Source organism: Chiloscyllium punctatum, chromosome 38, assembly GCF_047496795.1.
Source record: "Chiloscyllium punctatum isolate Juve2018m chromosome 38, sChiPun1.3, whole genome shotgun sequence".
NCBI lineage: Eukaryota > Metazoa > Chordata > Chondrichthyes > Orectolobiformes > Hemiscylliidae > Chiloscyllium > Chiloscyllium punctatum.
Window position 1 is genome coordinate 60,058,624 of NC_092776.1, and position 288,358 is coordinate 60,346,981.

Consider the following 288,358-nt stretch of genomic DNA (forward strand, 5'->3'; position numbering starts at 1 on the left):
CCATGAGTCAAGTAACCCTGTGGACCTGGTTTCTTTGTGTTCATAGTACCAAAGAGCATGGATTCCTACAGCCAAACACAATTCATATTGCACATACTAAAGAGGTAAAGTTCCCATCACCGCACCAGATCAAAGATGGCTGCAGGTGGTTTAACCTGAGGGTCCCCATGCTTCAGGCAAAGGGAGAGTTGAGAAGAGAGTCCTTCACGGCAACCTCAGCTGGTGTGGGAATTGAACCCACATTGTTGACATTACTCCAGATCCCAAACCAGCTGTCCAGTCAACTGAACTAACCTCCAGGTAGTAGATAGTCAGAACAAGATGTGCAAAAACACTGCAATCAACTTCAAATGCTCATAACCAGATCAATGTTTCCTTACAGTCACCGAGCCTCCTGAAGAGTATTGCTAGGGTATTTTGTTTCTGTGGAATGGGAAGGAATGACAACCAGCACCAGGCAGTCTGAGCGGTAAGAAACATAATTATCTCAGAAGTCTAAAGCACTTCTACACAATGCTGTAATCCTTTATTAGTAGTCCACATGCTTAAATGTGTATGGTCTTCATTAACAGCCTTTGTAACTCTGCAAATTAATTGTGAAATGAGTAAACTATAAAGCACTTTGCACATGGCAAAAAGTCTAATATCCTTTATTATGCTTGTAACAAATTTGATGTATATTCTATTGTGTGTAATGAGTAGCACTGATACTTAACATTTTAATAAATGAGTACCCACGCACCAGATCAATCTTTCTCATAACTCAGCAATGAATTAATGTATTTGGAAAGTGGCTGGAATTCCATCCAGTAGAATTTCTGTGCATTAAAACTCAGTTTGACATGAACTGTTAATTGGGTTATTAGGTGACAAACTTCATTTTCTTAGTAAATAATCACAAGAAGTTGAAGCTGCTGTTTGGGCTGTGAAGGCACACAGGTTTGGGAGATTACAGCACAAGACATGAAGAGAATTCTGGATAAGATAATGCGAAATAAATACAGGTGTAGAACATAACATCCTTGTGACAAGCTCTGCCAACTATTATGATCACGACTCTTATACCTCAAATCAAATGCCCCATTTCGTTGCATTCCTTGTTCATTAAATCAACCCTCAACTCATGCTATCAGGTATTGACTTAAATTTCATGTGTTCATTAACCTTTCATTTAGCACCATATTAAAATGTCTTTTGAAAACTTAAGTATACTACACCTATTGGTTCCCCTTTATCACAATTACATGCTCAAAAACCCTCTTACATTTAAACAAAACAGGACTTCCCATCATAAAATCAGATCAATTGTCTGATCACATTATGATGCTTTCAATTTTATTATTCACCTTTCAATAAATTTCAGTCATTTCTACAACTGATAGCATGCCATAGAATTATACAGTACTGAAAAGGCCCTTCGACCCAATCTATACCAAAAATACATTAGTCCCCTCACCTTGATTTGCCAAAAATAGTGACCTTTGCACTACGTCAATGTACCTGTGCTTCTTTAAGGTATACCTGCAGAAGAAATATAATCAGTGCTTTCATGATGCCATAAAAAGCTTCCCAGAGAACTTTCAACCTGGGCTAAGATAGCTGTTAAAACAATCATTCAAGTTAAGCACTGCTGCGTCACAGTGCCAGAAACCGGAGGTTCAATTCCAGACTTGGGTGACTGTGTAGAGTTTGCACATTCCTCCTGTGTTTGCGTGGGTTTCCACTGGGTACTCTAGTTGCCTCCCACAGTCGAAATATGTACAGGCTAGATGGATTGGCCATGTTAAAGTGCCCCATAGTATCCCGGGATATGCAGATTAGGTGGGATTATCCATTGAAAATGCATGGTTATGGTGATAGGTGGGGGCCAGAGTCTGGGTAGATTGCTCTTTGGAGGGTCAGTGCAGATTCAATGGGCTGAATGGACTTCTATTAAATGATTTAGTGTCCAAGTTGGATAAGGGTGGTACATGGTGAAAACTGGTCAATGGATCACCACAAAGCTTAGTGCTAGGCCCAATCCTGTTTAAACATAGACAAATAACCTGCCAACCGCTACCTCCTGTAAATGGTCAGTGCTGACTGACATCTGTTGGGACAACTGAGCTCCATCCTCCATGCAGACCCTCAACAATGATGTTGCAATGTTGATGGACTGCTACAGTGCATAGTGTCTTACAATGAATGCCTACAAACCGTCTCAAAGTACACCATGTACACAATTGAGTGCCAAGAAGGCACTGCACATCTACCTGAATAGCACAATCCCAAACCAACCAGCTGAGGAGTAAGAATCTTCTGAGAACAATCGGAAGAAAAAGAAACAGCAAAGATTACAATCAGAAACAACCCAGTAACCAAACTCACTAGATTTATATGGTGCACTGCTGCTACAACCCTCTGGACAACAGTATTTGTCCGACACAAGGAATGTGACAAACCTTTCTCTCCCGCACACATATGCAATCAAATAAAATGCACAACACAACAGGAACCCCCTACTCAGCATCCCACCCAGCTCCCTGTCCTTGCAAACATCATAAAACACTGACTTAAAAAAGATCCCTCCAAACTGGTAAAAACTTTGTGTCGCACATCACTTACCCACTCCATGGTGATCAGTTCATTCCACCCACTGCCCTCTTTCCATCTCAGTGACCCACATGGAGCAACTTACCTGAACAAGATCTTCCTGCAGAAACTGTTTCAAGGAGTAGGTAAGAAGGGAACACACGTGTCCTAAATGGCAGGGTTTTAATGACTGTGGTGAGAGCGGTTCTTTCTCAACAGATTCAGGATAAACCAAGGCATTGCACAGTCAACATCCACTACTGGTGCCTGAGTACAAACTCCTGATACACTTAAGAACACAGACAATGCCACACATTACTGAGGTGTGTCTATTCACACACTAAGTAATGACTAATCACCTTAAATTCAGAAAATGATACTATTGCTCAACTTGCATGATTTGCAATGGAATAAACTAAAAACCTTCTTTTGGTATGTAATTTGTCTGTCTTCACACAGCAGAGACAAAATATTTGATGCTTCTTCCATTTGCTCATTCACCAAGAACGTATGAGGAGGGGAGTAGTAACTGAGCTGAAGGGAGTGGGATTGAGGGGCAGTAAAGCAGCAATACTTGTGAGATGGACAGAATAAGGTGACTCAAGAGCAGACAGCTTTGCATGCTCTGTTGAATGCAGTGATCAGGCTGCAAAGACACTGTCCACCCAACCACAGCAAGAAAACTTGGACTTGTGTGACTGGATTTTGGAGATGGTGCCAGTGATGATGCACCATAGTGAATGTTCCACAGGATGCTGTTGCTGCCTCAGAACAGCATGAGCTGACAGCCCCACTGCTCATCCTGTGATCAGACTGGGTGTCACGACCAACAGATTATGAACTCTTGCACTTTCAGGGACTAATGCTTAGTGATTATCCACAGTTTTCTAATCAACCTGTTGAGAGTAATTGCACACCTCTGGAGATGGCGGGACTTGAGCCCTTATTTACACTTCTTAAGAAACTCTTACAGTCCACTTTCATATTTCTGCCTACCTAATGCTCATTATCTCCTCTTTGTTTTGAAAACTGTTTGTTGAACAGTTTGATTTTTTTTACTGTTTATCATGATGTCCCAGAATCCATAGGTTCCATATTGTTGGGAAGTGGACAGACCCCACTAGATATCAGGACCTCTCAAATGTTGCAATGTGATGACCATGAGGGAATAGCCCAGGATATTTTAACCTCTGATGGCAATGAACCCGCAACCAGAACGGTCTGAAAACAATTCCAATTCAAAATTAGAGGCAGATTCCTGACTTACTCCAGGCAACATTGAAGCAAATTTCTAAATACTTGGATAATTAGACACTAGATACCAGATATTCATGGGTATTCTATCCCCTCACTCATTTACCTTTCCTCTACAGCTTCTCAAAGAGGCTTTTGAAATTTAAGTGCTGTGCACTTAGAGTCATAATCATAGTGTTGTACAGTATGGAAATAGGCCAACTCTTCAATGCCAACTAGATATCCCAAATTATTCTAATCCCTTTTGTCAGCTCTTGCACAAGGCATACAAGTTTATGCGAAAGTGAGAACTGCAGATGCTGGAGATCAGAGTGAAGAAAGTTTAGTGCTGGAAAAGCACAGCTGGTCAGGCAGCATCCAAGGAGCATGAGAATGGATGTTTCAGGCATAAGCCCTTCATCAGGAATGAGGCTTATGGGCCAGAGCTGAGAGATAAATGGGAGGGGGATGGGTCTGGGGGGAGGTAGCTGGGAATGCAATAGGTAGGTGAAGGTGGGGTGAAGGTGATAGGTTGGAAAGGATGGAGGAGTAGATAACTGGGAAAGACAATATACAGGTCGAGGGCAGTGCTGAGTTGGAGGCTTGGGATTAGGATAAAGTGGGGGAAGGGGAAATGGGGAAACTGGCGATATCCACATTAATCCTGTGTATTTGCAGGGTCCCAAGGTGGAAGATGAGGCATTTTTCCTCCAGGCATTTGGTGGTTAGGGTTTGGCAATGGAGGAGGCCCAGGACCTGTATGTCCTTGGTGGAGTGGGAGGAAGAGTTGAAGTGTTCAGCCACAGGGTAGTGGGGTTGGTTGGTGCGGGTGTCCCTGAAATGATCTGCAAGTTGGCATCCTCACCAGTACCCTTCCACTGACACCCTCATTCCCCTGGCTGAACTGGTCCTCACCCTTAACAACATCTTCTTCCAATCCTCCTACTCCTCCAAACCAAAGGGGTAGCCAGGGGCACCCACATGGGCCCCAGCTAGGTCTGCCTCTTCATCGGGTACGTGGAACAGTCCATCTTCCACAGCTACACTGGCACCGTCCCCTATCTTTCCTACACCGAAGACTGTATTGGTGCTACCTTGTGCTCCAATTAGAAGGTTGAACAGTTTGTCAACTTCACCAACGCCATTCATCTGGACTTCAAATTCACCTGGACCATCTTGGTCACCTTCCTCCCCTTCCTGGACCTCTGCATCACCTTCTCCGGCAACCAACTAACCACGGACATCTACTACAAACCAGACTCCCACAGCTACCTGGACTATACCTCTTTCCACACTGCGACCTGTAAAAACGCCATCCCTTATTCCCAATTCCTCCGCCTCTGACGCATTTGTTCCCAGGATGACCAATCCCACCATTGAAAAGCCTAGATGGCCTCGTTCTTTAAAGACCACAATTTCCTCTCCCATGTGGTCGACGATGCATTCCAACGCATCTCATCCACTTTCTACATGTCTGCCCTTGAATCCCACCCCTCCCAACGCAACAAGGACAAAAACCCCCTGGTCCTCTCCTTCCACCCCACCAACCTGCCTGTAGCATCGTCCTCTGCCATTTCCGCCACCTACAAACGGACCCCACCACTAGAGATATATTTCCCTCCCTACCCCTATCTGCATTCCCTCTGCGACTCCCTTGTCAGATTTACGCCCAACACCAGCCCTCACCCCACTGCTGGCACCTTCCCTTGCCAATGCAGGAAGTGTAAAGTCTATGCCCACATCTCCCCCCTCACCTCCATCCAAAGCCCCAAAGAACACTTCCACATCCGACAGAAATTTACCTGTACCTCCACAAATGTCATCTACTATATCTGTTGCACCTGATGTGGTCTCCTCTACATCGGAGAGACAGGACGCCAACTTGCGGATTGTCTCAGAGAACATCTCTGGGACACCCACACCAACCAACCCCACTGCCCCACGGCTGAACATTTCAATTCTACCCCCCCCTCCCCCCCAAGGACATGCAGGTCCTAGGCCTCCTCCATTGCCAAACCCAAACCAACTGACACCTGGAGGAAGAAAGCCTCATCTTTGCCTTGGGACCCTACAACCACACAGGGTTAATGTGATTTCACCAGTTTCCCCATTTCCCCTTCCCCCACTTTATCCCAGTCCTAAGCCTCCAACTTGGTGCCACTCTGTTGACCTGTCCATCGTCTTTCCCATCTATCTGCTCCACCTTCCTCTCTGACCTATCGCCTTCATTTATCTATTGCATTCCCAGCTACCTTCCCCCCAGCCCCACCATCCTGTCATTTATCTCTCAGCCCCCAGGCCCACAAGTCTCATTCCTGATGGAGGGCTTATGCATGAATCATCGATTTTCCTGCTCCTCAGATGCTTTTCCAGCACCACACTCTCATTCAAAGCTACGGCCAAATCCTGGAAAATTGGATTAAAATAGGTGGTTGTTTTTGACCGGCCTAGGCACAATGGGCTGAAGGGCCTATTTCTGTACTGTGGATCTGTATGATTACAGTACTTGAGTACCATGCTAGTACTGAAAAATAAGGGTGTGGGTACAATGATGGTTCTTTGCTCTCCAACTGTTTGTCAGATCTGGGCTAGAAATGGGAATCCTGAACCAAATCAAAAAAAAAATTGGACCCACACCATTTTCCATCTACATAACCGCTGGCTGTATTTATATGCTGCAAGAAAAAGCATTTCCAACATGTGAACTGTCAGTCTCAGTTTAAAAATAAGCTGGCTTGACATAGACTAACAACACTGTAAAATTTACTAATCAACCTGTTCAGATAGGTTATTACATCTCTAGAACAAGTGGGACTTAAAACTGGGACGCTGGCTCACACATATGGAGATACCACTGCACTACCAGAGTCCCTTCCCCTATAAATTTTGTTTGTTTTCCAAAATTTAATCTATTTTTTTCTAAATAAGCCTGTTTAGAGATGTTGGTACACATCTCTGGAGTAGGGTGGACTTCAAGCTAGGCTTCCCAATAAAGGAGTACAGACACTACCTCAGTGCCATAAGAGGACCCGAAAGGCCTGCTTTATCCTACTTTTCTAATCAATTTGTTCAGATCTGGAGCAGGTAGGACTTGAACCCAGGCCTCCTGGCTCAGAATAATGGAGACTACCACTGCCCCACCTCCTTTATATTTATTTAAAAGTTCACATACACATTTCACCTGTCATTTCTCAACTACACCCCATGTAAAACCCGCTTCTGACACTCTCTGGATGACGACATAATCTGGAGAATTTAGTACATGAGATTGGAAGTTTGCAATGAACTGATACCATGGAGATTTTTCAGGATAAAAAAAATTTGAGAATAAAAACTTGAGCATATTCTCTCTCATAACATCTAACAGAGCCACTGAAGGGTTCCTGCACAAAGCTTTAACAGGCTGAGAGGATAATATTTAAATGAACCATGAAAATAAACAAGAGTTTATTTGTGCACTGCAACAAGTTAACTTTCATTTGTGTGGAGAAATGGATCCCTCCATAGGTGAGTTATGCCATTGCAGAACTTATCGTAAATCCAGCCTTAAATCCTAGCATGAAAACTCTAACAGACTTAAATAGATGGCTTGCTGGCAGCTTTGTTGTACTCTGTATTATTAAACCAACTTTAGCCATTCTTCCCCCTATCCATGTTTTGCTGAAATTCAAGATCACTTGGAACTAGAAAGCTGATGCTTCCAAATAAACCTGTTGGGCTATAATCAGGTGTTGTGTGATTTTTAAACTGAAACTAGAGTATGTCTTTCTTAAAACTACTGTGGAATTAAACTTGGAGGAATCAGAGCCATCATTTGTGGCTGGGGAGGTTGGGGCCTGGGTTACTGCAATTTCACAGGCAAGTAACTCACTTGGTTACATGGAGGTGGACAGTTATGGCTGCTCTTACATACTGTAGCTGGCAGTCTCCACGTAACTGGAATAAAATAACAAACTTGGAATGCCTTTATTTGCATAAGTGCAACATAAAATCTAAGCACTCATGGTTGTCAATAGAGCAGCAGTTTGAGTATTTTTTGCCAATTTTATTTCAAAAATGGGCAAACCAATTTCTTGTCCTCTGTATTTGAGTATCACATCCTAAACAAATGATTAAGGCTGATCGCACTCCTTAGTTTGAATATAGATATTCTTCTATATCTTTTTTTTTAAAAAAATCACTCACAGGATGAGGCCATCATTGGCTCAGTCAGCATTTATTGCCAACTCCCAATTGGTCAGAGGGCAGTTGAGAATCAACCACATTGCTCTGCATCACAAGTCATATGCAGGCCAGACCAGGTAAGGACACATTTTCCTCCATAAGGTTAGATTAAAAGGTAGGCAAGTAGGCAAGATAGGGGTTCTAACAATAGTTTCATTACATATCTGGAATTCGAAGTCTGGCAATCAAACTTAAGCATTTATGATGGCAGGATTTGAACGCAGGTCCTCAACACATTAATCCAGAGACCCTGGTAATAGCCTAGCCCATAACCGCCCTTGTTTATTTAGCTCCTTTAAGTTAATAGAATATATAGAAATAATGGGCTGAAGAGGTTTTAAAACACAGAAGGTGGCCCATGACTGATGCCAACATTTGTGGCAAGGACAGTGTAGTCAGAGGAAGTAAATTTATTGGTTGAATAATGACAGGTGAGTTTTGATAAAGAACTTTGTTTCTTTATCAAACAAAGCCCTACAATTTGAAATGGTCAAAGGAAAAAGCTCAAAATCACACAACTTAATTGATGTTAATTGTGGTGGTGTATGAAGTCAGATGTTGCATTTCCTATATAAAAAACTTGGACGGTGATAATTTAACAGATGGGCAAAATTGGGTAAGACACAGGATATTAAATTACTTCTGCTGTTTTGACAAAAAATCCTGATTCACATTCCAATAGGAATGAATTTAGTTTGGTATAGACAGCATGATCAGTATCATTGGTGATTGTGTGTCCCTCATATGCTTTAGTGGAATGGAGTTTCAGAAGGTGAAATTGGGCATACACTACATGCACTCTTCACAGATGTTAAATGACAAAATTTCCACCATTTCCTGCTTGGTTCAGATTTAAAATGTATGGCAGCTTAAGCTTTTTTTCCAAACTTTCTGCAGGACATTCTAACCATTCTAAATTTGTTATCCCCGTTGACAATAACTGAGATATCATGGAAAAAAAAACATTTTGACATTTTTATAATAAAGAGAGAGTGATAAAAGCTAAATGTTTGAGTGGCTTGGTATTCAAAAAGTTAGCTTCCCACGATCATTCTTGCACAAATATCTTGCATAAATTATCTTTGCTAAGATAATTTAATTTATTCATTTACTTGGTGAAACTGAATACAGTTAAACATTTGAAAAATATTTAATTGAACAAGTGGGTTTTAGACAGTGGGAGTGATCAGTTTACATTCACAACTTGTATGCACAAAATTTGAAGTAGACCTTTAGAAGACAATTTCATACACTAAAGTTCAGTCAAACATCAGTTAGGCTAAAAGGTAACTGAGGAGGATAAGAAGTTGTACAAAAACATTTTTAACCAATTTGGATTGAAAAATGCAATATGTTGAGGGACAACTCAAAATACAGTTAAATGGAAGCAAACAAGATCAATACTGCATTAATGTGTCAATACACAGACTAATCAATTTTGCCGTGAGGGGGGCAGGGATTCCCTCTGGTTTCTCATGCTCCACAGCTACACAGCCAAAATTCTGGAAATGAGCATTAGTGGAACTTTATCATTCAAAAAAAGTAATTGTTATTTTGCACACAGAATGCATTCGGCAGTTCAATGTAGTGGCTATACTTTGGAGGCTCTCACTTTGATACAATGGGATTGAAGGATAAGTCCTGTGTTTAAAGGTGAGAAAAATTCAGCTACTGATTACCCTTTACTAAAGCATTAATTAGCATTAATTCAAATCAAACAAACAATTAGAGCGGTACTACAAGCAGCCCACTATGGCGTTTTCTTAAAGTCACAAATAAGATAAGTCAGTCAACAATACAATAATCTGAAAGGTAGAAAACAAACTTGGTACAGTATTGGAGTTAACTGCCAAAAAATCCTGTTTTAGCACTGGAGAAGGAGAAACCATGAAAAATGTACTCTTTAAAAAAAAAATCTGACAGACAAATGTTAATTCCTTATCTGATTCATCCACAGAGCCACTTTACAAGAACACAAGTGGCAAGAGGATATTACACGCTTGGATAGATTCTGAACAGCTTTACAGTTGAATATTCTGAATACACACAATACCAATAGGTACCCATTAAAGTGAAGTCTCAACAATAATCTTCTGAAACAAAGTTCATACATATAATTTACCTTGGGTCAAAATAGTTGCAGGGCATCTAATAGGCTAAACGTAACCACTCCGATCACACATGAAAACCGGTTACCAGTTCGGCTCAAGGTACAAGGCAGACAGAATCAGAGGCACAAAGATTGTAAAGTCACCTTGAGAGGTTAGAACAAGAGAAAGTTCAGGAAAGGAAGCTCCACAGTTCAGTGAGGGAAAACAAAAAGAGCTATACCCAGTAACAAAGGGTCAAGTTAATTATGTCTGATTAAAGAAATGATAATCTACGATTGATAATTAAATACATGCAGTGCTAAAGGGTTTTTTGCATTCATTTTAAAATTAAGCCAGTTGGAATGGGTAAGGAAGATTACTTGTCACAAATACAGCATCTTCATACCATTCAGATATTTCAAATTAGCCAGTTAGTGAGATGCTATACTTCAAATCAGCAGAAGAGAAGCACAATTTAGACTGAGTGTTGGAATTTTACCTTTCTAAAAAAAGGTAGAAGGATGTACAGAAAATAAACCTGCCCTATTTCTACATGACTTAGAGGAGAAGATAGATAGAATTGTGATGGTGTAACAAGGTGACTAAAGAACTGTTACTAAAGGATAAATTTTGTACACTTCAAAACAGAACTGGATACAGTGTTTGAATCATTCATAGTCATGCTTATTTTTTTTTAAACAACCAGCATTGGGGGAATTGTAGGATACAGAGCAGGGAAAGGGTACATAAGTGTAATATGGCCATCAGCAAAAGTAACTAGAATCCACATAGATAAAGTTAATATAACAAAATCGGTCAAATAATTGTATTCTACAGACCACAGGAGATGGAAGAAATATTCAAATAAATTATGGATTTTTAAAGTTCAATCATGGGTGTTTTCAAACATCCTGATATTAAATTGGCCAGAAGAGGTAGTTAGAGGGGATAATGAAACAGAGCTCCTATAACAATGCTTTTTACAAAAGTCAGGTTTGTTAGCTCAGTTTGCTGGATGGCTGGTTTGTGATGCAGAGTGATGTTCAATTCCCCCACTGGCTGAGATTACCATGCAAGTCACACCTTCTCCTCTTCCTCAAAGAGGTGGTGACCCTCAGGTTATACCACCACTGATAGTGAAGCAGCCCTATGGTCCAGGAGGACTATAGTTAGTGACTTTAATCTTTAATCTGCGAGTCTAACAAGGGAAACTTTGCTATTGGATCTAGTAACAGGGAAGTAACCAAGCATGGCTAACACTAAAGGAGATAGAGACCACAATTGTTACAATTCAGGGTAATTATTTAAGACATGAAGAAAACTAAGTAACAGTTTTAGGGGCCAAACAAAAATTACATGGACAACATATTGGCAAACAATTAGACTTAAATGGTTCTCAGACCAAGGAAAGTATATTGCTTTTGGGCAGTATCAAAGGACATTCAGAAAAAGGCAGGCAAGTCATTGAGATAGAGGACCCCATATCACAGAGTGGGTCCAGAGGAGGTTCATGAGAATGATCCCAGGAATGAAAAGCTTTACATATGAAGAACATTTGAGGACTCTGGGACTATACTCTATGGAGGTAAGGAGGATGAGGGGGATCTGACTGAAACTTACTGAACAGTCTGGACAGAGAGGACATTGGGAAGATGTTGCCATTGGCAGGAGAGATGATGACCGGAGGGCACAGCCTTAGAGTAAAGAGAAGACTGTTTAACATGGAGATAAGGAGAAACATCTTTAGCCAGAGAGTGGTGAATCTGTGGAATTGGTTGCCACAGAAGGTGGTGGAGGCCAGGTCATTGAGTATATTTAAAACAGAGATAGATAAGTTCTTGATTGTCAAAGGGATCAAAGGCTACAGGGAGAAAGTGGCAAAAAAGGATTGAATGTTGGGAAGAGAGAAAATAAAAACACAGCAGATGGTGGAATCCAAGGTAGAAAAGCAGGAGGCTGAAAGGACACAGCAAGCCAGGCAGCATCAGGAGGTGGAGAAGTTGATATTTCAGGTGTAACCCTTTTTCAGGGCTGAATGGTGAAGCAGACTCAATGGACTGAATGGTGTAACTTCTGCTCCTATCTATTTTGGTCTTATCAAGTTGAATGGCAGAATAGGCTTGAAGGATTGAACAGCCAATTCCTGCTTCTAGTTCCTAAGTTTAAGTATAGAAGTTAAGGGCAGAGATACAGATGGAGATAGAAGAAGATTACATCCATGCATTTTAAAAACTGAGATAGTAATCCCTGTACGTACCTTTAACAGAAAGTTGCAGAAGACTAATACATAACTACTGCAATATCTATTCTTCAGAGCAAGTTGAAACTTTAGACTGGTGAGCCTTTAATATTAATTGTACAATAAATAGGCATCCCCTTTAGAAATCATAAGTAGATAATGGCCAAAATACTAATTGTGCTCTCAGAAGATCAAAATGTGAAGTCAATTGACAATGGTTTGCTGGTTGTATTGTCTTGAAGACAGACTAGAAGTAAAATGGTAATTATTCAGTTTGGCAGAAAATAGGAAGTAGTGCTTCACCAGTATCAGCAATGAGACCAGTTCTGTTCATGATTTACAATGTGGACTTTGGAATCAATTTGAATTTGCAGGATGACAGTGTAGAGTGGGAGGAAATGGTCAACAATGAGGAGAATTGCAACAAGTTACAAAATGATATTAACTTTCAGAATGGACATCCAATTGGCAGATTAATTTTAATGGATAAATGTGGTACCACACTTTAGCACCATAACTACAGTTGCCTTTTACATTGGAAAGAACTGGAATGGAGTAAAAGTGCAAAGGTTGTGTTTAATTGAGCTCAGTGATTACATGATAACTCCATACAGGATTGCAGCAGTTGTATCTCAAATTCAGATGGATTCGTTCACAACTTTTGCTCAGGAGGAAGGACATTTGGCGAAAGCGAGGACTGCAGATGCTGGAGATTAGAGTCGAGAGTGTGGTGCTGAAAAAGCACAGCAAGTCAGGCGGCATCTGAGGAGCAGAAAAATCAATGTTTTGGGCAAAAGCGCTTCATCAGGAAGGACATTTGAACAAGTCAGTCTGTTGAGCATTCAGACTTACAAGCTTAAACATTTGATAAGTAGATAATCTGAAAATTGTGGACAATCTGTCAATTTCAGTGCTGATCAAATTTGTGTGACCAGACATCACACATGCAGGATGACCTCAGTCCAGAATCCAGCAAATAAAATTTCAGTCCCAAGTGCTTAAATAATAGATCAAAAAAACAGAAGGTTGGTGTTGACCCAAAAATAAAAAAATTGAAAGGTTTTAATTCAGCATCCACAAGATAATATTTGTGAAGGGAAAAGTGAAACTAGAAATCAATACAAGATAACTAAGGAATGAAATAGGGAAATCAGGAGAAACATCCAGAAGAATGGAATGAAGGGAATTGTACAGATGTATTTTAAAGGCAAGACTGAATAGGTGTACAAGAAAACTAAAATGGGCTCAGATGCTGAAAAAGGCACAGAGGTGCATGTGACGATACTCTGGCTTTAAGAGGTATATTTTATCCTGGTTTTTAAGAAAGAAGGAAAACAGAGGTGCTGAGCTGTCTACTGAAAACACAAAATAAACAGATTGTGAAGACTTGGGTTTTTCAAATCGAACAACAGAAGCAACCTGAATGGGTGTGGTCAAGCTCCCACAGAATCAGGATTTTCAGTTTTAGTTTTCAAGTGTCTTGAATAAGTGGAAGATACTTCCACCCCCCACCCTTCTTGGATCCAGCTAAAAGCTATGGGTTCTCTTCCTGCTGCTGGAGTTGCATTTGAGACAGTATCTGAATTTGCTTTTAAGGTGCTTGTGGGTTGTTACTATATTGGAAGAGTTAACAATTTATTATTCTGTTAATTTTCCCCAATAGAGTTAAGTATTCCAATTTCTTCTCTCATTGTATTTTAACTATAGAGGATGAATAAAGTGTGTTTTGCCTTAAATCCAGTAGTTTGACCAATTGGATTCCATTGGGAACAAGATGCCAGGAACTTGCCTTTAAAATAAGAGTTAACCTAGATCCTATCTTCTTAATAGATTTTGATGGGGTCTGGTCCAGTCCATAACATGCACATGAACCATAAATGAAGACATGGATCGGTACATTTTTATGTACATCACAGGATAGGCCTTTTCACCCATCACGTCTGTGCTGATACTCAACTCACTTCCTTGCTCCCCACCCAGCTTTTCAGGCTTACACACATGTAAATCACAATTGCCTCTTGTCCAAGGCTATAGTATAATATACACATGAACACCAGGGATGTTATGACACTTACTTGAATGTTGAGTTATAGTTACAAGTCAACCGTGGCAAAGTCAGAATGGATAGTCAAAGGCTGACATTGCCAAGTGAATGGCAACAGTATTCAGATCTAACAAAGAAAAATAACTGATGTGGATTACACACAGTATCAATTTCTGTTGCAACATGTGTAGGAAAAATCCAAAAAACACACAAATACAAACATATATTTTATAAAAATGGTGGTAATCTGGATTAGTCTCTAGTAGTTTCCAATATCAGTGAACACTCAGTACCATCTGGAGCTTGCAACCACCATCCTTCCAAAACTTGTCTGACCAAGTGAAGTACTGTATTTCCCCCAGGCACCAAGTGGCACAACCATGGTAGTTACGTTGTCTTGTGTTCCATACTGCAGAGCCTGAAATTTACATTAACAAAAATATAAAATAGCAGGAGTGAACAGTATTCATCTATTCTGGTTTAAAAATTGTGAAAGTAGTTCCCATTCTCTTTGAGAACTTGTAATATCATAGTTACATTCTAAACTTCACTGGCAACTTTTATTAAGCGAAAAGATGGCAATGACAAATAGCACAAAGAAAATTACAGTACAGGAACAGGCCCTTTGACCCTTCAATCCAGCGCCGATCCAGATCCATCTAAAACTGCTGCCTATTTCGAAGGATCTGTATCCCTCTGTTCCCTGCCCATTCATGTATCTGTTGAGATACATCTTAGATGATGCTATCATTCCCACCCCTACCACCTCTGCTGACAACGCGTTCCAGGCACCCACCACCCTCTGCGTGAAGAACATTTCCACTCTCACTTTGAACTTGTGATCCCTAGTAATTGAGTGTTCCACTCTGGGAAGTAGTTTCTTGCTATCCACCCTGTCAACATTGCTCCTGATTTTGTAGGCCTCAATCAGAACCCCCCCCCCACCCCACCACCACCACCTCAATCTTTCTAATTAAAATAATCCTAATCTAATCAGCCTCTTCATAGCTAGCACCCTCCATACTAGGCAACATCCTGGTGAACTCTGCACCCTCTCCAAAGCATCCACATCCTTTTGGTAATGTGGCAACCAGAACTGTATGCAGTGTTCCAAATGTAGCCAAACCAAAGTCTTGTACAACTGTAACATGACCTGCCAACTCATGTACTCAATACCCCGTCCAATGAAGGATAGCTTCCCATATGACTTCTTGACCACTCTATTGACCTGCATTGCCACCTTCAGGGAACAATGGACCTGAAATAGGAAGTTATATTGTCAACAATTAAATACAATAATCTTTCTTGCCTGCTCATTTACAACTCCAGCAGCCTCTGATGGATCCTGGTATTTTTTCACAATGTCACACATCTCTTGTGCCTCCATAATTCCACTAACTCCATCAGTGGTCAGGATCAGGAAACAGTCTTTTGCATGTTCCAACTAGTAATAAATGTTAATATTATATACAGTTAGACTAAATGCTTTGAAAGGCAACATACAAGACACCACAACTAAAACTCAAGATATTTTACCTCGACTGTGTTAACTTCTGGTTGAGCAGTTACTCCAAAAGGTTTGAGATCCACATCCCCAATGCTACGAGTCATGGCTAATCGACCATTCACATAAGGATCTCCAGCACTATTCCAGTCTATGAAACCGCCACATTCCTTAATCCTTAGTGTTTTAAAAAAAAATTGCAATTGCAAACTCCAGTTACGGTTTCCAACCAAATTTTTACAAAATTTAAAATCAATTTCAGATCACCAAATAATTGAACATGCATGACTAGCCTGCTTGATGTCTGTATACTTTCTTCATCTGACAGTGACATTTATACAACTGTTGCTAGAGGTAGAATAGCAGAAATCTATAATACTGAATCTCCACCATCGCATTGTAACTGTCAACTCTTTGCAGTAATTCTGCTACTTCATTGTCTCCCTATAGTTCTGTAACTCCATCTTAATATCTCTTCAATTTTAAGAATAAAAAGAGAGTTTCCAAATCAACTATTCCCTATCTAACATTAGAATTTCTCTTAACCTCTCTCCTCATGCAAAAGATTTAAATTTGATTTTATATAACAACCAGTAGCTGTATAATTTTTAAAAAAGACAAACCAAACTAAATCTTCTTAACACTAGGATTGTTCACACAGCAAGCTAAGTACTTAACTAGTCTCCCATTCTTGGCTACTGAACTGTTGAATCTACAGTGCACACTACTGCATTAAATCTTTCTATAAAATGAGCCACCCAAATTAGATCAGATTTATTTTGAAGATGTACTGATACCTTTTCCTTTCATCTTTCCTTCTTGGGGTGTGATCTTCTGTTAATTGTTTAGCTTTCCCTTCACGACAAAGAATCGCTGGACTATCTCCAACACTGGCGACTACAAGAACGGTTTCATTCATCAAACCTACAGTTGCAGTTGTCCCTGATGTTAACAGCTCACCTGGAAGGGTTAGAAGGGCAAGAAACTTTTGTCCAACAATGTTTAAATGCCATGATTAAAACAGGTCACCCCTAACAATGTAATAACTTTAGAATAGATTTCACAAAGGACAAATATAAATCAAAGCCTTCAAGATTAAAGTCATAAATTGGGTTAATCATTCTCACTTTGTACTACTAATAAAAACTTTCATACCAAAATTAATCTCAATTTCTACTGTTGAAGTTGTTGCCAAACACTGATTAAAAGAGGCTGCTCATTCAAATAATTGCATTACAATATTTGCAGTTAATGAAGCTTGTTGTATCAGGTTCATGTCATACTTAAAAACTACAATCATTAGGAGCAACAAGCTTTTGAACTACAAATTTAAGTTACATTAAAAAATTACAGTTGCAAGGTTGCCTATTTGTAATTACGGTTCAGAGTAATGTCTTAGTTGAATTGCAATTGTGGAAAATTGTGATTGAATTTTTAATTTGCAATTAAGCTGCAGTTAGAAATTTCACTGTTGAAAGCTAACTACCTCAACCATTCACTGTATATTTATATAACTGATTCCAGTCAGATGTACTTAAGTCAAGGAGTTTAAACTGAAGTTTAAAAACAGGGTAATAACATTAAGAAACAAACGGGTGTTCAACTTAGAAAAAAGGACAACCCCACAAAAAGGGTTAACATGGTAATGTTTATAAACATTTGCTGTCGTCATTAGCCCAGACAAGGAACAGTTAGACTCTTTTGCTTAAGTTGAAACGTAGAAGTAGTGACAAATCAAAAGCCTGGCACATCTCATTTAAAATTAAATCACACATTAACAAACGACCCAGATGTATGTATACAGCAGTACAACTCTTTCAAATGTTGAAATAAAAAGGAGAGAGAGTTGTAATTGCCACAATACAAACCAAACTAGTTAAAGAAGAAACAAGCAAACCTGGTTAGCAAGTGTTTTACTCTTTCCAGGTGATAATCTTCCAAAATTTGATCAGATTGTGGGCAAAATTGTTACAAAAATGAAGCTAACTTCAAAATTGCTTGAAAGAGGAATGGTCAGAGAGCCAGAAGCACAAAAAACCCAAAACGCATCACAGCCCTATTAACATCTAAAACAAGGCCTTCAAAACTGGAAAAGGACTCCAAAAATAAAGAATTACAAAAGCTTGGAGCCACAAAACAGAAATACTGATGCTTGTTAGACAGGCTGGCAATGTTTAATGGTTAAATATGCTATGCTTTTTGGAAAACTGCATATATGGTGTATAAAAATTAATGTGAAGCAATGAGTAGCATTAAAAACAGAACAGCACAAAGTTTCAAGATTCTGAAAGGCAAACCATGACAAGATAGAAAGCGAAACACAGCCAGACACTGTAGTTGGAATTGGACATAATATTCAGAGCAGAAGTGAACATAATCGGAAACTCGATTTTCAGCCAAACTGATCAAAGTGAAGTCTGATAAAAGGACTTTTTCCAGACATAACTATAGTGGATATATTTCACATTTTCCTCCATTTCAAAATGACAATTGCTATCAGATGCTTTCTGTCCCACTAATAAATACATGTCCAGAATTATCCACCTTAAAAGCTATCATGCTACAACATACGTGGCCGATCCTCACACTGAATCCTGGTTCTCGGACTCTTCCTTGATTTAGAGTGACATCATTGTCTTAAGCCTCGTTGTTGCTGTGATCACAGCAAATGAAAGTGAGTCAGATCTCATTGTTCACAGAGTCAGATATACAGCACAGAAACAGACCCTTCGGTCCAATCTGTCCATGCCGACCAGATAGCCCAACCCAATCTAGTCCCACCTGCCAGCACCCGGCCCATATCCCTCCATACCCTTCCTAATCATATACCCATCCAAATGCCTTTTAAATGTTGCAATTGAACCAGCCTCCAATACTTCCTCTGGCAGCTCATTCCATACATGCACTACCCTCTGAGTCAAAAAGTTGCCCCTTATAATCCCTTTGATATCTTTCCCCTCTCACCCTAAATTTATGCCCTCTAGTTCTGGACTCCCCCAACCCTTGTGGTTGGAGGGTTCACAGGCGGAAAGAAATTAGAGCACGAGGCAGCCTCCTCCCACCCTGCCCCCTGTAAAAGCTACCTAGACTACACCTCCTCCCACCCTGCCCCCTGTAATACACTGGCCCCACCCCCCACCTTTTCCTCCGCTACATCAATGACTGTATCGGCGCTGCCTCGTGCTCCCACGAGGAGGTTGAACAGTTCATCCACTTTACCAACACTTTCCACCCTGACCTCAAATTCACCTGGACCGTCTCAGACTCCTCCCTCCCCTTCCTAGACCTTTCCATTTACATCTCGGGTGACCGAATTGACACGGACATTTCATATAGACCGACCGACTCCCACAGCTGCCTAGACTACACCTCCTCCCACCCTGCCCCCTGTAAGAATGCCATCCCATATTCCCAATTCCTTCGTCTCCGCCACATCTGCTCCCAGGAGGACCAGTTCCAAAACAGTACCACCCAGATGGCCTCCTTCTTCAAGGATCGCAATTTCCCCCCAGACGTAGTCGACGATGCCCTCCACCACATCTCTTCTTCTTCCCGCTCCTCCGCCCTTGAGCCCCGCCCCGCCCCTCCAACCGCCACCAGGACAGAACCCCACTGGTCCTCACCTACCACCCCACCAACCTCCATGTCCAGCGTATCATCCGCCATCATTTCCGCCACCTCCAAACGGACCCCACCACCAGGGACATATTTCCCTCCCCTCCCCCATCAGCGTTCTGAAAAGACCACTCCCTCTGTGACTCCCTCGTCAGGTCCACACCCCCCTCCAACCCAACCTCCACTCCCGGCACCTTCCCCTGCAACCACAAGAAATGCAAAACTTGCGCCCACGCCTCCCCCCTTACCTCCCTCCAAGGCCCCAAGGGATACTTCCATATCCGCCACAAATTCTCCAGCACCTCCACACACATCATCTATTGCATCCGCTGCACCCGATGTGGCCTCCTCTATATTGAGGAGACAGGCAGCCTACTTGCGGAACGTTTCAGAGAACATCTCTGGGACACCCGGACCAACCAACCCAACCACCCCGTAGCCCAACACTTCAACTCCCCCTCCCACTCCACCAAGGACATGCAGGTCCTTGGACTCCTCCATCACCAGACCATGGCAACATGACGGTTGGAGGAAGAACGCCTCATCTTCTGCCTGGGAACCCTCCAACCACAAGGGATGAACTCAGATTTCTCCAGTTTCCTCATTTCCCCTCCCCCCACCTTGTCTCAGTCAAATCCCTCGAACTCAGCACCGCCTTCCTAACCTGCAATCTTCTTCCTGACCTCTCCGCCCCCACCCCACTCCAGCCTATCACCCTCACCTTGACCTCCCTCCACCTATCGCATTCCCAACACCCCTTCCCCAAGTCCCTTCTCCCTACCTTTTATCTTAGCCTGCTGGACACACTTTCCTCATTCCTGAAGGGATGATGCCCGAAACATCGATTCTCCTGTTCCTTGGATGCTGCCTGACCTGCTGCGCTTTTCCAGCAACACATTTTCAGCTCTGATCTCCAGCATCTGCAGTCCTCACTTTCTCCTCTAAGGTATTACTCAAACTCACTGGTATTACTCAATTAATAGCTAGAATTGTTAATGCAGAGATGGCATACAAATCTACTTTGCAAATTAGTGATCATAATATTGCTAAGATCACAGTTCAAATAGTTTGGTCAGTGGGCTTGATTTAGTGACAGAGATAGGAGCCATTTGTTCTGTTAAGTCTGCAAGAAGACAGGGAACAAGTTTCCTGGTCTCCATTTTAGTTAGCATTCTGCCTGGGTGAATGGAGGAAACAATTCACCTATGAGCCTTAAAATTGGAGGAGTTGTCTCAAATGCTTCTTTTATTCAATGGTCAAATTTGCAGCTAACCAGCTCCAAGGAAAGATTCAAAAATATGCCAATAGGAAATCCATCCTTTTTAAATAGAAGATTCTAAGAACAGAGGGTTTACGGAAGAGTACATGGAGTTTCCTTTACAGTGAGACACTGTTCAATTTGGAATCACTCCAGTGCTAGGAAGAAGAACACAGCTGAAGAAATGACAGTGCTCATCAGCATACCAAGCTCACGGTTTCTCAAACGTGGATCCAGAAACCCCCCAGCAAACAATGTTAGCACATGAGAAATTTAACAGCATTCCAAATACAATTTATATTTTGATTATCTGTTGCAACATATGGCACCCTTCAGGTAGGAGATGATTGCAACTCACCTTCCTTCAAACCATAAGTGTTTTGTATGAAGTCACTATCTATTTGTAGAAACGAATGTAGCAAGACATTTTCCAAATTTGCTTCTATTTTTAGATTTTGTCTTTGAAAAAATAAAAGCGGACATCAGTGCAATAAGGACAAAACCTAAAAATCTAAACATTGCTAAAAAACAGTCAAATACTTACTGAATATAGTGCCCGATGTATTGGGAACAAATTTCAGCAGCATCAGCCCCTCCATGCCCGTCAAAGACAGCAAAACATGATAATCCATTTGGAAGTTTAAGTACACTGAAGCGATCTTCATTCTCCTTTCTCTTTCCAATCTGGCATACACAGCCAACATTGGCTATCTTCTCTTTATACTGAAGAGCTGATATTCTAGGTGGTAAAATAACTGGGTCATCTAACCAAATGCCAAAGCTTTCCCAAGTTGGGAACTGCTTGCTTCGTTCAATAGCTGCCCAGTTCATTTTAGTGCTAACAGTGGACAATGGACAGGAATGGCGAGGTTTCTGCTGGAAACACATGAGCTTCATTGTTTTATCAGCTAGAAACCTGCCAGGGCGGCAAACAAGGGAGACTGCAAACGTGGCCATAACAAAGGTCTAAAACAGAAATCTTCACAGAAACCTTGAGGAGAAAGAAAAAGGTTATTAAGTTTACTAAACTTACATTAGCAAGTCAAAATCTAAATGATACAACAACAATGAGTCCAATAACATTCATTGTGGGGACTTTGTCTAGTGGGATGATTGCTCAACCATTAATCTGAAGACCCAGTTTGAAATCCCACCATGATATAGATGATGGAATTGAATTTTAGGAAAAAAGGTGGGAGAGAGTGTGAATGAGATCATGAAACCATTGCAGATTGTTGGAAAAACCCATCTTGTTCACCAATATCCTTTAGAGAGGGAAACTGCCATCTTGACTTTGTCTGACTACATGAGACTCCAGACCCATGGTTTACTTAACTGCCCTCTGGGCAATCAAGAATGGACAAATGCTGGCAGAGCCATTGATGCCCATGTTTTGAAGCAATTTAAAAAATGACTAAAAGAAATGTATCAAGCAAATATGGCATATCAGTAGCAACAGCATAGTTTAGTTATCACTGAATGCAGTTCACAGCAACATGTTCCTCCTGCTCTGTGCAAGTTGGGCACAGTTCCAGTACCCAGGACTAGAATTAATGCAGTAAGTGCTTCCTGTTGTAGCTCCTGAAAGCCCAAGTACTATGGACAGTATGTACAAAGAGGTGCTCACTCCACAGATATGGAGGGAATAGATGTCTTGAAGCAACTACAGGATATTCTGGAACAGGAAGGTGAAGGCCAATGATCATGATACATAAAGGTATCAAGACATAGGTTTGAAAAAAAAAATGAATGAGATCCTAAAAGCAGAATATAGGAAGTTAGGAAGCAAGTTTAAAAAGTAGAACCAGATTGCTACCAGAGCAATGTGCTAATCAAAGTAGAAATAGCAGGATGAGATGAATATATGGCTGGAGGAATGGTGCGAGGGGAGGGTTTCAGGGGACCAGTACAAACTGAATGGGTTGCACCAGAGCAAAACATGCCTACACAGGGCAAGAAAAGTATTTGCTACAAAAATCAAATGAGAAAGACTATGATGTAATTAAAGAAACTAGCATAGAAAGGGGAGGTTCTAAATGGTCAGGCAGGCTTAGGTAGGTGAAATCTTCAGACCCAGATGAAATCTATCCCAGGTTTATGAGTGAGGCCAGCAGGAAAACAGCAATGGCACGGACAATAATTCTCAATTCCTCTCTGGCCACAGGAGAAGTGCCAGAGCACTGGAGAACAGACAATGTGGATTATTCAAGTAAGGAAAAGGGACAAAGCAGGAAACTACAATCCAGTCTAACCAGAGTGCTGGTGAAACTATTGGAAGCAATTTGGAAGGTCTGAATTAACCTGCACTCAGAGGCAAGATTGAAAAATCAAGAACAGTCAGCATTGTTTTGTTAAGGGGAGGTCATGTCTGACCAACTTGATTGAATTTGTCCGAAGAGGTGACCTGTTGTGAAGAGAATGGCAACAGTTTTGACAGATTACAATGGTTTCAGCAAGTTTTTTGATAAGGTCCTGCACGGAAGACTCAGCCCAATTTCCTTGGATCCCATGATTTCTGAGCTTTGATGTTTGTATCTAGAATTAGCTGGTTGGCAAGAAGTTGGTAGAGGAGTATTTTTCCAACTACAAGCCTGTGTTCAACAGGGTCCCCCAGAGATCAGTGTAGCGCCTCTTGCTGTTTATTGTATATTATGGGATGTGGACATTACTGGCTGGGCCAACATTTATTGTCCATCCCTAGTTGCTCTTAGATAGTGAACTGCCTTCTTCAGCTTCTCCAATCTGTGTGTTGTAGGTCCACCACGATGTCATTAGGAAGACTTTTCCAGGATTTTAACCTAACAGTGAAGGAACAGCAATATATTTTCAAGTTAGGCGGTGTGTGGTTTGAAGTAAAAACAGGAGCACCTGCTGTCTTTGTCCTTCAAAATGTTACTTGTCGTGGAATTGGAAAGTGCAGTCCAAGACAGTGGTTCCTGACCTTCAGTATTAAGGCACTTTGAGAAACAATTTCACAACACAGTGGAAAGATGATGATATGCAACTGCCACACAGTCATACAGAATATTTGGTCTGGCACATAACTTAGCAGACATCTCTTCTCCTGAAGATGCATGAAGAATGTCAGCAGAAAACTAAAACTAGGTACAGCAGGCAATTAGAATTTTGGCATTATTGTTAAAGGAAGAGTGTATAAAGGGAAGTTTTGCTGTAACTACAAGGAATGAGTGAAACCATAGGAATGTTAGAACATAGAACATAGAAAAGTACAGACCCTGTGGCCCGCGATGTTGTGCTGAGGTTTAATCCTAATGTAAAACATAGTAACTTAACCTACGCATCCCTCAACTCACTGCTATCCATGTGCATGTCCAGCAGTCGCTTAAATGTCCCAATGACTCTGCTTCCACCACCACAGTTGGCAAAGCATTCCATATCTTCACAGCTGTCTGCATTAAAAATATACCTCTGATGTCTCCTTTATACCTTCCTCCTAAGATCTTCAAACTATATGACTCCTCGTACCAGTCAATCCTGTCTCTATCTATTCCACTCAGTATCTTGTATACCTCGAACAGGTCTCCTCTCTTCCTCCTCTCCAGAGAGAAAAGTCCAAATTTATTCAACCTTTCTTCATAAGGCAAGCCCTCCAGTCAAGGCAGCATCCTGATAAACCTTCTTTGCACCCTCTCCAAAGCCTCTATCTTTCCTATAGTAGGGTGAGAACTGGACACAATATTTCAAGTGTGGTCTCACCAGGGACTTGCAGAGCTGTAGCAAAACCTCGCGGCTCTTAAACTCGATCCCCCTGTTAATGAAAGCCAAAACACCATATGCTTTCTTAACAACCTTGTCCATTTGGGTGGCAACTTTGAGGGATCAATGTACTTGCACACCCAGATCCCTCTGTTCCTCCACACTGCCAAGAATCCTGTTCTTAATCCTATATTCAGCATTCAAGTTCAACCTTCCAAAATGCATTACTTAGCATTTATCCAGGTTGAACTCCATCTGCCATTTCTCAGTCCAGCTCTACATCTTGTCTATGTCGTGCTGTAGCCTGCAGTAGACCTCTATACTATCGACAATACCTCCAACCTTAGTATCATCTACAAATTTACTAACCCACCCCTCAACCTCCTCATCCAAGTCATTTATAAAAACTACAAAGAGCAGAGGCCCAAGAACAGAGCCCTGCGGGACCCCACTCAACACTGACCTCCAGGCAGAATACTTTCCAACTACAATCACTCTCTGCCTTCTGTCAGCCAGCCAATTCGGAATCCAGAATACCAAATCTCTCTGTATCCCATACCTCCTGACTTTATGAATGAGCCTACCACAGGGAACCTTATCAAATGCCTTGCTGAAGTCTAGATACACCACATCCAGTGCTCGACCTTCGTCGACCTGTCTTGACACCTCCTCAAAGAATTCAATAAGATTTGTGAGGCATGACCTGCCCCTCACAAAGCCATGCTGACTGCCTTTAATCACACTATGCTTTGCCAAAGAGTCATAAATCCTATCCCTTAGAATTCTTTCCAAAACTTTGCTGACCACAGAGGTTTGTAATGACTGACAGGTTTGTAATTGCCAGGGATTTCCCTCCTACCCTTCTTGAAAAAGGGGAACCACATTCGCCTCCTTCCAATCCTCCAGTATGACTCCCGTAGAGCGTGAGGAGGCAAATATCCTCGCCAGCGGCTTAGCAACCTCCTTTCTCACTTCCCGGAGCAGCCTAGGATAAATCCGGTCTGGCCCTGGGGACTTATCAATCTTAATGTTTTCCAAAATTTTCAGCACATCAACTTCATCAATCTTGATCTGGTCAAGACTGTATCCCAGCTCCTCTAAGTTTTCATTCATAACAAGGTCCCTTTCCTTGGTGAAAACTGAAGCAAAAAAAACTCAGTTAGGGCTTCCCCTATCTGCTCAGACTCCACGCACAAGCTCCCTCTGCTATCCCTGATCAGCCCTATCTTCTCCCTGATCATTCTCTTATTCCTCACGTATGAGTAAAATGCCTTTGGGTGCACCCTAATCCTTCTTGCCAAGCCTTTATCGTGCCTTCTCTTGGCTTTCCTCAGTCCTTTTCTGAGCTCCTTTCTAGCAAGCCTGTAATCCTCTAAAGCTGTATTAGATCCTTGCTTCTTCCATCTTACAGAAGCTACCTCTTTCCTTTTGATGAGAAGCTCCTCGGTTCTCATCATCCAATGTTCCTTAATCTTACCCCTTCTTATCTGTCTCAGAGGAACAAATTTGTGCATCACTCGCAACAATTGCTCCTTAAATAGTCTCCACATGTCTGCTGTGCCCTTTCTGTGGAACAATTGCTCCCAGTCTGTACTTCCCAACTCCTGTCATAAGTTCCTTTTCCCCAATTAGATATCATTCCTCAGTAACTGCTCCTTTTACTCTCCAAGGCTATGCTAAATGTGAGGCAGTTGTGATCACTGTCACCAAAGTGTTCTCCCACCTGTCCAGGCTCGTTGCCAAGCACCAAATTCAAAATGGCCTCTCTCATCGTCAGTCTGTCTACATACTGAGTAAGGAAACCCTCCTGAACACACCTGACAAAAATGACTCCAATCAAACCATCTGCACTTCAGAGGTTCCAGTCGATATTGGGAACACTGAAATCACCCATAACAACAACCCTGCTACTTCTGCATTTTTCCAGAATTTGCCCACCTGTGAGTTCTTCAATCTCTCCATACTATTAGGTGGTCTGTAGAAAACCCCCCAATGCTGTGGCTGTTCCTAACTTCTACCCCTACTGACTCAGTAGAGAAACCTTCGTCAATAACCTTTGTTTCTGTAGCTGTGATACACTCTGATTAGCAATGCTACATCCCCTCCTCTTTTTCCACCCTCCCTGTTCTTTTTAAACATACTCAACCCTGGAACATCAAGCAACCATTCCTGCCCCAGTGAAACCCACGTCTCGGTTATGGCCACAACATCGTAGCCCCAAGTACTGATCTATGCTCTAAGTTTGTCACTCTTATTTCAGACACTCCTTGCATTAAAGCAGACACTTTAACCGATCCCTTTGTTTCATCACATGAGAAACCTTCCTGATAGATTCAATACATCCTGTCACTGCCCCATCTGCAACTGTCCCCCTCTCAGACATGTGGCTCTGATTCCCACCCCCCTACCAAACTAGCTTAAACCCTCCCGAATCACATGAGCAAATGACTCACCCAGGACATTTGTACCCCTCCAGTTCAGGCGCAACCCATCCTTCACGTATAGGTCCCACCTTCCCCAGAAGGTATCCCAATGGTCTAGGGTATCTGAAGCCCTTCCTCCCACACCAGCCTCAGCCACGTGTGAAGCTGCACTCACTGCTGGTTCCTCATCTCACTATCTCGTGGCACTGGTAGCAAACTTGAGATCACCACTCTACTCGTCCTGCTCTTCAGCTTCCAACCTAACTCTCTGTCGTCACTTTTCAGATCCTGTGTACAATTGTGTACAATCTGTATACAATTTTGGTCCCCTTGAGGGATGTAGTTAGACTGGAGGTATTTAAGGGGAGGTTCACCAGATTGATTCCAGAGATGTGGGCTTGTCTTATGACAAGATGGTTTAAGCCTACTCACGATAGAAGAATGAGAGATCTAATTGAAATATACAAGATGCTACAGGGATTTGACAACATAGATATGTAAAGGATCAAAAGTTTGTGAGAAGATTTGTAGCTTGGGTGCTCGTTGTTGTGGTACTGTTCGCCGGGCTGGGAATTTGTGTTGCAGACGTTTCGTCCCCTGTCTGGGACGAAGCTTCACAGGAGGCTCCCAAGCACTGAGGATAACAGAACCACAACATATATAAAGGATGTTTCCACATGGGGCAATGTAGAGCAAGGAGCTATAATTTTAAGATAAGGAGCAACAGATTTAAAAGTGTAGCAGAAAATTACAGCTCCCCAAGGGTCATGAATCTGAAATTCACTACCCCAGAGTGGATTCTGGGACATTAAGTTTAAGGGGGGGGGGGGGGGGGGGAGATTTTATTAATACTGGGTTGGAGGGTTTTGGGGAGCACGCAGAAAAGTGGTGATGCCAAAATGGGATCAGCCATCAAATGACAGGGCAGGCTCAGGGGACTGAATTGCCTATTCCTACTTCCTGATTCTGATACCACTGAGTAATAGACAGAGGCACCAGAGCAGATTGGAAGCATAGACACAGCCTTGCTCCGAGAAAGCAGCACTGTTTCACAAACATTGATACACACACTTACTAGTTTAAAAACACTGATTTAAGAAACTTTGGTGAATGCCTGCAGTGTATCTTGATGTACACACTGCTGCTAAGTGTCAGTGGAGGGAGTGAATGCAGTGCCAATCAAGTCGGCTGTTTTGTGCTGGGTGGTGTCAAACACGTGTTGTTGAAACTGCACTCATCCAGGCAAGTGATCACCATTTGACATGTGCCTTGATAGTCAACAGGTGTTAAGAGTCAGTGCTGAGCTTCTCACTACAATATGCCTAGCCTCTGATCTGCATTTGTAACCATTATATTTGTATGTCTAGTCCAGTTCCCAGTGAATGATAACTCCCAGGATGTTGAGAGTGATGGCAATGCCATTAAATGTCAAGGGGTAGAAGTTAGATTTTCTTCATAAAGATGAAGATTGCCTGACTGTGGTACAAATGTTCCTTGTCACTTTTCAGCCCAAGCCTGGATATTGTCTAGGTCCTGCTGCATTTCAACATGGACTGTTTCATTACCAGACTCACAAACAATGCAGTCATCAGTAAATAGCCCTACTTCTGACTTTATGATGGAGAGATAGTGATTGATGAAGCAGCTGAAGACAGTTGGACCTAGGATATCACCAAGGAACACCTACAGCGATGTCCTGGAACTGAACTGAAATGATTGGTATCCAACAACCACAACCAATTTTGTGCGCTTATGACTCCAACCCCCAGTGAACCTGTTCAGTATGAAGAGTCACCCAGCTCAAATTTTCACTTTCATCAAAGGGATGCTGCCAGACCTGCAAAGCTTCACTAGTAACTTCTGTTTTGAAAGAAAAAGTCAACTGCTTTTACTCCCCTCTCGTTTGAGGGGTTATCCCTTTCCTGCAGTTTGGTCTAAAGATGCAGTCCCAATCCAAGCCTCTACATTTTTGGTTTTTGCTGAAACCAGATACAAGTTCCTCAGCACTCTGTGTACTAATGTGCTGGCAGCAACCCCTGCTTAGGTCGGTCAGCTGTCGAGGATGATCATACAGATAAACATGATACCACCCCTGCTCCAAGCCCAGCTGGTGCTATACAGTTCTGCAGCATGTATCTGGAGAACCACAAACCAAGCAGCGTGCATTGGCTCAAATCAAAAACTGTCACCCCTTTTCCTCCACCTCTCGCAATAATTACTCCTTGACTCCGTCAGCACTTTCGGTTTAAACCGATTCTCCTGGTTAATACGGACAATAATAACATTTTAAGTGTCCCCAAAAAACTCACCAGGCGGTTGCTGGGCTCACACTTAACACACGGCGCTCTCCCCTGAATGTCGCCAACCAACGCGGCTGAAACCCGCGCTTATATAGAGCGCCGCGGAGCGAGACACAGGCCAAGCCCAATGAAATGCACCCCTGCCAGCGTACTCACACTACACCTCTCATTCACTTTGTCAATACTGGCATACATTTACTACACTAATGCCCTGTGAAAATATGTTCACCTTGACGGTAAATCACAATCTGCTTTCTGTTTTGTTGTGCATTATGTATTCAACTCATGGTCCAGTGATTCTGCATGTTCTGATCTTAATGTGTGCTAACTTATTTGAAGGTTTGTCTGAAATACACGCATACTAACCGCATCCATTGCATTACCCTGCTCATTCTTTTTGTAATTCTTCAAAAAAATTAGTAAGAGAGCAAAAAGGCAACCTTACTTAACAGAATTAACATTGATTAATTGAATACTGTAAAAAAAAGTTCACAGATATTTTGAAACATTTAAAGTATATACAGTACATATACCTTAAAAACAATTATAAAATCACGGAATCTTTACAGTGTGGAGAGGCCGTTCGGGCCATCAAGTTGCACGGACCCTCCGAATCGCATCCCACCCAAATCCAGTCCCCTGTCTCCGTAACACCGCTTTTACCATGGCTCATCTATGTAGCCTGCACATCCCTGTACATTGTGGACAATTTAGAATGGCCAATCCACCTCACCAGCACATCTTTGGACATGGATTTTTTTTTTCATTAAAATGACTACTCTCCATTGAGAACCCCAATCACATTTACCCAGTCTGGGCTAGTGTTTCCAAGATGTGGCAATCATAACCTGATGGCAGTCCACTCCTATTTTAGGTTAAGAAAGAACTCAACAGTTCTGGCAGGAGATTCCAATCAGGGATACTTAAAAAAAGGCGTGAACACTTTAAATCAGATAGGTCCGTCCTGGTAAAGGATAGTAGAGGCCAAGAAAACCACATCTCCTTTCTCGCAACAGTCAGTCAGTTGTGGCATTCTGTGATTTAAATGTCTGGTGTGACAGACAACCACTTTGACACTGCCTGTGAAAGGGTAAATAAGTACTGCAAGACAAATGCGAGATTGCAGGAGGAGGGGTGTCGGAGGCTGAGGGCAATCTTATAGAGGTTTACAAAATTATGAGGGGCATGGATAGGATAAATAGGCAAAGTATTTTCCCTGGGGTAGGGGAGTCTAGAACAAGAGGGCATAGGTTTAGGGTGAGGGGGGTAAGTTATAAAAGGGTAGTGGGTTTGGCAGCCTTGAAAGTGAATAAATCATAGAATCCCTACAATGTCAAAACAGGCCCTTCGCCCCAACACGTCCACACCAACCCTCTGAAGAGTAACCTACCTAGACCAATTTCCCTATCCTATTATCCTATATTTATTCCTAACTAATGTTCTTTGGTATGCCTTCCCTTATTGGTCAGAGCATTGAGTACAGGAGTTGGGACATCATGTTGCGGCTGTGCAGGACATTGGCTAGGCCACTATTGGAATATTGCGTGTAATTCTGGTCTCCTTTCTAGATTAGATTAGATTAGATTACTTACAGTGTGGAAACAGGCCCTTCAGCCCAACAAGTCCACACCAACGCGCAACCCACCCAGACCTATTCCCCTACATTTACCCATTTACCTAACACTATGGGCAATTTAGCACGGCCAATTCACCTAACCTGCACATTTTTGGACTGTGGGAGGAAACCAGAGCACCCGGAGGAAACTCACGCAGAAACAGGGAGAATGTGCAAACTCCACACAGTCAGTCACCTGAGACGGGAATTGAACCCGGGTCTCTGGCGCTGTGAGGCAACAGTGCTAACCACTGAGCCACCGTGCCGCCCATACTAGCGGAAAGATGTTGTGAAACTTGAAAGGGTTCAGAAAAGATTTACAAAGGTGTTGCCAGGGTTGGAGGATTTGAGCCACAGGAAGAGGCTGAACAGGCTGGGGCTGTTTGACCTGGAGCATCGGAGGCTGAGGGGTGACCTTATAGAGGTTTACAAAATTATGAGGGGCATGGATAGGGTAAATAGACAAAGTCCTTTCCCTCGGGTCGGGGAGTCCAGAACGGGCATAGGTTTAGGGTGAGAGGGGAAAGATATAAAAGAGACCTAAGGGGCAACTTTTTCATGCAGAGGGTGGTGCGTGTATGGAATGGGCTGCCAGAGGAAGTGGTGGAGACTGCTACAATTGTAACATTTAAGAGGCATTTGGATGGGTATATGAATAGGAAGGGTTTGGAGGGATATGGGCTGGGTGCTGGGACTAGATTGGGTTGGGATATCTAGTCGGTATGGACCGAAGGGTCTAGTTCTGTGCTGTACATCTCTATGACTCTAATTCACTTAACCTGCACATCTTTAGATTGTGGTAGGAAACCGGAACACCCGGAGGAACCCCATGCGGACACGGGGAGAATGTGCAAACTCCACACAGACAGACAGTCGTGCAAGGTTGGAATCGAACCAGAGCACCTGGCGCTGTGAGGCAGTAGTGCTAACCACTGAGCCACCATGCCACCCCTTCAAGCTCAGGATGAGATGCATCTCAGACTGTTACAGAAGGCAAGGGAGAATGTACTGGGGCTCTGGCAACAAATGTTAAATCCTTTCTGGCCACAGATAAAGACTGCTAAGGGATAGACAGGAAATTATAGGCCAGTCAATCTAACCTGGACAGTGGGGAAGTTACTGGAAAGAATTCTGAGCAATGGAATGTACCTGTAATTGAAGAGATACAGATTAATTAGAAATACTCAACATTAATTTATTAAGGGAAAGTAAAGTAGTGTTTGAAAATTTGATTTAAATTTTGAGGAGGTAACCAGGAGAGTTGGTGATGGTAATGCTTTGATGTAGTCTACATATACGGTAAAATGGCACATTGGATCCACAATTACCTGGGAGGCAGGAAGCAAAGGATGATGGTAGAGGGATGTTTCTGTGACTGGAGATTTGTTTTCAGTGTTGTGTTGGGTACCTTGCTGTTGTGGTGTACATTATGATTTGGACTTACATCAAGAAATGCAAAAACATTTGATGACATGAAAATTGGTAAGTTGGTAAATCACGAGGAGAGAGTATGTGGGGCCATCAAGGTGGATAGAATGGAGCTTTTTCATTAGTAGAGGGTTCACTAAGCAGGCGCAAGGGATTTAAGCTATAAGATAGAACGCTAAAAGGAAAGCTGAGGAGAAATGTTTTCACTCAGAGGTTTATGGGAGTCTGGAACTCCCATTGCCTAAAAGATTGCCCTGTTCTGAAGAAGAGGCACTGGACTTGAAACGTTAACTGTACTTTTTTTCTACAGATGCTGCCAGACCAAGTAAGTTTTTTCAAACGTTCTGTTTTTGCCTAAAAACATGGGTTGAATCAGAAACTCTTGATAAATGGAAACAGTATTTACATATATACTTGCATCCCCACAGCCTGCAAACTATGGGCCAAAAGCTAGAAAATGGGATAAGTGTGGTCAGATCTCTATTGGGTGGTGCAGACACAATGGCTGTGTTGTGAATGTCTGAGTTTATGAACCTATAAAGCTATTACTTATAGCTCCTGCTATCTCAGAGAATGCTGATTTTTCTCTCTGGTTGTTTAATTCAGTCAGTGATCACCATTCCTTTGGACACAAAGCTATTTTGGTCATCAGGCAGAAGTGGGTACTGCAGATGCTGTAGATTAGAGTCAAGATTAGAGTGGTGCTGGAAAAGCACAGCAGGTCGGGCAGCATCCAAAGAGCAGGAAAATCGACATTTCGGGCAAAAGCTCTTCATCAGGCTGGGAGCCTCAGGGATGGAGACATAAATGGGAGGGGGTGGGGCTGGGGAGAAGGTAGCTGAGAGTGCAGGAGGTGGATGGAGATGGGGGTAAAGGTGATAGAACATAGAACATTACAGCGCAGTACAGGCCCTTCAGCCCTCGATGTTGCGCCGACCTGCCATACCAATCTGAAGTCCATCTAAACTACACTATTCCATGTACGTCCATATGCTTGTCCAATGACGACTTAAATGTACTTAAAGTTGGCGAATCTACTACCGTTGCAGGCAAAGCATTCCATACCCTTAGTACTCTGAGTAAAGAAACTACCCTTTGACATCTGTCCTATATCTATCACCCCTCAATTTAAAGCTATGCCCCCTCGTGCTCGCCGTCACCATTCTTGGAAAAAGGCTCTCCCTGTCCACCCTATCTAACCCTCTGATTATCTTATATGTCTCTATTAAGTCACCTCTCAACCTTCTTCTCTCTAATGAAAACAGCCTCAAGTCCCTCAGCCTTTCCTCGTAAGACCTTCCCTCCATACCAGGCAAACATCCTAGTAAATCTCCTCTGCACCCTTTCCAAAGCTTCCACATCCTTCTTATAATGCGGTGACCAGAACTGTACACAATACTCCAAGTGCAGCCGCATAACCTCATGGTTCCGGAACTCAATCCCCCTGTTAATAAAAGCTAAAACAACCCTGTCAACTAGGGTGACAGCTTTCAAGGATTTGTGTATCTGGACACCGAGATCTCTCTGCTCATCTACACTACCAAGAATAGTACCATTAGCCCAGTACTTTGCATTCCGGTTAGTCCGACCAAAGTGAATCACCTCACACTTGTCTGCATTAAACTCCATTTGCCACCTCTCAGCCCAGCTCTGCAGCTTATCTATATCTCTCTGTAACCTACTACATCCTTTGTCAGTATCCACAACTCCACCGACCTTAGTGTCGTCTGCAAATTTACTAACCCACCCTTCTATGCCCTCATCCAGGTTGTTTATAAAAATGACGAACAGTGGACCCAACACTGACCCTTGCGGTACACCACTTAACTGGACTCCAGGATGAACATTTCCCATCAACCACCACCCTCTGTCTTCTTTCAGCAAGCCAATTACTGATCCAAACTGCTATATCTCCCACAATCCCACTCCTCCGCATTTTGTACAATAGCCTACTGTGGGGACGTTTATCGAACACCTTGCTGAAATCCATATACACCACATCAACCGGTTTACTCTCATCTACCTATTTGGTCACCTTCTCAAAGAACTCAATAAGGTTTGAGAGGCACAGCCTACCCTTCACAAAACCATGCTGACTATCCCTAATCAAATTATTCTTTTCTAGATGATTATAAATCCTATCTCTTATAACCTTTTCCAACACTTTACTAACAATTGAAGTGAGGCTCACTGGTCCACAATTACCAGGATTGTCTCTACTCCCCTTCTTGAACAGGGGAACCACATTTGCTATCCTCCAGTCTTCTGGCACTATTCCTGTAGACAATGATGATTTAATGATCAATGCCAAAGGCTCATCAATCTCCTCCCTGGCTTCCCAGAGGATCCTAGGATAAATTCCATCCGGCCCAGGGGACTTATCTATTTTCACGCTCTGCAGGATTTCTAATACCTCCTCCTTGTGAACCTCAATCACACCTAGTCTAGCCTGTATCTCAGTAATCTCCTCGACAGCATTATCATTTTCTAGAGTGAATACTGTTGAAAAGTATTCATTTAGTGCTTCCCCTATCTCCTCTGACTCCGCACACAACTTCCCACTACTCTCTGTGATTGGCCCTAATCTTACTCTCATCATTCTTTTATTCCTTAAATACTTATAGAAAGCCTTAGGGTTTACCCTGATCCTATCCGCCAACAACTTCTCATGTCTCCTCCTGCCTCTTCTGAGCTTTCTCTTTAGGTCTTCCCTGGCTACCTTGTAACCCTTAACCGCCCTAACTGAGCCTTCACATCTCATCCTAACATAAGCCTGCTTCTTCCTCTTGACCAGAGATTCCACTTCCTTCGTAAACCACGACTCCCGCGCTGTACAGCTTCCTCCCTGCCTGACAGGTACATACTTATCGAGGACACACAGTAGCTTTTCCTTGAATAAGCTCCACATTTCTAGTGTGCCTATCCCCTGCAGTTTCCTTCTCCATCCTATGCTTCCTAAATCTTGCCTAATCACATCGTAATTGCCTTTCCCCCAGCTGTAACTCTTGCCCAGTGGTATACACCTATCCCTTTCTATCACTAAAGTAAACATAACAGAATTGTGGTCGCTATCACCAAAGTGCTCACCTACTTCCAAGTCTAACACCTGGCCGGGCTCATTACCCAGTACCAAATCTAATGTGGCCTCTTGTTGGCCTGTCTACATACTGTATCAGGAAGCCCTCCTGCACACACTGGACAAAAACTGACCCATCTAGAGTACTCATACTATAGTGCTCCCAGTCAATATTTGGAAAGTTGAAGTCCCCCCATGACAACTACACTGTCTCTCTCACTTCTATCGAGAATCATCTTTGCTATCCTTTCCTCTACATCTCTGGAACTATTCGGAGGCCTATAGAAAACTCCCAACAGGGTAACCTCTCCTTTCCTGTTTCTAACTTCAGCCCATGCTACCTCAGTTGACGAGTCCGCAAACATCCTTTCTGCAACTGTAATACTGTCCTTGACCAACAATGCCACACCTCCCCCTCTTTTACCATCTTCTCTGTTCTTACTGAAACATCTAAATCCTGGAACCTGCAACAACCATTCCTGTTCCTGCTCTAACCATGTCTCCGAAATGGCTACAACATCAAAGTCCCAGGTACCAACCCATGCTGCAAGTTCACCCACCTTATCCTGGATGCTCCTGGCGTTGAAGTAGACACACTCAAACCAACTTCTTGCTTGCCGGTGCCATCTTGCGTCCCTGAAATTTGATTTCGGACCTCCCTATTCTCAACCTTTTCTGCACTCGAACTACAATTTTGGTTCCCAACCCCTGCTGGATTAGTGTAAACCCACCCCAATAGCCTTAGTGAATTTCCCCCCCAGGATATTGGTACCCTTCTGGTTCAGATGAAAACCATCCTGCTTGTAGAGGTCTCACCTACCCCAGAAAGAGTCCTAATAATCCAAGAATCCAAAACCCTCCCTCCTGCATCATCCCTGTAGCCACGTGTTCAACTCCTCTCTCTCCCTATTCCTTGCCTCACTAGCACATGGCATGGGCAAAAAACCAGAGACAACAACTCTGTTCGTCCTAGCTCTAAGCTTCCATCCTAGCTCCCTGAATTTCTGCCTTAAATCCCCATCTCTCTTCCTACCTATGTCATTGGTGCCTATGTGGACCACGACTTGGGGCTGCTCCCCCTCCCCCTTAACGATCTCAAAAACACGATCAGATACATCACGAACCCTGGCACCTGGGAGGCAACACACCAACCGTGAGTCTCTCTCGTGCCCACAGAACCTCCTATCTCTCCCCCTAACTATGGAGTCCCTAATGACTACTACTCTGCTCCTCTTCCCTTTTCCCTTCTGAGCAGCAGGGACAGACTCTGTGCCAGAGCCCTGTACCACACTGCTTTCCCCCGGTAAGTCATCCTCCCCAACAGTATCCAAAACAGTATACTTATTGTTGAGGTGAATGGCCACAGGGGATCCCTGCACTGCCAGCCAGTTCCCTTTCCATCCCCTGACTGTAACCCATTTGCCTTTTTCTTGTACCTGAGGAGTGACTACCTCCCTGTAACTCCTCTCAATAACCCCCTCTACCTCCCGAATGATCCGAAGTTCATCCAGCTCCAGCTCCCTAACGCGGTTTTCAAGGAGCTGGAGTTGGGTGCACTTCCCGCAGATGTAGTCAGCAGGGACACTAGCGGTGACCCTTACCTCCCACATTCTGCAGAAGGAACATTCAACTGCCCTCACCTCCATTCCCACTATTCTAAGTTCCCAAAGAGACTGATGAAAAAATAAGGAATAAAAAAACTTGTTACCTTACCAATCTGGCGCACAGGTCCTTTTTTTTTGGTTAGAGAAGGAGGATGGGTGGGAGACACTGCCCGAGTAGTGTTTCGGGTAATGCAACCACACAAATATATATCTTCCCAGAAATCCTTCGCTTCTCTGGCAAAATGGAGGCCCGACTCCCGAAGTAAGTCCCTTTTAATGCAGGAAAACTCACCCTTCCTGGCAGCCCTCGCTTCACCTCTCCTTCTCTCCTCGCCGCTCTGGCAAAATATGTCGGAGGGGAAGGTGGAGCGGATCGGTGGGAAGGAAGATTGACAGATGGGACAGGTTATGAGAATGGTGCTGAGCTGAAGGTTGGAACTGAGGTAAGGTGGGGGATGGGGAAATAAGGAAGCTGGTGAAGTCCACAGTAATGCCATGGGTTTGAAGGGTCCCAGAGCGGAAGATGGGGCGTTCTTCCTCCAGGCGTCGGATGGGGAGGGAATGGAGTTGGAGGAGGCCCAGGATCTGCAGAGTGGGAGGGGGAGTTGAAATGTTCAGCCACGGTGTGGTAGGGTTGATAGGTGCAGGTGTCCCAGAGATATTCTCTGAAGCGAACCCATCAACTCCCACAGCTGCCTGGATTACACCTCCTCCCACTCTACCTCCTGCAAAAATTCTATTCCGATTGCTGCCTGACCTGCTGTGCTTTTCCAACACCACTCTTATCTTGGTCATCAGTTGTGCCTGAACAGACACTGGCAGTCTTTAATGTTATAGACATTGATCTTGTAGCTTGACTTTCTGGGGATAGTCAAAACCAACTATGTATCCTTACATCGTCCTTGTTCCCCGCAGCAGAAACTCTTGAGGTGGTTTCCCACCTGTCTCCCTTCAGATTGCTCCTTTTAATGGCTGGGGATAGTTCTGTTTTTCCTGCCTTACTTCCCTTTCATGTCTGGTCTCGGGGATATTTCCTTTACCTCATCCATTCTGGTCTATGAGATCTTTGAGGTTCCAACTTCGCTGGGTTTATGTGTCTGTGTGTAAACTCAGCCGTCAGCTAAAATAGCTGCCTACCTGCATCATATTACCCTCTGTTCCTCTACACACATTCAAATTATTAAGATTTTGAGTTTTTGAACTTTTCAAGGATAATTACCTCCCACAGGTTTTCATATATGGCGTCAATTTTAATTAGAGTGGTGCTGGAAAAGCACAGGTCAGGCAGCATCTGAGGAGCAGGAAAATCAACGTTTTGGGCAAAAGCCTTTCATATGAAATTATATTTCAACAGCTGTTTTTAAACAATGAAGCAGAGGGTAAGAAAAAAAGAGATGTATAAACAAAAACTGGAAGACTCTTTTCCTGTCTGTTTCTCTCATCATCTTTGAAAATAGCATCTCGTCCAAAAGCAGCTTGGGATTAATGGCTTTTGCCCGAAATGTTAATTTTCCTGCTCCTTGGATGCTGCCTGACCTGCTGTGCTTTTCCAGCACCATTCCAATCTAGACTCTGATTTCCAGCATTTGCAGTCCTCACTTTTGCCTATTCAATTTTAATTGCCGATAACAATTGGCCAAAGCAAGTTGCTGAATCTGTTCAAATTCTCTTTATCTGGTTAGGCTATTTCTTCACAGTATACATGGCACTAACTAGTACAGACTTGAAATAGCCCCTTTGCTGCCTCTTAATTTGGCATAATCTACTCGGGTAAGAGGCAGTAAAGAAGGAGTGAGCTTCCCCTGCTCAGAGGTTAGTTGGCTAGTTGGTCATTTTTTCAGAAGTCACCACGAACTCCTGAACTTTATTTGAGGTTTGGCTCTCAGATTAACCTCGCCATCTACCATTGCTCTGTTTGATGACAGCAGCCAAGTATCCTCTGGCATTTCAGTTGCAGTGTCTATTGCTGGAATGACACCGCCCCATAGCCCAACATTTCAACTCCCCCTCCCACTCTGCCGAGGACATGGAGGTCCTGGGCCTCCTTCACCGCCGCTCCCTCACCTCCAGACGCCTAGAGGAAGAACGCCTCATCTTCCACCTCGGAACACTTCAACCCCAGGGCATCAATGTGGACTTCAACAGTTTCCTCATATCCCCTTCCCCCACCTCACCCTAGTTCCAAACTTCCAACTCAGCACTGTCCCCATGACTTGTCCGGACTTGTCCTACCTGCCTATCTCCTTTTCCACCTATCCACTCCACCCTCTCCTCCCTGACCTATCACCTTCATCCCCTCCCCCACTCACCCATTGTACTCTACGCTACTTTCTCCACACCCCCACCCTCCTCTAGCTTATCTCTCCACACTTCAGGCTCACTGCCTATATTCCTGATGATGGGCTTTTGCCCAAAACGTCGATTTCAAAGCTCCTTGGATGCTGCCTGAACTGCTGTGCTCTTCCAGCACCACTAATCCAGAATCTAACTTTAAACACTGTGTATATCTTTCAAAAATGTTAAAGAAGGTATCCACCACTACCTGATCGAATGGGCAAACTCGAATCCTTAAGTCTAAGTTAGGTGTGCTCTGACACCACAGCTGCCTTGAATCTCCATTCTCAGCTCAAGATTCCTCATTTGGAATTTTGTTTCTCTTCCTTGGAATTCTCTTTTTTGTTTCCTCTTTTGTCTCTCTTTCTCTCTCTTTATTTCACTTTCTTCTGTCTGTCTCTTTTTTCCATTCCTGGATTTCACTTTCCTTTATTTTCTGTTGGAATTCTAATTCTTGTTTCTACTCCTCCAGTTTTAGTGAATCTGTTTCACTATCCTCAGATTCCACCTCAATATGTTTTGCTACCCATTTTGTAATTTCTGTTTTTGTGACCTTTGGGTGGAATTTCAACTATTCCTTTTAATTCTTCCAAAGACAAGCCTTTTAGGTTTTCACAGATAATTTTATCTTGCTTTATAAAAACATTAATATCAGAGTGTTGGTGTGGACTAGATGGGTCGAAGGGCCTGTTTCCATACTGTAGGTAATTAGATTAAAACATAGATTTTTTAATGCTTTTGTCTTAGAGACTTAGGAAACCTTTTGTAGCTAATCTTCCCATTTTAAAACAGCTTTGGAAGGAACAATTCATTTTGCCCACTCCAATTCTGTTACTTACCTGTGGGAACATCCTCATCTTTGAGCCCCTAGATTTGTAAGATTAAATGAGGTGAGTGAAACAGTCCCCCTCTGTTCTATGATCTTTACGATCCCTCTTGTTTATGGCAAACATATGCTTTAAGCAAACAGCTATCACACTTCAACTAAAACTTAGTGTTCAAGTAAATGAAGGAGCTGATTATCACGTTATCCTCAATGGAAGAAAGAGCAATTTTATTATCTGCCAACCCTGAGAAAAAAAACTTAATGGAATTATATATACAAAGTCAAAATATAAATTAAAAGGGAGACTGAAGTAAAACAGAAAATGCTGGAATAACCCATCAGATCTGGTATCATCTGTGGCACGAGAAAAAGATTGAACATTTCAAATCTAGATTGACTCTTCTTCAGGCCAGGAAAAGTATGGTTTTTAACCTGTTGATAAAGGAAGAGGAATGAGTGGAACTGATGGTGTGGGTGACCACATGCAAAATACAGAGAGTACTAATGGTATTATTATTAAAAGGTTGAGTGTCCCATATAGATGAGATAAAATACAGCTAAACAGATTAGTCTTTAGAGACTTAGACGTATTAGAATTTAAACCTAAAGTCACAGTTGAATAAATGTTTACCTGTATCAGCAGCAGTACAAAATCTGTTGATATCTTGAACTCTTAGTGAATGGTTGTTTTCCCAAGTTGCTTTTGGACTAGGTGCTATTTTCCAAGATGATGAGAGAAACAGACAGGAAGAGAGCCTTCCAGTTCTTGTTTATAAATCTCTTTTTCCTTCCCCTTTGCTTCATTGTTTAAAAACACATGTTGAAATATAATTCAATGTGCATTCCAGAATCTAGCTCCATTGCTTTTTCAAGCTGGCTTACTGGAACCTTTCAGCATTTTACTTGAGAAAATTATCATGCACATGTAAATGAATAGGAGATGTGAATTTCCTAAAATTCAGTTGCATGCTTTTGATGTATTTAGATGAAAACAACAATTGCAGTGCAGGCAACTTAATTTAGTCCACATGGCTCTCATGAAAAGTGCCTCAATCTGTGGTCTGGTGACTGCTGCATTGATTTAGATCCATGTTCCTTCTTTTTTAAACTGTTCTGGTTCATAAAATGTACAGGTATAACAATCTGACGATAGAAGTTAAAACTTGACTGTCTATATTTATAACTACCATCACAAATTGAAAAAAAGTTTTTTTATTTTTCTCATGGGATCTGGACTGGGCCAGCAGTTATTGTCCTGGAGTTGTTGGTCAGTTGCCTTCTTGATCTGCTGTAATCTCCTTGAAGTGTAGGTACAGCCATTGTGTTATTAGGGAGAGTGTTAAGGATGTTGACAAGGAACAATGAAGGAATGGTAATATACTTCCAGGTCAGGATGGTGAATGGCTTAGTGGTGCCCATGTATCTGCTGTCTATGCCCTTCTAGATGGTAGAAGACATGTAAATGGAACAAGCTGTCAAACAAGGCTTGCTTACTTACTGCAGTGCATCATACAAACATAGAAAGTAGTAATCAAAAGTAGAACATTCAAACCTGTTCTGCCATTCAATGTGATTATGGCTGATCATCTAACTCAGTACTATGCCCCCCATACTCTCTGATCCCTTTCGCCCTAAGAATTACATTTAACTTTTTTTAAAAAAACATTCAATATTTTGGCCTCATACACCTTTTGTGGTTGAGACCTGTACACGGCACAATTTCAAAGTTTGTTGCAGATACAAAAGTTGGGTGCATTGTGAACTCAGGAGAGTAGTATGGAACTTCAAAAGGACATATACAAGTTGTTGAAATGATTGGATTTAATGCACAGAAATGTGACTGGATTCATTCTGTCAGGAGCAACACGGAAAGACAGTACAAAATAAAGGGCACAATTCTAATAAGAGTACATAAGTAGAGGGATCTGGATGTATATATGTGTGTTACTAAAGTTGGCTGGACTGGTTGAAGGAGGGCATTAAAACAGCATTTTGTATTCTCAGCTTTATTAGAGGCATAGACTAGAAGAGCAAGGAGCTTCAGAGTGTCATGGAGACTGGTTGAGTTGAGGTTTTCAAAAGTCATATGAAAAGAAATAATATGGAGAGTTACAGGGTAAAGCTGGGGAATGTCATTAGGTGAGTTGCTCTTTCAGAAGTAGGTGCAATCATAATGGGCCAAATGGCCTCCTTCTGCATTAACACTGTGATATTCTTATGCTATTCTCAGTATTAATTTGTCATATATTGTCTGTTGAAATCATGCATTTCTATAAACATAGAGAAATCATTCTATTCACAACACAAATTCAAAAGGTACCTTTAAAGAACACATTAAACTAAATTGTTCAAACATGTTTTTTGTTCTGTTTTGTATATTTGCTTAACCAGTTTATGTAACCTGGGATTTCCAGAGTACACCACTGTCCTATCTTAAATAGGAAAAGGAGCTGGTAAATTTCCATCCATTGCTGCAGCTAATAATAGGCGACTTAATCACAGCACACATGACCTTCCTAGTGTTACAGATTATGGATAGGGAACATGAGAAATGTAAGCTCACTAAGTAATTTAAAACTGCAGAACTATTCCATATTAATATTCTGGAAATTACTTTCAGCCTCCAAAATTTTTCAGTAGTTCTGCATAAGCTGCCCATCTAAAGGTACAGATTTGTAAGGGTTTTGTATTTAGTTATTTAACTTACCATGATCTGTTTTATTGTTATGAGAGTTTAGCACAAAACTCCTTCAAGACAAGATTTTGTAGGTAAAGAAAACTATCAGAAACATAGCAATGAGAACAAGATGTCTGCAAGTAGCTCAGTGTCCTCCACTAGTTTACTTTGGGAGCTAATGTTGTTGGGGTTTCAACAGACCTACTGCTAACACTGTATGAATGCATATTTAATCCTTATACTGGAAGATTAAGAAGTTTTTCAATAGCAGTAGTCATATTTTACATGGTACTAAATGGAAGATAACAAGATAGAGTGCTTGGCAGCCATTTCTTTAGAACCTTGCAAGCTGACCTGCAAATAAATATTTACCTGACTTTCAGAAAAGATGCTCATTTTGACGTATGCACATTGATGAAAAATTGCCATACAGCATGGAGCTTGTACATAAGCAGGAACAGTAACTGTTACAATAGACCATGGAGTTTGCACATTTGCAGGAAAAATTACTTGTTACAGTGGAGCATGGAGCTTGCATGGATCTTGGAAGCACACGTGAACAGTAACCGTTATCGCACAGCATGGAGCTGGAATACCCACAAGTATTCATACCGATAGGAGAGAAAAATAAACCTTCATTAAAGTCCTATATTGCAGACTACATTCTATTGAGAAAAACACTCAACCATTAAAACAAAACCACATTTTGGCACTTCATGACAAACTCTAAACACTTGACAGTTCTTGACAAGTTCAGCTGTCCCAAGGGATTGATATAGCTTTTAACAAACTATCTTCTCAAAGTTAACAGTCTTAACGGGCACCTGACTGCCACCACTGAAAGATCCCTGATACCAATTCCTGAAAGGTACCCAATGTCACCCCAAAGGATCCCTGACGCTCATCACCAATGTACACTGTGTCAATATCTGCAGGGGTACCTTAGTTTTCCAGGTTGGGTACCCTGGCTGTCTAAAAAAAACAAAGAACAGACATGCTCTTAGCTAGTCTAATCTCCATATTTTACCTAATCTAATTTCCACACTCCAGGTTCAGCAGTAGGACTTGGGATTCCCCACTTCTCCTGGCAAAGGTGCTCTCTGTTATGACAAAAATCTAGCCTAGGTGTTTTATGGGATTGCTAAAAAAAAACATCATTGCTCCATGATTTGCATTTCCATAGCAGTTTTAAATAAATCAAGTGAGTATAACATGAATCTAGAATACACATGAATCAGAAAGACTTCTCTCTTTGAATGCACTGTATATATTTGACACAAATCATACAGATTAGGCCCAGTTGAATAATATCTTTACTTTGCGCAAGTCCTCTTTCTTCCCATTCTTTCAATCATGTCCTCAGGGCCTGGATTTTCAAAAGCACTCCTAATGGAGTGTGTATTGAAAATCACACTCAGACTACATCAATGGAATCTCATGTCTCTGAATTGTCAGGGATTTTTAAAGAGAGGTTGAGGGTGATGTGCCAAGCCTCCAATTAACAGCTCATTGACAGTATTTTGAGCAACAGTTTGCGATTTTCAATAGGGAGGCATGGGAAATATTAGGATCTGGAAAATGTTGGGGTACAGCTGTTGAATAATAATGGACAAATTGGTCAATATTTGAGAGAAATGGAGATTTAAATTCAGCTGCTTAACCAGCTGCCATTAGCAGGTAGTGAGAGACTTGGACTTGTGGACAGTGGGTAACTGACATCTTGAAAGGGACATGAATCTGCTAACGGGGGTTGGGGTGGATGACGAGTGAGGAAAGATGTTGCGAGGAAGAATGAGAAAGCATTGTTGGAAGGTGGATGCAGTAGCAGAGGTAGAATGAATGTGAAATATTGGAGAGAAGATGGTTGTAGTTATGCTGACAGAGTGCAGAAGGTCATTGACTAACTCCCTACACTGCTGTCCATTCCTCCAGATGGCCAGGATATACCAGTAAGCGAGTTGTTCCAGAAAAGGTACATGATAAGATGGACTGGAATTGAACAATAGGGTCCCATATGGTCAGGATAGATAGTTAGTGAGGTAAGTTTGGTAAGATGCGGTGAGAAATCTCAGTTGGCCTCTGAACAAAAAACCCTCCAATGGAAACAAGGTCAATCCTCAACCTTTATCTCAACAACATACTTTGTCAAATGTAATTATCCCAAACAGAACAGTTACTCATACAACATTCAATGGTCAAGTTTTTCTCAAATTACCCATTGTACAAGATTTCCTTTAGAATATTGGATAAAAACAACCTTAAATCCATAGCTTCTACTTGCACCAAAATTCCTTTGTGATCCAGAAAATACATAGCTCTGAAAATATGACAATTTTTAGCAATGGTTTATATGCCAGTCTTCTGAAAGTCTCTTCAAGTTTGACATGGCTTATCATTTTCTTGGTTGCAAAGAATAATAAGTGTTGTCCATTGGCCTGGAAAGCCAAGAAAATAAAGAACCCAATTAAAAGTGTATGACTTTTATGTTTTGGCTAAGAAGGCAAACATCCCATAGGCCTATGAGGATGTAATTAACACTTTCCAACTAAACTGTTGATCCAAAGTCACTTCTGATTTATTCTGTTTATTCTCCAACTCTATATATTTAAAGGCCTCTGAAACTGGACTTCTAATCTTCTATTCCCTTTGTTTTATATCTATCACATCTCGCTCACATTCTGTCGAACCACACCACAGAAAATCATCAACAAGTATTATAAAGCAGCCTGTCAGTTTTCCCTTGTAATGGCAATGGCAAATTACTGGGTCTGCTTTTACCTGAATGGAAGCTGTTTTGAGCATGATTGCCTAACTAAGAAATGCTGCATCATTCAACCTATTTGTTTAATTTCCATAGTTTCCCTTCTATGATAGTTGCCAAAGAGGGCAGCACAGTCAGCAGAGGGAAACAACTGGCCATCTGTTTAGTCTTTGAGGCACCATACCTCAGATGAAGTTGAGAAGTCATGGTAGCTTCAGTCAGTATGGGAGTTGAACCCATGCTGTTGGCATCACTCTGTATTGCAAACCAGTCATCTAGCCAAATAAGCCAAACAATCCCCTTCCTATTTATTTTGCCTGCTTCTTTAACTAGTTACAAAAACAATCTTTTAGAGTCATATAGTCATACAGATGTACAGCATGGAAACAGACCCTTCAGTCCAACTCATTCATGCCGACCAGATATCCCAACCTAATCAAGTCCCACTTGCTGGCAGCCAGCCCATTTCCCTCCAAACCCTTCTAGGTACCTTTTGAAATGTTGCAATTGTACTAGCCTCCCCCACTTCCTCTGGCAGCTCATTTCATATACGCACCACCCTCTGTGTGAAAAGGTTGCCCCTTAGGTCTCTTTTATACCTTTCCCCTCTCATCTTAAACCTATGCCCTCTAGTTGTAGACACCCCTATCCCAGGGAAAATACCTTGTCTATTTACTCTATCCATGCCCTTCATGATTTTATAAACCTCTATAAGGTCACCCCTCAACCTCCAAAGCTCCAAGGAAAACAGCCCCAGACTACTCAACCTCTCCCCATAACTCAAATCCTCCAACCTTGGCAACATCGTTTTAAATCTTCGCTGAACTCTTTCAAGTTTCACAACATCCTTCCGATAGGAAGGAGACCAGAATTGCACGCAATATTCCAAAAGTAGCCTCACCAATGTCTTGTACAGCTGCAACATGATCTCCCAACTTTTATACTCAATACTCTGACCAATAAAGGAAAGCATACCAAATGCTTTCTTCACTATCCTATCTACCTGCGACTCTACTTTCAAGGAGCTATGAATGTGCACTGCAAGGTCTCTTTGTTCAGCAACATTGCCTAGGACCTTACCATTAAATAGGTAAAAACAATGACTGCAGATGCTGGAAAGCAAATACTGGATTAGTGGTGCTGGAAGAGCACAGCAGTTCAGGCAGCATCCAATGAGCAGCGAAATCGACGTTTCGGGCAAAAGCCCTTCATCAGGAATAAAGGCAGTGAGCCTGAAGTGTGGAGAGATAAGCTAGAGGAGGGTGGGGGTGGGGAGAGAGTAGCATAGAGTACAATGGGTGAATGGGGGAGGAGATGAAGGTGATAGGTCAAGGAGGAGAGGGTGGAGTGGATAGGTGGAAAAGGAGATAGGCAGGTCGGACAAGTCAAGGAGACAGTGCTGAGCTGGAAGTTTGAAACTAGGATGAGGTGGGGGAAGGGGAAATGAGGAAGCTGTTGAAGTCCACATTGATGCCCTGGGGTTGAAGTGTTCCGAGGCGGAAGATGAGGCGTTCTTCCTCCAGGCATCTGGTGGTGAGGGAGCGCAGGGTGAAGGAGGCCCAGTACCTCCATGTCCTCGGCAGAGTGGGAGGGGGAGTTGAAGTGTTGGGCCACGGGGCGGTTTGGTTGATGTGTATAAGTCCTGCTAAGATTTGCTTTCCCAAAATGCAACATCTCGTATTTATCTTAATTAAACTCCATCTGCCACTCCTCAGCCCATTGACCCATTCTGACCAAGATCCCATTGTAATCTGAGGTAAGCCTTTTCGCTGTTCACTGCACCTCCAACTTTGGTGTCATCTGTAAACTTATTAACTATACCTTTCTCCCTGCAAAAAATATAACTTTTATACCGATTAACTTATTTTTCCCAGGAATGTCTTACAGTCATACAGCATAGAAACAACCACATCTATGCCAAACAACAAACTTCAAATGACACTAATCCCATTTATCTTCACTAAGACCCTGGGATTTTAAGTGCTCAACCAGTAGCTTCTTAAATGATATGAGAGAATCTGCCTCCACCCCCCCTCTAAGGCAGCACTCTACATACTTCTACAACATCATCAATGTCCTCTAAATTACTTACTCCTCACCTTAAACACATCTGCCGTGGGAAATAGATTCTATTTTGATCTATCTATGCCTCGCAAAGATTTCTGGACTTCAATCAGTTCAACCTCAACCTCCTCTGCTCCAAAGAAAACAAACTCAGCCTATCCAGTCTCCCCACAAAATTGAGACTTTTCATCCCAAAGCAAGAGAGGGTCCTCTGCACCTTCTCCAGGGCAATCATGTCCTTCTGAAAGCGTGGTGACCAGAACTCTGAATCAACGTTTCGGGCATAAGCCCAGGGACCCACCATTCATTATGTATATCCTTCCCTTATTGGACCTCCCAAAAGGTAGCACCTCGCACACATCAGGATTAAATTCCTTCTGCCATCGCTTTGCCCAATTTACCACTTGATCAATATCAGACTGTAGCCTGAGACCATCCTCCTCATTATCAACACTACCAATTTTCAGATCATCTGTAAATTTACTAATTATATCTTCTTCATTCACATCCAAGTTGTTAGTGTACATAACAAACAGCAAGGATCCCAGTACTGATCCCTGTAGTACATTGCTAGCCACAGCCTTCCAATCACAAAAGCATTCCTCTACCATCCTCCAGTTCGCAAACCAATTTTGGATCCTGTTTGCCAACTTACCTTAGCTCTTACCTTTTGGACCAGCTTCCATGTGGGACCAAATCAAAGGCCTTAATGAAGTCTGTGTAAACCACACCAACTGCACTAATTCATCAATAGAATTAGTCACTTTTTCAAAAATCTCAATTAATTTAGACAGGCAGAATCCCACTTTAACAAATCCATACTTGCTATCCCAGATCAATCCCTGCCTTTGCAAGAAACAAAAACAGAAATTTCTGTAGAAACTCAGCAGATCTGGCAGCATCTGTGGAGAGAAAGCAGAGTTAACGCTTCTTCAGGGTCACTGGACCTGAAACGTTAACTCTGCTTTCTCTCCAAAGATGTTTCTCAATCATAAAGGATTCTACTTCTCATGGTCCACATTCTTGTCAAGCTCGACCTCTACTTGCTTTATTATCTTGTTCTGGACTGCTGCTCCTATGATCAAACTTTCTTTGATAATTTTCCAAGGTTCATTTCCAGATTCACTTTTAGAACATGTTCTACACTTTCTGGTTTTCCACATCTTTTGTCAATCCTATCATGTATCTTTCACATTTAGCCATTGCTTGTATTTGATGGTGGCTTTTCCTCCTCTCCTCATAATGGTGACATTCCTTCATTCGCTCGCCCCTTCTGGCATATACATGTGTCTCGTGCCAATGTTTGGTTATTGTCCACTGGGGCAAATAGCTTTATCTTTATCTTTTGATCATTTGTTCATATTGAGTCAATCCTTCAGCCATAAACCTTAGAACTGTCCAACACATATAAATGTGAAATGTATGGTGCCCTATCACTTTCTATGCCTTGTTCACAGTCGATGAGGATGTAATCAGTCCCAATTACGGAATGCACACTATTTAATTGTCATACTGTACAATAGCTGCTTTTTCATCACTAATTATAAACTTACCCAGACCTTTTAATAATTATGCCCTTTTTTATAAATTGCCAAGTCCACTAGACCTAAATTTCTCTTTGGAATTAATGTCTTCTCCTTGCAGACAGTGCATTCAAGTACCTCAGGATAAATGGAACCAATTGTAGCCCCCTCCCAAGCTGGGAAATGGTGGCTTGTTACCACAGGAAGTTTTGGATTTCTCCCAAAAAAAAATTAACTGAACTGCAGCCAATCATATGCAACGAGATTTCTGCATGGACCCAAGCCTGGCATTATGATCTTGAACCAGACTTGGTTAGGGTCCAATAACTTTTATTTTTAAAGACAAAATGTAAGATCCAAATCAAAGCCTCAACATTCCACAAACAACAATAAACTTTACTATACAAGGATAGTAATACAAACTACAATATATGAACAGCTTCCACTCTAATATCCTAAATATATGTGATTTATTTGGTAATTAACGCACATTGAATACCAAATGCAATCAAGGAAGTTCCCATAGATTTCTTAGCAACTTGACCCAGATGTTAAAGACATTGTAAGTAAATCTCACTAAACTTCACAAAGGATCAGAGTTCTTAACTTTTACCAATTGGACCTTGAACCCCCCCCCCCCCCCCCCTCTCAGAAGCCATTGTGGACTGCCCCAACAACTGTTCTTGTTCTGATTGTGCACTTTTATTTCCTTGGTCAGAGCTATTCTGGATTCCGACAATTGCTGTATCTGTGTTTTTAAAGCCCTGTTTTCTCAAATACACTTAACGTGTTAATGCTTAAAGAATGCTTCTTTTAAACCTCTTGGCTTCTCCAAACACAGAGTCAGTGATCTCTCCAACTTGTCAGCTTCCCAAGACTTATTTCCAAAACTTACCTGCCTACTAATTCCTAGGACACTTTTTTCCTGAGTTCTATCAGCACAGGGCAATCCAACTGTTCTTGAGTCCTCACTGAGTTTCCTATGTGAAATCTTCATAGTTCAGTTGCCTTCTCAGCAGTACAGCTAAGTCCAACACTCCCATCATGAAATCTACTTCTTCCTTTCTCTGACACTCTGCCTGTAACTTTTCAACTCCTCGAGTGATCCCCGAAATGCCTTGACCACCCATTACCCCTGTGCAGAATTTAATGTTGCTACCTAGTAACTCTTGAAACTGTCAATTCCATAAAAGTGACCAGTCATAGATTGCTGGCTTGCTCATGACAAAAATGGTTTCAAATAGAGGAATTCATCATAGGATTCATTTGGTCTAAGATTTTATTATGCAGCTCATCCTTTACTGTTGATTTCTTTCACACACTACATCACTCAAAGGAATTTCCACTTACATGATCATTTTCACAGCATTCAAATTTTTACACATTGTAAATTCATCATTGACAAATTCAACCCCTCCCCACGACTGTTGTCAGTTAGGAGTTTAGGCAGTGCATCCAATCCAGTCACTATCCATTTCTCCATTATCTTGTCCACTTTTACTCTTTTCACTGTACTATATTTGATTGCAGATTGACTAAATCTAATTGCTATATTGACTAAGTGCAAGCTGAAAATGTTTTTTCCTATTCCATCTGTTCAAGTTAATTGCTACATTTTTGTTTAAGTCATTTGCTAATGAGAAACTCACGGTGGACAGTGATGATGTCCTTTTTATATCTCTATTACATTTGTCATTAATCTCTTCTATAGGTTCAGTGTACCTCATAATTTTTCCTGGTTCCTACAGTAGGATTTTCAACCTAGGAAAAATGGATGGGTGAACTCTAATTTTAAGAGAATTCCCCTTTTTGCCTTAACTTTTTATTCGCTGATGTCAATAACACATTATTTTGATCTCAGAGGTTAAAATGTACACTGCAGTGATTTCCAGCAACAGACTCTCAACACTGTAGTGATAGTAACAAGATTAGCAGGGTGGACCTCACAGAATTTGAGTACTCTGATGGGTGCTGTTAATCTGATCCAATTAGCCAGCCCTAGCTAACAGTTATAACCAGGAGTGTCTCCCCCTCCAACTCTATTTATGATTTAGTCCCTACCCTCCCCTTCACTGTTTTGATCACACAGCATTGCCCTGTGGTTTGAAGGGCTACTGCTTGTCACTGACCACTCGGGTATTTTTCATATCTTCCTGGTGGTGGAAATTGAATAAAGATTTGTGCACTTTGTGTCTTTCACTGTGTCTCACATCTGCACACACACACACCATGGGTGCTGGGGAAAAAAATAAGCACTACCGCACTTAGGCGGTAGTGTGGGGGTTAAATTTAAAAAAAATAAACAGGGGATTCAAGAAAAAAAAATAAAAAAGGAAGAAAAAAAAACAAAGAGTGCTCATGGCTTACTTTTAAAATGTGCAGCAATCCTTTCTAGGATCCTTGATTTTTAAACAGCTCTCTTCCCCTTCCAGTCTGTAATCAAAGTTACAGAAAAAAAAATACAGTCTTTATAGTTTAATCAAGATGGTTCAAATTCATATTTATAAGGTATGATACAAATACTTGAATAAGTGCAAAGAAAATATCAAACAAGGACAGACACACTCCCTAAGATACCATCAAGTAAAACTGAATGGGGCAGTTAGATTTCATCAAGGAGGTTGAAGCCACATGTCTTTTCTCACTTAGAATCTACCAGTTACTAAAAGGAAGTTACAAGAGATAAGAAAAGACCAATAATGAAGTGAAGAATAGTTTCAAATCTGCAATTATTGTCTGAAGAATGGCTAGACAATGTACCCAATAATTTGATACAACACCAGTGCTTTGAATAGTGTAAGCACCTCACTGGCACTTAGGATTTACCCATCTTCAATGACAGGTTTCTTATACCGATTTCTTGACGATCTTCAAACATTCACCCAGAGCATTGAAGGATTAAAAAAAAAATAACCAGGAGTGTCTCCCCCTCCAACTCTATTTATGATTTAGTCCCTACCCTCCCCTTCACTGTTTTGATCACACAGCATTGCCCTGTGGTTTGAAGGGCTACTGCTTGTCACTGACCACTCGGGTGTTTTCCCCCCCATTGTGTGGAGAATTGGATCAGTGTGGGACTGTGACTCTGTGTGTGTGCGCACACGTGCAAGGACTCTCCCTGGTGCTGCTTGGGGCCTGCCTCACTGCTGCTGCCTGGGGCTTGCCTTGGGGCCCCTCCCCAGGACCTCCACCACTGCTGCTGCTACTGTTGCCTGAGGAGAGGCCTGTCTCCACTGCTGCTGCTGCCCGAGGCCTGCCTCCACCAGCGCTGCCTGGGACTCGCCTTGGGGCCCCTCCCCAGGACCTCCACCACCACTGCTGCTGCTGCTGTTGCCTGAGGCCCACCTCCACCGCTGCTGCCTTGGGCTCGGTTTTGGGGCTGCCTGGGACTTTCCTTGGGGATCCTCCCCAACAGGCCGACCCCCCCCACCACTGCTGTGACTGGAGGAACTGCCCGGGACTTGCCAGAGGCCTGCCTTCCGCCACCGCTGCCGGGGACTTGCCTTGGGGACCCTCCCCAACAGGCCTGCCCCCCACAACTGCTGCGACCGAGGGCCTGCCCAGGACTTGCCAGAGGCCTACTTTCCACCACTGCTGTTGCCTGAGGCCTACTTTCCACCACCGCTGCCTGGGACTCAATTTTGGGGCTACCTGGGACTTGCCTTGGGGACCCTCCCCAACAGGTCTGCCCCACACCACAGCGACCGAGGGCCTACCTGGGACTCGCCTGAGGCCTGCCTCCACCACCATTGTCACCTGGGGCAGGTCTCCACCGTCACTGCTTGGGACTCGCCTTGGGTGACTGGCCTTGGGCGAATCCCCAGAACACCCGGCAGCAGAGGATGGCGAGCCCGAAGGTCGCGGGGTCCAGCCGCACCTACGCCGGGGTAGCCGCTGCCTTAGGCTCGGCTGGCCCAGCCCCGGCTGCAAACCACACCCCCTTCAGGCACCTTACTAAACGCCTGGGGGTCAAGGCCTATCCCCACCCGAACATGACCATCGAGGCCTGCAGCAAGGCCATGGCTAGTGTGGTCGGCCCACTGGCCATCGTCGCTGCGGCCCGGATGTACGGGAAGGCCGTATTTTTCCTGAGGACCGAGCAGGCGGTCCACCTGGCCGTGGAGAGGGGGCTCGCTGTGGGCGGGACACATTTGCCCGTCGACCCTCTGGAGGTCACGGCCCAGAGGGTCGTGATCTCCAACGTCCCGCCCTTTATTGCCAGCGAGCTCCTTCTCCCCCACCTTACCACCTTGGGGGAGATCCGGTCAGGGATCCAACCGCTCCTGCTCGGTCTGAAGGACCCCGCCCTCCGGCACGTCTACTCCTTCCGACGCCAGGTGTTCATTTGCCTGGCCCGGGAGGAGGTCACGGAGGGCTCGTTTACCCTCCTCCACGAGGGCGTGGCCTACCGCGCCTTCTGGACGGCAGACAGCGTGCGGTGCCACCTGTGCTGCGAGGTGGGGCACATCAGGAGAAACTGCCCCACCCAAAAGGCCGCCCAGCCCTCGCCAACGGCTGACGGCGGTGCTGCCGCACCCACTCCCCCTCCCCCAAAGTCCACACCACAGGCCCCGGCACCGGAGCCTGAGCCGGAGGCTTCCGATCCTCCAGCCTCCGGCAGGGAAGGGGGGGAGCGTCCAGCCGGCCGGAAGGCGCTGAAAAAGACACGACGCGTCGGGCCCGCCCACGGGGAGACCACCCTATCCCCATCACCGACACCCAGCCAACATCCTGCCCCGCCCCGGCACGACAATGCCCTTGCGGCCGTGCCAGCGTCGCCCCGGCGCGGGAACCCTGACCCCCAAACCCCCGAACCCGTACCCGACCCTGACCCCACATCTACCCCCCACCCCGATGGAGAAACCCCTGGGGCTGCGACGCCCGCCCCGGGCACTGCAACACCTGGCCCGGGGGACCCCGAGCCCGAGCCCGAGCCCGAGCCCCGCCCTACCCAGCCACACCAGGGCACTAACCTGGGGGGGACCACCGCTGCCCAACCTCCCGCAGCGACCGTGTCTCTGGGCCCCGGAGAGGGAACTGGGCCCCTGCCCCGCCCACCACCACCTGATAAACCAGGGGCGGGGCAGGAAGTGACACAGCTGACCCTCCCCACCCTGGCCACACCCCCTGCCTTCCCCCAGCCAATCGTATTCTGGGAAAGGCTGGGGGGAGGGGCCTCAGGCCCCATGACCACCAAGGCGGGCGGGGAGGAAAAGGCCCACAAACCCCCCCCCCCCCCCCCCCCCCCCCCTTGTCTCTCTGGGGAAGAGGGGCTGGCCCTTGGAGGGGAGAGACAGTCCTGCAGCGCGCCGGCGGCGCTGCCCCTCTCCAGGGGACGGGCCCACGGGACCCCCCAACGATCCTGCACCGCGGCCTGACCTGCCCAATAACGACGACGAGGGCCGCGGTGCGGGCGTCGACACAGGACCCTTTACTGGGTCGCCGAGCGGCGGAGGGGAGGTAGGTGTTATCCCCGCTCCTCCCTCCCAGACTTTTTTTCCGGGGGCCTTGGCCCTGGGGGACGACCTTTTCCTGGGGGACGATCTTTTCCCCGAGGAGCCAGGCGTCCCGGTGTCGGGAGGAGAGCGGGGCCCCGAGCCTCCGCCGCCCGACGACCCGAACTCAGGGCGTTCCGGGACGGGGTGCGCCGAGGAAGGTACCGCCGGTGACCCTGGGGGTGGGGTCGCCGGGGGTTCGAGGCCGGTTGGCAGCGCCGGACCAGCCCCCATCCTCTCGGTGGGGGAGGGTTCGGGATCGGTGGCGGACACCGGGGACGACGCGGACTCTGTCTGTAGTGACGTTTTTGAGTCCCAGGTGCCCCCCGCCGATCTCCCCCTCATCCCCCTCGAGGAACTCCGGGAATTTGTCGAGGAAACTCGAGGTCGCCGGGATAGAGCCCAACTGGCTCTCGACCGCTGGAGCTCTTATGAAAAAGTTTATTGATCGGCCCACGCTGCTCGCCAGGCGCCTGGGCTCGACGTCAACGAGCGAAAGCGAGTCAGGAACTTCCTGGGGGCACTCCTGGTGAGGGCGAGGGACTCCTGTGCCCCTCCCTCGTCCTCCCAGTAATTGTATTTGTTTTTAAACTGTACTGGTGGTGGTAGCACAACGCTTCCGACATGGAGACAACTATAGCCAGCCTCAACATCAACGGCAGCAGGGAGTCACAGCGCAGATTCCAGACCCTCTCGGTCCTTCGGGACGGGAGGTATGCGGTGTGCTTCCTGCAGGAAACCCACACTACCTCGGGAGACGAAGCCACCTGGCTCCTGGAGTGGCAAGGGGGGGTCTACATGAGTCATCTCACCCGCAGATCTGGCGGGGTGGCTATCCTGTTGGCCCCGCATTTTCAGCCGGAGATCTTGGGGGTCAGGGAGCCGGTGCCAGGCCGTTTGCTTCACCTGATGGTTCGGCTGGGGGGCACGGTGCTTCACTTGGTGAACGTATACGCTCCTCTGGCCGGGCCGAGGCAAGCGAGCTTCTTCCAAGAACTGTCCGCTCATCTCGCTTCCATCGACGAGAACCAGTGCGTCGTCCTCGGGGAAGATTTTAACTGCGTCCTCGAGGGCAGGGACCACGGCGGTGCCCTCACTGGCTGTGCGTCGGGGAAGAGGTTGGGGGACTTGGTCAAGTCCTTCGACCTGGTGGACGTCTGGCGGAATCTCCATCCCGACTCCATCGCCTTCACCTTCGTGAGGCCTGGGGTCGGAGCGTCCAGAATCGACCACCTGTACGTTTCGCGGGCGTACGCCTCCTGTTTTCCGAAGGCCTCCACGCGGCAGGTGTCGTGCACGGACCATCACCTGGTGTGGGCGGAACTCCTTCCGTTCGGCGCCAGGCTCGGCTCCGCGTACTGGCACTTTAACAACCTGCTGCTGGAGGACGAGTGGTTCCGGGACTCGTTTCGTCGTTTCTGGGCCGGCTGGAGAAGGAAGCGGGGAAGCTTCCCCTCCCTGAGGCTATGGTGGGACGTGGGCAAGGCTCACGTCCGCGTCTTCTGTCAGGAGTACGCGAGGGGGTCGACCAAGAGGCGGAAATCCAGGATCGTGGAGTTGGAGAGGAAGATGCTCGACCTGGAGTCACGCCTCGGTCAGCCCGACGCAGACCCGGCCCTGCGCAGGGTGTACGAAGAGAAGAAGGCCGCGCTCCGGGACCTGCAGCTCGTCGGGGCTCGGGGCGCTTACGTGAGGTCGCGGATCCAGCTCCTGCAGGACCTGGACCGCGGCTCCCCCTTCTTCTACTCGCTGGAAAAAAGGCGTGGCACCCGTCAGCAGCTCCTTGTGCTGCTGGCCGACGACGGGTCCCTCGTCTCGGATCCGGAGGGCGTCAGGGCTCACGTCCGAAACTATTACACGGCTCTGTTCTCTCCGGATCCGTCCAGCGAGGATGCTCGCAGAGTTCTGTGGGAGGACCTGCCGCAGCTCAGCCCGGAGGACGCCGGAAGGCTTGATGCTCCCGTCACTTTAGAGGAGCTGACCGGCTCTCGAGGGGCAAAACCCCGGGGCTGGACGGGCTGACTGTGGAGTTCTTCAGGGCGTTCTGGGACGTCCTGGGGAATGACTACGCACAGGTCCTGGGGGAGTGTCTAAATGCCGGACAGCTGCCCCTTTCCTGGCGCAGGGCGGTCATCGTCCTGCTGCCGAAGAAGGGGGACCTTCGTTCCTTAAAGAACTGGTGTCCGGTCTCCCCCCTCAGCACGGACTACAAAATCTTCGCCAGGGTGTTGTCTTCTCGCCTGGCTTCCGTGCTGGCCCACATGATTCACCCGGACCAGTCCTACACGGTCCCGGGCCGGAGGATACACGACAACGTCCACCTGGTCCGGGACCTGATCCATTTCTGTCGACGGGCTGGTCTGCCGAGCGCCTTCCTGTCTCTCGACCAGGAGAAGGCGTTCGACAGGATCGATCACGAGTACCTGCTCGGGACTCTGCGGGCATTCGGGTTCGGGACGCGGTTCGTCACCCGGATCCGACTTTTGTACGCCGCCGCAGAGTGTCTGGTTAAAGTTAACGGGTCCCTGACGGCGCCCCTTCGCTTCGGGAGAGGAGTGCGTCAAGGCTGCCCCCTGTCCGGCCAGCTGTATTCCCTGTGCGTGGAGCCTTTCCTGCGCCTCTTGCGGAGGAGGTTGTCGGGGCTGGTTCTGCGCGGCGCGGGCACGGGGGTGGTCCTCTCTGCCTACGCCGATGACGTGCTCCTCACTTTCACCGACCGGGCTGACCTGGGGAGGATGCGCGAGTGGCAGGCCGTGTACTCGGCGGCGTCTTCCGCCAGGATCAACTGGGCCAAATGTTCCGGACTACTGGTTGGTCCGTGGCGGGTGGACTCCCTGCTGGAGGAGTTACAGGGGTTCTGCTGGAGTACCACCCATCTCCTCTACCTGGGGGTCTACCTCAGCCCGGCTGAGGAATCCTGGCCGGCCAACTGGCAGGAGCTGGAGGCCAAAGTCTCGACTCGCCTAGGCCGCTGGACAGGACTGCTCCGAGTGCTATCTTACAGGAGTCGAGTGCTGGTCATAAACCAGCTGGTGGCCGCCATGCTGTGGTACCGGCTGGTCACTTTGGTCCCTCCTACTGGCTTTGTCGCTGACATCCAGAGAACGTTGGTCGACTTCTTCTGGGACAAAAAGATGCACTGGGTCGCCGTGCAGGTTCTGAGTCTCCCTATTGAGGAGGGCGGTCAGCCGCTGGTGTGCGTCCGCACCCAGGTCGCGACGTTCCACCTTCAGACCTTGCGGCGATACCTTTACGTCGAGCCTCCTCCTAGGTGGTGCGCCCTGGCGACGTATTTTTTCCGCCAGGTGTGTAACCTCAACTACGACACGCAGCTCTTGTTTGTCGACTGTGACGGTTTGGAGGTCGCCCTCAAGGTGCTGCCTGTCTTTTACCAGGACCTGATCACTGTCTGGAACATGTCAAATCGCGTCGCGCCTACCCTCCGGCTGGAGTAGTGGCTGTCGTCAGGGAGCCGTTGCTCAGGAATCCGCACCTCCGTACTCGCGGGTTCGAGTGGCTGTCGGAGGGGAGGGCCGTGGTGGCGAGGGCGACCAGGGTCAGGGACGTGCTGGGTGCCGGGGGCCTGGGCTGGATGCTGCCGCAGGACATAGCGAGCAGGGCAGCGGTAGACGTCCGGTACGTGGCCACCGCCATCCGACGCCTTAAAACGGCGGTGCTCGGACCCGACGTAGTGCACCAGTTGGAGGACGCTCAGGTGTGCGGCGGGATCCCGTCCGCGCTCACCCCGGCCCGGACGGAATTTCACATTGGCCCCAAGGTCCCGTACTTCCCGCGGGAGCCTGTGCCCCACAACCTGAGCCGCCTCCAAAATTTTAATTTTGTTGCTTTCATGGATATAAAAAGGAAAAGGCCCTGTATCGACTGCTGCTGCACACCGTCCACCTCTTCTCCCTCATCCACCGTCCGGACACGCCTTGGCGTGCCCATTTGCCACCGGGCGGTGGGGATCCCAAGTGGAGGGCTCTCTACGCGGGAGTCCTCCCTCTTTTTCTCTCGGGGATCTGGGGTGGAGGGTGCTGCACGCAGCAGTCCCCTGCAACCGCAGGTTGCGGTGGTTCACGGACTCCCAGCCCAACTGCTTGTTCTGTGGCGCTGTGGAGTCCGTGGACCATGTATATATTGGGTGTGGGCGTTTGCACTCCCTTTTTGATTTTCTCAAAAACCTTCTCCTCTGCTTTTGGCTGCACTTCAGTCTCACGCTCCTGATCTTTGGGCACCCGGTACGCAGGAGGGAGGGCAGGTCCGAGGACCTCCTCGTGGGTCTGCTCCTGGGCCTGGCCAAACTGGCCATCAACAGGTCCAGGCAGTGGGCCGTGGAGGGGGTCGTTAGGGCCGACTGCCTGCCCCTCCTCCGGGGTTACGTTAGAGCCCAGGTGTCCTTGGAGAAGGAGCACGCGGTGTCCACCAACACCCTCGAGTCGTTCAGGGAGAGGTGGGCGCCGCAGGGAGTGGAGTGCATTATTTCTCCCTCCAACTCTATTTTGATTTAGTCCTTACCCTCCCCTTCACTGTTTTGATCACGTAGCATTGCCCTTTGATGTGAAGGGCAGTGCTTGTCACTGGCCACTCGGCTGTTTTTCAAATCTTCCTGGTGGTGGAAATTGAATAAAGATTCGTGCACTTTGTGTCTTTCATTGTGTCTCACACTGTGCGCACACACACACCATGGGTGCTGGGGAAAAATAAGCACTACCGCACTTAGGCGGTAGTGTGGGGGTAAAAAAAAAAGAAAAAAAATTTAAAAAAAGAAAAAAGTAAAAAATATATAACCAGGAGATTCACACAGCATTGCCCTTTGAAAAAAAAGGGAAAAATATAAAGGGTGATTTGATGATGGGATATCAGCCTTTATGGAGTTATTTCAGTTGAGGAAAGGAATACTGTTCATTTTAGAGGAAATATGGATAAATATTTGAAGCAAAAAGTAAGAATTAACGGGGTCAGATAAAATATCAGGCTCAATTTGGATTACTGAGGCACAGAGCTGTCAAATGGCCACTTTTTAAGTGTCTGCGTTGATCTCATTCCTTAATGGATGTACTGTGATATGACTAGTATCAGCACTAATTAATAAACCTCATATCTTCAAGATGCTGGTAAATTTAATTTGGATTCAGCATTTGTGCTGATAATACAGAGCAAATTAATTCCTTTCCTGCTGATTGATTGATTTTTTTTGCTGTATCTGCCTCCCTTTTAATTTAAAACGTGCCCTGAAACAAATTAGTTTCAGATGTAACCTAATCTCAGCAATTATGTGATGTCGGGTGTTGGCCTCAGTTTTCAATTGTTTTCCAAATACCTTTCTCCACTACACAACCTGCTGATTTTGAAAATGGATAATCTGTGTTTGATAAAAACAATGACTGCAGATGCTGGAAACCAGATTCTGGATTAGTGGTGCTGGAAAAGCACAGCAGTTCAGGCAGCATCCAAGGAGCAGTAAAATCGACATTTTGGGCAAAAGCCCTTCATCAGGAATACAGACAGAGTGCATGAAGGGTGTTTGGCCAATCCTTACTTTATCAGTCTAAATCTGTCTCCCATTGTCCTTTCTTCTTCTTCTTTGTGTTCAATCAATTAAATGGATCAACAAAATTTCCTTCATTTAACTGAGGAGGTTTATTAAATATGACAATGCAACTATATGTCAAACCATATTTACTAGCAATTTGTTCCTAACTCCTTTTCTGTATAAAAAAATTCCTCCAAGTAACAATTTGCCTTTAAAAGACTCAGGACATGAAAATGGTCCCAGAGATCAAGTGAAAAAAAGGGGCAGGGCTTTCCCTTGGCTACCTCACCAATCTTACAGTGCTATTTGTAGAACCTGCAGAAGCAATGCCCATCAGGATCTCTCAGGCTGAAAATTTGCCTGCAAGTTCTGCAATCCCAACGTGTTCCGGTTGGAGTTCTTTCAAATGGAACTAATCAGACTGGTATACTATACTTTTGAGAATGTCTACCAGCAACCCCTCAGTCATCCAGCACTATGATGTCTGCCTCTCCTGTAGTGGGTGCTCAAGGTTCAGTCACATTGGCACAAACACCCATGCCAGCAACAAGTACAGGTAAACTCAGGTAAAAGTCCTTTTAACTTTCCCCTTTAGTCTTGCAGCACTTGGGATGGCAGCTAGAGCAGTCGCATGTTCCTCCTGCAGGATGTGGGAGCTCAGAAAGACTTCCATCGTCCCTGATGACTACACCTGTGGAAAGTGCGCCCAGCTGCAGCTCCTAGGAGACTATGTTCGGGAGATGGAGCTGGATGCACTCAGGGTCACCCGAGATGTTAAGCGCTTCATAGATAAGAGTTTTATTGAGGTGGTCACACTTAAGGTGCAGCCAGAGAGTAGCTGGGTGACCACCAGGAAAGGAAGAGGGAGTAGGCAGAGAGTGCAGGAATCCCCTGTGGCCATTCCCTTCGAAAACAAGTATACTGTTTTGAATACTGCTGCGAGGGACAAATGCTTAGGGGAAAGCAGCAGTAGCCTGGTCGATGGCACTATGACTGGCTCTGGAGCACAGTGGGAAAACGTAAAGGTAAACAGGACCTTAGTGACAGGAAACTCAATAGTTATGGGGACAAGACAACAGATACTGTGGCCGCAAACGGGTATCCAGGATGGTGTGTTGCTTCCTGGGTACCAGGGTGTAGGATGTCTTGGAGTGGTTGCAGCATGTTTCAAGTGAGAGGGTGAGCAGCCAGAAGTCATTGTGCACATTGGCACAAATGACTTAGGTAGAAATAGGGATGAGGTCCTGCAAAGTGATTATAGACAGTGAGGAGAAAAGTTACAAACCAGGACCTCGTTAGTGGTATTTGTCAGATTACTTTCAGTGCCACGTGCTAGTGATGGTAAGAACAGAAGGATATGACGGATGAGTGCATGGCTAAAGAATTGGTGCAGGGGGCAGGGATTCAGATTTTTAGATCATTGGTATCTTTTCTGGGGCAGAAGTGGCATGTTCAAGAGGGACGAGTTACATCTGAACTGGATTGGGACCAATATCTTGGCAGCTAGGTTTGCTAATGCTATACATGAGGGTTTAAACTAGCTTGGCAGGGGATTGGGATCCTCAAGAGCAGAGAGGAAAGTGTGAGGCTTGAAGGCAAAGCAACCTCGGGCAAGTGGGAAGCCTTTAAAAGTGAGGTTACTAGAGTTCAAGGTCTTTATGTTCATGGGAGCCTGAAAGACAAGGTTGACAGGAATGCAAGAGATATTGAGGCTTTGGAAAGAAAAAAAGGAAGTATGGTTCACGTATAGTCCACTGGGAACAAGGGAATCCCAACAAGGAAATCAGGAGGGTGAAAAGGGGGCATGAGATAGCCTTGGCTGAGAAGATTAAAATGAATCCAAAAAAGTTCTTTAAATATATTAGAGAACAAAGAATAACTAGAGAGAGACTAGCACCCCCTCAAGGACCAATGTGGACATGTATGTATAGAACCGCAGAATATTTCTCCTCTGTATTTACCATGGAGAAAGACATGAAGACACGGGAATTTGGGGAAGTTAGTTGTCATATCTTGGGGACATTTCATATCACAGTAGAGGAGGTGTTGTAGCTTGTGTACAACCGCACTGTGACATCTGTTATTCTATTACAGAAATGTTGATCGTTATTTCTGCTGCCCAGAAACTGGAGGTATGTATTAGTGATGGCACAGACTATAATGTCCCTTCCATTATCTGGCTCACCAAGAATTTCTCCCACTCTTACTGCCTAATATTGTCACGTATCAGAAGTATTTGGAGAGTGAGATTTAATCTTGTTTGTTTGTATGTTATGTCAAGTAAAAATGAAAATAAATGTGATAGAGGTTATGCTGATGTAGGTTTGCAGATTATAGTTTCCCATGATGTTACTGCCATGTCTTTTTCAATCAAAAGATCCTGGGATACTCAAAGCCAGAAGTTCCAGGTTCAAGTCTTACCCTAGGACTTGATAGCCAATGAAAGTGTGTTCATAACACAACTACACAGGTTGAGTGTCAATCTGCAGATCCTTCCAGCTGCTTTATCAATGACATTTTCTGCATCATAAGGTCAGAGATGGGGATGTTCAGCATCAATCAGCATGTCTCACGCTCTAAAGTAATACATTTCCAAATGCATCAAGACCTAGAGAACATTCAGTCTGCACACAAGTGCCAGGCAATGACCATCTCCAACAACAGAGAGTCCAACCACTATTCCTTGATGTTCAATGGCATTACCATTGCTGAATCCCCCACTCTGAACATCCTGGGGTTACTATTCAACAGAAGCTGAATTGAAACAATCAATACAAGAATGGTGTTTACAAAAGCAGATCAAAGCCTAGGAATGGTATAGTGAATAACTCACCTCCTAGCTTCCCACTGCCTATCTTCCTAGCTTCCCCATTTGCCTGGAGGAGTACAACAGCATTCATGAAACTTGACATCATCCAAGGCAAAACAGTATGCTTGATGGCACCCTGTCTAACACCTTCAACATGGACACCCTTTATCCCTGATCCACATGATAGACTGCAACAATTTATCTAGACTCTTTACATTGAACCTTCCAGACTTGCAACCCCCAGAAGGATAAGAGCAGCAGAAGCATAAAAACATCAGCACTTGCATATTCCCCTCCAAAAGACACACCATCTTGATTTGGAACACTGCCATTCCATCAAAATCTGGTCAAAATCCATGAACTCCTTTCCCACCAAAACTATGGATGTCACTCCACCCCAAGGACTGCAAAACTATAGAATAAGAGTCATAGATTTATGTAGCATGGAAACAAACCCTTTGGTCCAACTCATCCCTGCCAACCAGATATCCTAACCTACTCTAGTCAGATTTGTCAGCATTTGGCCTATATCCCTTAGAACCTTTCCTCGTCATGTATCCATCAACTAGCTCCACCATTTCCACTGGCCTCACCCTCTGTGTGAAAACGTTGCCCCTTAGGTCCCTTTTAAATCTTTCCCCTCTTGCCTCAGACCTATGCCCTCTAGTTTTAGACTCTCCCACCCCAGGGAAAAGACTATTCACCCTATCTATGCCTCTTTGATTTTATAAACCTCTCTAAGGTTACGCTTCAGCCTCCGATGCTCCAAGGAAAATAGCCCCAATCTATTCAGCCTCTCCCTGTAGCTCAAACGCTCCAATCCTGGCAACATCCTTGTAAATCTCTTCTGAACCCTTTCAAGTTTCACATCCTTCGTATAGCAGGGAGACCAGAAGGGCACACAGTATTCCAAAAGTGGCCTAACAAATGTCCTATACAGCCGCAACATGATCTCCCAAAGCCTATACTCAATGCACTGACCAATAAAGGCAAGCATACCAAGCTTCTTCACTATCCGGTCTAGCTGGGACTCCACTTTAAAGGAACTATGGACCTGCACTCCAAGGTGCCTTACTATTAAGTGTATAAGCCCCAATTTGTTTTTCCAAAATGCAGCATTTCACATTTATCTAAATTAAACTCCACCTGCCACTCCTCAGTCTGTGGCCCACCAATTTTGTTGTCATCTGCAAATGTACTATGCATCTTTCTGATGTGGAGGTACTCAGGTGGACAAGGTCAGAAGTCAGATGACACCAGAAGTCCTTTGAAAGCTTGTGATTTCAAATAAACCGGTTGGACTATAACCTGGTCTCATTTGACTTCTGACATTTACCTTACTTTATAGGTTCATATCCAAGTCATTTATATAAACGACAAAAAGCAGTGAACCCAGCACCGATTTTTGAGGCACACTGCTGGTCACAAGCCTCCAGTCTGAAAAGCAAGATTTAAGATTACTCTTCAAGGGCAGTTAGGAATGGACAATAAATATTGACTTAGGCAGTGATGCCCATGAATAAACTTTTTTTTAAAAATCTATCGAGCAAAAGGTTATAATTTAATTACCAGAATCTGAATTTGAAGCCTCTTCATCTGTGCCATATTCAGGATTTGACAGCTAATGCAAGTTAGCAAAACCCTGTGGTGACTGGTTCTTTTGCAGAGGGGTCATAATTGATGTCTGACTGATAGCATTAAATGTATGAGAGTCACATAAGTCGACAAAACAGAAGAACCTTCACTCCATCAAATCTGCGACAATCAAAAACAATCAGCAAACTGTTCCAATCCCATTTAGCAAAGTTGTCCAGAATTTTCTGCTATCCAAGAATCGAAGTTCCTTTTGACAGCAATCTCTATATCCAGCATTTTGTGCTTCCACAGGAGGATTGCACATTCTACACAGTAATTACCTGAGGTACAGTAATTTGGCATGTTCATATTTGCAGAAAATAAACCCTGCCTTATTTCCTTTAGCTGACTGTATCCTGCTTGGCTCTGCTTTGGTCTTGCAGTTTTCTTGTTGCTGTGTGTGGCCTGCAGTGAGCCTGAGACGGCCAGCTCGTGTGGCAGCACGCGGCCATTCTCTAACCGCCTCCCGGGTTTGAATTTGGCGCGGGACGGAGAGATGCTCTCGACGCTGCCGGGGCTGTTGCGAGTTCTCAGCTCAATTCATCGAGTGAACGGCCGCTGTCCAACCCGCCTCATTCTGTCCGAAAAAAAACACCCCATCTGGTTTAAATTCAGGTGAAAAATGTTCCAGAGCCTCCCATGTGATGTATTCGCGGTGTGGTTATTATTTCTGACAAGTCGGAACAGTTACGCTGGAAGACAGGGAAATCTTGGCGAGTTGAGAGCTGTTAACATGAACTGACAATATTGTGGGCCCAGTTTTTATGTAACTTGGGGGGGGAGAAATTAACTGCTATATATTAGAATATCGTGTTCAGTTCTGGTCGCAATGTAGATGTTTAGAGAGGGTGAAGAGGAGATTTACCAGGATGCTGCCTGGATTGGAGGGTTGTCTTAGAAAGAAAGGTTGAGTGAGCTAGGGCGTTTCACACAGGAGTCAGGCAAGAAAGAGGTGACTTGATAAAGGTGGACAAGGTAATGAGAGGCATAAATAGAGCAGATAGCAGAGGCTTTTCCCCAGGGCATAAATGGCTGTCACGATGGGTCATAATTTTAGGGTTGTGAGAAACAAAGCCCACTCACTTCAATAATTTCAGTCCGAGACAAGATCTGAATCAGTAGTGCCATTTATTTTACACTTGCAAGTGGGTGTGATGTCCACTGTCTACAAGGCAAGGGACATACACACCAAATTCAATTCATACACAACATTTATATGATTTGATGTCTATTGTTTTACACTGCTCCCTCCCCTGTTTACATCGTCCACTTCCCTAAGACCGGCCCCCATTACCCCTGTTTATCTCTTGCCTTATCCGGCCTTGTCTGTGACAAAATACTTATTCCTGGCCTCACAAGGCTGTTTGACCTCATCCTGCTGTAGGTCATTGTTAGGCATATTTTTTCTTCATCATTATCTACCCCCTTCATCTGTGCCTTTCCCGAGGCCGTTCTGATCCCTATGACCCTTTTAATTGGGGTTTGTTCCTGTGTTTTTGTAAAAGTGGGAAGCACATGTTTATATCTCCTGTTTGTACAGGCGTATCTAGCTTAACTTCATCCCCTCACAACATCTTATCTACTTGCCCATAATGTCTACCTTCTGACATACAGTTTTAGCTAATACAAAAACAATTATATATTTCCTCCACATCGTTTCCATTCTTGTTGACTCAGCTCTTGGCTAAAACAATTACACACTGGTGTGAGTTCATTTTACTTTGTAAAGTGGAATTGCAGAATTGCAGAAGTAACATTAATTTACCTATATCCCACAATTTCCCCCTTTTCTTTAATTACCATTTGTTATCTTCTGCATTTTTCTTTTAGGGGCACCTGTTTCATTAAGGCTGTTTCAATCAGTCTTTGGGTGAGCCCTCAAATACAGGGTATGATCATTTTTATTAATTGTTACCCACCAAAAGAGAGCTGACACAAAGCCTGCTGCAATCTGGTTACAAGCCTTGAATTCATCAGGTACCCCCCTAGGGACTCCTACCGAATCGAGATAAATCCTGTCATCGAAAGAAGTGTCTAACAGTAATCTCTTACCCCTTCCCTTTTTCCCTCCTATCTTTTCCTTCTCAAATGCCAGGGTAAATGGAATTGCCAATTGTACAATTGCACATATCCCTCTCCAATCTGGAGGTAGCGTGGGTCTCAATATTTTGCCTCCACAGTCCCACCACAGATCCGCTCGGGGAACCTTCAGTGCTGAGTAGTTCCCTCCCTTCTCCATTTCGGTTACATTCTTAATTTCTGTACATAATTTCAGCTCCCCCAAATCTTTTGACTGACTTGTACCTCGTCTACGCACACACGATGTGTGATTTCCAACTGCGGCAGAAAACAGGGGGGGAACTTTTACATCTTTCTTCTCCAAGGGAGGGAACATCAGAGATAGGGAGGTACAATTCCTATCATTCCACGCAGTCTCATCCTGATACAGGGCTATCATACATTTCATGCCCTTCCTGTCTCGCTTCCACCCGAGCGGAAAGGGAACCACCTGGGCCACTGGCCTACCGGAGGCACATGCATAGCAATTGCTCTTGTTCAGACTTTTCACAGTATACTTTACCCATTTAACCCAGGCATTTGCATCCCCATACCCAGTTTCTATTTCAGTGGTCTGTTTCAAGTCCTTTACCTCTATAAATTTTACTACTTTAGGATCAGCGGGAGGGGTGAAAGATTGTATCTTATTACCCAGTAGTTCTACCCGATTTCCCTGTCCTACGCTAATTCAAAAACAATAGCCCAAGAAATCCTTCCCATTTGCTTTCATTTCTATCCCAAACATTTCATTTCATTGTATCTCATAGGTGCCCCCCCCCCACCCCAACCAGGATTGTTTCGTGCCATGTGGTTTTCCTTATCGTTAGGTATATTGGGTTACACTTTTTATCGGGACAATCGCGAGCTGGTCGAAAGGGGGTCCGGTGCACTGTGACAAGACCACTATACTAAGTACCATCCCCAAGGCTATCCCCATAGGACTTAAGATGTATCTCAGAGCTGCGGTACTGTCTCTGATTATCTACATCCCCACAATTTACTAAGCTGCATACATCAGCGTCTATTACTTGTGGATTATCAGACTTGGGGACCGTTAATAATACATATGAAAATGATATTTGACAAAATCTCAATACTAAAAGGGCTAGCATCATATCTCTAGCAGCATTCCCAGTATTCTAACCATCATGCTGAATATACAATCTTACAGAAATAATCCCGCGCTCGCGTCGCCACTGTATAATCAGTTATTCAAAGTCTCTTTAGCCTGAGTTTCAGTGAATCTTGCGTTGATTCGGCTGTCCAGACTTCTTCCTCAACTGGAGGGTCCACTGGCCCTTTGATCCGAGTGTAGTGAGTCCAGCCTTTCTCTGCTGTCCTTATCGCTGTTTCGGGGGTCAAAAGAGCCTGGTACGGCCCTTCCCAGTCCGGCTGCAATTTAGTCTCTGTCCATGATTTTACTAAGATTCAATCGCCCGGCCGGATGGGATGAATGGTGAATTCAAGAGGTGGAGTCTGTGCCAATAAACCCTGTTTCCTGAGGAAGGACAAAGAGGAGGACAAGCCCAGTATGTACTTCTTTAAAAACAAATCTTTAGTTTTGGGAATTGGCAATTCTCCATTCGTTCCCAAGTAAGGTAATCCAAATAAGATTTCATAGGGGGATAGTCCCAAATCTTTCCTTGGGGCTGTTCGTACTCGCAAGAGAGCTATAGGTAAACATTTGATCCAAGGGAGTCTGGTTCCTATTATCAATTTTGAGTGTTTGGTTCATTCTCTCGACCCTTCCCGATGATGGCGGGTGCCATTGAGTATGGAACTCCCAGGAAATTCCCAACCCTTTCATTACCCCCCGTAACACTTTAGAGGTAAAGTGAGTTCCTTGGTCGGAATCTATATGGTTCACGAGCCCATATCGGGGAATTATGTGCTCCAATATTGTTTTAAATACTCCACTCGCAGTGGCGGTAGCTAGGGGGTATGCCTCAACCCAACCAGATAAATGATCTACTATGACCAGCATATATTTTAGTCTGCCTACCCTGGGGAGTTCACTATAATCTACTTGTATACTCTGGAAAGGTCTCAATTCTGGATCTCTTCCTCCCGGGGTCTGTTTTCTCAAGACTTTCTTATTTACCTTTCTGCATATGATACATCCCTCACATATTTGTTTAGCAATTGTATATATTCCTTTACATCCATATTCCCTAAGAACCAAATCACACATTGCTTGTACTCCCCAATGGCTGCCTTGGTGTAGGACAGCCATAATGTCTCGCATCATCATTTTGTTCAACATTCTCCTTCCATCAGGTAACATCCAATGCCCGTCTGCTGTTTTTACAGCCCCTAAATCTCTCAATTCTTTTTCTTCACTTTCAGTAAATATAGGAGCTTCCCTAGGACTTGGGACAGTAGGTATTAGGGAATGAATCACCACTTCTTGTGGGTTCAGGGCAGCTTCCCTCGCCACTTCATCAGCTAATCTATTCCCCTAACCTCTGGTTCATTTCCTTTCTGATGACCATTTACATGCACTACTGCTATTTCTCGGGGAAGTAATAGGGACTCCAAGACTCGTTTAATCAATTCTTCATGTACTAATTCCTTCCCCCACCTCTGGGTTAATACTCCCAAAACCGCTCCCTTATCTACGGTAGCAAAGAGGTGGAAAGGTTTATCTAGGGAAGGTAAGGCTAACACGGGGGCATGGATCAGATCTCTTTTGCCTCATCATCCCAACTTAGACATTTTGGTTCCCCCTCTAATAGTTTGAGATATAATTTCTTAGTCTTCTGTCCATAGGAATCAATCCACAATCTACAATAACCCATGAGACCCAAAAATTTGTGTAACTCCCGTTTAGTGCTGGGCAGCGGCATTCCCCCTATTCCCTCTATCCGTTCCGGGCTTATCTTTCGCTTTCCCTCACTAACTAAATGTCCCAAGTATTTCACTTCTTGCTCCACATATTGTGGTTTGTTTTTAGATACTCGCAGTCCCTGCTGACCCAGGAAATTCAATAATTTGTTCGTGGCTTCTACTACTCTTTCTCTTCTTTTTCCTGTTACTAAGAGGTCGTCTACATACTGCAACAGGGTAGTCCCCTTGGGGTTGCTAAATTTCTCCAATATTTGTTCTAACATCTGTCCAAATAAATTCGGGGATTCCGTAAACCCCTGGGGAAGCACAGTACACCGGTATTGCTGTTGCTGTCCTGTCTTAGGGTCTTCCCACTCAAAGGCAAACAAATTCCTACCGTCCTCTGCCAAGGGACAAGCCCAAAAGGCATCCTTTAAATCTATCACACTAAACCATTTGTGGTCATGAGGGATCTTACTTAATAACGTAGAGGGGTTTGGCACCTGGGTGCCTGATCTGTACTGTTCGATTTAATGTTCTCAAATCCTGCACCAATCGATAAGTTCCATCGGATTTCCACACTGGTAGTATTGGGGTATTATAAGGAGACATACATGGCTCCAACAGTCCATCTCTAATCAATCCCTCAATTACTGGCTGCAGTCCTCGTTTACCTTCTATGGAAATGGGATATTGTCGCTCACAGACAACGTCCCCTTTCCTTTTTTTTTAAAATTTACTTCAAGGGGAGGGATCTGTAGTTTTCCACAATTCCCTTCCCTAGCCCATACAATAGGGTCTATCTCTCTCTTTCCACATCCTCTGTCAACATTGCCTTTTGTACAACTAATTCTTTTTCCTGAATTCCAATCCCCAGTCCTAAGAGGATAATTAAATCTCTCCCTAATAAGTTACTTCCTATATCAGGGATATACCACAGTTCCCCTGTGACCCTATCCTTAGGACCTTCTGTCATCATAGGTTCAAATACTGGAACAGTAAATCCTTCCCCTTTTTACCCCCGAAACAGTAATTGACCGTGTTGACATTCCTACTTTCTTTGGTTTAAAATTCAGCGATGACCGTGCTGCCCCCGTATCTACTAGGAAGACTACCTCTTCCCTACAGAGTCCCACCTTCAGGTTTATCAAGGGTTCCTGGTGGGTCCCCGGGGGCAGGAACCCCTGACACCCCTATACTTCATCAAAATTCATAAGCGGAATTGCCCTCTCTTCCCTTTTCAGAGCAGGACACTCCCGCTTAAAGTGCCCTATCTTTCCGCAATAATAGCATCCTGCCTGTGGAGACCTCCAGCTCTGCCCCTGTCGCTTGAACCCTCTATCAAACGCTCCCCCTTGTCCTCTCTGCCCTACATGCTGCCACCCGCCGCTCCGGTTGGTCACTATTGGTTCCATTCTTTTCTTAACTACCTCATCAACCGCAGCTACCATCATTTTCACCTTCTGTTTCTGTCTCTCATCCTCTCTCTTTACAAACACTTTCTGTGCCTCTCTTAACAATTCATCTAATGGCTTTTCACTCCACCCTTCTATTTGCTGTATCTTTCTCTGTATGTCTGACCATTCCTTTGTCACAAAAATGTACTTTCAAAAGACCCTGTGCCACTGGGTTCTCAGGGTTCATTCCAGAATATTTCCACATTGAGTCTCTTAATCTCTGCAAAAAAAGCTGAAGGAGTCTCATCTTTCTCCTGTCAAACTTCAAAGACTTTAGTCAAATTCTGTGACTTCGGAACTGCCTCTCTTATACCTTTTAGAATCAGGTCTTTCAATTCCTTCATTTCTTCTCCATGCTCCGGATTTTGGTTTTCCCACTGGGGGTCTCTGAGGGGAAACTTCACCTCTCCCTGTCCAGCATCCCCATCTCCAATGGGGTGTTCCCTGTCCCATATTTTAATGGCTGCTCCCCATATAAGTCCCCTTTCTTCCCCAGTAAATAGTATATTCAAAATAGACATTAACTCAGCCAGGTATACAGACTGGGCCCCAAAAATTGATCAGTTTGTTCAGACAACCCTACCGGATCCTCAACCAGGACCTTCATTTCTTTTTTAAATGTTCTGACCTCCCCACTGCTGAGGGGGACACTTACAAACCCAATCTCTTTGTCCCCTATTGGTACCTCCCGAAGGGGATAAGTCATTACGTTCTTCCCTTTTTTCTTTTTTTAAAGAAATATTGCAATATTTCTAGCTCCCCATAACTTCAAACACCAATTCATCAATTCATGCTTGACTAACTTTAAAGCCTGTTCCAAACTTGTAAATATATTTATATATTTACGTTCATTTATTCAGTATTTAATATTCAAAATGTCAAATGCATACAGTTCTCAATTTTGAAATCCACTGTAATCACCCAGTTTTAGTCCCTTAATTTAAATCCAAAATTAGTTTTCTTAAGTAGTGCTGACCAATCATTGCTCAATTACAATACTATAGGTCTTGAAATAATCAGAGCTGCCTTAAAATTATTTGTCTATTCAAGTTTAAAAAAAAACTTCTAATGCATGAACAATGGCCGAATCCAAGATCACAGATATTAACCATAGGATCTTGTTTTTACTACAATCTAATGTTGAACTGAAACTTCAACTGTCCTCCATAAATCGCTTTCATGTAAAGATAAAAGAGATTAGTTAGAAACTGAGAGTAAGGCAGTCATGACCTGTAAGAAGAACAGGAGTTATCATTCTTTTTTTTTCATAATCTCTATAGAATCCTTAACCTTAAAAGAAATCATGTTAAGTTTCCATAATAAAAATCAGATTCAAAACAGTCCCGGAACTCAAGCTCCAGGGAATAAAACGCAAACATTCAATCACCAACAAACAAATGTGCATTCAAACCAAACCACAAAGGGTTAAACTTTCTACCAGCTGTACAGCTCTCTTCATTCTCTCTCTCTCTCTCTCTCATTGACAAATAAATTCAGATATTTACAAACCCAGTCTTTGTCCGACCTGAATTTTGGCCAAAAGAGGCGGGACGAAGAATGGATTCCTTAGTCCATATGAAGCAACAATGTTTAATCATCTTTTTCCCCTGTACAAGTATTATTTTGCCAATTCCACAACATCCTCCCCAAATGACTTTCTGGAGGTATGTTGTAAGGGACCCGCCTCCAATTCCATTGCTTTTTCCTTCTTTTGTTTTCCCGGAGGCTTTTTCCTTACCCACGGCACAACCCATATTGAGTTCCTTCGTTAGTCCCTTATTAACTACTAAAACTCAATCCCGGCCACCAAGGCAATACTTAAAAGTCAGGTTTCTTACCTTGGTCTGTGCACAGAGTTGCCTGGCCCCTTTGTGCCGTATTGTCTATCGAGCTCCTATCACTGTCTGATTCAGATGTCTCTCTTGTGGGATTCGTACCAGTCGCCCAAGGGAGCAGACCAAACCAGGACACGAGACCGCTCCTCAATGGGGAATGGGACGCGTCTTCCCAGTGTCCAAGGCCAGCCACTCCCCCCGGTGATGGAAGAAAATCCCGGACAGCCCCCAGTTGTGAGAAACAAAGCCCACTCACTTCAATAATTTCAGTCCGAGACAAGATCTGAATCAGTAGTGCCATTTATTTTACACTTGCAAGTGGGTGTGATGTCCACTGTCTACAAGGCAAGGGACATACACACCAAATTCAATTCATACACAACATTTATATGATTTGATGTCTATTGTTTTACACTGCTCCCTCCCCTGTTTACATCGTCCACTTCCCTAAGACCGGCCCCCATTACCCCTGTTTATCTCTTGCCTTATCCGGCCTTGTCTGTGACAAAATACTTATTCCTGGCCTCACAAGGCTGTTTGACCTCATCCTGCTGTAGGTCATTGTTAGGCATATTCTTTCTTCATCATTATCTACCCCCTTCATCTGTGCCTTTCCCGAGGCCGTTCTGATCCCTATGACCCTTTTAATTGGGGTTTGTTCCTGTGTTTTTGTAAAAGTGGGAAGCACATGTTTATATCTCCTGTTTGTACAGGCGTATCTAGCTTAACTTCATCCCCTCACAACATCTTATCTACTTGCCCATAATGTCTACCTTCTGACATACAGTTTTAGCTAATACAAAAACAATTATATATTTCCTCCACATCGTTTCCATTCTTGTTGACTCAGCTCTTGGCTAAAACAATTACACACTGGTGTGAGTTCATTTTACTTTGTAAAATGGAATTGCAGAATTGCAGAAGTAACATTAATTTACCTATATCCCACAAGGTGATTGGAGAAAGTATAGGGGAGATGTGAGGGATAGGTTCACAGAGTGGTGGATGCGTGGAATGCACTGCCAGTAGTGGTATTGGAGTCAGATACATTAGGAATACATGGACAAACACATGGATGGCAGTAAATTAAGGGGTGTGTAGATTAGACTGACCTTAGATTAAGGTAAATGCTCAGCACAACATTGTGGGCCGAAGGACCTAGATTTAGATTAGATTGCCTACAGTGTGGAAAAGGCCCTTTGGCCCAACAAGTCCACACCGACCTTCCGAACTGTAAACCACCCAGACACATTTCCCTCTGACTAATGTACCTAACACTATGGGCAATTTGGAATGGCCAATTCGCCTGACCTGCACACCTTTAGACTGTGGGAGGAAACCGGAGCACCCGGAGGAAACGCATGCAGACAGGGGGAGAATGTGCAAACTTCACACACACAGTCGCCCAAGGCTGGAATCAAGCCTGGGTCCCTGGCTTGGTGAGGCAACAGTGCTAACCACTGTGCCGCCCTGTACAAGATTAGATCCAAGTTTAACATAAATTGTGCTCCTTTAGAAATGCTTTGTTAATTTATGTTATTACTTTTAATTAGTTGTTATTTATTGCTGAACATTGATGTGCTCTCTCTTTCCCCTGGTATGAATGTATCAATTTGAACAACTTTGTGAATTTTGGTCATTTTTATATGGCAGTACGAGATGAATTTGGTATCATTCTTGGTGATAGGTATCCTAGCCACAGACCAACTCACTAGGATATCTGATATCATTATAACTTTCCATACTCTACTTGAAAATGGAAAGCCAATTTAGGTCTGATAGTACTTTTCCTCTGGAGCTGTTGGTTCAAGTCCCATTCTAGATGTTTGATCGATTTTAGGCTGGCGGTTGGTGCAATATTGAGAGAGCGCTGCATTGTTAGCGATGGAATCTTTTGGATGAGATTTTAATCTGTCTCTTCATTTGTCCTCTTTAGGTAGGTATAAAAAGTTCCATGACACTATTTCAAAGAAAAATGAAATGTCTGCCTTGCTGTTTATTCCTCAGCTAATGTCAAAAAGTGCATAAGCTAGTCATTAATGCTTTGTGCAAAGTGGATGCATTTTCTATGTTACAACAATGACTACACTTCTAAAATGCCTCATTGGTTGTAAAGCTCTTGGGATGTCCCATGGTTGTAAAATATACTATGTACGTGCAATTCTTTTATTGTTCCTTTAAGTCGTAGACATGTACAGCATGGAAAAAGACCCTTCGGTCCAACCCGTCCATGCTGATCAAATATCCCAACCAATCTAATTCCACCTGCCTGCACCCGGCCCATATCCCTTCAAACCCTTCCTATTCATATACCCATCCAAATGCCTCTTAAATGTTGCAATTGTACCAGCCTCCACCACTTCCTTTGGCAGCTCATTCCATAGCCGTACCATCCTCTGTGTGAAAAAGTTGTCCCTTAGGTCTCTTTTATATCTTTCCCCTCTCACCCTAAACCTATGCCCTCTAGTTCTGGACTCCCCCACCCCAGGGAAAAGACTTTGCCTATTTACCCTATCCATGCCCCTCATAATTTTGTAAACCTCAGCCTCTGATGCTCCAGAGAAAACAGCCCCAGCCTGTTCAGCCTCTCCCTATAGCTCAAATCCTCCAACCCTGGAAATATCCTTGTAAATCTTTTCTGAACCCTTTCAAGTTTCAACACTTTTCTCAATAAAAAGAATTGACTGTAACATTATAAACAGTCGCACATTCTGCCAGTATTCTACTGGCATACTATGTCATGAGTACAATGCATTACTGTTCCATTTAAACAGTAATACATAAAATGTATTTACTTTGTCATTACAAAAAGGAATTTTGAGTTACACACCTTCACCTTTGGTTAAAGCTCAGCTCATACAAAATCTATTCAGCACATTTCAGCGTTGTTTATTCAGTCATGGGATGTGAGCATTACTAGCAATGTCAGCATTGGTTGCCCTTCCCTACTTGACTTTGAATTGAGTGGTTTCACTTGGCCATTTCAGAGGACAATGAAGAGTCTGAATAGTATAATATGTAAGTCCACTGGCTTTCCAAAAGTAATTGTCTTGTTTCATCCCAATCAAGTTTTATTTAAGCCTTTTTCGGAAATGAACTGCTCAACAGTACAGGTATTTCAATTGGCAGTAATCATTTACTGATAAAGCAGCTTGCTCCAGATATTTTATGGGCATCTTATATTGTTGAGTCTGGAATTATATGTATGCTAGACCAGGTAAGGATGGCAAATTTTCTTCCCTTGCAAATGTAATGAAAGAAGGTTGGAGTTTTTGATAGTTAGTATAGTTGTCATGGTCACCATTGTTGAGACTACCCTTCAATTCCAGTAGTTAAATGAATTTAAATTCCACCAGCTATTAGTTTGGGATGACATTAGCCTGTGCCTCTGGATTATTATAAAGTGATACTACCCCACCATGTCACCATTTCCCTATTTGTCAATTCAGATCATTTTGACTGACCTGCAATGGATCCTTGTGCCCCTAATTAAATTCTCAGCCTTCTACTTAAATCTTTCTAAGGTTATGCTCCCTTTCTATGCATCTGTTCCAGTGTGACAGTCTCCTCTGTCATTGAGGAGCAGTTACTCAGTGAGTGGAAGAGGTTTGTTTGAAATAGACAATAGACAATAGGTGCAGGAGTAGGCCATTCTGCCCTTCATGGCTGATCATAAATAGAATACAATGTAGAGATCAGCGTTCAAGGAAGCGAGGAAACAGCAGGCTACTTCCAGTGACAGATCAAAGTGTGAGCCTGGACACAGAAGAAGCTCTCACTCCAAGATGATGGCAAAGTGACAATACTGCATTCGAGCTCCTGGCCTGGGGCTCAACTGCTTCTGTCTAGTTTCTTTTTTTATTCCTTTTTACTTTTACTTTAATTCTTTTGTTTTGCCCTCTTTTTTTTCTTTCTCTTTCTTCTATAAATGCCTTTTTGGCACCTTCAGTGTACAAGAGTGGGCCTGGCCTCTCGAACATCTGTGGCAGTCGTGGCAGGACATGGTTCCTCAGGGAGTGCGAGCCCTCAGAGAGCTTGCAACAGCAGTGAATGTGGGCCTCGCAGCGAGAGATAATGTCAGAGCATGGCAACTTTGCTGGTGGGCCCTCCCACGCAGGACTTGAGGTGATGGCAGTGGCACAGGCCTTCAAAATGGTGGTGATATTAAAATAGCTTCTGCCATCAGTGGAGAAGGTTGTCAGCATTGTAATCGTGATTAGATTAGATTACTTACAGTGTGGAAACAGGCCCTTCAGCCCAACAAGTCCACACCGACCCTCCGAAGAGCAACCCACTCCCTTACATTTACCCCTTCTCCTAACACTATGGGCAATTTACCTAACCTGTATATCTTTGGACTGTGGGAGGAAACCAGAGAAAACCCACGCAGACACGGGGAGAATGTGCAAACTCTACACAGACAGTTGCCCAAGGCAGGAATTGAACCTGCGTCTCTGGAGCTGTGAGGCAGCAGTACTAACCACTGTGCCACCATGCCGTTCGGCTTCAGCTCCAGCTCCAGCACCAGCACCAGCACCAGCAAAGTGGTAGGCATGAGTTGATATTCTTGGCAGGTTCAGAGCAGCAACAGTTGCATTGGTGATGGAATGGTATTCCTAGCAGCAGAGCGGTAGCAATGATGATAGTCTATTCCAGGAGTCCCGTTTTTAGGTTGTGATGCGGGGACGTTAGTGCCCATTGTGGAGGCGGTCCCCTCTGTATGTCAAGTAGAGCACAAGATGGGAGGAAGAAGTCTGTTTTTCATGATAGTTTAAATGTATCTAAATATCTTTTGTAACTCAAAATGGCACCAGAGCATGACGACATATTACACTTTTCACTGTATTTGTTAAACACAAGTGAGAATAAATTATTCAATTCAATAAAGGGTGACTTGATGACGGGATACCGGTCTCTGTGAAGTTATTATACTATCCAGACATCGTGTTTGAAATATGTAAATCCACTGACTTTCCAAAAATAATTGCCTTGTTTGGTCCCTATCCAGTCTTATTTAAACCTTTTTTCAGAAATGGACTACTCAACAGTACAGGTATTTCAATTGACACTAAATCTTTACTGATAAAGTAGCTTGTTCCAGCTATTTTATGGACATTTCAACTTTGTTGTCAATCCTAAACCTGAAATAGGTAGCAAACACAAATTCTTTAACTTTTTTTTTAGTAAATTCAGTCCATAAATGTTGATAGATTATCCAAATCTTCCTCAGTATTTAATTCTGAGCCTCTCACTCTGAGAATACTTCACATCTGATCTTACTTCCAGATAGAAATGACAGTGTCAAAGCTGTATTATGATTTCTCACTTCACTTTTTTATCATCATACAGTTCAGCTTGACAGAACATCCATTAGAAGTTATACTATCCTGACACTTCAGACTAGGTTACACTTATTCTTCTCAAACAAAACTCAAATTAAAATTATTATCCTAAAAAACACTCAGATGTTTCCAATCTTCATCTTTAGGTAACCATCCTCTGCTACCAATGTCAACTCAGATCCAATGAGACAGAAACAAGACTGCTTTGACATAGCTAACAAGAATCCAGAACAATATGAAGAAATGCATGACTACAGTCAAAGAAATTTTTAGTGATTGTTGCGAGGGTTAACAAGACAATTAGAGTCACAGAGTCAGACAGCGCAGAAACTGACCCTCTGGTCCAACGAGTTGATGCCAATTAGTAATCCAAACTAAATTAATCCCATCTGTCTATGCTTGGCCCATATGCCTCCAAACATTTCTTAGTCATGTATTTATCTAAACGTCGTTTAAATGTTGCCACTTCTTCAGGAAGTTCATTGCACACACGAACCATTCTCTGTGTAAAAACATTGCTTCATGTCCTTTTTAAATCTTGCTTCTCTTATCTTAAAAATATGCCCCCTTGTCTTGAACCCTGCCCCACTATCTGCCATTCATCTTATTTATATGCCTCATGATTTTATAAACCTCTATAAGATTACCTCTTAACCTCCTATATGCTCGTGAAAAAAAGTCCCAGTCTATCCAGCCTCTTCCATAACTCAAATCATCATTCGCAGCAACATTCTGGTAAATCTTTTCTGAATCCTCTCCAGCTTAATACTGTCCTTCCGAAAACAGGGCGACCAGAATGGGCCACAGTACTCCAGAAGAGGTGACACCAACATTCTGTACAATCTCAACATAATGTCCCAACTCCTATATTCAAAGATCTGAGCAATGAAGGCAAGCATGCTAAATGCCTTCTGAACCACCCTCTCTATATGTGATGCAAACTTCAAAGAATTATGTACCTGAACAGGTCTGTGTTCTACAACACTACCCAGGGCCCTACTTTTAATTCTAGAAGTCTTGTCTTTATTGGTTTTACCAAAATGCAATACCTCATATTTATCCAAATTAAACTCCATTTGCCACTATTCAGCCCATTGACCCAAGTGATCAAGATCTCTTTGTAATCTTAAATAACCTTCACTGCCCTATGTACAATCAACTCTTACTGTCATCCACAAACTTACTAACCATGCCTTCTGTATTCTCATCTAAACTATTTAGAGTCAGAGTCATATAGCACAGAAACAGACCCTTTGGTCCAACAAGTCCATGCCAAATGTAATCTCAAACTAAACTAATCCCACCTGCCTGCTCCTGGCCCATGTCCCTCCAAACCTTTGCTATTCATGTATCCATTCAAATGTCTTTTAAACCGTTGTAATTGTACCTGCATCCATCACTTCTTCAGGAAGTTCATTCCATTCTCGAACCACCCTCTGTGTAAAAAAAATTGCCTAAGCTTTTTCAAATCTCTCTCCTCTCACCTTAAAAATATGCTTTCTAGTCTTGAAATTCCCCATCACGGGGAAAGGATGACTATGTCAATTATATCTATACCTCTCATTATTTTATAAACTTTTAAATGATAAATAAAAATGGACGAAGCATCAATCTCTATGGAACTCTGCTGGTCACAGGCCTCAAGTCCAAAAAACAACCCTTCACCATCACTCCCTGTCTCCAACCATGAAGCCAATTTTGTATCCAATTGGTAAGTTCACCCTGAATCTCATGTGATCTAACTCTACTAATGACTCCACCATGTCAAATGCTTTACTAAAGTCCAAGTAAACAATGTCTACCACTGTGTCCTCAATTTTCTTGGTTACTTCCTCAATAAACTCAATCAAGTTTATAAGACATAATTTTCCTTACACAAAATCATGCTGACTATCCCTCATGACTCCTTGCCTCTCCAGATGCATATAAGTCCTATCTTTCAGAATCACTTCCAACAATTTACCCACCATGAAGTCAGACCCACAGGTCTACAGTTCCCAGACTTCTCTTTATATCCCTTCTTAAACAAAGACACAACATTAACCAGTCATCCGGCCAGCACCTCACCTGTAGTTATAGATGCAAGAGGACCCACAATTTCCTTCCTAACTTCCCATAAATCCTGGGATACACTAGATCAGGTCCCAGAGATTTATCCACCTTTATATTCTCTAAAGGCTCCAACACTTCCTCTTCTGTAATGTGAACTGTTTTCAAAACATCAATATTTATTTCATTGAGTTCTCTGGACTCATTCTTTCTAGACATTAAAAACTGATGTGAAATATTCATTTAATATCTCCTGACATTCAACCTTCTGGTCACCCAGTTATAGGAAGGATATTACCAAGCTGGAGAGGGTTCAGAAGAGATTTACCAAGATGTTACCAGGTATGGAAGGTTTGAGTGATAAAGAAAGGCTGGATAGGCCGGGACTTCTTTCACTGGAGCACAGGAGGTTGAGAGGTAATCTGATAGAAGTTTATAAAATAATGAGAGATATAAATAGAATTATTAGTAGTTGCCTTTTCCTTAGGATAGGGGATTTTAAGACTAACGGGCACATTATTAAGGGAGAGGAGGGCATTTTTAAAAAGCCATAAGGGGTAAACATTTTACACAGAGTGGTTCGCGTGTGGAATGATCTTCCTGAGAAAGTGATGGATGTGGGTACTATTACATTTAAAATACATTTGGATAGATACATGAATAGGAAAGGTTTGGAGAGATATGGTCCACGAGCAGGCAGGTGGGACTAGTTTAGTTTGGGATTGGTTGGACTGAAGGGTCTGTTTCTGTGTTATATGACTCTATGACAAAAGTGACCTCTTTGACCTTTAAGGGGCCCTACTCTCTTTCTGGTTGCTGTCTTGCTCTTAATGTACTTCTGCAGCCTTCTCTTCTGTGTAACTTAGTCCTTTCAATCCTGTCACATGGTATTGTTGAGCAATGAAATGCCCTACTGAAATGTTAAACTTACTGCTCTGCCTTTCTCATTTGTGCTTAAGTGATGTTCTCAAAGTCACAAGACAATTAAACCAATTTTATAAACATGCATTCTAGTCGAGACACTTATTCAGGAAAATAAGGTTAGCAATACACATTTTTTTTTAAATTTGTGCTCCACATGGGCAAGGCCATTCCTGAAACTTTGTTCTTTTCATGGGATGTAGGCATTTCTGTCAAGTCCAGCATTTAATGCTCATTCCCAACTGCTCACGAGAAGGTAATATTGAACTGCCTCTTGAACTGTAGTACATGTTGTATATGTTCATCCACAGACCTGTTAGGAAGTGAGTTCCAGGCCTTTAACCCAGCAACAGTGAAGAAATGGTGGTGAGATTCCAAGTCAGGGTGGTGTGTGGCTTGTAGAAGAATTTGTAGTTGGTGGTGTTTCCGTGCTTCTGCTGCCCTATTCTTCTAGATTGCAGAAATTGTGGGCCTGGAAGGTGCTCTTGAAGACATCTGGTTGAGTTGCTGTAATACATCTTGAAAATGGCACATACTGCTGCCACTGTGTGTTAGAGGTGGAAGCACTGAATTTTGAAGGTGGTGTTGGAAATAGTCATTGCCTGGCACTTGTGTAGTATAAATGTTACATTCCACTAATCAAGTAAAGCCTGAAAACTGTTCAGCTATTTCTGCATGTGGACATGCTTCATTATCTAATAACAATAGTGCTAAACATTTTGCAATCATCCGTAAATATTCCCACTTCTTATCCAATCATGAATGAAGGTTTTGTTGAAGCAGTTGAAGATGGTTTGGTTGAGGATAATAGGCCCGATACTAGTTTGAGGCCTGAGGAACTCATGCAGTGATGTCTAAGAGTGGAGATGATTAATCTCCAACAACTACAACTACAACATCCATGTCAAGAGCAAAAACAGAAATCGCTGGAGAAACTGGCAGCATCTGTAAAGAGAAAGTAGAGTCAATCTTTCAAGTCCAGTGACCATATTAAGGTGTATAAAATCATGAAGGGCATAGATAGGATGAATGCAAATAGTCTTTTTCCCAGGAATGGGAAATTGAAAATTAGAGGGCATAGGTTTAAGGTGAGAGGAGAAAGAATTAAGAAGGAGCTGAGGGGTAACTTCTTCATACAGAGTGTGGTGCGCATATGGAATGGGCTGCAGAGAAAATGGTTGACGCAGGTACAATAGCAACATTTATAAAAAAAAATTTGATTGGCACACGCAAGGATATGGACCAAATGCAAGCAATTGGAACTAGCTGAGTGGGCACCACGATCAGCATTGACCGGTTTGGGCCGAAGGGCCTGTTTCCATGCTGTGTTACTCTATGAGTCTATGACCCTTCTTCAAAACTGTTCTTCTCTGACTTGACTATGCCTTATTACTTTTGTGTTGTCACTCCACCAGGTTGACGGTTTCAATTTAAAATGTGCATGCTGCTGTTTCCACATTCTCTGTTGCAGCAGGGTTGACCTTCAGCTTGACAGGAACAATGGACAGGGAGTATGTCAGGTGACGAGGTTATAGATTCTGGTTGAATATAATAATGCTGCTGTCAGTGGCCCACTGCATCTCATGGAATGGCAGTTTTGAATTGTTAGGTAAAAGTATAACTCAGAAATTTTATCTAGTGCACTAAAATATTCTCAAAACTGTTTAGCTTAATCAGTTTTAATTAATAAACAAAGACATCCATTAAAGTGCTTATGCAAAAGTACAGCATTCATTCTTAGTTGCAGAACATGCCTTTTTCCAATTTTAATATTTCTAATACAAACTTACGCATAACTTATCACTGTTACAAAAATTCAAAAGACCAGAATCTTGAGTAATTTTCTTCACTTTTAAAAGGATAAATATCAGAAAATGTTCTTGCTTATACAGCACCTTTCATGATATCACAGTGCTGAAAAGTCAATGAAGTACTGTTCAGGTGTTATCACTGATGTAACATAGGAAAACACATCAGTCAAACAGTCCCACAAATCACATCAGTCCCACAAATAGCTATGAAAGAAATGATTATACCAGCTGAAATGTTGGCTCGACCAGATCCCCTATTCTTTTTAAATAGTGCTTTGGGATTTTTCACATCAACTTGAGGAAATGTTAAGGCATCAAATTGAGTACTACATCAAAAGACAATACTTCTGACAGTGATACACTGTCTCAAGTATTACATAATGCTCTCAATTTACATTATGTGCTGAAATTTCAGGAATGAGTTTTTTTTGTCCCACAAATTAGAGGGTTGTTAGTTTGCCAAGCCTGACATCTTATCTCAGTTATGATTATCCATTGTAACAATGGAGAAATAGATTATATAGAACTAGATTATAAAATATGAATATCATTTTAAGAGGGTTATGTGAATTTCCTCATACACCTAAGATTGATATATGCTACAATCAGAAAAATTATTGTTATGCAAGCAAGTGCAATAACATTCTTCCATATGGCCCACAAATCAAATCCACTTCCTTGCCCACACAAGTACTCTTCACCATAGCATCTAAAAGAAAAACAAAATTCAATTTTAGATGCACTGAAAAAGTACAAATCATATCTTATATCATGAACACATGTAAGATATAAATTTGGCAATGCTGAAATCTAATTATTAGAAAATCAATCCATGAGTGAGATAGCCACAACTCAAACATAAATCATTCTCTAGCCATGTTCCCATTGGGTAAGGCTTTCCATTGAGAAGGCAACTTTGGAAAATCAAGCCTTTGAAACAAACCAGCACAATAGTCAAATCGTCTGGTATGGCAGCAGCAAATAACTTGACTTAAGTCACTGATGCACCTTGGGACTCTGAGGATGAACCAAAATATACACATGTGCAGAAGTTGTCAGTCAAGCATGAATAATACGACAAAACAGAAATTGTTGGTGAAACTCAGTGGATCTGGTAACAAAGTCACATTATTGAAACAGAGAGGGAAAAAATTGTGTTATTGATAGATTTACAAGCTTTACTTAGAGTCATAGAGATGTACAGCACGGAAACAGACCCTTTGGTCCAACTCGTCCATCTGACCAGATATCCTAACCTAATCTAGTCCCAGTTCTCAGCACTTGGCCCATATCCCGATAAACCCTTACAGTTACAGATGCCTTTTAAATGTTGTAATTGTACCAGCCTCCACCAGTTCCTCTGGAAGCTCATTCCACACACGCACCATCCTCTGCGTGAAAAATTTGCCCCTAAGGTCCCTTTTCATCTTTCCCCTCTCACCCTAAACCTATGCCCTCTAGTCCTGGACTCCTTCACCCCAGGGAAAATACCTATTTATCCTATTCATACCCCTCATGATTTTATACATCTCTATAAGATCACCCCTCAGCCTCCAATGCTCCAGAGAAAACAGCCCTAGCCTATTCAGCCTCTTCCTATAGCTCAAATCCTCCAACCCTGGCAACATCCTTGTAAATCTTTTCTGAACCCTTTCAAGTTTCACAAGTTTCTGAAAGGAAGGAGACCAGAATTGCACGCAATATTCCAAAAGTGGTCTTTCCAATGTCATGTTCAACCGCAACATGACCTCCCAACTCCTATAGTCTAGATTAGAGTGGTGCTGGAAAAGCAAAGCAGGTCAGGCAGCATCCGAGGAGCAGGAAAATCGACGTTTCGGGCAAAAGCCCTTCATCAGGAATAGAGGCAGAGTGCCTGCAGAGTAGAGAGATAAATGAGAGGGGGGGGTTGGGGGAGAAAGTAGCATAGAGAATGACCTGGGGGTTGCAGTGAGAGAGAGACTCACTGAGATTCTTGTAGAGAGAGGAGGAAAACTTCTTCAAGGCAGGCATCCTTGCAAGAGGATTCGCAGTAGGGTTAAAATCAGGTAAAAACAAGGACTGCAGATACTGGAAACCAGAGTCTAGATTAGGTGAATAGGCCATGCTAAATTGCCTGTCGTGTTAGGTGAAGGGGCAAATGTAGGGGAATGGGTCTGGGTGGGTTGCGTTTCAGCGGGTTGGTGTGGACTTGTTGGGCCACAATCTAAGTAATCTAATTAGAGTGGTACTGGAAAAGCACAGCAAGTCAGGCAGCATCCAAGGAGCAGGAAAATCGACGTTTCGGACAAAAGCCCTTCATCAGGAATAGAGGCAGGGTGCCTCCCAACTCTTATACTCAATACTCAATGTAGCTCAATTGCAATGACAGATAAATAACTCAGACAGCTTTTTGGGCCTGAGGCAGGTACACAAAGTTGGGAAATGTTTTGACTATCTTAAACAAAGTGAAGGAATCTTCTTTCTAGGGTGGGTACATAGAGTCATTGAGATGTACAGCTAGGGTGGGTACATAGAGTCATTGAGATGTACAGCATAGAAACAGACCCTTCGATCCAACTCATCTATGCCGACCAGATTTTTTTTTTAGATTACTTACAGTGTGGAAACAGGCCCTTCGGCCCAACAAGTCCACACCGCCCCGCCGAAGCGCAACCCACCCATACCCCTACATCTACCCCTTACCTAACACTACGGGCAATTTAGCATGGCCAATTCACCTGACCTGCACATCTTTGGACTGTGGGAGGAAACCGGAGCACCCGGAGGAAACCCATGCAGACACGGGGAGAACGTGCAAACTCCACACAGTCAGTCGCCTGAGGTGGGAATTGAACCCGGGTCTCTGGCGCTGTGAGGCAGCAGTGCTAACCACTGTGCCACCGTGCCGCCCACATAGATATCCTAACCTATTCTGGTATTTATACTTGTTTATATTTATATATTTATACTTGCTGGGATTTATTTTGTCACTTTATTTAGACAAGATAAGGAGGTGTCAAGAGCTAATAGCTTCTGTTACTTTGGTTGATTAACATTCTTATGAAGTTGTTGCAATAGCAATTTTAAAAGAAAGTGTTATGATTTCAGCTGGGTCTATTAACGAATCAATCCGATGCCAGATAGAAACCTGGTAACAGATCATATTTTAATTTGTTTTATACCATTCATAGACCATAGAACATTACAGCACAGTACAGGCCTCTCAGCCCTTGATGTTGTGCTGACCTGTGAAACCAATCTGAAGCCCATGTAACCTACACTATTCCATTGTCATCTGTATGCCTATCCAATGACCATGTAAATGCCCTTAAAGTTGGTGAGTCTACTGCTGTTATAGGTAGTACATTCCACGTCCCTACTACTCTCTGAGTAAAGAAACCTCTGACATCTGTCCTATATCTGTCACCCCTCAATTTAAAGCTATGTCTCCTCGTGCTAGCTATCGCCATCTGAGGAAAAAGATGGCGATGGCTAGCACGTCCAACTTATCTAACCCTATATATGTCTCAATTAAGTCACCTCTCAATCTTCTTCTCTCTAAAGAAAACAGTCTCAAGTCCTTCAGACTTTCCTCGTAAGACCTTCCCTCCATTCCAGGCAACATCCTAGTAAAACTCCCCTGAATCCTTTCCAAAGCTTCCACATCCTTCCTATAATGCAGTGACCAGAACTGTATGCAATCTTCCAATTGAGACCGCATCAGAGTTTTTTACAGCTGCAGCATGATCTCATGGTTCTGAAACTCAGTCCCTCTACCAACCAAAGCTAACACACCGTATGCCTTCTTAATGACCCTATCAACCTTGAAAGATGGCAACTTTCAAGGATCTATATACCTGGATACCCGAGATCTCTCTGCTCATCTACACTACCAAGAATTTTACCATTAGTCCAGTAATCTCCATTCCTGTTACTCCTTCCAAAGTGAATCATCTCACACTTTTCTGCATTAAACTCCATTTGCCACCTCTCAGCCCATCTCTGCAGTGTATCCATGTCCCTCTGTAACCTACACCATCCTTCAGCACTATCCACAACTCTACTGACCTTAGTGTCGTCCGCAAATTTACTAATCCATCCTTCTATGCCCTCATCCAGGTCATTTATAAAAATGACAAACAACAGTGGACCCAAAACAGATCCTTGCGTACACCACTAGTAACTGAACTCCAGGATGAATATTTTCCATCAACCACCACCTTCTGTCTTCTTTCAGCTAGCCAATTTCTGATCAAAACCGCTAAGTGACCCTCAATCCCATGCTTCTGTATTTTGTGCAGTCGCCTACCGTGGAGAACCTTAACAAATGCCTTACTGAAATCCACATACACCACATCAACCACTTTACCCTCATCCATCCGTTTGGTCACCTTCTGAAAGAACTCAATAAGGTTTGTGAGGCACGACCTACTCTTCACTAAACTGTGTTGACTATCCCTAATCAACTTATTCCTTTCTAGATGATTATAAATCCTATCTTTTATAACCCTTTCCAACAATTTACCCACAACTGAAGTAAAGCTCACTAGTCTATAATTTTAAGGGTTGTATCTGCTCCCCTTCTTGAACAAGGAAACAACATTTGCTATCCTCCAGTCTTCTGGCACTATTCCTATGGACAATGATGACATAAAGATCAAAGCCAAAGGCTCAGCTATCTCCTCCCTGGCTTCCCAGAGAATCCTAGGATAAATCCCATCCAGCCCAGGGAATTTATCTATTTTTACATTTTCCAGAATTGCTACCACCTCCTCCTTGTGAACTTCAATCCCATTTGGTCTAGTAGCCTGTATCTCAGTATTCTCCTTGACCACATTGTCTTTTTCAAGTCTGAATACTGATGAAAAGTGCTCATTTAGCACTTCCCCATCTCTTCTGACCTCACACACAACTTCCCACTACTATCCTTGATTGGTCTGAATCTCATGACCCCTCCTGGCTGTTCTTAGCTCTCTGTTTAGATCTTTCCCAGCTAACTTGTAACTCTCAAATGCCCTGAGTTATCACATCTTATCCTAACCTAAGCGTTCTTCTTCCTCTTGACAAGAGATTCAATTTCCTTAGTAAACCACAGGTCCCACGCTTGACAACTTCCTCCCTACCTGACAGGTACATACTTAGCAAGGACATGCAGTAGCTAGTCCTTGAATAAGCTCCACATTTCAATTGTGCCCATCCCCTGCAGATTCCTTCCCCATCCTATGCATCCTAAATCTTGCCTAATTGCATCGTAATTGCCTTTCCTCCAGCTATAACTCTTGCCCTGCAATATATACCTATCCCTTTCCATCATTAAAAAAAATTGAATTGTGATCACTATCATCAAAGTGCTCACCTATCTCCAAATCTAATTCTGGGCTGGATTCATTACCAGTACCAAATCCAATGTGGCCTCGCCCCTTGTCGGCCTGTCTACATACTGTGTCAGGAAACCCTCTTGCACAAATTGGACAAGAACTGACCCATCTAAAGTACTTGAATTATCATATTCCCAGTCAATATTTGGAAAGTTAAAGACCCCAGTCCCCCATAACAACTAACCTGTCAATCTCGCTTCTATTGAGGATCATCTTTGCTATCCTTTCCTCTACATCTCTGGAACTATTTTGAGGCCAATAGAAAACTCCCAACAAGGTAACCTCTTCTTTTCCTATTTCTAATCTCAGCCCATACTACCTCAGTTGACGAGTCCTCAAAAGTCCTTTCTGCAACCGTAATACTGTCCTTGACTAGCAATGCCACACCAGGCCCTCTTTTACCATTTTCTCTGTTTTTACTGAAACATCTAACTTCCAGAACCTGCAATAACTATTCCTATCCCTGCTCTACCCATGTTTCTGAAATGGCCAGAACATTGAAATCCCAGGTACCAACCCATGCTGCAAGTTCACCCACTTTATTCTGGATGGTCCTGGTGTTGAAGTAGGCACACTTCAAATTTGCTGGTGCCTTCTTGCTTGCTGGTGCCTTCTCGCAACCTTGAAATCTTAGTTCTGACCTCACTACTCTCAACCTCCTGTATATTCAAACTACAATTTCAGTTCTCATCACCCTGCTGAATTAGTTTAAACCCACCCAAAAAGCATTAGCAAAATTCTCCCCCAGGATATTGATACCCGTCTGGTTCAGGTGAAGACCATCCAGTTTGTAGAGGTCCCACCTACCCCAGAAAAAGCCCCAATTTATCAGAAATCCAAAACCCTCCCACCTGCACCATCCCTGTAGCCATCTAGACTGATATGTTTCTCGACCTTATTCACCAGACTTATCCCCCTTACCTTTGATCCCCTTATTATTCAAGAACGTATTTATCTCTATCTAAAATACAATCAATGACTTGAGAACTCAGCCTCAGAGTGAAGAGATGACCCTTTAGAACTGAAATGAGGGGGAATTTCTTAAGCAGAGGGTGGTTAATCTGTGGAACTCAATTCCACAGAAGGTTGTGGAGGCCGAGTTCTCAGGTTCTGGTCTCTCCTACTAATGGAAACATCCTCTCTACCTCTACTCTATCCAGGTCTCTCGATATTCTGTAAGTTTCAATGTGATATCCCCTCATTCTTCAAAACACCATTGTGTACAGACCCAGGGTCCACAACTGCTTCACATCTAACCAGCCCTTCATCCCCAGGATCATTCATTTGAATGATTATTTTTGATCCCGTGCTACACCAGAACATCCATCCTTGGATACGGAGTCAAAACTGTTCACAATATTCCAAATGTAGTCTGAACACAGCAGTATATAGGCTCAGCAGTACATCGCTACTCTTGTATTCTAGCCCTCTTGAAATGAATATTAATATTACATTTAGCTTCCCAACTGCCAACCAAATCTGTATGTTAACATTAAGAGAATCCTGAACGAGGACTCACTAGTCCCTTTGGTGCTTCAGAATTCCAAAGTCGTTCCTCATTTAAAATAATCTATACCTGTATTTTCCTACAACATGGAGAAAGTGAGGACTGCAGATGCTGGAGATCAGAGCTGAAAAATGTGTTGCTGGAAAAGCGCAGCAGGTCAGGCAGCATCCAAGGGAACAAGAGAATCGACGTTTCGGGCATAAGCCCGAAAGCCGATTCCTGAAGAAGGGCTTATGCCCGAAACTTCGATTCTCCTGCTCCTTGGATGCTGCCTGACCTGCTGCGCTTTTCCTACAATGTGCATAACCTCACACTTTTCCACGTAGTATTCCATCTGCCATTTCTTTGCCCACTCTTCTTGCCTGTCCAAGTCCTTCAGCACACTTCTCTTTAATACTACCTGTTTCTACAAACTTAGCAACAATGCCCTCAGTTCCTTCATTCACGTTAACGTATAATGTGAATAGTTATAGTCCCAACACTGACTCCTGCAGAATTCCACTAGTCACCAGCTGCCATCCTGATAAAGATCCTTTTATCCCCACTTTCTGCATCCTGCCAGTTAGCCAGTGCTCTATCCATACCGGTTCTTAGCCATGGTACCTAAAGTGTTACCTTATTTAGCAGATAGTCAATCCTCTATCCATTCCATTACCTAGCCATGTTACCAAATACTCTATTTTATTTAGAGAAAAAAAACTGCAGGTGCTGAAATCCAAAGTAGACAAGTAGGAGGCTGGAAGAACACAGCAAGCCAGGCAGCATCAGGAATTGGAGAAGTCAACGTTTCGGGTCAAGGCCCTTCACTAGGACTGATTAAGGATCTCGACCCAAAAAGTCAAATTCTCCACGTCCTGATGCTGCCTGGTTTGCTGTATGCTTCCAGCCTCCTGTGTGTCTACTTTTATTTTCTTTAGTGGTCTTCTGTGTCTATTTGGAAATCTGAATAGATCATGTCCACTGGCTCTCCTTTGTGTAACTTGCTCATTATCTTCTCAAAGAATTCTACCAGATATGTCAGGCATGACCTCCCCTTGATGAAGTCGTGCTGACTCAGCCCTATTTTACCCTGTACTTGCAAGTACTCTATAATCTTATTCTTAATAATGGACTCTATAATCTTACCAATAACGGGCTTACAATTTCCTATATTCTGCCTCCCTCCTACTTAAACAGGGGTGCTCCATTAGCTATTTTCAGTTCTCTGGAACCTTCCCTGACTCCAGTGATTTCTGAAAGATCACCACCAATACCTCCACAATCTCCTCAGCTACCCTCTTCAGAACTTTAGGATGTAGTCCATCTGGTCAGAATTATTTATCATCTTGAGGCCTTTAGCCTCCCCAGCGTCTCCTTTCATGATGGCCACTGCATTGAGCTCTGTTCCCTGTATCGATTGAAGTTCTGGTATCTTACTGATTTTAACAAAGTGGTCTCTCACTGAAACATAAGCATGCAATACTGCATACATTGCTTTAATAATAAACAGAAGTTTATGAACAAAAGAAATAAAGAAAAAATAGAATGAACCAAGCAATCAAAAACAAACAATAAAACAATCCATGCACAAAACCCATTCACTGTACTCCCAGGCCTCAAAAACTATTTTGAAAGAAATCACTATGAATACTGAAATACTTAAGTCACTTTAAACTTCAGACACACAGAAAACCCACAAATTACAAACTCAAAAATCACTGCATCAATTTCCCCTAGTCTGTCATGTTCTCAGGGAGCGCCTACAGCCATCAGAACAGCTTCAGAATACCAGCACCTTTCTGAGTGCACAAGTATTTTAAATATGGTGCCAGCATCAGGAATACCAGTTAATATAGGATATCAGACCAGTGGTGTTTTTTTTCTGACTATGTTGAGTTGGAAGATCCAATGTTGGATGAGAGGGGTGCCAGAGGAGGAGTAGGTAGTTAATGAGGTGGGTATTGAATTAACTTCAGAGGCTGGTTTCCCATCACCAAGGAAAGTCAGATAAAAAGGAAAAGGCAGTGGAGTTGCATTGCTGGTAAAAGAGGAAGTTACACAATAGTGAGGAAGGATCCTAACTTTAACAATGTGGAACAAAAAGCATTAGGAGGTATTTGTGTAAAGATTCAAGAGATACTGGAGCAATTCCTACAGATTGGAATGTAGCTCTTTTTAAAGAGGGAAACCTGGAAATTAGATCTGTCAGCCTGATTTGGTCGTTGGGGAAAATGCTGGAGTCCATTCTAAAAAAACGTAACAGTCGAGTACTTGGGAGGGAGGGGTCATACAGAATCAGCATGGATTTATTAATGGGAAATCATGCTTGACAAATCTATTGGAATTCTTCAAGAATGTAACTCAGGGTTGATGAGGGACAGCCAGTGGATATAGTTTATTTGAACATTTGAATACTTTCAACAAAGTCTCACAGAAGAGATTAGAGTATAAAATCAAATCAAATTGGATTGGGATGAGTGTATTTAGATAGATAGAAAACTGTTTGCAGATAAGAAACAAAGACATAAATAAACAGGTCTTTTTCCAAATAAGGTAAAGATAAAGGTAAAGTCCCAGGAGACTAGAGGGCTGCTCTCTTATTGGAGAGACAACTGTGGTGGTCACCACACCTCAGACGAAGGGAGAGGTTGAGAAGGAGAGTCTTTTATGGTAGCCTCAGCTGGTGTGAGGAATTGAAACCATGCTGTTGGTGTCACTTTGCATTGCTAACCAGCTTGGTCTCTCAGTGGCTTGTGGCAGATCCTGGCTTGGTCTTAATAGAGTCATAGAGATGTACAGCACGGAAACAGACCCTTCGGTCCAACCCATCCATGCCGACCAGATAACCCAACCCAATCTAGTCCCACCTGCGCCCGGCCCATATCCCTCCAAACCCTTCCTATTCATATACCATCCAAATGCCTCTTAAATGAGAGATATTTGGCCCATCCATGAAATTGGAAGCGCCCCCATCTCTGGAGATCTTGCCTAATATTGTCGAGCAAGTGGTCAAAGTAGTTCCAAATAACAGATCAAACTTGGGGGTAATAAAAATGCCAAAGTAGCGGAACCCTGCCCGTGACCACTTAAAAGGGAACTTAGATCCACCTTCAACTTCTGGCACATCCTTAAGGTTCCCCAAAGGCATAGCCTCCAATTTTGCAAAGTTAATCTTATATCCTGAAATAGCCCCAAATGAATTGATACATTATATCAAATGGGGTACGGAGGTGATCGGGTTCGATATAAACAGAAGGACATCATCCATGTACAGTGTAATCTGTGTGCCCTCAATCCCACTTATGGAGCGGTTATGTGGACATTCTGAAAAATGGCCTCTGCCAGCAGCTCTATCACCAACGTAAACAACAACGATGAGAGGGGGCAGCCTTGCCGATTACCCCTACCAATCCTAAAATTCCCAGACTTCACCCTGTTGGTGATGGCTGCAGCCAGAGGGTGGCGATATAAAATCTCCACCCACCTAGCAAAGACTCCACCCAATCCAAACTGTTCTAAGACATAAAAAAGATACGGCCATTCCAACTGGTCAAATGCTTTCTCTGCATCTAAGGAAATCACCAACCCCTGAATCGATCGTTGCTGACAAACCTGAACCATATTCAGTAACCTTCTAATATTATTAGAGAATCTACAACTCCTTATAAAGCCTTTTTAGTAATATGGGGCAATACCCTTTCCAATCTCAGCACCACGATCTTGGATAGAATCTTGAAATGTAAATTTAATAGAGAGATGGGCCTGTATGAGGCACAATCCTCAGGAACATTCTTAAGAATTAAGGAAATATTAGCTTCTATCAAAGATGGTGGTATGCATTCAGGCCTATGGGAGTGATTGTACAACTTCAACATCAGCCCTGACAGAATTCCTATAAACTCCTTATAAAACTCACATGGGAGACCATCATGGCCAGGTGCTTTCCCACTCTGAAGTTGCCTAGCTGCCTCCTGTATTTCCTGAACTGTCAAGGGGGCATTATGGAGAGAGACCTGTTCCAAGGTTACCCCTGGGAGGTCCAAGAACTTAAAAAGGTCTCAATTTTAGCCCACCTGCCCTCGCAACCTTCAGACCAACACAATTCAGAGGAAAAGCTCCGAAAAGCCTAATTAATCTTTTTAACATCGCATGTAAGGACCCCAGCGCTGTCTCTCACTGCAGTAATGGATTGGGGAGCACGCTATCTCCTAGTCAGGTATGCTAAATACTTCCCTGGCCTATCCCCATATTCAAACAGCCTTTGTCTAGCAAAACCAAGTTCTTTCTGTGTTTTGGGTCAGTATTGAATTCAAGGCAGCCCGGAGGGCCATGCTCAGCTATAGCTTAGTCACTAAAGGCCGCGTAAAATGTGCTGCCTCAGCGACTTTCAACCGTGTCTCAAGTAGATGCTGTTCATCCTTCTGTCATTTCCAGCTAGCCAAATAGGAAATAGCTAATCCCCTAGCAAAGGCCTTAGCAGTCTTCCATAGCATAGACGGACTACTACCCATGCCTGAGTTGATAGTCAAGAATTCCTGAAACTCCTTCAAAAAGTATTCCACAAATTTGGAATCCTTAAGGAGAAAAGGATCCAAACAACAGTGCTGCAAACCTAGCCCCTCACTCTTGGCCTTAACCTCCACATATACTGCCACGTGGTCAGAGATAGCTATATTCCCAATTTTACAACCCATAATCGAATCCAGAAGGGCCGAGGGAGCCAGAAAGAGGTCAATCCTTGTGCGACGTTTATGTGGATTTAAAAAAAAGGTAAAGTCTCAGCAGGTAGGGTGAAGACATTTCCAAATATCCACCAGCCCCAACTCCTCATAAGTGAACCACTTGCTTGGCCTGTGAAGAAATAGTTGAGGGCCCACAAGACATCCTGTCCTCTGTCAGATCCAAAAGACAATTAAAATCCACCCCCCGCCCCCCCATAATAATGTGCTATGTTCCATAAGCACTCAAGTTAGAGAAAGCATTAATCAAAAATTTGAGGGGATGCACCAGAGAACAGTAGACATTTAAAATGCCATATTCATCCCCACGTATCAGGGCTTTAAGTATCACAAACCATCCGTGCTCATGCCAGCCAGTCTGTTGGTGACTCATGGCAATGTCTTGGCTTGGCGTGTAAGTGGATCCTGCCTGGCATGTTCCCAAGGCACCAGGGGAAATCAAAAAGGTGGCAGTTTGAGCAGCAGTGACCGTATCTGTGGTAGGAGTGTCGAAAACATGCAGCTGAGGCTTCCCGGGACTGAGATAAGTGGAAGACTCATCAAAGACTGTTGAACTTTTACTTAATTCTTCATTTTCCTATTTTGTACTATGAAAGACGTTAATGTTAACTATTACCTTATTACTGTTTTTAACATATTATATAAAGTTATGCTTAACTTTTTAACTCTTATTTCTCTTACTCCTTTGTACCTAAGGTTTTTTGTACCTAGGTACCTTGGTACCTAAGATGGCACCATATTATACACTTTTCACTGTACTCCTGTACTGTTGTACTTGAGTACACGTGACAACAAAAGCTAAAAAAAATCTAAATCAGCCGTCCAGCTAACTGAGTTAATCTTAGATGCTAATCTGATCACTCCACATAACATCAAGAAACAGCTGAAAGCACAGGATGCTTCAAAGGCAATGGGCTCTGATACATCCCAACATTAGTACTCCAGAACTAGACACGCTCATAGCCAAGCTGTTTAAGTACAGCTACAACATTGACATCTATCCAACAATGCGAAAAATTCCTTGGCTAAGCCCTGTGCAGGATAATACAAACCAGGTTAATTACTGTCCTATTGGTCTACTCTCGATTATCAGGAAAGGGGTCACTGACAATGCTATCAAGCAACACTTTCAAAGGAATAAGCTGTTCAATGAAGCTCAGTTTGAGATTGTCTCGGCCACTCACCTCCTGAACTCATTAGAGCCTTAGTTCAAAGACAGACAAAAGAGCTAAACTCCAATGTGGAGATGAGGCATGTACATGGATATCAAGCAGCTTTTGACCAAGAATGACATCAAGGAGCCCAAGAAAAACTGAAGTCAATGGGAATCTGAGGCAAAAACTGTCCACTGCTTGGGATCATACCTATCACAAACTAAGATAGTTGTAGCAGTTGAAGATTAATCTTTTCAGCCCTAGGGTATCTCTGCAGGAGTTCTTCAGGGTAGTGTTCTGGACCCATTTTTAGCTGCTTCATCAATGACATATTGTCCTTCTTAAGATCAGACGTGGAGATGTTTGCTAATTAAAACAAGAGATCAACAGCACAAAAAAGACTCCTTGGCCCATTGCATCCACGCCTGTGAAAAACAAACACCTGACTGTTCTCATCCTATTTTCCACCACTTGGCCCAAGTCCTTGTATACCTTAAATCGTAAGTGTATATCTAAATATTTCTTAAATGTGATGATAGTTACTGCTACTACCACCCTTACAGGCAGTTGTTTCCAGATTCTCACCATCCTCTTGGTCAAAACATTTTCCCTCATATCTCCTCTAAATATTCTGTCCCTTATCTTAAATCTATGGCCTCTGATCAATGATCCATCCATCAAGGGGAAAAGTTTATTCCTGTCTATCCTATCTATAACCCTGTACATCTCAATCTTCTCTGCTCTAAGGGAAACAACCCCAGTCTATCCAGTCTCTCTTCATTACTAAACTCTTCAGCCCAGGCAGCCTCCTTTGCATCCTCTCCAGTGCTATCACATCCCTTCTTTAATGAGAATTCCAGAACTGCACACAATTACCTAGCTGTAGCCTCACCAATGTTATAGACAGTTGCAGCATAATCTCCCTGCTCCAAAACGTTGTGCCTTATCTAATAAAGGCAAGTACACCACATGCCCTCTTAACCACTTTTGCACTTATCCTGATACCTGAAGTATATATGTACATTAAGGTCCCTGTCATCTTCAGTGTTTCCCAGGGTCCTACCATTCACCATGTATTTGTATGCCTTGTTTGCCTTCCCCAAATGCACCAACACATTTATCTGGATTGAATTCCATTTGCCACTGATTAGCCCATATATCCTTTAGTAAACTAAGATCATCCACCTCACTATTTACTGCCCCACAAACTTTTATATTGTCTGCAAACTTATTGATCAACCCTCCTACATTAAAGTCCAAATCATTTATGTAAACCACAAACAGCAAGCTCCAACACTAACCCCTATGAGACATCACTGGACACAGTTTACCATTCAGAATAACACCCATAACCATCACCCTCTGCTTCCTGCCACTCAGCCAATTGTGGATCTAATTTGCGAAATTTCTTTGAATTCCATGGGATCTTATCTTTGCTATTAGTCTACCAGACTCGACTTATCAAAAATCTTGCTGAAGTCCAAGTATATTCCATCAAAAGCAATTCCATCATCTACACATCTGGTCACCTCTTCAAAAAATTTAATCAAGTTAGTCAACATGACCTCCCCTTAACAAAATCACATTGACTATTCTTGAATAATCTCTGCCTCTCCAAATGAAGATTAATTCTGTCTCTCAGAATTACTTCCAATAGTTTCCCCCTAAGATTAGACTAACTAACATATAGTTTCCCGATTATTCCGTACTCCTTTCTTGAATAACATATATCTTATGGGCTGTCCTCCACTCCTCCAGCACCTCTCCCGTGGCCAGAGAGGAATAAAAACTCTTTGCAAGTGTCCCTGCTATTTCCACCCTTGTCTCCTCAACAAACTGGGACACATTTCATCTACTTTTAAGTCTGCCAGACTGCTCAAAACCTCACCTCAGTCTATTTTTAAATTGTATCACAAACTTTCTCCCTGATTTCTATAGCCATATCACACCTCTCACTGTTGAACAACGATGCAAAGTATGCATTTCGAATCCTACCTATATCGTCTGATTCTATGAACCTTTGGGGTCCTACTCATTCCCTCATTATCCTTTTATCCTTAATATACTGACAGAATTTGCCTTTATTTTTATCTGCCAGTATCCTTTCATAATCCCCTTTTAGCTCTTCAAGTCTCCCTTTTAAGTTCCCTCTTGCACATTCCTCTTGGGCTTCTGTTGTCCGATGTAGTGTTTGTCCGATGTCGGACAAACAGGAAGACAGTTAACGATCCGTATACATGAACACGAAATGACACGACCAGCTATCCTTAGTAGCCACACACACAGACGACAAGTAACATGAATTTGACTGGGACAACACTACCATTATAGGGCAAGCCAAACAGAGAACAGCCAGGGAATTCCTAGAGGCATGGCACTCATCCACAGACTCTTATCAACAAATACATCGACCTGGACCCAATATACCGGCCACTACAGCGGACAGCTCGAACTGACAACTGGAAGCGGCAGAGACAGGCCACTATAAATGCCGGAGGAAACAGCACAGAAGCGCTTCACAGGAGGCTCCCAAGCACTGAGGATGTCACCTAGACAGGGGACGAAACGTTTGCAAGACAAATTCCCAACTCAGCGAACAGAACCACAACAACGAGCACCCGAGCTACAAATCTTCTCCCAAACTTTCCATTTTAGATCATTAACTTTAGACCAACCATTATCCTTTTCCACAACAATATTGAATCCATTAGAGTTATAATTGCTACAATCTTGAATCTAATGGAGTTATGATATTCAGCACCATTCACGATTCCTCAGATTCTGAAGCAGGCTGTGTCCAAATTCTGCAAGACCTAGAGAACAAGTTTGGACTGATAAATTGCAAGTAGCATTCATGTCACCTAACACCAGGCAACTGTCATCTCCAAGAAGAGAAAATCATACCATTGCCTCTTGACATTCAATGACATAGCCATCACTGAATCCTCCACTATCAACATTGTGGGGGTTACCATTGACTAGAAACCAAACTCAACAAGCCATATAAATATTGTCGCTACCAGAGCAAGTCAGAGGCGACAATTCCTACCATGAGTAATTCATCTCTCATTTCCCCAGTGCCAGTCCACAATTACACTGCACAGATCAGGTCTATGAAGGAATGCTGTCCACTTGCCTGGAAGATTACAGCTCCAACAGCTGTAATCTGGAATAAAGCTGTCCATCTACTACATTTAACAATCAATCCTTTTACCACAAATGCACAGTGGTAGTAGTGTGTACCATTTATAAAATGCACTGGGGTAACTCACCAAAGCTTCTCCAACAGCATTTTCTAAATCTGCAACCTCTGCTACTTAGAAAAACAAGGACAGATGCATGGGAACACTATCATATGCATGTTCCTGTGCAAGCCACATATCACCCTAACTAGGAACAATATAGTTAATCCTTCACTGTCTCTGGTTCAAAATCCTGAATGCCCTTCCTAATGCCATTGTGGTTGTTTCTATAAATGAAAACCACAGCATTTCAAGAGGGCAGTCCAACAGTGCCTTCTCCAAAGCATTAAGATTTAGCAATAAACAAATGAACCAATGAACAAATAAAAAGAACTTACATGTGAGCTCACAGTCATCATAATTGCAGCTAAGCATTCACCATGTATTATTAGTAAACAGCCTTGGAATAAAATAAAATCTGACTTTGCTTCATTCAAAGTGGTAATGTGTAATTCACAGTGCTTTTGAATATGACCATTAAATTTGAATACAAAAATAAGGTGAAATCCAGTCCATTAATTTTTGATGGTGGGCATTTGGTGATCACCATTCTTTTGATCATGTTATTGTTAGGAAGGACTGTTGCTACTGTCTTGCCCCTCTCCCTCCAGCTACTGTTTGTTTTGAATAAATTAGCATATATGATAAGCTAGTATAGTTTACTGAGGACAAGAAAGATACATTGTATCAGAAAAAAAGCCTGGAAGCTGTAAACATTCTTGGGAATACAAATAGCAAACAGATTCATTTATTTGTATGTCACTATCCCTTTAAATACTAATATAGTGGCTTTGAGAGACTACTGCCCATCTCTCCATTAACTATTTTCTATGACCACATGGTAAATTCAACTGATGGGTTTTCCTGGTAGGTTGCAACTGGTAAATTCAACTGTTAGCTACTATTAAAATGGTGTTGGAATTTGAAATACACCACAGAACCCGGATTTACATTTTAGGATATTCCTGCCTGTTTCAAGCAATAACTTAGTTGAGTTAGAAAGTTACATGATGAAGATAGCTAATGATGGAAACACAGTGGCAGTTCTGTGGGCTTTAACCACCTGCAAACCCATTTCCATTGGACATACAGAATTCGGGACATGAAGGGTCACTGCACCCAAAACATTAACTCTGCTTTCTCTCCACAGATACTGCCAGATCTGCTGAGTTTCTCCAGTAATTTCTGTTTTTATTCAGGTTTCCAGCATCCATAATTTTTTGTTTTACTTATTATACAAGATACAAACCTGGTCATTGTTTAATTTTCAACTGAAATGGGCTCAAGCAGTGAGAATAACTGGTCCAGGACAAACTAATGTAACTCAGTTCTCATTTTAAGATCATACATCCTGTCTGGATTTTTATATTTACAATAATTCCTATTTCAACACTTTTAATGGAAATTGCTCATGTTGTAACTATACCTTTCCACCATTTGTAGAGTAATAACTTCAACAATGCCAGGTTAGAGTTACTATGGCAAATGTTTGTAATGTAAAATGATGACAGCATTTGTGCACAGAATGTTTTTAATACAGGTGTGTTAGGCAATTCTTTTAAAATATTTGGATTAAACAATGTCTGAAGAGAAATCATAAATCAATGATGTCGGTTCGGGAAGACTGGAAGAAACTGCATATTTGTAATCTTTCCATTACAACGTAACTTCTCTACAAAGTGCCATGAGATCAAAATGATCTAGCAATGTAAATGCCAAAAGCTCAGAGAAGATGCAAACAATCCTTTCAACTATTTTGTTGAGGTCAATCAGACGTTTCTAATAAAGATAATAAATTTAAATGTCCTCTTGTGCATACATAACAAATGGACACTTACATTCCTTTACTTGGTGACAGGTTCCCAGAGCAATTGGCTACTGCCTGTGATAGTATTGTGTCATTCCTTTGTTCGTGATTACAGAAGTACAGGTTTCTGAATTCATTCACCTGCAGTGCCTTAAAAAAAAATCAAGAATTGCTTAAATTTATCGTCAAAAAGTATGTCTGGTTCCATGTGAATGCTGATGATAGCCGATCTACCTCACAACTGTATTTCTTGACCCTTTCATTAGCAATGTGTTGCTGGATTGCTTAGCCACAGAGGAAGAGCAAAAACGGTTCACAGTGTCCTATATGATGCTGAGCTGAACTTCAAACCCTGGTGTATTGTGAAATTGATTCCAGACCACTGGGAGCAGGAAAGCTACATGACATCATGGCATGCAATAATTGGTTAAAAAGGTAACCTCCTTACCCTCAGTTATTCTATTTGTTGAATGGAGTCAGTGCAGAACATTCAGTTAGGTGAGTATATAGAGTAACATCAGTAAACACAGAATCCAGATTATGGGTGGAATCTTATTAGTCAGAACAGTGTGGGCTATGGTGAGATTTGTGGCAGAATCAAATTTGACTTTGGAGTGTTTTGCACCATCTTTTAGATATTTCCTCATCAACCTGTTCAAAGATGTCATTACACATCTCTGGAGGAGGTAGGACTTAAACCTGGGTCTCCTGGCTCAGAAGGAGGGACATTACTACTGCAGCGCAAGAGTCCATTGTTCCATCTTTTATGCTTTTGACCAGTAGCATAGTGAGTTTCTCACTAGGCAGCAATGAATTGCCAATTAAGGGGGATTATTGTTTGTTAAATGCCTTGTTGAAAGCCAACTCACCTCATTAATATCAGCTTTCTATCTTACCTAATGTGCCAACCAAGTTATACATTGTATCAAGTCAAGATGGAAACCAGAGTAAGTATCTGCTGAATTCAGTTCCTTTGTTTATTCCACAGAAACATTATGTTGGACATCAGGCACCAACATCTTGGGGCAAACACCATGGAACCAAAACCATTAACTGGCAACTGCTGTGCGTCAGCCTCTAAGAATCCTCAGGGCACAACTCCAACCTCTTACATGATTCTTCTAGACTCCAATGCTCCATTAGCAACTATCATTGCAATGCTACAGCAAGGACATTATGCACTCAGGGACACATAGCCAGCTTATGGACTGGGCCAGGCTGCATCCCTCACTCTTCACTCACTGTCATAGCACCCACTCAGAGTCTACCCGTCTTGCACTACTTTGTCTCGTCTTTTTGTGGTTTGCCCCCTCAGCCAGAGATGCCATGTTCATATCACATGTTTGCCTGTCATAGTTGTCAGTTGTCCTCAGTCAACACAAGGGTGACAGGCCTTCAGGGAGTCAGGAGGTCTGTCAGGGGGTTTTGGCACAGCACATCAAGGGCAGCCTCAGATACCAGCCTAGGGACTCGAGCAGGCTGACTGCATGGTGTCGGGGGGTTGGGTGGGTGAGAGCAACTGAAGTAAGATTTTGCAAGCAATAGTGAGAGTGGTAGAGCATGAGCTTTGCTAAGGGGTGAGTGATACAGAGGATTGAGGTATGATGTAAGATTGATATTTACTGCATCCATTGCTCCCGATGTAGTTTCCTCTACATTGGAGAAACCTAGCACAAATTTGGGGACTAGTTGGGGACATCTATGGTCTGCACACTCCAATCAGCCCCACCTCTTGGTAGCCAGGTATTTCAACTCACCCTCCCACTCCCCCAGTAGCATGTCCATCTTGGGTCTCCTCCACTGTCAAAGTAAGACCACAGGCCAACTGGAAGAAGAACACCTCATCTTTCTCCTTGGGAGCTTAACATAGAATTGGCCTCAACATAGAATTCACCAGCTTCCGAATTCCTGCTCCCCACTGCCCCACCTCAGCCCAGGTCCAGCTCTCCCTCTCTGCACCACCCCCTTGAGCTGACCTAATCTGTCCACCTTCCTTCCCACCTATCCACTCCATCCTCCCACTGACCAATCTCAGTCACATCCTACCTGCATCCACCTATCACCATCCCACCAACCTTCCTCCAGCCCATTCCCCTCCTGCTATTTATTTCTCAACCCCCATCCCCCTCCCAGTCCTCAGAAAGGGTCCTGTCCAAAATGTCGACTCTCCTGCTGTTTTGATGCTGCTTGACCTGCTGTGCTTTTCTCAGCTCCACATTTTATCGACTCTGACTTTCCAACATCTGCAGTCCTCACAATCTCCATGCTATTGATATTTTCCATGTCCACGGACACAGTTACATTCTGGTGACTGACTATTTCACTAAATTCTCTCTTATGAGACAAATCAAAGATGCCACAGTTATTTCCACATTGACCACCATCATTGTTTGTTATACCTCACCCTTCCAAGAAATGGATGTTCAATGTTTTGGGTGTTCCCCTTCTCACTATTCTCAGTTGAATGGTCTTGCAGAAAGCACTGTCCATACAGCAAAATCCACGATAATTAAATGTAAAATGGTTTAAGATTTTCAAATAGCTATGCTATCTGTTCAGTTGATTAGGTACAAATGTGTGCATAATGTAAATGGAAATCATTAAGCACAAAACCCAGGCAAAGTATGTAGACCTGTGATGTTGTAGCCACGTAAGTAATTAATTAATGCTGTAGCTGAAAATGTGTTGCTGGAAAAGCGCAGCAGGTCAGGCAGCATCCAAGGAGCAGGAGAATCGACGTTTTGGGCATGAGCCCTTCTTCAGGAATGAGGAAAGTGTGCCAAGCAGGCTAAGATAAAAGGGAGGGAGGAGGGACTTGGGAGAGGGGCGTTGGAAATGCGATAGGTGGAATGAGGTTAAGGTGAGGGTGATAGGCCGGAGTGGGGGTGGGGCGGAGAGGTCAGGAAGAAGATTGCAGGTTAGGAAGGCAGTGCTGAGTTCAAGGGATTTGACTGAGACAAAGTGGGGGGAGGGGAAATGAGGAAACTGGAGAAATCTGAGTTCATCCCTTGTGGTTGGAGGGTTCCTAGGAGGAAGATGAGGCGCTCTTCCTCCAGCCGTCGTGTTGCTATGGTCTGGCGATGGAGGAGTCCAAGGACCTGCATGTCCTTGGTGGAGTGGGAGGGGGAGTTGAAGTGTTGAGCCACGGGGTGGTTGGGTTGGTTGGTCCGGGTGTCCCAGAGGTGTTCTCTGAAACGTTCCGCAAGTAGGCGGCCTGTCTCCCCAATATAGAAGAGGCCACATAGGGTGCAGCGGATGCAGTAAATGATGTGTGTGGAGGTGCAGGTGAATTTGTGGCGGATATGGAAGGATCCCTTGGGACCTTGGAGGGAAGTAAGGGGGAAGGTGTGGGCGCAGGTTTTGCATTTCTTGCAGTTGCAGGAGAAGGTGCCGGGAGTGGAGGTTGGGTTGGTGGGGGGTGTGGACCTGACGAGGGAGTCACGGAGGGAGTGGTCTTTTCGGAACACTGAGAGGGGAGGGGAGGGAAATATGTCCCTGGTGGTAGGGTCCGTTTGGAGGTGGCGGAAATGACGATGGATGATATGATGAAAATGGAGGTTGGTGGGGTGGTGGTGAGGACCAGTGGGGTTCTGTCCTGGTGGCAAATGGAGGGGCGGGGCTCGAGGGCGGAGGAGCGGGAAGTGGAGGAGATGCGGTGGCGAGCATCGTTGACCACATCTGGGGGGAAATTGCGGTCTTTGAAGAAAGAGGCCATCTGGGTTGTTCGGTATTGGAACTGGTCTTGCTGGGAGCAGATGCGGCAGAGACGAAGGAATTGGGAATATGGGATGGCGTTTTTACAGGGGGCAGGGTGGGAGGAGTGTAGTCTAGGTAGCTGTGGGAGTCGGTCAATTTATAGTTTCTTTTTCCTAATTAATGCTGTAAACAACTTTAAGACAAAAACACAGCCCTCTGTGTTATATATTATGTGGGCAAACATATAAAAGATCTCAAAGTGTATCAAATCCTATGCACTCACTTCTAATGGTCTCTCTGTCAACTTCCACTATTTATAAATGTAAGCTCATCCAGAACTCTGGTATTTATGTGCACATTCACAGCAACTCCCATGCACTCATCATATCTGTGCTCACTGATCTAGGTTTGAGCTCCAAGACTGATTTAAACTTCTCGTCCATCTGCTGAATTCCAACAATGGCATAGCCTTTCTTCTGTAACTTTCTCTAGCATTAAAATTGTCTGAGAATTCTTCCAACTTTATACTGTTGTGCATTCTCGACTTCCACCACCCACCATTGGTATCCATGCCCTCAGGCTTTGAGTGCTGTAATTCCCTCAATAAATCTCTCAACCTCTCTACTCCCTTGAAGGTGTCACCACAGTTACACTATTTTTACCAAGTTAATTTAGTTTCTACTCCTTTGGTTCGATATCCAATTATGGTAATGTTCTTGTGAAGCATTAATAGTGATATACAGGTGCATATATTGCTGTTGCTTTATTTGTTGCTATTAAGATACACAGTGCATAGAGTTGGAGTGAAACTAACTGTGAAAAATTGCATTTCCAATGAGTCATTTAATGAACTAAATTACCAGTACAGAGTCTTGATAAACAGCAGCATGAGACAGTGAAAAGTCTATATAATACAACAGGGCCAATTTTCCAACTCAAGGACCATTTCAATGAAGCTTAACACGAAATTATGCCTACATGTTTATGTTCCTGATGAAGGAACAGTGCTTCAAAAGTTAGTACTTACAAATAAACCTGATTTGGAGATGCCGGTGTTGGACTGGGGTGTACAAAGTTAAAAATCACACAACACCAGGTTATAGTCCAACAGGTTTAATTGGAAGCACACTAGCTTTCGGAGCGATGCTCCTTCATCAGGTGATAGTGAAGGGCTCGATCATAACACAGAATTTATAGCAAAAATTTGCAGTGTGATGTAACTGAAATTATACATCAATTTTTCAATGTATAATTTCAGTTACATCACACTGCAAATTTTTGCTATAAATTCTGTGTTATGATCGAGCCCTCCACTATCACCTGATGAAGGAGCATTGCTCCGAAAGGTAGTGTGCTTCCAATTAAACCTGTTGGACTATAACCTGGTGTTGTGTGATTTTTAACCAAATAAACCTGTTAGACTATAACTTGGTGTTGCGTGATTTTTAACAGATGTATAAAAGCCACTCATGTCTATCTTAATACCTCCTTGTCACAAACAGTTTTAAATTCAAAATGTAGGCTTTGGGGTTTGACGTTTGTGGAAACCAAACACAAACTGTTCTGCTCTTGTTAATGTAACATGAAGATAAGCAATAACTTACCGCAAAGCTGTACCTAGGAATACTGAAATATTGCAACCAGTTCAGCCCCTTTGAAATGCTTGGCAAGTTCACAAGAAGGCCAGAAAAGGTCTGAGGATAAAAAGTATTCATGTAATTATAAATGTATAGTGCTTTATGTTATTTGTTAATTACTCATATTAAAGTAATTATTGCATCACATTTTTCACCATCTTAGACGTATTCTCCTTCTGTTTCTGATGTACTCTGACTACAGTATTTTCAATCTGCAAAAAACATGCTTGCAGCAGACAAGGTTTCTTTAACAACACCTTCCCTTGAACTGTAACCAATAGATAACCATGGGCAGCAACCACTTGTAAATAAGACAATAAGCTGACAAGAAAGGGAAGGAATAGAAAAAGGGAAAAGGAAGAAAATAAAAAAAAAGGAAACTGAAAAAAGAAAGAGAAAGGGGTAGGGAAAAGGAAACAAATTCATCACTGGGTCAAAACATATTTTGGTCTACAGTGATTCAAGAACAGTTAGGCATGCCTTTGCCAATTGTCACAATAAAATTGGGAAGAATACATGAATAATTGGGCTGCACATCTCCACAACCCATGCAAATAGCAACTACCTAATTAAACCATGAAGGTGATTAATTTACCTGACTGACTGCTATTCAGAATAGAGAAAATTTCACACCAATTTTTATCATTAACAGAAAAATAATGTTATCAACTGTGAAAAATATAGTATTTAACAAATAGCAAAAATGGATTGCTAACTTACTATACTAAACCACTTTAAAACACCCAATACATTTACATTCATTCATGAATAAGACAAACAAAAACACAAAGTACAACAAAATCTTATAGGTAGCAAAATATAGTCAGAGAAAAATAAATTCTTCTGCTCAGAAACCAGACCACAAGGGTGGGATGAGTTAATTCTCACAGTCTTTTTGTATTTTTAGCAATGAAGACAGTGTTGTCCCAGGGAGATGGTCAATCTTTAGTTCAGTAGCCAATTGGGTAGACTTTGGTTCTTTCTTGCATTCAAATATTTTTCTTAAAATCCTTAGTCCTAATCTAATGGATGGAATGATGCAGAGGAGGGCCACCCTCTTCCTGAAGGACCAGCAGAGAAGGCCATGTCATCAGAACTTGACCTGAGGTCACCACCCAGATCAGTGTGGTCTCCACAGTCTGGAGGAAGGGCTAGAAGTACTATAAGAGGGTCAATTAACTGTTCAGCTCTGCCAGGGTAATTTCAGGCTCTTTGCCTCCTCACACTCACTCCATTTCTCCTACTTCACCCGCATCCCACCAAGTGTCATGCATTGCCACCCACATTATTGCCTGCAATATCGTCCCTCACTCACTCACACTCCAACCTCCCACACTACTTAGCCTACAGAGCCTCTGCACTGCTTCCTCACAATCTCAAAACACCTCACCACCTTTCACAAACCTGCATCAGGAGTATTTACTGTAATTCCACTCAGTTCCTCCCTTTCTTTCATCCTAGGAGAATTCAGCTTATAACAGGGCACAGAGAGCCTGTACAGATGGACGAGTGCCAGATATTTGGTTCCTTACTCATCCCCTAGGAGAGAATCTTAGCCCTTCTAGCAGAAGACCAGGACCTCTCTTGCAGGGATGCCAAGATATCTGTGCCCTTTCAGCTGATGAAGGAGCAGTTCTCCAAAAGCTAGTGCTTCCAAATAACCTGTTGGACTGTAACCTGGCGTTGTCTGATTTTTAACTCTATCAACTGAATCAGTGCAATCTTCATTCCATTGCAACACTCACCTTAACTTTACTGTCACTCATATATTGCACATTGCATCCACACACTGGCCGCAAAACCTTCTCTTTCTTGTGTGTTGGAGATGCTTCCAGCACATATACCACCTCCATGGTGAAACACCCAGCTCCCCACCCCATTGGGGAAACTGGAATATAGTAAGATATAGTGGCAAGGAAGACAATGCGCTAAATGTTATTTTGCACTTTTTTAATAATTGAGATTGACTTCTCCTTATGTTTGATTGTTCAGCTCTCTGTGTAGCTATTATTATCATTGTTATAGGATGAGATGTACTTCATGGCCACAAAGGATGGAGATATGTGCTGAGAGTCTGTTGCATGTTCTGGAAATAAAAGAAACAAGGCTCAAGTGCGTATACTTCAATGCAAGGAGTATCAAAAATAAGGTGGGTGAACTTAAGGCGTGGATCGGTACCTGGGACTACGATGTTGTGGCCATCACGGAAACATGGATAGATGAGGGACAGGAATGGCTGTTGGAGGTTCCTGGTTACAGATGTTTCAGTAAGATTAGGGAGGGTGGTAAAAAAGGAGGGGGGGTGGCATTGCTAATTAGAAATGGTATAACGGCTGCAGAAAGGAAGTTTGAGGGGGATCTGCCTCTGGAGGTAGTATGGGCTGAAGTCAGAAATAGGAAAGGTGCAGTCACCTTGTTGGGTGTTTATTATAGGCCCCCCAATAGCAGCAGAGATGTGGAGAAACAGATTGGGAAACAGATTTTGGAAAGGTGCAGAAGCCACAGGGTCATAGTCATGGGCGACTTCAACTTCCCAAATATTGATTGGAAGCTCTTTAGATCAAGTAGATTGGATGGGGCGGTGTTTGTGCAGTGTGTCCAGGAAGCTTTTCTAACGCAGTATGTAGATTGTCCAACCAGAGGGGAGGCCATATTGGATTTGGTACTCGGTAACGAACCGGGACAAGTGGTGGGCTTGTTAGTGGGTGAACATTTTGGTGATGGCGACCACAATTCTGTGACTTTCACCTTGGTTATGGAGAGAGATAGGTGCGCACAACAAGGAAGTTTTTACAATTGGGGGAAGGGAAATTACGATGCTGTAAGACAGGATTTGAGGAGCATACGTTGGGAGCATAGGCTGTCAGGGAAGGATGTGGTGGAAATGTGGGACTTTTTCAAGGAGCAGATACGACGTGTCCTTGATATGTATGTACCGATCAGGCAGGAAAGAAATGGTCGTGTGAGGGAGCCTTGGTTGACGAGGGAGGTTGAATGTCTAGTAAAGAGGAAGAAGGAGGCTTACATAAATGTGAGGAAACAAGGTTCAGACAGAGCAGTGGAGGGATACAGGATAGCCAGAAGGGACCTGAAGAAAGGGATTAGGAGAGCTAAGAGAGGGCATGAAAAATCCTTGGCGGATAGGATCAAGGATAACCCCAAGGCATTCTATGCGTATGTGAGAAACCTGAGAATGACGAGAACGAGGGTAGGTCCGATCAAGGACAGTGGTGGGAGACTGTGTATTGAGTCGGAAGAGATAGGAGAGGTCTTGAACAAGTACTTCTCTTCAGTATTTACGAACGAGAGGGACCGTATTGTTGAAGAGGAGAGTGTGAAACGGACTGATAAGCTAGAAGAGATACCTGTTAGGAAGGAAGATGTGTTGGACATTTTGAACAACTTGAGGATAGACAAGTCCCCCAGGCCTGACGGGATATATCCTAGGATTATGTGGGAAGCAAGAGAGGAAATTGCAGTACCGTTGGCAATGATCTTCTCGTCTTCACTGGCAACTGGGGTGGTACCAGGGGACTGGAGAGTAGCGAATGTTGTGCCCCTGTTCAAAAAAGGGAATAGGGATAACCCCGGGAATTACAGGCCAGTTAGTCTTACTTCTGTGGTAGGCAAAGTAATGGAAAGGGTACTGAGGGATAGGATTTACGAGTATCTGGAAAGACACTGCTTGATTAGGGACAGCCAGCACGGATTTGTGAAGGGTAGGTCTTGCCTTACAAGTCTTATTGAATTCTTCGAGGAGGTGACTAAGCATGTGGATGAGGGTAGAGCAGTGGATGTAGTGTACATGGATTTTAGTAAGGCATTTGATAAGGTTCCCCATGGTAGGCTTATGCGGAAAGTCAGGAGGCATGGGATAGAGGGAAATTTGGCCAATTGGATAGAAAACTGGCTAACCGGTCGAAGTCAGAGAGTGGTGGTAGATGGTAAATATTCAGCATGGAGTCCAGTTACAAGTGGAGTTCCGCAGGGATCAGTTCTGGGTCCTCTGCTGTTTGTAATTTTTATTAATGACTTAGAGGAGGGAGTCGAAGGGTGGGTCAGTAAATTTGCAGATGATACAAAGATAGGTGGAGTTGTGGACAGTGAGGAGGGCTGTTGTCGGCTGCAGAGGGACTTAGATATGATGCAGAGCTGGGCTGAGGAGTGGCAGATGGAGTTCAACCCTGCCAAGTGTGAGGTTGTCCATTTTGGAAGAACAAATAAGAATGCGGAATACAGGGTTAATGGTAGGGTTCTTGGTCAGGTGGAGGAACAGAGGGATCTTGGGGTCTATGTACATAGATCTTTGAAGGTTGCCACTCAGGTGGATAGAGTTTGTAAGAAGGCCTATGGAGTATTATCGTTCATTAGCAGAGGGATTGAATTCAAGAGTCGTGAGGTGATGTTGCAGCTGTACAGGACTTTGGTTAGGCCACATTTGGAGTACTGTGTGCAGTTCTGGTCGCCTCACTTTAGGAAAGATGTGGAAGCTTTGGAGAGGGTGCAGAGAAGATTTACCAGGATGTTGCCTGGAATGGAGAGTAGGTCGTACGAGGATAGGTTGAGAGTTCTCGGCCTTTTCTCGTTGGAACGGCGAAGGATGAGGGGTGACTTGATAGAGGTTTATAAGATGATCAGAGGAATAGATAGAGTAGACAGTCAGAAACTTTTTCCCCGGGTACAACAGAGTGTTACAAGGGGACATAAATTTAAGGTGAAGGGTGGAAGGTATAGGGGAGATGTCAGGGGTGGGTTCTTTACCCAGAGAGTGGTGGGGGCATGGAATGCGCTGCCCGAGGGAGTGGTAGAGTCAGATTCATTGGCGACCTTTAAGTGGCATTTGGATAGGTACATGGATGGGTGCTTAATCTAGGATAGAAGTGCGGCACAACATCGTGGGCCGAAGGGCCTGTTCTGTGCTGTATTGTTCTATGTTCTATGTTCTAAGGCCTATATAGACTTACGGGTGCTGCTAATACCTTGTACAAGGCCCTCCTTGCACATACCTATTCTTTTGCAGCCCCACTGTCCTAATGTATTGGCGTGAATAAGTTGGTCAGTGATGTCTGGGGCAGGAATGTTCAACACAAACAGTGGGGCAATGTATTTGGATGACCAGATAATAGGGATCCTGCTGTTATGTGTCCTTTACAGCACTGGGCCTGTGTACAATGTTCTTTCCCTTTAAAAGTTCTAACATCCATGGGTCCTGCATCATCCTCCCTCAGAGATTAAGTCACTTACCTCACCCATTCCAAGTGTGGTTGCGTCATTTTCTTCCCCACTGCAACTTTCAATCTCCAGCACAATGGAAGGCACTTCTTGGCCATGGCTTTCCCCCTCCAACTTAATGTGTATGCATATGAAGTAACCATACCTCTCCCACAATCTTGAAGCCAGGATGCTCATGATTGTGGATGAACCCTCCCTCTTGTATGACCCCTTTCCAGTTCACATTTCACTGTACCCCAACCTACAGATACTGTATTCTCCCTTCACAATTGTCATTCACAACTGCAAGCCCCAGTCCCAAAGATTAATTTGGCAAGCCTCCTTTCCATACTAGCAGTTGTCCATACCTAACCACCCCATTTCCCCTTAGTTGCTGCAGATGGAGTTGACGGTCTGTGGTCCATCCCTAAAGTAACCTAACCAGACTTGTCTGAGAAGTACCCAGACTCCTGACTGGTGGTTATAAAGTCCTCTGCCAATGTTACACCCACCACCTGGATTGGTATTATGGAGTCACAGGATTAACTGTTATCTAACTCCCCTATACTGCAGAGCAAGGAAGCCACTCATTGTGATTCCTCCAAGGAGATACCTGACCATGGTCAATTCCCTGGATTGCTATGGGAGGCTACCCTTGACTGAATGTCCTAAAACGTCCTAATTGACAGCTGCATCATGATTTATGTGAGGATTACTCCCCTAAAACTATCAGAGATGCCTGTTGCACATGCCATGCGTTTATGCATAAGCTACTGGCAAATGATGTAGTTGTGAGATTGATGTAGCCCACTGCCTTACAGCAAGATGTGCATCCCCTTGACTGAGGACGACTGGTCAGCAAGACAAACTCCCTGGTTGTGACTGCACGCAAAGCATAATAGTGCAAACATGCATATAGGTGCAATGTGAGCAAGATGTATGAAATCAAGACAACAGCTCTGAAATGAAGTCTAGTCCAAGCTGTGGGCTGGGTACCTGTCTGTGCTCAGAAAGTGTCCCTGCTGCTGCCTTTCAGTGCTAGCTACCTGTGCACTTTGCAATGCACATCCTTGTTTCCAGAGGGCCATGACAGTATACCAGAAGTGATCGCTATAAGGGGTTGGCAAATGTCAGATGCCAAAGCCGTTGGACGAGCAGGTGGTTTCTGTGGATCATACCCTGCGACTAGTTTGGTTGTATGCAACATAGCGATCCTTTGGAGCAGGTGCCCCTCTCTGGTCTCAATGTCAAATTTGTCAATGTCTATCTTGGTTGACTCATTTGGTAGGACAGAAAACTAAAATATTAATGAGACAAGGTGGCTCATTAATAAGGCATTTAACGAGCAATATTCCCCCTTAATCAGCAAATCATTGTTGCTTAGTGAGAAACTTGCCACACCATTTGTCAAAACATAAAAGATGAAACAAGATGTCCCCAATGTGGAAATGAGACTTTTCGTGATTCTGCGACAAGCTGCATTATTTAAGATTAAGATTCATCTATACTACTCTATAACAATGATAGCAGGTAAAGGGTTATTCATGATAAAATAGTATGTCGACAGTGACTAAGTCACTATATTGAAAGAGGCAGCATGCAAATGAGCAATGCCCACATGCCATAAAATATCTAACTTACCATTGCAAAAACAAAAATACCATTGATTACCACTCCTGCAGTAGTCATTGTATCTAATCCAGCACTAACGGCCATAGCCAAGGATGTAGCTGCATATGATGTCAGTAACAGAATTAGCATAAAGAATAAAAAATTGACAAGATTCCTCTGATAACCTGCAAAAAGAAAAACAATTCATGATTATTTCGCTAAGTGCACAAGCAACCTGATAGATATTTTCTAGACAACATCTTTGGCGATGTTATTAAGCTGGGGCAGATAGGACCTCAATTTGGCCTACTGGCTCATAGTAATGGAAACTACCACAATTCCATTTGCCTTTATATCTGGCTTGTTTTTATTTTGTATATTCTGCACCATAAGTGTGAATCTTTGAGAAGCCAAAGTGAAGAGCCAAGGCCTACTGAATCAAGGTGTATTAGAGATGAGTACGCTAGATAAATATAAAATTAAAGGCTAAGAGACCTTAATTATTGCATAATTGATAATTCCCTGGAACTATTCAAATAAGATTTTGTTAATTTATTCTATGGTCCTTCTAGACAGACTTACAGAGTTCCAGCACCACAGAAACAGACTATAGGCTGAATTTTCCTGACCCAACTTAGTGTTCATTGCATCTGTGGGCTTTAAAAGTAGCAGCTTGCAACTAATTTCAAGATTGTGCACTGGAAATTTTCATTGGTGAGGGAAAGGTGCTGAGTTCCAATCCTGCACCTAATTGTCCCAAAATTGTTGGTCTCAAAGTTGCAGTAGTGGATATTTCAGACCTTCCACATTTTTATGGAGTTGCATTGCTTTCAGTTGATTGCATTTCACACCAGCACAGATGTGAAACAATGGGGAAGCCATGATTTGAATTTGGGAATCATTTAAAAGATACATTCAAAGGATGTTGGCAACTTCATATGCCCCGACTCCTTGCTGTGTCAAAACTTGTATATGTTTTAATAGATGAGTGACAATAGGACTAAGGTAAGTTTGAAAAGCTTCTCTTTGAACTTCTCAAGGACCAAGAAAGAATGCTCCATGGAACATCCTTGAGTTATCCCGGCCCTAGAATCTTCCACTATTCAGTGAATTTACAACCCAGTTTACCATCTCTTAGATCACATAAAGGCTATCTAACCAATCATTGTAATCACTGATACACTTTCGTGATACACTTTCTGGATTCCACTGATAGAACTGGAGATTTATTTATCTATCTAATTGTAAATGGAATTGTTGAGGCATTACAAATCCCACTTACAGCCAGGCACAGTTACCACATGTGTGGTCCTGCCTGCAAACATGAGGTTAGTAGGGCTTCTAGATGTCAGTGCAGTCTTACAACATCCCCTCCTACAACCCTGTAGAGTTGAATCTATATATTTGAAACCAAGACCAGAGACTGAATGTTAATAGTCACTACGAGATTTAAGGAAAACCCTTCCAATGGGACTGGAAACAGGTCAGTTTGTAACTATTTTTGAGATGGATGATGTAACAAATCTAAAGGGATACATATACACAAGCAATTATCAAAATAATCATAATGATAGTTAGGAATGAAACAATATTTAAATAATCTTGTAAAGTTTCAAAATGGATATATTCTGTAGATACAGTCATTTTCTTATCTGTATAGAATTAACATTGGATTCAGGTGTTGGTTAGCTCAGTTGGCTGAATGGCTGATTTACAATTCATAGTGACAATAATAGTATGAGTTTATTCCTTTACTGGTTATGGTTACTGTGACTCACCCTTACCTTAGGTGTGGTGACCTTCAGGTTAAATTCACCAGCAACTCTCTCTCTCTCTCTCTCTCTAATGAGAGAGCAGCTCCATGGTCTTTTGGGATTATGGTGATTTTATTGTGCCTTTACTTATGTCAAGTATTACAGTTTATTAGGTGTGCAAGATCTCTGAACATAGTTTATGCATCCAGATTTGGAAAAGCATCATAGCTGTCAATTATACATGCATTCTAAAAATGAGAATGATATATGTGAATGATATATATTTACCAACCATCCAATAGGTTATACATGAAAATACAATGGCAGGCAGAGTTCGTATGGGTAATAAATCCCCTATTATTGTTGCTAAGAAGTATGCTGAAATCCTGTAATATCCACTGATATATTCATGTCTAAGAAAGAAAATAATTGCATTAGTAAAATAAAAATAACAATTTTTAATGAGATTGTTAAAACTTTTGTTGTCTTTTCTACTATATTGGATTAATCATGTGACTTAAAGTTTTACATTGTTAACAACATATATTTAGTTGTCTACTTAAAGTCTGCTTTGCACAACTTGTAAGACCTGTACTTGTTTTTATTCATTCCCAGGATGAGGGTGTATCTGGCTAGACCAGCGTTTATTACCCATCCCTATTTGCCCAGAGGGTAGTTAAGAGTCAACCACATTGCTGTCACATGTAGGCCAGACCAGATAAGGGTGGCAGTTTCCTTCCCTAAAGGACATTAGTGAACCAGATGGGTTTTTTCAACAATCGACAATGGATTCATGAGCATCACTAGACTCTTACTTCCAGAGTTTATTGAATTCAAATTATACCATCTGCTATGGTGGGATTTGAACCTGAGTCTGGGTCTCTGGATTAACAGAGGTGCAATAATACCACTGGGCCATTGGCTCCCCCCTACCCCTCACTGCACACCACGTGTTAGTCTAGTAAAACATCGCTGAACTGGCTTCAATGTATTTACGTCCTTAAAGAAGGACACTAATACTACGTACAGTTTTCCAGGTGTTGTCTCTCTGGTGTCGGGTATAACTGAACTTCACCATGTTTGTATTTCATTCTCCTCACACAAATGAAAATATTCATCATGTCTTATGTACAACATACTTTGCCACCTTTCTTTTCAACATCAGTAAATATGGCAACCATGCATTTGGCCCTTTCATTCAAGTCTAAATTTTAAAATGTTCAGGCCGCAGAAGTGATCCCTGTGGTACATCACCCATTGCACCTTGTCAACCAGAAAATTGTTCATTTATGTCTAATCTCTGTTTATGTTAGCTAGCCAATCTTACCCCCTACACTATGGACTTTCACAGTAACCTTTGACTAGCCAGGGTGAGGCCCTGGGCAGCTATAATTTGCTTTCCACTCTTCACTATCCCTTTTCAGTTACTTTACTTCTGAAGGCATGAATAATCTGTACATCACTTCCAAACATTTCTATATTCAGCTGACACAATGTGTTAAAGGAGTTTTTTAAACAGAATTTAATTAGCTTCAATTGGAAGGAAAATGGTGAGGGCTCTCGAGGTGCAATGGCAATGTCAGCCAGGAGGTCTGAGCTCAAGTCCCACTTGCTCCAGAGGTGTGTTAGCACATCTGAATGAATTGATTAAAAATGTCTAAAATGACACCTCTGATTCTCTCACTTAATTTCATCTGGAAGGCAAATGATTTCCCTGCTCCCCGGTGAACAATGTTAGAACTGGGAATGGCCTTTTCTTTAACAGAAACAGTACTAGATCCAATATTTATAAGGCTACAAATTCAGGCCCTAAAATTAGGCATACTGGAGCCAGTATTTAGATATGATTACATTTTTGCCAACTGTAACCCTCAATCACACCTGAGTGTACTCCTCCACACGTCTCCATACTAAAATTCCCATCTTGTCCCTTCCTGTTAAGAGGATATTTGTAATCAAAGTAAACAGCAGAATGAACATTTGTTCCTCAGAAATCAGTGATTTCTCCTGAAACAATCAGAAAAACATGTCTTCTGCAGCCTGAAGATTAGAAGAATAGTGGTGCTGGTCCCAGTTTACATGACCTTAAACTTTTTGCAAATTTCAAAAAATATCAGGTGACTTATGGTAGATGAGACAAGCAGGATCTCACCAGCAAGCTTAATGATACTCTGTTCAGAAGAGCTTCACAAGAGCTTCCGATAGAAGTCATGAAGCCAAAAAGGGAAACTCTGCCATTTTATAGGCTGATTGGAGCAGGGGGAATTTTTTTTGTCAGTTATATCCCTAAAATATCTATATTTGTGACTTATCATACCATTAATATTTCTTTAGTGCTTCACAGTTAGTTGGTTAATGCTAAACCCCAGACACTTCCTCTGTATTTTTATGTAGGCGAAATAGCCTAAAGTAGTTGAATTTTCCCAAGCTACCAGCTTCGATGTGAATTGTAGCTCAATAGTGTTTAAGATGGTTAGACCCATCCTGCAAAGGTTTGAGAATCACAGAATGACAATGGCTAATTTTGGTTGAAACAGTAATAAGCAGCATGGAGTGTTTTCCAAAGTCAATGATAAAAAAAAATGATTCTGTAGATATGCTGTGTTAGGTCAATAATCAGAACAGCTAAAAAATTCATAAACAACCATTTATAGTTTATAGTTACAACAACTGTATGCTTACATGAAGATTTTCCTGGCTTGGATGAACAATGCCACAGCAGACACACTACTAAAGCATTCGTAGGAAGCAAGGAAATGAAAAGAACCGACTCTACAATGTAAGAAATACAACAATTAGCAAAGTTCATTTAAAGTATGCAATAAACATTACAAATGCATGCTTTTTGGTCAGTACGACATATTAGTCTGCTCCACTTTCCTAATATTACAATATCTGACTTTATTGTGGTAAACATTTTGAAATATTCCTCACTTAGCTGGATATTAAGCACAAAAAAAGGATGCAGGGGATTGTGGATCAGCATGCTGAACTTATTGGAAACTGGGGGAAAGTGAGGACTGCAGATGCTGGAGACCAGAGTTGAAAAGTGTAGTACCACTACACATTATCACAAACACATATCAAGTGTGTATTCAATCAAACCAATCAATCTAAGCAATGAAATTTGTGTTTTAGCTGATGGATGGGTTAAATGCATGATTCTCATGAAGGCCCTCAGATTGTGGGTTGTGGATAGTGGAAGGGAGCCATGAGCTATGCGCAAGCCAAAAGTCTGGCCTTTTGGGTGGTTCAGCCTGGCAAAAGCATCATGCATTATTCCAAGTAAACAAGCATTCACTAAAACTGATTGTCAATCAACTATATTTTTATTGTGTGGCAACTCTTGTGGTTGTGTTATCATATTCCGCTGACCTGGAGATCCACACAGCCATTTGTGTCTGGTTGATTATGCCCTGTAACATCAGCAGACCAACAATCCTGGGAAATTTAGATGTCTTTTCATTCTGATCTTCCTTCCTCAGAGAAGAGAATGAAGTCCTCTATCATCTTGTGGGTTCTTCTGTGGTTGGTGAGTGGTGACACAGTACTGATGTCACCAGCTGGCACTTGAAAAGTTGCAAAGAAGGAAAAGGCAATGGCAATCTTCTTTGGCATTTGAAAGACTGACACGCCTTTTTGAAGGCTTCAGGTCTCAGTTAAGGGGATGATAGAATTCCATCATCATAACCTTAGTAAAATGAAATGTCCTGAGGCAGGACTCCAGTTTCCCTTTGGTAGCAGCAATTGTAATAAGATTAAATTTTACATTCAGTTTTGGGGAGAGATTAATAGATTCAGAGTTCATAAAAAAGATAAATTATGAAGGCATGACAGCAGAGCTGGCTAAAGTGAATTGGCAAATTAGGTTAAAGGATAGTTTAATAGAGATGGAGTGAAAAACATTTACGAGGATATTTCAGAATATACAGTATCGACACATTCTAGTATATAAGAGAAATTTGAAATGACAGACCTGTCATCTGTGGTTAAGTAAAAATATTAAGAATCATATAAACAAAATGAATGAGGGTAAAAATAGAGACCAAGAGAAAATTTGCCAGAAATGTAAAAACAGATAGTGACAATTTCTGTAAATTTCTGTAAACTAAAAATTAACAAAATATGCATTTGGTTCTATAGAAAGTCAGACTGGAACATTAATAATGGAAAATAAGAAAATGGAGAGAAATTGAACAGGTATTTTGAATTGTTTTTCACTATAACGCATGCATGCAACATCCAGAAGCAACAAGAAGTCAAGAAATAGAAGGGAAGGAGGAACTCAGGAAAATCATAATCACCAGAGAAGTGTTACTGTGTAAATTGCTGGTGCCACAGGCTGAAAACTCCCTGGCTCCAAATGGTCTTCGTCCTCGGATCTTAAAGGACCACTGAGATAGTTGTTGCATTGCTTTTCATTTTCCAAATTTCTCTTCATTTGGAAACTGTTCCATTAGATTTGAAGATAATGAATATATTTCTTCTATTCCAAAAGGAAAGTTGAAAATTACAGCTCAGTTAGCCTAATATCTATCACAGGAAAAATGTTAGAAACTATTATTTTAAAAATTGGTTCTACATGGTTGACTGGTTAGTAAGTTAGATCACATAGAATCCAGGAAGAGCTAGCCATTTGGATACAAAATTGGCTGGAAGATATGAGACAGAGAGTGATGATGGAGGGCTGTTTTTTTGGACTGGGGGCTTATGACCAGCAGTGTGCCACAAGGATAGGTGCTGGGTCCACTGCTTTTGGTTAATTATATAAATAATTTGGATGTGAATGAAGGAGGAATGGTTAGTAAGTTTTCAGATGACACCAAAATTGGTGTGGAGTAAACAGTGAAGAAGGTTATCTCAGAGTGCGATGGGAACTTGATCAGATGGTGGATTAGTGGTGCTGGAAAAGCACAGCAGTTCAATTCCAGAATCTGGTTTCCAGCATCAGCAGTCATTGTTTTTACCTACTTGATGAGATGGGCCAATGGGCATGTGGAGTTTATTTTAGATAAATGTGAGATGTTGCATTTTTGGGGGCAGGACTTATACTCTTAATGGCAACCTTGTTGCCAAACAAAGAGACCTTAGGTGCAGGTTCATAATTTCTTGAGGGTGGAGTCACAGGTGGATAGGGTAGTGAAAAAAGCATTTGTCTTTATTGATCTTTATGCTTGTCTTTATTGGTCAGTTGCGGCTGTACAGGACATTGGCTAGGCCACTTTTGGAATACTGCATTCAATTCTGGTCTCTCTGCTTAAAAAAGATGTTGTGAAACTTGAAAGGGTGCAAAGATTTACAAGGATGTTTTTGAAGGGTTGAAGAGTTTGAGCTATAGGGAGAGGCTGAATAGGCTGGGGCTGTTTCTCCTGGAATGTTGGAGGCTAAGGGGTGATATTATAGAGGTTTATAAAATCAAATGGGTCATGGTTAGGGTGAATAGCCAAGGTCCTTTTTCAAGGGTCAGGAACACCTAGGGTTTAGGTTTAAGGTAAGAGGTGAAAGATTTAAAAAGGACCTAAGGGTCAACTTTTTTCATGCAGAGGGCGTTGCATGTATGGAATGAGTGACCAGAGGAGATGGTGGAGACTGGTACAATTACAACATTTAAAAGGCATCAGGATGGAGCTTAGGGGGATATGGGTCAAACGCAGGCAAATGTGACTAGACTAATTGAGGATATCTGGTCAGCATGGATGAGTTGGACTGAAAGGTCTGTTTCTGTGCTGTACAACTTGATGACTCTAAGATATGACAGGGCAGTTAGATAAGTTCAAAGTCATCAGGCAGAATTAATATGATTTTCTGTAACTATTGACCAAGCTATTGGAGTTATATGAGGGCATAATATGTGCTGTGAATAAAGAGGAACAAGTGAATGTTTTGTACTAAGATTTCCAGAAGGCATTTGATAAGGTGCCACATCAAAGATGATTGCGAAAAATAGAAGCTCATGGTGTGGGGAGAGCGTACTAATATGGATAGAAGATTGGTTGGCTAACAGGAAGCAGAATGAAGGCATAGGTGGTTCTTTTTCACAGTAGCAACACGTAATGAGTAGTGTGACACAAGAATTGGTGGTGGGAACTTGAGTATAAACATTTACAATTTATATAAATGACTTGATCAGTGGTCTCCAAACTTGAATCACAAGATCACTTTTTGAATTTAAGTACAACCCAGAATCTAACCCAGAGAAAATACAGAATAAATTGCTTATTTTTAAAATACAATTCTATATGTAATTATTCATTTTGTCTTCAACTCACCAAGTCTCAGTGTGACAAGTGTGACTGGATATTATCAATATATAATATTTCAATATTGAAATCTGGATTATTGTTTGAGACAGCTGTTTTATACAATCAATCAAATAGTTGTTTGTGTGGTGGGTGCAATACTTTAAATTGATTAGCTTCAGTTGGGAGAATGATATCCCATAGGGGAATATGAAGCCAAAGTAAGCTTTTGCTTTGAAATTACTTATTTTTCTCTGTTTACGTCATGAAAAATCACTGCTCCTTCATCTGATTTTCATCTCAATATAATTTTGTAGAATAATCATTACTATATCAAGTCCACTGCTTTATAAGTCAAACAGCTGGTGGAATTAGGTAACTAACCCACCAATATCTACTTGGGAAGAATGGATTTTAAACAAACATAACGATTTGTTCTATCACATCTAATTCCTGAAATATTTGTTACATTCTTCTGCTAATTTACTCGGGTGTGCATTGAGGTTTTCAGGGTAGATTTCTTCTTTGATTTGTTTTTATAACATTTTCTCCAAACTCAGGAAATGTTTCAGCATTTTATTTTTTAACCGAGAAGACCATAGACCTAATTTCAATTTCAAAGCATTCTCAACACTGATCATATGTGCTACGTCTCAGTGAATTCTCTGCAATTCGCAGTTCAGCTCATTCAGTTTTAGCATGTCTGTAAGGAACCTGAAGTCCACTCGCTGCTCACTTGATTTTTGATTTAAAGAAAGTGACGATTTCAGGCATCAGATCTAAAAATCTTTGCAGGACCTTCCCTGAACTTATTCACCTCACATCAGTATGGAGGATTAGTTCTCCATAGACAGCCTTGAGTTCAGTGAGTAAGGATTGAAACAAGCAGTGCTAAAGGACTCTAGCTCAAACTGAATTTACATTCTTAATAACAAATTTCATAATATGAAAAGAGCCCATCTACTTGCCAAAGCTTGCGAGTACAATTGCAACTCACAAGAGAAACGAGGATCATTCCTGCAAAATGTAACAAAGCCTGCATTGGCAATGCATAGCAGATACACCATCACTTATGACGGAAACCAACTTCTTGATTGGAATATTTTTCTCAAGCAAGTACCTTTTGGACGAGTTGCAGATCGTCACCCTTGTTCTTCTTTTTAAGAGGCACAAAGGTGAAAAGGTCTTTTTTAATTGTTATGTCCTTGAAAACCATGCACACAAAAACAAGCAGCTAAACTATGTTAGTCATAACAATGGACTCATTGAACTGCAGTGAGAAGCATTCACAGATCTTCAGGCCCTGTTTTATTTGCTGAAATATGACAAAGCTTCCTCTTGTCTTACTACTGTGGATGGACCAAGTGACACACTGTGGATTGCTCTTATTATTTATTCTTCGCTCTTACATTCTTTGAATAAAAAATAAGTGGCCGCGGTCATTGCTTCTTTCACCATCTATGAATGATTTCTTGTGTTTTGCCATGACAATAATCACATGATTTGTGTCCTCCATTTTTCAAGCACGTGTAGAGTGAACATTCACAATATAGTATGGCATATCTGAACTGAGCATGACCCTTCGTAATTGTCTCTGCCTTTTTTTATTCAGCAGCAATCTTCAACTCCTTCAGTTTATCCACACTGCTTCCACCAACTTTGCTAGAGCACAAATAACTCGAAGGCATGCACCTGCAGCTTGCTGACTGGCCCTATGAATAGCCCCAGACCAGGGCTATTCATGTTTGCTAACATTTGTTGCTTTAGAAGTGAATAAGAAATGTGTTGCTTGTGCATCTGTGAGGTAACTTTACTAAATGTTATGCTTCATCATTTCAATGCCTTCAATCATATGTCGGGGCCATACCTATGTGAATCACTCCAGTTGTTTAATACCATTCAGTTTCTACTGTAAGCTGCCCAGTGTCACCTCCCACATGATAAACTTATGGATATGTGGTGAAGTGCCACTTTCATTGAAGCCATTGAATTTTATGGCAGACATATTTTGCAAACTGATACCAGAAAAAAATTATTTTTCAGCCCCAGAAATAATGCTCGAATAAGGCAGTACTTGGGCCATTTACTGCCAACTCCACAGCCTTTGATCAGATTCCTCAGTGACTTTTCCTTAATGAGGCTGATTTGCCTCCTTCTTCTTTCTTGAGATCAAGCAAGTAATTAAACAGATTAACTCAGACAAGACTTTAGGAAATGATTAAATTCCCAGCAGAAAGTTTTAAAATGGCAAACCATGATGCAATAGAGGTCTTCTATGATGTCGTCTAATGCATTTGGATTGAAGAATACATAAATGGCTTTTTGCAATGCTACGATTGTTGCTCTGTACAAAAAAAAGGCAGCAGAGGAATCTCAATTCTGTCCATAGCTGGAAGATTTTTGCTCATTTTATCCTAAACAGATTTATCATTCTGACAGAAACAAATCTATCTGAGGCTGAGTATAATTTTTGCCCAGGTCTCAGCATTGTTGACATGATGTTTATCAGACAAATTCAGGAAAAATGCCTCAAACAGAGCGTGGCACTTTTTCACTGACCACACAAAGGCCTTTGACACAATCAATCAGGTAATCCTCTGGCAATCCTGAACCAACATTGTTGCAAAAAAGAATTAGTCATGTTCATACAGCTGTTCCATGTTGGAGTGACAAGCCAAGTCCTTTTAAATTGAATATCATTAGCTTCCTTTCAGAACTTGAATGGAATGAAGCAGGCCTATAGTCATCAATCCTTTTATCTTATTCTTCACCAGTGACCTTCACCATGCTGTTAAGAATCTCGAAAAAGAGTGCATCTCCAATATCATCTTGATAGCTCACTCTTTGACCTGTAGTGTTTTTGTGCAAAGACCAAAATGCCTTTGGAACACATCCAGGAAGTCAATTTTGCTGATAACTGTACCCCAGTGGCTCACTCAGCAAGAGATTTTCAGATTGTCATTGACAGATTTTCACAGGCTCCAAAACTATTTGTATTGATCATCAGTCTTATCAGCCCTTATCAAATTCCAGTGCTGTTCAATAAGACATTTACAATGATACAAAGGTGCAAAATGTTGATAGCTTTATACACTGAGGAATCATTATCTCCAACAATAGCTTGCTTGATAAAGGATTATAAACTAAGATTAGCAAACTGAGCCAGTTGCTTGAAAGGTTTCAAATCAGAGTACTAAACCATCACATTAGACTGACTACCAAGATCAAGTTGTATAATGTTTGTGCAATTATTTCTCTCTTTATGTTTCTGAGGCCTGTACTCTATTACAACTTAAAGAAGTTGGAACAATTTCGCATGCATGGTCTTCACTCTATCCTCAGGATCTGTTGACAGATTACAATACTCAAGATCTTAGACTGAGTTCAAACAACACATATTGAGGAGATGCTCCTGAAAGCATGACTGCACTGGCTAGGGCAAGCAATTAGAAGGGAGGACCATTGCATTCTGACATAGTTACAATATGAAGAAAACAACAAAGACAAGTTTAAAGGAATTCCAAAGTGGTGTGAGCACAAGACTAACGAGCTGGAAATATCAGCTGGAGAGCTCTGACCCAGAGTTTTTGTCATTTTTAAAAAGAATCATGCCAATGACTCCTTCCAGTCCATGAATAATGTCATAGAGCAGCGTTTAACCATGTTGACACATGAGTTCCAATACCCTTTCTGTCTCTGACACAGTGCATGCAAACTGGGGCTATATAACTATAGGTGTTCACTGTTGATGAGTCTGTACATTAAGGTTTTTGATCTGGAAGGACAACAATCATTTTCAGTTGCTTTTGCTAACCAAAATATTTGAGCTTCCCAACTTGATGCCACCTTTACAGCAATTCCCTTTTGAATATCTTCAATCAAGCCTATGCCCCTACCACAGCAATAAAATAGTAGAGTCACCAGTGACACTTGCAGCAATTATGTACTATCCCTTTTTCCCTACTAATACTTCAGTGCAACTTTTTTTTGTCAAAATCAGTATTCTTTCCCAAAATCTCTTTTCCATTGTTTTGCTTGTTGAAACTGCCCTTGTGCTCTAATTAACAGTATTTCTGAAGTACTGTAAAGATCTATCCTTGCCGCCTCCTCTATATGACAAAAGCCTCAATCTCTGCAACAACATTACAGTTCCCCTGTAGAACTTGGGCCCCAAAATCAAAGCTGGCATTGCAGTACAATACTTAGGGAGCATTGCACCATTGATTGAAACATAAAACTGAGACACCCTGTTCAGATTAATGTAAAATATCTTAAAGCACTATTTCAAAGAAGAGCAGGGAGTTATCCTAGTGTCCTGCCTAACCACTCTGTCACTCAATTTTTTTAACATCTAAATGAACCAATATAACCACCTTTTCCCTTCTCTCTTATTTGCTTGTCTAGCTTTCCTTGAACTACATTTACACTATGTATTAAAACCACTAGTATGGTACTGAGTACCACATTTTCACCACCTGTGTAAAGAAATTTCTTCTGAATTTTTTATTAGATTCCTCAGTGACGATCTTATATTAGTAGACTTCTCTATGAGGAAATAAGCTAGAAGGTTCGGTTTCATCACCATACTAAGTAACATCATCAGTGAGCCTCCGGTGAAGCACTGGTGGCATGGCCGACCTTTTATTTATGTGTTCAGGTTTCCTTGGGTTGGCGATGTCATTTCTTATGGTGTTGTCATTTCCTGTTCTTTTTCTCAGGGGGGTGGCAAATGCGATCCAATCAATGTGTTTGTTGATAGAGCTCAAGTTAGAGTGCTATGCTTCCAGGAATTCTCATGCATCCCTCTGTTTGGCTTGTCCTAGGATGGATGTGTTGTCTCAGTCAAAGTGGTGTCCTTCCTCATCTGTATGTAAACATACTCGTGAGAGTGGGTCATGTCTTTTTGTGGCTCGTTGATGTTTATGTATCCTGGTGGCTAGTTTTCTGCCTGTTTGTCCAATGTAGCGTTCGTTACATTTCTTGCAAGGTATTTTGTAAATGACATTAGTTTTGCTTGCTGTATGTATAGGATCTTTCAAGTTAATTAGCTGCTGTTTTAGTGTGTTGGTGGGTTTGTGGGCTACCATGATGCCAAGAGGTCTGAGTAGACTGGCAGTCACTTTGGAGATGTCTTTGATGTAGGGGAGAGTGGCTAGGGTTTCTGGATGTGTTTTGCCTGCTTGTTTAGGTTTGATGCTGAGCAATCAGTGGACTGTGTTAATTGGGTACCCATTCTTTTTGAATACTCTGTAAAGATGATTTTCCTCTGCTCTTCATAGTGCCTCTGTGCTGCAGTGTGTGGTGGCTTGTCGAAATAATGTTCTAATGCAGCGCTGTTTGTGGGTTTTGGGATGACTGCTTCTGTAGTTCAGTATTTGGTCGGTGTGTTGTTTTCCTGTAGACTCTGATTTGAAGTTCCCCATGGCTGTTTGCTCTACTGCGACATCTAGGAACAGCAGTTTGCTGTTGTTTTCCTCATCTTTAGTGAATTTTATGCCAGTAAGTTCCCTTACTGGCATAAAATGATGGTCTTGAAGGTTTCCTCTAAGTTTTTTTTAGTGATGACAAAGGTGTCATCCACGTAGCAGACCCAAAGTTTGGGTTGGATGGTTGGCAGAGCTATTTGTTCGAGTCTCTGCATTACTGCCTCTGCTAAGAACCCTGAATTGGAGATCCCATGGGTGTTCCATTGGTTTGTCTGTAGGTTTTGTCCACAAGAAATGACATCACCAAAGGAAATGACATCACCAACCCAAGAAAACATAAACACATACATAAAAAGCAGGCCATACCACCAGTGCTTCACCGGAGGCTCTCTGATAACGTTATCTGGTATGGCGACGAAACGTCTGAAAATGAACCTTCCAGCTCAGCGAGCACACTTACATCCAGAACCTCAATCTGAGTCACAAATCTTCTCAAAACTTGTTAAAGTTCCTCTATCAGGTTACCATTTCTTTTTTGAAGGGAAAAGAGACCTAGTCTAATAATCTTTTAAAAAAATGATGACCCACACAATATGTTCTAACAGTGGTTCGATGCAGGTTTAGCAGAACTTCCTTGCTATTCAATTTTATCCTTTTGCTTTGCTTTTAATGACTTTGTTAACTTATGGCATGACTTTTAGAGAATTGTATTTGTACTCAAAGATCCCTTTGCTCCAATATCCTACCTAGGCTTGCACATTCTGAACTGAATTAAATCATTTAGTGTCACTTGTATTCAATATAAAATACAGTGAAAATTGTTTACACCACTCATATTAACTTAGAATAATTTTTTTAAAAAAGATAACTTAAAGAGAGAGCAACTTTTCTTTCTCCACTGCAGGTTTCCAAGACTATGTCATACTGCCACCAGAGTACTGCTCTGGCCTTCCCAGCCCACACCATGCTGCTGCCAGGGGCTCACTCCATGCAGGAGCTAGAGTTCTCCCCAGACGTCATAGGCCAACTGACTGACTCTGTAGCCACACTGCCTCTGAAGATGCTGCCACTGCTCCGGAGCCCATCAAAGCCATCTTCACACCGATCAGCTCTCTTTATCTGGTAAATATGAGGAAAAAAAGGAAGAAGAAAAAAGGAAAAGAAAAAAAGGGGACAAAGAGTACAAGCCTAGACACTGTCTACTCCACCACCACCATCTTGCAACCAGGGTAAAGGTTCCAGAGACATGAATCTGGGACTTGTTGGTTGTTCATTGATGTTTGAGAACTTTGATATGTGTTCATAAACCCTCCCCATCCCTCCGGCAACTCGCGCACTCCCTCTGTGGTCCTGTATCCTCACCGCCTGCAGATGAGAAAGAAAAGCATCTTTGCTCATGCGTACTTTCACTGTGCATGCTCCAGACACTATGCAACACCTGACAGCTGTTTTCTTTGTACTAAAATGTACAGCATCACATTTATCTACGATGAACTTCATTTGTAGGAACTGAGAGATCTGGGTTATACTTGCACAAATCACTTTATGTGGTTAAAAAGACATGCTTGATCCTGAGCTTTATAAAGAAAGGCACAGATTGCAAAGTCAGGAATTAAAGAACCTTTAAAAAACACTGGTTTGGTGACAAGTAGAGTACAGCATTCAATTTTGAACATTACATTTTAGGAAGACTTTACATCAAATGCAGAAAAGATTCAAAAAAATGTTTCCATGGTTGAGAGACTTTAACAATGTGTTGAAGTAGAGAAGCTGGAATTGAGTGCAGACATGATACAGATATTCAAAATCCTACGGACTTAGAGTAGATAGAAAGACACTCTTCTCTGGAAGAAGGGTTAAGAGACAGATGATGTAGATTAAAAGCAAAGAGTCAAAGCCAACTTGAGAAATAACCTTCTTGGAAGGAAAAACCAATTGATAGCATTTATATTGTCTATTGTATTTATTGGTCTTGAGCCTGTTTTTTACCTGCAAGAGAAGGAATAACTTATTCTTGAGTAAGTCTGGGCCTGAAATATTAAACAAAATACACTGGCTATCATTTAGTGGTGGCTGGCAACCTTGACCAAAGGACTACAGGCTTGCTGCCACTCAGCCACTGATTTAGTCACTCACATCCTCAATTAGTTGGAGCAGACCGCAGCAGCACCAGAACCAGGTGACTGCATCAAGCAGTAAGGGCTTAAGATGCTTGGGGAAGTTGAGAGAAAGCCTAGGTTGCTCAAGATGGTTCTAACTCCACCTTCAGCCTTGTCATCTTGCCATCTGTCTCCTCAAACCCCTTTCCTCACTCCTCCATGAGACTACTACTCTCCTCCTGACTTCCTCCAAACCAATCCTGGCTCCCCTTATCCCTTCACCAACCACTCTCCACCCCAATTCTTTCCTCCCCACCACATCTAGTCTTTTTTTCTTTCTCAACCCCACCTCTCAGTCTTCTTCTGTCTCCCATCCCCTGTCTCTCTCTCTCTCTCTCTATCTATCTATCTTAACACCCAGACTATGTGCGTGGTTATGATCTAGAATACACTTATAGAAAGGGTGGTGAAGGCAAATATAATTATGGCTTTCAAAATAAAATGTGACAAACATCCTGCTTTCCACATTGTATACATTTGAATTCATTCAAAGCGTTGCTGCCCGCACCCTAACTTTATTTTTAGATTACATTAGATTGTTGCATGAAGGACTTTTCACTTATCAGCTTTAGAACATAGTAAATAGGGGTTGGAATAGGCATTTCAGTTCCTTGAGCCTGTTCTGCCATTTGGTACGATAATGGCTGATGTTATCTCAGTCTCAACTCCTCTTTCTCCTCCTTAACTTTACTCAATAACTAAGAATCCACTGCATTCTGAGGTAGTGAATTCTGCAAATTTCAGAGAAATAATTTATCGTCACCTCTGTTTTAAATCTGCTATCCCTTATCCTAAAACTATGATCTCTCATTCTAGATTGCTCCGTTTGTGTTTGCTCAACTGCATTGACTCCTACTTTGACAACAACTCCAATAAGCCTAAAAATCTAATTTTCAGAACCCTCCATACAAACTCACGTCTCCCTCCAGCTCATATTTCTTCACAATATCTGCACTCTTCTAGTTCTTAAGTGGGATTAGAACACAGAACATTACAGCGCAGTACAGACTCTTCAGCCTTCGATGTTTCGCTGACCTGTGAAACCAATCTGAAGCCCATCTAACCTACACTATTCCATTATCATCCATATGTTTATCCAATGACCATTTAAATGGCCTTAAGGTTGGCAAATCTACTACTGTTGCAGGCAAAGCATTCCATGTCCTTACTAATTTCTGAGTAAAGAACCTACCTCTGACATCTATCCTATATCAATCACCCCTTAATTTAAAGCTATGTCCTCTTGTGCTAGCCATCACCATGCGAGGAAAAATGCTCTCACTGTCAACCCTATCTAATCTTCTGATCATCTTATATGTCTTAATTAAGTCACTTCTTAACCTCCTTCTCTCTAAAGAAACCAGTCTCAAGTCCTTCTTCTTTTCTTCTTAAGACCTTCCCTCCATACCTAGCAACGTCCTGATATTTAGGGTTACACCATAAATAATCTTTTTATATACCCACTATAAATTATTTTATAATGAGAACTGCTAAAATAACCATACCTGTGATGCTACTGTAAAGCTTACATTCGCAAAAAAGATATGAAATGCTTATAAAGCTGATTTCCATTATAAAGATAGTGATAGCAACATATAATAGTCAAAGGCAGGAAGAAATCTACGTAGATTAATTATTTATAATATACAATCAATGGATACAGTGATTGGATGAATTGGTAGATTCTACTAAATTCCTGCTATCAGACCATACAAGTCTGGCTGAATTCATTACAAAGCAATAGGTAGAAGGTTATATTGAGTTCCTGCAAATTCTTAGATTTTCCATTTGATCTTGCAAGGTCCTGCTCCTTAAAATGTTAGTCATCTAAGTTCACAGTTGAAGGAAGTATCAAAGTTATGCTGAGAGATCCATTACAGAGATCCAGGAACCTGTGAGATCCAATGTAACCTGAGCAGATAGCCCCTGCCCCATGCAAATGGCAGGCCACATGCCAGTTGCACAGTCATCTACTAGTCCCTTTCATTAACTCAGAAATTCCAGGATCATAGCCCTTGATTTTTTTTGATGTCCTGACCACTTTCAGGAGACAAACAAACTGGTAAACTGCAAGAAGTTAACAAACCCTTTTCCACAATGAATTATCTATGTACCTGTTTTGAATTCCACTTGAATCAAGTTTTACTCCAAAATAGATTGCACCAAGAAAGAATCCCAGAAGACTATTAAGAAAAACCTGCATTGAGATTGTAGAATAATGTTAAGTCACTTCAGCAGACATGCACAAAATTCACATATATTTAAACTAATGCTTAAATCAGATTCCTCTCACCTCGGCGATAGATGACTGTGGGTTTCGAATAAAATTCTTAAATATCCGATTACTAACCCAGAAAAGTTGATGTAAGAAGCTTGTTGTATATGTAATTGACTGCATTTGCATTTCTTTTATTTCTTTATCACCTCTGTTTCCTTCTATCTGCATAAGTATTTCCACTGTCTCTTGATACTGGCTTGATTTCATATAGGATTCAGCCAGCTTCTCTGCAAAAGTTTTTTCATGTTTCATGTCTGACATTGATTTTCCTGCAACTGAAAAAATAAAAAATCTGTAAAAATACCAGCATTTCACCTTGAAAGGTCATAGACCTGAAACATTAACCACATTTCTCTGCAAAGGTGTTGTCTGACCTGCGGAATTTGACTGTTTAGTTTAAGAATTTGACAATTTCAGTACTTTGTTGTGGTAATAATAATTAATCATGCAAATTTTCAATTACATAGTACTTTTAATATTAAAGAGCATCCTCAGGTTCCCTCTTTTAATGGTAAGGGAAATGTGACCTAGTAATAAGTAAAGATACTCACAAATCCTTAAGTTTAGATTCCTTACAGTGTGGAAACAGGCCCAACAAGTCCACAACAACCCACCAAAGCGCAACCCACCCAGACCCATTCTCCTACACCTAACACTACGGGCAATTTAGCATAGCCAATTCACCTAACCTGCACATTTTTGGACTGTGGGAGGAAACCAGAGCACCCGGAGGAAACCCACGCAGACACGGGGAGAATGTGCAAACTCCACGCAGTCAGTCGCCTGAAGCGGGAATTGAACCGGGGTCTCTGATGCTGTGAGGTAGCAGTGCCACCCATTAAACTTGAAGAACTGGTCCAACAATCAATTCTTTTTGATCTGCTGCCCACTCCATGTGCCCCTGAATTTTTATTCCTTGTCATTCATTTGGCCATACCTGCCTAAAATAATACTTAAAGAAAATTTTGGGGTTTCAGTTTACTTAGAAAAACTGAAGTTTTTGGTGGTATCAGTTATTCTGCCAGTTGTTGTGGTATTAGTTATTCAAAAGAGATCCAAAGAATACATTTTACAAATTTGTGTTCATGGCAGCTCTGCATCAGGACATGTACTTTGGGAACTTGAATTGAGTTCAGTACAAGAGTGCATAGTATTTAAACAATGTGGAGAATCAAATTGGTTTGATTCCAGCCTCAGGCAACTGTGTGTGGAGTTTGCACATTCTCCTTGTGTCTGTGTGGGTTTTCTCCGGGTGCTCCGGTTTCCTCCCACAATCCAAAGATGTTCAAGTCAGGTGAATTGGCCATGCTAAATTGTTCATAGTGTTAGGTACGTTAGTCAGAGGGGGATGGGTTACTCTTTGGAGGGGTCGGTGGAGACTTGTTGGGCCAAAGGGCCTGTTTCCACACTGTAGGGAATCTAATATAATCTAATCATCTGTTTGGCCAAACTCCCATCCTAACAGTCCAATAATTTGAACTCCTGCATTAGGACACACATAATGAAACTTGTCATTTTCTTTCTTCAGTTGTATGTTCAAAACGTTAACCACAATATGCTTCATTTCTCTGTAAATCAAAAATCATTTGTTTTAGGAGGAATAATGAACTCAAATATCTGAAATATCATCATAAATACCTGAACTTTCATTGTCAAAACCTGCTGCCAGCTGATGATTTTCTTTATTATTAGAGTCTCCATTCATAACATCTAAAAAGAAATCCGCTGGATTGTTGAAGGTTTCGCACTCATAGCCTAAAACAAAAGACACAACCTCAATGCTTATATACTGGAATACCTTGCAAAATCAAGTACCTGGGAATTTTAATGAAACCAATTACTTTATATCCCCCTTTACAGGCCTTTCCTACTGTTACAGACAAAGGAGAAGAGACAAACTCAAACCCCTAATTGCCTTCCTCTCTATCTGCAATCACTGTGGTTTAGTTTTGAAAAGGTGTGTGTTTCTAAACCTCTGTTAGTCACTTTATATGGACCAGCAGCAGCAAACATTTTGTGGGTTTAGACAAATATACACTCATCCTGAAAGATCTAATACTGCATCAGTCAAATTGCACACATTCAGATCGTGCTCTTCTACAAGTATGAAACTGACCGTGTCGTTATCAGTTCATGGATTCTTGATAATCCAGTAAAGGAGGAAGTCTTTCCCCCTCCTGACTTGGATTTGGGATAAGTTCAAGTAGTTGGGGTTGAGTATCCAAAATAATTGCAGATTTCATTGAAGAGAATGCTGTTCATCAGGTTACGTAGACATGCATTTATGGCTGTTATATCAGGGGTCTAATTTCCTTACAGGAGAACCTGAAGCTCTGAAACCATGCTGGAAGGTTTGTTATTAAGCTTCTCAGTTCTTGAAAGCTAAGTTGGCAGAGCCTTTCTCTACAGCTGCTGACTTGTCAGTGTTCGTCAGAAGATCTATGGGATAACAGAAACATTGTCCCTCAGGTCCCTTTTAAATCTTTCTCCTCTCAGCTTAAAAATCCTCTCTCTAGTTTTGAACTCCCCCACTCTAGGGAAAAGACCTTTGCTATCCACCTTAATTATGCTCCTCATGATCTTATAAACCTCTATAAGGCCACTCATCAACCTCCTACGCTCCAGTGAAAAACGTCCCAGCCTATCCAGCCTCTCTTTATAACTCAAACACTCCAGTCTCAACAATGTCCTTGAAATTCTATCCCGGTCGACTGGGACAACACATCCATCTTAGGACAAGCCAAACAGAGACATGCACGAGAATTCCTAAAAACATGGCATTCCAACCGGAACTTTATCAACAAGCACATCGAGTTAGACCCCATCTACCACCCCCTGAGAAAAGGAACAGGAAATGACATCACCAACCCAAAGAAACCCAAACATATAAATAGAAACAGGAATCATGTATACTGCTTTGCCTGAGGCCCACTGAAAATGTTACCTAGTAGGGTGATGAAACATCTGGAAATGAACCTCCCAACTCAGCAAGCAAGCCTACATCCAGAACCTCAATCTGAGCTACAAATCTTCTCAAAACTCACTATCTCATTTGGATAGTCAGTATGGCTTTGTGTGTGGGAAATCATTGAATGGCATTGTGTACATGGACTTTAGCAAGGTCTTTGACAAGGTACCGTATGTAGGTTCTTGAATAAGGTTAAATCTCATGGGATCCAGGGAGAGCTGGCCAAATGGATGCAAAATTGCTTGAAAGTACAAGGTAGTGGTAGAGGTTTGTTTTTCAGAATGGAGGCCTGTGACCAGCAGTGTATCACAGTGCTGTTACTTGTCACTTATAAAAATGATTTGGATGAGAATTTAAGAGGTATGGTTAGTAAGTTTGCAGATGACATGAAGATTGGTGGTATAGTGAAAAGAGCGATCTGGGAATACAGTGAGATCTTGATCAATTGGGCAAGTGGGCTGACGAATGAAAGATGGAGTTTAATTTAGAGCTAGAACAAACAGAGTTGTTGTCTTCGGTTTGTAGCCCATGCCACGTGCTAGCGAGGTGAGGAATAGGGAGAGAGAGGATTTGAACACATGACTACAGGGATGGTGCAGGAGGGAAGGTTTTGGACTCCTGGTAAATTGGGGCTCTTTCTAGGGTAGGTGGAACCTCTACAAACAGGATGGTCTTCACCTGAGGGGTTCCAATATCCCGGGGGGGAAAATTTGCTAATGTTCTTTGGGTGGGTTTAAACTAATTCAGCAGGGGAATGGAAGCAAAAATTGTAGCTCCAGCGTCCAGGAGATTGTGAGTACTGAAGTCAGAACTAAGATTTCAAGAAGCAAGAAGTTGGTTTGAAATGTGTACTTCAATGCAGGAGCATCCGGAATAAGGTGGGTGAACTTGAAGCATGGGTTGGTACCCGAGATTTTGATGTAGCCATTTCATAGACGTAGGTACAACAGGGACAGGAATGGCTATTGCAGGATCCAGGATTTAGATGTTTCAATAAGAACAGAGAAAATGGTAAAAGAGGGGGTGGTGTGGCACTGTTAGTCAAGGACAGTACTACGGTTGCAGAAAGGACATTTGAGGACTTGTCTACTGAAGTAGTAGGGCTGAGATTAGAAACAGGAAAGGAAAGGTTACCCTGTTGGGAGTTTCCTATAGGCCTCCAAATAGGTCCAGAGATGTAGATGATAATAGGAAAGCAAAGATGATCTTCGATAGGAGCAAGAGTGACAGGCTAGTTGTTATGGGGAACTGGGGGACTTTAACTTTCCAAATATTGACTAGGAATACTATAGTTCAAGTACTTTAGATGGGTCAGTTTTTGTTGAATGTGTGCAGGAGGGTTTATGTAGACAGGCCAACAAGGGGCAAGGCCACATTGGATTTGGTACTGGGTAATGAACCAGGCCAGGTTTGGAGATAGGTGAACACTTTGGTGATAGTGACCACAACTCAGTTATGTTTACTGTAGCAATGGAAATGGATAGGTATGTACCACAGGGCAAAAGTTATAGCTGGGGGGAAGGCAATCACAATGCAATTAGGCAAGACTTAAGATGCATGGAATGGGGAAGGAAACTGCAAGGGACGGGCACAGTTGAAATGTGGAGCTTATTCAAGGACAGGCTACCGTGGGTCCTTGATAAGTATGTACCTGCCAGGCAGGGAGGAAGTTGTCGAGTGCAGGAGCAATGGTTACTAAGGAAGTTGAATCTCTTGTCAAAAGGAAGAAGAAGGCTTATGTTAGGATGAGCTGTGATGGCTCAGTTAGGATGTTTGAGTTACAAGTTAACTAGGAAAGACCTAAAGAGAGAGCTAAGAAGAGCCAGGACAGGACATGAGAAGTCACTGGCGGATAGGATCAAGAAAAACCCTAAGGCCTTCTATAGGTATATCAGGAATAAAAGAATGACGAGAGTAAAATTAGGGCCAATCAAGCATAGTAGTGAGAAGTTGTGCGTGGAATCAGAGGAGATAGGGGAAGTGCTAAATGAATATTTTTTATCAGTATTCACACTAGAAAAAAACAATGTGGTTGAGGAGAATATTGGGATACCAGCTACTAGACAAGATAGGATTGACGTGCATAAGGAGGTGTCAGCAATTCTGGAAAGTATGAAAACAGATAAGTCCCATGGGCCGGATGGGATTTATCCTAGGATTCTCTGGGAAGCCAGGGAGGAGACTGTCGAGCATTCAGCTTTGATCTTTATGTCATCATTGTCTACAGGAATAGTGCCAGAAGACTGGAGGATAGCAAATGTTGTCCCCTTGTTCAAGAAGGAGAGTAGAGACAACCCTGGAAATTATAGATCTGTGAGCCTTACTTTGGTTGAGGCTGTTTTCATTAGAGACAAGGAGGTTGAGAGGTGACTTAATTGAGTCATATAAGATAATCAGAGGGTTAGATAGATTGGACAGTGAGAGCCTTTTTCCTCGGATGGCGATGACTAGCACGAGGGAACATAGCTTTAAATTGGATATAAGATTGGATATAGGACTGATGTCAGAGGGAGTTTCTTTACTCAGAGAGCAGCAGGGACATAGAATGCAGTGCCTGCAACAGTAGTAGAACTGCCAACTTTAAGGACATTTAAATGGTCATTGGATAGGCATATGGATGTTAATGGAATAGCATAGGTTAGATGGGCTTCAGATTGGTTCTAAAGATCGGCGCAACATTGAGGGCCGAAGGGCCAGTACTGGTCTATAATGTTCTCTGTTCTAATTTAGATAAATGCAAGGTCTTGCATTCTGGTGTGTCAAACCAGGGCAGGTAGGGCCTTGGGGTGTGTTATAAAACAAAGACATCTAGGTTAAAGGTTCATAGCTCTTTGAAAGTGGAGTCACAGGTCGTCAGAGCGGTGAAGAAGGCTTTCGGCATGCTTACTTTCATTGGTCAGAACATTGAGCATAGGAGTTGGGATGTCTTGTTGCAGTTGTACAAGACATTAGTAAGGACACATTTGGCTGGTCAATTATACAAATATCACTGCTAAGGGCCTTGCAATTTTTTCCCTAGTTTCCCACCATGTTCTGGGATTATCACTTAATTAGGTCTCGGAGATTTATCCACTTTTATGTTTTTAAGACCTCCAGCACCGACTCTTCCATAATATGAACCATTTTCAAAAAATCAGTCTTTATTTCCTTGCATTTCCTAGACTCCATAACTTTCCCCACAGTAAAAACTGACACAAAATATTCATTTAGTATCTCTCCAATCTCCACATAGACAATCTTGTTGATCTTTAAGGGGCCCTATTATCTCTGCAGTTACAACTTCAAAGCAAGTTTATGGGACTCTTCCATTGACAGAAATCTAGCTTTCAGAAGAAAAGTGGAGCCAACAGCCTGTTCATCTGTTTAGGTCGATATAAATGATTGCTTATTGGAATTTAGAGAAAACAGAAGTGTGCTTTTAGAACATAGAACAGTAAAGCTCAGTACAGACCCTCGGCCCTTGATATTGTACCAACCTTTTATCCTACTCTAAGACCAGACTAACCTACATACCCTTCATTGTACTATCTTCCATGCACCTATTCAAGAGTCGCTTAAATGTCCCTCTTGTATCTGACTCTATTACCAGTGCTAGCTGTGCATTCCACACCAAGAGGAAAAGGGAAGCATGCATAAGGTCTAGGCAGCTAAGAACAGAACGGGCCCTGGAAGAATATCGGAAGAGTAGGACAAGTCTTAAATGAGGAATCAAGTGGGCTAAAAGGGGTCATGAAATAGCTTTAGCGAGCAGAATTAATGAGAAGCCCAAAGCATTTTATTCTTATATAAGAAGTAAGCGGGTTACTAGAGAAAGGATTTGTCCACTAAATGATAATGAAGGAAGGCTGTGTGTCGAACCTGAGTGAATGGGTGAGATTCTGAATGATTACTTTGCATCAGTGTTTACTGGGGAGAGGAACATGATGAATGTTGAGATTAGAGATAGAAGTTTGATTAGTCTGGATCACCTTGACATAAGTAGGGAAGATGTGTTGGGTAGAGGTCATTAAGGTGGACAAATCCCCAGGACCGGATGGGATCTATCCCAGGTTGCTGAGGGAGGCGAGACAGGAAATAGCTGAGGCCCTAACAGATATCTTTGTGGCATCCTTAAATATAGGTGAGGTGCCGGAAGACTGGAAGGTTGCTCATGTTGTCCCCCTGTACAAGAAGGGTAGTAGGGATATTCCGGGTAACTACAGACCAGTGAGCCTGACGTCAGTGGTGGGAAAGTTGCTGGAGGAGATACTGAGGGATAGGATCTATTTATATATAGAGAAAAATGGCTTTTTCAGTGATAGGCAACATGGTTTTGTGCGGGGGAGATCGTGCCTTACCAACTTAATAGAGTTCTTCAAGGAAGTGACCAAGTTGATAGATGAAGGAAGGGCTGTTGGTATCATATACATGGACTTTAGTAAAGCGGTTGACAAGATTCCCCATGGTAGACTAATGGAAAAGTAAAGTCATATGGTGTGCAAGGTTTTCTAGCGAGGTAGATAAAGAACTGGTTGAGCAACAGGGAACAGAGAGTAGTAGTTGAAGGAAGTTTCTCAAAATGGAGAAAGGTGACCAGTGGTGTTCCACAGGGGTCAGTGTTGGGGTCACTGTTGTTTGTAATATACATAAATGATCTGGAAGAGGGCACTGTTGGTATGATCAGCAAGTTTGCAGATGACACGAAGATTGGTAGAGTAGCAGAAAGCATAAGGGACTGTCAGAGAATACAGGAGGATATAGATAGACTGGAGAGTTGGGCGGAAAAGTGGTAGATGGATTTCAATCCACACAAATATGAGGTGATGCATTTAGTCAAGACTAATTCTAGAGCGAATTATACAATGAACGGAAGAGCCTTGGGAAAAGTTGATGGGCAGAGAGATCTGGGAGTGCAGGCCCATTGTACCCTGAAGGTTGCTGCACAGGTGGATAGAGTGGCCAAGAAGGCAGATAGTATAATTGCCTTCATTGGATGGGGTATTGAGTATAAGAGCTGGCAAGTCATGTTAACATTGTACAATACATTGGTTCGGCTGCATTTAGAATACTGTATATAGTTCTGGTTGCCACATTACCAAAAGGATTATGGATGCTTTGGAGAGGGTGCAGAGAAGGTTTACGAGGATGTTGCCTGGTATGGAAGGTGCTAGCTATGAAGAAAGGTTGATTAGGTTAGGTTTATTTTCATTAGAGAAAAGGAGATTGAGGGGGGACCTGATTGAGGTTTATAAAATCATGAAAGCTATAAATAGGGTGGATAGAGACAAGCTTTTTCCTGGGGTGAAGGATTTAATAATGAGAGGCCACACTTTCAAGGTGAGAGGTAGAAAGTTTAAGGGGGATACATGCGGCAAGTACATCACACAGAGGGTGGTGGGCATGGTAGACTAATGGAAAAGTGAAGTCATATGGTGTGACAGCAGAGGTGGTTGAGGCAGGCACGGTAGATTCATTTAAGATGCGTCTGGATAAATGCATGAGTAGGTGGGGAGCAGAGGGATACAGATGCTTAGGAACTGACCAACAGGTTTAGACAGTACATTTGGATCGGCTCAGGCTCGGCGGGCTGAAGGGCCTGTTCCTGGGCTGTAAATTTTCTTTGTTCTTTGTTCTCACCACTCTGTGTAACGAACCTACCTTTGACATCTCCCCTAAACTTTCCTCCAATTACCTTAAAATTACTCCCCATCATGATAACCATTTCCGCACTGGGAAAAAGTCTTTGGCCATCCACTTTATCTATGCCTCTCATCATCTTGTACACCTCTATCAAGGCACCACTGATCCTTCTTCATTCCAATGAAAAAAGCCCAGCTCTCTAAACCTTTCTTCATAAACATGCCCTCCAGTCCAGGAAGCATCCTGGTAAATCTCTGCTGCAACCTCTTCAAAGCTTCCACATCCTTCCTATAATGACGCGACCTAAATTGAACACAATCTTCCAAATGTAGTCTAACGAGGGCTCCACAGAGCCGCAGCATAACCTCGTGGCTCTTAAACTCAGTCCTCCTTGCTATTGAAAGCCAACACACTATATGCCTTCTTGACAACCCTATCAATTTGGGTGGAAACTTTGAAGGATCTATGCACACGGAGCCCAAGATTCCTCTGTTCCTCCGCATTGCCAAGAATCCTGCCTTCAACCCTGTATTCTGCATTCAAATTCAACCTTCCAAAGTGAATCACTTCACACTTTTCCAGGTTGAATTCCATCTGCCAATTGTTCAACCCAGTTCTGCATCCTGTCAATGTCCAGTTGCAACCTACAACAGCCCTCTACACAATTCACAACTCCACCAACCTTAGTGTCATCGGCAAACTTACTAACCCACCCTTCCACTTGTTCGTCCAAGTCATTTATAAAAATCACAAAGAGTAGATGTTCCAGAATCAATCCCTGCAAAAACACCATGGATCACCAAACTCCAGGCTGAATACCAACACATCTACCAACACTCTATCTTCTATGGGCCAGCCAATTCTGTATCCAGACAGCCAGATTACCCTGTATCCCAAGCCTCCTTATTTTCTGCATGAGCCTACCATGGGGAGCCTTATCAAAGACCTTGCTAAAATCAATGTACACCACATCCCCTGCTATACCTTCATCAATGTGTTTTGTCACCTCCTCAAAAATGTTCAGTAAGGTATGTGAGGCATGATCTGTCACTCACAAATCCATGCGAACTATCTCTAATCAAACTATGGTTTTTCAAGTAATCATAAATCCTGTCTCTTAGAATTCTCTCCAATACTTTACTCATCGTAGATGTGCGACTAACTGGTCTGTAATTCCCAGGATTATCCCTATTCCCTTTCTTGAACAAGGAAATAACATTTGCTGTCCTCCAATAATTTGGCACTCCTCCAGCGGACAGTGAGGATGCAAAGATCATCACCAAAGGCGCAGCAATTTCTTCCCTCGCTTCCTATAGTAACGTTAGGTATATCCCGTCTGGCGCAGGAGATTTATCTATCCTCATGATTTTCAAAACTTTGAGCATATCCTCCTTCTTAAAATCAACCTGTGCGAGCACATCTGTCTGTTTCACGTTGTTCTTAGAAACGTCAAAGTCCCTCCCACTAGTGAATACTGAAGTAAAGTACTCATTAAGAAAAAAACATATGTAAAGGATAGACAGGATAAATTGAGTGAATCCTTAGAAGAGTATAAAGGAAGTAGGAGTATACTTAAGAGGAAAATCAGGAGGGCAAAAAGGGGACAATAGATGGCTTTGGCAAATAGAATTAAGAAGAATCCAAAGGGATTTCACAAATACATTAAGGACAAAGGGTAACTAGGGAGAGAATAGGGCCCCTCAAAGATCAGCAAGGTGGCCTTTGTGTGAGGCCGCAGAAAATGGGAGAGATACTAAATGAGTATTTTGCATCAGTGTTTACTGTGGAAAAGGATATGGAAGATATAGACTGTAGGGAGATAGATGGTTACATCTTACAAAATGTCCAGATTACAGAGGAGGAAGTGCTGGATGTCTTGAAATGGGTAAAGGTGGATAATTCCTCAGGACCTGATCAGGTGTACCCGAGAGCTCTGTGGGAAGCTAGAGAAGTGATTGCTGGGCCTCTTGCTGAGATATTTGTATCATCGATAGTCACAGGTGAGGTGGCAGAAGACTGGAGGTTGGGAAACGTTGTGCCACTGTTTAAGAAGGGCAGTAAGGACAAACCAGGGAACCAGTGAGCCTGACGTCAGTGGTGGGCAAGTTGTTGGAGGGAATCCTGAGGGAGGGATGTACATGTATTTGGAAAGACAAGGACTGATTAGGGATAGTCAACATGGCTTTGTGCGTGGGAAATCATGTTTCACAACTTGACTGAGTTTTTTGAAGAAATAACAAAGATGATTGATGAGGGCAGAGAAATAGATGTTATCTATATGGACTTCAGTATGCGTTTGACAAGGTTCCCATGGGAGACTGACTAGCAAGGTTAGATCTCATGGAATACAGGGAGAACTAGCCATTTGGATACAGAACTGGCTCAAAGGTAGAAGACAGAGGGTGGTGGTGGAGAGTTGTTTTTCAGACTGGAGGCCTGTGACCAGTGGAGTGCCATAAGGATCGGTGCTGGGTCCTCTACTTTTTGTCATTTACATAAATGATTTGGATGCGAGCATAAGAGGTACAGTTAGTAAGTTTGCAGATGACTCCAAAATTGGAGGTCTAGTGGACAGCGAAGAGAGTTATCTCAGATTACAACAGGATCTTGACCAGTTGGGCCAATGGGCCGACAAGTGGCAGATGGAGTTTAATTCAGATAAATGTGAGGTGCTGCATTTTGGGAAAGCAAATCTTAACAGGACTTATACACTTAATGGTAAGGTCCTAGGGAGTGTTGCTGAACAAAGAGACCTTGGAGTGCAGGTTCATAGCTCCTTGACAGTGGAGTCACAGGTAGATAGGATAGTGAAGAAGGTGTTTGGTATGCTTTCCTTTATTGGTCAGAGTACTGAGTACAGGAGTTGGGAAGTCATGTTGCGGCTGTACAGGACATTGGTTAGGCCACTGTTGAAATATTGCGTGCAATTCTGGTCTCCTTCCTATTGGAAAGATGTTGTGAAACTTGAAAGGGTTCAGAAAAGATTTACAAGGATATCGCCATGGTTGGAGGATTTGAGCTGTTGGGAGAGGCTGAACAGGCAGGGGTTGGAGCGTCGGAGGCTGAGGGGTGACCTTATAGAGGTTTACAAAATTATGAGGGGCATGGTAAATAGGCAAAGTCTTTTCCCTGGGGTTGGGGAGTCCAGAACTAGAGGGCATAGATTTAGGGTGAGAGGGGAAAGATATAAAAGAGACCTATGGGGCAGGTTTTTCACACAGAGGGTGGTACGTGTATGGAATGAGCTGCCAGAGGATGTGGTGGAGGCTGGTACAATTGCAAGATTTAAGAGGCATTTGGATGGGTATATGAATCAGAAAGGTTTGGAGGATATGGGCCATGTGCTGGCAAGTGGGACTAGATTGGGTTGGGATATCTGGTCGGCATGGACGGGTTGGACCGAAGGGTCTGTTTCCATGCTGTACATCTCTATGACTGTATGAACTCTCCTACCTCCTCCAACTCCAGGCACAAGTTCTGTCCGATATGCCTGAATAACCCTACCCTCACTCTGGTCATCCTCATGTTCCTCATGTTAAGTATAGAATGCCTTCAGGATTTCCTTAATCCTACCGGTTGAAGCATTCTCATGCCGCCTTCTAGCTCTCCTAAATCTATTCTATAGTTCCTTCCTGACAATCTTGTAATCCTCTCAGCCCTGTCTGATCTTTGCCTCCTCAACCTTAAATAAGCTTCCTTCTTCCTCTTGATGAGATGCTTCACATCCACTGTTACCTACCATCCCTTCCTTGCCTCAATGGGACCAAACCTGTCCAGTACTATCAGCAGCGTCTCCGCAAACAACCTAAATGCACAGTTCTGTCTTGCTTTTCCCAGAGAACATCTGTTCTCAATTTAGGTGCCCCAGTTCCTGCCTAATAGCATTATAATTACTCCTCCCCCAATTAAATACTTTCCCATACCATCTGTTCCTATCCCTCTCCATGACTATAATAAAAGGTCAGGGATGTTTTATCACTCTCACCAACATGCTCTCCCACCAAGAGATTTGACATCTGGCATGGTTCATTGGCAAGCACCAAATCCAACAAGGCCTCCCCTCAAGTCGGCCTATCTATATACTGAGTCAGGAATCCTTCCTGGACATACCTGACAAAAACTGCTCCATTCAAACTATTTGAACTAAGGAGGTTCCAATCAATATTAGGAAAGTTAAGGTCACCCATGGCAACAACTCTGTTACTTCTGCAAGTTTCTAAAATCTGCTCCTCCATGTCTCTGTTGCTATTTGGAGGTCTGTAGAAAACTACTAATAAAGTGACGGTTCCTTTCCTATTTCTTGATAGTGTGATCAATATTTAGCCCTGTGCCAATATTCACAGACTCATAGAAGTCTACAGAACGGAAACAGGCCCTTCAACCCAACTTGCCCATGCTCCACAATTTACACAATTAAACTAGTCACATGTGCCTTCGTTTGATCTATATCCTTCCATACCAACCCACCTATGTACCGGTCTAAATGTTTCTTAAATGAGAAATTGTATTCACTTCCGCTGCTACCTTTGGCTGCCGTTCTAGATATTCACCATCCACTGTGTGAATAAAACGCCCTCAGGATCCTTTTGTATCTCTCCTATCTCATCTTAAACTGAGGCCCTGTGGTTTTAGACTGCTCTGCCTTGGGGAGAAGTTATTGGCTATCTCCCTTATTTATGCCTTCATGATTTTATCAACCTCTATAAGGTCACCTCTCAGTCTCCTATGCTCTGGGAAAAAAAACGTCCCAGACTATCCAAGCTCTCCTTAAAACTCAAAACTTCGAGTCCATATTTCATCCTTCTAAGTCTTTTCTGCACTTTTTCTCGTTTAAGGTCCTTTCCATAGTAGGGTGATGAGAACTACATGCAGTACTACAAATATAGCCTCACCAAATAGAACCACATAAATTCAAAGTGGAACTTTACAGTAGTGCTTCACAGGAGGCAACATAACACTGATGACGTCACCTAGAAAGGGGATGAAATGTCTGCCAACAAATGTACCAGCTCACCAAATAGACAAACAACAAATCCAACCAGCTCTCTTCACAAAACTTTAAACTAGCATGGACCTTCCATCATAAGTAGACAAGGTCTAACTCCTATCACCAGTGTCATTAAGTGTCTCTTTATATCCTTTGACATACAATAACAAAAGTAGATCACATGGAATACAGGAAGAACTAGCCATACAGATACAAAATTGGCTTGAAGGTAGGAGACAGAGTGGGGCGGTGGAGTATTGTTTCTTGGACTGGAGGCCTCTGACCAGTGGTGTGCCGCATGGATCAGTGCTAAATCCACTGGTTTTTGTCATTTATATAAATGATTTGAATGTGAACATATGTGTGGTTAGTCAGCTTGAAGACGGACAGCGAAGAAGGTTGCCTGAGAGTAGAATAGGACCTTGATCACATGGACCAATGGGGTGTGAAGTGGCAGATGGAGTTTAATCTTGATAAATAACAACATTTTGGTAGGGCAAATCAGAGGAGGATGTATACATTTAATGGTAAGGGCCTGGGAAATGTTGCTGAACAAACAGACCTTGGGGTGCAGGATTATTGTTCCTTGAAAATAGAGTCGCAAGGAGACAGGGTAGTGGATGTTTGGTATGCTTACTTTTATTGGTCAGTGCATTGAGTATCGCAATTGTGAGGTCATATTGGAGCTGTACAGGAGATTGGTTAGGCCACCTTTGGAATACTGTATTCAATTCTGCCCTCCCTGCTATAGGAAAGATGTTGTTAAACTTGAAAGGTTCAGAAAAGGAAGTTGCCAGGGTTAGAGGGTTTGAGCTATAGGGAGAGGCTGAAAAGGCTGGGGCTGTTTTCCCTGGAGTGTTGGAGCCTGAGGGGTGACCTTGTAGAAGTTTATAAATTATGAGGGGTCTTTTTCTCAGGGTAGGAGAGTCCAAAACTAGGGAGCATAGGTTTAAAGAGAGGGGGAAAAGATTTAAAAGGGACCTAAGGGGAATTTTTTTCACACAGAGGGTGGAAAGTATGAAATTAACTGCCAAAGTGGTGGAAGCTAGTACAATTATAACATTTAAAAGGCACATAGATGGGTAAGGATTTAGAGGAAGTGTTTAGAGGGATATGGGTAAAATGGGACTCTGTTAATTTAGGATATCTGGTCAGCATGGATGAGTTGGACTGAAAGGTCTGTTTCCGTGCTGTACACCTCTATAATTCTACGTCTCTGTAAACATATTATCCAGTGATCAAACAATTAAGAATATAGGAAATAGAAGCAGGCCCAAGGGTGATGCTTGATAATTATTAATTTAATATGTAACACGAATGATTTGGTAGTGTTAAAAAAAAACCCAGAGGTGTGTTATAGCATTTTTGTAACAGAAAAAACAGAAAAGAATACAAAAAAGAGATAGGAGCATGAGGAGTCCATTCAGCTCCTCAAACATGTTGTGTTGTTCAATGAGATCATGTCTGATCTTCTATCTCAATACAATTATCCTGCACTTTCTCCATATGTTTGCAATTCCAATCAGAACAAATCTATCAATCTCAGTTTTGAACATTTCTAATGAATTAATGTCCACACTCCTCTGGACAGATAATCCAAAGATTCAACATTCTCTGAGTGTATGTAATTACCAATGAGTGCCCCCAACCTTTGTATACTTAATCCTAACCCATACAATTAACATCTGATAAAAAGTGTTTCTCACCAATAGATGAAAAGTACTGTAATGCTGTGCTGGCTGGACCATGATATACCATTCTTCCATTCAACAGCAGTGTCAGGCTATCAAAAAGTTTAAATATGAAGTATTGAGGCTGATGGATAGAGAATATAATAGTTCGACCATATCTCGATAGGCTAGAATGAAAAAAATAAAAAAATCACGAAGTGTGTTGAAAATATGCTTCGAAACTTACAGGAAACTCCACAAGGTCTCTTGATTGATCATTACGACTTCAAGCAGGACATCACAAAAACTTTCTTTTTCACATCTGGGCAGAGTCATTGCCAATTTTTAACACAAGACAAAAATTCCTGGGAGTTAGCACAAAGCAAATTTCAAATAACGGATCCACTGCCAAATACAGTAAGGGCTATCTAATACTTGACAATGACAAGAAAGTTAATCCATTACCAGAATCTACCGAAAACATCACAGTCATATGTTCTATTTCTGGGAAAAGTGTGCAAAGGAATAATGTGGGTATTTGAATTGACATTTGAATAATCAGGAGAAGCAGTAGACAGGGGTTTAAATGGAAATTATGTTCTGCCTACTTTTTTTCAATTGGTAAGATATACTTGGAACTGTTTGTGTGCTAATCACTCCCACTGAAATGATTTGAACATGCTATTGGTTCAGATCATTAGGTCGTCCATTTGAGGCTGGTGGATAGAGAATATAATAGTTCGACCATATCTCAATAGGCTAGAATGAAAAAAATTTAAACATCACGAAGTGTATTGAAAATATGCTTCAAATCTCACAAGAAACTCCACAAGGTCTCTTGATTGATCATTACGACTTCAGCAGGACATACCAAATAGCCTCACCAAATAGAACCACATAAATTCAAAGTGGAACTTTACAGTAGTGCTTCACAGGAGGCAACATAACACTGATGACGTCACCTAGAAAGGGGATGAAATGTCTGCCAACAAATGTACCAGCTCAACAAATAGACAAACAACAAATCCAACCAGCTCTCTTCACAAAACTTTAAACTAGCATGGACCTTCCATCATAAGTAGACAAGGTCTAACTCCTATCACCAGTGTCATTAAGTGTCTCTTTATATCCTTTGACATACAATAACAAAAGTAGGTCACATGGAATACAGGAAGAACTAGCCATATGAATACAAAATTGGCTTGAAGGTAGGAGACAGAGTAGAGTGCTTGAAACGGAAGGGGGAACTGACTACGAGTCCTGTGCTAACTTCCAGCCGTGGAGCTTTCTGGCTGCTATCCAAAACATCCCTAAAAGTCTTCCCATGATCATGGAAAATGGTTGTGATTAACTGGCCTTTACACCTGCTACTTTCAGATTCTCCATTTTCAAAGACTGCTGTTCACCCAGCAGTGAGGCAGGAAAATTAATGAAAAAGACATTAATGCATTGCCCCTTTTAAGTAAACTTAATTACATCTGCAATAGAACTTCTCATTATATTAAACAATTCCAAAGACTCCCCAAAAAGTACAATTAGGGTTAACAAAAAACCTTCAGCTTGTGCAACCCAAAACATCTAACAATTCAAAATGGCCGTGATGTATGAAATTGTTATGCAAGCTTTTAGTCTTAAATTATTATTACATCTAAGCGCATGTAAGCTCGATCATGATTGTTTCAGAGAGCTGAATCTTGTGCATCCTTGGCTGAGTGTGAGTTGCATCAACTTTTTTGGGGGGACTCTCTCTGTGAGACCAACAGGATTTCTCAACATTTTCAAGCCTGCCTCATTAACTACCTAACCCACCCTTATGGTGTCCCTCATATCCGATTCGATTCCAATCTCACCACACATGTTCCTACTACTTATCAGACATCCACCAAAAGACTAGCATCATTGACACCCACGCCATCTTTAAAAGGGTGCTGTGCGTATGGATCAGTGTTGGCAAAGCCAGTGTTGCCCCCTAACTAGCAGTGTAATGGCATAGCAGCCACACTGCCCATGGCACACTGCAGCATGGCTGAAACTCCCTTGTACATACAACCCCAGTCTCTCACCCCCGTCACTGTTTAACCACTAGGTTACACACTTCACCTGTTCTTAGATACATTGCATCTGACTCCCCTCTACTCTTTCTCCAATACCCACTGGAAACTTACATCTTGTCATTGCCCAGTAGGAGAACATCTTGTTAATTACTAGCAAATTATTCAGATAAGAACAAACATGAACTTTTATGACAGCCAACAAAAATAAACAGGCTGCAGTTCATACTCACAATGCAAACCAGATGCTCACATCTTGACCTTGAAAGTCCGTGATGGTCTTCTCACCCATCTGGCATCTACTGGAACCAAGTGTTAATTAGGTCCTGTCTGCATTGTGCTAATGCAGCCGAGTTCTGTCAAGGAGAGTTTCGTCCAGCTCAATTACCTCATCATTCTTCTTGGACATCTGCTCCTGTTCTCCTAATTCCTCAGCATCTATCACATCGCCTCATCCTCAGCTCCAATTGTGCAGAGCACAGCATGCCAGGATGATGCAACACAATCTATCTGGACGACATTGAATGATACCCAGTTGGAACCCTACCTTGAGTTGCCCTCTCATCTATTGAATCATCAATTTTGTAAAGGTACTGCACCAGCTGAGTGACCAACACATTGCATCCCATGGGATGTGCAGGGAATGCCTGCTGTGGTCTGGCACCATTTCCATCCCAAATCCTCAACCAATTCACTTTCTATTGCTTTCATTAGATTCCATATTTACATGACTTAGATGTTCCTCTTGACTTGCAGCATCCTTGGAACTTCCACAAATGATGGGTGCTTTTGTCCAGCAGTCACACCTTTCAAATTATTTCCATTAATGTTTGCACCTCTGAGATGACAATTTTTATTTAGTTTGCTCTAATGACATATAATATTTTTTACAAGGACAAAATGAACTGGCAATTAGCTATATCTTGTTAATTACAAGAGACCTTTCTAGTTGGACAAGGAAGTGGTTTTTCTCTACCGTGCTAGATAAAGCAGGCCCTGTAGTTCCCCTTAATTAAACGATAATATTAATAATTTTAATTATGAGCAGCAACACAGTGAGCTGACATGCCCACATAATACTTATCACAGATAAATTTTGATTCCTTTGTCAATATCCTTAGCTACCTCTAGACCCAAAATTATTCAATGACTGCCTCCATTGCTCTGTGGGGAGAAGAGTACCAAAGACTCTCTGACAGACAAAAATTCAATTATCTCAGTGTTAACTGTTACTTTTATGCTGTGTTAAGTGGTACCTTTGTGCTGTGCCCCCAGTTCCATTCTCTCCCACAAGGTTTGATTAGATTCTCTACAGTATGGAAACAGGCCCTTTGGCCCAACAAGTCCACACTGACACTCCGAAGAGCAACCCACCCAGACCCATTTCCCTACCTAATTCACCTAACACTACGGGCAATTTAGCATGGCCAATTCCCATGACCTGCACATCTTTGAACCATGGGAGGAAACCGGAGCAGACCCACGCAGACATGGGAGAAGGTGCAAATTTTACACAGACAGTTGCTCGAGGTGGGAATTGAACCTGGGTCCCTGGCGCTGTGAGGCAGCAGTGCTAACCACTGAGCCACCATGCTGAAATATTCTTTCAGTGCTCACCCATCAAGGGCCTTGATCACTTCTCATTCTTCCAAAGTTCAGTGGAAATCGGTCCAGCTTATCTGGCCTTTTCTCATCAGATAATCCTACCTGGGTATCACTGCATATTCAACATGCCTGGTATACTGCAAACCAATCAAAAGGCAGGACTATTGAATCTTGTGAATTTTTAACAGATTATTCAGAGCAATGATCGAACAGTCAAAACAATTACATCCAGAGAAAGTATATTCCTGTTAGGGTGAAAGGAAAGGCTGGTAGGTATAGGGAATGCTGGATAACTGAAGAAATTGAGTTTGGTTAAGAAAAAGAAGGAAGCTTTTGTAAGGTATAGACAGGATAGATCAAATTAATCCTTAAAAGAGTATAAAGGAAGTACGAGTATACTTAAGAGGGAAATCAGGAGGGGGAAAAGAGGACATGAGATAGCTTTGGCAAATAGAATTAAGGAAAATCCAAAAAGGTTTTACAAATACATTAAGGACAAAAGGGTAACTAGGGAGAGAATAGGACCCCTCAAAGATCAGCAAGGTGGCCTTTGTGTGGAACCGCAGAAAGTGGGAGAGATACTAAATGAGTATTTTCCATCAGTATTTACTTTGGAAAAGGATATGGAGGATATAGACTGTAGGGAAATAGGTGGTGACATCTTGCAAAATGTCCAGATTTCAGAAGTGGAAGTGCTGGATGTCTTGAAATGCATAAAAGTGGATAAATCCCCAGGACCTGATCAGGTGTACCCACAAACTCTGTGGGAAGCTAGAGAAGTGATTGCTGGGCCTTTTGCTGAGATATTTGTATCATCGATAGTCTCAAGTGAGGTGCCAGAAGACTGGAGGTTGGCTAGTGTGGTGCCACTGTTTAAGAAGGGTGGTAAGGACAAGCCAGGGAACTATAGACCAGTGAGCCTGACGTCGGTGGTGGGCAAGTTGTTGGAGGGAATCCTGAGGGACAGGATGTACATGTATTTGGAAAGGCAAGGACTGATTAGGGATAGTCAACAAGGTTTTGTGCGTGGGAAATCAAGTCTCACAAACTTGACTGAGTTTTTTGAGGAAGTGGAAGACTGATTAGCAAGGTTAGATCTCACAGAATACAGGGAGAACTAGCCATTTTGATACAGAACTGGCTCAAAGGCAGAAGATAGAGAGTGGTGGTAGAGGGTTGTTTTCAGACTGGAGGCCTGTGACCAGTGGAGTACCACAAGGATCGGTGCAGGGTCCTCTACGTTTTGTCATTTACATAAATGATTTGGATGCAAGCATAAGAGGTATGGTTAGTAAGTTTGCAGATGACACCAAAATTGGAGGTCTAGTGGCAGCGAACAGGGTTACCTCAGATTACAACAGGATTTTGACCAGTTGGGCCAATGGGCTTAAAGTGGCAGATGGAGTTTAATTCAGATAAATGTGAGGTTTTGCATTTTGGGAAAGCAAATCTTAACAGGACTTATACACTTAATGGTAAGGTCCGAGGGAGTGTTGCTGAACAGAGAGACTTTGGAGTGCAGGTTCATAGCTCCTTGACAGTGGAGTCACAGGTAGATAGGATAGTGAAGAAGGCGTTTGGTATGCTTTCCTTTATTGGTCAGAGTATTGAGTACAGGAGTCGGGAGGTCATTTTGCGGCTGTACAGGACATTGGTTAGGCCACTGTTGAAATATTGCGTGCAATTCTGGTCTCCTTCCTCTCGGAAAGATGTTGTGAAACTTGAAAGGGTTCAGAAAAGATTTACAAGGATATTGCCACGGTTGGAGGATTTGAGCTATTGGGAGAGGCTGAACAGACTGGGGCTGTTTTCCCTGGACCACTGGAGACGGAGGGGTGACCTATGAGGGGCATGGTAAATAGGCAAAGTCTTTTCCCTGGGGTTGGGGAGTCCAGAACTAGAGGGCATATATTTAGGGTGAGAGGGGAAAGATATAAAAGAGATCTATGGGGCAAGTGTTTCACACAGAGGGTGGTACATGTATGGAATGAGCTGCCAGAGGAAGTGGTGGAGGCTGGTACAATTGCAACATTTAAGAGGCATTTGGATGGGTATATGAATCGGAAGGGTTTGGAGGGATATGGGCCGGGTGCTGGCTGGTGGGACTAGATTGGGTTGAGATATCTGGTCAGCATGGAAAGGTTGGACCGAAGGGTCTGTTTCCATGCTGTACATCTTTATGACTCTATGACTCTAATTCAATTATCACATCCAACATTATCATTTTGCAGTGCAGAGGCATTCTATTTCTCTATACAGACACATCAACCTAGCAAAGGGGCAGCACAGTGGCTCAGTGGTTAGCACTGCTGCCTCACAGTGCCAAGTACCCGGTTCGATTCCAGCCTCTTGCAACTATCAGTGTGGAATTTGTACATTCTCCGTGTGTCTGCGTGGGTTTCCTCCAGGTGCTCCGGTTTCCTCTCACTCCAAAGAAGTGCAGGTTAGACGAATTGGCCCTACTAAAATGCCCATAGAATTCAAGAATGTAGAGGCTAGATGCATTAGTCCGGGATAAATATAGGATAATAGGGTAGGAGAATGGGTCTGGGTGGGTTTCCCATTGGAGAGTGTGGGCCTTTTGAGCCAAAGGGGCTGTTTCCACACTGTAGGGATTCTATAAACTCTAAGTGCACCTTGAAATGTAAAAGATATAAATGCAAGTTCTTTCTTTCTTGTTGAAATTTTTGCCAAGAAAATTCCAGTTGATGTCTTACCTGATATATTTGTATAAGGGTTCACACGAGAAACAAAAGCTCTCAGCACCAGAGACAAAAGGTCAATTCACTATGCTGTCAATTCTTTCCTGCCCTCTGCCACCAAAACTTTTACATTTGCCTTTGACTCTTAACTATTCAAATGCTTTCCATATGAGCCCCTTTCCTGCACCCTTCATAAACTTCTACTGTGCAAATCTCTGCTGCATGGTATAGGCCACTCTTAGAATACAGTGTATAATTCTGGTTGCCCTGCTACAAGAAGGATGTTAAACTAGAAAGGATGCAGAAAAAATTTACAGGATTTGGCCAGGACTGGAAGATTTGAATTGTAAGGAGAGGCTGGATAGGCTGGAACCTTTTTCTTTGGAGTGGTGGAAGCTGAAGGGTGACCTCATAGAGGTTCATAAAATGATAAGGGGCATAGGTAAGGTGAATAGCAAAAGTCTTATTCTATTTAGTGGAGTCCTAAACTACATGGCACAAGTTTAAGATGAGAGGGGCAAGATTTAAAAGGGACCTGAAGATCAACTAGGATGGGTAGCTAAATCAGAAAGGTTTAGTGGGATATGGGCAACATGCAGGCAAGTAGGACTAGTTTAGTTTGGGAAACCTGGTCGGCAAGGATGAGTTGGGACGAAAGGTCTGTTTCCATGCTTTATGACTCTATGACTCTATGTATCCTCTTCCACACTAAGTAGCTGATCTACTTCCACTTCTGGTTTCTCAACAATTTAAATTAAAATGTTATCTTCTATGATCTCACTCCACCCTATTTGGGTACTCTCTTCTAGCTCTATAACCCTCTTTCCCTCAGTCCAGTCTGCCTGACATTTGAGTATGACCCCATCTTCAAAGCCTGGCCTCATTCTGAAACTTCATCCTTCCTCTCTTATTTGTTCTCTTCCTTTAACAGTTGCTTCAAAGTCCATGTCTATACAAATCTTTGGCTACCTTTCCAAATGTCTCCCTTCTGACCTGTTGCTAGTATTCCTGATGCCTAACTACAGCATTGATTTATTATGAAGATGTGGGTGCACTGTAGCTTTAAGACAGTTAAAAGCAACAGAACTACCAGACAGCCAAGCCACTACCAAGTGTTCTGAAAAAAAGATATAACGTAACCTTTTGTTCCAGCATTTAGTGTAGCTGGTTGTCTGGAGACAAACACAGATTTGAATTAGGCCAATCAGTTTAAATTATATCCCCGAAAATCCAAATTCCAATCAAATTTGAAGTTAGTATATTGACAATCTTAAAAGCCAATGACACAATCCAATGCTTTGGGGGTATAAGACCAGGGAAAATTGAACAGTTGGGAGGAGAACTGCCAAGCCAGCATGTAGTGATGACTAGAAAAATAGCTCTTTTAAAGGTACCTTTATTGATCAGGAGCATGTGAGGCAGAATCTCCAAAAAGGAGAAAAGAAGACCGGAACACAGAGAAGAACTGAAAGCTGGCTGGTTTTGAGATAAGAAGCTTTCTTTTGTAAATCTTCATCAGGTGTTTTATTGGACTAGTATTATAGAAGGGGAAGTAAAAGCTAGGTTAGAGGAAGGAGTTGTAAATAATTGTTAGTTAATTATCCTCTATTATACTTAAAGAAATAAAGTTTTTACTTTTACTTTAACAAGTTCTTGGCCTATCGAATTTTCACAGATTACCACATGGGATAAATCTTTTCTGCGTTGCTGGGTTAAATTAAACAGGGGAATTTACCCTGTGTCGTAACAGTTAATATACATTTTTCACCATGATCGTCGAATTTGTTGATGATCACTATAAGGTGATGTCAACTCAGCCATTTTTAGGTTCAAATAGTACCTGGCAACCAGCATGGTTTACAACTTAGAATCCCTACAGTGTGGAAACAGGCCCTTCGGCACAGCAAGTCCACACCGACTCTCCGAAGAGTATCCCACCCAGATCCATTCCCATATTTCTCTACATTTCTCCTGACTAATGTACCTTACACTACAAGCAATTTAGCATGGCCAACTCACCTGATCTGCACATCATTGGATTGTGGGAGGAAATCGGAGCACCCGGAGGAAACCCACGCAGACGCTGGGAGAATGCGCAAACTCCACACAGACAGTTGCCTGAGGCAGGAATTGAATGTGAATCCCTGGTGCTTTGAGGTAGCAGTGCTAACCACTGAGCCACTGTGCCGCCCATGTGGTTTAATACCATATGGTAAAGATTAAAATTTCATCTCCAATAAACCCGGGGAGGTCTTTCAATTGATAGAAACACAGGTCAAATAACTGGCAAAATAACTTTATTTTAAATCTTCAGTGGTGTGAGAAGTAGATGTTTGTGGATGTGATGCCAATCAAGTGGGTTGCTTCATCCTGGATGGTGTCAAGCTTCTTAAGTGTTGTTGGATTGCATCCATCACAGTCTTGACTTGTGCCTTGTAGATGGTGCACTGGATTTGGGAATCTGAAGATGAACTATTGCTGTTTCAGTTTCTGAGGAACTGTTTCAGTTTCTGAGGAGTCAAGAATAGCACTGGATGTCGTTTAACCATTGACAAACATGCCCACTTCTGACCTTATATGGGGGGGAAGGTCATTGATGAAACATCTGAAGATGGTCGGAACTTTAGAACAAAGTAACTGATCAACAAACACAACCATCTTCCTATTTGCCAGATGTGACACCAACCAACAGAGACTTTTTCCTTTGATTCCCATTTATTCCAGTTTTGCTCGGTCTCCTCAATGATGCACTCAGTTGAAAACAGCCTTGATGTCAAGGACTGTCACTCCTATGTCACCTCTGGATTTCAGCTCTTTGCCCACGTTTGAACCAAAGCTGTAATGAGGTAAATCTTATCTAAATCAACATTTCCTCTGAAGCAGATATGTTAAGACACACTCTAAAATAGGTAAGACTTGAACCTGGTCTTGTAATCTTAGGACAATGTTTTTGAGGTGGTTTAAAAGTTTTTCATTCATTGTTAGAATGAAAGCATTGTCATGTCATAATAAAACTCATACCTTTTCAATAGCGTCAACACAGATTTTGCAGTGTTGGAATCCAAACCTGTTGTGGGCTCATCCAGAAATAAAACAGGAGGATCAGTTATGAGTTCCATACCAATATGTGTTCTTTTTCTTTCCCCACCAGAGACACCTCGGATTAATTCTGTACCAACCTGGAAAAAATAGGCTGTTTAAATATATTGCCATTGTACAAACGTCATCTTCTTAAATTCTTACAAATCGTTTTATTAATTTATTTAGAGCTGAAAATGTGTTGCTGGAAAAGTGCAACAGGTCAGGCAGCATCCAAGGAGCAGGAGAATCGATGTTTTGGGCATGAGCCCTTCTTCAGGATGAGGAAAGTGTATCCAGCAGGCTAAGATAAAAGGTAGGGAGGAGGGACTTAGGGGAGAGGCGTTGGAAATGCGATATGTGGAAGGAGGTCAAGGTGAGGGTGATAGGCCGGAGTGGGAGTGGGGGCGGAGAGGTCAGGAAGAAGATTGCAGGTTAGGAAGGCGGTGCTGAGTTCAAGGGATTTGACTGAGACAAAGTGGGGGGAGGGGAAATGAGGAAACTGGAGAAATCTGAGTTCATCCCTTGTGGTTGGAGGGTTCCTAGGCGGAAGATGAGGCGCTCTTCCTCCAACCATCGTGTTGCTATGCTGGCGATGGAGGAGTCCAAGGACCTGCACGTCCTTGGTGGAGTGGGAGGGGGAGTTGAAGTGTTGAGCCACGGGGTGGTTGGTCCGGGTGTCCCAGAGGTGTTTTCTGAAACGTTCCGCAAGTAGGCGGCCTGTCTCCCCAATATAGAGGAGGCCACATCGGGTGCAGTGGATGTAGTAAATGATGTGTGTGGAGGTGCAGGTGAATTTGTGGCGGATATGGAAGGATCCCTTGGGGCCTTGGAGGGAAGTAAGGGGGGAGGTGTGGGCGCAAGTTTTGCATTTCTTGCGGTTGCAGAAGGTGCCAGGAGTGGAGGTTGGGTTGGTGGGGGGTGTGGACCTGATGAGGGAGTCACGGAGGGAGTTGTCTTTTCAGAACGCTGATAGGGGAGGGGAGGGAAATATATCCCTGGTGGTGGGGTCTGTTTGGAGGTGGCGGAAATGACAACGGATGATACAATATGTATGGAGGTTGGTGGGGTAGTAGGTGAGGACCAGTGGGGTTCTGTCCTGGTGGCGATTGGAGGGGCGGGGCTCAAGGGCGGAGGAGCGGGAAGTGGAGGAGATGCGGTGGAGGGCATCGTCGATCATGTCTGGGGGAAATTGCGATCTTTGAAGAAGGAGGCCATCAGGGTTGTACGGTATTGGAACTGGTCCTCCTGGGAGCAGATGCGGCGGAGACGAAGGAATTGGGAATATGGGATGGCGTTTTTACAGGGGGCAGGGTGAGAGGAGGAGTAGTCTAGGTAGCTGTGGGAGTCGGTCGGTTTATAGTAAATGTCCGTGTTATAGTAAATCCTCCGCACCGCCTTCCTAACCTGCAATCTTCTTCCTGACCTCTCCACCCCCACCCCACTCTGGCCTATCACCCTCACCTTGACCTCCTTCCACCTATCGCATTTCCAACGCCCCTCCCCCCAAGTCCCTCCTCCCTACCTTTTATCTTAGCCTGCTGGACACACTTTCCTCATTCCTGAAGAAGGGCTCATGCCCGAAACGTCGATTCTCCTGCTCCTTGGATGCTGCCTGACCTGCTGCGCTTTTCCAGCAACACATTTTCAACTCTGATCTCCAGCATCTGCAGTCCTCACTTTCTCCTCCTATTAATTTATTTACCCCAGTATGTAGTTTTAGAAGGAATTACAATTTTTAAAGTTTTGGATTCAGTGACAAATTGCTATCACGTGTTTCAATCGTGAAATTCTGCTCTGAAATGTTAATTGTAACACAGATGTCAACAGTATTAGGAATTTATTAGATTAGTGGGATTGCCTTGTTCATTGAATTTAAAATTTTTAACAATGATATTATGTCAAAGAATACTGCAGTTGGTTTCTTTTTTCCCTGCAGTAATGGCCAGCATAAGAACAGAAGCGATAAACAAATTTCTCTTAGCGTTGCCATTTACTGAAGACGTGCATGTGTATTTGAATTGCTTCAGTTTTTAAATGCAAAGTCAGCGAATTCATGGTGAGGATCAATTAATTACCTTGTGGAAATAAAAAGTCAACATGAAAAGAAATCCATCTGTGGCTAAGTTGAAAGGTTAACACAAGAACTAGGAGCAGGAGTAGGCCATTCAGCCCCTCAAACATGCTCCATAATTTGATAAAACTTTGACTGATCTAAAATGATCTCAGATCCATTGACCTGTATGCTCCTCATAACTCTTCACCTTCCTAACCAAAACCTATCGAACTCAAGCTTGAACATATTCAATTACTTAGATGAAATAACCCCACAGAAGCCAATATTCTGTCACCAAGTTACTATTTATTTACAAGTGACAGTCCTTGACACTGATCCAGCTCCCTCAGAGTCAGCTCTCAGAGTGAACAGGATGTCTGAAACTCCTGTTCTTATCTGTCAACTAGGGCTCCCTAAGTGAACCAGATTAACAGCTCCAATCAAGAACTCATATTGTATGAGTTCCGCCTGGCTGATCTTGTTACAATCACTAGACTGTTCTCTGGAGAGTCAAAATTTATCGTCATCTCTACCTTAAATGGGAGATCAACATTTTCAAACTGCATACCCCAGTTCTAGATTCCCCAAGTGAAAATATACTCTCTGGAGGCACCTTGTGAAATTCCTCCAGGATTTTACATGTTTCAGTAAGGCCATCTCTTATTATTTTGAATTCCAATGCATATACTCTCAACCCTGTAAGGTATCTAAGGTGACTATATCCTTTTACAAGTTAGGAGACCAAAACTGTATGCAGTACTCCAAATGTGGTCTCAGTATAACACCTGTGCAGCTGTAGCAACATTTCCCTACTTTTATACTCAATTCTCCAAACAGTAAATAACTTGCCTTAAGTTTAGGATAGCATTAGATTAAAAGATGCTAACAATATTACAAAATGTATGCCTGAGGATTTGGGGAATTTTAAATATCAGGTTGACCAAAGACTGATAGACTGGAGAAAATAAATATGAAAATATACTAGACACTAAGTTTTTCTTATTTTAAAGGCAATATGGAGTGATGCAGCTGGTCAAACTACTTGGCTTTAAGCAAAACAGAATTTATTTCAACACAACAGTTGAAATATGAACAAAAGAAAACAGAATTTAAAATAACTTAATTATTTGAAAACCCAACTGATTCGATATAGCAACTTAATAAAGAGCTGTTCCAATTCCAGTGACATCCCATAAGCACACCCCTTGGCATAAGGCAAATTCAAACTCAGGTTCTTACAGGAAGGAGAGATTTCAGAGAGAAAGCCATTCAGGAACCATCTGTTGAAGTTTAGAACATTTCTCCACTGCAACAGCTTCTGACTGCCTGGAACTGGTAGTTTCTCTGCTACAACTAAAAGAAACTCATGGGTGACACAGTGGCTCAGTGGTTAGCACTGTTGCCTCACAGCACCAGGGACCTGGGTTGGGTTCCAGCCTCGGTCTGCTGTCTGTGTGGAGTTTGCACATCTCCCTGTGTCTGTGCTCTGGTTTCCTCCCACAATTCAAAGATGTGCAGGTCAGGTGGATTGGTCAAGCTAAATTGCCCATAGTGTTCAGGGTAAATGTAGGGGAATGGTTCTGGGTGGGTTACTCTTCAGAGGATTGGTGTGGACTTATTGGGCCGAAGGGCCTGTTTCCTGTAGGGAATCTAATCTACTAGAAAAAAAACCTGAACTGGGAGAACTGACCATTCCCCTGCTATTGTTAAACTAGGCTCTTGCCCAGACATTTTGCCACTTCTGCCTTTACCACCTCTCTTGAGAAGAACCAAGAGCAAAATAACCTTGTTAAAGTGACAGTATTATCACAAAGACGGTAAAAAAAAGGCCTATGGCATGCTTGCCTTCATCAGTTGAGGGGTTGAGTATAAAAGTTGGCAAGTCATGCTGTAACTGTACAAGACTATGGTCAGATCATATTTGGAGTATAATGTGCATTTCTGGTTGCCACACAATAGGAAGGATGAGGATGCATTAGACAGGGTGTAGAATAGGTTTATCAGGCTGTTGCCTGGATTGGAGTGTATTAGCTATAAGGAGAGGTTGGACAAACTTGGAATGTTTCACTGCAAGGTCACAGCCCGAGAGGCAACCTAATAGAGGTATATAAAATTATGAGAAGCATGGATAGGCAGTCTTTTTCCCAGGTAGAAATGTCAAACACTAGATCTATAGGTTTAAGGTGAGAAGGGGAAATTTTAAAAGAAATGTGCAAAGAAAGATTTTTACACAGCGGTAGCAGGTCCTGGAACACACTGCCAGGGAGGTAACAGATACAGATATGTCAACAAAGTTTAATAGGCATTTAGAAAGACACATGAACAAGCAGAAAATAAAGTTAAAAATCACACAACACCAGGTTCCCCAGTCCATCAACAGCTCCTCCAAAAGCAGAGAATAGAGGGATATGGACCAAATACAGGCAAATTAGATTAATTTAGAATATCATCAGTTACTAGCAGTGTTCCACAAGGACCATTGCTGTTTGTCATTTTTATAAATGACCTGGAGGAGGGGCTTGAAGGCTGGGTGAGCAAGTTTGCGGATGACACGAAAGTCGGTGGAGTTGTGGACAGCGAAGAAGGATGTGTCAGGTTACAGCGGGATATAGATAAGTTGCAGAGCTGGGCAGTAAGGTGGCAAATGGAATTCAATGTAGCTAAGTGTGAAGTCATTCACTTTGGTAGGAGTAACAAGAAGATGGATTACTGGGCTAATGGTAGACTACTTGGTAGTGTGGATGAGTAGAGGGATCTTGGTGTCCATGTACACAGATCTTTGAAAGTTGCCACCCAGGTAAATAGTGCTGTGAAGAAGGCATATGGTGTACTGGGCTTTATTGGTGGAGGAATTGAGTTCCAGAGTCCTGAGGTCATGTTGCAGTTGTATAAGGCTCTGGTGCAGCCTCATCTGGAGTATTGTGTGCAGTTTTGGTCGCCATATTATAGGAAGGATGTGGAGGCATTGGAACGAGTGCAGAGGAGGTTTACCAGGATGTTGCCTGGCATGGTAGGAAGATCGTATGAGGAAAGGCTGAGGCACTTGGGGCTTTTCTCATTGGAGAAAAGAAGGTTTAGGGGAGATTTGATAGAGGTGTACAAGATGATTAGGGGTTTAGATAGGGTTGACAGTGAGAACCTTTTTCCACTAATGAAGTCAGCTGTTACCGGGGACACAGCTTTAAATTAAGGGGTGGTAGGTATAGGACAGATGTTAGGGGTAGATTTTTTACTCAGCGGGTTGTAAGTTCATGCAATGCCCTGCCAGTAGCAGTGGTGGACTCTCCCTCTTTATGGTCATTTAAGCGGGCATTGGACAAGCATATGGAGGTTATTGGGCTAGTGTAGGTTATGTAGGCTTCGGTCGGCGCAACATCGAGGGCCAAAGGGCCTGTACTGTGCTGTATTTTTCTATGTTCTATGTTCATCACGGTCGGCACAGATATCATGGACTGGAGGACCTCTTCCTGTGCTGCACTGTTCTATGTTCTATGTTGAGGACAGAAGTAACATCCCAGAATTATCTGCAAATTATGAAATAGAAGAAGGGAAAACATGAGAAAATTACAAGTGTTACTGGGCAACTTGTTGGAATTGCAGGCTGACAAATCCCAACGTGTTGATGGACTTAATGCAATCACATTGAAAGAAGTGGCTAGTCATACCATTGTTATGCACTGGTGACAATTCCCAATATTCTGGAAAGGTTCCATTAGATTGTAAAATAATGAATATAACTGGTAATAACAATATAAATTAATATAGTGATGGAAAGGGATAGGTATATATTGCAGGCCAATAATTATAGCTGGGGGAAAGGCAACTATGATGTGATTAGGCAAGATTTAGGATGCATAGGATGGGGAAGGAAACTGCAGGCAATGGGCACAACTGAAATGTGGAGCTTGTTCTAGGAACAGCTACTGCGGGTCCTTGATAAGTATGTACCTGTCAGGCAGGGATCAAATGGTCGCGTAAGGGAGCCATGGTTTACTAAAGACGTTGAAGGTCTTGTCAAGAGGAAGAAGAAGGCTTATGTTAGGATGAGACGTGAAGGCTCAGTTAGGGCGCTTCAGAGTTACAAGTTAGCCAGGAAAGACCTAAAGAGAGAGCTAAGAAGAGCCAGGAGTGGATATGAGAAGTCGTTGGCAGATAGGATCATGGAAAACCCTAAGGCTTTCTATAGGTATATCAGGAATAAAAGAATGACTAGAGTAAGGTTATAAGAGATAGGATTTATGATCTTCTAGAAAGGAATAAGTTGATTAGGGATAGTCAACATGGTTTTATGATGGGTAGGTCATGCCTCACAAATGTTATTGAGTTTTTTGAGAAGCTGACCAAACAGGTGGATGAGGGTAAAGCGGTTGATGTGGTATATATGGATTTTAGTAAAGCGTTTGATAAGGTGCCCCGTGGTAGGCTTTTGCAGAAAATACAGAGACATGGGATGGAGGATGAATTAGTGATTTGGATCAAACATTGTCTAGCTGAAAGAAGAAGGAAGGTAGTGACTGATGGGAAACTTTCATCCTAGAGTTCAGTTACTGGTGGTCTACCACAAGGATTTGTTTTTGGACCACTGCTGTTTGTTATTTTTACAAATGACCTGGATGAGAGTGTAGATAAAACAATGACTGCAGATGCTGGAAACCAGATTCTGGATTAGTGGTGCTAGAAATGCACAGCAGTTCAGGCAGCATCCAAGGAGCAGTAAAATCGGTGTTTCGGGCCAAACCCTTCATCAGGAATACAGGTGTAGAAGGGTGGGTTAGTAACTTTGCAGATGACACTAAGGTTGGTAGAGTTGTATAGTGCCGAAGGATGTTGTAAGTTACAGAGGGACATAGATAAGCTGCAGAGCTGGGCTAGGAGGTGGCAAATGGAGTTTAATGCGGAAAAGTGTGAGGCGATTCACTTTGGAAAGAGCAACAGGAATGAAGAGTACTGGGCTAATGGTAAGACTCTTCGTAGTGTAGATGAACAGAGAGATCTCGGTGTCCATGTACATAGATCCCTGAAAATTGCCACCCAGGTTGATAGGGTTGCTAAGAAGCCATACAGTGTGTTAGCATTTATTAGTAGAGGGATTGAGTTTCAGAGCCATGAGGTCTTGCTGCAGCTGTACTTCTGGTGCAGCCACACTTGGAGTATTGCGTATAGTTCTGGTCACTGCATTATAGGAAGGATGTGGAAGCTTTGGAAAGGGTTCAGAGAAGATTTACTAGGATGTTGCCTGGTATGGAGGAAAGGTCTGACGACGAAAGGCTGAGGGACTTGAGGCTGTTTTCGTTAAAGAGAAGAAGGTTGAGAGATAACTTAATTGAGGCATATAAGATATTCAGAGGGTTAGATAGGGTGGACAGTGAGAGCCTTTTTCATTGGATGGTGTTCTACCAAGAGGGGATATAGCTTTAAATTGAGGGGTGATAGATATAGGACAGATGTCAGAGGTAGTTTCTTTACTCAGAGAGTAGTAGGGGCGTGGAACAGTCTGCCTGCAACAGTAGTAGACTTGCCAACTTTAATGGTAATTGGATAGACATACGGAGAAAATGGAATAGTGTAGGTTAGATGGGCTTCAGATTGGTTTGATTGGTTTCATTGGTTGGCGCAACATCGAGGGCCGAAGGGCCTGTACTGTGCTGTAATGTTCTATGTTCTATGCTGCATTCAAAAAAGGAGAGAGAAAGCAGGAAACTACAGGCTATTTAGCCTGACATTTGTCACAGTGAAGATGTTGGAAGCTACAATGAAATATATCATCACAGGGTATTTAGAGAAGCTCAAACTGTATAGTTGGAGTCAACATGGATTTGTTAAAAGGTAGTCATGTTTAACCAGTTTTTTGAAGTCCTTAAGTGAACTAATAAAGTCAGGCAGTAGCAGGTTACAGAGGGACATAGATAAGCTGCAGAGGTGGGAGGAGAGCTGGCAAATGGACTTTAATGCAGAAAAGTGTGAGGTGATTCACTTTGGAAGGAGCAACAGGAATAAACAGTACTGGGCTAATAGTAAGATTCTTGGCAGTATGGATGAGTAGAGAGATCTTGGTGTCCATTTGCATAGATCGCTGAAAGTTGCCACCCAGATTTGATAAGGTTGATAAGAAGGCATACAGTGTGTTAGCTTTTATTGGTATAGGGATTGAGTTTTGGAGCCATGATGTCATGTCGCAGCTGTATAAAACTCTGGTATGGCTGCACTTGGAGTATTGCATACAGTTCTGGTTGCCGCATTATCGGAGCCATATAGATGGAAAGGGTGCAGAGGAGATTTATCAGGATGTTGCCTGGTATGGAGGGAAGGTCTTATGAGGAAAGACTGAGCGCCTTGAGGCTGTTTTTGTTAGAGAAGGTTGAGAGGTGACTTAATAGATACATACAAGATGATCAGAGGATTAGGTAGGATAGACAGTGAGAGCCGTTTTCCTCAGATGGTGATAGGTAGTACTAGGGGACCTAACTTTAAATTGAGGGATAATAGATGTAGGACAGATGTCAGAGGTAATTCCTTTACTCAGAGAGTGTAAGGGGGTGAAACGCCCAGCCTGCAACAGCAGTAAACTCACCAACTTTAAGAGCATTTAAGAGCATTTAAATAGTCATTGGGTAAACAGATGGATGATAAACAAAGAGTTTGGTTAGATAGGCTTCAGATTGGCATCATAGGTCGATGCAACATCAAGGGACGAAGGGCCTGTACTGCGCTGCAATGTTCTATGTTCTATGTTCGTAAACCTGAAAAACTACACTTGTAGTGTTTCCCACCCGCCCTCCCCGACTAACCAAAATGAAAGACTCTGTGTGGAGGGTTGATAAGGAAAGGGTTTTTAAAATCTCTTTTGGCAACTTAGAGCAGAGGGGATGGAAGCTAGAGCAGCTACATGCACCTTTTGCAAGATGTGGGAGGTAAGGGTCACTACTGGTGTCGCTGCTGAGAGTCATAGGTAGATAGGATAGTGAAGAAGGTGTTTGGTATGCTTTCCTTTCTTGGTCAGAGCATTGAGTAAAATAGTTGGGAGGTAATGTTGTGGCTGTGCAGGACATTGGTTAGACCACTTTTAAAATATTGCATGCAATTCTGGCCTCTTGAAACTTGAAAGGGTTCAGAAAAGATTTACAAGAATGTTGCCAGGATTGGAAGATTTGAGCTATAGGGAGAGGCTGAATAGGTTGGGCTATTGTCCCTGGAGCGTTGGAGGCGGAGAAGTGACCTTATAGAGGTTCATAAAATCACAAGGAGCATGGACAGGATAAATAGACAAAATTCTTTTCCCTGAGGTGGGGGAGTCCAGAACTAGATGGCATAGGTTTAGGATGAAAGGGGAAAGATATAAAAGAGACCTAAGGGGCAACATTTTCACACAGAGTGTGTGTGTGGAATGAGCTGTCAGAGGAAGTGGTGGAGGCTGGTACAATGACAACATTTAAAATTAATCTGGATGGGTATACAAATAGGAAGGGTTTAGAGGGATATGAGCTAAGTGCTGGCAAATGGGACTAGATTAGGTTAGGATAACTGATCGGCATGGACATGTTAGAATATATAACATAGAACATTACAGTGCACTACAGGTCCTTCCGCCCTCCATATTGTGCCGATCTGTGAATCCAATCTGAAGCCTATCTATTCTATACTATTCCATTTTCATCCATATGCTGATCCAATGACCATTTAAATGCCCTTAACATTGGCGAGTCTACTACTGTTGCAGGCAGGCCATTCAATTCCCCTACTACGCTCTGAGTATACAAACTATCTCTGACATCTGTCCTAAATCTATCACCCCTCAAGTTAAAGCTATGCCGCCTCGTCCTAGCCATCACCATCTGGAGAAAAATGCTCTCACTGTGCACCCTATCTAACCCTCCGATTATCTTATATATCTCAATTAAGTCACCTCTCAATCTTGTTCTCTCTAACGAAAACAGCCTCAAGTCCCTCAGCTTTTCCTCATAAGGCGTTCCCTCCATACCAGGCAACATCCTAGTTAATCTCTTCTGAACCCTTTCCAAAGCTTCCACATCCTTCCTATAATGTGGTGACCAGAACTATACGCAATACTCCAAGTGCGGCCACACCAGAAGCACAGCTGTAGCAAGACCTCATGGCTCTGAAACTCAATCCCTCTACTAATAAATGCTAACACACCGTATGGCTTCTTAGCAACCCTATCAACCTGGGTGGCAATTTTCAGGGATCTATGTACCGAGTTCTCTCCGTTCATCTGCACCACCAAGAATTTTACCATGAGCCCAGTACTCTTTATTCCTGTTGCTCCTTCCAAAGTGAATCACCTCACACTTTCCCGCATTAAACTCCATTTGCCACATCTCAGCCCGGCTCTGCAGCTTATCTATGTCCCTCTGTTACCAACAACGTCCTTCAGCACTATCCACAACTCCACCGATCTTAGTGTCATCTGCAAATTTACTAACCCATTCTCCTATGCCCTCATCCAGGTCATTTATAAAAATGACCAGCAGCAGTGTCCTCAAAACAGATCCTTGTGGTACACCACTAGTAACTGAACTCCAGGATGAACCAACAACCACCACTCTCTGTCATCTTCTTTCAGTTAGCCAATTTCTGATCCAAACCGCTACGTCACCCTCATTCCCATGCCTCTGTATTTTGTGCAATAGCCTACTGTGGGGCACCTTATCAAGCGCCTTCCTGAAATCTATATACACCACATCAACCGCTTTACCCTCATCTACCTGTTTGATCACCAGATCAAAGAACTCAATTAAGTTTGTGAGGCACGACCTTCCCTTCATAAAATCGTGTTGACTATCTCTAATCAACTTATTCCTTTCTAGATGAGTATAAATCCTACCTCTTATAACCTTTTCCAACACTTTACCCACAACTGAAGTAAGGTTGATAATTACCAGGATTGTCCCTATTGCCCTTCTTGAACAAGGAAACCACATTTGCTATCCTCCAGTCTTCTGGCACTATTCCTGTAGACAATGACGACATAAAGATCAAAGCCATAGGCTCTGCAATCTCCTCCCTGACTTCCCAGAGAATCCTAGGATAAATCCCATCCTGCCCAGGGGACTTATTTATTTACACACTTTCCAGAATTGCTAACATCTCCTCCTTGTGAAACTCAATCCCGTCTGTTCTAGTAGTCTGTATCTCAGTATTCTCCTCAACAATATTGTCTTTTTCCAGTGTGATAACTGTCGAAAAATATTCATTTAGCATTCCCCTATCTCCTCGGACTGAACGCACAACTTCTCACTACTATCGCTGATTGGCCCTAATCCCTAATAGTCCAAATCCCTAATAGTTGGGATTCCTCGACCATTCCAGAAGCTTTCCCCGGCCTCCGGAACTGCTCGGCTGCCATCAGCCACATGGCCACACCACTGCAGTGAATGATGATGTCACTTCTGACAGCCCGCAGCTACGGCTGACCATGCTGCCTCCGTGACCACTATGAGATTTGTTGCTGCTGAAACTAACATGAGGCCTAACCGGAACGTCACTTCCGCCCCCTTTGTTGCCGCCGCCGCGGCCACTTCCACCCCACCGACATTAACTCCGCCATGCGTTCTGCCTCTTCCACCCCCATAGCTGCCACAGTCACAAATACTTCCACCCCCACTCACGCCACTCACCTGAACACCACCAACAGAATCACCTTTGACACGCCCCCCTTGTGGATTCCACAGTCACCACCTCCAGCCCAAGATGCCCCGGCTGAGCTGCATTTCGGTAAATGACGTCAATCCTGGTCCCTCTACTACCACTCCCACTCCAGTTACAGTCTCCACCCCCCTCCCAGCTCCATCCTTACACCAGCTCTTAGCTCCCAGCCCTACCGAGTTTTCACCATTCCCCAGACCTACCCCTCAATGAGGACAAATTATCAGACCTCAGCAAAGGCCTTACCTTCATCCCCCTCTGCTCCTGGGCGAACGAATTCAACACGTGTCGTGACATCGAACACTTCGTCCATTGCCTCAACCTCTGGGTTACTTTTTCCACCAAAACTCCCGTCCATCTTCCAAGGACCCTTTCTCCCGCATCCAACACACCCCATCCACATGGACACCCCATGCTGGTCTGTTACCCGCCCTCAATCTTGTTATTTCCAACAGCCACCAGGACATTGACCACCTTAACCTGTACACTCCCTCCTCACCCTCACAACACACAGCCCTCCATTCCCTCCGCTCCAACCTCAACCTCACCATTATACCAGCAGACAAGGAGGCACAGTGGTAGTCTGGTGTACTGACCTCAACAACGCTGAAGCCAGGTGCCAACTCGAAAACACCTCCTCCTACTGCCCTCTCAAACACTACCTCACCTCCCATCATCTCACAGACCATACACAACCTCATCACCTCAGGGGATCTCCCACCCACAGCTTCCAACCTCATGGTTAGGGAACCCCCCACCCCCATCGCCATGTTCTATCTCCTATCTAAGTCTAGGAGAAAGTGAGGGCTGCAGATGCTGGAGATCAGAGCTGAAAAAATGTGTTGCTGGAAAAGCGCAGCAGGTCAGGCAGCATCCAAGGAGCAGGAGAAGGGCTTATGCCCAAAACGTCGATTCTCCTGCTCCTTGGATGCTGCCTGACCTGCTGTGCTTTTCTAGCAACACATTTTTCAGCTCCTATCTAAGTCTGACTAGCCCAGCCGACCCAACATCTCAGCATGCGCCTGACCCACCGAAGTAATCTCCACATACCTTGACAATGTCCTATCCCCCTCCCGATCCAGGAACTCCCCACATACATTCGGGCCACCTCATGCACCTCCATCCACCATGACGAGGGCCTCCAAGCCCTCAATTTCTTCCTCTCCAGAGGACTCCCCACCAGTACTCTTTCACTGACACTCTCATTCGTTTGGCTGAACTGGTCCTCACCCTCAATAATATCTCCTTTGAATTTTCCCACTTCCTCCAGAAGAAAGGGGTAGGCATAGGCACCTGCATGGTCCTCAGCTATGCCTGTCTCTTTGTTGTTTACCTGGATAAGTCCATCTTCTGCAGTTACACCGGCACCATTCCCCACCTTTTCCTCCACCACATTGATGACTATATCGGCACCAACTTGTGTTCCCATGAGGAGATTGAACAATTCATCAACTTCACCAATACATTCCACCCCGACCTTAAGTTCACCTGGACCACCTCCGCTTTCCAGACCACTCCATCTCCAACAACAGTGACTAACTCAATACAAGCATCTACAAAACCCACCAACTCCCACAGCTACCTGGACTATACCTCCTCCCACCCAGCCTCCTGTAAAAACATTATCCCTGATTCCAAATTCCTCCGCCTCTGCCGCATCTGCTCCCAGGAGGACCAGTTCCACCACAAAACACATCATTGACATCGTTCTATAAAGACCACAATTTCCCCTCACAAGTGGTTGATGATGCCCTCCAGTGCAAATCACCTGTTCCCCACACCTCTGCCTTTGAACCCCTCCCCTCCAACTGTAACAAGGACAGAACCACGCCGGTCCTCACCTTCTACCCCGCCAACCTCCATATACATTGCATCATCCTCTGCCATTTCCACAAACTGCAAGTGGACCCCACCACCAGAGATATATTTCCCTCCCAACCCCATCCGCTTTCCATAAAGACCATTCCCTCCACAACTCCCTTGGGGTCCATGCCCCCCACCAACCTACCTTCCCTTCCCAGCACCTTCCCCTGCCACTGCAGGAATTGCAAAACCTGTGCCCACACCTCCCCCTCACCTCTATCAAGGCCCCAAAGGAGCCTTCTACATCCATCAGAGTTTTACCTGCACTTGCACACATGCCATTTACTGTATGTGTTGCTCCCAATGTGGTCTCCTCTACACTGGAGAGACAAGACGCCTACTCACAGAACGCTTCAGAGAACATCTCCAGGACATTGCACCAACCAAACCCACCACCCCGTGGCCGAACACTTCAACTCCCCCTCCCACTCTGCCATCACCACTCCCTAACCACCTGATGCTTGGAGGAAGAACGCCTCATCTTCTGCCTCAGGACCCTCCAGCCCCACGGCATCAATGTGGATTTCACCAGTTTCCCCATTTCCCCTCCCCCCACCTTTTCCCAGTTCCAACCTTCTAACTCGGCAGCGCCCTCTTGCCCAATTCTACCTGTCCATCTTCCTTCCCACTTATCCGCTCCACCCTCCTTTCCAACCTATCACCATTATCCCCACCTCCATCTACCTATCGCACCCTCAGCTACCTTCCCCCAGCCCCACCCTTCTCCCATTTATCTCACCAGCCACTGGCTTACAGCCTCATTCCTGAAGAAGGGCCTTTGCCCGAAACATCGACTCTCCTACTCCTCGGATGCTGCTTGACCTGCTATTCTTTTCCAGCATCACCCTCTTGACCCTAATCTTTCTCTAGTCATTCTTTTATTTCTGATAATATCTATGCAAAGCTCTAGAGCTTTTCCTTGATCCTATCTGCCAATGACTTCTCATGTCCCCTCCTGGCTCTTCTTAGTTCTCTCTTTAGGTTTTTCCTGGTTAACTTGTAATTCTCAAGCATCCTAACTGAACCTTCATGACTCTTCCTAACATAAGCATTCTTCTTCCTCTTCACAAGAGATGGACCAAAGGGTCTGTTTCCGTGCAGTACTTCTCTATGACTCTAAGTGCACCCAACTCCAGCTCCTCACAGACTGCATTAGGGAACTAGAGCTGGAGGAACTTTGGATCATTCAGGACGCTGAGGGGGTGATAGAGAGGAGTTATAGGGAGGTAGGCACACCTAAGTAACAGGATAAAGGTAACTGGGTGAACGTCAGGAGAGGGAAAGTCAAATAGGCAGACAGCGCAGGAATCCCCTGTGGCCGTTCCTCTTAATAATAAGTACAGGGGGTGGAGAAACCTACTAGGGGAAAGGTACAGCAGTCATGTGTCTGGTAATGAGCCTGGCTCTGTGGTTCAGAAGAGAAGGGGGAGAATTAGTGAGTGATAGTGATAGGAGATTCAAGGGTTAGAGGAACAGACAGGAGATTCTGTGGTCACGACGAGACTCCCGGATGACATGTTGTCTCCGGATTCCCAGGGTCAGGGATGCCTTGGATCAAGTTTACAAAATTCTTAAGGGAGAGGGTAAGCAGCCAGAAGTCATGGTACACATCGGTACCAATGACATAGCTAGGAAAAGGGACGAGGACCTGAAAAGTAAATATAAGGAGTTAGGTGGGAAGCTAAAAGGCAGTAAGGACAGAGTAGTAATCTCAGGATTGCTACCGGTGCCATGGGCTAGTGAGGGTAGGATAACAGAGCGAGAGCAGCTGAACATGTGGCTGTAGAGCTGGTGAAGGAGGGAGGGCTTCAGTTTTGTGCATCACTGGGATACCTTCTGGGGAAGGTGGGACCTGTACAAGGTGGAGGGGTTGCACTTGAACTGGAGGGGCACCAATATACTGGGTGGGAGGTTTGCTAGAAGTCTTCGGGAGGGTTTAAACTATTTTGGCAGGGGGTGGAAACCAAAGCTATGGATCAGAAGATGGGGTACCTGGTGAGCAGGCAGATACAGTGTGCAAAGAATCCATGAGGAAGGATAGGCAGTTGAGAGAGCAAAGTTGCAGTCAGTGTGATGGGCTGAAGCGTGTTTATTTTAACATAAAAAGTGTCAGGAATAAGAGTGATGAACTTAGAGCATGGATAAGTACTTGGAGCCACAATGTTGTAGCCATTATAGACACCCGGATATCACAGGGGTAGGAATGGTTGTTGCATGTTCTGGGGTTTAAATGCTTCAAAAGGAATAGGGAGGGAGGTAAAAGAGATGGGGGAGTGGCATTGCTAATGAGAGATAGTATTGCAGCTGCAGAAAGGGAGGTCGTCGAGGATGGTTTGTCTACAGAGTCAGTATGGGTGGAAGTCAGAACCAGAACGGGAGCAGTCACTTCATTCGGAGTTTTCTACAGATCACCCCAATAGCAACAGAAAAATGGAGGAGCAGATTGGGAGGCAGATTTTCAAAAGGTGCAGAAGTAACAGCGTTGTTGCCATGGGTGACTTCAACTTCCCTAATATTGATTGGAACCTCCTCAGTGCAATTATTTAGATGGAGCAGATTTTGTCAGGTGTGTCCAGGAAGGATTCCTGACTTAATATGTAGATAGGCTGACTAGAGGGGAGGCCATTTTGGATTTGGTGATTAGCAATGAATCAGGTCAGGTGTCAGATCTCCTAGTGGTAGTGATCACAATTCCCTGAACTTTAGTGTAGTAATGGAACAGATGATACTGGAAAGTATTTAATTGGGGAAAGGGGGATTACAATGCTGTTAGGCAGAAACTGTGGAGCATAAATTGGGAACAGATGTTCTCAGGAACATACACGACAAAAATGTGGAGGTTGTTCGGGGAGCATTTGCTGCGAGTGCTGGATAGGTTTGTCCCACTGAGGCAAGGAAGGGATGGTAGAGTGAAGGAATCTTGGATGACAGGAGATATGGAGCATCTAATCAAGAGGAAGAAGGAAACTTACTTAAGGTTGAGGAAGCAAGCATCAGACAGGGCTCTAGAGGGTTACAAGGTAGCCAGGAAGGAACTGAATAGTGGACTTAGGAGAGCTAGAAGGGGGCATGAAAAAGCATTAACAAATAGGATTAAGGAAAACCTGAAGGCATTCTATACTTACATGAGGAAGAAGAGAACGGCCAGAGTGAGGGTACAGCCAATCAAGGATACTGGAGGGAACTTGTGCCTGGAGTCAGAAGAGGTAGGCCAGGTCCTTAATGAATACTTTGCTTCAGTATTCACTAGTGAGACAGACCTTATCATTTGTGAGGACAGCGTGAAACAGGCTGATATGCTCGACCAGGTTGATGTTAAGAAGGAGAATGTGCGGGAAACTTTGAAGAATGTGAGGATAGATATGACCCCTGGGCCAGACAAGATATACCCAAGGTTACATGGAGATTGAAAAGGGAATATGGGAACAAGAGAAGAGATTGCTGCACCTTTGGCGATGATCTTTGCATCCTCGCTGTCCACTGGAGCAGTACTAGATGATTGGAGGGTGATAAATGTTATTCCCTTGTTCAAGAAAGACAGTAGGGATAAGTCTAGGAAATACAGAGCAGTAAGTCTTACTTCAGTGATGGGCACATTATTGGAGAGGATTCTGAGAGACAGGATTTATGATTATTTGGAAAGTTTAGTTTGATTAGAGATAGTCAACATGGCTTTGTGAGGGCCACGTCATGCCTCACAAACCTTATTCTTTGAGAATGTGACAAAACATATTAATGAAGGTAGAGAGCACTGGATGTGGTGGAGATGAATTTTAACAAAGTGTTTTGATAAAGTTCTCCATGGTCAGCTCATTCAAAGATAAGGAGGCACAGGGTACAGAGAAATTTTCATAGAATCCCTACAGTGTGGCACAACAAGTCCACACCGATCCTCCAAAGATTATCGTACCCATACCCATTCACCTACCCTATTTCTCAATATTTACCCCTGACTAATACACCTAGCCTACACATTCCTAAACACTACGGACAATTTAGCATGGCCAATTCACCTAACCTGCACGTCTTTGGATTGCTGGAGGAAACCAGAACTTCTGGAGGTGACCCACGCTGACAATGTCCAAACTCCACTTAGACAGTCACCCGACACTGGAATCGAACCCAAGTCTCTGGCGCTGTGAGGCAGCAATGCTAACCATTGCGCCACTGTGCTGCTTACCCGTTTGGCAATCTGGATACAGAATGGCTGGCCCATAGAAGGTAGAAGGTGGTAGTTGACGGAAAGTATTCAGCCTGGAGCTCGGTGATTAATGGTGTTTCACAGGGATCTGTTATGGGGCCTCTGCTCTTGTGATTTTTATAAATGACTTGGATGAAGAAGTGGAAGGGTGAATTAGTAAGTTTGCCAATGACACTAAGGTTGGTGGAGTTGTGGATAGTTGTAGGTTGCAATTGGACATTGACAGGATGCAGAATTGGGCAGATGAAGTTCAACCTAGAAAAGTGTGAAGTGATTTGAATGTAGATTACAGGGTTAAAGGAAGGATTCTTGGCAGTGTGGAGGAACGAAGGGATCTTGGGGTCCATGTCCACAGATCACTCAATGTTGCCAATGAAAATGATAGGATTGCTAGGAAGGCATATGGTGTGTTGGCTTTCATTAGCACGGGGTTGAGTTTAAGAGTTGCGAGGTTATGCTACAGCTCTGTAAAGCACTAGTTAGACTATACTCGGAATATTGTATTCAGTTCTGGTCACCTCATTATAGGAAAGATGTGGAAGCTTTAGGGAGGGTGCAGAGGAGATTTACCAGGATGTCATTGTTAGGTTCTTCACACAGAGAGTGCTGGGTGTGTGGAATGCACTGCCAGCAGTTGTAGTAGAGTCAGATACATTAGGGACATTTAAGCGATTCTTGGATAGGCACATAAAATGAATGGTATGTAGGTTAGTTTGATCTTAGAGTAGGATAAAAGGTCAGCACAAAATCGAGGGCCAAAGGGCCTGTACTGTGCTGTACTATTCTATCAGCTACCTGATTGTTTTACAAATTAAGAAGCAAGCTAGGTGCTAGATTTTGACAGGTGGAGACTTAATGGGGCTTTTCTCTGTGCTAAGCGAACGTGAGGACTGCAGATGCTGGAGATTAGAGTCAAGAGTGTGGTTCTGGAAAAGCACAGCAGGTCAGCAGCATCGAGGAGCAAGAAAAAAAACATTTCAGGCAAAAGCCCTTCATCGGGAAGGGCTTTTTCTGTGCTGTGAACCTCTAAACTCCAAGAAACTGTTGGCCATACTGAGAAAAGAATGCTTGAAACTTTATTGTGCAAAGAAAAGAAAATAGGAATACTGTCATTCTTTTTGTTTTTGAAGTATTTTGCTTGTATATCAATCTATTTATAAAAGATAAAAGAAAATCTGTTACCACCTTTGCCTGAGATCTAACGGACCAAGGGAACAGGTAATATTAATTAAGATTTAATTGTATATGAGTTGGTGATATAAATATGAGTAACTAGTAAGCAATCATTTTCAAGTTTTATTGAGTATGGTTAACTGAAGTAAAGCTAAAAGTGTAGGCTTCGACTTTGTTCAAAAGTCAGTTGTCTTCTGATGATGCTTCTTATACACAAAAAAAATTATGGGTCAATACAATTTTACTGCTGCTGATGACTTGAATTGCCTTGTGGATGACTAGTTTTGAATTGCTAGAACTGTTTGAAATTTATCTCATTTAGCACGATGACAGTGCCACACAAGATAATGGAGACTTCTCAAAATGAAGGTAGAACTTTGTCTCTAAGGATTGTGCAGTGGTCACATCTATCAAAATTGTCATAGACAAATGCATCTGCAGCAGCGAGATTGGCAATGACTGTGTCAAGTAGGTTTTTCCCTCAGTGCTTTCTCCAAATGGTGGGAATTGGGGTGGTGTGGGTGGGTGATAATCAGCAGTAGGCTTCACTACCCATGTTTGACCTGATGCCATGAGACTTCATGGGATCCTGAGTCAATGTTGCTGACTCTTAAGACAACTCCCTCCTGAGTGCATGCCACTTTGTCACCACCTCTGGAATGTCTATCCTGCTGGCGCGATAGGACATATTCAAGCAATGTGATTATGTTTCCTGGACATTGTCTGTCAGGTACGATTTTCTAAATAGAAATATGTCAAGTGGGTGCTTGACTAGCTGTGGAGCAGCTCAACCAATTTTAGCACAAACCCACAGATGTTAGTTTGGAGGACTTTGCAGAATCAGCAAGGCTGAGTTTGCTGTAATTCCCAGTACCTGGGAGGTTAGCAGGTTAGAAATACACAAAGAGGTCATTGTTTATAAAAATATAAGTACAGATAAATTTATAACATTGAAAATTTAAGAGAATAAAACCTTGCCAAGTGAAATTTCAACAGTTGACTCAATCATAGTCATTTTTTCTCTCAGTTATTTTCTGTGATCTCCTCAATTCTTCTCAAAGTACAAAATGTTCATTGATCAACTGCCTCTGACATACCTTGCTGTCAGACACTTTGGTTAGTCCAAGTTGAGAGATGATTTGCTCCACCTTTTCTTCTTTCTCCTTGAACCTAATTGAACTGGGCAATCGCAAAGCTGCAGAAAACAGCAAATTTTCTCTCACAGTCAATGTTCCCATGAGAATATCATCCTGTAAAGCAACAGTTTAATATTTAACTAAGTCAACACCTGTTATTCATCTCTATAAATTGTTGATACTACTCGTGGATTAACTGTGAGTTACTAAAGTGTTTGGGACAATTGACTTGTGTTGCCTTTGTGTTGACTTTGATTTTTTTTTTGTGTCTGGATTAAAATGCGGATTATATTTGCAAAACAGTTCCATCAACAACAAGTATTATTCTTAAACTGCTGTGAACATAAGCTTAAGTATGGTAAAGGCAATTACAGGGAAGAGAAAAGAGTTCTTGGCCAGTCCTTGCAAATCCTGTGGAAATAAATTGGGATGACAGTTGCACATTTTCGGCACCAAACTTCGGTCCCAAAATAAACTGTCTCTCTTGCTTAGAGGAGTCTTGTGTCCGGCATTGACGTTCCTGATGCCATTTCACCTCCACCACAGATCCAGAAAGATCAGATTTAAACTGGTGCAGAGTCTCCTCCCCATTAGCAACTCTGCTGGACCTATCCCTGTAGTTGCATGAGAGATGGTCCAATAATCAAATAGAAACCAAGACATTTGGTATTGAGTGAAGCTGTAGGCTGTTTCTTTAAGCCTGCCGTTAATGTTTGGACTGCTGTTTCCACATGACTATTGGACAACGGATGGAGCTGTCCTTATATGTTAAATGCCATTCGACTTTAGGAAATAGTTGAATTCCATTCTGGTAAATGTTGGCCCATTGTCTGTGGTCAACACTTCTGGGAGCCCACCCGAGTGCTGCTGGTGTAACTTTTGTCCTTTGTATTCTGGGCACTGCCCCACCAACACGGCTATCCAATCCTGGGCATCAGTCATAACATTTTGCCAACATCTTCATTTGGACAACCTTAGATGACCCCTGCTAGAGATTTGCCAGTATTTTGCAGTAAGCTTTGACAATTTGACAATCACTCTTGCTTCCCATAATGGAATGTTATTCTCTACGGTGATCTGGTCTCACCAGGTCTAAAAAAGGCTTCAATTCTGGTTGTGATGGCCCTTTTGCTTCCCCCATCTCTACCACCTGTTTTAGTTTTGCCAGGACAAGATCTTTTTGTGTTCAGAGTCTCTGATATTATCGGCAATGACAGGAAGCGTATTCAGAAAGTTTAAAACCAGAACAAACTCTTCCAGTGCTCATTCCTGATGAAGGGCTTATGCCCGAAACGTCGATTCTCCTGCTCCTCAGATGCTGCCTGACCTGCTGCGCTTTTCCAATAATACACTCTCAACTCTGATCCTCAGCATCAGCAGTCCTCACTTTCTCCTAGTTGATTTTAACCTTACTGCGAAGCCTCTTGCAAGGATGCCTACCTTGAAGAAATTCTCCTCCTCTCTCTACAAAGATCTCAGTGAGTCCCTCTCTCACTGTACCCCCCAAGTCCTTCCCTCTGCCCTGAAGCTCTTCAAGCGGACTCGCTACTACAGCCGCATCTCCTTCCTCAGTGCTTGCCTACGGAACCATCTGATCCCACATGAACTCCAGACCACATTCAGACCAACCCAGTTTGGACTTGAACAGGATACTCAGTACACACTACAAATCAGAAACCTTCAACAACGACTCTCTTTCCGGATCCTTCGCTCCACGCTATCAGCCATGTGCCACCATCTACTCTACCTGCAGTCAGTCCTACCCCAGCTCAGAGCCACACTTTCCCAGACCCAACAGACCTCTGCATTTCTACATTCTCAGAAGGGTTCATGCGCTCAGCAAACAGTTTTTCTCCGCTACATGGACATAAAAGAACACAAGTTAAACTAACATTCATGTACTTCTCCTGCCTCTAACACACTCCATCCACCTGGACATCCTGTGCTGGCCTGTTACCCACCCTTGTCCTCTTCATTTCAAACTGTTGCCATGACATCGACCGCCTCATTCCTGATGAAGGGCTTATGCCCAAAACATCGAATGTCCTGGTCCTCGGGTGCTGCTTGACCTGCTGTGCTTTTCCAGCAACACAGTCTCGATTCTTCCAGTGGCAGAACAACAGGTGGTGTATCTGCCAGCAGGATGTGGCTCAAGGAATCCACATTTGCTACTTGGCCTTCCGGACAGTGTTCCAATTTGGAATTGTACACATTCAGAATGAAAGCCCACCGCCGAATCCACTCTGAAGCTGTGGGTGGCTCGGCCTTATCCTCTTTGAGTAGCCCTAGCAGGGGTTTGTGGTCTTAACTATTACAAATTTACATCCATTAAGGTATGGGTGGACAGTTCTCACATCAAAGATGACCCCCTAACCTTCCTTCTCTATCTGGTCTTTTTTTTTCTCTCGTCACCACTGAAATGACTCCATAGAGAACGGTATCCTGTCACCACATGCACCCTTTATTGACACTGGCCCAGCTTCCTCAGAGCCACCTCACAGAGGGAATAGAACCTCTGACACTCCTGCTTATATCTATCAACCAGGGCTCCCTGATTGAACCAAGGTTACAGTCATAATCAAGAACTTGTATTCTTTGAGGTCCACGTGGCTCACCTTGTTATAATCACTACATATATTATTCAGCTAGCCTGTAAGAAATATCACAATGTACATCTCAAGTATTCTTAAGACAATCAGTTTGCTAACATCCTATCAGTGAATCGCAGCCAACTGTCTATCTACACAAGCGAATAACTCAAAAGTTAGACATTGTATGTGGATTATGCACAATGCACAATATATTGGCATCCTTAGCACTTTATAAAGTTTAAAACATAGATTGAGGTCCCAGTACATTGTTAGGCTAGAAATCCTGAGGTCCGATCTAATGCTCATGGATTCAATTTCTATAACATAGGATTGTGATATTGTCACTGCATTCATAGTCGTACAACACAGAGACAGGCCCTTCAGCCCAAACTGGTGCATGCTCACCAAAATGTCCATCCACACTAACTTCATTACTCTCCACTTGGCCCATATCCTTCTAATCCTTTCCTATCCATGTATTTGTCCAAATACCTTTTAAATGTACCCGCCTCAACCACTTCCACTGGCAGCTCATTCCACATGCATACCACCCTCTGTGTAAAAAAGTTGCCCCTCAGGTTCCTATTTATTCTTTCCCCTCTAACCTTAACTGATGTCTGTAAAACTTTGGTTACTGCACTTGGAATACTGCATCCAGTTCTGGTCACCCTATTATAAGAAAGATGTGGATGTTTTGGAGAGGGTTCAGAGGAGGTTTACCAGGATGCTGCCTGGACTGGAGGGCTTATCTTATGAGGAGAGGTTGACTGAGCTTGGACCTTTTTCACTGGAGAAAAGGAGGAGAAGAGGGGATCTAATTGAGGTACACAAGATAATGAGAGGCATAGATAGAGTCGATAGCCAGAGACTATTTCCCAGGGCAGAAATGACTAACATGAGGGGTCATAGTTTTAAGCTGGTTGGAGGAAAGTATAGAGGGGATGTCAGAGGCGGGTTCTTTACACAGAGAGTTGTGAGAGCATGGAATGCGTTGCCAGCAGCAGTTGTGGAGGCAGGGTCATTGGGGACATTTAAGAGACTTCTGGACATGCATATGGTCACAGAAATTTAAGGGTGCATACATGAGGATCAGTGGTCGGCACAACATCGTGGGCTGAAGGGCCTGTTCTGTGCTGTACTGTTCTATGTTCTATGATGTCCTCTTGTCCTCAATTCTGAAACCCTGGGAAAAAGATTGAGTACATTCACCCTATTCATTGCTCTCATGATCTTATACACTTCCATAAGATCCCCTCTCAGTCTCCTACATTCTAAGGAAAAAGTCTTAGCTTGTCCAATCTCACTGATAATTCAGACCCTTGATTCCTGGCAACATGCTTGTAAATTTCTTCACACTCTTTCCAGTTTAATAACATCCTTCCTATAGCAAGGTGACCAAAACTGAACACGATACTCCAAATGTGGTCTCATCAACATACAACTGCAACATAACTTCCCAACTTCTACACTCAATGCCCTGCCTGATGAAGGCCAGTGTGCCAAAAACCTTCTTCACTGCCCTGTATTAGGTCATTCAGCCAATGGCGTCTGCTCACCATTTATTCATGGCTAGTAAGTTTCTCAACCCCATCCTCCCACTTTCTCCCCATGACCCTTGATTCTCTTGATAATCAAGAATCTCTATGTCTCAGTCTTAAGTATATTTAATTACCTGGCATCCACAGTTTTCTGTGCAATTAATTCCATGGATTTTTCTGACCTCACACTTTCCCATGTTGTACTCCATCTGCCATTTCTTTGCCCACTCTCCTAAACTGTCCAAATCTTTCTCCAGCCTCCCTGTCTCCTCAATGCTATCTGTCCCTCTACCTATCTTTGTATCATCTGCAAACATAGCCAGAATGCCCTCAGTTCCTTCACCTGGATTGTAAATGTATAAAGTGAAAGGTTGTGGACCCACACTGAACCTTGCAGAACACCACTTGTTTGCTACCACCAGCTGCCATCCTGAGAAAGACCCTTTTATCCCCACTCTCTGCTTCCTGCCAGACAGCCAGGCTTCTATCCATGCCAGCACGTTGCCTCTAACGCCATTGGCCCTTATCTTACTCAGTAGTTTCCTGTGCGGCACCTTGTCAATGGCCTTGTTGAAGTCCAGGTAGATAACATCCATTGGCTGTCCTTATTAATGCTTATTACTTCCTCAAAGAATTCTAGCAAATTTGTCAGGCCTTGATGAAACCATGCTGACTTTTCCCTATTTTACCATGCAATTGCAAGTATTCAGAAATTTCATTCTTCACAATGGATTCCAGGATCTTTTGACAACCGGGGTTAGGCTAATCAGTCTGTGGGAATTGGTTTAGCTCAGTTGGCTGGATCATTGGTCTACAGAGCACTGTCATACCAACAGTGTGGGTTCAATTTCCATCATCAGCTTGAGGTTACCATGAAGGACTCTCTTTCTCAACCTCTTCCCCTGTCTGAGGTCTGGTGGCCCTCAGGTTAAATCACAACCAGTCACTTCTAGTAAGAGGGCAGCCGCTTTGGTCGGGCAAGACTATGGTGACAAACAACAACTGGTCTGAAATTTTCCATCCTTTGCCTTACTATCCTTTTAAACAGGAGTGTCACACATTAGCAATTTTCCAGTCCTCTGGGACCCTTCCTGATTCTATCAATTCCTGAAAGATCACCACTAACACCTCCACTATCTCTTCAGCTATCTTCCTTAGAACTCTGGGATGTATTGTATTTGGTACAGGTGATTTATCCACCTTCAGACTGTTCAGTATTTCTAGCACCTTCTGCTTGGTGATGGCTACCATACTCCTCTGTGCCCCCTTACTCTCTTGAATTTTTGGGATATTACTCACGTCCTCCACTGTGAAGGCTGACATGAAGTAATTATTCAGTTCCTCAGCCATTTCCTTGTTCCCCACTACTATCTCTGCAGTATCATTTTCCAGCAGCTGAATGTCCACTTTTGCTTCTCTTTTGCCCTTTACATATCTAAAGAAACTCTTACAGCCTTCCTTTTTATTACTGGCTAGCTTAACCTCATATTTAATCTTCTTCTTCCTTATGTCCTTTTTTCGTGCCCTCTGTTGATCCTTGTAAGCTTCCCAATCGTCTGGTTTCTCACTGCCCTTCGCCATCTTACATGTTTTCTCTTTTGCTTTTACGGTATCCCTGACTTTGCTTATCAGCCATGGTTGCCTCATCCTCCCTACTTCTTTGCCCTCAGGATGAATCTCTGCTGTGTCTCCTGAACTAATCCCAGAAATTCCTGTCATTGTTGTTCCACTGTCTTTCCTGATAGGCTATTCTTCCAGTCAATTCTCTGTCATGCCTCTGTAATTGCCTTTATTCAGCTGTAATACTATTACTTCTGATTCTATCTTCTCCCCCTCAAATTGCAGAGTAAATTTAATCATATTATGATCACTGCCTCCTAAGGGTTTCTTTACCTTAAGCTCCCTTATCAAGCCTTCCTCATCACACAACACTAAATCCAGTACTGCCTGTTTCCTAGTGCGTTTAGATCAAAATGGTGCTAGAAAAGCACAGTAGGTCAGGCAGCATCCGATGAGCAGGAAAATCAACATTTCGGGCAAAAGTCCTTCATTCCTGATGAAGAGCTTTTGCCCAAAATGTCGATTTTCCTGCTCCTTAGATGCTGCCTGACCTGCTGTGCTTTTCCAGCACCACTCTAAACTCTGGTTTCCAGCATTTGCAGTCCTTATTTTTGCCCTGTTTCCTAACACGCTCTACCACAAGCTGCTCCAAAAAAACATTTCGTAGACATTCCACCAATTCCCTTTCTCGCAATCCGCTACCAACCTGATTTTTTCACTCCACCTGCATATTGAAATCCCCCATGATCACTGTAAATTTGCTTTTCCTTCACATCGTTTCTGTCTCTTGGTGTATCTTGCGTCCCAGCTCCTGACTATTGTTTGTACAGAACTCCAATTATGAATTTTTTACTTTATGAATTGAGTTCCTCAATTTTATCCACACAGATTCTACACCATCTGACCCTACTTTATTTCTTATTATTAATTTAATTTCATTTCTTACGAATAAGGTAACCCCACACCCTCTACTCACCTGCCTATCTTTTCAATAGGATGTATATCTTGAATATTCAGCTCCCAATCCTGATCCCCTTGCAGCCATGTCTCCGTGATGCCCACCACATCATACCTGCCTATTTCAATCACGCCACAACCTCATTTACCTTATTCCTTATACTGCATGCATTCAGATATAACACCTTCAATCCTGCATTAGCCATCCCTCTTCTCATTGTCATTCATTTGTCAAATATGCTTGAAGTTTGACTGCTAACCTTTTCCAAACACTCTGTCCTTATTTGTGCCTGTGCTGGAGATTTTAATAACTTCTCCTGAGTTCTGCACTGTTAATTCGGGTTTTCTAATTTCCCCTATAACTGAACCCTTCCCCCTATTTAGTTTAAAGCCCTGTCTATTGCCCCAGTTATGCAGTTTGCTAGGACTCTGGTTCCAGCACAATTCAGATGAAGACCGTTCCATCGGAACAGATCCCTTCTTCCCGAGTACTGGTGCTAATGTCCCATGAACTCAAACCCATTCCTCCCACATCAATCTTTGAGCCATGCATTTACCTGTTTAACCTTATTGATCCTGTGCCAATTATCTTGTGGTTGAAGTAGTAATCCAGAATTATTACCTTTTTGGTTCTGCTTTTTAGTTTAATTCCTCACTGTTCATACTCCCTGCGCAGAACCTCTACCCTAGTTTTATCTATGTTGTTAGTACCTATGTGGACCACAACCACTGGATACTTACCCTCTCGCTCCAAGTTCCTCTGCAGCCCAGATGAGATATGCCAGACCCAGGCAGGTGACACAATCTTTGGGATTCTCAATCCTGGTCACAGAAAACAGTGTCAATGCCTCTAACTATACTATCCCCAACTATAACAACATTTCTCTTCTCTCCCCCCTACTTGAATGGCTCCCTGCACCATTGTGCTGTCGTCAGTCGGCTCATCCTCTCGCAGTCCCCATTCCCATCCACACAGGAAGCAAAACTCATGAGCCAGTTGGACAGGGACAGGGGCTGAGGCTCCTGCAACTCCATCTCCTGGATTCCTCTACCAATTATTGACCCCACTTTTATAGAACCATGCACCTGAACTCCAAAGTCCCTCTGTTCCACTACATTCCTTCAGGAGCCATGAAACTCCTCCCTTGATTTGATTTTCCAAAATGCAAGACCTCACAGTTGTCTATATTAAACTCCATTTGCCATTTCTCGGCCCATTTCCCAAGGTCCTGCTGCAATTTCTGATAACCTTCCTTACTGTCCACAATACTGCCTATTTTAGTATCATCTGCAAACTGCTAATCATGCCTCATACATTCTCATCCAAATCATTGATACAGATAACAAACAGCAAAGGGACCAGCACCGATCCCTGAGGCACTCCACTAGTCACAGGGCTCCAGTCCAACAAGCATCCTTCCACTATTACCCTCTGCTTCCTACCATCGAGACAATTTTAAGTCCAATTTGCCAGCTTTCTCTGAATTCCATATGATCTAATCTTCCGGAGCAACCTACCATGTGGAACTTTATCAAAGGCCTTACTGAAATAACTAGATTAAGTCGATCACCCTGCCCTCGTCAAGCTTCCTGGTCACTTCATCCAAGAACTCTAACAAATTTGTGAGGCACAATCTCCCATGCACAAAGTCATGCTGACTACTTCTCATCAAACCCTGCCTTTCTAAATGCATGTATATCTTATCTCAGAATCTTTTCAAGTAGCTTACCCACCATAGATGTTAGGCTCACTGGTCTATAGTTCCCAGGGTTTCCTTTGCAGCCCTTCTTGAAAAAGGGCACAACATTCTCTACCCTCCAATCTTCCAGGACCTCACCCATGGTCAACGATGATGCAAAAATATCAGCCAGCGTCCCTGCAATTTCTCCTTCAACCACGCTCAGTGTTCTTGGATATATATGTCAAGGCCACAAGACTTACCAACCTTCATATGTTCTAATTTGCAACAAAAATCTGGAAGTAAAACTTTAATGGTGGTCTTGAAACCATTGTTGACAGTTGTAAAAATCCATCTGGTCACTAATGTTTTTTAAGGAAGGAAACTGCTGTCCTTACATCATCTGACCTAAATGCATCCCGGCCCATAACAATGTGGTTGACTTTTAACTTCCCTATGAAATGGCCGTACAAGCCATTCCATCATACTAGCCTCAGGAAAGGAATGAAGCTGGAGAGCCCATTTGGGATTGACTGAGGCACAAGAAACACAACTGCAAAGACAATGACAACCCTGCAAAGCCCTCCTTACAAATATGTGGAACGACCGCCAAAATCAGGAGTTATGCTTCACAGACTCATCAAGCAACAGTCCATACTCAGGGATTCACCTTGGCCTCCTCCAAAAGTTACCAATGTTACAAGTTGCCAGCTTTTAGCCAATTCAAATCTCACTGTGCGATATCAAGAAATGGCTGGAAGCATTAGATACTGCAAAGACTTTGGGACCTGACAACATTCTGGAAATAGGAATAAAAACATGCTCTAGAACTTACCACAACCATAGCCAAGCTGTTCCAGTACAGCTACAACACTGGCATTGTCCCAACAATTTGGAAAATTGCCCTCATGCTCTCTACACAAACAGCAGGACAAATACAACCCAGCTAATCATCACTCCATTAGTCAACTCTTGATCACAGATAATAAGACGGAAAGTGGCATCAGTACGGATATCAAGCAGTAACGATTAAGCAATAATCTGCTCCTGACGCGCAGGGGTGATCACTCCTGGCCTCATTACAGCTTTACTTCCAACATGGAATAAAAGAGCTGATTTCAGAGTTGAGGTGAAAGTGGCTGCCCTTGACATCAAGGCCAATTTGACCGAGTGTGACATGAAAGAGCCCTTGCAAATCTAGAGTCAATGCGAATTGGATGAAATCTCTCCACCAGTTGGAGACAAACCTGACAAAACTCTTCAGATACTGAAACAGTTTATGGTAAATTCATAAAATTCATAGAATCACCAGTGTGGAAACAGGCTACTCAGCCCAACAAGTCCACACTGACTCTCCAACGAGCATCCCACCTACACCTATCTCCCTACCCTAGCCCTGTATTTCCCATGGCTAATGGAACTAACTTGCACATTGCTGAACACTCTAGGCAATTTAGCATGACAAATCCATCTAACTTGCACACCTTTGAAGCAAGATATGGACATTATCCAGGTTGGTGCTGACAAAGTGATTAGTAACATTCATGCCTCACAAGTATAAGGCAATGACTATAGAGGTTACCTTTGTCATATAGTCATACAGCACAGAAACAGACTCTTTGGTGCAACATAATCCCAAACTAAAGTTGTTGCACCTGCCTGCTCCTGGCCTATATCCCTCCAAATCTTTCCTATCATGTATTTATCCAAATGTCTTTTAAAAGTTGTAATTGTACCCAAATCTATCACTTCTTCAGGAAGTTCAGTCTACACGTGAACCACCCACTGTAAAAAACTTTTACATCTCTCCTCACACCTTAAAATTGTGCCCCCTAACCTTGAAATCCCCCATAGGGAAAAGAGAACTACCATTAATTCTATCTATAATCCTCCTTAATTTATAAACTTCAATGAAGTTGTCCTTCAACCTCCTGTGCTCCAGTGAAAAAAGTTCCAGCCTATCCAGCCTGTCATTATAACTCAACCTGCCATACACAGCAACATTTTGGTAAATCTCTTCTGAACCCTCTCCAGCTTAATAATATCCCTCATATAACTAGTCATCCAGAACTGGACACAGTATTCCAGAAGAGGCCTCACCAATGTCCTGTACAATACTACTTCCCAATTTCTGTACTCAAAGGACTGAGAAATGAAGGCAAGCATGGTAACACCTTTTTAACTACCCTGTCTATATGTGATGCACACTTCAAAGAATTATGTACCTGAACACATAACTCCCTCTATTCTACAACACTACCTAATCTTGAACAAAAGAAAATCTAACTTTTTCCCTTAACTTTCAATGGCATTACTGTCACTGAATGCCCCCCACCCCCAATATAAGCCTTCTGGGTTATTCTTGACTAGAAACTGAATTGGACTAGCCATATAAATACTGTGCCTACAAGACCAGGTCAGAGGCTAGGAATGCTGTAGCAAGTAAGTCATCTCCTGACTTTCCAAAATCTGTCCACAAATTAGGAATGGGATGAAATGCTCCCCTCTTGCATCAATTAGTGCAACTCTAACAACACATCATGTCCACCAGGACACAGCATCCTGCTTATTTGGCATGATATTCACAGACATTTACTCCCCCCGCCAATGATGCTCAGTAGCAACAGTATACACATTCCACCACATGCACTGTAGAAATTCACCAAGGCTCCTTAAACAGTATCTTCCAAACCTATGACGATTAACAGTTGGAAGGATAAGGGCAGCAAATACATGGAAACATCACCAACTGCAAGGTCCCCTCCAAACTGCACACCATCCTGACTTGGAAACGTCATCATTCCTTCAGTGTTGCTGAGTCAAAATCCTGGAACTCCATCCTTAACAGTATTGAGAATCTACCTACACCAACGGTTCTACAACTTGCCACTTTCTCAAGGGCATCCAGGCAAGTGAAGAATAATCCATCAGATTCTTTACTTGTGCCTTCTGGAATGTGAACATATTTTGGAATCAGGAGGAGTTTACTCTCTGCAGGATTCCTAGACTATAACCTGGTAGTCAATCTCTTGTGTGTAAATGTAAAACTCTTTCTATATAGTGAATACAGATGCAAACTACTCTTTTAAGCCCTCACTCACGTCTTCTGACTCCACATGCAGTTTCACCTTGGTCTCAAATGAACATAACACTTTCCCTTGTTATCCTCGTGCCCCTAATATACATATTCTTAAAACCTTTGGATTTTGTTTTGTTTTACATGTCAGTGCTTTTTTTCATGCTCCTTCTACGCTTTCCAGATTTAATTTTAAAGTGACCTCCCCCCTGCACTTTCTATACACCTTGAGGCTTTCTGGCATTTTAAGCTTCCACTACCTACCGAATGCTTCTTTTTTTCCCTTCATCTAATACATTCCTTCATACCCAGTTTTCTCTGAGGGTTGATCACACCCTTCACCTTTACAGGCCCTACAGTCTCACTGTTTACCTTTTGAAGGACTCACGCTACTCTGATGTAAATTTTCCTGCAAGTAGCTGCTTTCAAACCATTTTTGGTTAGATATTATTGCTGACCTTCCACCAGTTCAAAGGTTTTTTCCAGTACACTTTTGTCCTTAACCATAATTATCTTAAATGTTACTAAATTATGGTCAGTATCAACAAGAAACACCCCATTGATAAATTTGGCTCCAGCAATGCACCCACCCCCACCACCCCATTAAATTACCCTAGTTAATATTGGGAAAGTTTAAATCCCCCACTATGATTACAGAATTATTTTCCACCTTCTTTGAAAATTGCCGACATACCTGTTGTTCCATCTTTTCCTGACTGTTAGGAGGTCAATAGAGCAGCGCCAATATTGCCCCCTTTTTAAATTTAATGCACTACCCATATAATCATGGAGGTATTACAGCAGGGAAAGAGGCCCTTCAGCCCACTGTGTCTGTATGGTCATCAAATTACCATCTCTTCTAATTCTATTTTCCAGCACATGGCGTCATCTTCTCTATGCTAAGAAACAATCCTGACTGCTCCAATTTCTCCCTATAATTGAAGTCCCTTAAACATGATATCATCCTGGTAAACCTCTAATTTTGACAATCTGATACTTTCAACATAGCTACTTTGAACTCATGTTCTCAGAGCATTAGCTTGGACCTTTTGATTACTTGTCCGGTGACATGACCCTAGAAAACTTTGTTCAGACATCACAGTGCCAACCATGTCTAGGACAGAGCAGAATGTAATTTTGTGAGGCTGATAGTAAAGAAACATAAATGCACTTACCTGAACAACATAACCAGAGATGCATTTGAAATTGGAAGGTTGCGGAATTCCATCAATCAGGACTTCCCCAGATAGCCCTCTGCAATCCTTTCTTGCAGCCAGAATATCTAACAATCTGATGTAAATGATTTTAAAAATCTGTCATATGCCCATTACTTGCAGGCAACACCAAGAAGACAGATCACTACCAGCATCTCAAAAGTAATCAGAGATTGCAATAAAAGCTGACTGACTCAACAACTCTTACATCCCATAAAACAATAAAAATATCCATAGAAAGTTAAACTGTTAACATTTTTTCCTCACCATGACATTGCTCCAAATTCTAGAGATTCATTTAAATAATTGATGTGAGTATCTGTGATGGTGACAATAACAACATATATTCAGATAGCATTCAAAAATTATAAAATGTTCCTGAGGTGTTTCGCAGAACCAGTAGAAAACAAAGTACGAATCCAAGCCTCTTAAAGAGATATTAAGTCAGATGACCAAAAATTTAGTCAAAAAGATAGTTTTAAGGAATGTCTTAAAGGAGGAAAGCAAGAGTAGAGAGGCAGAGAGTAGTTTTAAGGAATGTCTTAAAGGAGGAAAGCAAGAGTAGAGAGGCAGAGAGGTGTAGTGGGAATTTCAGTGTTTATGCAGCTGTCAGCATGCCAACCAGTGATAAGGCAATTAAAATGCCCAAGAGATTAGATTTACATAAGCAATTATGTGTGAGGTTGAAGATTAAGAGGAGATTGCAAGGATTTGAAAACAAGGATGAGGATTTCCCATTTCAAAATATTGCCTGCCCAAGAGTCAACCTATGTCAGTGTACGCTTGCATAATTAGTGAGTGGAACATTATGTGAATTAAAATATGTGCAGCAGAGTATTTGAAACTTTGAATTTAGGGAAAGCAAAAATGTGAGAGGCCAGCAAGGTGTGCATTGCAACATACAGAATAAAAGTGTGAATGACCTGAGACAGAGGCATGTCAGGTCACTTAATGGAGATGGAAATGGCAGTCTGAATAATAGCATAAATCTGAGGTTGGAACATCATTTTGGGATCAAATATGAGGCCAAGACTGCAAACAGCCTAGTTTAGTGTCAGACTTGCGTGGATGAGGTATGGAATCAATAATTAGGGAATGAAGTTTGAAGTAGGAACTGAAAACTATTCAGTGAATTTCAGTAATGCATCCAGTTGATGGTACACACTACTACCACAGTACATCAATGGTGGACGAAATGAAAGCTTATGGAACTGATCAACCAAGCTATTTTGTCCTGATTTCACAAAAGATGAGTTAGTTGCTTCAGAATTCCAAGCCACTGAACTGCTCTTGTCATCGTAGTATTTAAGTGGATAGTCCAAGTCAGTTTCGAAGTCAATGTAACCCCTGGGGATATTGATAGTGAGGGATTCAGTGATTGGACATCGACAGGCGATGGTTAAATTCTCTCCTTTTGGTGATGGTCAATGCCTGGCATTTGTATGCTGTAAATGTTACTTGCCATTTCTCACCTTTCACCTGGATATTGTGAGGTCTAGCTGCACTTGGACAAGGACAACTTCAATATCTGAAGAGTTGTGAATGATGTTAAACATTATTCAATAATCAGCAAACATCTGACATTAAGATGGAAGGAAGGATGAAACTGTTGAAGATGGTTGAGCCGAGAACACTACCCTGAGAAACTCCTTCCATGGTGCCCTGTGGTTGAGACGACTAACCTAAACCATCTTCACTCGTGGTCGGCATAATTCCAACCAGTGGAGAGGTTGTCCCGAATGCCATTGGCTCTAGTCTTGCTAAGGCTTCTTAATGTCACACTTTGTCAAATGCAGCTTTAATATCAAGATAGACAGGCAGGAGGCTGCATCAGTCATTTAACTTCAACTCTGGAGCTCAGCTCTTTTGTCTATGTTTGAACTAAGGCTGCAATCAGGTTAAGAGTTAAATGGTCCTGGCAAACTTCAACTGAGTATGAGTTAGGTTACAAAACATACCATTCAGCCTGAGAAAAATTGAACTGGAGCAACGAAGTTAGAATTTCAAGAAAGGTAAAGAACAAAAAGGTGCAATGTATTTCAAAGGTGGGGGGGTGGGGAGGGGGGGGGGAGGGGGAAAAGAGAAAGAGAGAAGCAGAGAGGGGATTTATGTTAAAGCAAATTGAAATGCATAGGGACAGAGCTCCTGACATTAGGAAAGGTACCTCTGGTGACGGACTGGATCTAGCTCTGAACCAAGTGTTGAGTTTGAGGTTTTTGCAGTTAAGCATGAACTTCGATGAAAGGGATGCGGAAGCCTATGTCATCGCATTTGAAAAATGTTGCAAAACAATTAAGTGTCCAGTGGAGATGTGGATCCTATTGCTTCAAAATAACTGACCAGGAAAACCCAAGATATACATTCCCTGCTGTCTGATAAGTGTTCAGTATATATTAGGTATCTAGGAATACTATCCTGAGTACTTATGAATTAGTGGCAAGTAGTTAAGGATGGTCCAGAGAGGCTGAGAAGGTGAAGAAAGCATGCAGAGTTTGGAACAGATGCTGAAAGACAAGAAAGGCTCAGAGGTCCTTCAAAGGTATAGAACCTCCAAGGGTTGAAGCTACTCAGAGGAAGCCACTTTTGTTACAAAGAGATTACACTAGGTCAGCATAGTACAAAAGAGTCAGGATAGAACCCAGAAAAATTAAAAAGATTGAAACAAGGCTAGTCAAGGTGAATAAGGTCGAGGGATGATTCATGGCATTTAAAAGAAGCAAAGGGAGAATTCACAGATGCAGAAGAAGGCCATTAGCCTATCACTTCTACTCTTGCTATTTGAGTATTTTAACTTAGTGTCAATCTCCTGTCATTTCCCCATAACCCTGTATATTGCTTCTACTTAAATAATTATCCAATCTGTTTTGAATACCTGAATTGAATCTGCTTCCACCATACTTGCAGCCAATGTATTCCACACCCTAACTATCTGCTGGCATGAAAAGGTTTCATTTCACCTCGCATTTGCTTCTTTTGCAAAACGTTCTAAAATTCTGCCCTCTGGCTATCAATTCATCTACAAGTGGGAGCATTTCTCTCTATCCAAACCCTTTAACACTTTGAAAAATTCTACCAAATGTCCTTTTAGCGTTCTGCTCCCCATGGAAAACAGTCCAAACTTCTCTACTCTTTGCGAGTTTTGAGAAGATTTGTAGCTCCTTCCCCAAAACTCTTTCTCTACTCTTTCCCAAAACTAAAGTGTCTTACCATTATTGAAATCACAGACATGGGGAAACACTCCTAAAAAATTCATGAAAGAAACATAAATTATTATTAGAGGTGTAGACAACAAAAAATGGTCAGAAAAAGAGATGATTAAAGTGGTTATTAAAGCTGTTGGCAGCAGGAAGCAGAAACCCTCATAACATTTAAGGATTATTTAGATGTGCATTTGTGATGATAAGGCATACAAGGTAATGTGCCAGAAATGGGATTAGAATAGTTAGGTAGTTGTGTTTGACTGGTGCAGATGCAATGGCCCAAAGGGCCTTCTTCTGAGCTGTTAACCACTCTGAATCTAGGGTTCATTTCGTAAAGTCATTAAGGGGAAGGAATTGTTTACTTAAGCCACAATAGTGGGATTCATTCAGGTAAGCCACAAAAAATGAGAGAGTCCTCCATTTTACCCAAAGAAAGCAGGAATCCTCAAATTTAACAACATAAAGTGGTAGACTTAAATTTTAGGCATGAGAACTTAGAAATGTGTGGCACAGTGGCTCAGTGGTTAGCACTGCTGCCTTACAGTGCCAGGGACACGGATTCGATCCAGTTTCAGACAACTGTCTGTGTGGAGTTTGCACATTCTCCCCATGTCTGTGTGGGTTTCCTCCACATGCTCCGGTTTCCTCCATCAGTCCAAAAATGTGCAGGTTAGGCAAATTGGCCAAACTAAATTACCCATAGTGTTCAGGGATGTGTGGATTAGGTGCATTTGTCAGGGAAATGCAGAGTAATAGGGTAGGGAATGGGACTTGATAGGCCAAATGGCCTGTTTCCACAGTGTAGTGATCCTATGATGAGAAATCCTCCATATTAATACAAAAATGCAAGAAAACCCACAAGAAACAACACAAAGCAGCAACATTGCGCTTAGTGAAAATAAAAGCCTTTGAAGCAAGGAAAATAAATGATCACCACATCAATAAGACATAGTATCTGAAATAACATTGCCAGGAAGATTTAATTTTACAGATAGAACACAGTTAAACAGCTTGGTGAAAACAAAGATGCAGAACAGTTTTTAAATTAGAAACAATGTCATAAGCTGAATATGGTTATATAAGTCTACAATTTTAGGGCTCATGCCCAAAACATCGATTTTCCTGCTCCTTGGATGCTGCCTGACCTACTGTGCTTTTCCAGCAACACATTTTCAGCTCTGATCTCCAGCATCTGCAGTCCTCACTTTCTTCTACAATTTTTAAACACAACACATGTTCATGCTCTACAGAGCAGCCACAGTACCCAACCTCCTGCATGTATTAGAGAATTAGATCATGTACGGCAGACACATAGAACAGTACAGCACAGTACAGGCCCTTCTGCCCTCGATGTTGTGCTGACCTTTTATCCTACTCTAAGATTAAACTAACCTAAATGTCCTTCATTTTACTGTCATCCATGAGCCTATCCAAGAGTTGCTTAAATATCCCAAATGTATCTGACTCTACATGGCAGTGCATTCCACGTACACACCACTTTCTGACCTCTGACAGCTCCCCTAAATCTTCCTCCAACCACCTTAAAATATGCCCCCTTGTGATAGCCATTTCCGCCTTGGGAAAGAGTCTCTGACTATTCAATTTACCTACGTCTCTCAACATCTTGCACATTTCTATCAAGTCACCTCTCATTCTTCTTCACTACAATGAGAAAAGCACTAGCTCCCTCAACCTTTCTTCATAAAACATGCCCTCCAGTCTGGGCAGCATCCTGGTAAATCTCCCCTGCACCTTCTCTAAAGCTGCCACATGTTTCCTATAATGAGGCGATCAGAATTAAACACAATATTCCATGTGTGGTGTAACCAGGGTTTTACAGAGCTGCAGCATAAACTCACAGGTCTTAAAGTCATTCCTGTTGCTAATGAAAGCCAACACACCATCCGCCTTTTTAACAACCCTGTCAACTTGGGTGGCAACTTTGAGGGATCTATGGACATGGACCCCAAGATCCCTCTGTTCCTTCACACTGCCAAGAATCCTGCCTTTAACCTTGTATTCTGCATTCAAATTTGACATTCCAAAATGAATCACTTCACACTTTTCCAGATTGAACTCCATCTGCCACTTCTCAGTCCAGCTCTGCAACCTGTCAATGTCCCGTTACAACCTACAACAGCCCTCCACACTATCCACAACTCCACCAACTTTTGTATCATCGGCAAACTTACTAACCCCCCCTTCACACCCTCATTCAAGTAATTTATAAAAATCATACAGAACAGAGGTCCCAGAACAGATCTCTGCGGAACACTGGTCACTGAGCTCCATACTGAATACTTTCCATCTACTGTCACCCTCTTTCTCCCAGACAGCAAAATTTCCCTCTATCCCATGCCTCCTTACTTTCTGAATGAGCCTACAATGGGGAACATTATCAAAACGCCTTGCTAAAATCTATATTCACCACTTCCACTGCTCTATCTGCATCAATATTTTTTCTCATACACTCAAAGAATTCAGAAAGGCTTGTGAGGCATGATCTGCCCCTAAAAACGCCATGCTGACTATCTCTAATCAAACTATGCTTTTCCGGCATGGTGGATCAATCATTAGCACTGCTGCCTCACAGTGCCAGGGACCCATTCAGCCTCGGGAAACTGTCTGTGTGGAGTTTACACATTCTCCGTGTCTGCATGGGTTTCCTGCCACAGAGCAAAGATGTGCAGATCAGGTGAATTGGCCATGCTAAATTGCCCATAGTGTTAGTGCATTAGTCAGAGGGAAATGGGTCTGGGTCGGTTACTCTTCGGAGGATTGTTGTGGACTTGTTGGGCCAAATGGCCCGTTTCCACACTGTAGGGAATCTAATCTAATCTAATCAAATAATCAGAAATCCTGTCTCTCAGAATCTTCTCCAATACTTTGCCCACCACAAACGTGAGACTGACTGGTCTATAATTCCCTGGGTTATCCCTACTCTCTTTTTTGAACAAGGGAATAACATCTGCCACCCTCCAATCATCTAGTACTACTCCAGTGGACAATGAGGATGCAAAGGTCTTCGCCAAAGGCGCAGCAATCTCTTCTCTCGCTTCCTGTAGAAACCTTGCGTGTATCCCATCTGGCCCCAGGGACTTAACCATCCTCACATTTTTCAAAATTTCTAGCATCAACCTGTTTGAGCACTTCAGCATGTTTCACACTGTCCTCACAAACACACTCGTGAATACTAAAGCAGTTTTCATTAAGGACCTCGCCTGCCTCCTCCAACTCCAGACCCAAGTTCCCTCCACTATCGCTGATCAGCCCTACCCTCACTCTGGTCATCTTTTTGTTCCTCATGCAAGTGTAGAACGCCTTGGGATTTCCTTAATCCTACCTGCCAAGGCTTTTTCATGCCCCCTCCTAAGTCCATTCTTCAGTTCCTTCCTGGCTACCTTGTCACCTCTCAAGCCCTGTCAGATCATTGCTTCCTCAACCTTAAGTAAGCTTCCTTCTTCATCTTGACTAGATGTTCCACATCTCTTGTCATCCAGGATCCTTCACCCTACCATCCCTTCTTTGCCTCAGCAGGACAAACCACTCGCAGCAAGTGCTCCCTAAACAACCTCCACATTTCTGTCATGCATTTCCTTGAGAACATATATTCCCAATTTATGCTCCACAGTTCCTGCCTAATAACATTGTAATTCCCCTTCCCCCAATTAAATACTTTCCCATACAGTCTGCTCCTATTGCTCCTCATGACTACAGTAAAGGTCAGGGAGCCGTAACCACTATCACGGAAATGCTCTCCCATCAAGAGATCTGACACCTGGTTTGTTGCCGAGCATAAAATCCAATATGGCCTCCCCTCTAGTTGGCATATCCTTCCTGGACACACCTGACAAAATCTGCTCCATCCAAACAATTTGCATTAAGGAGGTTCTAATCAATAGTCGGGAAGTTGAAGTCATTCATGACAACAACTCTGTTACTTTTGCACTTTTCCAAAGTCTGCCTCCCAATCTGCTCCTCAGTGTCTGTGTTGCTATTGGGATGTCTGTAGAAAACTCCAAATGAAGTGACTGTTCCTTTCCTGTTTCTGACTCCCACTCATACTGATTCAGTAGATAAACCCTCCTCAACGACTTCACTTTCTGCAGCTGTGATACTATCCCTGATCAGCAATGCCACTCACCTACCTCTTTTACCTCCTTCCTTATTCCTTTTGAAACATCTAAACCCCAGAACATCCAACAACGATTCCTGCCCCTATGATATCCAAGTCTCCATAATGGCCACAACATTGTAGCTCCAAGTACTGATCCATGCTCTAAGTTCATTTTCCTATTCCTGGCACTTCTTGCATTAAAATACACTTCGCCCCATCACACTGACTGTAACTTTGCCCTAGAAACTCTACCTTCTTCAGGGACTCTTTGCATGCTGTATCTCTTGTTTACCAGTTGTTCTGTCCTCTGATCCATATCTCTGGTTTCTATCCCCCTGCCAAACTAGTTTAAACCCTGCCAAAGAGCTTTAGCAAACCTACTGCCCAGAATATTGGTGCCCCTCTAGTTCAGGTGCAACACGTCCAATTGAGATCTTAGCTGGTGACATCATAGAATGCGAAGGTATCAATATATAAAACAACATACATTTCAAGACGTACTGAAAGCCTTTGACAACTACTTTAACCTCAGAACAGATCGAAGATTTCAGTATCTTTGGGGAATCCATAGATAATTTCATTGATTAGCTCCTCAGATTAGAGAAGAAATGGTGATTAAAAGTCATAAGTATATTACAGAAAGAATAGTTTTTGGAATTGCTGATGAGCCTTTGTCAGATTTATTACAGCCAAAAGAAGATTGATTCTAGAGAAAATGAAACAGATAGTGAGTTAAGCCAAAGTTCAGAAGCAGCACACATCAATTTTTCATGAAAAAATGAACCTTATCACAGGAGATCAGCAGAATGCATTCAATTCCTAACATATAAAATAATACGGTAAGAAGCACAGGCACAATATATTAAAGATCCTTACCAGCATTGTGGAGCAAGAAACCCTCACAGCACAGGCAGTGCTCAATTATTAAGAAGGAATTCATTACCTATACGTCCTTGCAGAAAAATATGCAAAAGCAGGACATACTCACAGAAAGCAAGCTGTCAAATAGCTACTCACACAGTGGTTAATTTGGTAGAATAGTCCACAATAGAAGAAGAATCAAATGAGTTCTTCGGGGAAATAGGTGGTTCAGACCTATTTGGCAAGAGGATATTTATGTCAATGACCATCTCACTGATTTGAAACTTAATGCAGGAGTACTTATCTCTATATTATCAGGTAATGAACCATGGATGAGAAAATTGTCTAGAGATGACAACAGTGCAATTACATGGTTAAAGAGGTATGGCACTTAAAATTGAAAGTATGCTCGAAGCAACTCTCCAACTCGACAAGCATCAGTTAATAGATAACTAACGTGCACTTCACAATCAAGAATTCTGATTTTTGAATCTGAACATGTATTTTGATCTCAATCTTCAGCAAAATGGTGGAAGGAGTCAAACTAGTCAAAATTAAGAAACAACTGGTTTAGGAACAGCTGGTCATGGAATATTGGATAAATTAACATCCAGTTAAGGAACAGCCAGTTGTCTAACAATCAATCAAAGGACAACTAACAGAAGATAAAACTCCCTAGACTCATCACGGGAGCTAAATCAAAGCCGAAATCCATTGAGAATAGCTATTTTCGTACTTTTTTCCACATTGTCATCAAGATGGAAACCTGTAACTATACTGCATTGACAAAAATATTTTCCAGTGCTATCAATACTGATGAGAGTTCAGTCAGCAAGAACTGTGAACAAACATAAGCAATGAAAGCCAATGAGCAAAATACCTCAAGTTCAACAGATGAATCTTAAACTTAGGAAACTCAGGAAGCAACACATTTTATGATAGCTTTAATTCTGATATCAGACATGACCTGATTAATAAGACATAAGTTCAACATGGAATTTCAAGTCCTTATCTTCCCAGAAAGAATCCTCAGTAACGATGGTAGAGATTGTGTCAAACAAGAAAAAATCCTTAAATAGGAGAACTAAGGAAGTGAACATGGCGTTTTCACCAATACTGTTTTCACCACTTAGGCCAAATGAAAACATCTAAGTTAATCAAGTTAAAGTAATGAGTCTATCCACTTTAACACAGATTTACAGGCAGACTAAGATTAAATATCTGCTGACACAGATTGAATATGTCGTGCATTCAATTCTGGGAAGCCACTACTGAGAAAGGATAATCAATATCCTGAGATTTGGTCAATAAGAAATTGCCTGGTTCAGTGATCCAGATTACTGAGAAGACAAAATCATGTGCTTCATTGCAACAGTTGTCCTTGGCAAAGGTCAAGGTCTTCCAGATGAGGCAATGGAATGGTTGTCTGTTTCAACAGGAAAGAGATTCTCTGTGACATATAATATCCTCAAGTTTAAAGGTTCTTGCAGTCTTAGAACATAGAACACAGAACATAAAACATTACAGCGCTGTAGAGGCCCTTTGGCCCTCGAAGTTGCGCCGACCTTTGGAACCAATCTGAAGCCCATCTAACCTACACTATTCCACTCTTGGCCTATCCAACGACCATTTAAATGCCCTCAAAGTTGGCGAGTCTACTATCGTTGCAGGCAGTGCATTCCATGCCTCTAATACTCTCTGAGTAAAGAAACTACCTCTGACATCTGTCCTATATCTATCACCCTTCAATTTAAAGCTAAGTCCCCTCATGCTAGCCATTGCCATCCAAGGAAAAAGGATCTCACTTTCCAACCTATCTAACCCTCTTATTATCTGATATGTCTCAATTAAGTCACCTCTCAATCTTCTTCTCTCTAACGAAAACAGCCTCAAGTCCCTCAGCCTTTCCTCGTAAGACCTTCCCTCCACATCATGCATATTCACACAAGTCAGAAAATTTGGAGGGGTTGGAGAGTGGGAAGAAAGATGGTATAATAGTAAATATAATGATATACATAATGTAAGATATAATAAGAAGAAAAAGAGCTTGGGGTGATTTTGTGTAAGACCTACTAATCAACACCTCTCTTAGTCTCTGTAACAATACGCATCATATAACTGTAACTTGTACATAATTCCAACACATGGTAAACTTCAACTCGTTTCAAACAAGAGCTTTTTCTCATCTTACTAGCAAATAATCTTCCTCCACCAGACCAGATTAAGCAGGCCCTGTAGATACCTACACTAAAAAGAGATTGATGGCAGCAAACCTACTCCACAGTGAGCAATAGTGCAGACAACTCATACAAAAGGTGGTCAGTGGTGAGGAATGATCATAAAATAGCATCCAACTACTGCATGTTTGTGTAAATTCTCAAATTAAGTTAGTAACTCATTTGAATTGTTAGTATTTATTAGAAACAATAATTAACATTTAGCATTTGTGCAACAGAACATCAATGTAAATATTGAAGAGCTGCATCTAACACATTACACACAAAAATATACAATATTAATGTAGCTGCAATATTAATATAAATCTTAGATTTCAACTTACGAAGATTTTCCACTGCCTGTTGGGCCAAGGATAGCATTTAATCCAGGGTTTAAAACACCACTATAAAGAGAGAAAATAACTTTAATAAAAATACTGGTGGAGACGCCTTTCTCAATACATTATTTCACAACATAGACATCTATATTAGATAGAATATACAGTCTAACACAAATCAAAGCATTTCTGACTAAAAGCAATCACTGTCAGTGAATCTCTCAAATAGGAGTACAAATTATGATGATATAATTTCTTGCAGCAACAAACCTTCAATCGCTTTAAATTCACTGAGAACTCCAACATTATCACCTCAAATGTAGAAAGGAAAAGAAAATGATGAATGAAAATGGAAACAAATTGAGTGGATTGCCGAACTATTTTTAACTTCAGATAGAGTCAGTCATACAGTACAGAAACAGGCTCTTTAATCCAATTTGACCATGGTGACCACGTTTACCAAACTAAACTAGTCCCACTTGCCTGCCTTTGGCCCATATCCCTCCAAACCTTTCCTATTCATGTACCTGGCAAATATCTTTTAAATGCTGTAACTGTATCTAAATCTACTACTTCCTCTGACAGTTTATTTCACATACAAATCACCCTATGCGTGAAAATGTTACCCCTCAGATCCCTTTTTTTATAGGTGTTTTTATCAAAAAAAGGAAATTTTTAAAGATTTTTTGACAAAATTACAAAAGTAATACAAATAAGTATAAACACTAATATAAAATTAAATAAATAAGAAAAAAGAAAATAAATAAATAATCATCGAAAAAAAAGAGAAAAACCCAACTAACTACTGATCTATCCTACAAACAACCAAAACATAAAATAGGATATCATACATTACTAACGACAAACAACAGAATAATTAAATAACTAAGTACATACTCAAAATAGATGTACACCAAGTCATAATGAAACCCGTATTTATACGGGATTCCTCCTCCCGGGGGTCCGCGGACCAGCCAGAACCATTACCACATATGACAATATGGTCGAAATATCAGTGTCGATATAGTTCAAAAAGGGCTGCCATATTTTAGAGAATAATTCAGTTTTTTGGTGCACCATATTTGTGAGTAAGTCAAGGGGGATATATTCCATGATTAACCTGTGCCAGTTTGAAAGTCCTGGAGGGCCTTCAGTTGCCCAATTCACGAAAATATTTTTCCTTGCACAAAAGGAGAGAATGAAAAATAGTTTCCTCCCGTGCACGTCCAGGGAGGGAAAATCTGAAAAGCCCAAGAGTAGAGACACTGGTCCAATCTAATATCCATACCCAAGATCTCTGTCAAGGAATTCGCTACTCTATCCCAATACCTGCAGATCTTATGGCATGTCCATAGACAATACGTGAGAGTGCCAACTTCTATTTTGCATTTAGGACACATTGGGGATGCTCCTACCTTAAATTTTGCAAGTCGTTCAGATGCTATATAAGCCCTGTGATCTTTAATTGAATAGTCTGAGTTCTATTACAAATAGAGATCTTTCTGGCATTTTTCCAGATGTCCTCCCACATTTCTAAAGAGATTTCTAACCCCAATTCTTGGTTCCATGTTTTAAATAATCATTCCATGTCTTGATACCTCATTATATGATGAGTGATAAATAGTAATGACCAAGGACGGCCACATCGGCCATAGCACTCTTCTTTCCCTATCTGATTTCTAGGGATTGCCTATCAATGTGGTCTTCTTCTGTATATAATCTCGTATTTGAAAATACCAAAAAAGGTCCCTGTTAGGCAGTCCAAACTTCTGGTGCAACTGCTCAAAAGACATCATAACCTCCCATCGAACAGGTCCCCCAAGCAAGAGATACCTCTGGACTTCCAAGTTTTAAATGTAGTGTCTGTTAGCCCTGGCTGAAATCCTGATGCTCCCACTATAGGGGTATAAGGGGAGGTTTTTTTGCAAGTTACCCTCATCTTGTCGCATTATCCTCCAGGCTTTAATTGTACTTAATACAATAGGGTTTTTGCAATAGCCCATAATAGCTCTCATCTTATCCATAAATAAAAGATTGATAAGGGGACACCTTGCTTGGAAGGTCTCAATGTCTAACCAAATTGATTGTGGGTCACAAGAGACCCAATCAGCTATATAAAATAATAAAGAGCTCAATTGATACCTCCTAAAGTCTGGAAAGTCCAGTCCTCCCCTTGCCTGTGGAAGCTGCAACTTTTCTAATTTGATAAAGGGCCGTCTATAATTCCAGATAAAGGAACCAAGCCAGCTGCGGAGCTTACGCAATGCCAGTCTCAGCAACATCAGGGGGAGCATTCTCACAGGATGTAGAAGACGAGGTAGAATATTCATTTTAACTAGGGCAACTCTGCCTAGCCAGGATATTGGGAGATCGCCCCAGTGTTGAAACTCCTGCCTTATTTTCTCTAATAGGTGCACAAAATTGGCTTTATACAGCTGACCATATACTGGGGTGATAAAAATACCTAAGTATAGAAAACTTAAGACCATAAGACCATAAGATATAGGAGTGGAAGTAAGGCCATTCGGCCCATCGGGTCCATTCCGCCATTCAATCATGGCTGCTGGGCACTTCAACTCCACTTACCCGCATTCTCCCCGTAGCCCTTAATTCCCCGAGACAACAAGAATCTATCAATCTCTGCCTTGAAGACATTTAGCATCCCGGCCTCCACTGCACTCTGCGGCAATGAATTCTACAGGCCCACCACTCTCTGGCTGAAGAAATGTCTCCGCATTTCTATCCTGAATTTACCCCCTCTAATTCTAAGGCTGTGTCCACGGGTCCTAGTGACCACCGAAAGGAAAAGCAAGATCCGTCCGGTAACTGGAAACATTGGCGAGACCACGCAACGGCATGGCGTCCGATTTCATAAAATTGATTTTATAGCCTTAGAACATACTAAATAGATTGACCACTTGAATTAGGCAGAAATTTCAAAGGATCACTTATGAAAAGGAGGACATCATCTGCATAGAGAGTAATTTTATGTTTATCCGAACCAACCCTCGGAGCCACGATGTTAGGGTCAGTTTGTATAGCTTCTGCTAGTGGTTCGATTACTAGCGTGAAAAATAATGGTGAGAGAGGACATCCCTGACTACAGCCCCCACCAACACTAAAGCTATCAAACCTAAACCACCGCTGCTTTGGGGTCATTATATAATACTGAGACCCATTTAGAAAATACCTCTCCGACACTGAACCTTTTCAGTTTATAAAAAAGATATGACCATTCTACCTGATCAAATGCCTTCTCTGCGTCCAAGGAGACAACTAACCCCGGTATTGTTCCCTGTTGACAGGCTTGTATCATATTTAAGACCCTTCTAATATTATTAGTTGATGTACGACCCTTTATAAACCCCATCTGGCCCTCTTTTATGAGACCCTCTCCAACCTTAATGCTAATATTTTAGAAAGAATTTTAAAATCCACATTTAGCAAGGATATGGGTCTATATGATGAGCAATCTTCTGGGGCCTTTTCTTTTTTAAAAATGAGAGAGGTATTTGCTTCTCTCAATGAAGGCGGGAGGCATGTTTATAACTGGCCCCTTTAAATTCTTTGTAAAACTCAACCTGGAATCCATCTGGTCCAGATGCTTTGCAACTCTGAAGCTGTCTAATTGCATTGAGTACTTCCTGGGTTGTCAGGGGGGCATTCAAGATCAACACCTGCTCCGAGGTTAAGCCGGGAAAGGCCAAGCTTTTAAAGAAGGACTCCATCTTCTCAGTTCTATCCTCACAGTCCTGCAATGTACAAAGTTCAAAATGACACTTTCTAAAGGCTGCATTGATCTTTTTATGATCAAAAGTCAGAGTACCAGCACTTTCTCTAATGGACATAATAGCTTGAGGAGCCTTTTTTTTCCTAGCAAGATATGCTAGGTATCTGCCAAGTTTGTCGCCATATTCATATAATCTCTGCTTTGTAAGTAATATTTCCCTCTTTGCTGTTTGGGTAAGTGCGGTATTCCAGGCTGCCCTAAGGGCTGTGATCCTTTGTAGGTAAAAACAATGACTGGAGATGCTGGAAACCAGATTTTGGATTAGTGGTGCTAAAAGAGCACAGCAGTTCAGGCAGCATCCGATGAGCAGCAAAATCGACATTTCAGGCAAAAGCCCCTCATCAGGAATAAAGGCAGAGAGCGTGAAGCGTGGAGAGATAAGCTAAAGGAGGGTGGCGGTGGGGAGAAAGTAGCAAGGAGTACAATAGGTGAGTGGGGGAGGGGATGAAGGTGATAGGTCAGGGAGGAGGGTGGAGTGGATAGGTGGAAAAGAAGATAGGCAGGTAGAACAAGTCATGGGGACAGTGCTGAGCTGGAAGTTTAGAACTAGGGTGAGGTGGGGGAAGGGGAAATGAGGAAACTGTTGAAGTCCACTTTGATGCCTTGGGGTTGAAGTGTTCCGAGGCAGAAGATGAGGCATTCTTTCTCCAGGCGTCTGGTGGTGAGGGAGCAGCGGTGAAGGAGGCCCAGGACCTCCATGTCCTCGGCAGAGTGGGAGAGGGAGTTGAAATGTTGGGCCACGGGGCAGTGTGGTTGATTGGTGCGGGTGTCCCGGAGATGTTCCCTAAAGCGCTCTGCTAGGAGGTATCCAGTCTCCCCAATGTAGAGGAGACCGCATCGGGAGCAACGGATGCAATAAATTATATGAGTGGATGTGCAGGTAAAGCTTTGATGGATGTGGAAGGCTCCTTTAGGGCCTTGGATGGAGGTGAGGGAGGAAGTGTGGGCACAGGTTTTGCAGTTCCTGCAGTGGCAGGGGAAGGTGCCAGGATGGGAGGGTGGGTTGTCAGGGGGGCGTGGACCTGACCAGGTAGTCACAGAGGGAACGGTCTTTGCGGAAGGCGGAAAGGAGTGGGGAGGGAAATATGTCCCTGGTGGTTGGGTCTTTTTGGAGGTGGCAGTTATGTCGGCAGATGATTTGGTTTATGCGAAGGTTGGTAGGGTGGAAGGTGAGCACCAGGGGCGTTCTGTCCTTGTTACGGTTGGAGGGGTGGGGTCTGAGGGCGGAGGTGCGGGATGTGGACGAGATGGGTTGGAGGGCATCTTTAACCACGTGGGAAGGGAAATTGCGGTCTCTAAAGAAGGAGGCCATCTGGTGTGTTCTATGGTGGAACTGGTCCTCCTGGGAACAGATACGGCGGAGGCGGAGGAATTAGGAATAGGGATGGCATTTTTGCAAGAGGTAGGGTGGGAAGAGGTGTAATCCAGGTGGCTGTGGGAGTCGGTGGGTTTGTAAAAAATGTCAGTGTCAAGTCGGTTGTCATGAATGGAGATGGAGAGGTCCAGGAAGGGGAGGGAGGTGTCAGAGATGGTCCAGGTATATTTTAAGGTCAGGGTGGAATGTGTTGGTGAAGTTGATGAATTGCTCAACCTCCTCGCGGGAGCATGAGGTGGCACCAATGCAGTCATCAATCTACCCACCTCCATAACCAGCGCTCCTCAAACATTCCAGAAGATTCCCCCGGCCTCTTGAACTTCATTAGCCATGCGGCTGGTGCAGCTGCCACCCACACGCTGATTGATGATGTCACTTCTGCCCCATTATGGCCACTCCCACAACCACTTCCGCCCCTCACAATTCATCATACACCACACGTGACATCACTTCCGCCCCTCACATCTTTGCTGATGCCACAAGTTTAGTGAAATCCGCCACCCCTACTGCCGTGGTCACGACCACTTCCGCCCCCACCAGCGCCACTCACCTGCTTTCTGCTGACATGCCCCCCACAGACCCCACTTTCACTATCCCCACCCTCCAGAACCCCGAGGGGAACACTACCCCTGCTCATGACTCCACCCCCATTCCCACCATCACACCCACTCCAGTTACAGGTTCCGCCCCCACTCCCAGCTCTACACCCACACCAGATCCCAGCTCCCAGCCCTGCCGAGTTTTCACCATCCCCCAGACCTCCCCCTCACTAAAGACGAACGATCAGTCCTCAGCAAAGGACTCACCTTCATCCCCCTCCATCCACGCATCCACGCCATGACGTCGAACAATTGTTCCGTCGCCTCCGCCTCCAAGCTTACTTTCACAATCAGGACTCCCGCCCACCTTCCGAGGACCCCTTTTCCCACCTCCAACACACTGCATCCACCTGGACGCCCCGCGCTGGCCTATTACCCGCCCTCAACCTCTTCATTTCCAACTGCCGCTGCGACATTAACCGCCTCAACCTGTCTACCTCACACCCCCACTCCAACCTCTCACCCTCACAACGCACAGCCCTCCTATCCCTCTGCTCCAATCCCAACCTCACCATCAAGCCAGAAGATAAAGGGGCCGCAGTGGTAGTCTGGTGCACTGATCTCTACACCGCTGAAGCCAAACATCAACTCGAGGCCACCTCTTCTTACCGCCCCCTCGACCATGATCCCACCCCCCATCACCAAACCATCATCTCCCAGACCATACAGAACCTCATCACCTCAGAAGATCTCCCACCCACAGCTTCCAACCTCATAGTCCAGGAACCCCGCACTGCCCGGTTCTACCTCCTTCCCAAGATCCACAAGCCTGACCACTCTGACCGACCCATTGTCACAGCATGCTCCTGCCCCACTGAACTCATCTCTACCTACCTCGACACTGTCCTATCCCCCCTAGTCCAGGAATTCCCCACGTACGTTCGAGACACCACCCACGCCCTCCACCTCCTCCAAGACTTCTGTTTCCCCGGCCCCCAACGCCTCATCTTCACCATGGCTATCCAATCCCTCTACACCTCCATCCGCCATGACCAGGGCGTCCAAACCCTCCGTTTTTCCTCTCCTGACGTCCCCAACAGTACCCTTGCACCGACACTCTCATTCGTTTGGCCGAACTGGTCCTCACCCTTAACACTTTCTCCTTCGAATCCTCCCACTTCCTCCAAACCAAAGGGGTAGCCAAGGGCACATGTATGGGCCCCAGCTATGCCTGTCTCTTTGTTGGCTACATAGAACAGTCGATCTTCCGTAATAACACCGGCACCACTCCCCACCTCTTCCTTCGCTACATTGATGACTGTATTGGCGCCACCTCTTGCACCAGCGAGGAGGTTAAGCAATTCATCAACTTCACCAACACATTCCACCCTGATCTTGAATTTACTTGGACCATCTCTGACACCTCCCTCCCCTTCCTGGACCTCTCCATCTCCATTAATGATGACCGACTTGACATTGACATTTTTTACAAACCCACCCGACTCCCACAGCCACCTGGATTACACCTCTTCCTACCCTACCTCTTGCAAAAATGCCATCCCATATTCCCAATTCCTCCGCCTCCGCCGTATCTGTACCCAGGAGGACCAGTTCCACCACAGAACACACCAGACGGCCTCCTTCTTTAGAGACCGCAATTTCCCTTCCCACGTGGTTAAAGATGCCCTCCAACGAGATCGTCCACATCCCGCACCTTTGCCCTCAGACCCCACCCCTCCAACCGTAACAAGGACAGAACGCCCCTGGTGCTCACCTTCCACCCTACCAACCTTAGCATAAACCAAATCATCTGCCGACATTTCCGCAACTTCCAAAAAGACCCAACCACCAGGGACATATTTCCCTCCTCACCCCTTTCCGCCTTCCGCAAAGACCGTTCCCTCTGTGACTACCTGGTCAGGTCCACGCGCCCCCTACAACCCACCCTCCCATGCTGGCACCTTCCCCTGCCACTGCAGGAACTGCAAAACCTGCGCCCACACCTCCTCCCTCACCTCCATCCAAGGCCCTAAAGGAGCCTTCCACATCCATCAAAGTTTTACCTGCACATCCACCAATATCATTTATTGCATCCATTGCTCCCGATGCGGTCTCCTCTACATTGGGGAGACTGGACACCACCTAGCAGAGCGCTTTAGGGAACATGTCCGGGACACCCGCAGCAATCAACCACACCGCCCCGTGGCCCAACATTTCAACTCCCCCTCCCACTCTGCCGAGGACATGGAGGTCCTGGGCCTCCTTCACCGCCGCTCCCTCACTACCAGACACCTGGAGGAAGAACGCATCTTCCGCCTCAGAACACTTCAACCCCAGGGCATCAAAGTGGACTTCAACAGTTTCCTCATTTCCCCTTCCCCCACCTCACCCTAGTTCTAAACTTCCAGCTCAGCACTGTCCCTTTGACTTGTCCGGACTTGTTCTACCTGCCTATCTTCTTTTCCACCTATCCACTCCACCCTCCTCCCTGACCTATCACCTTCATCCCCTCCCCCACTCACCTATTGTACTCCTTGCTACTTTCTCCCCACCTCCACCCTCCTCTAGCGTATCTCTCCACGCTTCAGGCTGTCTGCCTTTATTCCTGATGAAGGGCTTTTGCCCGAAACGTCAATTTTGCTGCTCATCGGATGCTGCCTGAACTGCTGTGATCCTTTGTAGCTTAGTAATGGAGGGCTTGTCAAGATACGCTGTCTCAGCTGTCTTCAAGCAAGCCTCGAGCAGGCGCTGTTGTTCTCCCTTTTGTCTTTTCTGGGTCGCAGAATATGAGATGACCAAACCTCGCGCATACGCCTTAATGGTCTCCCACATCATCGACAGGTTACTGGCCGTACCTGAATTAATTTCCAAAAAGGTTTTGAATTCCTGATAAAAATATTTTATAAATTTGCTATCCTTCAATAAGAAAGAATCCATACATCAATGTTGGGGGCCGATCCCACCGTCCCTAGTCTTGACTTCCATATATACTGAGGCATGATCAGAAATAGCTATATTCCCTATTTTGCAAGACAATATGGAATTCAAAAGGGTTGAGGGAGCAAAGAACACATGAATTCTAGTATGGCACTTGTGTGGGTTAGAGTAGAAAATAAAGTCTCCTCCCTGGAGATGAAGACACCTCCACACATCTACCAGCCCTAGCTCCTTATTCAGAGCCACCAGTTGTTTAGATCTAAGAGATATACCCTTTGTATTCTTAGCTATCCTATCTGTCTCTAGGTTCATAATACAGTTAAAATCTCCTCCTATAATTTTATGGCAGACCCCAAAAGCCATCAACTTAGAGAACACTTCCATTACAAATTTACAGGGGTGCGCTGGGTGGGACAATAAAGATTCAAAATTCCATATTCCTCTCTATATATTAGGGCTTTGATCAGTATATACCATCCAGACTCACCTTTTATCTGGCTTAACATTTGGAAAGGAAGATTCTTCCGAATGAGAATGACTACTCCCCTACTTTTTGAACTGAAAGATGAGAAAAAAGCCTGATCAAATCCACCTTATTGTAGCTTTAAGTACTCTTTGTCAAGTAGATGTGTCTCTTGTAAGAGAGCTATGTCAACCCTTTCTTTTCTGAGACTTGATAATATCATTTTCCTTTTGATTGGTGAATTGCTCCCCTTGACATTCCAGGTGCACCACCTCAATGAATGGCTAGCCATGATCGTTCAGGCAAGCCCAAGACCCCCCAGGAGGAAGAATCCCACCCAAAAGATTTTGAATAAAGACCATGGAAAATTCACAAATGCAAAAATTCTTTAAACATTTATACCAACACAATTAAAAACTAATCCTAAGGGTGGGTTGGTCTTCGGAGGATCGGTGTAGACTTGTTGGGCTTAAGGGCCTGTTTCCACACTAGGAATCTAATCTAAGTAATCTAATCTAATCTAAAAAAAATGCAAAACACATTTGAAGGGAGACTTCCCCCCTTGCTCCCAGGGGGCGTGACTACTTGTCAATAACTCCACCATAACCTCTCCTAACTAGAGCACTGACCTTGGCCCAGTCATTATAGAATGGAGTAGACAAATTCAAGTATTCTATAAAGCCAAAGTTAAAAGTGAGTGACCCCACCCCCACACCAACACCTAGGTGTGGTTAGCAAGCATAATACAAAATATAAATATATAAAACTACAAAGTTACAATCCCAGCAAGTATTAGGTAACTAAATAAAATGACAAAATAAAACCCCGCTCTAAAGAGAGGTAGAACAAAGCAACCCCTCCTCCCACACAAATCGAATAAGCCGCACGACCTGGAAGAAAGAGAGAGTAAAGAATATGCTCCCTGCCCACCCCCAGGGAAAGATAATGAAAAAGAGATGAAGAAGGGTAAACACGGTGGGGGCAAAATAAAATCGTTATCCATACGGTTTAAGTCCCACAGTCTATTTAAGAGACTTCAAGAATTGTTTAGCTTTTTCTGGTGATCCAAAGTTATGGATGGCTGAAGCGCAGCATTGCTGGGTAATGCATGGAGTATTGAATATTTAGGTCTCTTAGACGCTTCTTCGCCTCATTGAATGCCCTCCTCTTGCAAACCACTGCTGGAGAGAAGTCCTGAAATAACATTATCCTGGAACCCTTGTACATCATGGCTTGGGGATCCTTCCCCAGGACTCTGGAGGCTTCCAGGAGCATTTGTTTTTCTCTATAACATTGGAGTCGGAATAGAACCAGGCAGGGGCCCACTCCACCCGCACCTGACCTGGTCCCAACTCCACCTTCAATAATTGTGGGAGCCATTGCTCCAAAATGTCCACAAGCTGGCCTTCTTCTTCCCGTTCGGGAAGGCCCAGCAACCGAATGTTTTTTCGACGGCCCGGATTGCTGAGGTCATCGATGTGCTCGTCTAAGGTCCGGATTCGCTGTTCGAGAGCCCAGACCTGACCTACGGATAACTCACCAGCAGTCTCCATGGTCGTGGCCCGTAGCTCCGCCCCTCTGACGCACTGTTTAAGTTTTTTGATTTCTCAGTCATGCTTCTGCAGCATAACCGAAAACGACTCCCACCTGGACCTGGACTCCTCAATAAAGGCGTCGATCTTCTCTTGAAGTTTGTTGATCCCGGAGATCATGCTCGCCTCTGCAAGTTAGTCCCCTGAAGCGGCTGCGGATGTCTCTGCTGCTGTGGAAGGGGGTGGGGGAGGGGTCACTGCCTGTTGCGAACTGCGGGAACTTTTGCCCTTAATCATTTTAAAAACAACACCAAACTGTCCAAGTTTGATGTAAAATGACTAACAATGCTGGGCAAAAGCTATCTTAAATTATTTAAAGGGTGTGGTGAAGGTGGGTGCCCCACTTTGCCCGAGTCTTAGGCAGAGCACTACAGACCCAGACTTGCTGGGTCGCCACCATCTTGAATCTCCCCCCTCAGATCCCTTTTAAATCTTTCTCCTCTCACATTAAATCTATGCCCCCTAGTTTGGAACTCTCCCATCCTAAGGAAAAGTCCTTTGCTATTCACCTTATCTACGCCCCTCATGATTTTATAAACCTCTCCATATAGCTCAAACCCTCCAACCCTGGCAACATCCTCATAAATCTTTTCTGAACCCTTTCAAGTTTTACAACCTTCTTCCTATAGGAAGGAGAACAGAATTGCACACAATATTCCAAAAGTGTCCGAACCAACTAGACATGGGCGCACCATCTCCAGAAGCTGACTGAATGTAGCCACATGGGCTACCAAGTGCCAAGATGGGCTGTAAACAAGACACAATTCAGTGCTCTATGTCTTCATATTGTTGAGTATTGGGCCCTCCTGATCTCACCCTTCACACCACACCCTCCTCCAACCCTCAAAAGTCCTCATATCCACCATGCCAACCCACGCCTCCTCCCAGATCCTATGACAACTTAGCTTTCATTCATGACCTACACACCCACTCATCTCTATAGTCTTTTATTGTACTTACATCGACTTAGTGCCAACAACTCTTTTCATAGTCTATACTACTCAATAAAAATTGACTGCTACTACAGTAGTGAAGGTAGCACTTATAAAAAGGGCTCCAAAAGGTGCTTACATGACAAGGCCAATGACCACAGTCCTCATAGCTGCAAAATCAAAGATGTGAGCAAGCTGCACCACCTCCCCCAGGGCAAAAGGGCAACCATAAGGATTGTGCACACTCATAAGTCACAGTGTTGCCCTGAACATTTATATAGTCATGTTACTGGTTTATGCAATGGTTGGCATGCTATTTACATATCTTTATCAAACATTATTTATATCATATTGTTACAAACTCAAAAGAGTGTCTGTTCACTTTAAGAAGGAAAGAGTTTTCTGAATTTTAAAGTAAATTTAAAGTATAACCTCAGCTGCCAGAACAAAACAGAACAGCTAAAAGGCAAGCTGTTCCTAAATAGATACATGTAACAATTGGAAGTGAACTGTATACCTGAGTTTTGGTTGCTATTTTGACTAACAATTCAAATTTAACTCAAAATAAGAAAAGCAAGATACTTCAGATGCTTCAGATCCAAAATAAAAACAGAAAATGCTGGAGAACAGGGTTCTGAAAAAGTACCACAGATTTTGAAGCATGAACTCTGTTTTTCTCTCTCTACGGATGCTGCCAGACCTGGTGAGTTTCTTCAGCACTTACTGCTTTTTATTTCAGCTTGTACTTTAGTTAGAATAAACCCTCATATCTGTAAACAGAATAGTGGCAGTGGTCTGCATATGTGCCTGTGATCACAAGCCAGCTGAATAAGGTTGTGAATTTCTTAATGCTTGATTAAAATATTGCATTCATTAAGCAAACCTACAAAGCAATATGTGCAATTGATGACATCACGGGACCTTTGGAAAGCCTTTCCTATAGGAAGTGTTTATCATTCTCTTGCCGTCCATCTCTCTTTCTAATGGGAACAAAATGTATATGCTCTTCCTAGCAAACAAAGTCTCGACTACCACCCAAATGGAACACCCAAACTGCAAGCTGGGAAATATCATTGCTATACCTTGCTGAAGCCTAGAAACAGGTCACAGAGTCATGGAGATGTACAGCACGGAAACAGACACTTTGGTCCAATTTGTCCATGTCAACCACATATCCCAAATTAATCTAGTCCCGATTACCAGCATTTAGCCCATATCCCTCTAAACCCTTCCTATTCATACACCCATCCAGATACCTTTTAAATATTGTAATTGTACCAGCCTCCACCATTTCTTCTGGCAGTTCATTCCATACTTGTACCACTATCTGCGGGGGAAATAAATTGCCCCTTAGGTCCCTTCCCTCGGCCTCCGACACTCCAGGGAAACAGCCCTAGCCTATTCAGCTTCTCCCTACAGCTCAAGCTTTCAATCCTGGCATGTATTGAAAGCTGAAGTTCACAATCAATTTGACAGTCATAAACAGTGCTGCTCATGTCATGCTGCAAGACTGCAATTGTGGCTGCAACCGATGAAATAACTTAGTGACAGCCTCCTTGATGAAGCAAAGGCACATGAAACAAAGTGGTCCTTATAGAGTGTTCTGCAAAGTGCCCTCTTCACTTGCCTCAAGAAAAAGCTGCTCAGGTTCTTTGGTGTCCTCTTGCTGATCCCCAATCGTCTTTCAGACTAGAAACAGCTCTTTGAAACATCCATGATGACAGAAAAATTATCTGTGAAATATCCAACAACTATACATAGACTGCACTTCCTTCACTAACATACTCTCATGCTTCATCAAATAAATTTATTTTACAAATTTGTGCTATCTCCAAGAAAAAACTAAATGTACTGATTATTACAGCTTGATCTATTGAAAATGACATATGGTTTAATGTCCCATCTGAAAGGTATACCTCTGGCAGTGTAGAACTCATTCAGTATTGCACTGGAGTGCTCAAGTCTCTGGAATAGAAGCTGAAAACATAATCTCCTAAATCAACATGGAGTACAGCGCTCAGTAATAGCTTAAACCCGCTTTCGTTAATCCATTGTTGAGATTTTCATTATTTTATCTCATTTTTGGTTTGGAACTAAGTTGAAGTTAAAATTTGACCTTTGAACAGTAACTTGTTTTGTAAGGCAAGAGAGAACAAACAAACTGATATTTGTTATGAGAACTGGCCTGGAGAGATAATTATTGTTTGATTGCTGCTCCCAAAACACTATGCAATTTTCAGCAGAGATATGTGTTGCGTAGGGACTGGCAGCTGATTGGTTGTTGAATGGGTCAATCAAGGGAGGAAATGGTGTTGACTAGCTGGTCACAGAGAATGTTGTAAAAGAAAGAGAAATCATAGTTTGAATTATGGGTTTTGGGCAGAAGGCTGTGTGCATAGAAGCTGCTTACTAGAAGCTATACGAATACTTTTCCCTCTCTGGTTTTACACCCAATCAAATAATGCTGTTGAAGATTTGAGGAAAGAATTTATTAGACATAAATAAAAGTCTCCAGAGATCTGCAAAGGTTATTTGTATGAACCAATGACTTTGGAATTCAAAGAAACTATAATCCTACGTGCCTGGAATACACCACATCGTTCAAGGATTTTTGAAGTAGTACCAATTATGAAACCATTGAACTAGCATATTACAATTTTTAATTTTTCTTTTAATTTATCCCTAATTGCGTCTTTGTCTGTCCATCTGTATATGAGTAGGGGTGGTGTTTTACGAAGGTTTGGCATGGATCATAGATATTAAGTAGTTTGCCTTGTGGTTTATCCTGATGAAGGGCTTTTGCCTGAAATGTCGATTTCGAAGCTCCTTGGATGCTGCCTGAACTGCTGTGCTCTTCCAGCACCACTAATCCAGAATCTGGTTTCCAGCATCTGCAGTCATTGTTTTTACCTTGTGGTTTATCCATGTTCTGCTAAAGTTACACTATTAATAATAAATCATTAAGATTTTTAAGTATAAATTTTGTATCTGATATCTGTTATTGCAAAGTCTGATTAGGACAAGTAGATGATTTTAAAGGTCATTGAATATTTTAATTTTACTGCATTGCAAATCCATGGAAAGGGAGTATGATTGGGTTTGACCTGCTGTGCCCATGTTGTAACACCATGCCTTTATACATGTATACAAACTTTACTGTTGAATATTTAAATTAGCCACTTTCAACCTTGGACCTGGATTAATTCATTTCTTCTTTGTTCAACAGATGTGAAATTGAAAACTCTGCACTTCTGCAGCACAACTTCCATACACATCAATGCCTTGCTAGTTCCTTCTGACATCCTCCAACATTCTGCTGTCAGAGATCTGATGCCTTTATTCTTTGTTACCATCATTATTTTCTTTTATTTAGTTATTTTTTCAAACAGTTCCACCTCCTTATCTTGTACCCTTGCTGCAAAAACTGAGAAAAGATTAGATTCCCTACAGCATGGAAACAGGCCCTTCAGCCCAACCAGTACACACCAACCCTCTGAGAAGAAACCCACCCCCCTCTGACTAATGCACCTAACACTATGGGCAATTTAGCATGGTCAATCCACCTGACTTGCATATCTTTGTGACTGTGGGAGGAAACCCACGCAGACACGGGGAGAATGTGCAAACTTCACACAGACAGTCGCCTGAGGCTGGAATTGAACCTAGGACCCTGGTGTGAGGCACTGTGCTAACCACTGAGCCACCATGCTGCTGTACTCATTTAGGATTTGTACTTTTCAGTTAGTTTCCAAAGGTTTCCTGTTTCGTATCCAATAGCCATACATGATCTTTAATTACTTGTTCAACTTAATTTGTTTAACATTCTGTTGGGGAAAAGTAAATCTTGTGCTGTAAAAGGGATGCCCCTGTGGTTCTGGAACCACTCCCTTGCCTGGTGGGCCCTTCTACTTGTCTACAACTTAGTTTTATAGAATTACCTCGAGTACATTGTTACAAATATTGTCTAGTAATAGATGTATTTAGTTGATAGATCGAAACCATCCTAATGACTGATAATACTGCTATAACAGTGGTCAAGTGCCTTATGAAAGACATGTTCCCCGGTTTGGAGTTCCAGGTGGCATTAATAGTGACGGAGGCATTCATTTTACCACGACAGGGACAGGAGGTATTAGTCAGGTTCCAGGCATTGCATGGAAATATCATTATCCTTATCAACCCCAATCCTCAGGTATGGTGGAATAGATGAATGGTACCCTTAAAACAACCCTGACCAAGATTACTCAAGGTACGCGCCTAGTACTCACCCTATTCGAGGTCCTGATGGGAAGACTGATGCCCACAGGGGCAAGTCCTCCAAAATTTCCCGTAGATGTTGCACTACTTCTAACACAGGTTCTACTGGATTATGTCAAAGCACTCTGCAAGATGATTACCAAAAATCATAACCGAGTAAAAAAATTCCATTCCCATACCTAGTAATGAGCCAATGCATCCCTTCCAACCTGGGGACAGTAATGATAAAGTCGTTTGAAAAGAATTCTCTCTCGCCCAGTACCTAATTTTGTTAGTTACCCATACGGCATATCAGTTTTTCTCTATATATCCTCTTAGCATTTTTGACCTTTTGTTTCAAGCTACTCCATAACATTAAAAACATACACCTGGATAGAATGATAAATTTCCAAGTCCATATTTAAAATGATAACTGCCTATACAAATGTGTCCTTCTGCAATTCCACCACCCACTCGCAGTGATGCTATTGGGTCATAATTGTGCAACTCCCAGCTCCTCAGCCTCTATAATATAGGAATATCAAGCAAGCAGTTTTTGTTAGTTTAATGTTCACCCTATAGCTTTTTTTTGTCACTCAAACCAATTTTTGAATAAGTCTCACAGAAAATGGTTAGCAGTAGTTAGGACTGCTGCCTCACAGTGCTGGGGACCCGGGTTCAATTCCAACCTCGGGAGTTTGCACATTCTCCCTGTGTCTGCGTGAGTTTTCTCTGGGTGCTCTGGTTTCCTCCCACAATCCAAAGATGTGCAGGTTAGGTGAATTGGTCATGCTAAATTACCCATAGTGTTCAGGGATGTGTAGGTTAGGTGCATTAGTCAGAGGTAAATATAGAGTAGGAGAATGGGTCTGGGTGGGTTACTCTTCAGAGGGTTGGTGTGGACTTGTTGGGCCGAATGGCCTGTTTCCACACTGTAGGGATTCTAATTCAAAAAATAGCACAATTCTTGTACAATATGTTCATCATAATTATGTAAGGACTGTAGGTATCTTATTTGAAACTTAAACTGTATAAGAGACACTTTGACTGCTCTATTGAAAAGAATTAACTTCTTTTAAAAACTCAGCAAAAGTGGAACTGTATGCTATTCACTGATTGATTACACAGTAGCGTGTAACTTTTGAAGAAGCTAGATTTAATCCTTTATGACACTAGCTGGCACCAGGTGCCTTTCATTTGGGGGAAAAAAGAGCAGTTCAGCAACAAATTCTGTACAGGTACATGAGATAGTTTGGCACGGTGGCTCAGTGGTTAGCACGGGTCCCAGGTTTGATTCCGGCCTTGGGCGACTGTCTGTGTGGAGTTTGCACATTGTCTACATGGGTTTGCTCCGGTTTCCTCCTACAGTCCAAAGATGTGCAAGTCAGGTGAATCGGCCATGCTAAATTGCCCAGAGTGCTAGGTGCATTAGTCAGAGGGAAATGGGTCTGGGTGGGTTACTCTTCAGAGGGTCAGTGTGGACTTGTTGGGCTGAAGGGCCTGTTTCCACACTGTAAGGAATCTAATCTAAAAACTGCAAGGGCAGCTGCACTCAGGCCTCTAAGTACACCAGCTCTCTCTCTCTCTCTTCTCATTCTCTGAATGGAAGAAAATCAGCATTAAAAGACTTTGAAAAGAAGAACTTCTAACTCAAGTAAACACCTAGTTCCAAACAACTAGCTACCATATTGAGGAGTGCCACTGTCAGCAACAATGTGATACCATCATCAAAAAGCAAAAGAACTGTGAGAAAGTTATCTCATTCCAATCACATGTTTGGACTCTTAACCCATAGAAGTTGTTCCTTTTTGCCTGTTTTCAATCAACAATATTTCTGCGAAACTCTGTCTTGATCATCCTATTTGTGAATTAATCTGTGCGTTTGAATTCAGAGAGAGTATGATTTCAGTTTGCATAGTAGTAATTAATAATCCATTTTGACAATTATTAAAGGATGAGCTTGTTGTAATAAATAAATTCTAATTTTCCTTTTTTTAATTAAACCTGGTGTAGACACAGTCAGGCAAATTAATCATCCAGTCAGCCAATGAGGGGCTTTTGCCCAAAATGTCAACTCTCTTGCTCCTTGGATGCTGCCTGACCTGCTGTGCTTTTCCAGCACCACACTCTTGGCTCATATTTACATTTGTGGTGACTCATGGAATGATGGAACTTTATTTTCAACCTACTCTTCCCATCAGCATTGTTACAAAGGTTTGGAGGCTTGTTGTGCAGGATCATTAAATGCATATGTGAAATTGGAAATAGATTAATTGGTAAAGGATCAAAGGATAGATACCAAGTTTCCCACACTATAAAATAAGTTGGCACTGGATGCAGCTTGACAATGGCTAAGACCACAGAATTGACAAAGGACCTAAAGGCAGAATTTCCTGCAAAAGCTAAGAAAGTAGACATAATTAACATATTACCACAGTGTTTCAGAGTGTTGGAAATATGAGAAAGACCAAATACTCCAAGGAGTGAGTCATTAGATGTAAGAATGACTGAGTTACTCTTAAAGCAGCATGAACACGAAAAAGAAATCAAACAGCATGATATGGAGAAGGAAATAACATTGGAATCAAATAGAATGGAGATGGAGATGAAAAGAATTGAACTTGAACTTCGGAGAGAGTGGAAAGGTACAGAACATTTAGGAGGCTGAAACTAGAAATTCGAGAGAAACGGATAAATTGGAAATTGAGAAAGCAAGATAAGCAAAAAAAAAGGTTGCAGGTTATAAAAGAAGCCATAGGGCAGAAGGAGGTTCTGAACAGGAGAACATGTCCTATAATATAATCTAAAGTCCAATAAACAAATGTCTAAACTCATACAGGCCTGAATAGAATGAGGGAGTAGATGTGCAGTCATTCTTTATGTCATTTGAAAAGGTGGAAAAGCAAATGGAATGTCTGAAGAAAACCTTGATATTCCCCTTGCAGATATAAAACATGAACTTTATACATCACTTTCTGAGGTGGTTTTTATGGATTTTATGCATTTAAAACATGTTATGCTGGGAGATTCAAGATTGCAGCGATCCAGTAAGTCTGAGTCTGCAGTGCTCTGCCTAAGACTCAGGCAAAGTGGGGCACCCACCTTCACCTCACCCTTTAAATCATTTAGGATAGCTTTTGCCCAGTATACTCAGTCATTTTACATCAAACTTGGATAGTTTGGTTTTTTTAAATGTCTAAGGGCAAAAATTCCCGCAGCTTGCAACTGGCAATGACCCCTCCCCACCCCTCCCGCAGCAGCAGAGACATCCGCGGCTGCTTCGGGGGACCTACCTTCGGTGGCGAGCCTGCTCTCCAGGATCACTCCAAGAGAAGATCGACGCTTTCATTGAAGAGACGTGGTCCAGGTGGGAGTCGATCTCCGTCATGCTGCAAAAGCATGACCGAGAGATCGAAAAACTCAAGCAGCATGTCAGAGGAGCAACGCACAGCGGACACGGAGATGGCTGCCAAGTTGTCTGTGGGTCAGGTCCAGGCTCTCGAGCAGCGAATACAGACCCTGGAGGAGCGCATCGACGACCTCGATAATCGGGGTCGTCGGAAAAATATTCGGTTGCCGGATCTTCCCAAATGGGAAGAAGAAGACTAGGTTGTGGACTTTTTGGAGCAATGGATCCCACAATTATTGAAGTTGGAGTCTGGACCGGGCCAGTTTCAGGTGGAGTGGGCCCACCAGGTTGCTGTATGCAGGCCTGGGTCGGACCAACGCTCCCGCCCAGTCCTAATCCGACTCCAATGCTACAAAGAAAAACAAATGCTCCTGGAAACCTCCAGAGTCCTGGGGAAGGACCCGCAGGCACAAGGATAATGTTATTTCAGGACTTCTCTCCAGTTGTGGTCCGCAAGAGGAGGGCATTTGATGAGGCGAAGAAGCGTCTAAGAGACCTAAATATTCAACACTCCATGCGTTATCTGGCAATGCTGCACCTCAGCCATGGAAGATCTGTTTATAACTTTGGATCACTGGAGAAAGCAAAGAATTCTTGGACTCTCTTAAATAGACTGCGGGACTCGAACCGTATGGATAACAACTTTATTTTGCCCCATTGTTTACCCTTTTTTTACTTCTTCATTTCTCTTCCACTTATCTTTCCCTGGGTGGAGGGGGGGGGGGGGGGGGTGGTTAGTTCTTTAACCTTCCTTTGCTCTCTTTTTTTTATAGTATGTGCGGTTTTCTCGATTTGTGGGGAGGGAGGTTTGTTCTATTTTGCTTTTTATTCTGAACAGGGGTTTTCCTCTTTCTTCATCTTACTTAGTTGCTTAATACTTGCTGGGATTGTAATTTTGTAACTTTATATATTTCTATCTTGTATTGTGTTTGTTAAGCTACTGTGTTTGTCTACTACTGTTGCAGGCAGTCTATTGGTGTTGGCGTGTGTGTGTGGGGGGGGGGTCACTCACTTTTAACTAGTTTTATAAAACACTTGAATTTTTTTACTCCATTTTACAATGCCTAGGCCGAGGGCAGGGCCCCAGCTAGGAGAGGTTATGGTGTGGTTATTGATAGGTAATTATGCCCCCTTGGAGCAAGGGGGAAAGTCTCCTTTCAAATATGTTTTGCATTTTTTTAAATTTAGGAGTAGTTTTTAATTGTGTTGGTTTAAATGTTTTACAGAATTTTTGCATTTGTGAATTTTCAATGGTCTTTATTCAAGGCCTTTTGGGTGGGCTTCTTCCTCCTGGGGGTCTCGGGCTTGCCTGGACGAACATGGCTAACCATTTGTTTAGGTGGTGCACCTGGAATGTCAAGGGAAGCAATTCACCAATCAAAAGGAAGAAGATATTATCAAGTCTTAAGAAAGAAAGGTTAGATGTAGCTCTCTTACAGGAGACACACCTACTTGATAAAGAACACATAAAGCTACAACAGGGTGGATTTGATCAGGCTTTCTTTTCATCTTTCAGTTCAAAAACTAGGGGAGTAGCCATTCTTATTGGAAAGAATCTTCCTTTCCAAATGTTAAGCCAGATAAAAGATAAGTCTGGACGGTATATTTTGATCAAAGCTCTAACACATCAATTAGATCGAATTAGATTCCCTACAGTGTGGAAACAGGCCCTTCGGCCCAACAAGTCCACACCGACCCTCTGAAGAGTAACCCACCCAAACCCATTTCCCTCTGACTAATGCACCTAACACTATGGGCAATTTAGCATGACCAATTCACCTGGCCCGCACATCTTTGGAATGTGGGAGGAAACCAGATCACCTGGAGGAAACCCACGCAGACATTGGGAGAATGTGCAAACTCCACACAGACAGTGTGAAATCGAACCTGGGACCCTGGTATTGTGAGGCAGCAGTACTAACCACTGACCCACCATGCTGCTCCATGGAAAGGAATATGGAATTCAAAGTTTGTGAGAAGATTTGTAGCTCGGGTGCTCGTTGTTGTGGTTTTGTTCGCCGAGCTGAGAATTTGTGTTGCAGATGTTTCGTCTCCTGTCTAGGTGACATCCTCAGTGCTTGGGAGCCTCCTGTGAATCGCTTCTGCGTTGTTTCCTCTTGCAGTTATAAATGCCGGAGGAAACAACACAAGCACTTCACAGGAGGCTCCCAAGCACTGTCACCTAGACAGGGGACAAAACGTCTGCAACACAAATTCCCAGCTCGGCGAACAGAACCACATCAGGAATATGGAATTTTGAATCTTTATTGCCCCCCCCCCCCCCCCCCCTCATGCGCACCCTTTTAAATTTGTAACAGAAGTGTTCTCTAAGTTGATCGCTCTTGGGGTCCGCCATACAATTATAGGAGATTTTAACTGTATTATGGACCCAGAGACGGATAGGATACTGGGAGCACTATGGGTATATCTCTGAGATCTAGACAACTGGCCGGATCTGAATAAGGAGCTAGGACTAGTAGACGTATGGAGGTGCCTTCATCCCCCAACATTGGCGTATGGATTCCTTCTTATTGGAGGATAGCAAACTTATAAAGTATTTTTTACAGGAATTCAAGACCTTCTGGAAAATTAATTCAGGTACGGCCAGTAACCCGTCAACGATGTGGGAGACCACTAAGGCATATGCGTGAGGCTTGGTCATTGCATATTCTGTGATCTGGAAAAGACAAAAGGGAGAGCAACAGTGCCTGCTTGAGGCTCGCTTGAAGGCAGCTGAGACAGTGTATGTTGATAGGCCCTCTATTACTATTACTAAGGGTGGCACGGTGGCATAGTGGTTAGCACTGCTGCCTCACAGCGTCCAGGTCCCAGGTTCAATTCCAGCCTTGGATGACTGTCTGTGTAGAGTTTGCACGTTCTCCCCATGTCTGCATGGGTTTCCTCCGGGTGCTCCGGTTTCCTCCCACAGTCCAAAGATGTGCAGGTCAGGTGAATTGGCCATGCTAAATTGCCCGTTGTGTTAGGTAAAAAGGGGTATGGGTTGGTTGCGCTTCGGTGGGTCGGTGTGGACTTGTTGGGCCGAAGGGCGTGTTTCTACACTGTAAGTAATCTAATCTAATCTAATCTAATAAACTATAAAGGATCACTGCCCTTAGGGCAGCCTTGAATACCACACTTACCCAAACAGCAAAGAGGGAAATGTTATTCGCAAAGCAGAGATTATCTGAATATGGCAACAAGCCTGGCGTACCTTGCTAGAAAGAATAATGCTCCCCAAGCCATTACGTCCATTAGAAAAAGTGCTGGTACCTTGACTTGTGATCGTAAAAAGATCAATACAGCCTTTAGAAAGTTCTATTTTGAACTGTATAAATCACAGGATTGTGAGGATAGAACTGGGAAGGTGGAATCCTTCTTTAAAAATTTGGCCCTTCCGGGCTTAACCACCGAGCAGGTGTCAATCTTGAATGCCCCCCTGACAACCCAGAAAGTGCTGGACGTGGTCAGGCAGCTTCAGAGTGGCAAAGTGCCTGGGACAGACAGATTCCAGGTTGAGTTCTATAAAGAATTTGTAGGGTAACTGGCCGGGCCACTCATAAATATGTTCAATTACTCACATAGTCAGGGCTACCTCCCGCCTTCATTGAGAGAAGCAAATATCTCTCTCATTTTTAAAAAGGGAAAGGCCCCCGAAGATTGCTCATCATATAGACCCATATCCTTGCTAAATGTGGATTTCAAAATTCTTTCCAAAATGATAGCATTAAGACTGGAGAGGGTCTTACCATACATCATAAAAGAGGACCAGACGGGGTTTATAAAGGGTCGCATGTCAACTAATAATATTAGAAGGGTCTTAAATATGATACAAGCCTGTCAACAGGGAACAATACCAGGGTTAGTTGTCTCCTTGGATGTAGAGAAGGCATTTGATTGGGTAGAATGGTCATATCTTTTTTATACACTGGAAATGTTTGGTGTTGGAGAGGTATTTACTCAGTGGGTTTCAGTTTGACATAATGATCCTAAAGCAGCGGTGATCATCAATGGTTTAGATTTTTTTTAGATTAGATTACTTACAGTGTGGAAACAGGCCCTTCGGCCCAACAAGTCCACACCGCCCCGCCGAAGCGCAACCCACCCATTACCCCTACCCATACCCCTACATCTACCCCTTACCTGACACTACGGGCAATTTAGGATGGCCAATTCACCTGACCTGCACATCTTTGGACTGTGGGAGGAAACCGGAGCACCCGGAGGAAACCCACACAGACACGAGGAGAACGTGCAAACTCCACACAGTCGCCTGAGGCGGGAATTGAACCCGGGTCTCTGGCGCTGTGAGGCAGCAGTGCTAACCACTGTGCCACCGTGCTGCCCACAAATAGGTTCAAATAGCTTTAGTGTTGGCAGGGGCTGTCGTCAGGGATGTCCTCTTTCACCATTATTATTCATGCTCATGATTGAACCACTAGCAGAGGCTACACGAACTGACCTTAACATAATGGATCTAAGGGTTGGATTGGGCAAGCACAAAATCATTCTCTATGCGGATGATATCCTCCTCTTCTTAAGTGAGCCTTTGATATCCGTGCCCCGTGTAATTTAAGTGGTCAATCTATTTGGTATGTTCTCAGGTTATAAAATCAATTTTATGAAATCGGAGGCCATGCCGTTGGGACGTCTTACCAGTGTTTCCAATTTACTGAAAGGACCTTGCTTTCCCTTTTGGTGGTCACTAGAAGGTTTTCCACAGATTAGATTAGATTCCCTACAGTGTTGAAACAGGCCCTTCAGCCCAACAAGTCCACGCCGACCCTCCGAAGAGTAACCCACTCAGACCCATTTCCCCCTGACTAATGCACCTAACACTATGGGCAATTTAACATGGCCAATTCACCTGACCTGCACATCTTTGGAGTGTGGGAGGAAACCGGAGCACCCGGAGGAAGCCCACACAGACATGGGGGAGAACATGCAAACTCCACACAGACAGTCATCCAAGGCTGTGGAATTGAACCTGGGACCTGGGTACTGTGAGGCAGCAGTGCTAACCACTGAGCCACTGTATTTAGTTTTTTTGATCACTCCAGTATTTGGTCAGCTGTACAAAGCCAATTTTGTGCACTTATTAAAGAAAATAAGGCAGGACTTTCAACACTGGGAGATCTCCCAATACCTTGGTTAGGCAGAGTAGCCTTAGTTAAAATGAATATTCTACCTCGTCTTCTATATCCTATGAGAATGCTCCCCCAGATGCTGCCGAGACAGATGTTGCGTAAGCTCTACGGCTGGCTCGGCTCCTTTATTTGGAATCATAGACGGACCCTTATCAAATTAGAAAAGCTGCGGCTTCCACAAGCAAGGTGAGGACTGGACTCTCCAGACTTTAGGAGGTATCAATTGAGCTCTTTATTGTCCTATGTAGCTGATTGTGACCCACAATCAATCTGATTAGATATTGAGACCTCCCAAGCAAAATGTTCCCTCATCAATATTTTATTTATGGACAAGACGAGAGCTATTATGGACTCGTGTAAAAACCCTATTGTATTAAATACAATTAAAGCCTGGAGGACATTGTGACAAGATGAGATTAACCTGCAAAAAACCTCCCCTTATACCCCTCTCGTGGGAGCGTCGGGATTTCAGCCAGGGCTGATAGATGCTATATTTAAAACTTGGAAGTCCAGAGGTATCTCCTGCTTAGGAGACCAGTTCAATGGGGAGGTTATGATGTCCTTTGAGCAGTTGCACCAGAAGTCTGGACTGCCCAACAGGGACCTCTTTCAGTATTTCCAAATCAGAGATTTTATACAAAAGAAGATCACACTGATAGTTAATCCCTACAAATTGGATAGGGAAAGGAGAGTGCTATGGCCGTTGGGGCCACCTTCGGTCAGTACTCTTTATCACTCATTATATAAGGCATCGAAGGACATGGAACAATTATTTGAAACCTGGAATCAAGAATTAGGGTTGGAAATCTCTTTAGAAATGTGGGAGGACATCTGGGAAAATGCCAGAAAGATCTCTATTTGTAATAGAACTCAGGCTATTCAATTAATGATACGTCACAGGGCTCATATGGCACCTGGACAACTCACAAAATTCAAGGCAGGAGCATGCCCAATGTGTCCTAAATGTAAAATAGAAGTTGCAATGTTACATTGTACTTTGCTCAAAAACTGCATGAATTTATGTAAAGCTCTGTTATCTCACGTTTTAGATTAGAATCAATCTCAACATCATGGCATAGACAGAGAACAGAGAAGTAAGGGCCAACACCTTCAACATATTGTCTCGCTATCACCATTGTTAACAGCTAACCCGAGAATGCAACTTTTAAAAAAAGGTTTTGTGCTTTACACATGAAAGAAGTGAAACTATCACTGTATTCTAACAGATGAAAGAGGCTTAACAGACAATCAATTTTTCAATGTATAATTTCAGTTACATCACACTGTAAATTTTTGCTATAAATTCTGTGTTACGATCGAGCCCTCCACTATCACCTGATGAAGCAGCGTTGCTCCGAAAGCTAGTGTGCTTCCAATTAAACCTGTTGGATTATATCCTGGTGTTGTGTGACTTTAACTTTGTACACCCCAGTCCAACACCGGCATTAACAAATTATAAAAAAACATGTTATGCTGACTGCATACAAGTTAGTTCCTGAAGCATAAATGCAAAGGCTTTGAAACTTATGGAAAAGCATGAACAAACCTATACTGAATTTGAAAGGATAAAGCAAAGTAATTTTCACCACTGGATACAGGCATTAAAAGCACAAAGCTCTCAAAGAGAACATTCTCTTAGAAAAAATTAAAAAGACATCCAAAACTTAGAAGCCAACTTCGAGACAGGTGTCAGGAGTGGCTGACAATTATAAGCGAATCCATAAAGCTTTTTCCATCACCCCATAAGGTTTAAAAGGACGAAAGGTGAGAGAGTGGAAGGAAGGCAAGTTACACAGGTAAAGAAGGGATAGATGGGAATGCCCCAAGAGCTCTTCCTCAAACCAAAAAAGAAATTGCTGAAGGAAGAAGCAAGAGTCAAAGGCCTAAAGGTTTCAATTATATCAGATCATGGGAAGCTCATGGGACTTCCGGAGTTTGTAAGAATGAGACCAAAAAAATGCACTCACAAGTAAAATACCACAGATTAAATTGTAGCTTTAACTATATGAGTCCGAAGGAAACCATTGCTGAGAGTTCAGGAGGGGTGAATAAGGTAAACAAGAGATGTAAAGGCTTTTTATCAAAAAGAAAAGTAACCCCTTTTTCATCAAATGCTGCATTTAAACACATAATCATTTTAAGGCAAACAGGAGAAATTCAAACATCTTTTGTTGGAGAAGGATATGGCTTTCCTTCCAGACAGTACATTGAAAGCAAAGTTTTAATAAATGTGTTAAGTTTTGACAGCATATATCTATTATCTGTAAGTAGTGCACTTAGAATGTGATTTGATGTTTAGAATAGTTGTAGTTGGAGAAATTATCCATGGACGAAGTTGACTTATTCTTAGGTAATAGTATGGCTGGAGTGAAAGTTATAGCTTTGATTATAACCACAGAAAGTCCTTAAAGAGACACAAAACTACAGAAACAATTTTCAGAACACCTGGTGGAAACCCAAACAGACACAGGGAGAACTTGCAAACTCCACACACACAGTCACCCAAGGTTGGAATCAAAGCAAGATTCTTGGTGCTGTGAGGCAGCAGTGCTGACCACTGAGCCACCGTGCCACTAGAGTACCAGTGAATTAAGTAGGACCACTACCAAAAACAAAAGTTGGGCACTAATATAGCCTCACAATTACAGGTATAGATATAACCCTATTCTCAGAAGTTATTCCTTTGATGACAAATACAGCTAAAGTTGTCGTGAAAAAATTAATTCATTTGGACTCGGGTTCCAAATTCATTTTCAAATATTTTCACAATACAGTAAGCAAAAAACAATTGAAGTCTGCCACCTGATGAGATGGGCATCTTGTCACAAATACACTCAAGATAGGGAAATAGGATTGGAGATTTTGTTATTTGCTACCTCAAATGATTACCCAAATGAATCTATTAGATTTAGCCCACTTGAATTGATCCAAAGTCATAAGAGGGGGTCCATTAAAATTCATTGAAGAAAGGTTTTTAAGACAAAGAGAAAATCTTAGGTGCTAGATTATATGCTCATGTGTTTTTGAGAGATTCATAGGAACATACAAAGTAGCACAGGAGCATTTAAAATCCTCACAGGTGAAGATCAATGTTATAACTAGAACATTTCAAATAGGAGACAAACTATTGGTAATATTATAACAAGATAAAACTCTAAAAGTGAGATTCAGTGGTGCAGTCAAGGTATTTAAGAAGGTTAGTAAAGTGACTTAACTGGAAAGCACTTCAGATCATAGAAAGAAGAATTGGTTCTGACACACCGACATATTAAAATGGTATTATCATACGGAGGAAAAAAGACCAGTTATGTCAAGTTGTAAGAGTTGTGGAGGATAACAGATAAGTAGGGTTTTACACCGGGTGTACAATGTTGCCTAGGCATGATGTGGATATTTTCCGGAATCAGTACTGATAAAACAACACTTTAAACCAAGAAAATAAGGAGGGAGACAGAAAGCAGGACAATAAAGTCCAGTTAGTCTAAAAAATAAATTTTAAAAACTGAAATTTTTTAAAAATTGAAGGAAAGAGATACCAGTAAGAAATCCAGCAAGATTAGGGTGGTATTAAAATGGAGGGTTAGCCTGCAACAAGCTTGCTAGAATGGGGAGATAACTTAGCAAGGTGGATGGGATATTTTGGCTGATTGCTTGACAGTGACAAGTACTCTCACTGGCCATTTTGGAGAATGCTAAGAATGGCTGGGCATTTATCAAGGGTGAATGAGAGACCACAGAATGCTCTGGGACAGAGAGAACCTTGTGCATGAATCTCAAAATGTTAGCATGCAGTATAGTCAGTAATTATAGAAGCAAAATGAATTTTGGCCTTTATTGCAAAGGGGGTGGAAGTATAAAAGAAGATAAATCTTGTTACAATTGTACTGGTTCACCAATGCCCTGATGTAGAGTCAAAATTGGAAATTGCTGGAAAGGTTCAGCAGGTTTGGCAGCATCTGTGGAGAGAAATCAAAGTTAACATTTTGGGTTCAGTGAGCCTTCTTCAGAACGGATCAAGAGTATTGTACATAGTTTTGGTTGTCTTACTTAAGGAAGAAACAAATATGCACTAAAAATAGTTCATAGAAGTTTACTAAATTGATTCTGGGAGGAAGGGCTGCTTTACTATGAAAGACTGAGCAGTTTAAATCTCTCCTTGTTGGAGTTTAGAACAATGAGAGGCCATCTTACCAAAGCATATGGAAGTTTGTGAGAGCTTGACAGGGTAATTACAAATAGAATGCTTCCCCTCATGTGGGAATCTACAACTAGGGGGCATAGTTTAAACATAAGGGATCTCCAATTTAGGATGGAAATGAGGAAGCTTTTTTTCTCTCAATGTTATTTCTTTTTGAAATTCTCTTCCAAACAAAGCAATGGAGGCTGGGTAATTAAATACATTCAAAGCTGAGTTCAACAGATTTTTGATGTAAGGAAGTCTGTGGAGGGGCAGCTGCTAAAATGGATTTAAAGAACCATGGTGCTGGAAGAGCACAGCAGTTCAGGCAGCATCCAACGAGCAGCGAAATCGACGTTTCGGGGAAAAGCCCTTCATCATCCCTGATGAAGGGCTTTTGCCTGAAACGTCGATTTCGCTGCTTGTTGGATGCTGCCTGAACTGCTGTGCTCTTCCAGCACCACGAATCCAGTATTTGCTTTCCAGCATCTGCAGTCACTGTTTTTACCTCTTTAAAGAACCATGCTCTTGTGATGGAGCAATTCTTATTTCTAATGGTTTTATTATCTAGAACAAAAATAAAGGTTTACGGATCCAAAACAGCTGCCAAATGTGTATGTAAATAGACACACAATAACCTGAAAAATGTACATCATAGCTTGTAGCTATGAAAGTTTCAGTTTCCATTGGGCAAAGTTCAAATCTATCTGTCAATAACTTCTAATGTGACCCTCTTATAACAAATCTAGTGGATAAGCAAAGCAAGAAGTAGCAGCAGAATCTGAAAGAATAAGCTTTTCTGTTATTACTGTTATTATTTTCAATCATTAGCCAAAACGAAGAAAGTAGAAAACTTACTTCATATTGTACAGTATTTGTCTTCTGGTCACTTTGCAAATATATGGAATGCCACTGGAGATATTGACTGAATATTGTATATTGTGGAAGCTGACCACAGATCCCTTGAAGCTTTGCATCAAATCCATATTTATAGAAGAGCACTGAAATGTAGTTTCATTTTTCTCATGGAATACTCAGGAATAATATTGCTTTGATCTTTATTGACACATGGGTTGGGTTCTTTCCGATCTGTGTTGCTAACCAAAGCACTTGTGTTGATTTTATTTTCCATTAATGTAAAATAACAGCTTCATAAGTTTGCATTCATGCTGCAGAAAAAGAGTAACAAATTAATGAGTGACAAGACTTTTAAATCATATCAAAGAAGTAAACAAAAATGTGGAAAGGAAAAGGTACAGTGTTGAAATTCTGAATAAAAAAGAAAAGCTAATAAACAAATAGTACATTTTTTTCTGATAATAGGGACTACTATAAATTCTGATGAAGCAACTTGGGTTCAATTGTTCTCTTAAACAGGGGAGAATGAGGGCAACACTAAGTCCATGCCCAATTTTTTAAGCATGGTGATTAAAATTTTTGGTGGTTCACTGAGAGGCACATTCAACAAAGTGCACAATGGGTCCTTGAGGTGCAATGCTACTGTCCTTAGTTCTGAGTAAGAAACTCAAGTCCCATCTGCTTTGGAGATGTATCATCACATGTCCAAACTAGCTGATAAAACTATATCTCAGAGATCATCGATGCCTTATTTGTAAAAGCTGGGCAGATCTTTAAATTTCAAACAGACAAAGAGCAGGTGTGGTTGTCAAAATTTCATAAATCAATGGGAAAAGGTCTTGAGATTGGAATATGAGCAAAATATACAAATCTGAGCCATTCCAGGACTGATAGAACAAAATATCTATCCCTTAACTTTTACAAACATTTATCAAACCCAGATGCAGATAGGAGGCAGTCATAGAAATTGCCAAATGCCAGGGGCTGCTGTTGAAAAGGCAGCTCAATTCTCCAGGATTTCATCCTACTTGTTTCTTTTAAAATATCAGACACTTTAGCCCTCACCTCCTGTGCCATTTCACGATCCCACCACTTGCCATGCCCATTCCATCTCAAGCTCCCAACTATTGCCTCCACCCTTCACTTTGATGTCTTACTTTCGTCATACCTGCATAATAGGCGAAAGTGAGGACTGCAAATGCAGGAGATTAGAGTCGAGAGTGTGGTGCTGGAAAAGCACAGCAGGTCAGGCAGCATCCGAGGAGCAGGAAAATTGACATTTCAGGCAAAAGCCTTCCATCAGGAATGAGGCTGAGAACCTCGGGGTGGCGGGGGGGGAGATAAATGGAAGCGGGAATGGGGCTGGGAGGAAGGTAGCTGAGAATGCAATAGGTCAATGGAGGATTTCCTTCACTGGTGAATCTCACTAGTTTCCTCATTTCCCCTCCACCCCATCCCAGTTCCAATCTTCCAGCTCAGCACTGCCCTTGTGACCTGTCCCACCTGTCCACCTTCCTTCCCACCTATCCGCTCCACCCTCCCCTACAACCTATCACCTTTACCCCCACCTCCATCCACCTATTGCACTCTCAGCTACCTTCCCCCCCCCCCGCCCCCCCCCTCACCTCCAGCCCCACTCCCCTTCCATTTATCTCTCCATCCCCAAAGCTCCCAGTCTCATTCCTGACGAAGGGTTTGTGCCCGAAACTTCAATTTTCCTGTTCCTTGGATGCTGCCTGACCTGCTGTGCTTTTCCAGCACCACACCCTCGACTCACATCTGCATAATGTCAATTTATATCAGCCAACCTACCCACCACGTTTTCACTCTCCAAGTCAATTTACATAGCATCTACCATGAGAAAACCACAGAAAAACGGTGAGATTAAATACAATAAAGTTCTAAATGTCAGTTCCAACCTTTCCTATAATAAAAGTCTCCCATTCATGAAAGCCCATTCAAGACATTTAAATTACCTCAAATTCTTAATTCCTTACAAAAACAAACTGAATTGTACTCCTAAACCAATATCAAAGATATTTACTCCTTTAACAGCCTTTAGGGCGACACGGTGGCACAGTGGTTAGCACTGCTGCCTCACAGCGCCAGAGACCCGGGTTCAATTCCCGCCTCAGGCGAGTGACTGTGTGGAGTTTGCACATTCTCCCCGTGTCTGCGTGGGTTTCCTCCGGGTGCTCCGGTTTCCTCCCACAGTCCAAAAGATGTGCAGGTCAGGTGAATTGGCCATGCTAAATTGCCCGTAGTGTTAGGCAAGGGGTAGATGTAGATGTAGGGGTATGGGTGGGTTGCGCTTCGGCGGGGCGGTGTGGACTTGTTGGGCCGAAGGGCCTGTTTCCACACTGTAAGTAATCTAATCTAAACACTGTCAATCAAACTGTGAATTCAGGATCCAAAATTGAGATTACTGAGCAACCAAGCATTATGACATAATGATAGCTGTTTGTTAAATCTCCCAGAAGATATCACAACAGCTGGAACAATTTTTTCTTTTCAATTCTCATATAACAAACAGCCAATTCTGTACATTTTAAAGGGCTTAAGGATTTAAGTAATTCTGCTGCTTGACAGTTCTATAAATTTTATGTGCCCATTAAAGCATTTATAATTACACTAAAAATGTTACACTGTCACAGTATGGGTAAAGGCCCTTGCTACAGTGAAAATGGGATCTGTTTTGATTTCAAAAGGTCCTGCAGATTTTAGGTTTCCCTCACGTTTGAGTCATGACCTGCGCTCTTTAACCTACTGGTGCTGAGATTCTGCTGATAATGGAGGCAAAATGTGGTTGTGAATGACTATTATTCTCAATATTAAAATGCATAAATGTTGTGCAAATAGAGCTTGTAATATTTCAAATATGCTAGGGAAGAAAAAAACTGAGGCAGAAGTGCACCCTAAATATACAGCAGACTAAAAAAAATATGGCAGAGACCTGATTTGACAGGATAATACAAAATCTGATGCTCCTTAAATGGAGCAATGGCAGCATGAGAGAAAACAGGCAACTTTAAAGGAAGACAGAGTTGCAAAAGTACTTGTCACGATCAACAAATATCTCAAAATATTCTCCAGCTAATGTAGAATGTTTTGAAATGTAAGCACTGTTCATAAAGTCACACAGTACCGAAGAGGTCCTTCAGCCCATTAAGTCTACATCAACAATCATTAGTATAAGTCCACACTAGACTCTCTGGGTGAAGAGGATTTTCTTCCAATCCCCTCAAAATGCCTGCCTTTCACGTTAGAACTATGCCCTTTATTAGTGACCCTTCAACTAAGGGGAACAGCTGTATTCTATTCACCATTTCCATGTCCTCATAATCTTGTACCCATCTATCTACTCCAAAAAGAACAACCCAAGCTTATCCAGGCTTGTTTTATATCTAACCCAGGCAACATTCTGATTACTTTTCTCTGCACTTTTGCCAGGGCAATCACATCCTTCTTATTGTGCAGAGACCAGAATTGCACACAATACTCCAGCTGTAGTCTAACCAAAGACGAGTGCCGCTCCAACATAACCTCTCTGCTCTTATAATCTATGCTAAGACTGATAGAGACAAGTGTCCCATATGCTTTCTTACCAACTTATTGACTTACCTTGCAACATCAGGGATTTGTGGACAAGCACCCCAAAATTTCTCTGTTCCTCTGAGCTTCCTACCGTCCTACCATTGAGTACTCACTTGTCTTGTCACTTCTTTGAAAGTGCATCATCTCACAGTTATCAGGGTTAAATTCCATTTGCCACTGATCTGTCCATATGATCAATTCACGTATATCCTCCTGCAATCTAAAACCTTTTTCCTCATTGTCAATCACCTAGCCAGTCTTCATATCATGCACATATTTACTTATCAGAATTCTACATTCCCATCTACATTGTTTATATATATCATGAACAATCAGGGATCTAGCACTGATCCCTGTGGTACCCTGGGCTCCCATCACATGATCAAATTTCTACCACCATCTTATGTCTCCTGACACTAAGCTAACTTTGGATCCAACTAGCCAAGTTACTCAGGATCCCACCCATGTGCTTTTACCTTCTTTATCAGTCTTCAATATGAGACTTTGTCAAAGGCTTTGCTGAAATCCATATAAACTACCTTTAACTGCACTACCCTCATCCAAACACTAGGTAATCTCCTCAAACAATTCAACCAGATTTATTACATATCATCTCCCTCTGACAAAGCCCTGCCAACTATCACTGATCCAACCTTGCCTCGCTAAACATAAATTAATTCTCTCCTCAGACTTTTCTCCAAAATTTTCTCTATGGTCTACAATTTCCTGGTTTATCTTTACCAACCTTCTTGAAAAGCAGAATATATTGGTTGTCCTCCAGTCTTGGCAACCTCACTATGACCAGACAGAAATTAAACATTTGGGGTAGGGTCCCTGTGATTTCCCCTCTTAACCCCCATAACAACCTGATGCAACCCATCTGGAATTGGGAATAAGTTTAATTTTAATCCCACCACACTTTATGGGAACTGTCACCAGTAGTAAGGTAAAATGAAATGAGCTATTCCAGTGGGACAGGCTTCACTTGAACCATGCTGGAACCACTGTCCTGAAGAATTGAATAACTAGAGCTGCAGAGAGAGTATTAAACTAATTAGAGTGAAGGAAAGGTTGGGGGTTGGGAAATGTAGGCTTACAAAGCAAAAGAACATAGCAGCATTACAGGGCAAGTATTTGGATAATGATAACCAGAGTGGATAGGACAGGACAGAATGTACAAAAACAGAAAAACGCTTGAGAGGTAAAAAGTGGTAAGAAGCAAAAATTAATGGCCCTTTATTTAAATGAATTTATAGCACAGATAGAAAATAATGAGTATGATCTTACATCCATTGCAGAGGCATGGTTTACAAAGAGATCAAAGCTGGAAAATAACTGTTCAGAAAGGTGAACTTTCAAAAGTAAGGAAAAGGGCAGCGGGTCAGCTTTCTTAGTGCAATATGTAATAAGTACAACAGCAATAAATGATTTTGAACTGGAAGATGTAGAATCCATGTGGATAGAAGTAGGTAAGAAACAGTGGGAAAAGACATTGGTAAGAGTAGTCTAAATGTCTTGTAACAGCAACTATCCTGTAAGACAAAGAATGAAACAGGATACAAGGGCATGTAAAAAAAAAGAGACACATTGGTTATGGGTGACTTTAATCTTTGTGTAGAATTCATAGTGTATTTCAGACAATTTCCTAGAAAATATTTTATGAGCCCAACCAGGCTACTTTAGATCCGATATTGTGTAATGAAACAGCTTTAATAAATAATCTCAGAGAAAGAGATCCCCTAGAAAATAGTGATTATAACATGCTAGAATTTAGCATTCAGTTTAAGAAGATTGAGAAACAATGGCAGTCATTTAAGAAAATAGTTCAAGGCTCAAACACAGGTGTTTACCTTTGAGAAAGAAGGATCCTAGGAAGGAGATCAGCCAACCATGGTTAACCAGGGAGGTTAAGGATAGCATGAAAATTAAACAAAAAATATAAAATGTGGCAATGATTAGAAGTAATGTAGAGAATTGATCAAATTTTAAAAGCCATCAAAAGATGACTAAACAAATAATAAAAAGGGAAGAAATAAATTTTGAGATAAACTTGCAAGTAATTCAAAACAGATAGCAAGAGCTTATTTAAGTATATCAAAAGGAACAGAGAGGCCAAATTAAACACAGTGGCCTTAGAGAATTAAGCTAGTGAAATAATAATGGCAATCCAGAAACTAGAAGTTGAATAAAAATTCATATCAGTCTTTGATCGAAGATACTAATAGCATTCTAAGAATACTAAATAATTTAAGGACAAAAAGAGGAGAGGCAATAAATACAAGAAACATTATGACAAAAATTTGTGGTGATTTTAGCAAAGTCAGCCAGGCGGACTTCATGGAATGAGTTCCCTCACTGGAGCAGTTAATCTGGTCCAATCGGGGGCCCTGGCTGACAGATACAAACAGGAGTGTCAGAGGTTCTGTTCAGTCTGAGAGCTGGCTCTGAGGAAGCTGAATCAGTATCAAGAACTCTCCATGACTTAGTCACAGGATACCAGCCTCTGTGGAGTTATTTCATTTGCCCCTGCTTGTAGACTCCCCAATCAGGGGAAATTTCTTAGCTGCATCTTTTTTTAAATTCATTTGTGGGTTGTGGGAGTGGCTGACTGGCCAGCATTTATTCCCCGTCCCTAGTTGCCCTTGAGAAGGTGGTGGCAAGCTGGCTTCTTAAACTACTGCAGTCCACTTGCTGAGGATTGATTCACAATTCCATCAGGGAGCGAATTCCAGGACAGTGAAGGAATGATGATACATTTCCAACTAAGGATACTGAATGGCTTGGAGGGGAAGTTGAAGGTGGTGGCGTACTCATGTATTTGCTGCCTTTGTCCTTCTAGATCAAAGTGGCTGTGGGTTTGGAAGATGCTGACTGAGGATCATTGGTGAATTTCTGCAGAGCATCTTGTAGATTGCTCCTGAATGTTGTGGTGGAGGGAGTGGATTTAATGCCTATCAAGTGGGCTGGTTTATCCTGGATGATGTCAAGCTGCTTGAGTGTTGTTGGTGCTGCATCCACCCAGGCAAGTGGTAGTATTCCATCATACTCCTGACTTGTGCCTTGTAGGTGATGGACAGGCTTTGGGAAGTCAGGAGGTGAGGTCAGTATTCCTAGCCTTTGACCTGCCCTTGTAGCCACTATATTTATCTGGTGGGTCCAGTTGAGTTTCTAGTCAATGGTAACCATCAGGATGTTGAAAGTGGGGGATTCAGTGATGGTAACTCCACTGACTGTCAATGAGCAATGGTTAATTGTCTCTTATTGGTGATGGTTACAACCTGGCACTTGTAAGGCACGAATGTTACTTCCCACTTATCCAAGCCTGGGTATTGTCCAGATCTTGTTACATTTGAATACAGGCTCCTTCAGTTCCTGAGGAGTTATGAATGATGCTGAACATTGTGCAATCAGCAGCAAACATCCCATTTCTGACCTTATGATGGAGGCAAAGTCATTGATGAAGCATTGATGGTTGGGCCTCGGACATTACCCTGAGGAACTCCTGCAGAGGTGTCCTGGAGCTGAGATAACTGACCTCCATCTACCACAATCATCTTGCTACATGTTAGGGATGAGTCCAGCCATGGACAGTTTGTTCCTCATACTCACCGATGCCAGTTTTGCTGGGGCTCCTTGATACCACATTCGGTTGAATGATATCAAAGACTGTCACTCTCACCTCACTCTGGAATTCAGTTCTTTTATCCATGTTTGACCCAAGGCTGTAATGAGGTCAAGAGCTGAGTGGTTCTGGCTGAACCCAAACTGGGTGTCACTAAGCAGGTGCTGCTTGATTGCTATCTGTTGATGACATCTTCCATCATTTTATTGAGAGTAGGGTGATGGGCAGTAATTAGCTGAGATGAATTTGTCCTGCTTTTTATGTACAGGACACACTTGGGCAATTTTCCACATTGTTGGTAGATGGTAGTATTGTAACTATACTGAAAGAGCTTGGCTAGGGTAGCAGCAAGTTCAAGAGCATAAGTATTCAATACTAGTGTTGGAAATATTACCAGGGCCCATAGCCATTGTCTCCAAGCATTTCTTGATAACACGTGGAGTGAATCAAATTGGCTCAAGACTGATAGCTACAATGCTGGGGACCACTAGATAAGGTTAAGATGAATCATTCACTTGGCACTTCTGGCTGAAGGTTGCTGCGAAAGCTTCAGTCTCATCTTTTGCACTGATGTGCTGGGTTCTTCCACCATTAAGGATGAGGATATTTATGGAGCCTCCTCCTCCAGTCAGTTGTTTAATTGTCCACCGCTATTCATGATTGGATATGGCAAGACTGCAGAACTTAGTACTGATCTGTTGGTTGTGGAATCACTTAGGTCTGTCTATCACTTGCTGCTTATGCTGTTTGGCATGCACTTAATCCCATTTAGTAGCTTTACCAGACTAACACCTCATTTTCAGGTATGCTGATGCCCTCCTGCACTCTCCATTGAACCGGTTTGAACTCGTGGCTTGATGGTAATGGTTGAATAGGGGATATACTAGGCCATGAGGTCATAGATTGTCCTGGAGTATAGTTCTGCTGTTGTTGATAGCCCACAATGCCTCATGGAACCCCAAGCTTGAGTTGTTAGATCTGTTCGAAGTCTGTCTCATTTAGCACAGTGGTAGGGCCACACAGCACGTTGAAGGGTGTTCTCAATGTGAAGGCGTGACTTTGTCTCCACAAAGACTGTGTGATTGGCACTCTTAACAATTCTGTCACGGACAGACGCATACAGCCAGTATATTAGTAAGGATTAGGTCGAGTATGTTTTGCCTTCTTGTGGGTTCCCTTACCACCTGCTGCAGACCCAGTCTAGCAGCTATGTTGTATAAGACTCAACCAGCCTGATCATAAGTATTGCTGTCAAGGAGGTGGAGGACATTGAAGTCCCTAACCAGAATACATTTCTTGCCCTTTTCATCTTCCAAGTGTTGTCCAAGATGGAAGAGTGCTGATTCATCAGCCGCAGAACGACAGTACATGGCAATCCGCAGGAGGTTTCCTTGCCCATGTTTAACCTGAAGCCATGAGACATCATGGGGTCTGGCATCAATGTTGAGGACTCCAAAGACAACTGCCTCCCAACCATATGCCACATCAGCTGGGTCTGTCTGCCAGCGGGGAAAGGATATATCCAGAGATGGTGTTAATGGTATCTAGGGCGATGTCTGTAAGGTATAATTCCATGAGTATGACTATGACAGGCTGTGTAACAGCTCTCCCAATCTTGGCACAACCCCCAGATGTTAATGAGGAGGACTTTGCAAGGTCGACAGAGTTGTTTCAGGTGTTATGCAGTGCCTGGATCGATACCAGGTGATCTGCCTGGTTTCATCTCTTTGAGACTTTGCAGCGAGTGATCCAACTAAATTGTTTGTTAGACTATTTCAGATGGCAAGTGAGAGTCAACCATATTGCTGTGGGTCAATCTTCATTCTCTAACCCTTGAATTGTTTTGTAAGTTTCAATTAAATCAGCATCACTAACTAGTTCCAAAATAAAGGGATATTTTATGAGGTGCTAAGGAATTTCTTCTCTCAGAGGGTAGTGAATGTCTGAAATTCTCTACACGAGAGAGGTATAAAGACTGCATCATTAAAAGTATGTAAAGTGGAGGGAGATAGATTTTTGAAAGATTGGGAGGTTAAGGTTATGAAGAGCTGGCATGAAAGAGGAATCGAGACCTTGGATAAATCAGCTATGATCTTTTTTGAAAGACAGAACAGAACAGGCTTGAGAGGCCAAATAGCCTAGATCTGCTCCTGTTTCTTACTTTTCTTACTACTTGTCTGGTTGACCCAATGGTGCTATTAAGAAAACCATAAGACTTAAGAGCAGAAGTAGACTATTCAGCCCAACCCAACCACTTCAACCATTTAATGAGAACTCGATGACAAGTTTATGTGATTATCCTGAACTCCACTTTTCTACCTTATCCCAGCAACCCTTGATTCTATTAGTGATTAGAAATCTGTGTACCTCAGCCTCGAATACATGTAATCACCAAGCTGTAACAACTCTCTGCAAAAATGAATTCCGTGGATTCACCTGAAAGAAAAAAACTTCCTCATCTCTGTCTTAAATGGGCCACTCCTCACTCGGAGATTATTGCCTCTGGCCCTAGGCTCTTCCACAAGGAGAAACAACCTTTCCAAATAACCAGTAAAGTCCCCTAAAAATCCTGTATGTTTCAATAAGATCTCTTCTCATTCTTCTAAATTTGAATGAGTACAAGCCCAAACTACTCAACTCGCCTCATAAGAAAAGCGTGGCACATTGGGATCAGCTTAGTAAACTTTCACTGGACAGTCTCCTGTGCCAATATATCTTTCCTTAGTTAAGGGGACCAAAAATATTCACTGTATTCCAGCTGGCTAGTAATGAGTCCCAACCTCATATAGACAAACATATCACAGGTGTCACATTTACCAGTCAGCAGTATCAGATTTCAGGAAATTGGTGGTCTAGATATGTAAAAGTTGCATGCTACCAAAATTTTGCATAGACCTTAACTTGATAGAAATGTTCCAAATTTATGACTCTATCAGATCACTAACCTAAAATATGAACATCCTACTCTGTCCACAGATGTTCCCCAATGTGTTGAATTTATTCCAGCATTTTGGCATTTTCCTATGTTTTTTGAAGTGTGGTAGCAAGTGCCACAGTGCACAAAACACCCTCCACCACAAATGGGAAAACCCAGCTGATTGCCTGCTCATCAGGCTCAGCTGCTTTGAGCCTCACAGCCTCATTTTGGCTAGAAAAATCGTAATTCCCACTAGACGTTTCAGAGCATCATTTCTGGAAATAGCAATATTTCATCAATCCTGAAGATGCTAGCCAATTAGAGGTCAGTTGGATTTCTGATTTTCCCAACCAAAGTGAGCTGTCATGGAGTTGGGGTGGAAAGAAAAGATAGCAGCTGGGCTATAAGGCCAAAAGGTTCCGTCTTCATGTCCAACAACAGGTACTTTCAGCAGGCTGATAAACAGCATGGACCTAAGGGCTAACTTGCACTTAGTACATGTCCAAATGAAGCAATGAAGAACTTAATAAGATCCCAAATACAGGCCCAATTCAAATCTGTGGTAAGCAGCTGGGATTCAGGAGCCCTCAGCATATAGATTCAGTGCAAGCAGACAGCAGCAAGTCAACAGACAGCAAAACCTTTTCAAGGTAAGTGGCAATTACCAACTGTATGAAAGGGCACCAACTTTGGATTGAAGTTGCAGAAGCACACCAAAGGTCATGGGAAAAGGAAGATAGCAGGTCCTTATGATTTCATGGGATCTGCAATCTCCAATCAACTGGGTACTGGGACAGAAAATCCAGTACCTCACCTGATCAATAGAAAGGTGCAGTTGGAAATAGGTGCCACACCTTCATGACTTGTTGCTTCCTCAGTATATGATTCCATGTAGAAATTGAACCTTAAAGATACAGATGCAATGGAAGGACTCATTACATTGAAAGAAGAGCAGAAAGAGGACATGGGAACAATAGGACACCAAACACAGTGTAGTGAGCCTTCTGTTTCACAAGGTGGTCCAGCAGAGTACGCCGATGTCCAGACCCAGGATGTTAGCAGAAGTTAGTCTGAGGATTATCTGATCCACCAAATGTTCAGATATTGAACTCATCATATGGTTGTGAATGCTCCAAGCTTGACCTGGCAGAGGAAAGACAACCACGTATACTCCTATCAGAGTAAAAAGCTAGAAAACTACCAGGAGTCTTCATGGTCACCACTGAAAAACTACAGATTATATATAGTGTTATGACAATAGATCAGAACTCAAGTATTTCCAGACATCTTTTACTTTTAATTCCAAATGTGTTGTCTTTAAAAGGAAGACTGATACAGAAAATATTTGGATTTAACTTCAATGAATATATGGGAAAGGCCTGTCTGAAGCAAGTGAAACATGCAAGTTGCCAAAGAAACTTCAAACAAGGAGATACTTAACAAGTAGAGGTACCGAGGGGACTGACCATCTTTCCCCGCTCCTGTAGAAAGCTACCTATTAACATGTCTGCTTTACCTTCCAACATTACACAAGGACAGAGGTTAAAAACCAATTTCAATTCTAATGAAGTGGATTACTGGGACTGAATGCTGTCTTGTGTACCAGCTCACATGATGTGAAGATCACAATCAAACAACTAGCCCTTTGTTACCAGTCTGACTTGTTCTGAGTGCTGTGAATCAGTTAAAATAGAAACAGGACAACAAGTTGGGTAAATAAGGAGAACCAAATCATCCCTCCGCAATCAGGAGCTTACACGTCTGGCCTGACTGTAATAACAGAGTGTGATTACCATAAAGCATAAAGTCCATATAATCAAGCATCCAATGAAAAATGAGTTAATTTACATAGTTGTCTTAGAGTCATAGAAATGTACAGTACGGAAAAAGACCCTTTGGTCCAACACGTCCATGCCGACCAGCTACCCTAACCTAATCTAGTCCCATTTGCCAGTACTTGGCCCACATCCCTCTAAACCCTTCCTATTCATATACCCATCCAGATGCCTTTTAAATGTTGTAACTGTACCAGCCTTCACCACTTCCTCTGGCAGCTCATTCATACACGCACCATCTTCTGTGTGACAAAGTTGCCCCATAGATCCCTTTTAAATTTCCCCCTTTCATCCTAAACCCTCCAGTTCTGGACTCTCCCACTCCAGGGAAAACACTTTGTCTATTTATCCTATCCATGCCCCTCATGATTTTATGAACCTCAATAAGGTCACTGAATAGCTGCTGACGCTCCAGGGAAAAAAGCTCTCCTAAGAGCTCATATCCTCCAACCCTGGTAACCCTGGCTTGTAAATCTTTCCTGAACCATTTCAAGTTTCACAATATCCTTCCGATCGGAGGGCTTTATGGATCAGGCCAGACCCCTTTAAAGAAGGTAGCCCAACCGTAATTTTGCTAGTTGTGTTAAGCAAGTGTACAGTGGATATTCCAGGAGTGAATCAACTAGACAATGCACTGCTTTTTAAATAAAACAGAATTTATTTACGAGATTACTGCATGAAACACAAAGAACAGAAAACAGAATACCGAATAACCTATCCTATCTGAAAACTCAACAGACTATCCCAACTTAATGATGCTGTCCCAGATACTTGCAACAATCCCTTAACACAAAAGGTAAAATGAAACAAGTTCTTATAGTATGGAAGTCACAGAGAGAGGACCATCCTAGACTTGCTTTTGGTCCAGTAACATTTCCACATTACTGCTAAAAAAAACTAGAGAAGAGCCGAGGTGGGAGATCTGGCTGCACCCTTTCATTGTATAAGTGTTTATTTTTAAACTTGAAAGCCTTCTACCTGAGGCAATACCTGTTAGTTATCAACAAATTGGCCCTAAAACCCTTCAACCCCAGACATTTTGGATCCTCTGTCAATTTAAAACCCCTTTGAAAAATTTGATAGTACTCTAAAACACACATATACAGTAGACTGATTATGAACGTGCAAACATGCACAACTACATTCCATTTCAGTCTGTTGTACTCCTGCTAACAAAAGCCTCCATTTCTCATTCGAGTCTTGACAATGCGTCGGCAATGATGTTTTCTCATCCTGCCACATGCACAATTTTCAAACTGAATGGCTGTAACAATAAGTTTCATCTAAACAGTCTGGCATTTTTGTCCTTTAATTTCTCCACAAACTTCAATGGGTTATAATCAGTGTATTTGATTGTCTCAGATACACTCTGGTAACACAAACACTGAAATGCGATAATGCCAACACCAAGCTCAAAACCTTCTTCTCAGCCGTCAAATATTTTCAAAGATTTTTTAAAAATTACTTACAGAGTGGAAACAGGCCCTTCGGCCCAACAAGTCCACACCCACCTGTCGAAGCGCGGCCCACCCAGACCCATTCCCCTACCCCTAACACTACGGGCAATTTAGCATAGCCAATCCACCTAACCTGCACATTTTTGGACTGTGGGAGGAAACCCACGCAGACACGGGGAGAATGTGCAAACTCCACACAGTCAGTCGCCTAAGGTGGGAATTGAACCCGGGTCTCTGGCACTGTGACGCAGCAGTGCTTACCACTGTGCCACCGTTCCTTCCACGTGTGACTAAAAATCACCAGGTCATCGATATAAACAAAAGTTGGATAACCCGACAATGACTTATTGGTTAGTCTCTGAAATGTGGCTGGCACATTTTTCATCCCAAATGGCGTTACTTTAAACTGATACAGTCCATTCCACATTGCGAAAGCTGAAATTGCCTTTGTTCTCTCTGACAATGGTACCTGCCAGTATCTTTTGAGCAAGTCCAACTTCAAAATATGAGTTGCTTGTCCCACCTTCTCAATACAGTCTTCCAAACATGGAATCGGATATGCAACAGTCTTTGTAACTCCATTGACTTTGCAATAGTCTATACATAACCATTGGGTACCATCTGGTTTTGGCACCATTACTATGGGTGAGCTCCAGCCACTGTAACTCACTTTGATTATGTCGTCTTGGAGCATGTGTTCAATCTCCTTTTGAGCCTGTGCCAACTTTAGAGGGTTATGCCTATGAGAATGTTGTTTAATCAGAACAGCACCTCCTATACCTACATCATCCATAATTAGGTTAGTACTTCCCAGCTAATTTCCACTTATTTCCCCATGTGATAGTATTGCCTCTTGCAGGTCATTTTGATTTTCCTCTGGAAGATAACTCAATAATTTATCCCAGTTTTTGACAACTTCCGCATTGTCCAACTGGATGGAGACATGGATAGAGCAGGGATAGGAATGGGTTTTGCAGTTTCTGGGATTTAGATGCTTCAGTAAAAGCAGACAAGATGGTAAAAGAGGGGAGGTGTGTCATTGTTAATCAAGGACAGTATTATAGTGGCAGAAAGAACATTTGAAGACTTGTCTACTGAGGTAGTATGGGCTGTGGTTAGAAACAGAAAATGAGATGTTACCCTGTTGGGAGTTTTGTATAGGCCTCCAAATAGTTCCAGAGATGTAGAGGATAGGATGCAAAGATGATTCTCAATAGGAACGAGAGTGACAGAGTAGTTGTTACAGGGGACTTTAACTTTCCAAATATTGACAGGGAATACTATAGTTCAAGTACTTTAGATGGGTCAATTTTTGTCCAATGTGTGCAAGAGGGTTTCCTGACACAATATGTAGACAGGCCAACGAGGGGCGTGGCCACATTGGATTTGGTAATGGGTAATGAACCCAGTACGTGTTAGATTTGGAGGTAGGTGAGCACTTTGGTGATAGCGAGCACAATTTGGTTGTGTTTACTTTGGCGATGGAAAGGGATAGATATACACCACAGAGCAAGAGTTATAGCTGGGGGAAAGGCAATTCTGATGCAATTAGACAAGATTTAGGATGCATGGGATGGGGATGGAAACTGCAGGGAATGGGCATATTGAAATGTGGAGCTTATTCAAGGAACAGCTACTGCACGTCCTTGATAAGTATGTGATTGTCAGGCAGGGAACAAGTGGTTGAGTGCAGGAGCCGTGGTTTACTAAAGAAGGTGAAGCTCTCGTTAAGAGGAAAACGAAGGCTCAGTTAGAGCGCTTGAGAATTACAGTTAGCCAGGAAAGACCAAAAGAGAGAGCAAAGAAGAGCCAGGAAGAGGATATGAGAGGTCATTGGCAGATAGGATCAAGGAAAACTCTAAGGTTTTCTAAAGGTATAACAGGAATAACAGAATGACTAAAGTAAAATAAGGGCCATTCAACGATAGTAGTGGGAAGTTGTGCATGGAGTCAGAGGAGATAGGGGAAGCACTAAATGAATATTTTCCTCAGTATTCACACTGGAAAAAGACAAAGTTGTTGAGGAGAAAACTGAGGTACAGGACACTAGAATAGATAGGATTGAGGTTCACAAGGAGGAGGTGTTAGCAATTCTGTAAAGTATGAAAATAGATAAGACCTCTGGGCCAGATGGAATTTATCTTAAGATTCTCAGGGAAGCCAGGGAAGAGATTGCAGAGCCTTTGGCTTTAATCTTTATGTCATCATTGTCTGCAGGAATAGTGCCAGAAGACTGGAGGATAGCAAATGCTGTGCCCTTGTTGAGGAAGGGGAGTAGAGACAACCCTGGTAATTACAGACGAGTGAGCCTTACTTTGGTTTGATCACATCCACTGCTCTGCCTTCATCAATGCTCTTCATTACTTCTTCAAAAAACTCAATCAAGTTCAAGAGGGATGATTTCCCACACACAAAGCCATGTTGACTATCCCTAATCAGTCCTTGCCTTTCCAAATACATGTAAATCCTGTCCTTCAAGATTCCGTCCAACAACTTGCCCACCATCAATGTCAGGCTCACCGGTCTATAGTGCCCTGGCTTTTCCTTATCACCTTTCTTAAATAGTGACACCATGCTAGCCAACCTCCATTCTTCTAGCACTTTATCTGTGACTATTGATGACACATATATCTCAGCCAGGAGTCCAGCAATCACTGCCCTAATGTCCCACAGAGTTCTAGGGTCCACCTGATCAGGTCCAGGGGATTTATCCACTTTTATGGATTTCAATATATCCAGCACTTCCTCCTCTGTGATATGGAAATTTTTCAAGATGTCACCATCTATTTCCCCATATTCTATATCTTCCATGTCCTACTCCACAGCAAACACTGATGCAAAATACTTATTAAGTATCTCTCCCCAGCTCCTGTGGCTCCATACATAGGCTGTCTTGCTGATCTTTAAGGGGCCCTATTCTCTCCCTGGTTACCCTTTTGTTCTTAATGTGTTTATAAAATCCCTTTGGATTCTTCTTAGCCCTATTGCCAAAACTATCTCATGGCCCCTTTTTGCCCTCCTGATTTCCCATTTAAGTATACTCCAACTGCCTTTATACACTTTCAAGGATTCACTCGATCTCTCCTGTCTATACCTGACTTTCCACACTGTAGGGATTCTGTCTGTCTGTCTACATATGCTTCCTTCTTTCTCTTAAGCAAAACCTCAAATTCCCTAGTGATCCAGCATTCCCAACACTTAAAGCTTTTTCTTTCGCCCTAACAGGAATATACTGTCTTGGACTCTTGCTACCTCATCCAGCCATCTCCTTAATTGTGAACATCTGCCCCCAGTCAGCTTTTGAAAGTTCTTGCCTGATGCCATCAAAATTAGCCTTCCTCTAATTTAGAACTTCAATTTTTAGATCCAGTCTATCCTTTCCATCACTATTTTAAAACTAATAGAATTATGGTCGCTGGCCCCAAAGTGCTCCCCTACTGACACGTCTGTCATCTGCCCTACCTTACTTCCCAAGAGTAGGTCAAGTTTTGCACCTTATCTTGTCGGTACATCCATATACTGAATCAGAAAATTGTCTTATACACCATTTAACAAATTCCTCTCTATCTAAATCCTTAACACTATGGCTGTCCGAGTCAATGTTTGCAAAGTTAAAATCCACTACCATAATCAACCTATTATTCTTCTACATTTGAAAAGTTAAAATCCACTACCATAACCAACCTATTATTCTCCCCTACCATAACCAACCTATTATTCTCACAGATAACTGAAATTTGGGGTTGCACAATGGCTCAGTGCTGTCTCACAGTGCCAGGAACCCAGGTTTGATTCCAGCCTCGGGCGACTGTCTGTGTGAAGTTTGCACATTCTCCCTGTGTCTGTGTGGGTTTCCTCCGGGTGCTCCAGTTTCCTCCCACAATCCAAAAGATGTGCAACTTAGGTGAATTGGCCATGCTGAATTGCCCATAGTGTTCAGGGATGAGTAGGTTAGGTGCATTATTCAAGGGTAAATATCGGGTAGGGGAACGGGTCTGGATGAGACTCTCTTGGGAGAGTCAGTGTGGACTTGTTGAGCCAAAGGGCCTGTTTCCACACAGTCAGGATTCTATTCCATTTTATCTCCTTACAAACTTGTTTCTCAACTTCCCACTCACTACTGGGGGTCAAGAATACAATCCCATTAAGGTGATCATTCCTTCTTATTTCTCAGTTCCACCCAAATAACCCCCCTGGATGTATTCCCAGGAATACCCTCCCTAAGAACAGCAGTAATCCTATACCTTATCAAAAACGCCATTCCCCTCCTCTCTTGCCCCTGAGGATCACCCTCCGCCCCCCCCCCCTCCTGTTCTATTCTTTCTGTGACATTTGTACCCTGGAACATTAAGCTTCCAGTCCTGTCATACCTGACCCATGTCTCTGTAATTGCTATGATATCCCAGTCCCACATTCCTAACCAAGCTCCATGTTCATCTGCTTCCCCGATCGGTCTCTTGCATTGAAATAAATGCAGTTTAATTCATCGGTTCTATCTTTCTTACTGCTTTGCTACTGCCTGCCTTGACTGTTTGACTCACTCCTTTTCTCAACTATACCAGTCTCAGACTGATCTTTTTCCTCACTATTTCCCAGAGTCCCACCCCCTGCCCAACCTTTCTAGTTTAAATCCTTCCAACCAGCTCTAGCAAATCTCCCTGCCAGTATATTAGTCCTCTTCCAATTCAGGTGCAAACCATCCTTCTTGTGCAGGTCATATCTACCCCAGAAGAGATTCCAATGATCCAAAATGTGAACCCTTCTCCCATGCACCAGCTCCTCAACCACACATTCTTTTGCTCTATCCTCCTATTCCCCCCCTTACTAGCTCACAGCACCTCTCGAGGACCTCCTTTTTAAATTGCTGCCTAACTTTCTACATTCTCCCTTTAGTATCTCATCCTTTTCCCTACCTTTGTCATTAGTTCCAATGTGTACAATGACCTCCTGCTGGTTCCTCTCCCCCTTGAAAACATTCTGCACCCTCTGAGATAGCCTTGATCCTGGCACTAGGGAAGCAACACATCATTCTGATTTTTTGCTGCTGGCCACAAAAATGTCTGCCTGTGCCTCTGACTAGAGAGTCCTATTTCATAATCAATTACTTGAGACCCAACATACCCCCTCATTACATTAGAGCTATTCTTGGTACCACAGACTTGGCTTTCCATGCTACATTCTCCTGTAAGTCCATCACTCCTTACATTTTCCAAAACAGCATACTTGTTTGAGATGGGGATATCCACAGGAGACTCCTGCACTACCTGCCTACCTCTCCTACCTTTCCTGGAGTTAACCCATCAACCCGACTGTATCTGCAGCTTTTCTCCCTTCCTATAACTGTCATCCTTCAGCTTCCCCCCCCGCCAAGCTCTTGTAAATTCCTCATTGCCTCTAACTGCAGTTTCAATTGATCCATGCAATATGATTGGATTCGCAACCAAAGACACTTCCTGCAAACATAATCATCAGTAACATGGAAACTCTCTCTAAACTCCCACATCTGGCAGGAAGAGTACATCACTCTGCAAAGGCCATCTTTGCTCCTTCACAATCTACAGACCCTGAAAATAGCACCTTAACTAACTAAAAGTAGGTCATATAGTATCAGTGTCCACTCAGTGCTCAGATCAATGATGTCCTCTGCATTCAAACACATCTACATTGTGGTCCTTTTGTTACCTCACAGGAGATGGGCAGCTTGATCACATTTATTCCTGATGAAGGGCTTTTGCCTGAAACGTCGATTTCGCTGCTCGTTGGATGCTGCCTGAACTGCTGTGCTCTTCCAGCACCACTAATCCAGTATTTGGTTTCCAGCATCTGCAGTCATTGTTTTTACCTTGTTGATTTTAACCCTACTGCGAATCCTCTTGCAAGGATGCCTGCCTTGAAGAAGTTTTCCTCCTCTCTCTACAAGAATCTCAGGGAGTCCCTCTCCCACTGCAACTCCCAGGTCATTTCCTCTGCTCTGAAGCTCTTCAACCATGTTGTGAAACAAACTCGGTACCACAGCCACATTTGCTTCCTCAGTGCATGCCTCCGTAACCAACTCATCCCACACGGACTCCAGACCACCTTTAAACCAGCAGAGTTCGGACTCGAACAGGACAAACAGTACAGACTACAGATTCAAAAACACCAGCAACAATTCTCCTTCAAGATCCTCCGCTCCACGCTTGCAGCAATGCGCCGGCACCTAACCTCTCTCCAGTCAGCCCTGCCTCAGCTGAGGGCCACACTCTCTCAGAATTGCAAAGGACCCACTCTGTACTACATCCTCAGGAGAATTCATACTCTCAACAAACAGTATTTCAATTCCATCTCAAACATCAAAAACTGTAAGTACAACAATCTTTTATCCACCCACCTCCATAAGCAGCACTCCTCAAACATTCCAGAAGATTCCCCTGGCCTCGGAAATGCCATTAGCCATGCGGTTGACGCAGCTACCACACCCACGCTGAGTGATGATGTCACTTCCGCCCCCATCATGGCCACTCCCACAGCCACTTCCGGCCCTCACATCATCACTGATGCCACACGCTCAGTGACTTCCGCCACCCCTACTGCCATGATCACCACCACTTCCGCCCCCACCAGCGCCACTCACCTGCATTCTGCTGACATGCCCCCCACAGACCCCACTGTCACTATCCCCACACCCCAGAACCCCGAGGGCAACATTACCCCAGCTCATGCCTCCACCCCCATTCCCCCCACCATCACACCCACTCCAGGTACTGGCTCCGACCCCACTCCCAGCTCCACACCCACACCAAATCCCAGCTCCCGGCCCTGCTGTGCTTTCACCATCCCTCCAGACCTCCCCCTCACTGAGGACGAACGATCAGTCCTCAGCAAAGGACTCACCTTCATCCCCCTCCGTCCACGCATCAATAAATTTAATACACAACGTGACATCGAACAATTGTTCCGTCGCCTCCGAGCTTACTTTCACAATCAGGACTCCCGCCCACCTTCCAAAGACCCCTTCGCCCACCTCCAACATACTGCATCCACCTGGACACCCCGCGCTGGCCTATTACCTGCCCTCGACCTCTTCATTTCCAACTGCCGCCAGGACATTAACCGCCTCAACCTGCCGTCCCCCCTCCCCCACTCCAACCTCTCACCCTCACATCGCGCAGCCCTCCAATCCCTCTGCTCCAATCCCAACCTCACCATCAAGCCAGCGGATAAGGGGGCGCAGTGGTAGTCTGGCGCACTGACCTCTACACCGCTGAAGCCAAACGCCAACTCGAGGACACCTCTTCCAACTGCTCCCTCGACCATGACCCCACCCCCATCACCAAACCATCATCTCCCAGACCATACAGAACCTCATCACCTCAGGAGATCTCCCACCCACAGCTTCCAACCTTATAGTCCGGGAACCCCGCACTGCCCGGTTCTACCTCCTTCCCAAGATCCACAAGCCTGACCACTCTGGCCGACCCATTGTCACAGCATGCTCCTGCCCCACTGAACTCATCTCTACCTACCTTGACACTGTCCTATCACCCCTAGTCCAGGAACTCCCCACGTATGTTTGAGACACCACCCACGCCCTCCACCTCCTCCAAGACTTCCGTTTCCCCGGCCCCCAACGCCTCATCTTCACCATGGATATCCAATCCCTCTACATCTCCATCCGCCATCACCAAGGCCTCCAAGCCCTCCGTTTTTTCCTCTCCAGACGTCCCCAACAGTACCCTTCCACTGACACTCTCATTCGTTTGGCTGAACTGGTCCTCACCCTTAACAATTTCTCCTTTGAATCCTCCCACTTCCTCCAAACCAAAGGCGTAGCCATCGGCACACGTATGGGCCCCAGCTATGCCTGTCTATTTGTTGGCTATGTAGAACAGTTGATCTTCCGTAATTACACCGGCACCACTCCCCACCTCTTCCTCCGCTACATTGATGACTGCATTGGCGCCACCTCGTGCTCCCGCGAGGAGGTTGAGCAATTCATCAACTTCACCAACACATTCCACCCTGACCTTAAATTTACCTGGACCATCTCTGACACCTCGCTCCCCTTCCTGGACCTCTCCATCTCCATTAGTGACGACCGACTTGACACTGACATTTTTTACAAACCCACTGACTCCCATAGCTACCTGGATTACACCTCTTCCCACCCTATCTCTTGCAAAAATGCCATCCCGTATTCCCAATTTCTCCGCCTCCGCCGTATCTGCTCCCAGGAGGACCAGTTCCACCATAGAACACACCAGATGGCCTCCTTCTTTAGAGACCGCAATTTCCCTTCCCACGTGGTTAAAGATGCCCTCCAACGCATCTCTTCCACATCCTGCACCTCCACCCTCAGACCCCACCCCTCCAACCGTAACAAGGACAGAACGCCCCTGGTGCTCACCTTCCACCCTACAAACCTTCGCATAAACCAAATCATCCACCGACATTTCCGCCACCTCCAAAAAGACCCCACCACCAGGGATATATTTCCCTCCCCACCCCTTTCCGCCTTCCACAAAGACCCCCGTTCCCTCCGTGACTACCTGGTCAGGTCCACACCCCCCTACGACCCACCCTCCCATTCTGGCACTTTCCCCTGCCACCGCAGGAACTGTAAAACCTGTGCCCACACCTCCTCCCTCACCTCTATCCAAGGCCCGAAAGGAGCCTTCTACATCCATCAAAATTTTACCTGCACATCCACTAATATCATTTATTGTATCCATTGCTCCCGACGTGGTCTCCTCTACATTGGGGAGACTGGGCGCCTCCTAGCAGAGCGCTTTAGGGAACATCTCCGAGACACCTGCACCAATCAACCAAACCGCCCCGTGGCCCAACATTTTAACTCCCCCTCCCACTCTGCCGAGGACATGGAGGTCCTGGGCCTCCTTCACCGCCGCTCCCTCACCACCAGATGCCTGGAGGAAGATCGCCTCATCTTCTGCCTCGGAACACTTCAACCCCAGGGCATCAATGTGGACTTCAACAGCTTCCTCATTTCCCCTTCCCCCACCTCATCCTAGTTTCAAACTTCCAGCTCAGCACTGTCTCCTTGACTTGTCCGGACTTGTCCGACCTGCCTATCTTCTTTTCCACCTGTCCACTCCACCCTCTCCTCCTTGACCTATCACCTTCATCTCCTCCCCCACTCACCCATTGTACTCTATGCTACTCTCTCCCCACCCCCACCCTCCTCTAGCTTATCTCTCCACGCTTCAGGCTCACTGCCTTTATTCCTGATGAAGGGCTTTTGCCCGAAACGTCGATTTCGCTGCTCGTTGGATGCTGCCTGAACTGCTGTGCTCTTCCAGTATTTGGTTTTCCGCATCTGCAGTCATTGTTTTTACCAGCTTGATCACATTGCTAGCTTTGTAGCTGTGATGAATGTCATGGATCAATTCTGGCTCTGCTTTGCCTCCACTTGCGTAGGGGCAGCGTTTGTTATTTGGCCTTGTACCACAGGTGCTCCATTTGTCAAAATGCCAAGAAGCTGAGGATGATGAGAGTGCTATGAAAGGTTCAAAAACCTCATTCTCTTCTGTTATTCTATAAGTCCTTGATTGTCCCTTCAACTAGCTTGAGGGAGGTGGGGCATAATAAGCATCCCATCCAACCACACTTGGGCCAAGTGAGAAACTTCCTATCCAGCCTGCAAAGTGCATCAAGTATTCCATGAACATCAGCAACCAGGTTCTGACAAACTGCTTCAGGTTACATGAAGTGCCATGCATCCTGTGCATGATAGCACTGTGCTCCTGCAGGCACTCCAACTGTTTCCAGAAAATAACTCTCCATTGAAGGCTCTCATTGAAGGAGTTTATGCAACTTGAAGCCATGAAGTATGGTCAAGCTCAACTGCTCCACAAATTCCATTATTCACAATCATGAACCTGCACAGTGGCAGGAAATTTCAGCATGTCAGAATACACCTGTCCTTGCTGCTACAGGTCGCAACCTCAAATTGATTTTTGAGGTCTTTCATTATGGCCTAGACAAATATGCTGATGATTGGTCTTCCTTTTCCAAATGGGACTGTTCACAGATGTTTCTGCCACAAATAAGAAATGCCACCATTTCCAAACACATAGTAGCAGTCAGAAAGGTACTTGCACTTTTGTGGGGCAAATTGTGTTGGTGCATTCTGAGCTCTGCTGTGCCTTAGCAAAGGCACACAAGTTTGCTGTGATGTTGCATCCTTAAATATGTCTTCCTCCTCCTGTCCAAGGGGACTTGCGTTTACTGGGGTATCCAGATGTCACAATGTCCAATGTGAAACAAAAAAAACAAGTTAGACTTGGACATTCTGAAGACTCTGCTGTGCTGAATTCATTTCACCACTCTGGGTTCAGCATGCAGTCAGACGAATTGTCATGTGAAATCATCATTCCTCTCTCACCTACCTCTCAAATCTCACATTCCTCTAAAGTCACAAGTGACTTGATCGTGGGCTTTTCCAATGAATATAAGCACCTGCAATGGTCATGTGAGTCTCATCGTCATCAACTTTCACCAAGTGCAGAACATATTGATTTTCATAAACACTTCTTCAACCAGCCTGCTGAGTAACATCTTCCAGGTTCTGCCATTTTACTGGCATTAATCATCCATTTCCCCTGTGAAGACAAGAAAGAGGAGATAAGGCACTGCAGTGCTACACAGGGAAGGGCAGGTCCTTGAGATGGATAGAAGCAGCATACTGCTGAACAGCTTGTTACCAGAAACATTCTGCCTCACAGCTTCTCCAAGAGCCGAATGTGTAACCCAGGCACATAATCCTCCAAAGTTGAGAAGCATACTTAGCCTTACATCTAACTAGCTGCTGCAGGAGTTGTAGACTGTACCTGCAGGGCCGAGCTGTTTTGGTGGTTTCATTCACCATTCCAGACAAAAGATGGTCATTGAAACGCTGAGGGCATTAGCTACATTTTCAGACTGCTCTGGTCTCGCTTAGAAGCTTGAAATTTCCAGTCAGGCCTTCTTTATTACCTTTAGGGTTAACGTTCAACCCTCATAAAAGATGTTATCCATCCCTTCTCTCTCACAGCGTGTTTTCTTTCAAAGCAATCACAAGCATGTGAAAGCCCCTGGAGCAGCCTAGCACCATCCCTCCTCAACTTAACTGTTGCAAAATCCTGTCATCCTGGCCTCGCCTGACTCCATGGAAATTCTACATTGTTGCTGATCCCTGACAGAAGTGGGTTCCTTATCTGGAATAGGAGCCATCTTCTGTTTCCTATCTCCAACAGAAAAATCTAGCCCCTTAAATTTTTTCTGTCCTGCCCTGTCTAATGGCAAGCAAAATGCATGCCAGGATAAATCTTGAAAGCAGTTTTCTTCTCAAAGGAACCTAACCCAATGCCATATCCATGCTTTTATCCTAATAAGAAAGTTAGCACATTGTCACCTGATATAAAAAGAAATTTTCATGAAGTACTTTAATAATTATCATAGCTCCAGTGCCAGATATGAAATGGGTAACTTGCCAGTGATGCTTTTAATCATGCCATTATCTGTACACTACCCAATGTTCGGGTTAATGGGTAACATGTCCACTATTGACATTCAAATACAAACTAATCCCATGTCCGAAACCTTACTTTAGATACTCTGACCAGATTAAGAGAAAATGTCACACTGCTACACCTGCACTGATTGTATAAATTTGAGCATTTTTGGCCACACTACCCATATCTGTCAAGGCTGTTGACATTGTTATTGTGTACAGGATACAATTAACTTTTAACACAAAGTACAGTGACATATCCACCCATGATGTTTCAGAAAATAGGTTATGGCTAGAGGGCCTCTTGCATCAAACTCTAAAAATTCATGTGAAATGGTGTGAACCTTCTTCAGCAATTTCACTCATGCTGTGTATAGACCTCCATATTATTTGGTTAAACTAGTCCTCTAAACATTAACAAATAGCAAGAGCATTTTATAAAATGCTGTCTATTTGGATTGTGCCCTTCAGCCAATTACCAAGAGCCATAGTTTTTATATGGCATTTTAACCCCAAACACAAATACTGTACTTTAGGGTAAGTTTGACATATTCTTACAGAAAGCACTACAAAACTGTTTATTTTGGTCATAATGTACAATTTTATCATTCATAGACTTTCTATTTACATTTTCCATGCGTAGGGAGTATGAGAAAATGAAGGGATAGAGCCTTGCTTCACATGCTTCAGTATCAACTAATGCCGATGCAAGGGCTCCCAAACACTTGGGCAACTTAAACCTAATTTTGAAGTTGGACCAAAGTAGATCTAAGTCATATAGATGCAATAGGTTAAGTGACCTCTTTATGTGCTGTAAAGTTAAATTAGTAATTGAATTAAGTACTTAAAGTAAAGAATCTCTGAGACATAAACAATTTTACGACCGAGTTTGCTAAATTAAACTGCTTGCATAACATACCATTTGATCCTTATGTTTGGGTGGAAAACTTACCATAAGGATAGGTTCCCTATCAAAGTGCATAAGGTGCAAAATATAGTAGTGGACTTCTTTCAGTATTTCAACAATGCAAAAATCCCCGAGAACAGGTAAGAGTCACTAAAGATTCAATCAAGTTCAAAATGGAAGAAGATTTCACTACTCTCCATCCTAATAAGCACACAGGTTATGTCAGAATACCTTGCAAGAGTGAGACTTCTCAAAAATTTGAGCAATAGGTAAAGCTAACTCACACTGCTACTACGCAACAGCAACAAGTGATATTCTTCATGAACAGGATATTACCATCAAGTCAAAAGGCCTTCCACATACTAATGACTAATGTGGCATATGAACTTCAATGCCAGTGTGTAGGATCTACATTCCAATGAATAGTGAATTGTAGTAAACAGCACATCTCTTCTTTGTTCACGACAAATTACTGACCATATCCAGCCAACCTGTTCTTGCAAAGCTCAGAACACAGAGTCCAACATCAGATGTGATTCCATCATTGGACAACTGTTGGAGAATTGTCCAATTACAAATAGAGGCCACACACAGATCTTGTGAAATTGACTAATACTGATTTATTTCTCACGATATTGTGGGAGGAGAAGTTGACTGAACTGATACAAAACGGACATTTTGCATAGTTAAATCAAGGATTCTCCACCCTGAGCAATAGGTACAGTCAATTTTATTGGGTTACAGCAGTGTAATGTTAATTACAAAACATTGCAGTTTCAATTACAGTTAATAGAAAACAATTGCTTGTCCGGTAGTATCCATCAGTTAACAATTGTTACAGGTGGTTTAGCTAATCTGCAGAAATGGGTGCTTATGTCTAGCATCCTGGCTTCAATAGGTCCCTACAGTAGTGTTCATTCTTGTCAGGTATGTTGGTGCCACTTCATCTGCATGGGCTTTGTGGGGATTGAGTACCTGGGGAGACAGGGAGTGTCCTCGCAGCTTCAGGAATGGCGATACTATTGTGAGGTAGGAAAACCAGTTAGCAGATCATCTAAGTAGTGTATTCCTTCAGTCTGGAAACTGCTAGGTAAGGTCTCATTTCACTGTTAGTTCCTGAGCTAAGTGTGGTCAAGTTGAGGTGCCAGTGACATTATGGGTAGGCTCTCTTTGACGAAAGACAGACATGGTTTCCATGAGCAAATGGTGGGCAGTCAAAGTGGTTTTCTTTTCCCCCATAACTTGTGCTAAAAACATCTTGACTGCGTCAAGAATTACATGGTGTGGCTCACCTACGTGTGCTAGAAGCTACATATATTCACACGCAGGTCCTATCCTTTGCAAACAGGATGAACATGTTAATGTAACACTACTTTTTAAAAAAAAGGAGGGAAAGAGAAAATGAGGAATTATAGCATGACATTTGTGTTGGGGCAAATGGTGGAGTCAATTATTAGTGATGTAATAGCTCAGCATTTGGAAAGCAGTGACAGAATCAGTCCTAGTCAGCATGGATTGACTAAAAGGAAATCATGTTTGACAAATCTTCTGGAATGTTTTGAGGATGTGACCTGCAGGGTGGACAAGGATGAATCAGTAGATGTTGTGTACCTGAATTTTCAAGAGGCTTTTGACAAGGTTTCACACAAGAAATTAGTAAGCAAAATTAAAATTCAGGTTATCAGAGGTAATGTATTGACATGAATAGAGAACTGGTTTTAAGACAGAAAACAGAGAGTTGGAATAAATGGGTTATTTTCAGGGTGATAGGCCGTGAAGAGTGGGGTACCACAGGTTTAGTGCTGGGACCCCAGCCGTTCACAACAATTTTTCCAAAGGAATTGAATGCAATATCTCCAAATTTACAGACAATACTAAGCTGAGTCGCAGTGTTTGCTGTGAGGAAGATGCTAAGAGGCTGCAGGGTGACTTGGATAGACTGGCTGAGAGGGCAAATGCAATATAATGTGGATAAATGTGAGGTTATCCACTTTGGTGGCAAAAACAGGATAGCACATTATTGTCTAAATGGTGGCAGTTTAGGAAAAGGTGAGGTGCAACGAGGCCTGGGTGTCAAGGTGGAACAGTTGCTGAAAGTTGGCATACAGGGCAGCAGGCAGTGAGAAAAGCTAATGGCATGCTGGCCTTCATAGCAAGAGGGTTTGAGTAGAAGAGTAGGGATGGCTTGCTGCAATTATTCAGGGCCTTGGTGAGGCCACATCTTGAGTACTGTGTGCAGTTTTGGTCTTCTAGTCTGAGGAAGGACATTCTTGCTACTAAATGACACCAATGAAGGTTCACCAGACTGATTCCCAGGATGGCATGACTGACATATGAAGAAGGACTGGATCAATTGGGCTTCTATTCATCGGAATTTAGAAGAATGAGGGGGGATCTCATAGAAACATATAAAATCTGGATGGGACAGGACAGGGTTAGATGCGGGAAGAATGTTCCCAATGTTTAGGAAGTCCAGTATTGGGACCACAGTCTAAGATTAAGGAGTAAACTATTCAGGACTGAGATGAAAAGGAATTTCTTCACTCAGAGACTTGTGAACCTTTGAAAGTCTTTACCACAGAAAGCTGCTGAGGCCAGTTCATTAGATACATTCAAAAGAGAGCTGGACATGGTACTTGCTGCCGAAGGGATCAAGGGTTATGAAGAGAAAGCAGAAGAGGGTCCTGAAATTGCATGACCAGCCATGGTCAAATAGAGTGGTGGTAAGGGATCGAAGGGCGGAATAGCCTACTTCTGCACCTATTTTTTCTGTTTTTATGTTTCAACTATCATCAGCCAGAAATACCACGTGGATGATTCATCTTGGCCTCCTTCTGATGTCCCAACATAACAGATACTAGTTTTTAGCCAATTAATTCTTAACACACAATATCAAGTAGCAGCTGAAGACACTGGATACTGCAAAAGCTATGGCACTGACAACAGTCTATAGAGTGAATCAGTGCTCCAGAACAGTCAGACCAAACACAAAGGAGGATACAAAAGTCAATCATCTCAGTCCTCAGGAGTTCCTCAGGCTTGTGTGCTAGGCCCAACTATATTCAGCTGTTTCATCAATGACCTTCCTTCCATAATAAGCTTAATAATGGGGATGATCATTAATGATTACACAATGTTCACAGATTCATGACCCCTCCAATAATGAAGCAGTCCGTTACCATATGTAGCAAGACCTGGATGATATCCAGGCTTGAGATTGTAAGTGGCAAGTAATAATTGTATCACACAATTGCCAGGCAATGACTATCTACAACAAGAGTGAATCTAACTTTTTTGACATTCAATGGCATTACCATCACTGAATATCCCACTACCAACATCCTGGAAGTTATCATTAACCAGAAACGGAACTGGACTAGCCTTCTAAAAACTGCGGCAACAAAAGCAGGTCAGGATTTCTGCTGTCCGTGGAAATGTATGTCTACCTACTGTGCTATTCAGAAGAGTGTCCCAAGATTATGACCCAGCAATAGTGATTTGATATAGTTTGTCAGGATAGCATGTAGCTTGAAGGAAATTTGCAGTTGGTGGTACTTGCATGTACCTGCTGACATTGCCTTTTGAGGTGGCAGAGATCATTTGTCTCTGACTGACCATTGCTTGTCCACCAACTACAAAGTACAAGTCAGAAGTGTGAAGGAATAATCTCCAATTGCTTGGTTGGATACAGTTCCAATAACACTCAGAAAAAACTCAGCATGATCCAGGTCAAAGGAGCCTGCTTGACTGCCCCATCATCCATGACTATGAACATTCACTTCCTTCACACAATCCCAATACACAATGGCAGCAAATGCACTGCAATGATTCACCAAGACTGCTTCAACAAAATCTTCCAATCCCTTGTTTTCTACCATCTAGAAGAACAAAGGCAACTATTTTGGTGTCATCTGTAAATGTACTAATTATGCCTTCAATTTGAAAAGAATCCTCTACCACACTCTCTGTTTCCTACCTTCAAGCCAATTTTGTAGGATGTTGTGAAATTTGAAAGGGTTCAGAAAAGATTTACAAAGATGTTGCCAGGGTTGGAGGATTTGAGTACAGGGAGAGGTTGAATAGGCTGGGGCCGTTTTCTCTGGAGCGTTGGTGGCTGTGGGGTGACCTTATAGAGGCTTATAAAATCATGAAGGGCATGGATAGGATAAATAAACAAAGTCTTTTCCCTGGGGTGGGGGAGTCCAGAGCTAGAGGACATAGGATTATGGTGAGAAGGGAAAGACATAAAAGAGACCTAAGGTGAGCTTTTTCACGCAGAGGGTGGTAAGTGTATGGAATAAGCTGCCAGAGGAAGTGGTGGAGGCTAGTACAATTGCAACATTTAAAAGGTAACTGGGAGGGAAATGAATAGGAAGAGCTTGGTGGGATATGGGCCGGGTGCTGGAAGGTGGGACTAGATTGGTTTGGGATATCTGGTCGGCATAGATGAATTGGACCGAAAGATCTGTTTCCATGCTGTGCACCTCTATGACTCTAATTAGCTAGTTCTCCCAGATCCCATGTGATCTAACCAGTCTACCATGTGGAACCTTGTCAATACTTTGCTGAAGTTCATTTAGACAAAATCTAACATTCTGCTTCCAATCTTCTTTTGCATTTGAGCACTCAATAATTTGTATTTTCAGCCTCTGTTTACACTGTTCGTGTGTGCGGCCCAAAATCAGTTGCTTCCTGAGCAGCACTAAAATTGCATATCTTGCTGCAGCACTTTTGATTGTTCAGATAAATCAGAATTGTAAGGATAGTATTAGCACAGAGGTTGATTATTCTCATAGGAGATTCAAGGCTTATGACTAGTGTGCAATAAGTATTTTGAGTTGGCAAGAATATATCTACAACTGAAATACTTAACAATTGGATTGGCTGAGGTACTGAAGCTATTTTTAATTTTAAGTCCAAATTTGGAATGCATTTCCAATTTTATTGAAAGATCACAACTCTACAAATTCCAGTTTGATTTACCCATTTCTGTGAATATTCACTGTCTTGTGTGTGTGTGTGTGGGAGGGGGGGGGGGGGCGCAGCACAGTTCCTCCATTGAATGGTCTGGAAATGTCTAGATGGGAAATCTCAGCACATAAAAACACCACCAAGTGCTTGCCAGAGTTGATCTGAAATGTCATTTGGGAAAGCAATACTCAGAGGAGTTTGTTCCAAGTCAGAATACCCTTACCAGCCTAACCAAAATGGATTGCTCATTAGCACACTGTAAATTCAGTGTTCCTATGCATTCAGTGAAGATCCATACTCAAGTGTGTGAAAAATAGGAAACACAAGTCCATTAGTGAAAACTTGATTCTCCAACCCACTGTTCTTTCACATTGCTTCTGGGGGTGCTGGGTTTACCATTGTGATCACACAATTGGAAATAGATATGGGTGGAGAAATGGCAGAAGGACTTTAATTCACATAACTGTGAGGTGCTGCACTTTGAGAGAGCAAATGTTAAGGAAACGTAACGGCGGGACCCTGAACAGCATTGATGTACAGAGGAATCTTAGGCTTCAAGTCCACAGCTCCCTGAAAGTGGCCAGACAAGTAGATAGGGTGGTAAAGAAGGTGTGTGGCAAACTTGCCTTTATTGATCAGGAACTGTGTGAAAGAGTCAGGATGTCATATTGCAGCTTTATAAGACTTTGGTTAGGCCACACTTTGAATATTGCGTTCAGTTCTAGTTGCCACATTACAGGAAGGATGTGGAGGCTTTGGGTAGAATGCAGAAGAGATTTAGCAGGATGCTGCCTGGATTAGAGAGTATGATCAATAAGGAAAGGCAAGAAAAACTCAGGTTGTTTTCTCTTGGGAGGCTGAGGCAAGACTTGATAGAAGACTATGAGATGCACAAATAGGGCTGACAGTCAGAATCTTTTTCCCAAAGTTGACATGTCTAATATTAGGAGGCATGCTTTTGAGGCAATGGGGGGAAAGTTCAAAGGAGATTTGGGGACAAGTTTTTTTACACAGAGACTGGTAGTAATCTGGAAAATGCTGCCAGGGATAGTGGTGGAGGCTGATATGAAAGAGGCATTTAAGAGACTTTTACATAAGCACATGGTGTACATGGATTTTAGCAAGGAATTTACATACTACATACAATATTACAGCACAGTACAGACCCTTCGGCCCTCAATGTTCTGCCGACCTGTGAAACCAATCTGAAGCCTATTTAACCTACACTATCCCATTTTCATCCATACGTTTATCCAATGACTACTTAAATGCCCTTAATGTTGGCGAGTCAACTATTTTTGGAGGCAGGGTGTTTCAGGGCAGGCTCCTACTACTCTCTGAGTCAAGAAACTACCTCTGACATCTGTCCTACATCTATTACTCCTCAATTTAAAGCTATGTCCCCTCATGCTAGCCATCACCATCCGAGGAAAAAGGCTCTCACTGTCCATCCTATCTAACCTTCTGATTATCTTATATGTCTCAATTAAGTCATCTCTCAGCCTTCTTCTCTCTAATGAAACAGCCTCAAGTCCCTCAACCTTTCCTCAAAAAACCTTCCCTCCATACCAGGCAAAATCCTAGTAAATCACCTCTGAACCCTTTCCAAGGCTTCCACATACTTCCGATACTGCAGTGATCAGAACTGTATGCAAGTGCGGCCACACCAGAGTTTCGTACAGCTGGAACATGACCTCATGGCTCTGAAACTCAATCTCTCTACCAATAAAACCTAACACACTGTATGCCTTCTTAACAACCCTATCAACGTGGGTGGCAACTTTTAGGGATCTATGTACATGAACACCAAGATCTCTCCGCTCATCTACATTGCCAAGAATTTGATCAGGTTCTCCATGGTTGACTCTTTCAGAAAGTAAGGATGCATGGACATGTCACTGTCTGGATACAGAACTGGCTGGCCCATAGAAGACAGAAGGTGCTGGTGGTTGGAAAGTATTCAGCCTGGAGCTCGGTGACCAGTGGGTTCGCAGGGATCGGAAAGACCTCTGCTCTTTGTGATTTTTATAAATGACTTGGTTGAGGAAGTGGAAGGGTGGGTTAGTAAGTTTGCTGATGACACAAAGGTTGGTGGAGTGGTAGACAGTGTGGGGGCTGTTGTATGTTGCAACGGGACATTGACAGGATGCAGAAATGGGCTGATAGGTCACAGATGGATTTCAATCTGGAAAAGTGTAAAGTCATTCACTTTGGAAAGTCAAATTTGATGCAGAATATGAGGTTAAAGGCAGGATTCTTGGCAGTGTGCAGGAACAGAGGGATCTTAACGTCCATGTCCACAGATCCCTCAAAGTTGCTATCCAGTTTGGTAGGGAGTTGTGAAGAAGGCATTTGGTGTGTTGGCTTTAACTAACAGAGGGACTGAATTTAAGAGCCGCAAGGTTATGCTGCAGCTCTATACAGCCCTGGTTAGACCATACTTGGAATATTGATGCCTGCTCCTCGCTTGCTGCCTGACCTGCGGTGCTTTTCCAGCACCACTCTAACCTAGACTGCAGAAGAGATTTACCAGGATGCTGCCTGGACTGGAGGGCATGTCTTATGAAGAAAGGTTGAGGGGGTTAGGACTTTTCTCATTGGAGCAAAGAAGGATGAGAGGTGACTTGATAGAGGTAGACAAGATCATGAGAGGCATAGATAGAGTGGATAGCCAGAGACTTTTTCCCAGGGCAGAAATGGCTATCACGAGGAGGCATAATTTTAAAATGAATGGAGGAAGTACAGGGGAGATATCAGAGGTCAGTTCCTTTACACAGAAAGTGTGTGGGATGCACTGCCAGCAGTGGTAGTAGAGTCAGATACTTTAGGGACATTTAAGCGATTCTTGGATAGGCACTGGGAAGGTAGTACAATGAAGGGTATGTAGGTTAGTCTGATCTTAGAGTAGGATAAAAGATCAGCACAACATCGAGGGCCAAAGGGCCTGTACTGTGCTGTATCATTTCACGTTCTATGAATATTCAAGGAATGGAGGGTTATGGACCAAAGCCAGGCAGAAGGGATCTGTTTAATGTGGCATCATATTCGGTACAACATTGTGGACCAAAGGAGCCGTTCCTGTGATTCTAGTTATGAAGAATTTCCAAAGAAGAGTGGAACATTAACCCTGTTATTTTCTCCACCGGTGCTATCAGACCAGCTGAGTTTCTCCAGTGCATTCTATTTTTATTAATACAGGTGAATCCTTCTTTCACTTGATGTTTTCTTTTGACTTTTTACAACAGTACTTATGCATGTTCAATGAAACGAAAGTCCAGCAATAACTTTGTCTAATTTTACAAATCTTCACATTTGTTAGCATTGCTATTCTTGAATTAGCATTTAATTCAATCATTTAAAACCACCTAGATTGTGGTCTTTTTTTCTAAGTTGACACAAGAACAGTAAAATGGTAAAAATGTTCACCTTGGCTTTCGAAAAATGTTGAACAGCTTTTCTATCCGTCTTTTCTTCCCTGCACTTTGTCAACTTTAACAGTGATTGCACCAATGTTGCTAATTGAATGTTCCACCTGAATAACACGATGCCCCAACCTGTAATAAAATTATATCAGGAGAAAGTGAGGACTGCAGAGGCTGGAGGTCACAGTTGAGAGTGTGGTGGTCCAAAAACACAGCCAGTCAGGCAGCAGCTGAACAGCAGCAGAATCGACGTTTCGGGTGGGATTTCAATCCTATACAAAGCCTCTTCCAAGGATGCCTACCTTGAAGAAGTTCTCCTCCTCTCTCTACAAGGATCCCAGTGAGTTTCTCTCTCACTGTACACCCCAGGTCATCTCCTCTGCCTTCCTGATGAAGGGCTTATGCCCAAAACGCCAATTCTCCTGCTCCTCGGATGCTACCTGACCCGCTGTGCTTTTCCAGCACCACACTCCCGACATAAGATTATATCACAATAGCATCAGTCCATGAAATGTTGACATTAACAAAAACTGTACTAAGAAAATATTCAATCAATGATTTTTTAATCAACCTATGTCTGCTGTTAGATATATGTTATTTATTTCATATTTATTACAAAAGTCCCCAGTCATAGAGTCATACAGCATTGAAACAGACCCTTCGGTCCAACCAGTCCATGCCGAACATAATCCCAAACTAAAATAGTGCCATCTGCCTGCTCCTGGCCTGTATCCCTCTAAACATTTCTTATTCATGTATTTATCCAAATGCTTTTTAAATGTTGTAACTGTACCCATATACACGACTTTCTCAGGAAATTCATTCCACACATGACCAACTCTCTGCGTAAAAATGTTGCCTCTCATGCCTTTTTAAAATCTCTCTTCTCTCATCTTAAAAATGTAACCCCTAGTCTTGAAATTCCCCACCCTGAGGAAAAGCCATCTGCCATTCTGCTTACCTATACCCCTCATGATTTTATAAACCTCTAAAAAGGTCATCCCTCAACCTCCTATGCTCCAGTGAAAAAAGTCCCAGTCCATCCAGCCTTTCCCGTAACTCAAAGTACCCATTCTTAAAAACAACCTGGTACATCTCTACTGAACCCTCTCCAGCTTAATAATATCCTTCCTCTAACAGGGCAACTAGAACAAGACACAGTACTCCAGAAGAAGTCTCACCAACATCCTGTATAACTTCAACATGACGTCCCAACTCCTGTATCCAAAGGTCTCAGCAATGAAGGCAAGCTGCTAAATGCCTTCTTAACCACCCTGTCTACATGTGACATAAACTTCAAAGAACTATGTATCTAAACCCCTAAGCTTTTGGATCAGTGTGGTGCTGGAAAAGCACAATAGGTCAGGCAGCAAGATAATCGACATTTCGAGCAAAAGCCCTTCATCAGGACAATTTTGCCCGAAACATCAATTTTCCTGCTCCTCGGATGCTGCCTGATCTGCTGTGTTTTTCCAGCACCACTCTGATCTAAACTCTAGTTTCCAGCATCTGCAGTCCTCACTTTTGCCTAAACCCTTAGGTCTCTGTCCTACCAACACTACCCAAGGTCCTACGTTTAATTGTATAAATCCTGTCTTTGTTTATTTTACCAAAATGCAATACCTCACACTTATCCAAATTAAACTGTCTGCCACTCCTCGTCATTAAAATAGGATGATGTCCCAACTGTCACATCTTGCAGATCCTCGGAAAAAATAACCCATTTACACATAAGAGTCATAGAGTCATAGAGATGTACAGCATGGAAACAGACCGTTCGGTCCAACCTGTCCATGCCGACCAGATATCCCAACCCAATCTAGTCCCACCTGCCAGCACGCAGCCCATATCCTTCCAAACCCTTCCTATTCATATACCCATCCAAATGCCTCTTAAATGTTGCAATTGTACCAGCCACCACCACATCCTCTGGCAGCAGATTCCATACACGTACCACCCTCTGCATGAAAAAGTTGCCCCTTAGGTCTCTTTTATATCTTTCCCCTCTCACCATAAACCTATGCCCTCTAGTTCTGGACTCCCTGACCCCAGGGAAAAGAATTTGTCTATTTATCCTATCCATGCCCCTCATAATTTTGTAAACCACTATAAGGTCACCCCTCAGCCTCCGACGCTCCAGGGAAAACAGCCCCAGCCTGTTCAGGATTAGAGTGGTGCTGGAAAAGCACAGCAGTTCAAGCAGCATCCGAGAAGCAGGAAAATCAACGTTTCGGGCAAAAGCCCTTCATCAGGAATACAGGCAGAGTGCCTGAAGGATGGAGAGCTAAATGAGAGGAGGGTGCGGGTGGGGAGAAAGTAGCATACAGTACAATAGGTGAGTGGGGGTGGGGATGAAGGTGATAGGTCAGGGAGGAGGGTGGGGGAAGGTAGCAAAGAGTACAATGGCTGAATGGGGGTGTGATGAAGGTGATAGGTCAGAGAGGGGGTGGAGTGGATAGGTGGAAAGGAAGATAGGCAGGTAGGTCAAGTCATGGGGACAGTGCTGAGCTGGAAGTTTGGAACTGGGGTGAGGTGGGGGAAGGGAAAATGAGGAAACTGGTGAAGTCCACATTGATGCCCTTCGGGTTGAAATGTTCCAAGGCAGAAGATGAGGCTTTCTTCCTCCAGGCGTCGGGTGGTGAGGGAGCAGCGGTGAAGGAGGCCCAAGACCTCCCTGTCCGTGGTTGAGTGGAAGGGGGAGTTGAAATGTTGGGCCACAGGGCGGTGTAGTTGATTGGTGCGGGTGTCCCAGAGATGTTCCCTAAAGCCCTCTGGTAGGAGGCGTCCAGTCTCACCAGTGTAGACGAGACTGCATCGGGAGCAACAGATACAATAAATGATATTGGTGGATGTGCAGGTAAAACTTTGATGGATGTGGAAGGCTTCTTTGGGGCCTTGGATGGAGGTGAGGGCACAGGTTTTGCAATTCCTGCAGTGGCAGGGGAAGATGCCAGGACGGGAGGGTGGGTTGTTGGGGGCGTGGACCTGACCAGGTAGTCACGAAGGGAACGGTCTTTGCGGAATGCGGAAACAGGTGGGGAGGGAAATATATCCCTGATGGAGAGGTCCGCTTGGAGGTGACGGAAATGTCATCAGATGATTTGGTTTATGCGAAGGTTGGAAGGGTGGAAGGTGAGCACCAGGGGGGTTCTATCCTTGTTACGGTTGGACACCAGGGTGGTTCTGTCCTTGTTACGGTTGGACACCAACGGGTTCTGTCCTTGTTACGTCTTCTGTAAAGACCGTTCCCTCCGTGACTACCTGGTCACCATTGTGGTCTGTTTCAAACAAACCTCTTCCACTCCCTGAGTGAATGCTCCCCAGTGGTACAGGAGATTGTCAAACTGGAGAAGAGGCATGAGATGGATTTAAACACAAGGCTGGGAATTTAATTTAATTGGGGCACAGGAATCCTATGTAGGTCAGTTCAGTGAAAATAATCTTAATGGACAAATGAGTAAATGGTGACATTGTGGTAATATCACTCTTGTCATAATCCAGAGGCCTAGGTTAATGTCATCCCAACCTAACAGCTGGTGGAATTTAAATTCAATTAATAACAGTGGAATTGAAAGATAGTCTCAATAACGGTGGCAACTGTACTGATTGTCATAGAATCCCATCCGGTTTTATAACATCTGCTGGGGAAGGAAATTTGCCATCCATACCTGGTCTGGCCAACATATAATTCCATACCCATTGTGGTTTACTCTTAATTGCCCTCTGAAATGGCCAGGCAAACCACTCAATTCAAGGTCAAGTAGGGATGGGCAACCAATCCAAAGATGTGCAGGTTATGTGAACTGGCCATGCTAAATTGCTTGTAGTGTTAGGTGCATTAGTCAGGGGTGAATGTAGGGGAATGGGTCTGGGTGGGTTCCTCTTTGGAGGGTTAGTGTGGACTTGTTGGGCCAAAGGGCCTGTTTCCACACTGTAAGTAACCTAACCTAATCTAAAATCTAATAAATCTCCAAATATTTTAACTGCCAGACAAACAAAATTACATTGAACAACTCAATCAAATCTTCAACGCCAACAAAAACTCAGACTTATTGTGCAATTTAATATATTCTTTTGTTTATAAACTGAAAACTTCAAGTCAAAGTCTTTAAAAGTATCAGAGTTTGACAGATTAAAAACATTGCGAGTCCTTCCGATTGAATTTAGAATTAATTTAATAATGAGATCAGAGTGATTGAGGTGAATATACAGATCCATTGAGGGGATGCTAGATAAACACACGAGCGAGAAAGTAATAAGAGAGATTAGATTAGATTAGATTACTTACAGTGTGGAAACAGGCCCTTCGGCCCAACAAGTCCACACCGCCCCGCCGAAGCGCAACGCACCCATTCCCCTACATCTACCCCTTACCTAACACTACGGGCAATTTAGCATGGCCAATTCACCTGACCTGCACATCTTTGGACTGTGGGAGGAAACCGGAGCACCCGGAGGAAACCCACGCAGACACGGGGAGAATGTGCAAACTCCACACAGTCAGTCGCCTGAGGCGGGAATTGAACCCAGGTCTCTGGCGCTGTGAGGCAGCAGTGCTAACCACTGTGCCACCATGCCGCCCTGTGATGATAGAATTTGGTGGAGGGTATGAGGAGGCTTATGATGAGCATTAACATGGAACCAGTGGCATGAATGGCCTGTACGTACAACGGTTGCACTGTACGCCTGCAATCATAGAATCCCTACATGGAAACAGGCCCTTCGGCCCAACAAATATGTTTACAATGCAAAATAATGTTGCAAAGAAGGATTAAGCTCTACAAACATACAGCAATTGAAGTTTTCTTTTCCGAAAGAAGATAAAGCTGGGCCCACAATATTGTCAGTTCACGTTAACAGCTATCAACTCGCCAAGATTTCCTTATTTTCCAGGGTCACTGTTCTGAAATTGTCAGAAGGACGAATGAATAACCACACCGCGAATACATCACATGGAAGGCTCTGGAACATTTTTCACCTGAATTTAAACCAGATGGGGTGTTTTTTTTCGGACAGAATGAGGCGGGTTGGACAGCGGCCGTTCACTCGATGAATTGAGCTGAGAACTCGCAACAGCCCCGGCAGCGTCGAGAGCATCTCTCCGTCCCGCGCCAAATTCAAACCCGGGAGGCGGTTAGAGAATGGCCACGTGCTGCCACACGAGCTGGCCGTCTCAGGCTCACTGCAGGCCACACACAGCAACAAGAAAACTGCAAGACCAAAGCAGAGCCAAGCAGGATACAGTCAGCTAAAGGAAATAAGGCAGGGTTTATTTTCTGCAAATATGAACACGCCAAATCACTGTACCTCAGGCAATTACTGTGTAGAATGTGCAATCCTCCTGTGGAAGCACAAAATGCTGGATATAGAGATTGCTGTCAAAAGGAACTTCGATTCTTGGATAGCAGAAAATTCTGGACAACTTTGCTTCATGGGATTAGAAGAGTTTGGTGACTGTTTTTAACTGGCACAGATTCGATGTTGTGAAGGTTCATTTTCTGTGTTGTAGACCACTATGACTCTAATACGTCAATGCTATCAGTCTGGCACCAATTATGTCCTCTCTACAAAAGAAATAGTCATCCAGTGTTTTGTTAATTTACATTAGCTGTTACATCCTGAAAATGGCACAGATGAAGAGACTGCAAAAAATTCAAATTCTGGTAATCAATTTATAACATTTTGCGCTATCATTTTTAAAATTAATTCAGGCCCTGTGGATGTCACTGCCTAAGCCAACAGTTATTGTCCATTCTGAATAGCCCTTGAAGATCCTTCTTAAGTCTTGCCATCCTTAGGGTGTATGGACATCCATAGTGTTGTTGGGAAGCAAGTTCAAGAATTTTGACTAACTCCAAATCATGTGACAGAATGGTGATGATCCAAGTCAGAATGGTGTGTCGTTTGGAGGGAAACATACAAGTGTTGATGCTTCCATGCTTCTGCTGCCCTTATCTTTCTGGGGGTCATGGGTTTGGAAGGTTCAGCCTAAAAAATTTTGATGAGTTGTTGCAGTGCTATCTTGTAGATGGTACATACTGCTGGCACTGTGTTAGGGATAAAGGGAGTGCATACTGAAGGTGTTAGGGTGCCATCAAGCAGACTGCTTTGTCCTGGATTGTGTCAAGCTTCTTGAATGATGTTGTAGCTGCACACCTCGAGGCAAGTGGGGAATATTCCCTCTTTCACCTTGTAGATACTAGCCACAGTGGGAAGCCAGGATATGAATTATCACTGCATAATTCATTGCCCCCTGCTTTTGCAGACACCATACTTTTATTAGAGTAGATTAGATGAGATTCCCTACAGCGCGGAAACAGGCCCTTCGGCCCAACAAGTCCACATTACCCTCTGAAGAGTAACTCACCCAGACCTATTCCCCCACTCCCTACTAATGCACCTATCATTATGGGCAATTTAGCATGACCAATTCACCTGACCTGCACATCTTGGGACTGTGGGAGGAAATCAAAACACCTGTATTGATTAGTTGAACTCAGTTTCTGTTGAATAGTATGCCCAGGATGTTTAGGGTCAAGATTAGAGTGGTGCTGGAAAAGCACAGCAGGTCAAGCAGCATCTGAGGAGCAGGAAAGTTGACATTTCGGACAAAAGCCCTTCATCAGGAATGCCTAGGATGTTTATATTGGGGGATTCAGCAATGATAATACCATTCAATATCAAAGAGCAGTTTTTGGATTCTGTCTTGTTGATGATGGTCATTGCCTGGTAACATGTGTGCAGATAGAATGTTGTCTAGATCTTGATGGTTTTGACCAGACCGAGACAAATCCATCATGTATTATTTTAAGAACCTGAGAAATGCTGAATGAAGCTTAACATCCCCATTGCTGACCTGATGATGGAGAAAATGTCACTGACAAAGCAGCTTTATGTGATGGAAGAACTTACAGATTGACACTTGGCTGTTTAGTTGTGTTTTGAACGGATTTTTGGCTTTTGAGATATTGTAATATAGGTCTCTTCCCTAGCCCACTCACAAGCACTTTATATTTACTCATTCATAACTTCTTTACTAATCCACTCACCAGCAAACACCACATTTCCCATTTTATTCATTCATAACTCAAGCTATAACACAGTTTCATTCATTCATAAAATCATGGTTTCATTGTACATTTTATTATTGCAAGATAGACTAAAACTGAAGCAATACTTCCAAACCGATTACTGCTCCTTCACACGTCCAGCCCTTATCAGACCTATTTATATCAAAAGCTACCTCTGAATAGATATCAAAGACTACTAACCTATGCAGAACAATACCATCCCTGCCATCATGTCTCCATGACTTCTCAAAACTATGGAAAAATTATAATGTTAATCAACCCTTACCAACTTTCTCTCCAATCTGAATAGTTTACAGAACACTATACATTTTCCCCAAATAGTATGTACTTGTTAAATACCTTTTAACTGGACCATTAGCCCCTTAAGAAACTAACTGTCAAAACAGCACTTCAGTGAAAATGCATATATGAATGAAACCCACACCAGCAAATAGTAAATAAGTCTCATAACCCAGCTGCAGTAATCAGTTTAAAGTCCTTTATTCTTTTATTAAGTACAGGTGCAATTTCTAACTTATTTAGAACATATAGGCCTAGTATTTTTTTTAACTAACATTTAATAACTTAAAAGACAAAAGGATGAACATGTCCTAATTATGCAAGCAGACCAGGCAGACATTCTTAATCCTACCAGGAATGGCAGCCAGCACTTAGCACATGTTTTAACCCATCTCCCATCTCCCAGGACAGAAGTCCCTCAAATCTTTGTGTACTATAGATAAAACAATGTAACACCATAGTAATGGAATTTTAATTTATATAAGAACTGTGTATAGTATAAAGAAGCTGTAGTAAGAACTGTATTTTGGGATTCTATTGCCACCTTAAACTTGTGCAACTGCAGTTGCTGAATAAAGAGGACATTTTCGCCACTCATCCATTTCTGTCATTATTTGAACACAATCCCACAGCTATCATGTCCTAGGGTGGGCATTGAACCCAGAGCTTCTGGCTTTGAGTACCACAAGACCTCCCCATTGAAAAGGACAATGCAGTAATATCATAGGAAGACCATAATCTGCACTAGCATTACCTGTATCACATTTATTTTCATTTTCACTAGGCATAACATAACACAACCAAATAAGATTGAATATCATCTCCAAATCCATCCAACACATGTCAATTTCAAGCAATAAGAGTGGGAGAAATTCTTGATGAGCCAGATATTAGAAGCAATAATATGGTCTTGTGCCATCACCAATCATAGCTCCAGTTTACAGCTTTCATATAAAAATGTATATTGTCACAATCGCTCAGATTCCTTGAGTAACACACGACCATCACGTTCTCAGTGATGAAAGTTACACAGTTGTGAGGGAAGTTATTAAGTTGCTGCAGTACATCCTCTACATCTTACTTACATATTGTTTAGCTGCCAAATAGGGTGGACAAATTGATATTATTAGAGCTGAAGAACTACAGACATCTCCTATAGCGGGCCAAGTGGTGGGCAGCAGAATGAAGGATCAACATCTCTAACTGAATAACAAATGTCATAGTACAGTTGTACACAAGTTACAGTGATATGTATGAATAGTGACATACCATAAAAACAGATCCAATAGAAGGAACTACAAGTAGCAACAGACGTTTAATTTCCTCAATGCTATTGTGGTCAAAACCATTCAAACAAAAAACATGACAGAGAAAGTAATAGTTGTAAGTGAGAGGTTTTCTTAAGATGTCTGGAATTCTTAAATCCTTAGAGCTGTATCTAGATTGGAGAGCAGCAGCTATTAACTTCTACTCCTGACCTCACCAAATCATTCAGGATTGACATTGGACAGGTGTTTGTGCTGATGTGGCTGACCTTTGAGGACCCACCACAAGAGAGGCAAGAATCATAGTGCTGGATGACTGAGGGGTTGCTGGCAGACATCCCCAAAAGTACAATAAACCAGTCTGATTAGTTCTATTTAAAGGAGGGCCAATTGGAATATGTGTGGGATTACAGAACTTTCAGGCTCATCCTGCGCAAATTTCCAGTCGAAGACATCTTGATGGGCATCGATTCTTCGGGTTCTACAAATAGCAATGTAAGATTGGTGAGAGAGCCAAGGGAAAGACCTGTCCTTTTTTCTACTTGACCGCAGGGACCTCATGTCATAGAGTCATAGAGACGTGCAGCACGGAAACAGACCCTTTGGTCCAACTCATCCATACTGACCAGATATCTCAGCCTAAACTATTTGCCAGGACTTGGCCCATATCCTTCTAAACCCTTCCTATTCATATATCCATCCAGATGCATTTTAAATGTTGCAATTGTACCAGCCTCCACCATTTCCTCTGGCAGCTCATTCCATACATGTGAAAAAGTTGCCTCTCAGGTCCCTTTTGTATCTTTCCCCTCTCACCCTAAACCTATGCCCTCTAGTTCTGGACCCCTTCACCCCAGGGAAAAGACTTTGTCTATTTACCTTTCCGTGCCCCTCGTGATTTTATAAACCTCTATAAGGTCACCCCTCAGCCTCCAATGCTCCAGAGAAAACAGCCGCAGCGTATTCAGTCTCTCCCTATAGCTCAAATCCTCCAACCCTGGCAACATCCTTATAAATCTTTTCTGAACCCTTTCAAGTTTCACAACATGCTTCCAATAGGATGTCCGGTCTTTATTAAGGGCATATTGTTAATTGGAAGAATTTTCTTTATAGAAAAGGTACTTGGGAACAAAGTGTTAGTAAATATAATTGAAGGTATAGTTGCATGGTCATATTTAATAAATCTCCTAGTTTAAATGAAGGAAATTGTGTTGGTCTGTTTAACTGATTATAGAAGAATGACAAGAAAGGACAATGGAACACAGTTTGGACTAAATTAAGGATTGGAAGTAAAGAGATAAAAAATAAATGTAACAGAGTCTAACACTAGCTATCACATAATTACTGAGATTAGGTTACATCAGAAAAGTAATTGTTTCAGAGGACATTTTAATTTTAAAAGAGAGGCAGATGCAACAAAATATCAATCAGCAGGAAAGGAATTAATTTGCTCTGTATTATCAACACAACCTGCTGAATCCAAATGACATTTCCCAGCAGCTTTAAGATTCAAGAGATTATTAACTCAGGATGAAACTGATAATATCACAATTTATTAAGGAACATAATCAATAACGACACTTAGAAAGTGACCATTTGTCAACTCTCTGCCTCAGTAATCCAAACTAAGACTGTTGTCTGTCTCTATTGACTCTTATGTTTCAAACATTTATCCAAATTTCCTCTAAAATGAACAGTATACTTTTCCTCAACTGAAATAACTCCAGAGAGGCTGGTATCCCATCACCAAGTCACCCCTTATTTACATGTGTCCATGACACTCATTCAGCTCCCTCAAAGCCAGCTTTCAGAGTGAAAGAATGTCTGACAGTACATCAACTATTCCATTTAGGGAAGCATTCCATGTTCCAATAAATATTTGTGTAAATAAACTTTTCTTAACCTCTCTTAGCAACTCCAATGTGATGAATTTTCAGTGATCATTTTAATTGTTTAAACTCTGCTGATGATTCACAAGCAGAAAAATGGTCTTTCCCTTGTAAATTGAGCAACATATACTCTGTTTTAGGAGGCTGTCAGTTCAGGTTTCATTCCAAAGAAGAGCATGAGATCTCAGCTGACAATGCAGTGCAGTAATAAGGGAGCTCCTACTTACAAATGAGATATTTAATTGAGGTTTGATCAGCTCTACTAGTTGAGTGTTAAAGATTTATAATACAAATTGAAGAAGGGCAGGAGGGCTCCAAGGCCAGTGTATGTATCAATATATGCATCTGTACACTTTTTAGAACTGCCCCCATAGCCACTCCCTGTTCCTTCTGCCTGATTGCATCACCTCGCACTTCTTTCTGTTAAATTCCATCAGCCCTTGTCTGCCTATTCTGTCCAATTCTCATTCAATTTATATCATCTTCATTGTCAGTAACACTTCGAAATTTGGAAACATTGGCAAATTCAGTAGTGTCATTCTGTATTCCAAATTCCAAGTCAACTTAATGCAGGTAAATTTCCATAACACAATGGTTGTGTTCTTGTGCAACCCTGTGTTATAGAAAAATTGTGTTTTAGAAACCATGCTTAAAGTGTTGGCAATGTAATTGTGTTACAGCCAACACACTTTTTAAAAGTTTGCACTTTAGAAACATTGTTCTCAATTCATCAATCACATTACAACAAATTTGCACTAATGAAAGACGCATTATAACAGAATGACCTGTATAGCAATAAGCACTGGCCTTGAAAATTAACTATTTAACACAAAGCTGTCCTTAAGCCATTTATTTAATCTAAATTGACATTGAGCTTAATATTCGAAAAGCCACAATTTTTATTAATGTGAAAATCCTATAAATTCTCTTCAGCAACTTTCTCCTGTACTTCTTCAAGAAATTTAGTCAGATAAATTAAGCATGATATGCCAAATTCAGATCTGTGCTGGACTCTGTCTCTTCCAATGCCTGTTAATTTTTTCCTTAGAATTGTTTCTAAAAACTTAACCAACTCCAGTGTGAAGCTGACCAACCTGTATTTTCTAAGTATATCCTTTCACCCTTTCATGAATAAGGGCATTTTCCAAATATCTGGCACTTCCTCCAAGGAAGATTGGAAGAATATGGCAAACTTTTCTACTTATGTCTGTGCCCAATTCAACTATCCACCTGGCATACAAGTCATCTGGACCAGATTTACCCTGACAGGTACGCTGTTAGTGTAGGACCAGTATTTAAGAATTGATTAAAGAACAAGGAGATGCAGAATCAATTTGAGGTCGTTCAGGAGGGTGTCACAGTATTTTCATGTTGGGATGAATGGCCCCTTTCTGTGTAATAACCAATGCAAGATAGTCTCCTTATCTAAAGATATGACTTGGAGGAGCTGGTGTTGAACTGGGATAGACAAAGTTAAAAATCACACAACACCAAGCTATAGTCCAACAGGTTACTTGGAAGCACCAGCTTTTGGAGCACTGCTCCTTCATCAGGTGGTTGATGAGGTCCTAAAGCTAGTGCTACCAAATAAACCTATTGGACTATTACCTGGTGTTGTGTGATTTTTAACATTATCTAAAGATAGATATATTGGACTTCGAAGCAGTTTGGTAAAGGTTCACTAGGTTGATCCCAGGTAAGAACAGGCTTTCCTATGAGGAGAAGTTGGTCCTATGCTCTTTGAGGTTTGGAAGAATGGGAGGCAACTTTATTGATACATTCTTAGGGAACTTGACAGGGTAGATGCAGGAAAATCTTGGACAAGAAGGCATAGTCTAAAAATATGGAATCACCCATTTAAGACAGAGAGGAGAGGGATTTTATTTTCTCTGATTTTAGTTAATCTGTGAAATTCTTTACTGTAGAGTGAAGGCTGGCTTGTTAAATATATTCAACTGAAATATATCTGAAGTAGTCAGATTTTTAATCAGTAGGGGACTCAAGGATTATGGGGATAAGGTCAGAAAATGGTGTTGAGGATGATTTCAGATCAGCCATAATTTCATTGAATGTTGAAGCAGATTCGATTGACCAAATGGACCACTTCTCCATTTTCCATTCTATTGATATTTTGTCAATATTCTTTTCCTAAGTAAAAACTGATTCAAATCACTCAGTGAGGTTTCTAGCGGTACCCTATGTTCCATACATATGGAGGCTTCTATGTGTACCTCTCACTGCTCACTATTTTCATGTCCATAAAGCGTTTTGGGTTAATTTTATGTTAACTGCCATTCTATCCTCAACTTCTCTCTTAGTATTATTTTTCTCTTTACCTCTTCTTTCAATTTTTTTTGTTCTTGTGCTGGTTCTCACTTGAAAATTTTACATGAGTGCATTACTGTCATCATCATCATCATCATCATTGGCACCTGAAGGCAGGTACTTAACTCAGGGTACTCTCCATATCTCCCCCGTGCTGTTCTTTCCATTTACTGATAACTTCCTTTACTTTTCAAACCTGTCAACATTGAAATTCTTTTAAGTCCTCTTCTTCTTTTTCCTTGAAATTGGCTCTCCATAAGATTCTGCCAGTCTTTTTCCTCTTTAAATGTGCCCTACTCAATTTCTCTGCCTTTGCTTAATTATGTTCAACAAGTTTCTTTATTCATTCACTATACATAGGGGCATGGATAGGGTGAATAGAGCATAGATATGATGAATAGCCAAGGCCTTTTCCCCAGGGTAGAGGAGTCCAAAACTAGAGGGCAAAGGTTTAAGGTGAGAGAGGAAAGATTTAAAAGGAACCTGAGGAGCAACTTTTTCATGCAGAGGGTGGCGCGTGTATGGAATGAGCTGCCAGAGGTGATGGTGGAGACTGGGACAATTACAATATTTAAATCTTTGTAACTAAAAGACATCTAGATGGGTACATGAATATGACGGGATTTAGAGGGATATGGGCCAAACGTTGGCAAATGGGACTAGATTAATTTAGGATATGTAGTTTGCATGGATGAGTTAGATCAAAGGGTCTGTTTCCATGCTGTACAATTCTATGACTATGACTTTATCATTTGTTACTTTTCAGTCCAGATATTTGATGCATTGTCCTCCAAAACCACAGTACAAACCTACTTAGCAAGTTGGGCTCAAAAGTCTGTAAGGTTCAATTCTCAAATCCATATAAAAACAAACTTCCAATCAAGCTCTATCCTACTCATGTATTGACTTGTTTATTCAGTTTTTTGGCTAACAAAAAATTCTTCATCCCGACTTCCATCTAAGTATGTTATAATTCCTACATATTTGAATTATTTCACCTGTTCTAGTGAAATACTTTCTTCTTTCTTTGAATATATGAATATTTCTTGCTGATGTTAAGGTGTGCATCACTTTGGTTTTGTCAATATTAGCATGCATTCCAAAGTTCCTGCTCATTGTTACCAGTATATCTGCTATTCTTATAATCACACACACTTCCGCATAGATATTGAAGAGGACAGATGATAGACAACATCATTGTCAAACACCTCTATCAATTGCTTCCCCATTGGCTGTTTTCATTGTTACTGTGTCTTATGGATGTATTTCTTATTAGTCCTCTAAATCTCCAGTTTATCCCAATATCAAGATATTTTAATCTAGTCAAACTGACTGAATACTTTTGCATCTAAAGTAAAATGCGGCATGGCAGCTTAATAGTTAGCACTGCTGCCTCGCAGCGCCAATGACCTGGGTTTAGTTTTACCCTTGAGCAACCATCTGCGTGGAGTTTGCACACTCTCCCCCTGTGTCTGCATGGATTTCCTCCAGGTGCTCCAGTTTCCTCCCACAGTCCAAATATATGCAAATTAGGTGGATTGGCCAATCTAGATTCCCCCTTATGTCCAGGGATGTGCAAGCTACATGGATTAGCCATGGGAAATGCAGGGTTACGGGGATATAGTGGGGTGGGTCTGGGTGGGATGCTCTTTGGAGGGTAGGTGTGGACTTGATGGACCAAATGGCCTCCTTCTACACTGTATGGATTTTATGATTCTATGAAAACATAATTCTCATTCAAACTTGAACCATTAATCCTAAAAAGCTGTTTGCTTCTCTTGTCCCCATTACCATCTGGAATCCAAACCAGTCGATTCCAATGTAACCTTTCCACTCTGTCTTCAGAAGAACTCTAAACAGACTTCAGGGTATGGCAATCATTCATATAAAAGTCAGAACATTGCCATGCCTTTAACTTCTTACTTAGTGTGACCATTATTGTTCTGTAAGCAATTCTCTGGTCATTCTCCTGTTCAAGAAATGTTTTTTGCATACTTTAATAAACACTGATATAAAGTTTGCTCCCATTTAATCAATTCTAAGGTATTTCATCGATTCTAGCTGCTTTTCCAATTTTCATCTAATTTATTGCAAGTCATATCTCACTTTCTGGTCCAATTAAGTCTATATCAACATTATTCTCTGCCACTGCAATCATTTTAGGTTTTTCATTTTTCTGTATATATTTCTTCAATGTGCTTCTTCATCTTATTTTATCAGGATTTGTTATTAAAACACCTCCTTACTCACTTTTGCTGTTTTTTTTTGTCTTTAAACTAAGTGCCACAAACTTCCTTTGCTTTTTTATCCTTCCTAGTCAATCTAGTTCTTCTAGTATATCACACTGTCCTTTTAACTTTTATCCTCTTGCTTTATTCCACTTCTCAAACCTTAAATGCCTAGATTTCAGCTTGTCATCCAACATTTTGATATTCTTCCATTTTCTCAATTCTCTATGATTTCAGTCGAGAAGGATCTCCAGTTTCAGCAGATCATAATCTGAGTTTATGTTGACTCCTGTCTGGGCCTTTGCATTAATCTTGCTTCTAAAAAAATCCAGTTGAAATCTTCCTATTTCGCCAAGCATTTCCATGTATATTATCGTACATTATGATGGAACAGCCATGTCCCTGTTATTCTGAATCCCTGCCCTTTGTGAACAAGAGTAACTGTTTTAGTCCAGGATCATGTGATCATACTTATACCCTCTAGCCTTCTCCAACATTGCTGTACCAATCTCCTGTAACAATCACAAACTTCTTTACACTCTCTTGTCAATTAATTTTTCAAGTCTGTCATATATTTCAGCAACTTCCTCATCTGGATGTTTGCTTGTGGACATGATGTGAATAATGATAATGTCTTTGGTCTTCTAAGAGCAGGAAATTGGGCTTGAGGAATGTCAGATCAGCCATGATCCTATTGAATGGCAGAACAAGCTCAAGAGCCAAATGGCCTACTCCTGTTCCTATTTCTTTTGGTCTTCTTATGAAGTTATTGTCCACCTATTGCCCCTTTACCATCAGATATTCTGACTCACATTTCACTCATACACCTGGCAGCTTCCTTGTCTAGTATAACTGCTACTCCCTGTTTCATTTCTTCTACATTCAACAGTAATATCAATCTGATTTAAATCGTCCCTCTGAACAATCTGGTATGAGTTTTACATTGATTTATAACCCAGAGACCATTTCATACTTTGATATAAATTGAACAGGTGCCAGACTTCTTTGAAACACCTTTGAACCTTTGAAGGAAAAGGGATAGATGGGTGGACCTCTGATCAGGGAGTTCAAAGGTTGCATTGTATTAAACTTTGTAGAATTTGTTTTTTCAGTTGTACAATGTAATTTTATTTTGGCTGCACAAATGATTTCAAACCTCATGGATGAATTTAGCTCAGCAGGCGTTGTTGACTCAACTCTGAAGGAAACTGTGTACTTTGATATTTTATGAACAAATAAAGCGTCATAGCGTCCTACAGCATGGAGACAGGCCCTTTGGCCCAAAGTGATCTGTGCCATTTTAAAAAAGAATAGAGGGATTATCTGTTTTGAATGATTTTCAACGACCATATATTTTAACAGATTAATGAGCCCTTCTGAAAAGGGACTTCTTTCAACTGGAATTTCACAGATGAATTGATTTTTTTTAAAAATCGCTTATTATCAGGATTATGGGGTTTATACATAATAACTGCTAGATGAGTGAAAATGGAGGATGGATAGGATGGAGGCTGAGATGGGGTGAGGACCAGGAGGCTAAGCAACCTTGCCAAAACCTTAATCGGTGATTCAATGAACTACCGGCTTTAGCATCAGCCTGTCTCCATGCCCTCCTTGAACCTGCTTTAGGCAGAAGAGTTGAGTCCAGCACATCCCTCTGGAAGACAAAAATGCCAGGTGAATGGATTAATTTTCAGAAATCATAATGCGGTTTTAGGAAATGCTTTAAATCATGCATCCTGAATCCAAAGGAAAAGATTTGGCATTATATGCAGATTTGAATGTGAGGGTTTAAGTGTGGTTTCATTGTGGGTTTGAGTGAACGTTTTTTGTGCTGGTTTGACTATAGGATTCAGTGTGCATTTGTGCATTAGTTTGTGTGAAGGTATTTGTGAGGTTTTAAGTCTAGGTTTCAATGTGAGGTTGTTTAGGAGTTTGAGTGTGGATTTGAGTCAGGCTGTGTGTGTGGATTTATGTGAGGGTTCCAGAGTGGATTTAAGTGTAGTTTCTATCAGGGTTTGTGTCTGTGTCTGAACGTGGTTTTGAGTAAGAGTATGAGTGAGAGTTTGAGTGCAGGTGTATATTTGTGAAAGATTTTCTGAGTGTTTCAGTGAAAGTTTGTGTAAGGGAGTTTGTGAGTGGTTTTGTAAGTGCTTCGTGAGGGTTTGTAAAATGGATTTTGTGAGGGATTGTGTGAAAGATTAGGTGTGCTTTTGTATAAGGGTTAGAGTGAGACTTTGTACACAGATATTTGTGAGGGTTTGTGAAAGGAATTGTTTGCAGGTTTGCATCAGGGTTTTTGTGAGGATTTTTGTATGAGTCAGAATGTGGGTTTGTTTAAGCACGTTTGTGAGTGTTTGAATGTGATTTTGAATCTAATTCTATTCTCCCCTCACCACTCGGCTGTCCATTTCATCTTCTCGACAGTTATTAAATCAGGTTTTGTAGTTCCAAGGCTTCATGAAATACGAGGCATTATTATATGCATTAAGTTTAGAATTCATCTAAATTGACTAATTTTCTGTTGTATAGTTTAGGCAGGGGGGATTCTGATTAGATAAAACAAAACAGTGCACAGTAAGAATGAGCCTTTGTGAAGGCTGCTAGAAATGATGCAAGCATGAGATTGAGTAGGCTATGAGTTTGGATTAATCAGTACATTTTAAATATTCTGATGCTGATTTGTTTTCCTAACTTTAAATTTGATGCAAAGCCTCATACAGATTCCTCACATCAGGAATCTGGTTCTCAAGGGACAGCTGCCCAATTTGTTGCATGATCTGGGTAAAGTATAATATGGGAAAATGCAAAGTTATTTATTTTGGAAGGTGAACAAAAGAACAGAATATTATTTAAATGGAGATAATCTGCAGAATGCTGCAATGAGAAAGGTACTTAGGGTTACTTCTGCATGAAACACAGAAAGCTGGCACACTGGTGCAGCAGCTCACCAGGAAGACTGTTTGTCTATAGAATCCCTGCAGTGCAGAAGCAAGCCATTTGGCCATCGAGTCCACATTGAGCCTCCAAAGAGCATCCCACCCAGACGCATCTCCCTACCCACTCCCTGGGACCCTGCATTTCCCATGGCTAACCCACACATCCCTGGATACAATGAGGAATTTCAACATGGTCAATCCACTAATCTTTACATCTCTGGACTGTAGAACGAAACCAGAGCAGCCAAAGGAAACACATGCAGACATGGGGAAATTGTGCAAACTCCACCCGAGGGTGGAAGCAAACCCAGGTTCCTGGCACTGTGAGGCAGCAATGCTAACTATTGAGCTACGATGCTGCCGTAGAGTGCTGGCCCTTTGCCCGAAACGTCGATTTTCCTGCTCCTCGGGTGCTGCCTGACCTGCTGTGCTTTTCCAACACCACTCTAATCTAGACTCTGGTTTCCAGCATCTGCAGTCCTTGTTTTTACCTAGTTGATTTTAACCCTACTGCGAATCCTTTTGCAAGGATGCCTGCCTTGAAGAGGTTTTCCTCCTCTCTCTACAAGAATCTCAGTGAGTCTCTCTCTCTCACTGCAACCCCCAAGTCATCTCCTATGCCCTGCCTCTCTGACCTATCGCCTTCAACCCCACCCCCATTCACCCATTGTAGTCTTTGCTACCTTTCCCCACCCTCCTCTCTGACCGATCACCTCCATCCCCACCCCCATTCACCTATTGTACTCAATGCTACTTTCTCCCCACCCCCCTCTCATTCATCTCTCCACTCTGCAAGCACCCTGCCTCTATTCCTGATGAAGGGCGTTTGCCCAAAACGTCGATTTTCCCTGCTCCTCGGATGCTGCCTGACCTGCTGTGTTTTTCCAGCAGCACTCTAATGTAGACTCTGATTTCCAGCATCTGCAGTCCTTGTTTTTACCCTGTTGGCCATTATTTCAAGGGGTTGAGGTATAACAGTAGGGAAGTCTCACTGCAATTGTATGAGGTGCTGGTGAGATTATTTCTGGAGTACTGTAAGTAGGTTTAGACCTCTTATATAAGAAAGATATAATTTCATTGCAGGCGATTCAGAGAAGGTTCACTAGGATGATCCTTAGTATGGAGAGATCGTCTTATGACTAAAGATTAAACAGGTTGAGACTCTACTCACTGAAGTTTAAAAGAATGAGAGGTAATCTCTTTGAAACATACAGGGTTCTTAAGGAGCATGACAGGGTAAATGCTGAGAGGATGTTTCCCCTCATGAAAGAGTCTAGGACCAGAGGACATAGTCTCAGAATAAAGGGGTGCCAATTTAAGACTGAGATGAGGAGGAATTCTTCTCTCAGAGGTTTGAGAGTCTTTAGAACTCCTTGCCACAGAGAGCTGTGTATATTCAAGGGTGAGATAGTTAGAACCTTGATTAGTGAGGGAATCAAGAATTACGGGATAAAGCAGGAGAGTGGGCACGAAAAATTTTGGATCAGCCATGAACCTATCGAAAGGTGGAGCAGGCTCATGGAGCTAAATAGCCTACTCTTACTCCTATTTCTTATGCCAGATGATGTGCCAGATGATTGCGAATGAAGTCCTTTTCTATTGATGAAGCCAGTCGTATTTGATATAGCCCTCTCAGTATGATGTGTCTTCAGTCTATAGTACCCTGCACCTGGGTTTTGCCAACTATGTTGGCAAAACCTCTGCCCAAGTTGCATTCTCACAGGAAATGGGATTAAGTGCTGTGATTTTGGCACGAATTGCATTGGGATCAGCCTTGATACATTTGTGGATCGAGGATTAGGAAGCAAACAGTTGTATAAACAAACAGTGCAGTTGTCATCTCGACAGACTGGCAGATAGAAAGGCCACTGTCCACCTTCAGATCACAGGTCTCACTCCACTGTCCTAAGACAGTGTCCTGGGGTATACTTAATCCAGAAGAAATAGCAACGAAGATGATAAACTTTGGTCCTCAAATACATCCTCTGCATCCTAAGGGAACTTTCAATTGTAACTTCTTCATGTGGAGACTGTTCACAGCCTCCGGAGGTTGCTGCTAATACTGGACTTGCTAGCATATTTCTCTGTGGCTTTGTTGCACTTTGGCCACAGCAGAGATGACCCTGTTTGGCTGGTTCCATTGGTCACTGTCCCAATGAACCCATTTGGGGAATATCATAAACAGAACATGTAATGTTCTGACTGCATAGTAATGTATGCAGTCAATATTCACATGCAAATGACAGTTTAGCATGGTCCTTGATACAGTGGGACTTGGAGGAATCCAACAAGGAAAGCTGTGGAATATCAATACATGAACCTTTGACACAGAGGACATTATTCTTATGTATGCAAAACAAACCACGGCATGTAAATACAACAGGAAATGGTTAATTAGGTAAGATTACCCTTACTCTTACATCAACCATTTTGACGAATACTGATTGTTCAAGGTGAAATGAAGTCAAATTCATGCCCTTGTGCAGTCCATGAGGTCTTGAATTACACCTTTATACATTGTGGCCTGCAGGTGACAATTATAACTTTGCTGTGAGACTTCTGCTTCACAGAAGTGACTATGACCAATCTGTAACAATCAATGATATGTTCAAAATTGCAGAAAAAGTGACATTTTGTCAAAGATCTTCAACTTGTAATCATCAGGACATTTTGCAAGAATATAACTTCAAGGGGAAAACAAACATTTCTACTGAATAAGAGGAGAATGCTGATTGGTCGGCAAGTGAAATTTGATTGGTAGAGACATAATGATGGAGAATACAACCATTTATGCTGACTGACAGTTAACTGCCAAGCTTTGTTAAAATTTTAAACCACATAAGTTGACTTGGAATTGATCAAGGGTTGTCCAGAGAAATAAGCCTATGTTGAGCTAAAATGTGTGTGGCGTGTGTACGTGTTCTTTCTATCTACAAGTATTGGACCCGAACGTGGCATACGTGTGTGTACTGGAAGCTACATATACTAATATAAAGAGCCATGTTCTATGAATGAAGTATACTTTGAAATTTAAAAATATACAAAGCCCTACCACCCCCCCCCCCCCCCCCGCCCCATTGATTTGACAAGGACTACTCCCCATAGACATTGAGACGCATGCAGTGAATTTGCCATGTAAACTGCTGTCACATGCTGGAGGTATGACATGGTCTGCATGGTGCCGTGCAATAACATATCCACACACTTGACTGATCACTGCTGACAACCATTGCAAGCTGTCTGGTTCTGTGTCTGTGCTAAACAATGAGGCACCACAGAAGTACTGGAAGCCTTTAAAAATGAGGCAGCAAATTGCAAAGGGGCCAGACAAGGCAGAGATGCTGTCAGCATCCAAATAAATGTAATGTGAGGATGCACTACAAAAGCAAATGAAGGGCCCTGAGATATATCTTGCACTGATGTTGAAGATGGGTGCCTTTCCCTCCCAGTGGCCTGGGAGTAGTATTCAATACAAGGTGTCAGTGTCATAGAACATAGAACAGTACAGCACAGGAATGAGCCCCTCAGTCCACGACTTTGTGCTTAACATGATGCCAAATTAAACTAATCCCTTCTGCCTGCCCTTGGTCCATATCCCTCCATTCCTTGCAAATTCATGTGCTTATCTAAAATACTTTCAAATGCCCTTATTGTCTCTGCCTCCATCACCATCCCTGGGTTTACGCTCCAGACTCCTACCACTCTGTAAAAAAACTTGCCCCTCACATCTTCTTTGAACTTTCCCCCTCTCATCTTAAATGCATGTCCCTAGTGACAGACATTTCAACCCTGGGAAAAGAATTCTGACTGTTAACGCTATCTTTGTATCTCATAATTTTAAAAATGTCTATAAGTCTCCCCTCAGCCTCTCAAGAGAAAGCAACCCAAGTTTTTCTAGCTTCTCCTTATAGCTCATACCTTCTAATACAGGCAGCATCCTGGTAAACCTCAGCTGCACCCTTTCCAAGGCCTCCACATCCTTCCTGTAATGTGGTAACTAGAATTGAACACAATACTCTAAGCGTGACCTAACCAAAGTCTTATAAAACTGCACCATGACATCCTGGCTCTCAAGCTCAATTCCCAGACATAAAAGACAAGCCTTCTTTACCACCCTATTAACTCTGGACTTGAACCCCAAACTGCATCTCCTTGGTTGCAGATGTACGATAGTATGGGGTGAGGAAGGTGTATGTCCAGTGTCATACTCCATGCTAACTGTTGCTAACTGTTGTTGCCCATAGAGCATGCTTGAAAGGTTGGATACTGCTGGAATCCCAAGGAGCAAATAGTGAACTGGAGTCACCAGATACTTGCTCTCACTTGCAATTTAGTTTATCGTTGCTAATTTGCAAAATTCTCATTGTCATTCAAACATTGGGTGTAAAATCCAACGTTTCTCCCCTGACTTTGAGAATCTCGTTTTTCCAATCTTACCATATTTTGTCAACTGACTTGCTTTCCGGACATCATTCAGGGCTGTGAAAGTACCCCTATTGTGCTCTAGAATCCAATGTCTGAAAGGGTGGTAGAAGCAATTTTTTTAAAAATTGGATTTTTACGAAGAAAAGCTTTTGAGAGCTGCAGTAAAAGAGGTGGGGAATGGAAATCGTTGGAGAGCTTTCTTTTTCCTGGGGGTTGGGGGAGTTTGAATAAAGAAACATGATTTAAAAATTAGCCATTTATGAGTGAAATCAGTGAGTGGTTTTTCAGACAAAGTATTGTAGGAATATAGAAACCTCTCATCTCTGGATTGAGTCAAATAATGGGAAGGTGCATTAGAACAGCCAGTTGCGATTTGGGTTAGTTCCTTCTGGTGAAAATCTAATGAAATAAACTCATTCAACAGAAAACTGAAGAAAATAGCATTTTTGTTCGCCACTGTTGAAATAATTTTAGCAATACGTTTAGGACTATTTTCAGTGAAGCAGGAACTTCCGTGGTTATCGAAAATTGTAGTGGCAAGTTAGAAGGTAATTTTCTGCCTTTCCAGGCAAGGATCCTTGAAGGTCACAGCCAGGTTACCAATTCAGCTGATACAGTTTAAAATGATGACTTAGTAGTTAGTACTACTGCCTCACAGCACCAGAGACCCAGGTTTGATTCCAGCCTGGGTCTGGGTGGGTTACTCTCCAGATGGTCAGTGTAAACTTGTTGGACCAAATGGCCTGTTTACACACTTTAGGGATTCTATTCTGTTCTAAATTCACAAATATTGCATTCCTGAATTTCAATTATAGTTACTAGTGGACAAGGGTCCCTGTAGGGAGGATGATGTCAAATGATGACCCCTTGACTGTCATGGGGAGGTTTTGGCTAACTTGCCCTCAGTTTTAAGCAAAATCAGGAAATGAAGGTCAGTAAATCCCATGTTGCTTCATTCCTTTTATTACCAAAAAAATCTTGCGGAACATGTCTGACAGCAATAGTCCCAAACAACATATCCAAGATCGCATAGTTATATCTTTTTCTTTTAGCCAACTGCAGGAAGCTATAAATGTCCTTTAGCTGAAAAGTGGACTTAGTAGCAATGTGGAAATAATTTTATGATCTAGAAGTCCACCACAGAGCATGAGATATTATTAATAAGACCATTAGAAATTGGAACAGAACTAGGCCAATCAGCTCCTCAAGCCTGCTCTGCCATTCAATAAGATCATGGCTAACCTTACATTCCTCACGTCCACTTTCCAGCCCTTTCTCCGTAAGCATTGATTCCCCTACTGATCAAGAATCTCTCCAGCTCTGCCCCCATAGTAAATTAGTGATTTTTATTTTGAAACTATCCTGTCCTGAACTCTCCCATGAAGTAAAATATCCTGTCAGCATTTATCCTGTCAAGCCCCTGAAGAAAGCTAAATGTTTCATGAGATCAACTCTCATTCTTCTAAACTCCAGTGAGTAGAGTCCCAACCTGCTTAACCTTTGCTCATAATATAATCCCTCTATTCCAGGTATCATCCCAGTGAACCTGCCTCTAGTGAAATGATATCTTTCCTTAAATAATGAAACCAAAACTGCTGACATTAATCCATATGTATCTTATACATTTGCAGTAAGATTTCATACTCTTACAAGACAAAGTGAGGACTGCAGATGCTGGAGATCAGTCGAAAAGTGTGTCGCTGGAAAAGCACAGCAGGTCAGGCAGCATCCGAAAAGCAGGAGAATCGGTGTTTTGGGCATAAGCGCTTCATCAGGAATGTGGGGATGGTGGGGGGTGGGGCGCGGTTCAGGGGGAGAAAGATAAACAAGAAGGTGGGGTGGGGCTGGGATAAGGTATCTGGGAAGGCGATAAGTAGATACAGATGGGGGAGTGATGGTGATAGGTTGGAGGGGAAGGTGGAGCGGATTGGTGGGAAGGAAGATGGACAGATAGGACAGTTCAAGAGGACAGTGTCGCATTAGAGGGTTGGATCTGAGATGAGGTTGGAGGAGGGGAGATGAGGAAACTGGTGAAATTGATGCTATTGCCATGTGGTTGGAGAGTCCCAAGGCAGAAGATGAGGTGTTCTTCCTCCAGGCAGTGGGTGGCTTGGATTTGGTGGTGAAGGAGGCCCAGGACTTGCATGCCCTTGGTGGATTGGGAGGAAGTTGAAGTCCCCTGAAACACACCGTGAGTTGTCATCCTGTCTCCCCAGTGTAAAGGAGACCATATGGAGAACATCAGACATAGTAGCTGAGGTGTTTGGATGTGCAGGAAAATCTCTGCCGGATGTGGAAGAATCCTTGGGGCCTTGAACAGAGGTGAGGGGGGAGGTGTGACCACAGGTTTTACATCCCTTGCAGTAGCAAGGGAAAGTGCCGGGAGTGGAGGGTGGGTTAGTGAGGAGCGTGGACCTACCAAGGGAGTCCTTCCTCTTCGTAGAATACATGAAACAGTCTAACTTCCACAGATACACTGGCACCATTCCACACCTTTTCCTCTGCAACATTCAGCACCACCTCGTGCTCCCACGAGGAGGTTGAGCAGTTCATCAACTTCTCAAACACCTTCCGCCCCGACCTCAAATTTACCTGGACAATCTCGGACACCTGCCTCCCCTTCCTGAACCTCTCCTCCTCCATCTCCAATGACTGACTCAACACAGACATCTACTTCAAACTCACCAACTCCCACAGCTACCTGGACTACAACTCCTCCCAACCACCTCCTGTAAAAACATGATCCAGTACTCCCAATTCCTCCATCTCTGCTGTATCTGTTCCCAGGAGGAACAAATCCACTCTAAGACATCCCAGATGGCCTTCTACTTCAAGGAACCCAGCTCCCCCACTATGTGATCAACAATACTCTCCATAGCATTCCCTCCACTTCCTGCACCTCCACCCTTGAACCCCACCCGTCCAACCGCAACAAGGATAGAAACGCCTTGGTCCTCACCTTCCACCCATCAATCTCCGAATACAGAGCATTATCCTTCGCCATTTCCGCCATCTACAATCAGACCCCACCATCAGAGATATATTGCCTCCCCACCCCATCAACATTCTGCAGAGGCTATTCCCTCCACGATTCCCTCATTAGGTCTACGCCCCCTACCAACCCACCCTTCACTCCTGGCACCTTTCCTTGCCACTGCAAAAGGTGTAAAACCTGAGCCCACACCAAACCCTGTCACCTCCGTCCAAAGGATTCTTCCACATCTGACAGAGATTTTCCTGCACATCCAAACACCTCATCTACTATGTCTATTTTCTCCATATGGTCTCCTCTACATTGGGGAGACAGGATGACAACTCATGGAACATTTCAGGGAAACATCTCTGGGACACACGCACCAACAATGCTCTGAGGCTGAACACTTCAACTCCCTCGACCACTCTGCCAAGGACATGCATGTCCTGGGCCTCCTCCA

The 288,358-nt window shown here is 42.8% G+C and overlaps 2 protein-coding genes across 2 annotated transcripts; both read right to left on the reverse strand.

Annotated features, from left to right (window-relative positions):
* Positions 1-9,091: 9,091 nt before the first annotated feature.
* On the reverse strand, positions 9,092-29,281 carry LOC140463657 (protein phosphatase 1K, mitochondrial-like). Its single transcript, XM_072557974.1, has 7 exons — positions 29,228-29,281; positions 21,323-21,769; positions 21,137-21,237; positions 16,703-16,865; positions 15,938-16,082; positions 15,711-15,845; positions 9,092-14,819 (listed from the first exon to the last, which is right to left on the reverse strand). Exons 2-7 carry the CDS (start codon positions 21,733-21,735, stop codon positions 14,688-14,690), a joined length of 1,089 nt encoding a protein of 362 aa, XP_072414075.1. The 5' UTR covers positions 21,736-21,769; positions 29,228-29,281; the 3' UTR covers positions 9,092-14,687.
* A 54,180-nt stretch (positions 29,282-83,461) lies between these two features.
* Positions 83,462-209,472, reverse strand: LOC140463277 (broad substrate specificity ATP-binding cassette transporter ABCG2-like). Its single transcript, XM_072557034.1, has 15 exons — positions 209,262-209,472; positions 207,230-207,374; positions 188,045-188,159; positions 175,430-175,582; positions 155,320-155,477; positions 145,977-146,128; positions 132,356-132,451; positions 130,712-130,965; positions 130,533-130,615; positions 117,277-117,366; positions 114,883-115,007; positions 112,871-113,025; positions 105,986-106,075; positions 100,717-100,835; positions 83,462-83,609 (listed from the first exon to the last, which is right to left on the reverse strand). Exons 1-15 carry the CDS (start codon positions 209,470-209,472, stop codon positions 83,462-83,464), a joined length of 2,094 nt encoding a protein of 697 aa, XP_072413135.1.
* Between the last annotated feature and the right edge of the window lie 78,886 nt (positions 209,473-288,358).

Coding starts and splice junctions, on each gene's coding strand:
- LOC140463657 (XM_072557974.1), bottom strand. CDS start 21,735: ATGGCCACGTTTGCAGTCTCCCTTGTTTGCCGCCCTGGCAGGTTTCTA. Junction 21,238..21,322: donor TACATCGGGCACTATATTCA/GTAAGTATTTGA, acceptor ATTTTTTCAAAG/ACAAAATCTAAAAATAGAAG. Junction 15,846..15,937: donor CAGAAGTTAACACAGTCGAG/GTAAAATATCTT, acceptor ATTTATTACTAG/TTGGAACATGCAAAAGACTG.
- LOC140463277 (XM_072557034.1), bottom strand. CDS start 209,472: ATGGAGACTGCTGGTGAGTTATCCGTAGGTCAGGTCTGGGCTCTCGAA. Junction 207,375..209,261: donor GAAGGTGGAGTTGGGACCAG/GTCAGGTGCGGG, acceptor AAATTAATTCAG/GTACGGCCAGTAACCTGTCG. Junction 188,160..207,229: donor TTGAAGACAGCTGAGACAGC/GTATCTTGACAA, acceptor CATTTACATCAG/ATTGTTAGATATTCTGGCTG.